Source organism: Neoarius graeffei, chromosome 9 (genome assembly GCF_027579695.1).
Source record: "Neoarius graeffei isolate fNeoGra1 chromosome 9, fNeoGra1.pri, whole genome shotgun sequence".
Classification (NCBI taxonomy): Eukaryota; Metazoa; Chordata; class Actinopteri; order Siluriformes; family Ariidae; genus Neoarius; species Neoarius graeffei.
Genome location: NC_083577.1, coordinates 29,337,939 through 29,626,296, shown reverse-complemented (window position 1 = coordinate 29,626,296; position 288,358 = coordinate 29,337,939). Strand labels below are relative to the sequence as shown.

General features: G+C 42.5%; 2 protein-coding genes across 3 annotated transcripts; one reads left to right on the top strand and one right to left on the bottom strand.

Annotated features, from left to right (window-relative positions):
• Positions 1–1,370: 1,370 nt before the first annotated feature.
• Positions 1,371–11,984, bottom strand: LOC132891567 (E3 ubiquitin-protein ligase TRIM35-like). The gene is made up of 6 exons (XM_060929275.1): positions 11,586–11,984; positions 11,339–11,434; positions 11,016–11,246; positions 10,865–10,887; positions 10,660–10,778; positions 1,371–2,119 (listed from the first exon to the last, which is right to left on the bottom strand). The coding sequence occupies exons 1-6, from the start codon at positions 11,982–11,984 to the stop codon at positions 1,575–1,577; spliced, it is 1,413 nt and encodes a 470-aa protein (XP_060785258.1). The 3' UTR covers positions 1,371–1,574.
• Positions 11,985–61,639: 49,655 nt separating this feature from the next.
• Positions 61,640–263,303, top strand: rab3gap1 (RAB3 GTPase activating protein subunit 1). 2 transcript variants are annotated; one of them, XM_060929272.1, is made up of 24 exons: positions 61,641–61,702; positions 61,800–61,855; positions 83,541–83,616; positions 88,340–88,472; positions 88,809–88,887; positions 97,362–97,481; positions 120,906–121,071; positions 121,376–121,475; positions 138,028–138,109; positions 138,329–138,397; positions 153,993–154,066; positions 154,983–155,075; positions 162,500–162,669; positions 180,303–180,410; positions 183,008–183,180; positions 195,196–195,250; positions 199,401–199,694; positions 210,639–210,776; positions 238,878–239,105; positions 243,151–243,247; positions 243,400–243,503; positions 243,595–243,701; positions 248,702–248,804; positions 262,034–263,303. In XM_060929272.1, exons 1-24 carry the CDS (start codon positions 61,685–61,687, stop codon positions 262,274–262,276), a joined length of 2,886 nt encoding a protein of 961 aa, XP_060785255.1. In that variant the 5' UTR covers positions 61,641–61,684; the 3' UTR covers positions 262,277–263,303. The 2 variants fall into 2 exon arrangements, with proteins under 2 accessions (XP_060785256.1, XP_060785255.1); XM_060929273.1 differs by lacking the exon at positions 97,362–97,481 and having other exon boundaries at positions 61,640–61,702.
• The last annotated feature ends 25,055 nt before the right edge of the window (positions 263,304–288,358 follow it).

The following is a 288,358-nucleotide window of genomic DNA, read 5'->3' as shown; positions in this document are numbered from 1 at the left end:
CACAAACCATCAGCACTTTTGTATTGTTAGTGGTCGTTTGCAAAGAACCCATGGCTCCAGGTTAGTTTAGGCCAAAGATCATTATGTTCATGTAAACGAGTGAGCGATAATGTACAGTAAGCTGGTTATTATCATGAAATACACCCTGACAGGGTGATGCAGGAGTCCAACACAAAGCAGAGAAGGGCTTGAATCACCCTGAAGGGGTTTTATTTTGCGATAAGAATCGGCTCACTATACATTATCCCACTTATTACACAGTTACGTACTAAAGAACTCAACATCTGACACAAAATAATGTTTTAAAATGACTTTATTGTTTCTGGTAATGTCGTGGACCAAAACAACAGTTTGTAATAAATAATAAAAAACAGAGTGTAAACCAATCAGAATCAAGCATTTAACAAAGCTATGTAATAATAATACAACCCCAATTCCAAAAAAGTTGGGACACTGTGTAGTGGGAAGACATGGGACAAAAATAAAATACCTAGGCCTAAATGTTTAATTTTTTATTTATTATAGACAAGCCAGATCTTGTCATGTTTTAACCCATATGATACAGCAGCCAGGGATAATGGATGAGAGTTAAATATAACTTGCGGTTAAATGATGATAGAGAACATTGAGAAAATTGTTGCTTTTAACACCTTTAATGACTGACTCTCTCACCTGCCTCTCTCTCTTCCACATCCTCTCAGTGATCACTTACACACACATTAAACTGAACACATCCCTGATCCTAATCATGTAAATAACAACAACCACTGTACACATCTGTACAAATATATAGCTGTGCACATCATGAACATTTTAACTGTTAATAAAAGCATTACACAGATTACAGAGATATTTATTTGTGCATATTTTAATTGTCCCATTATGCAGATTAACAGTGTTTAATATCAGAATGAACAAAGTGAATTTATTTCACTCAGAATTGATTTGAACTTGTGAATCATCACCTAATGCAGCATTAACATACAAATCCATCTGATCTTTGCAAAACCACAAACTGCTGGTGGAGGGAAACTTAGAGCTTAAATTCTGCTCCACTGGACAGTTTCTCTCTCTCTCTCTCTCTCTCTCTCTCTCTTCATCCAAGATTAACAGCAAATGCAAACAAGTACGGTACAAATAGAGTAAAGACATATTTACTGAGAATAAACTGGGAAACAAATTCTCAGTTTATTTAAACTTTTTAAAACATCAATAAAATAAAAAATCTTTTCAGCTCATTCTGCATTTAAATAGTCTTGTGATTTTAATTAAATGCTAAGTCATGATTTTGAGTTAATACCTTGTTATTTCAAGACAGTGTGTCATTATTTCACTTATTATTTTGACTTCCTTGTGCTTTCAAAATCTATCATAATAATATATTTTAAGATATCTTATTATTTGAGTTAATTCATTAAGATATTCTGTCAATATTTTGAGTTGATTCACTTAAAAAAATCACAGCGTGTGCTTCAGGGTTTCAAAGGGGGGGGGGGGGGGGGACTGACACAAAGAACACTAATCTTTTAATCTGCAGAATTTTATGAATGAACTGGAAGAAAACAATATGAGCTCTAACTGATCTGGTTCACTCTTACAGAGCACTGAAATGGAAGGATCTTTAGAGGAGATTCTTTATGATTAACATGCAGGATTGGCAGTAATTTATCAGTAAATGTGTGTGTGAAAGCATATAAGTGTTTGTTAGTGAGAGGGTCGGAGAATGACAGTTTTCCTCTGTCCCAGTCCAGCTTCACTCTGATCCTCTGGAGTTTCTGTGCTACTGAGAGGTGAGTGAATGGATGTGGTGTAGAAACTGCGAAATATGTACCATCATAATACCCCACACGCCAAATTCCACTTCTGGAGGTGATCTCCCCCTTCCTCTGAGCAGATTCTGTCATCACACCCACACTCCACTGTGTACAGTCTCCAAGTTCCACATCCCAGCAGTGTGTCCCTGAGTTAAAGCCCTCAGATCCCAGGATACACCGATATTTATCAAATCTTTCTGGATTACCAGGAAGTTTCTGTTTCTCACCACTGCATCTCACACTTTTCAGATCATCAGATACAATGAGTCCAGGATAAGCAGTGTTGGGGTCCAGAGTTACAGGTGCTGAAACACACACACACACACACACACACACACACACACACACACACACACACACACACACACTCTTTGGTACAGGTGAGCTAAAAATTAAAATTTCTCACAGTTCTTAGAATCAAAAGGCACATATACATGACTTAGTCAACACATATACCAACTTTCAAGACCATACCACTCATAGTTTTCAAGTTCTGCTCCGGAAACAAAACCTACCCCAAAGACTAAGTCTGAAATTGTTTCCATGGAAACATGAAAAATTTAAATTTCCCAAATTTCTTAGTATGAAAAGGCACGTCTACATTGTCTTGCAAAAGTATTCATCCCCCTTGGTGTTTGTACTGTTTTGTCGCATTACAAGCTGGAAGTAAAATGGATTTTTGGGGGGTTTGCACCATTTGATTTACGCAGTATGCCTCCCACTTTAAAAGTGAACATTGTTGTTTTATTGTGACACAAACACTAATTAAGATGAAAAAACAGAAATCTGGAGTGTGCATAGGTATTCACCCCCTTTGTATGAAACCCCTAAATAAGAGCCGGTCCAACCAATTCACTTCATAAGTCACATAATTAGTTGATTAAGATCCACCTGTGTGCAATCAAAGTGTCACATGATCTGTCACATGATGTCTGTATAAATCAGCCTGTTCTGGAAGGACCCTGACTCTGCAACACTACTAAGCAAGCAACATGAAAACCAAGGAGCCTCCAAACAGGTCAGAGACAAAGTTGTGGAGAAGTATGGATCAGGGTTGGGTCATAAAAAATATCCTAAACTTCAAATATCCCACGGAGCACCATTAAATCCATTATAGCGAAATGGAAAGAATATGTCACCATTACAAACCTGACAAGAGAAGACCACCCACCAAAACTCACAGACTGGGCAAGGAGGGCATTAATCAGAGATGCAACAAAGACACCAAAAATAACACTGAAGGAGCTGCAAAGATCCACAGCGGCGATGGGAATATCTGTCCATAGGACCACTTTAAGCTGTACACTCCACAGAGCGGGGCTTTATGGAAGAGTGGCCAGAAAAAGTCATTGCTTAAGAAAACACGTTTGGAGTTTGCCCAACAGCATGTGGCCGACTCCCCAGACACATGGAAGAAGATTCTCTGGTCAAAGGAGACTAAAATTTATCTTTTTGGCCATCATGAGAAATGCCATGTGTGGCTCAAACCAAACACCCTGAGAACACCAATCCTACAGTGAAGCATGGTGGTGGCAGCATCATGCTGTGGGGATATTTTTCATCTGCAGGGCAAGGGTGTAGGTTTGGTCTCAGCTTTGGTAGGGACAATACCAATCCCCCCCCCCCAACACCAATCCTCTGCCGAACTGCTTACTTAACCACCCATATTATTACATGCACAAGTAGAGGATAATACATATGATATGATGACATAATGCTGAACAATTTAATGCTTAATTTACTATTTGTAATGACAAACACTGCAAATGGTATGTAAAATTCGAGTACAGTTGAACAAACAAATAGTGACATATTGAACAAAATTGCACCTGAAATGAATAATCTATTCTATACATAATTACATTCAAACATTCCAAACAGATGCCTCCGTCTGTCATTCACAGACACATACTGTTGGCCTAGATCTTCAAGATCTATTAGGTCAAGTTCCGTTTGATGCACATGGCATACACTTACATTGTTAAGGCGCTGCTGTGTCATGGTAGATCTTAACCAGTTTTTTAGCCTTTTCAGTGCACTAAAGCTTCATTCAGCTTCAGCTGAAGCCACAGGGACAACCAACAAAAGCTTAACAAGCTTTTCAACCTCATCAAACAAGCCTCTTACTTCACTATGCATCCCTCTCAGGATATCTGCAGCTTCTCCAGTTGACATGAATGTATGCTTTGAGTGAGTCAAATTCTCCCTATCCATCTCTGGATACTCTCCAATCACATCACTCATTTTCCCTGTGAGGAGCACATTCTCAACTTGCTTGAGATTCTCTATGTCTGGTTGGTTAAATCAATCCATAAATTGAATGTCCAAACTGTCCAACACCTTGAAAAATTCAATTCTGTAGCACTGGCGGCTCGTTAATAGGGGCGATTTGGGCGACACACTCCCAAACAGGGAGGGAGTTTTTTTTTTTTTATCTACTCCTACTACCAACAGTAATGTCATTGTCCAATCAGGCTAAGGTCGCGCCTGGTGTAGCCACGCCCTTTTGGGGCAATTTCTGTCAGGTTCAGATTTGCCCCAAAATCTCCCATTGACACTAATGGTACGTAGGTTTTTTTCGAAAATCATGCTCCCAATGCATTTTCTATTGGGTTTTATGTGCTCATACAAGCAGCGTGCTTACGTCATACGCCTGTTGCACCGCGCAAGTGTTGCCAGATTGGTTTTAAGTGCATTTTGGCGGGTTTTGAACATAATTTTGGGCTGGAAAACGCAACTTGCGTGAGAAATGTGTGAACATTCTATGAAGATGGTGAGTGTTGAGTGCAACAATACGATAGCGTCTCTGAAAGAAGTTCCCTTTAGTCGTCGTACCAATAAGGAGAAAATGGCAATCAAACAGCTAGGACCTCCTAGACTGAATTTAAACATCAAGCAAGTGTCTACGAAGGGGGAGAAGACCTACTCAAGAGGTTTTAACAAGAACTGGTACCACCGGAAAACTTGGCTAGCTGGCTGTGATGTAGTCAATGCTCTTTTTTGCTACCCTTGCGTTCTCTTCCACCCTGGAAGTAGCACAGCAGACGGTACAGTGATATCTGATATTTGAATTTACTAGGCAAAAGTTTTTGTGTGTGTGTGTGTGTGTGTGTGTTACCAATGGCAGTTTAACATTGCCATGTTTTTGTTTTACCAATGGCAGTTTAACATTGCCATGTTTTTGCTTTACCAATGGCAGTTTAACATTGCCATGCTTGGAATATTTCAGTAGCCTCAAGTTCTCTCTGACTTGGTGTAAATTAAGCATATTTTCAGTTTTTATATATTGTACAGTATGTGTTCATTGGAGCCAGCAGCACCTTACCTTTTTTCCAACTTGTTAAGCCAAGTTGCACTGACTACAAAACCTTGTGTAACCTTGTGTGTATATAGCTAAATAACTAAAGCCTTTTGTGTTCATTGACATGCTTGTAATACTTTAAATTTCCTTTTAAGGCATGGCTTTCTGGAGGAATTCTTGGGAAAAAAACTGCAGAATTTATTTAGAATTATTATTTGTTGTTAAAATGGTGCAATTCCATATAAAAAACCCACATAATTAAGCTGCACATGTTTGTTTGATGGTTATGCTTTTCTTCATCTTTTTCAAAACTTAAATAAACACTTGTTTTGGATTTATGTCCTGCCACTTTAATTGCATTCTTTAGAATGAAGAAATTAGAATATGTTTATAATTAAGAATTTGTGTCTACTTATTATAGAATACTGGAATAATATGAGAAAATAAATGAGTAATGTAATATTAATTGATTGTGATGCCAAATGTTTTGCTTTGAAGGCTTCACAATGAATCTTCCTTAGTTTTAGCCTGGCAAGCCAGACTAAATGTGAATATTTGCCACTCGTAGGCAAAAATATTTTTGACCGCTAGGCGGGTGGGTCTAGTTTACTAGGCTACCTTAGTTTGCCACCTTTAACTTGTTTAGTGTTGCCGCAGTGGAGAGAAGATATATTGCCTATATTGATATCTGAATTTACCAGGCAAAAACAAGTTCAGCCAATTGATTTGCTACCTAGGTCAATTTACTTCAGTCCTGTGGACATTTACGGTCTGTGTAGACATAGCGGGGGAAAATTTCCCCCCCTGAAAAAAAATTCAGGAGCCGCCACTGTTCTGTAGTATTCCTCTGGTGTCTCTGACTTATGGTGACTAGCCCCACCAGTAAATTTTCTGGGGGGTTTTCTTTGGTGAGGGCATGTTAATGGTGATACTCTGGGAATTGAACCAATTTAAATATTGGTTCAATTCCCAGAGTATCAACCATTAACACGGCCTTCTCAGACAGCTCTGTAAACTTCTCCTTTTGTCTTGAAGAGTTGAGCTTACATAGCCAACAGCAGTCTGCATACCTCCAATTGTTTGGGAGCGGTTTTGCAGAGACCTGCTTAAACACTCTAGCTCTCCGAGCACCTCTGTGGCTAGAAGCAGTCCAAGAACTGTCTTGCCCTTCTGAAAGCGTTCTAGGAGACCATTGGCCCTAGTGCCGGTGTCAGAACTAACTGCAGCCATTTCCTCCAGACTGGTCAAGACAGCCTCATACTGACATACATATAGATTAGGGATAAAATTAGCTCATGTTTTAAGTCGTTCAAATTCTGTAGAGCTGCTTTGCGACAATGTATATTGTTAAAAGCCCTATACAAATAAACTTGACTTGACTGACTAAGTACTATTTGAACAGCTTGACCACGTACAGTCCACCTAGTTGGACACAGGTTTTACAGTTCTGGTATGCCCTTCTGACAATGTCTGATCAGCCAATATCCCTTTGAACTTCCCTGACTGGTTGCTCAGTGTTCCAAGTTCATGGACCCACTGTAATGCATCACGTAGTAAGGGAGAGGCACTGCATGCACACTGTGTAATAAGATTTACACAGTGTGCTCCACAGTGCACATACAAAGCAAATGGCTGTTTCTTCTTAAGCAATGCCTGTGCCCCAGAGAACCTTCCTGCCATATTGGCTGCTCCATCATAAGTTTGACCTCGCAAGCCTGAGATAGGACGGTATAGTCTCAGCAGCACATCAAGCGCTACCATGGCCATTTGCTCACCAGTTGTCCCTGGTATCTCATATAATCCAACAAATACTTCCTGTGGGATTAGGTCTTTCTCCACATACCTTAAGCATACTGAAACCTGCTCTTTGCCCTGTATATCCTGAGTGCCATCCATTATAATCCAAAACTGAACTACTGGGAGGGACCTGATTGTTGAGGCAATTTCTCTCACAATTGTGTTGCCAAACAAAGTTAAGTATTCATTTTGGCACTGTGGACTGGCAATCATGGCAACGAGTAAGCCAAGAGGTCAGAATCAGGTCATCTTTTGCCTTAAATTTGAGAAGATGGTACAAATTCCCTTGATTCACATCATGTCCTCAAAAAGCAAGTCCCTGCCTTGCAAGATACCTCACACATCCTATGATTTCTGTAAGACAGTGCCTTGCCTCCTCCTGTGTTTTGGCCACTGCACTTGATAACTGGGTATGAACTGGAGTCTGTTCCAGTGCATTGACAGTGACAGCATGATGGTGTGCTTTACTTGCTTGATGGTGATTAAAGCTGTCAGTGGCATTTTTCCAGTTACCAAAACCATTTAAGCAAAATGCAGGTCATTCTTTTTTTTCCAGAGTGGTCTTTTTGATTGTGAATGCCTTGACACACTCAAAACAAAGAACTTTTTGTAGTGTGGGACTATAATGCAGCCATGGATAGCGATTATACCACTTTGCCTGAAACCATAGCTTCTTGTTTGGCAGTTGCTGTACTGCAATGAATTTTGGATCAGGCTGGTATGGTTTACTCCCCATGTCCAGGACACTGCTACACTGACTTGCTTTAGAGTCACTGTCACTCACACTGACTGTCTCCTAGAGAGCAAATAAAACTTAACCTGGTCTGTATTCACAGTAGCAAGATTTTATAAAGAGTAACACTAACAACGAAGTAGATTGACTAAAATAATTTGCTTGTAATTCATAGTATCTCCCATCACAGAATCAAAATCTCACCTGGAGCCCTGCAGTTTCAGCCACTTCTGACTCTACCTGTCCTATAGTATCTTCACAGGATGTCTGAACATCCTATATGTTAAAAAAAATATATACTGAATAAATTGCAGACCTATCTTGGGATACATAGTTCTATGTATTACACCTACATTTATTTCACATCAATTTGAAATATTAAGGAGATAAGCTGACATTTTCTGCTAGCCTATTCAAAATACAATCACAACCAAAACACACAGTCCTAATTTTCCAAAGATCCTTCTGTTTCATTGCTAATCCTTTGATGTTTCTAAATGCCTTAATATTCAGACCTCACCTGAAGCCCTCCAGCTTCTTCTCTCTCAACCTGCTCTTGATCCTTTGTACTGGATTTCTGAGTTTCCTATGTGATCAAATAATGTGTTAATGAAAATTAACCAGAAACCTAACATTAGTAGGAATACACCTTTTATCATGCAAATGTATTTGGCCTAAGCTACTAATAAAACAACCGAAATTATGGCATGACTTGACATGACTATATTAATATGACATGATGACATCCTCACCTCAAGCACTGATTCCTCATTAACCTGTTCTAGGTTTGCATTAGCCTTATGCTGTCTTTCCTGTACACAAATGATTCATTAATTAGCTTTCATAGTGTCAGCTTTAATAGTAGCCTTAGTAACAGGCTACACTAACTTAGCCTGCCAATTTCTACAGCAAAACGGGAGATGGTTAGCATTTTGGCATGAATTGCATGGTTAATATTATTACCCCTTGTCATTAATATGTAGGCTACATTAGGAGTCTCACAATTTTCCACAGTAGAAAGACTGGTGGTAGCCTAGCCTATAACATTTTGCAATGATAGGTTTGCGTCGCACTGTAGGCTATAGCTAAATAACGTCAACCTGTTCTGGGCACCACTTACTCTCTGTGTGTTGAAATAGCTCCGTATATATCTTTTTTTTCTTTTTTGGTGGCATTGTCTAGGTTATGGGCGGCACGGTGGTGTAGTGGTTAGCGCTGTCGCCTCACAGCAAGAAGGTCCTGGGTTCGAGCCCCGGGGCCGGCGAGGGCCTTTCTGTGCGGAGTTTGCATGTTCTCCCCGTGTCCGCGTGGGTTTCCTCCGGGTGCTCCGGTTTCCCCCACAGTCCAAAGACATGCAGGTTAGGTTAACTGGTGACTCTAAATTGACCGTAGGTGTGAATGTGAGTGTGAATGGTTGTCTGTGTCTATGTGTCAGCCCTGTGATGACCTGGCGACTTGTCCAGGGTGTACCCCGCCTTTCGCCCGTAGTCAGCTGGGATAGGCTCCAGCTTGCCTGCGACCCTGTAGAAGGATAAAGCGGCTAGAGATAATGTGATGTGTGATGTGTGTGTGTCTAGGTTATCTACAAAGCAGATAATCGGACAAAACGAGTTTGAATACCAAGGTAACAGTAATGTTAAGTTGTACACTTTTCTGAAGACATACAGTAGCAGGCTATCACAGACAACTTACGTTATCAGCACAACACACGGGCCTGTGGTCTCTTCGTCGTTACCACCACTAGAAGCGCTTTGTTTACGTCCATGTGAGGAGAACGTGAGCCTGCAGACTCTGTTTCAGCCAATGAAATTGCAGCATGGATAACCCTGTCACTCTGGCACGTCGAAAAAACTAGTGACTAAGATTATAACCTACTATTGAGTTCGCAAAAAATATGTGAATAAATTCATATTTTGTTATATAAAAATAAAATGCTAAATATTGGTAGGGACTATTTTGCCATCCTAAAATATTGGTTGTGACATGTCCCTATGGTCCATATGCAAACCTACGCCCTTGCTGCAGGGACAGGAAAGTTGTTCAGGACGGAAGGAAAGATGGATGGCACTAAATACAGGGCAATTCTGGAGTAAAACCTGCTTGAGTCAGCCAGAGGTTTGAGACTGGGACATTGTCCTGTTCCAGCAGGACAATGACCCAAAACATACTGCTAAAGCTACACGGGAGTGGTTTAAAGGGAAACATTTAAATGTCTTGGAATGGCCTCATCAAAGCCCAGACCTCAATCTAATTGAGAATCTGTGGCATAACTTGAAGATTGCTGTACACCAACGCAACCCATCTAACTTGAAGGAGTTGGAGCAGTTTTGCCTTGAGGAATAGGCAAAAATCCCAGTGGCTAGATGTGCTAAGCTCGTAGAGACATACCCCAAGAGACTTGCAGCTGTAATTGCAGCAAAAGGTGGCTCTATAAAATAATGATTTGGGAGGTGAATACATGCACACTCCATATTTCTGTTTTTTTCATCTTATTGTTTGGGTCACAATAAAACAATTTTCACCTTTAAAGTGGTAGGCGTGTTGTGTAAATCAAATGATGCTAACCCTCCAAAAACCCATTTTAATTCCAGCTTGTAATGTGACAAAACAGGACAAACACCAAGGGGGATGAATACTTTTGCAAGACACTGTACATCACCTTGTTAACATGTATACCAAGTTTCAAATCCATATCATGAATAGTTTTGGGTATATGCTCCGGAAATTAACATTGCTCTTAGAAACTAAGTCAAAATATATTTTTTATGAACAAATTTGAAATATACTTTTTTTTTTCAAAAATCCAAAATAGCAAAAGGCACCAGTTCACATGTTGCTTGATATGTATACAAAGTTTCATGAAGTAGTTTTAAAGATATGGCCCAGAAACCAAAACGTGACCAGCCAGACAGCCGGATAGCACCCGTTTCTATATCCCCTGCCAAACTTCATTTGGGCAGGGTATAAAAAACATTCATGTTCAAAACACACACACACAGAGTTAAGAATCTTACTGTATTGGACAGTGTACTGCATCTTCTCCCAGACTCTGAACTGCAGGTTGGCCAGATGTTTTGCCACATGGATCAGTGCTCCTGAAAGCTCCTCTGGATGCTGCAGTGTGCTCTGGGCTCTGCAAAAACATTCAGGAGTCAGTGTTGCTGTGGGTTTGGATTCAGAAACACAGAGAATGAGAGAGACAGGAAGCACATCACTCACCTTTTCACTGTGGCCTTGTAGTTCTGTAAAACAACAAAACAAACATCAGTGGATATGCTTTACATTTTTACACCACTGAAATGTGACGTTTCTGGTGATGGAAAGAAGTTTTACTTTCTCACAGTATAAATACTGACTAAATGACCCTCACTTGTAAGAATGAAACGTCTTCAGCTCTCATCTCCTCTTCTATGTCTCCGATTGTGTCTGAAAGAGATGATATGTCTTTGCTCAGCTTCTCAATCTTCTCCTTCATCATCTGACTCTTCTGCTCCTCTTCCTCTCTCAGTGCAATGATCCTGACTGCCTCTTCATCTCGTAGAAACTGGTGAAGCTTCTCAAACTCCTCCTGAATCTGACGCTCTGTGTGTTGGGCCTGAATCTACAGTGAAGAGAAAATCAAATGAAACATCACTGAATATACAATGAAATAAAATATAATTATAATATCAAACCCATGTTATTGATTTTAACCTTTATATGTTCTGCAGTCTGACTCCATTTCAGTTGACAGTTTTTAAAGACCTTCAGTTTCTCCTGTAGGGGCTTCAATGCAGTTTTGAGCTTCTTCTGAAATAAATTAACACACTGCATGGAGTCTCTGTGTTTTTGATATTATTTCAACTCATATGAATTAAACTGATGACAAAGTAATTGTCATAATTATGAACAACAGCATTTGTTCACGTGACCCATGAGTTCATATGTACATTTTATTTACCTTACAGTCTGTTACTACCTCATCAATGGGGCAGAATTTATGGTTGGTGTGTTTTCTTGAAGTCTGACACACCACACACACCGGCTGTTGATGATCCAGACAGAAGAGTTTGAGTTTCTCACTGTGCAGACTGCAGACTGTTGCAGACCCTGATAAAGATCTCTGACTTCTCTCCTTTAACAAAGTCTCACACAGGTTCTTTAAGGCCAGGTTTAGGGGAGGCTCATACATAGATGACTTCCTCCGACAAAGAGGACATTCTCTGGATCCTTTGGTCTCCCAGAACTGCTGCAAACACACTTTACACACACTGTGAGTGCAGTGCAGGAGAACAGGATCCTTGAAGATTTCACAGCACACAGGACAGGACAAATCCTGCTCTGAAAACTTAGAAGCCATTTTATTTTATTGCTGTTGTTGTTCTCTCTCGTCCGAATGCTCAGAGTTTCACTGTCACTTATGTAAAAAGTAATTACACCTTGATTTCAGGTTTCTTTAAAATTAAATAGATGACTTTGTAGGTTCAGTTAATCATCACTTCCTTTCACAGTTCTGAAAATGAGACTCAGATTTCTCCGTAAATTGAGAATAAATCTCAACTCACCAGAGCAGAACACTGCAGGCTGTAAATGAAGGATTTCGATCGTGTCAGACTTGGCACTTCCTTAATAGGAGGAGTTTTCGAGAGACACATTATGACCTGTTACACTCCTCAGTTACATCAGAAACAGCACACGGCACTTACTTATGTTTAAGCACTGAGCATTAACTGTAATTTTGGGACAAATTTATCCACTTATGAATTTCACTCTTCTGAACTGAAAATAATTTTTCACTTCTGGAATCATTTAAAGTCGATCTTGCAGTTTCAGACACAAGACCCAGAATGCTCTAATCATCAGTGGGATGAACTGGATCTCAGTCAGAAAAGTTATAATGTGAGAATGCAGGCACTTACAGATGTAGGCGTAGAGGAAGACAGCTTACTGAAGGTCATCAAAGCCAAATCGGAAAGCAGAAAGCAGAGTCCGTAAACTAGCAAGGGTCGGGCGATCGGCAAAGAGTGTAGCATAGCAAAAGACAAAGAGCGAGAAAGGAGAGGAAAGTTGCGAGGGTCAGAAATGGAATGAACAATCAGAAAGAATACAAGGCTCGATATGTACTGAGGGCAGAATGATACTTCACAAAGGTGTGTGTGTGAGGTGAGCTTTTTAGAGGGACAGGTGATTAAGGTAAAGACAGTCAGCTATGAATCTGTAGGTGGGAGACAGAGGGCACTGTGTGTTATGGGAAATGTAGTTCGGGGAGTCCATGTTTGTAGTCGGTTGAGCTTCAGTGGGTTTGCTGACAGAGCCCCCCGAGGAGCTACCTCCGGGAGCTAAAACCTTTCTGGGGCGACCCCTACCTCTGGGTGCTGGTTTGCTGGGAAACTGGGCATGGAACTCTTGCTTTAGAAGGGGGTCCAGGATGTCTTTGGCCTTGACCCAGTTTTGTCCTCACGTCCATACCCCTCCCAGTCTACCAGGTACTCGACTTGACCTCCTCTGCGTCTTGAGTCTAGGATCTTGTGTACCTGGTCGATGGGGTCTTCCTCACTGTTTTTTTACTCATTATTTTTTTATTGAATTTTACAAAAACATACAGAACAAGACTCGGCTCACATATACTTAAACATACAAACATATATACAGGCAGACAGCAGGCCCATTAGTTCTTGGATGGCATGGAATAAAACATGATAAAAATAAGAAAAGGGAATATGAAATTAAATATTAAACATTGAATACAAATTGAAAAATTGAAGAGAGAAAGGAAAAGGGAGATTAAATACAACTCCTCTTATCTTTTACATAAATCCTCTTATCAAAATGGTTTCAATGTTTATTCCTATGAAGGACAAGAATGGTTGCCATATTCTGCGGAAGATATTGTCCTTCTCATGCAGTTTACACGTCAAATAGTCCAAGGATATATACTGTATTATAACATTATGCCATTGTGTCCTTGAAGGGGGGTTATCAGATATCCAATTTAACAAAATACATTTTCTAGCACAAAAAGTTAACATTCTATATAACTTCCCCTTATACTTGTCGCTGATAAAGCAGTTTGAAATACCAAGCAGCATACAAAGTGGGTCAAAATCTAGTGATGTACCTAGAATCGTATTCACATCATTCTCCACCATTCTCCAAAAATGTTTAATCTTTCGACATGACCATAAGCAGTGAGTAAGACTTCCAATCTCTGTTTTACACTTGGGGCAATAAGGAGAAAGGGCATTGTTAAATTTATGACGTTGAGAGGGGGATATATGTGCTCTATGTAAGATTTTAAGCTGAATGGCTTTAACTTTGTTACAGATACTTAGAGATCTCACATTTTCCCATGCCTCGTCCCATTCCTCATCTGTAATCTCCAGACCAAGTTCACTTTCCCATTTCAGCTTAAGATGTAAGGTACCTTTATTGACATATTCCTTAAGAAGTCTATAAAAGAAACCAATGCAATGCCCCATCTGAAGCAAAAATACATATCGCTCAATGCAAGAACTACTTTGGTCAGAGAGAAGTGTTGTATCTTTTTTAATAAAATTGCGTAATTGAAGGTAACAAAAAAAGTCCCGTTTTGGAATATCAAACTTAACTCTCAACTGATCAAAGGACATCATCGTGGGACCAACAAAAAGATCACGTAACCTGGAGATCCCTTTAGTACTCCAGATTTGAAAGACAGGGTCAGTTACACCTGGTGAAAAATCTATGTTGCCACATATTGGCGTAAACACAGAAGTGAGTTTATGTCTGCCCTCTAACCTTCTAACTACCTGCCAGGCCTTAACGGTGTGGGTAGTGACTGGATTATGACACACAGAGCTCAAGGATTTTTTTATAAATAACAAATTCGAGAGAGGTAGTTTAGACATGGAACTCTTTATATCCAACCATATGGACTTAGGATCATTGTGCATCCAATCAGTGATGTAGCGAAGGTGTGCACTGAGCTGGTATTTCCTAATGTCAGGAAGGTCAAGGCCACCTTCTGAAGAGGGGAGGCATAGAGTTGCTAAGCTAAGACGGGGGTTTTTCTTAGCCCATATGAAGGAGCTTAACCAACTCTTCTGGCTTTTTAAGGTTTTGTGAGATAAGAGAATTGGAATCATCTGAATGGGGTAAAGCAGTCTGGGTAACACATTCATTTTCAGGAGGGCCACGCGTCCAAGCCAAGAGATGGGCAATGTATTCCATCTCTCAAGATTCATTCTGATGCGTTCAAGTAGAGGGGGAAAATTAGCTCTATACATTTTGTCAAAATCAGGGGTTATGTATATTCCTAGATAAATAAAACCAGATGGGGACCACTTAAATGGGAATGGGCATGGGGTATTTGGTTGGTGCAACAGGCTACCCAAAGGCATTGCCTCTGATTTGTCAAAATTGATTTTATACCCTGAAAATGCACTGAATTTACCTATAGTGTCAAGGACGTTAGGAATGGAAATACCAGGCTCAGTCATAAAGATCAGAATGTCATCGGCATATAGGGTTATCTTATGCTGCTTATCACCTATAGGCAATCCGTGTATGCCCTGATTCCTCCTGATCGCTTCAGCCAGAGGCTCAATAACTAGAGCAAACAAAAGAGGGGATAAGGGACACCCCTGCCTAGTGCCTCTTTGAATAGCAAAATTAGGGGACCGCAATCCATTAGTGAGAACTGAGGAGAGAGGATTATTTTAAAGCAAACGAACCCAACTGATAAAATTGGAACCTAGACCAAATCTTTCTAAAACATAAAACAGGAAAGGCATTTCTACGCGGTCGAAAGCCTTCTGCACGTCCAGAGAGACGACTATACCTTCAGTTGACTGTTCACGAAACTTCTGAATTGTGTTCATCAATCTGCGCATGTTATTACATGAGTTACGGCCTTTAATGAAACCCGTTTGGTCTTCATTGATAAGAACAGGGAGCAAGTCTTCCAGTCGCGTTGCCAATATTTTAGACAGAATTTTTAAATCTACATTCAATAAAGATATCGGTCGATATGAGGCACATTGCTCTGGTTGTTTCCCTTTCTTTAAAATTAACAAAATATTGGCTTCCCTCAAAGAAGCTGGCAGGATGCCCCTTTCTAATGAGTCTGTCAGCATATTCAGTAGTGGTTCAATCAAGAGGCCCTGAAATTCTTTATAAAATTCACTACTCAACCCATCGGGCCCAGGCGCCTTTCCAGAGGGCAGTGCATTAATTGCAATCGTTACTTCCTCTTTAGTTATGGGTGCATTAAGTTTTGACTTCTGATTATCTGTCAGTTGTGGAAAATCCAGAGAGGAGAAGAAAGTGTCCATTAGTCCAGGGCTATCCTGCTGTAAATTTGACCCATACAGTTTTTCATAGAATTTTTTGAATGTGTTATTTATAGAAACATGATCAAATACTTGCTTCCCCATTTCATCTGTAATTGAAGAGATTGTTTTTGAGTCTGATTTTTTCCTTGTCAAATAGGCCAAATATCTCCCTGCTTTATCACCCTGCTCATATAATCTCTGTTTAGCAAATCTGATTTTTGCTTCAGCTTGCTCTGTTAACAGGGAATCTAAGGCTGATCGCAGAGCAGAAATTTCTTTAAGTCTTGTTGGAGAAGGCCTTGCTATATATTCCCTTTCTGCCACCTTAAGCCTAGATTCTAGAATTTCCCTTTGTTCAGCTTGTCTACGCCTCCTACTGGACACATAGGATATGATAAGACCTCTTGCAAAGGCTTTAGATGTTTCCCAGAGAAGAGATGGATTATTTGTAGAGGCTGAATTTATTGATAAAAAGGATTGGAATTCCTCAGAGAAATAGGATACAAATTTGTGGTCTGAGAGAATGAAAGGGTTAAACCTCCAATATCTTGTCTGTGGGGCTAAGTGACCAATTTGGCACTGAATAAAAACAGCAGCATGGTCTGATATAACTGCACTACCTATGGAACTACATGTAATTGACTGTAACAAAATTTTAGGTATGAAAAAGTAGTCTATGCGTGTGTGACAATTATGGACTTTTGAAAAGAAAGTATATTCCCTGTCTACTGGGTGTTGAGTTCGCCACACATCTATAAAATCCAAATCCTCACAGAGACCGTTGATGAATTTAGAATGGTGAGAAGGTGTTGTACTCACAGGAAATTTGTCAATACAGGGGTTCAGGTGGCAATTAAAATCTCCTCCCACAAAACTATTTCTGACATTTAGATCCGCTAATTCAGAGAAGGCTATGGCTAGAAATGCACCAGGGTGACCTGGTGGATAATAGACATTCAGGATTGCAATAGTCTGCCCATATAATTCCCCTTTAACAATAATATATCACCCGTTCTTATCCTTAATGCAATGCACAGCTTTGAATGGCAGGTTTTTCTTCACCAGAATAACAACCCCCCTGCTCCTTGATGTAAAAGAGGAATAGAAAAGCTGATCAAACCCCCCTTGCTGCAGCTTTAAGTGTTCTGTGTCGTCTAGATGGGTCTCCTGCAATAATGCAATATGCACCCCCCCCCCTTTTTAAGATAAGTTCGGACTTTTTGCCGTTTAATAGGCGTATGAATACCATTGACATTCCAGCTGCATAGTTTAAGTAAGGACATAACCATGTTAAATCATTAAATGCACAATGTTATCCTGAGCCACATACTGCCTGCACATAACATAAGTAAAGTAAAAAGGGAGCCGAGTACTAAACATCAAATAACAAACAAACAAAAGACAAACAAATGCCAAGAAAACTAGCATTAAAACTAAATACTGTCCTCTACTTACGTAGCAGAGTCGAGCAAAGGGGTTCTCTTGCGACAGAAGACAAATCTCAAAATGCTGTGTGGTGTCGCTTTTATGTAGCCCTCAGCATAGGCTCTAAGTTAAGGTAAAGTTCAACATACTCACATCCTCGCGCGGATCTCGCAAACAGTCCTCAACAATGAAAAGTAGCACAAAAAAAAAAGAGTGAAACTACACGTCCATAATTAGGAGTTGTCGCTGTTGGTTGGGTCAATGGAGTCGATGTATTTCTCCACAGTGGCTGGGTCTTTGAAGGTTTTTGTTGATCCGCGATAGGTGACCTTCAGTGATGCTGGGAAAACTTGATTGTAGGTAGCTCCAATGGCTTTAAGACGTTTCTTCACCCCGTCAAATCCTTTACGCTTACGGAGGACGGCGGCAGAGAAGTCTTGGAAGATCATCACAGTGGCACCGTCATGTTTCAAAACTTCTTTTCTCTCCCCCATGTTCCACAAAGCATTCATCACAGTCTGCTTGTCCTGGTAGTTGTGAAATCTCACCACGACGGATCGCGGTTTATTGCTCAGAGTAGACCTAGACGTCTCGTTGACTAGTGCGCGATGTGCTCTTTCTAGCTTGATTCGGCCCGCTTTCGTTTCAATCTTCAGGACATCAGGTAGCCAGGATTCAAAGAAACGTATTGGGTTGTCACCTTCCGCGCCTTCAGGAAGACCGATAATGTGTATATTTTTCCTTCTTCCTCTATTCTCTAAGTCATCAATACGCTTGTTCAAGTCCATCACCTGTTGCTCCAGAGCCTTCATTTTACTCTCCACTGGGTTAACTATGTCCTCCAACGCAGACACTCTTCCCTCCACCTCCGTAATGCGTTCCCCATGATTGTCCAGCTCCTCACGATGCGCTTGCAACAAATGCGATAACGGACTCAACTTGTCGTCAATGATCTTAGAAATGTTAGCCGTGATCTCGGAAATCATCTCACGTTGTGCAGGAGCTAGCGCGCTGTCCTCGCTAGCACTGTCTTGCGGTGTAGCTTCCTCGGAATTACTTCCCTTCTTTTTGTCAGTCTGTCTCAAAAAGTAGGTATTTATGCTCATTGTGTTAAACAGAGCCACACGAGTCTGCGAGACGCTTGCTTATAGGCAGAAATGATAAAATTAGTGAAATAGCGCACCAGCTCAGCCTTACACGACCTTCCCTCAAGCCGCCATCTTGAAAACCCCCGGTCTTCCTCACTGTTGAGTGAGGGGTGTTCTTGGGTTGTTGGGTTACTGGCGAGGTGTCCCGGGATGGTGGGTTTGAGGTGAGAGATGTGGAAAGTGGGTGATATTCAGCTGTGGGGGGGTTCGAGATGGTAAGCTACTTCGTTGATTCGGCGTAGGATCTTGAATGGGCCGATATATCGGGGTTGGAGCTTCTTACAAGTGTTGGTTTCCCCTAGGTTTCTGGTGGCCACCCAAACTTTGTCTCCTGGTTGGAAGTTGGGGGTCTCTCCTCTTTGCTTGTCTGCATATGACTTTGTACTTGGTGCACACTGCCTCCAGACGTTGATGAACCTCCTCCCAGATGGTCTGGCTATGTTTGAACCAGTCATCGACTGCTTGGACCTGGTTCGGGGCATCATCCCAGGGGAACAATGGTGGTTGGTAGCAGAGTATGCACTGAAATGGGGTTAGTTTGGTAGCAGAGTTCTTCAGCGAGTTTTGTGCATATTCAACCCAGGGCAGGAAGCAAGCCCAGTCCCCCTGGTTACGCATGCAATACACAGCTCGAAATTCATGGTGGTTCGGTCGCCCGAGGCAACTTAATTTGTCATTTGGTGGGTAATTCCTGTCACTAGCCAGCCCGGCTGGCTAGTTGAAAATAAAAAATATATATGAAGCGAAGATTCAGACACACCGTCAACTAAAGGCGCCACATATTAAGAGTGTGCCGTGTCTGTGTTAATCGATGTGTTTATCGGCAGGACGGAAAATACTGAAGAATTCCGAATCATATCGTGTACGAGTCAGGCTGTCGGTTTTTTCACTACTGCGCATGCATATAACACATCTCGTTGAATATCGCGGTAATCACGTTATCGGCCATTTAAACACGTGTTTTTGTTGTTGTTTACATCTACATCTGCCAAAGCTACATTGCGATGTGGAATTTTCTGAAAGGTGTACAGAAACTGCCAGAGACGGGGACAAAGCGACCTCGGTCTGAAGAGGAGAAAAAGGTCGCCAATAAAACTTACAAGAAGGAGAAACGACAAAGGACTTATAAGCAAACGTGGGAGCAGGGTAGACCTTGGCTGCGATATGATTTTTATGGAATAATTAATTTTTTTCAAGTTGATTCCTAGTCAATATGAAGCTCCTAATGCTTTCTCTCTCATAAATGGTTAAGTACAGAAAGCATGTTAGACATATTTTGGGTGCTATAGTCATGATAGTAAGTATATTTGTTTTCAATACTCATACACCAAGTTGCCAAGTTTTTCAATATATTATTATTTGTTGATATTATATTATGGTGCTCTGTGTTGTTCTCATTTATGTATTTAACAACACTATCAAAATACTCGGGTCTTGAAATAAATGCACATTAGTCATGAACAATGGTAACTACTTTCTTTTGTGTTATTTTTGACAGAAGTAAAATTCATACATGAACAAATTTTGGCTAGTTGATTTTCTGTTTGGCTAATTACTTTGGAAGGTAACTAGTCTGGCTGGCTGGTGAAAAAATATATGAATTTCTAGGCCTGCAATATTTTCTGAGAAAGCAGCCAATTTCCTGGTTCGCTCTCTCTACTTGACCATTGAATTGTGGGTGATAACTGGAGGTGAGGCTCACAGATACCCCAACCTCTCCATGAAGCTTGTCCAAAACTTGGAAATGAATTGAGGTCCTCAGTCACTCACTATGTCTTCTGGTATACCATAGTACCAGAAGACCTTCTGGAATAAGAGTTCTGCAATTTGGGAGGCTGAGGGGATGCCAGGCAGCGGGATGAGTTTCAGTGCTTTCGAAAAATCTGTCTATGGTTACCATTATAGTAGGATTTTCTTGAGATGGAGGTAGGTCCGTGATGAAGTCAGGTGAGACCATGGTCTTTGGGGAACCATGGGCATAGTTTGCCTGGGGGGGGGGGGCTCTCGGGACCTTTGCTTGACTGCAGTCGGAGCGGGAGGCAACGAACTGGTTGACTTCAGATAACATGTTCTCCCACCAGTACCTGTTCCTTAGCATCTGGTGGGTTCATTGGCTGTTTGTATGTCCTGTGGTGGGAGACACAAGTGTTCAGGTGATAAGTTTACTGCAGAGACGTTTTGGCACATAGAGAAGACCAGGTGGGAGGTTGACAGGCAGGGTTTGGTGTTGAGATGCGTTGATTTCTTTGTCCAGTTCCCAGGTGATTGACTACACAAAACATTGCAGTGGTACTATGGGGTGAGAACCAGTTTCATGGTGGGATGGCCCGAATGCCCTGGATAGAGCGTCTGCCTTAACATTCTTGGACCCTGGACGGAACAAGATGGTGAAATCAAATCGTGTGAAGAATAGAGCTCACCTGGCCTTACAAGGGTTCAGTATCTTGGCTTTCCTGAAGTACTCAAGATTCTTATGATCAGTGAGAATGGTGAAAGGGTGTGTCAATCCCTCAAGCCAGTGCCACCACTCCTCCAGAGCCAATTTGATCACAAGTAGCTCTCTGTTCCCTCCATCATAATTTCTTTCTGCTGGGGTTAACTTCTTAGAGGGTGTAGCTTTTGTTTCTCCCTGAAACATTGGGACAGGATAGCCCCTACTCCGGTGTTGGAAGCGTCTACCTCTACGGTGAATGGTTTAGCAGGATCCGGATGCTGGAGTATTGGGGCTGTCGTGAACACTTGCTTGAGATGGTTGAAGGCCTCCTCAGCTTCTGGGTTCCAATGAAGGCTCCTTGGACCTTTCTTTAGCAGTGAGGTTAGCGGGCTTGCCAGATTACTGAAGCTTCGGATGAAGCGGTGATAAAAATTTGCAAAGCCTATGTTAGGGTTCTCCCAGCCAAAACGGTCAACCTCCCGAGACCAATGCCTTCGTGCCACCCACAGGTATCTGGGACGGAACACCACGAAGGAAACAGACCAGGAAGACCAGAAATCGGTTTCACTGCTGGTTTACTCACAGTTTTCTCGTCAAAATGAAAACATTTTTGGAAACATTTTATAGCATCGATTTATCTCTCTGTGTTTATGTATTGTCTACATATGTGCGTAAATGTGTGTAATGTGTGTGTGTGTATGTGTCCTTGGCGTGTAGAGGGTGAAAATGTGTGTGTATTATGTGTGTGCGTATGTAAATATGCTAAGTCTTGTGCTAAGTCAGCAAATTACATCTTAATTTCATTTCAATATGATTGTAAAACAATCATAGGCAAAACATCCCATATCAAGAATATGTTCTTAACAACTCAGCATTTACAATTTATCAAGAATATGTCCTTAACAACTCAGCATTTACCATTTTAAACAAAGACATGTTTATGTCTAGTCTAGCAAAGTAGGCCAGCACTTCTCTACTTCACTGGAGGAAGGTCACAGGCCTAGGATTCAGGATTAAACTCATAAAGTCTTAACATCTTAACAATCCTAAATTACACTCTGCAATTATAAAACTAACTTAAAACTATAAACTAACTTAAATCATGGCTTTAAAATCTAACAGCCTAGGAAACACTGGAGGTCTTTGATGGAGTGAGGTGTGGGCCAGGATGTTATGGCTGAGACCTTGGACAAGTCCATGCTGACTCTGCTGGCGCTGATGAACTAGCCCAGGAAGGAGATCCTGCTTTGATGGAACTCACTTCTCAGCCTTCAAGGAGCGGTTGTTCTCCAAAAGTCTTCTGAGAACTGCTCTGACGTGTTCCTGGTGGTGCAAAAAATCTGGTGAGTAGATGAGGATGTCGTCTATGTATGCAATGACATATTTGCCCAGCATGTCACGGAGCATGTCATTAATGAAACACTGGAACATGCTGGGAGTTGAAGAAGGGCTATAAGGCATGACCTGGTACTCGAAGTGTCCAGCAGTGGTGTTAAATGCCGTTTCCCACTCATCACTCTTCTTGATCCGGATCAAGTTGTAAGCACTGCGTAAGTCAAGTTTGATGAAAATCTTGGTGGTTCGTAGTTGTTCTAGGGCTGCTGGAACTAAGGGTAGAGGATACGGATACTTGACAGTGACCTGATTGAGGCCTCTATAATCTATGCAAGGCCTTAGCCCACCCCCACGTTTCTCGACAAAAAAGAAACCAGCTGATGCGGGAGATTTGGATGGGCAGATATACCCCTGTTTGAGAGCCTCCTCTATGTAATCCTCCATGGCAGCATGTTCCTTCTGAGACGGGGATAGATGCGACTGCAAAGAAGAGACATACTGGGTAGCAAGTCTATGGCGCAGTCGTAAGGTCTGTGCAGAGATAGCCCACAGGCCTTCCCCTTGCTGAAAACCTCAGCAAGGTCCCTATAGCAGTCAGGCACGTTGTTGATAGAGTTGGGTTGAGGACTCTCAACAGAGGTGGAAGCAATCTGGACTTGAGGATGAGAGAGGCAACTCTGGAAGCAGGTGGGTGACCATTGGAGAATTTCTTTTTGTTGCCAGGAGATAAGAGGGTCATGGAGTTGCAACTGGGGTACCTGAGAATGATGTCATGATTGACAGTAGAAGTGATGTAGAGGGATAGGAGCTCCTTATGTAATGCACAGGTTGGGTGCGTGAAGTGATCAACCCATCACCTGCCATTGATGGTCCAGATGCTGAGTGGGCTGTACAGCATAGTGACGGGAAGGTTGAGCTCATGCACAATGGCTTGTTTGATAAAATTCCCTTCTGCTCCTGAATCTATGAAAGCAGATAGGGTGCGAGTAGTGGATGCAACTTTCAGTATCACTGGTAACTGAAAAGACTTGGAGGTGTGCTTTCTCACCGGTCTTGTGAAGGACCTGGGTGGTTCAGCTGGGTTATCACAGGCTGGTCGAATTGGGCAGTTCCTAATGTGATGTTCGGAGCTCCCACAATAGATATACAATCTCTCTTTGCATCGTCTAGTTCGGGACACTTCCATGGGAGCATCATCCTCTGTCGGCAGGGCAGCCCTGGCATCATCCTGAATGGAGGGACGATGCTTAAGCAACTGGTCGAAATGGATGGCTAGTTTGATGAGGGAGTCGAGAAAAAGGTTCTCATCTCTACAGGCCAGTTCACTGAGGATCTCAGGACGGAGACCCTGGTGAAAGACTGCCTTCAAGGCGGGGTCGTTCCATCCACTGGTGGCAGCTAGTGTCCTGAAATCCAGGGCGTATTCGGCTACGCTGCGGTTACCCTGGGAACTGGCGAATAGGCTCTCTCCAACTTCTATCCCCTCAGGTTCATGGTCGAAAACCCTCTTGAATTGTGAGACGAACTGTTCATATGACTTGGTGGGTTTGCCACCCTTGTGCCAGATTGCAGTTGCCCAGCGGAGTGCTTTGCCAGTGAGAAAAGATAGGAATTTAGTGATCTTATGTTCGTCAGACAGGCTAGGCATAGTGGTGAAATATAAAGAACACTGTAACAAAAAACCTTTACAGGCGCTGACATCTCCAGCAAACTTCTCCGGAGGAGGGGGTTTCAACACTGGATTGGTAGGCAAAACAATGCATGCTAGGAGGGTCTGCAACATCACCGTTGCAAGCTGAGCCATCCGGCTGTTGAGATCGGCAATCATTTGCTGATGTTTTCCTAGTAAATGCCCCTGTGCATTTAAAGCGGTCTAGTTCGTGTCCTCCGCTACATCCATGACGGTAAAGTATCTTGTGAGAGTGCAGGCACTTATGGATGTAGTCATGCAGGAAGACAGCTTACAGAAGGTAGTCAAAGCCAAATCGGAAAGCGGAAATCAGAGTCAGTAAACTAGCGAGGGTTGGGCGATCGGCAAACAGTGTAGCATAGCAAAATAGACAAAGAGTGAGAAACAAGAGGAAAGTAGCAAGGGTCAGAAATGGACAATCAGAAAGAATACAAGACTTGGTATGTACTGAGGGCAGAACAATACTTCGCAAAGATGTGTGTATGTGAGGTGAGCTTATAGGGAGGGACAGGAGATTAAGGAAATGACAGTCAGCTGTAAATCAGTAGGCGGAAGACAGAGGGTGTTGTGTGTTATGGGAAATGTAGTTCGGGGAGTCCATGTTTGTAGTCAGTTGAGCTTCAGCGGGTTTACTGGCATATAAGCTCATAGAAATAGCAAATGATAGTGCACCTTATCCTTAGACCTGAATAAGGAAGACACCCACAGGAAACAGTACAATAGCAAATAGTCACATACTGTACTGAGTGAGTTTATAGGTTTTAATAATACTTACTCTACATAACACAGTTGATGCAAATCCTGTAGGGCTACAACTGATGCAAGATGTTGATGATCATAAATGGAAAACATTTACCAATATTGAATGGCAAATGATAGTCATCATTGTAACAGTTCCTGATGTGGGTGGAGCACAGAAGCACAGCAGGTGAGAGTTGATGTTTACACAAAGCACTTTACTGAGCTTCAGCTTGCTTTTCAGCTTTCTTTCACTCACTCTTTCACTCACTCACACACATGCATTGTGGTCAGGGAGAGAGCTCCTTTTCTCTGCTCTCTCTCTCCTTTTATGCTCCATCCCTGTCACACACACACACACATTTATTGACAGCAGATGGAATGACTTAGCCACTTACCTTCCCCGACCCCACCCTCCATTCACAGACTGCTGCTTAGCCATGCCCCCGCTGCCACATACCTCCACCGCCCGACTCAGGCCGGACAGCTCCCTGATGACTCCCCCCCTATGGGACAGGAAGTCCACCACCATCATCTGCGCCCCTGGCCTGTGGATCATGTTGAACTTAAATGGCTGGAGGGCGAAATACCGACGGGTGATCCGCACATTGGCATCCTACATGCGGAGGAGCCACTGGAAGGGCACGTGGTCCAAACAGAAAGTGAAAGTGTGTCCCAGCAGGTAGTATCGGAGGGCAAGGACCACCCACTTGATGGCGAGGAACTCCTTCTCGATTGTGCTGTACTTGCTTTTGCGCATCGACAGTTTCCGGCTGATGTACAGCACGGGGTGCTCCTCGCCCTCCACCTCCTGGGACAAAACGGCCCCCAGCCCTCTGTCGGATGCATCAGTCTGCAAAATAAAGGGGAGAGAGAAGTCAGGGGAGTGTAAAAGTGGCCCCCCACTCAGTGCACCTTTTACCTCAGACAAGGCCTGTTGGCACTGCCCTGTCCACTGAACCAGATCTGGAGCCCCCTTTCTAGTGAGATCAGTTTGTGGGCTGGTGACATCCGAATAATTAGGCAGAAACTTACGATAATAGCCAGCCAGCCCCAAGAACCGTCTCACCTCCTTTTTGGTCTTGGGCCTCGGGCAGGCCGCAATCGCTGCCGTCTTGTTAATTTGGGGATGCACCTGCCCATGGCCCAAGTGGAGCCCCAGATACTGTACTTCCACCCGCCCAATCACACACTTTTTTGGGTTAGCTGTGAGGCCCGCTCGCCTCAGCAACTTTAGAACGGCCCTTAGGTGTTCCAAGTGCTGCAGCCAATCATGACTGTAAATTATGATGTCGTCTAGACAGGCAGCTGCATAGGCAGCGTGAGGGTGGAGGACCCTGTCCATAAGCTGCTGGAATGTAGCGGGCGCCCCAAACAACCCAAAAGGGAGTGTGACAAATTGATGTAAACCAAATGATGTGAAAAAGGCCATTTTCTCTCGGGATAGAGGAGTCAAGGGAATCTGCCAATATCCCTTTGTTAGATCCAGTGTCGAATAAAAGTGAGCAGCGCCATTGGCTATGCGTCAAATTTAGACACTGCATTGACCTTTCTATAGTCCACACAGAACCGGACTGACCCATCAGTCTTGGGAACTAGGGCCACTGGGCTGCTCCAGTCACTGTGGGACTCCTCGATTATGCCCATTTCGAGCATGGCCTTGAGTTCATCCCAAACCACCTTTTTCTTGTGTTCGGGCAATTGGTAAGGGTGGCTACGCACTACCACCCCTGGGGGCGTTTCAATGTGATGTTCTATGAGGTGGGTATGACCAGGAAGGGGCGAGAACACGTCGGAAAATTCCTTCTGCAACTTGGCTACCTCTGTGAGTTGGGCCGGTGAGAGCTGGTCTCCACAAGGGACCGGAGTGGTCCGAGATGTTATCTTTTTTACCTCCGGCCCCAGCTCCACCTTCTCTGGGACTACCGACACCAACGCCACAGGGACCCCCTCATTCCAGCGTTTTAAAAAGTTGAGGTGGTAGATTTGCAGTGCCCCACCCCAACCATTCGCTTCACCTCATAGTTGACGTCCCCGACTCGCCATGTGACCTTGAAGGGCCCTTGCCTCATGGCGACTAATTTAGAGCTCAACATGGGCAATAATACGAGCACTTTATCTCCTGGCGTGAACTCTCTAAGGCGCGGGCCCCTGTCATACAGCCGGCTTTGACGTTCTTGTGCCTGCTGCAAATTCTCCTGGGTTAGGTGCGTGAGGGTGTGGAGTTTTGCGCGCAGGTCAAGAACATACTGGATTTCATTTTTACTAGGTGAAGGTCCCTCCTCCCGATTTTCCCGTAGCACGTCCAGAATGCCATGCAGTTTATGCCCATATAATAATTCAAAGGGAAAAAACCCCGTAGATGCTTGTGGGACCTCTCGTACTGCGAATAACAGGGGTTCGAGCCACTTATCCCAATTATGCGCATCTTCACTTATGAATTTCCGGATTATATTTTTGAGTGTTCGGTTAAATCGCTTTACTAAGCCATCTGTTCGTGGGTGATAGACACTGGTACGGATAGATTTAATCCCCAGTAACCCATACAGTTCGTGCAGTGTGCATGACATAAATGAGGTGCCTTGGTCTGTCAGGATTTCTTTTGGAATCCCGACCCGGGAGATAAAGCGGAAGAGCGCTTCCACAATACTGTGTGCTGAGATATTGTGGAGAGGCACTGCTTCCAGATATCGTGTTGCATAGTCCACCAGAACTAAAATAAAGCGATATCCCTGTGCTGACCGATCTAATGGCCCGACGAGATCCATCCCAATTTGCTCAAACAGGGTCTCAATTAGAGGAAGAGTGTGCAAAGGTGCTTTTGGAGTGGCCGCGGGATTTACTAATTGGCATTCACGGTATGCCGCACACCACCAACGGACATCCCCGCGAATCCCTGGCCAATAGAACTGGGCCATTATTTGGGCTAGTGTTTTATCTTGCCCTAAGTGTCCAGCCATGGGATTAAAGTGAGCCACATGGAATATGAGCTCCCTACAGCTCTTTGGGATTAACAACTGGGTTATTCGTTCATGAGTTTGAGTGTCCTGCGTCACTCGGTACAATCTATCTTTAAGAATAGCAAAATAGGGGAATGTCGGTGCCATGCTTGGCTGAAGAGTTTGACCATCGATTACTCTCACTTGGTCAAACACATGCCGCAGAGTCTCGTCTCGCGACTGCTCTAACGGGATATCCCCAAGGGAATCCCCGAGAAAGGGAGGAGGAGCGAGCTGCTCCTCACTCTGACATGGTGTTGACATAGACGGCTCTGTGACAGCTTCTCCAGTCAATGCCACACTGGGATCTTCCCATGAACTACTAGTGCAGGACCCACTACGTGTTAAATATTCCATTAGTTTTTTCAACCCCAGCCAATCAGTACCCAAAATCAATGAGTGGATGAGACGAGGACTAACCGTTGCCTTTATTCTATGCATTTGGCCCCAGAATAGAATATGGACAGACACTAGAGGGTAATGGTGAACATCCTCATGCACACACAACACTTTCACTGCTTGTGCTCCCCCCAATGCCTCACATTGCACCAGTCGTTGGTGACTTGAGGTCTGATTACAACCGGAATCCACCAAAGCGTGATATGTATCCCCTTGAATACTCACCGGTATGTGATATGTTCCGGCCCAATCGGGGGCGGTTTCTGGCACATCAGGGATCCGGATTACAGCACCCACCTCCCTTGCAGAGCTCTGACTCTGGGGATGCTCCAATTCCCCGCTGCGCCAGCACACCGGCCCAGGCTTTCCCTCTGCACTAGTGTTATGGGTGTCACTCACCTGAGGGGGAGACAACACAGACACAGAAGAGGGAGATGGGAGGACACCATGGGTGCAACGGGCAAGCTGGGGAGGAGCCAGCCGCCGCCTCTGTGGCAAGGGAACGGGGTGGAGAGGGGGACAAGAGATGGGGAGAGAGAGAAGAGAAGCGAGGGGAGACGCCTCATCTTCCTGCCATCAGATCCACCTCCAGTTGGTCCTCTGCCAGCTCGATGGCTCGTTCCAGTGATGCCGTGCGGTGACACTGGACCCATTCCGCCGTTCCTTCTGGAAGTCGAGACATAAACTGTTCCAGTGCCACCAGATCAATGATCTCATCTGCGTCTCGGTCTTCCACCCTCAGCCACCACTGGCAGATGTCCCGGAGTTGCTGGCCGAATGCAAACAGCTGGCCGACCTCCTCCAGTACCAGCATCCGGAAGCGCTGGCGATGTTGCTCCGGAGAGTGGCCGAGCCGCTGCAGGATGGCCATCCTCAGGTCAGCATAGACCAGTCAGCTGTCAGCAGGGAGCTGTTGCACTGTGAGTTGCACCTAGCCAGTCAGGAGTGGGAGGAGGCGTGCCGCACGCTGCTCTAGCGGCCACCCCCATGCCTCAGCTGCTTGCTCGGAGAGAGCGAGGAACGCTTCCGGATCGTCCTGCAGTCCCATCTTCGTGAGGGTGGCAGCAGTGGTGGCCGACGGCCCTGCTGACGTGAGCAGGTGCCGGAACACCTGGTGATCTTCCTGCTGGGCCAGCATCGTGTTGCTCCTGTTCCTCTCAGAGGGTGATCAGCGCTTGATGCTGGTTCTGCTGGCCGGTAGCAAGGGCAAGGATGAGCTCTTCAAATGGGGAGGACTCCATGGGGTGGTTCCGTTCTGTGCTCCTTTGTGTCAGCACCACTGTAACAGTTCCTGATGTGGGTGGAGCACAGAAGCACGGCAGGCGAGAGTTGATGTTTACACAAAACACTTTATTGAGCTTCAGCTTGCTTTTCAGCTTTCTTTCACTCACTCACACATGCGTTGTGGTCAGGGAGAGAGCTCCTTTTCTCTGCTCTCTCCTTTTATGCTCCATCCCTGTAACAAGCACACACATTCATTGACAGCAGGTGGAATGACTTAGCCACTTACCTTCCCCGACCCCACCTTCCATTCACATACTGCTGCTTGGCCATGCCCCCGCTGCCACAATCATCTCATTTCATTATCTGTAGCCACTTTATCCTGTTCTACAGTGTCACAGGCAAGCTGGAGCCTATCCCAGCTGACTACGGGCAAAAGGCAGGGTACACCCTGGACAAGTCATTACAGGGCTGACACATAGACAACCATTCACACCTATGGTCAATTTAGAGTCACCAGTTAACCTAACCTGCATGCCTTTGGGGGAAAACCAGAGCACCCAGAGGAAACCACGTGGACATGGGAAGAACTTGCAAACTCTGCACAGAAAGGCCCTCGCCAGCCACGGGGCTTGAACCCCGACCCTCTCACTGTGAGGCGACAGTGCTAACCACTACACCACCGTGCTGCCCTGCCACACTCATATTTGTATAATATTGTCTGATATTTTGTTGCATTAACCATTTTATTGAAGGGGGTCAGTTGTAACATTTTTCACATCTTGTAAAAATATAAACCTCATTTCCACAAAAGTAGGGAAATATTCCAAAATGCAATAAAAACAAAAATCTGTAATTTGTTAATTCACGTGTATCTTTATTTAACTGACAAAAGCACAAAGAAATGATTTTCAATAGTTTTACTGACCAACTTAATTGTATTTTGTCAGTATAAATGAAGTTCAAATTTGATGCCTGCAACACATTAAAAAAAGTTGGGATGGAGGCAAAATAAGACTGAAAAGTTGATAGAATATTCAAGTAACACCATTTTGGCTGATTTCACAATAAGCAGCTTACTGGGTAACATGATTGTGTTTAAAACGTGCAGCACCAAAGGCTCAGACTTTGCAAGCAAGGATGGGTTGTGGCTCACTCTTTGTGCCAAGATTTGTGAGAGAATTGCTAGTTGTTTAAAAAAAAATTCTCAATGCAAGATTAGAGAGAATTTAGTTCTTTCAAAAAATAGAGTACATAACATTTTGAAAAGTTTTAGGGAATTCGGAGACATCACAGAGCATAAAGGGCGAGGTTGGAAACCACTGTTGAATGTGCGTGACCTTCGAGCCCTCAGGTGCCACTGCCTGGGAAACTGTCATGCTAATATGACAAATATAGCCACATGGGCTTGGGAGTACTTCGAAAAACTGTTGTCATGTAACAGACTCAGGAAATCATGGATTACATCTTGAAAGTTCACACACTTCAATCAACTAAAAAATGTACAATTTAAAAGGGAAACATGCTTCAGTTACACTGTGTTCTCTATACTTTCCAGGGGTGCCAATAATTGTGGAACATATTTTTTTGTTGAAAATAATTATTTCTTGGTGGCACGGTGGTGTAGTGGTTAGCACTGTCGCCTCACAACAAGAAGGTCCGGGTTCGAGCCCCATGGCCAGCGAGGGCCTTTCTGTGCGGAGTTTGCATGTTCTCCCCATGTTCGCGTGGGTTTCCTCTGGGTGCTCCGGTTTCCCCCACAGTCCAAAGACATGCAGGTTAGGTTAACTGGTGACTCCAAATTGACTGTAGGTGTGAGTGTGAATGGTTATCTGTGTCTATGTGTCAGCCCTGTGATGACCTGGCGACTTGTCCAGGGTGTACCCTGCCTCTCACCCATAGTCAGCTGGGAAAAGCTCCAGCTTGCCTGCAACCCTGTAGAACAGGATAAAGCAGCAAGAGATAATGAGATGGGATGAGATAATTATTTCTTGATAAGTCATTTGTTTTTTACCTCCGGCAAGGAGGTTATGTTTTCGGGAGCATTGGTTTGTTTGTTTGTTGGTTGGTTTGTCTGTTAGCAACATTACAGAAAAAGTTATGAACGGATTGCTCTGAAATTTTTTCCAGAGGTGTGACTGGGCACAAGTAACAATCCATTAAATTTTGGCGGTGATCCGGATCACTTTCTGGATCCCGGATTTTTTTTAAAGGATTCTTGGCAGTGTGTCATTTTTTGGGGTTGATTCTGTACAGCGCATGCACAGTGATATTCCTACTATTCATTCCAGCCAGCAGGGGCGCTAATTGTACATAACAGTCTGCTGTGCTGGCAACGTTTCAAATCGCAAACTAGCACACTAGGTAGTTTGTTGGAACACAGTGAAGAAGTGCGCTATTTAGGCAGGCTAGTTAGTGTAGTAGTGGCCGGTTTAGGATGGAGTTCTGGATGAAATGAAATCACAGTCACAGCCATAGCAGCCGGTGGTGTAAACAAAATGCGGAGCGTTTTAATGACGCGCTAGCTAGCAAAGTGGCTAATAATGTTTATTAAATGGAGCTGTATATGTTTAAAAAAAGGACTCCTTTTTGTTTTATATATATATATATATATATATAAATAACCCCGATTCCAAAAAAGTTGGGACAAAGTACAAATTGTAAATAAAAACGGAATGCAATGATGTGGAAATTTCAAAATTCCATATTTCATTCAGAATAGAACATAGATCTCATCTCATCTCATTATCTCTAGCCACTTTATCCTGTTCTACAGGGTCGCAGGCAAGCTGGAGCCTATCCCAGCTGACTACGGGCGAAAGGCGGGGTACACCCTGGACAAGTCGCCAGGTCATCACAGGGCTGACACATAGACACAGACAACCATTCACACCTACGGTCAATTTAGAGTCACCAGTTAACTTAACCTGCATGTCTTTGGACTGTGGGGGAAACCGGAGCACCCAGAGGAAACCCACGCGGACACGGGGAGAACATGCAAACTCCGCACAGAAAGGCCCTCGCCAGCCATGGGGCTCAAACCCAGACCTTCTTGCTGTGAGGCGACAGCGCTAACCACTACACCACCATGCCGCTAGAACATAGATCTCATCTCATCTCATTATCTCTAGCCGCTTTATCCTTCTACAGGGTCGCAGGCAAGCTGGAGCCTATCCCAGCTGACTACGGGCGAAAGGCGGGGTACACCCTGGACAAGTCGCCAGGTCATCACAGGGCTGACACATAGACACAGACAACCATTCACACTCACATTCACACCTACGGTCAATTTAGAGTCACCAGTTAACCTAACCTGCATGTCTTTGGACTGTGGGGGAAACCGGAGCACCCGGAGGAAACCCACGCGGACACAGGGAGAACATGCAAACTCCGCACAGAAAGGCCCTCACCAGCCATGGGGCTCAAACCCCGACCTTCTTGCTGTGAGGCGACAGCGCTAACCACTACACCACCGTGCCGCTAGAACATAGATGACATATCAAATGTTTAAACTGAGAAAATGTATCATTTAAAGAGAAAAATTAGGTGATTTTTAAATTTCATGACAACAACACATCTCAAAAAAGTTGGGACAAGGCCATGTTTACCACTGTGAGACATCCCCTTTTCTCTTTACAACAGTCTGTAAACGTCTGGGGACTGAGGAGACAAGTTGCTCAAGTTTAGGGATAGGAATGTTAACCCATTCTTGTCTAATGTAGGATTCTAGTTGCTCAACTGTCTTAGGTCTTTTTTGTCATATCTTCCGTTTTATGATGCGCCAAATGTTTTCTATGGGTGAAAGATCTGGACTGCAGGCTGGCCAGTTCAGTACCCGGACCCTTCTTCTACACAGCCATGATGCTGTAATTGATGCAGTATGTGGTTTGGCATTGTCATGTTGGAAAATGCAAGGTCTTCCCTGAAAGAGACGTCGTCTGGACGGGAGCATATGTTGCTCTAGAACCTGGATATACCTTTCAGCATTGATGGTGTCTTTCCAGATGTGTAAGCTGCCCATGCCACACGCACTAATGCAACCCCATACCATCAGAGATGCAGGCTTCTGAACTGAGCGCTGATAACAACTTGGGTCATCCTTCTCCTCTTTAGTCCGAATGACACGGCGTCCCTGATTTCCATAAAGAACTTCACATTTTGATTCGTCTGACCACAGAACATTTTTCCACTTTGCCACAGTCCATTTTAAATGAGCCTTGGCCCAGAGAAGACGTCTGCGCTTCTGGATCATGTTTAGATATGGCTTCTTCTTTGAACTATAGAGTTTTAGCTGGCAATGGTGGACGGCACGGTGAATTGTGTTCACAGATAATGTTCTCTGGAAATATTCCTGAGTCCATTTTGTGATTTCCAATACAGAAGCATGCCTGTATGTGATGCAGTGCCGTCTAAGGGCTCGAAGATCACGGGCACCCAGTGTGGTTTTCCGGCCTTGAGCCTTACGCACAGAGATTCTTCCAGATTCTCTGAATCTTTTGATGATATTATGCACTGTAGATGATATGTTCAAACTCTTTGCAATTTTACACTGTCGAACTCCTTTCTGATATTGCTCCACTATTTGTCGGGGCAGAATTAGGGGGATTGGTGATCCTCTTCCCATCTTTACTTCTGAGAGCTGCTGCCACTCCAAGATGCTCTTTTTATACCCAGTCATGTTAATGACTGTGGCAGCGGGGGCATGGTCAAGCGCCGGTCTGTGACAGGAGGGCGGAGTCAGGGAAGGTGAGTGGCAGAATCACTACACCTGAGAGCAATTAACCTGTGTTTGTGTCTTCCCAGTGACCGCGCCCTACTTAAGGAGGGAGAGTGAGAGCAGAGGAGCTCTGGCTGAACCAGGCGCTGAGTGTGTGTGTGTGTGTGTGTGTGTGTGTGTGTGTGTGTATATATGTATCTGAAAAGTGCATACATAATTGTTAGACTGAAAAGTGTAGCAAATAAACATGCTGTCAAACCTGATCTCTGTCCTGCCGTCCTCTGTGCTCCACCCACGAACGCGGAACCGTTACAGTGGTGCCAAAACCCGGGACCTGGAGCACAGCAGCCTCACAGCCCCATGGAGTCCTCCCCGTTCACTGAACTGATCCACGCCCTCGCCACGGCCCAGCAAAGCCAGCACCAGGCGCTACTCACCCTCCAAAAGGAGCAAGAAGAGCGGTTCGAGGCCCTGGTGTTGGCCCAACAAGAAGATCGCCAGGCGTTCCGGCACCTCCTCGTGTCGGCGGGGCCCACCAGCGCTCCTACCGCGGGCCCGTCTCCCCTCAACGTCACCAAGATGGGCCCGCAGGACGACCCCGAGGCGTTCATCACGCTCTTTGAGCAAGTCCCCGAAGCCTCGGGGTGGCCGATGGAGCAGCGCGCGGCGTGCCTCCTCCCCCTGCTCACGGGAGAAGTACAGCTGGCCGCGCTACAGCTCCCTGCCGGCCGCCGGCTGGCCTACGCGGACCTCCGCTGGGCCGTCCTCCAGCGCGTAGGGCGCACTCCAGAACAGCAGCGCCAGCACTTCCACGCGCTGCGCTTGGAGGAAGTCGGCCGGCCGTTCGCGTTTGGCCAGCAGCTCCGGGACGCCTGCTGGCGGTGGCTGAGGGCCAACAACCGCGATGCTGAAGGAATCCTCGACCAGGTGGCGCTGGAACAGTTCGTCGCTCGCTTGCCAGCAGGAACTGCGGAGTGGGTCCGGTGCCACCGCCCGGCATCACTGGATCGAGCAGTCGAGCTGGCGATGGACCATTTGGCGGCTGTCCCGGTAGTAGGACAGCAGATGGCATCTTCTCTTCTCTCCTCTTCTCTCTCTCTCTCTCCCCCTCCTCCTGTGTCCTGTCCTCGCCCCATTCCCCCTCCCCGGAGGCGGGGGCCGGCACCCCCCCAGCCGGCCCGCCGCACCCGCGGTGCCCTCCCATTTCTCCCTTCTGTGTTTGTCTCTCCCCCACCTCAGGTGAGTGAGCCCCAGATCACCGGTGCAGAGGGAAAGCCCGGGCCGGTTTGCTGGCGCTGCGGGGAGCCGGGCCACCTCCAACAGCAGTGCACGGCAATGGAAGTGGGCACGGTGGTTTGGATCCCCGACGCGCCAGAGGCCGCCCTCGATCGGGCCGGAGCGTATCGCATACCGGTGAGTATCCAAGGGGCTACATATCAGGCGTTGGTGGATTCTGGTTGTAATCAGACCTCAATTCGCCAAAGCCTGGTTCAAAACGAGGCATTGGGGGGAGCACAAGGGGTGAAGGTGTTGTGTGTGCACGGGGATGTTCACAGCTACCCTTTGGTGTCGGTCCACATTATTTTCAGAGGGGAAAAATTTATAGTGAAGGCGGCGGTTAATCCCCGCCTTACCCACTCTCTAATTTTGGGGACTGATTGGCCAGGATTTCGGGGTTTAATGACACGCCTAGTAGAGAGTGGGTCCTGCCATTTGACAGGGGGAGGTCCCGGTGTCGCTTTGGCGGGAGCAGCTGTCACAGAGCCGTCTACGTCATCTCCGCGTCAGAGTGAGGAGCCGCCGGCTCCTCCTCTCTCTATTGGGGAATCCCTCGCGAGACGAGACTCTGCGGCATGCGTTTGACCAAGTGAGAATAATCGATGGTCAAACGCTCCAGCCGAACGCCACCCCGTCCTTCCCCTACTTTGCGATTATGAAGGATAGATTATACCGAGTGACGCAGGACACTCAAACTAAAGAGCGAGTCACGCAGCTTTTAATTCCGAAGGGCCGCCAGGAATTGGTATTCCAGGCGGCTCACTTTAATCCCATGGCTGGACACTTGGGGCAGGATAAAACACTAGCCCGAATAATGGCCCGATTCTATTGGTCGGGGATTCGCGGCGATGTCCATAGGTGGTGTACGGCATGCCGCGAATGCCAGTTAGTAAATCCAGCGGCCATTCCAAAAGCGCCTTTGCGCCCTCTACCGTTAATCGAGACCCCATTTGAGAGAATTGGGATGGATCTCGTCGGGCCATTAGATCGGTCAGCACGAGGGTACCGCTTTATATTAGTTCTGGTGGACTATGCAACACGATACCCGGAAGCAGTGCTTCTGTGCAATATCTCAGCACGCAGTATTGCAGAGGCACTCTTCCACGTCATCTCCCGAGTTGGAATCCCGAAAGAGATTCTGACTGATCAAGGCACTACGTTTATGTCACGAACACTGCGCGAACTGTATGGGTTATTGGGGATTAAGCCGATCCGCACCAGCGTGTATCACCCACAAACGGACAGTATAGTGGAACGATTCAACCGCACCCTCAAAAATATTATTAAGAAATTCATAAGTGAGGATGCACGTAATTGGGATAAGTGGCTCGAACCCTTGCTGTTTGCAGTGCGAGAGGTCCCCCAAGCCTCCACGGGGTTCTCCCCATTCGAATTATTATATGGGCATAAGCCGCGCGGCATCCTGGACGTGCTGCGGGAAAATTGGGAGGAGGGACCTTCACAAAGTAAGAATGAAATTCAGTACATTATGGACCTGCGCGCAAAACTCCACACGCTCACCCACCTAACTCAGGAGAATTTGCGGCAGGCCCAGGAACGGCAAGCCCGCCTGTACAACAAGGGTACGCGCCTTAGAAAGTTCACACCGGGAGATAAGGTACTCGTACTATTGCCCACGTCGAGCTCCAAATTGATCGCCAAGTGGCAAGGACCCTTTGAGGTCACACGGCGAGTCGGGGACGTCGACTATGAGGTGAGGCAAACGGACAGGGGTGGGGCGCTACAGATTTACCACCTCAATCTGCTTAAACTCTGGAATGAGGAGGTCCCCGTGGCGTTGGTGTCGGTGGTTCTGGAGAAGGCGGAGCTGGGGCCAGAGGTTCAAAAGGGGACATTGGCATCACGTACCTCTCCGGTCCCCTGTGGAGACCACCTCTCCCCGACCCAACTCACGGAGGTCGCCCAGTTGCAGGCCGAGTTTTCGGATGTGTTCTCGCCCCTGCCCGGTCGCACTAACCTCATAGAGCACCACATCGAGACGCCCCCGGGGGTGGTAGTGCGTAGCTGCCCTTACAGGCTACCCGAACACAAAAAAAAAGGTGGTTCGGGAAGAACTTCAGACCATGCTTGAAATGGGCATTGTCGAGGAGTCCCACAGTGACTGGAGCAGCCCGGTGGTCTTGGTACCCAAGGCCGACGGGTCGGTCCGGTTTTGTGTGGACTATAGGAAAGTCAACGCGGTGTCTAAATTTGACGCGTACCCAATGCCTCGTATTGACGAGCTGCAAGATCGACTAGGCATGGCTTGCTTTTATTCAACACTGGATTTGACAAAGGGATATTGGCAGATCCCCTTGACTCCACTATCCCGAGAAAAAACGGCCTTTTCCACACCGTTTGGGTTACACCAATTCGTCACACTTCCGTTTGGGCTGTTTGGGGCGCCCGCTACGTTTCAGCAGCTGATGGATCGGGTCCTCCGCCCCCACGCCACCTATGCAGCCGCCTATCTGGATGACATCATCATATATAGTAATGACTGGCCGAGGCACTTGGAACACCTAAGGGCCGTCCTTAGGTCGCTGAGGCGGGCGGGTCTCACAGCCAACCCAAAGAAGTGTGCGATTGGGTGGGTGGAAGTATGGTATCTGGGCTTCCACTTGGGCAACAGGCAGGTGCGTCCCCAAATTAATAAGACCGCAGTGATTGTGGCCTGCCCGAGGCCCAAGACCAAAAAGGGGGTGAGACAGTTCCTGGGGCTGGCTGGCTATTATCGTAGGTTTATACCTAATTATTCAGACGTCACCAGCCCGCTGACTGATCTCACTAAAAAGGGGGCACCAGATCCGGTCCAGTGGACGGAGCAATGCCAGCGGGCTTTTTCAGAGGTAAAGGCTGCACTGTGTGGGGGGCCACTTCTACACTCCCCTGAGTTTTCTCTCCCCTTTATGTTGCAGACCGATGCGTCAGACAGAGGGCTGGGGGCGGTTTTGTCCCAGGAGGTGGAGGGGGAGGACCGCCCCGTCCTGTATATAAGCAGGAAGCTGTCGGTGCGTGAGGGGCGCTACAGCACCATAGAGAAAGAGTGTCTGGCCATCAAGTGGGCGGTCCTCGCCCTCCGGTACTACCTGCTGGGGCGCCCTTTCACCCTCTGTTCGGACCACGCGCCCCTCCAGTGGCTCCACCGCATGAAAGATGCCAACGCGCGGATCACCCGTTGGTATCTGGCACTCCAACCCTTTAATTTCAAGGTGGTCCACAGGCCGGGAGCGCAGATGGTCGTGGCGGACTTCCTCTCCCGCCAAGGGGGGGGGGCGGAGTCGGCTGAAGGCCGGACAGCCGCCCGGCCTGAGTCGGGTGGTGGGGGTATGTGGCAGCGGGGGCGTGGTCAAGCGCCGGTCTGTGACAGGAGGGCGGAGTCGGGGAAGGTGAGTGGCAGAATCACTACACCTGAGAGCAATTAACCAGTGTTTGTGTCTTCCCAGTTACCGCGCCCTACTTAAGGAGGGAGAGCGAGAGCAGAGGAGCTCTGGCTGAACCAGGCGCTGAGTGTGTGTGTGTGTGTGTGTGTGTGTGTATATATGTATCTGAAAAGTGCATACATAATTGTTAGACTGAAAAGTGTGGCAAATAAACGTGCTGTCAAACCTGATCTCTGTCCTGCCGTCCTCTGTGCTCCACCCACGAACGCTGAACCGTTACAATGACCTATTGCCAATTGACCTCATGAGTTGCAATTTGGTCGTCCAGCTGTTCCTTTTTTGTACCTTTAACTTTTCCAGCCTCTTATTGCCCCTGTCCCAACTTTTTTGAGATGTGTTGCTGTCATGAAATTTCAAATGAGCCAATATTTGGCATGAAATTTCAAAATGTCTCACTTTCAACATTTGATATGTTGTCTATGTTCTATTGTGAATACAATATCAGTTTTTGAGATTTGTAAATTATTGCATTCCGTTTTTATTTACAATTTGTACTTTGTCACAACTTTTTTGGAATCGGGGTTGTATAAGCTATCGAAAGTTACAAACATTTAGCATATTTAGCATATTTAGCGACGCGATGTTGGCATTGTGTGTAATTAGCCGAATGGTATGGGATGTAGCTCATTTATTACTTTTTTTTTTTACTTACCCCTCAATTCCTCTCTTTCTTTCTCACACACACCCATGCTCCCTGCCTCAGCAAGCTTTCGCACCACCATGCAGTTTCTTTATTACCTCTGCCAAGGTGGTTATGTTTTCGGTAGCGTTGGTTTGTTTGTTTGTTGGTTTGTCTGTTAGCAACATTACGGAAAAAGTTATGAACGGATTGTTCTGAAATTTTTTCCAGAGGTGTGACTGGGCACAAGTAACAATCCATTAAATTTTGGTGGTGATCCGGATCACCTTCTGCATCCCGGATTTTTTTAAAGGATTCTTGGCGGAGATCTGCGCTCTCCGAGTGCTTTTCTAGTTCCTCATTTTCTCAGTGTGAGTGAAACGACTTCACTAAAAGGTGGATTTTTTTCTAACGCTTTTCACTCATCTTTACAAGGGGTGCCAATAATTGTGAAGGGCACTGTACATGCAATGGCTTCTGAGAAAAACATTGGAATGCTGTGCCTTAATAAGCTTTATGGATCAAGATACAAGGAGCGTCTCACTACTCGACTTGATGCCTTCTTAATTTCTTGCTCCTGCATCCATCATCCTTCCATAAAATAAAATCTTTATGGATGTATCAATTCTCACTCAGAGGAAACAAGGAGAGCAGAGATAGGAGACCTTTTTTTCCATCGCATGTGACATAAACACACAGTATACTGTAACTCCACCTCCTCCAAAGAACAAATTCCAAAAAATAATCAAAAAATACACTAATATTGAACTAATCAAACATTGGATAACGGTCCAGATGTGTGTGAGAAGTCAAACTACAGTTTTATATATGATTTGTTTTTACACGACACACACACAAGTCTGGATCTCGAAGAAACTGCTGGAAAAGTAAAACTGAAATTGACACTTGTCACTCGTATGTGTAATTACACATCAAATATAATCCAGATTAAAGGTGTGGGGAAAAAAGGCTTGTGCACAGTTCTGGATATACAGGTTGGGTTAAAATGTTTAGTTTATTAAAACACTTTGAGGCAGAAAACTTGTCAGGACAAATCCATCCATCCATTATCTGTAGCCGCGTAACCTGTCCTACAGGGTCGCAGGTAAGCTGGAGCCTATCCCAGCTGACTTTGGGCGAAAGGTGGGGTACAACCTGGACAAGTCGCCAGGTCATCGCAGGGCTAACACGTAGATACAGACAACCATTCACACTCACACCTACAGTCAATTTAGAGTCACCAGTTAACCTAACCTGCATGTCTTATAGACGAGACAGATCTTGTCATGTTTTAACCCACATGATACAGCAGCCAAGGATAATGGATGAGAGTTAAATATAACTTGCGGTTAAATGACGATAGAGAACATTGAGAAAAATGTTGCTTTTAACACCTTTAATGACTGACTCTCTCACCTGCCTCTCTCTCTTCCACATCCTCTCAGTGATCACTTACACACACATTAAACTGAACACATCCCTGATACTAATCATGTAAATAATAACAACCACTGCACACATCTGTACAAATATATAACTGTCAATGTCACAAACAGTTTAATTGTTGATAATAAACATTACACAGATTACAGATATATTTATTTGTGCATATTTTAATTGTCCCATTATGCAGATTAACAATCTTTAATATCAGAATGAACAAAGTGAGGGCGGCACGGTGGTGTAGTGGTTAGCGCTGTTGCCTCACAGCAAGAAGGTCCTGGGTTCGAGCCCCGGGGCCGGCGAGGGCCTTTCTGTGCGGAGTTTGCATGTTCTCCCCGTGTCCGCGTGGGTTTCCTCCGGGTGCTCCGGTTTCCCCCACAGTCCAAAGACATGCAGGTTAGGTTAACTGGTGACTCTAAATTGACCGTAGGTGTGAATGTGAGTGTGAATGGTTGTCTGTGTCTATGTGTCAGCCCTGTGATGACCTGGCGACTTGTCCAGGGTGTACCCCGCCTTTCGCCCATAGTCAGCTGGGATAGGCTCCAGCTTGCCTGCGACCCTGTAGAAGGATAAAGCGGCTAGAGATAATGAGATGAGATGAGATGAACAAAGTGAATTTATTTCACTCAGAATTGATTTGAACTTGTGAATCATCACCTAATGCAGCCTTAACATACAAATCCATCTGATCTTTACAAAACCACAAACTGCTGGTGGAGGGAAACTGTACAAATACAGTAAAGACATGAGCTTTCAATTCTCAATTTATTTAAAACTATTTAAAATACGTCAATAAAATTAAATAATCTTTTCAGCTCTGTCAGTAAACCTGCTGATAACGCTCTGACTCCGAGAACTGCAATCCCCAAGACTCACAGCGCCCTCTGTCTCACAATTACTGATCACAGCTGTCATGCATCTTCCTAATCACCTCTCTCCCTACTTAAGCCACTCTCTCACACTACTCCAGTCTGAAATATCGTTCTGCTCCCTCAGTTCATACCAAGCCTTGTATCTTTCTGATTGCCTTTCATATTTATGACTTCTGCTTATCCTCTCACGGTTTTCCTCTTTGTTTTTCCTCTACTACGTTGTTCGCCGATCGCCCGACCCATGCTAGTTTACCGACCCCGATTTCAGTCTCTTGTCTTGGCTTTGTTTACTGTTTGCATCCCGCTGTCTTCTGCACATACATCCATCAGTGCCTGCACTCTGACAAGCTCATGCTGCATTTAAACACACTTTCATGATTTTACTGAAATGCTGTGTCCTAATTTTGAGTTAATACCTTGTTATTTCAAGACAGTGTCTTATTATTTTGACTCTCATATTTTCAAAATATATTTTAAGATATATATGTTATTTACCAGCTGGGAGGTCCGTATGGTGAAATACCGTGACCGAGGTCTTGAAAGTACTGAGCGAGGCCCTCTGGGCTGAGGTCAGTATTCAAGGCCGAGGTCACGGTATTTCACCATACGGACCAACCTTAAGCTGGTAAATAATATATTTATTTTTTTCTTTACCAAATTCTAACAGAAAACGAGAGCGCCCGAAAGGGAAAACCGAGCCGAGCCGCCATTTTGAATCCTCATTCATGGCTGTAATGCAAATGGCTTCCTCCTCAGTATACAAGTGCACTTCCATGGCAGGAAAAAAACTACATTTTGCCGCCTATGTAGTCCCCTATTTATACAAAATTGAGTCATTCAGGATTCAGCCATGTTTTTGCTCGGCGTTAGCAAGTTAGAGGTTTTTGGTTTTCTCCTGAAATGTTTTCTTTGATTTCTTCTTCCTCAGGGTAGTAAAACTCGCTTTTGCTGTGAACATTGTCGTTATCGCTATCCATGCTGTAAAATTAATGCAATTCTCCTGAGAAATGCTGGCAAAAATTAAGATTTTTGATAATCTTATAAATAAATCTTATTAAAAAAAGATAAATGTTGACAAAAAATGCTACTATGTTTGTTGTTGTTGTGAACAAGCGAGTCGCCAGAGGTCCGTAACCGGGGTCCATATCGTAGGATACAGACCCGCTCGCCAGCCAATCAGAGCGCAGGATTTGGATTGCAAAAAAAAATAAATCTTATTATTTGAGTTAATTCATTATTTCAAGATATTCTGTCAATATTTTGAGTTGATTCAGTTTAAAAAAAAAATCAGTGTGTGATTCAGGGTTTCCAAAAGGGGGGAGGGGAGACTTGCACAAAGAACACTAGACTTTTAAAATGCAGTATTTTATTAATGAACTGGAATAAAACATCAATGCCAACTGATCTGATTCACTCTTACAGAGCACTCAAGTAGGAGGATCTTTAGGTATCTTTAATTTTAATGATACATTGCATGCTTAGAATTATTTTGATTAACTTGCGTTTTTTTTGTGAATGTGTCCATATAATGTAAAGAACATTACACAGTGTTGCGAAGATATGAAGTTAATCTTCTCGTGTTGAAAAATATTTCACTCGCTCAATTCGCTCAATATATTCACCACTCGAAGATAAACTTTATATCTTTGCACCACCGTGTAATATCCTTTATATATGGTCGCTCTCGGCTACATACTTTAATTCCTAACAAACCCTGAATTCACCAGCATACATTATATGGTGATTTTATATCCTTAATGTAACCACATACATATGTAACCATACACACATGCCTTGATGTCATCATATAAACAATAATTTGGTTTATGATTATTGTATTTTGATTCATATGTAACCACACACACCATGATGTAATTACATAAGCAGTAATGTGTTTTATTATTATATATTAATTCAAAGCCAGGTATGTTGATTTTCAGTAAAGAGTAAATGAAGTTGATTCGATTAAAAGTAATAATAAATTGATTTATGAAAGATCATAATGACAGTAAAATACAGTCAGGACATTGAGATTGTTTATAGTGCAGGTTGTTTTCTGTTAAATCATAGGCCTATTCAAAAAGTGTATTATTCTAACTCCAGCACCTGCAGTGTTATCATATGTTGTAATGAGTGAGCTGAGACCATGTTGAATAAAGCAATTGTTCATTCTGGAGTGTTTTGCATGCTAATCGAATACATTTTATCAAATTATTCTGAATGGGGTATTGTTACAAGCTGCAATGTGCATTTTCTTTTTTTTAATCCTATGGTGTGGTAGACTGGTCAAGGACCCGAGTTTTGTGTTCGTTTGTATCTGCAGCCTGTAGCACGGTGGTATCGTGGTTAGCACTGTTGCCTCACAGCAAGAAGGTTCTGGGTTCGAGCCCAGTGGCCAATGGGGGCCTTTCTGTGTGGAGTTTGCATGCTCTCCCCATGTCTGCATAGATTTCCTCCGGGTGCTCTGGTTTCCCTCACAGTCCAAATACATGAGTTTAGGTTAACATGGGGCAGCCATGGTTGGGCTGAAGTGCCCTTGAGCAAGGCACCCACCCCCCAACTGCTCCCCAGATGCTGTAGCATAGTTGCCCACTGCTCTGGGTATGTGTGTTCATTGCTCACTTGTGCGTGTTCACTACTTCAGTTGGGTTCAATGCAGAGAGGAATTTCACTGTTGTTGAGTGTACATGTGACAAAGGCTTCTTCTTCTTCTTCTTCTTCTTCTTCTCAATCTTCAACCTAATTTGACTCCCGTCATTTTGAATCATATATTGTACACTCTGGATGCTGTGTTCTTCATGACGTACCACTTCTTATCACATTTTGATTCTTCCTGAATTGACCATTCATACTGGAAAATTTGGCTCGATTGATTATGAGAAGCATGAGATGTACTGCCCAATAGAAAATGTTGAAGTGGTAAGATGTGACATGTTAACCAGTGAGATTATTTGTATACACTGTTTTTTTTTTTTAAACTGTATAAAATGAGAATTTTGTGATTTTGTGTTGGTTCACTCTGTAGACTGAACTCGGCTTTTATTATTTGATTTAATAAAAGTCTAAACTTTTGTGTAACCTTTTGGACTTTGAATCATTTTTGCTCAGAGAGTTTAAGTTTTGAGAGTTTCCATGACAGGCATCACGGTGGTGTAGTGGTTAGCACTGTCGCTTCACAGCAAGAAGGTCCTGGGTTCGAGCCCCGTGGCCGGCGAGGGCCTTTCTGTGTGGAGTTTGCATGTTCTCCCCGTGTCTGTGTGGGTTTCCTCCGGGTGCTCCGGTTTCCCCCCACAGTCCAAAGACATGCAGGTTAGGCTAATTGGTGGCTCTAAATTGACTTTAGGTGTGAATGTGAGGATGAATGGTTGTTTGTCTCTATGTGTCAGCTCTGCAATGACCTGGCGACTTGTCCAGGGTGTACCCCGCCTCTCACCCATCGTCAGCTGGGATAGGCTCCAGCTTGCCTGTGACCCTGTAGAACAGGATAAGCAGCTACAGATAATGGATGGATGGAGTTGCTAATACGAGCTGCGATATAAGGTTACTAAAACTGAAAACGGAATTGAATAACACATTAAGAAATAAAGCAAGTTTTAAAAGGACCTCAGTTCTCCTTTAAGGTACTGTAGGACTTTGAGCGGGTGGGTGGAGCACAGAAGTACGGCAGGCCAGAACGGAGTTCCAAAAAACTCTTTATTTGCAGCTTTTCGGCATTACAATCTCCCAGTCACACAGACACGCACACACACATCAGTCGTCTGGTTGGGGAGAGAGCTTCCTTCCTCTGCTCTCTCTCTCCTTATATAGGGCACGGTCACTGGGGAAGACACACAAATACAGGTTAATTGACATCAGGTGCAGTGATTCTGCCACTTACCTTCTCTGGCTCTGCCCTCTGGTCACAGACCGATGCTTGACCATGCCCCCGCTGCCACATACCCCCACCGCCCGACTCAGGCCGGGCAGCCATCCGGCCTGCAGCCGACTTCCCCCCCTGCCTTTGACGGGAGAGGAAGTCCGCCACGACCATCTGCGCCCCCAGCCTGTGGAGCACCTTGAAATTAAAGGGCTGGAGTGCCAGATACCAATGGGTGATCCACACGCTGGCATCCTTCATGCGGTGGAGCCACTGGAGGGGTGCGTGGTCTGAACAGAGGGTGAAAGGGCGTCCCAGCAGGCAGTAGCGGAGGGTGAGGACCGCCCACTAGATGGCTAGGCACTCTTTCTCTATGGTGCTGTAGTGCCCCTCATGCACCGACAGGTTTCTGCTGATGTATTGAGGTATTTCACTCACGTGACCAAGTCATGTGATGCTGCCATTTTGGACGGCACGGCTCGAATCAGTTTGAATGCGAGGAAGGCGACAAATGAAAAACATAAAAGAAAAAGGAGCGAGATGCAGAAAACACCTTCACTATCCAGCGACGTAGGGCATTTACAGGGTGAGCAGAGGGAGAGGTATTTGCAAAAATTGAGGTTAGCAGGCTTAGAGAACGATGTTTACCTGCTTCCACCAGGATTGTTCACTGACGTACGGAAGTACACGAAGCCCTCGTCTTTACCTGACTTCGGCCCACATGATCTGTATACCTACCGTATGTCGTTAAAAACCCATCGCCATACACAGGTATTGATCTGAAAGCGTATAAGAGTTTGGATACCTACAAATATTTTGTGTCAGGCTGGGTAACATGCCTACATCAGCGGGTCGTCCCTGGAGCTGGTGGTCGCCATCTTATTACAGCTAAGGTTTGTTCACATTTTCATTTACTTTCGGTCCTCAGGATAAACAAAATGTTATTAAATGTCATTGAAATAACTTCTTAGTCTGTTGAGACATGGCCCGTTATAAATTTGCTGTTACCAGGCAATGACCAAGAACTATTATTAGGGTCGGTGTAGTTGTAGCAGTGTATTAGCAACTAGCTGTTAGCACTAGCTAATGTCAACAACATCATAGCTGGTATGTTACCGTAGCAATGTTTACGTTCAGTCATTTGGATGACTGTTAAAACCTTTCAGTCTCAAGTTTTTCCTTTACTGGATTTACTAGTTTACTGAGCTAGCGCGCTTGGGCAAGCTGGGAGCTAGCGCACGCTAGCCAGCCGGTGGCCGGCGCGCGCTAGCCTGCCGGCGTGCTAGCTCAGTAAACTAGTAAATCCAGTAAAGGAAAAACTTGAGACTGAAAGGTTTTAACAGTCATCCAAATGACTGAACGTAAACATTGCTACAGTAACATACCAGCTAGTGTTGTTGACATTAGCTAGCTTGACGTTCAAAATGGCAGACACCGGGGCGTCACGTGACCCTGTGACATCAGGTGAAATACCTCAATAGCACGGGGCGATCCTCCCCCTCCACCTCCTGGGACAAAACGGCCCCCAGCCCTCTGTCCGACGCGTCTGTCTGCAACATAAAGGGGAGAGAAAAGTCAGGGGAGTGTAACAGTGGCCCACCACACAGTGCAGCCTTCACCTCAGAGAAAGCCCGCTGGCATTGCTCTGTCCACTGGACCGGATCTGGTGCCCCCTTTTTAGTGAGATCAGTCAGCGGGCTGGTGACATCCGAATAATTAGGTATAAACCTACGATAGTAGCCAGCCATCCCCAGGAACTGTCTCACCCCCTTTTTGGTCTTGGGGCTCGGGCAGGCCGCAATCGCTGCTGTCTTATTAAGTTGGGGACGCACCTGCCCATTGCCCAAGTGGAAGCCCAGATACCGTACTTCCACCCACCCAATCGCACACTTCTTCGGGTTGGCGGTGAGACCCGCTCGCCTCAGTGACCTAAGGACGGCCCTCCGGTGTTGCAGATGCCGTGGCCAGTCATTACTATAGATTATGATGTCGTCTAAGTATGCGGCCGCATAGGTGGCGTGGGGGCGGAGGACCCTGTCCATAAGCCGCTGGAATGTAGCAGGCGCCCCAAACAGCCCAAAAGGAAGTGTGACAAATTGGTGTAAGCCAAACGGTGTGGAAAAGGACGTTTTTTCTCGGGATAGTGGAGTCAAGGGGATCTGCCAATATCCCTTTGTCAAGTCCAGTGTCGAATAAAAGCGAGCCGTGCCTAGTCGATCCAGCAACTTGTCAATACGAGGCATTGGGTACGCATCGAATTTAGACACCGCGTTGACTTTTCTATAGTCCACACAGAACCGGACTGACCCGTCGGCCTTGGGAACCAAGACCACCGGGCTGCTCCAGTCACTGTGGGACTCCTCGACGATGCCCATTTCGAGCATGGCCTTGAGTTCTTCCCGAACCACCTTTTTCTTGTGTTCAGGCAGCCTGTAAGGGCGGCTGTGCACTATCACCTCCGGGGGCATCTCAATGTAGTGTTCTATGAGGCGGGTGCGGCCGGGCAGGGGCGAGAACACGTCCGAAAATTCGGTCTGCAACTGAGCAACCTCCGTGAGTTGGGTCGGGGAGAGGTGGTCTCCACAGGGGACCGGAGAGGTAAGCGATGTCAATGTTCCCTTTTGAACCCCTGGCCCCAGCCCCGCCTTCTCTGGAACCAACGACACCAACGCCACCGGGACCTCCTCGTTCCAGAGTTTGAGCAGATTGAGGTGGTAAATCTGTAGGGCCCCACCCCTGTCCGTTCGCCTCACCTCATAGTCAACGTCCCTGACTCGTCGTGTGACCTCAAAGGGTCCTTGCCACTTGGCGATCAATTTGGAGCTCGATGTGGGCAACAGTACGAGTACTTTATCTCCCGGTGTGAACTCCCTAAGGCACGTACCCCTGTCGTACATGTGGATTTGCCATTCTTGGGCCTGCCGCAAATTCTCCTGGGTTAGGTGTGAGTGTGTGGAGTTTTGCACGCAGGTCGATAACGTATTGAATTTCATTTTTGCTTGGTGAAGGTCCCTCCTCCCAATTTTCCCGCAGTACATCTAGGATGCTGCGTGGCTTACACCCATATAATAATTCAAATGGGGAGAACTCCGTGGAGGCTTGTGGGGCCTCTCGCACTGCGAATAACAGGGGTTCGAGCCATTTATCCCAATTGCGTGCATCCTCACGTACAAGCTTTTTAATTATATTCTTGAGGGTGCGATTGAACCGTTCAACTAAACCGTCCGTTTGTGGGTGATAAACGCTGGTGCGGATCGGCTTAATTCCCAGTAACCCATACAGTTCACGCAGTGCGTGTGACATAAACGAAGTGCCTTGATCAGTCAGAATCTCTTTGGGGATTCCGACTCGGGAGATGACGTGAAAGAGTGCTTCCGCAATACTACATGCTGAGACATTACGAAGAGGCACTGCTTCCAGGTATCGCGTTGCATAGTCCACCAGAACTAAAATAAAGCGATACCCTCGTGTTGACCGATCTAATGGCCCGACGAGATCCATCCCAATTCTTTCGAACGGGATCCCGATTAATGGTAGCAGGCGCAAAGGCGCTTTTGGAATGGCCGCTGGATTTACTAACTGGCATTCGTGGCACGCCGTACACCACCTACGGACATCGCCGCGAATCCCTGGCCAATAGAACCAGGCCATTATTCGGACGAGTGTCTTATCAAATCAAAATCAAATCAAGTTTATTTGTACAGCGCTTTTAACAATAAACATTGTCGCAAAGCAGCTTTACAGAATTTAAACGACTTAAAACATGAGCTAATTTTATCCCTAATCTATCCCCAATGAGCAAGCCTGTGGCGACGGTGGCAAGGAAAAACTCCCTCAGACGACATGAGGAAGAAACCTCGAGAGGAACCAGACTCAAAAGGGAACCCATCCTCATTATCCTGCCCCAAGTGTCCAGCCATGGGATTAAAGTGAGCCGCCTGGAATACCAATTCCTGGCATCTCTTTGGGATCAAAAGTTGTGTTATCGGCTCCTTAGTCTGAGTGTCCTGCGTCACTCGGTATAATCTATCCTTCATAATGGAAAAATAGGGGAAGGACGGGGTGGCGTTTGGCTGGAGTGTTTGACCATCGATTACTCTCACTTGGTCAAACGCATGCCGTAGAGTCTCGTCTTGAGACTGCTCTAATGGGAAATCCGCGAGGGATTCCCCGAGAGAGGGAGGAGGAGCCTGCTGCTCCTCACTCTGATGCGGAGATGATGTAGACAGCTCTGTGACAGCTGCTCCCGCCAATGCCACACTGGGACCTCCCCCTGCTGAACTACGGCAGGACCCACTCTTCACTAAATGAGTCATTAACTCCCGAAATCCCAGCCAATCAGTCCCCAAAATTATCGAGTGGGTAAGGCAAGGATTAACCGCCGCCTTTACACTAAATTTTTCCCCTCAAAATAGAATGTGAACCGACACTAAAGGGTAGTTGTGAACATCCCCGTGCACACACAACACCTTCACTAATTGTGCTCCCCCCAAAGCCTCGTCTTGCACCAGGCTTTGGTGGATTGAGGTCTGATTACTGCTGGAGTCCACCAAAGCCTGATATGTATCCCCTTGGACACTCACCGGTATGTGATACGCTCCGGCCCAATCGAGGGCGGTTCCTGGCGCGTCGGGGATCCAGACCACCGCGCCCACCTCCATTGCCGAGCACTGATGCTGGAGGTGCCCAGGCTCCCCGCAGTGCCAGCAAACCAGCCCAGGCTCTCTCTCTGCACCAGCGCTCTGGGGCTCACTCACCTGAGGGGGGGGAGACAGACACGGAAGCGGGAAACGGTAGGGCACCCCGGGTGCGGTGGGCCGGCTGGGGTGGAGCCGGCCCCTGCCTCTGCGGTGGGGGAACAGGGCAAGGACGAGAGAGAGAGGAGAGAGGAGGAGATCTGCGATCCTGCCGTTGGAACAGCCGCCAGATGATCCTCTGCCAACTCGATGGCCTGATCCAGCGATGCCGGGCGGTGGCATTGGACCCACTCTGTGGTCCCTTCGGGAAGTCGGGCGATGAACTGCTCCAGTACCACCAGATCGATGATCTACTCGGCGTCGCGGTTGTCAGCCCTCAGCCACCACCGGCAGGCGTCCCAGAGTTGCTGGCCAAACGCGAATGGCCGGCCGACCTCCTCTAGGCGTAGAGCGTGGAAGTGCTGGCGTTGTTGGTCTGGGGTGCGCCCCACATGCTGGAGGACGGCCCGGTGCAGGTCTGCATAGACTAGAAAAAAACTCTTTATTTGCAGCTTTTCAGCATTACAATCTCCCAGTCACACAGACATGCACACACACATCAGTCATCTGGTTGGGGAGCGAGCTTCCTTCCTCTGCTCTCTCTCTCTCCTTATATAGGGTGCGGTCACTGGGGAAGACACACAAACACAGGTTAATTGACATCAGGTGCAGTGATTCTGCCACTTACCTTCCCTGACTCCGCCCTCCGGTCACAGACCGGTGCTTGACCACGCCTCGCTGCCACAGGTACTTGTTGCTATAAGCCAGTATCTCACTGGGATTCGACAGCCTGCAACTAGTTGGAGACACAACAATTGCGATAAAGTATGCAAATTAGCGACAATTTTCACTTGGAATCACACTGAATTGATATTTGCATATTTTACCGCAATTGTTGTGTCTCCAACTAGTCGCAGGCTGTCGCAGCCTGGCTTTCCCTCGGCAGGCAGTAGAGGAAGCCTCATGGAAACTGACTTGAGAAGGGTTTGCGACGGCTTTGCGACACCAGAAACGCATTTGCGGCTATTTTGAGAGAAATTTTGTTGCACGAATTTTTTGAACATGTTCAAAATTTCAGCGGCGAAGGAGCAACACTTTGCGACTCATGCGAGGAAATTGAGAATCCCCGCAAATGTTTCAAGACACTTTTGAAACTCTCTCGCGAATGACGTTCGCAATTTGTCGCAAGCTGTCGCAGCCCAGTGAGATACTACTCTATGGGTCCATCTCAGAAACTGGTCTCTCATTTGGGACATTATGGTCAAAAAATAAATTTCTAATTTTAATATTTTTTTTGCATTTACCTAACACTCAATGTTTCTTTTGTAATGTTTAATAAGAATAAAGATAGTGTCTTGTTTTATCTGGCCTCCACTGTGGAAATTTTTTTGATTACAATTCAAATGCTTTTGTAAAATTGATTTACATATAAAATAACTACATCATGAAGAATTAAAGCCCCTCCTTCACAGATGAGTGAAAATATTGAATAAATTTCCTCTTTTTGATTGCTTGGGTTAAAAATGCCAAGTTATGATGACTGAATTGATTATTTACTTAAATATGAATAATATGATACATTTTGGGTATTTGATATGGTGAAATAGGACAATAGGACACAATGGAAAAATCAAGAACACACCGGAAAGATGAGAATAACGGCGGTGGTAAAAGAACAGCGACTGTACCGGCTGAAGGTCGCGCAGGTCTCTGCTCCGGCGCGCGAGCAACAGGATATCACTACCGCACCGGACGGAGTGCAAGGTGGGGGCACGGCAACATGACTGGCTGTAGATTCTATCAAAAGTTTGATCTAAATTGACCATGGTTGCAAAATATTGGCCAAAAATACGCAAACACTATGAAATATGAAAGTAAGATGAAAAAGAAACATTCTATTGGCTTATACTGCAAGACTAAAACAAAATAAAACTGTCAAAACTCACCTTTTCAGTGATAACGTCCGAACAGATCACTCACGTAACAGAAAGACCGCAAATGGAAGCACGATCAACTTCTAACTGTCGGAGTGGAAAATTCCATTCTACACATGCAAATTGTTAATGTGTGTCCTTCCCCGCACACAAATAACATGCTATGGTAAAAAATAGACCACGACTCTTATAGCTCAGAAATTCATACAAGACCAGCTTCCATCGTAACATATTCTGTAAGAAACATAATCTATACCTAATTTTCAGCTTTCGTTTTAAAAAACAAAATCGCAGATTTATAACTAAATTTTTATATGGCGTAGTGATTTTAAGTTACTACTTTTGGTGAGGTAGTGACTAGAGGTCTGCGCGGGACAGGATTTTCAGTCCCGCTCCCGCATTGTGCAGTCCCGCTCCCGCCCACTCCCGCAAAGAATTATGATTTTCAGTCCCGCTCCCGCCTGCCATATTTTGTCCCGCTCCCGCCCGCAAATCCCGAATGATGCAGACGTTCACGTTATTTCTCACAAAAGTTCTTGTCATTGGCTTGGGGAATTAAACATGCTGAGCTTAGCTGAGCTCTCCACTGACCGATCCTTCACCTAGCGCACGTAGCGAGGGTGCGCGTTGCCAGGCGGCACGCGCAGCTGAGGCTTTACAGAGATACCCAACACACCTACCAAAATCTACAGTGGATATTAAGAATATTGTACATTGCACATAGCTTATATGTCACTCCTCACATTTACATTCTAGGAAATACAAGTAGGCCTATAAGAAATTAATATAATTTAAAGACACAGCATGATGGTGCCCCGCCCCCTACTTTGAGTGGATTTGAGCATAAATATCTGATTTGAGCATAAATAGCTGATCTCCCTCTGCATCGTACACGAGTGAGAACGACTTCCAAATGTCTGATTTCAGGACTCTTGACTTAACGGTAAATGTACCTCTTTTTAAAGCAGCACTTACTTCTGAAGCACTGTGAGCTTCACTAGAGGAGCTCTGCTCTTCCGCCATGATCTGAGATCTCAAACACGGAAGACCAGAAAGGAATCGGAAACGTACGCGAGATTAGACCACATCCGCAAATTTAGGCATCTTAAAATGTTTTTATTAATGCCAAATAAAATATCCAGCACAAATTATATATGATAGACATAAATTAATAATTTATAAATTTTATTTTAAACACGTTTTTAGTTAGCGGGACTGCAGCTTATCACTGCTCCCGCATTGTGCACTCCCCCTCCCGCCCATGCCCGCAATGAGCTTTCAAAATTTGTCCCGCGCCGCACTGCTTTGCGTCAGGTCCCGCGGGTCCCACAGGACTCCCACAGGAGTGCAGGGCTCTAGTAGTGACCTCGACCCTGAGGCTTTCCGTTTAGATCAAAACACAGGATCGTATTGGTTTTGGGTATGCGGAAAACGGAATTACAACGGTGATCATTGTATGGATTGATGGAACGGCTATCACTGAACAGAGGTGGTGGTCTAATGCCCCTTTTCCACCAAAGCAGTTCCAGGGCTGGTTCGGGGCCAGTGCTTAGTTTGGAACCGGGTTTTCTGTTTCCACTGACAAAGAACTGGCTCTGGGGCCAGAAAAACTGGTTCCAGGCTAGCACCAACTCTCTGCTGGGCCAGAGGAAAGAACCGCTTACGTCAGCGGGGGGGCGGGGGGGGGGGGCGGAGTTGTTAAGACCAACAACAATAACAAGACCGCGAAAGATCGCCATTTTTAAGTGACGAGAAGCAGCAGCTGTACAAACGCGAAGTCATCCATTATTATTATTATTGTTGTTGTTGTTGCTGCTGCTTCTTCCGCGTTGTTTTTGCTTCGATATTCGCGCCAAGGTTTATGCAAACGTAGCGACATAACTGACGTATACAGTGACGTAATGACGTATACAGCGACGTAACTGACATATACAGCGACGTAATGATGTGGCTTCCCTTAGCACCGCGAGCTGTGGAAAAGAAAATTGGTTCTCAGCTGGCTCGCAAGTTGAACGGGTTGTGAACCAGCCCTGGAACTGATTTGGTGGAAAAGGGGTATGTGACATCATTTATCAGCCACCTACAATGCAGTCCTTAGCACACTTCCCAGACAACTGAATGCACACCAAAACCCAGCTGTTTTCAGTGACTCACAGGAGGACAGAGAGAACCAACAATTCATTGATCATCCCAATGACTCTCTAGGCCGTTCACACCCAGCCCCCAGTGACCCACACCAACAGGATGACTCAACGACACGTTAGGATTGCTTTTCATCCATGAGAGGATAAATACCTGATACTCCCTTTGGAGCACTTGCATGTGACGTCACAGCCGATCCAGATTGTGACAGACGCCATCTTGTCGGTCAAACGCCATATTCCGCCTTCTACTTCTGGTTCTACTTCTGCTTTTACTTCTACCTTTTCTTCTGGAAAACCCTACTATATACAATTCTACTACAACGTCTGCGGCTACAAGCTCTCCCTACCTGTGCACGGTTTTTATGTTTTTTGTGTGTATTTTTGCGTGTTGTTTGTCTGTACCGGACTTCAATATCCACTACAACCGTATGGACTTACTGGACATTGGTTTCCAGCAGAAAATGACGGTTTGTAGCGATTTCCATCGCATGCACAACATTCCGGACGAGAAAAAAAAAAAAAATTCCGGACGAGATAGCGAGACCAGCGGGGTCTCCGTGGATTGTTATCGGAAGCAAAGCAAAGGAGGCGGTGCCGGGAGCAAAAGCGAGGCTGCAGAGCCGGCCTGTTGACTAAGCTCAGAAAACAGCCACTCAAATCTCCACTGCCAAGCCTCTACCTCTCCAACGCCCCATCCATGTAAACAAGACGGACGATTTGGAATTACCTTATTCTATTCTATAATTGGCTGGTCAGTGCTATACTCAATACTTAAGTGACTTACCCATCCAGTGAGGATCATTTTCTTGTTTACAAGATGCCACATCTGAGTCGCTGACAAATCCTGAATTTCTGTAGAGATAACTGTCCAGAGATTTATAAGCACGCAGTGCTTCACCACTGAACAGCGAGGGAAAGTTAATGAGGTAATTATACACGTCCGGGTATTCCGCTGGCAGTTCAAAATCCGGTCGTGAAAACTCCGTCCGGTAAGCCATAAGGGTCACAAATCTGTAGATCGTTTATTTTAGACATATATCTAGGTATCTGTTCATTAGAAAAATGAGCCGTGTAGTCCGTCGGTTGAAATTGATCCATTCTGTACACGAGTGCAGCAGTATTCAGCGGTGTTTTTGACCGACAAGATGGCAGTTGTGTACTTTCCGGTCATGTGACTGCAAGATCTCTATTAGTCAGACAGAACTGAAGAAGCCTTTCGGATGAGAGGTGAAACGTCTTCAAGAATCTTCAAGCAAGTCCAATTGCTCTCTTTTACCACCCACAGTTTACTATGACCTGGATGACTGAGAATCTTCACAGAAACGGTGATCAAATATTTTGCATGATGTTTTATTACGGTTATGATTATTCTGTGAGCGCACCAATCCTTAGGTGTATAAAGTTACAACTTAAAATACAATTATGGCCCTTTTCCACTACCCTTTTTCAGCTCACTTCAGCTTGCTTCAGCTCACTTCAGCCCGACACGGCTCACGTTTCGACTACCTCAGAACAGCACGACTCAGCTCGCTTCAGCCCTACTCAGCTCCCAAAACTCGCACGGTTTTGGAGTAGGGCTGAAGCGAGCCAAACCAAGCCGAGTGGGGCTAGGGGCGTGAGGAGACACTCCCCTGTGCACTAATTGGTGAGGAGGAGTGTCCTCGCACGCCCACACACACCCCGCGAGCACGCTGGGATCTGTAAACACCATAAACCCGGAAGAATAATAATTATGAATTACGAGAATTTCTGAAGCCTTATGCGCCTCGCCTCATCTATACGCTCTTGCCAGTATCTGTTGACGTTGTCGGTGACAACAAGCCACAGCACCAAGACCAGCAACACTAACGACTCCATGTCCTCCATGTTTATTGTTTACTATCCGGGTCGTGAGACTACCGCTTAAAAGGTCACTGATGTCACTGTTTGCGCTGCCTAACGACATCACGTGACGTCCACCCACTTTTGCTAACGCCACCCAATGTGTCCACCCACTTCCAGCCAGCACGGTTCAGCGCGGTTGTAGTCGAAATGCAATTCCAACAGCCCCACTCAGCTCGACTCAGCCCAACTCAGCACGGCACAGCTCAGCCCAACTCAGCCGTGTTGGCAGTGGAAAAGCGGCATTAGTGATAACTGTAGACTTTTCAGTGGACTACAACCTTTAAGGGAATGTGATGTAGTCAACCATTTATCATGTCCCAGATCAAGCTGCCATTTTCCCACAAATTTGCATAATTTTTGCCAAATTCTGAATCGAGTATTCACATCAAAGATTTAGTTTTATCTGGATTATTTCTTTCATCATTTTATTTCAAATTAAAACCAACATCGCCATTCAAAACCGTATAGTTTATTGACTGAGTATATTTAGTGGGGTACCCCCCACAGTACCCAGTTTCTGAGACAGACCCATATACATGTGTTACTCCACAAAGATGCTGGACACAGCTAAATCAGAGAGCATCATGGGACATGTGACGTCATGTGCAAACGGTCTATTGCAGTGTCTGGCTTCCAAGGCCACGCCCTTTTCCCTGGATTAAAGCACCTTATTTCATCTCATCTCATTATCTTTAGCCGCTTTATCCTGTTCTACAGGGTCGCAGGCAAGCTGGAGCCTATCCCAGCTGACTACGGGCGAGAGGCAGGGTACACTCTGGACAAGTCGCCAGGTCATCACAGGGCTGACACATAGACACAGACAACCATTCACACTCACATTCACACCTACGGTCAATTTAGAGTCACCAGTTAACCTAACCTGCATGTCTTTGGACTGTGGGGGAAACCGGAGCACCCGGAGGAAACCCACGCGGACACGGGGAGAACATGCAAACTCCACACAGAGCCGCTGGGCTCGAACCCAGGAACTTCTTGCTGTGAGGCGACAGCGCTAACCACTACACCACCGCAGGCCTAGAAATTCATATATTTTTTCACCAGCCAGCCGGACTAGTTACCTTCCAAAGTAACTAGCCAAACAGAAAATCAACTCGCCAAAATTTGTTCATGTATGAATTTTACTTCTGTCAAAAATAACACAAAAGAGAGTAGTTACCATTGTTCATGACTAATGTGCATTTATTTCAAGACCCGAGTATTTTGATACTGTTGTTAAATACATAATGAGAACAACACAGAGCACCATAATATAATATCAACAAATAATAATATATTGGAAAACTTGGTGTATGAGTATTGAAAACAAATCTACTTACTATCATGACTATAGAGAGCGTGCACGTGACGTCACGAGGTCACGTGATATTTGTTTATCTGCCATCTTGGACGGCATTATAAACTAATAAAATAAATGGCTCAGGCTTCATAGAAGAAAAAAAACTATTTGAACAGAACCTCAGTATGATGCTGAAGCTGCCTAAACAATGAAAACTAAAATACCATTTTGGCAAAAATGTTGGCATCCATTAATTTCTTGTATTAAGTAAAAAATAATGTAAAGTGCACACAGTCCTTCACTGTAAACATAACACACTTTCAGTAACAGAATTTAAGCCTACATAAACACTGACTCGCACATGCCGCTTCTCTTGAACGTATACACGGAAGTAAGGCGGAAGGTAGTTTGTCGACGTCACCTCAAGACGACGCCAACGATTGGTCAAATTTGTGGAAAAGTTGCAGTGATTGGATATAATTGCAACACCGCCCTGAATTCGCGGGGATTGGTTGAATTTGTGTTGAAGTTGCAAATCGCAACATCCTGGAGGGTCTGATATATATTTTTCATTTTCAACTAGCCAGCCGGGCTGGCTAGTGACAGGAATTACCCGCCAAATGACAAATTAAGTCACCTTGGGCGACCGGACCACCACGAATTTCGAGCCGTGCACTGTGCTGCCCATAGCACCTTATTTAGGTGCTATGGGCTGAGGAAATTTGTACTGTCCACCAAACTCCTCAGCAACTTCTACAGGTGCACAGTGGAGAGCGTCCTGACAAATTCCATCACTGTGTGGTACGGGAACTGCACAACTCAGTACAGAAAGGCTCTCCAGCGTGTCATTAAAATGGCACAGTTCATCTGTGGAGCTGTCCTCCCCCCACTACAGGACATTTACAACACCTGGGTCACAAAAAGGGCACAGAGCATCATCAGGGACCAAACACACCCACAACACAGACTATTCATGCTCCTACCATCTGGCAGACGCTACAGGAGTGTGAAAGCAAGGACTACTAGACTGACAAACAGTTTTTACCCCCAAGCCATCAGGCTTTTGAACCACAGATTATAATCACCATCTACCTCTATATTTCCATCAGGCTTTGAACCACGGATTATATTAGCAATTTTGCACAAGACATTGCACAGTATATCTACCTCTATGTTTGCACATTGTTTGTTTGCCTCTCCTTTTTTTTTAAAAGACATTGCACAGTATATCTACCTCTATGTTTGCACTTTTTTTAAATGTTATCTTCATTTTTCACTCTACCTTTATATTTTGCATTCCATATGCATTTTTTATTTTATATTTTATATATATATATATATATATATATATATATATATATATATATATATATATATATATATATTGGTAAGCGTAGTTTGGTCGGGCAGTTGCAAAATAAGAATTTCATTACCCAATAATAAACCGCTGTGTCTGTTATTGTGTATATGACAAATAAAAAATCTTGAATCTTATTGGATTAAAAAAAAAAAAAGTCTGGCTTTCAAGGAAGTTGGTTACTCTCATACCCCTTTTCCACCAAATCAGTTCCAGGGCTGGTTCGGGGCTGGTGCTGGTTCACAACTCGTTCAACTTGCGAGCCAGCTGAGAACCAGTTTGCTTTTCCATAGCTCGCGGTGCTAAGCGGAGCCACGTCATTACGTCGCTGTATACGTCAGTTACGTCGCTACGTTTACATAAACCTTGGCACGAATATCAAAGCAAAAACAACACGGAAGAAGCAGCAGCAGCAACAACAACAACAATAATAATGGATGACTTCGCATTTGTACAGCTGCTGCTTCTCGCCGCTTAAAAATGGCGATCTTTCATGGTCTTGTTATTGTTGTTGGTCTTAACAACTCCGCCCCCCCGCTGACGTAAGCGGTTCTTTCCCCTGGCCCAGCAGAGAGTTGGTGCTAGCCTGGAACCGGTTTTTCTGGCCCCAGAGCCAGTTCTTTGTCAGTGGAAACAGAAAACCCGGTTCCAAACCAAGTACTGGCCCCGAACCAGCCCTGGAACTGCTTTGGTGGAAAAGGGGCATCAGAGGCAACCTCTCACTTCTGATGTCATCTAAAACCTTCTTCTTCTTCTTCTTTTGAGTAATGGCAGATCACAATGTACTTGTATACCGCCACCTACTGCACAGGAGTGTGTGAAGTGATCAGGTCAAATCCATTTGGGCGAGAAAAAAAAAAATTCCTAAATTCTTTCTATGAGCTTTGTATCATTAAGGTATGACATAAGGGCTTTAATTCTTCCTACTTGTATACCTTCTTCCTTACCCCTCATCCTACCATGCTATTTTACACCTTAATCTTACCATGTGGGGTCCGTTTGGACCCCAATACTTTTCTTTAAAATTAAAGCTTATAAAGACAAAATCACCAGATAAGTTTTGTTCAGAACATCTTGTATTAATAACAGCAATACACTAAAGGGCCCAAGGCATAAAGAACATACTTAACCTTCATCCTACCAGCCAATTTTACATACACAAACTACCAGGCGGGGTCCGTATGGACCCCAGGAGGGAATACCTTGAAATCAATGCAGTAAGAACCAATTCAATGCAGCAAACAGACATAACTTTATTGAAGAACAAAATCCACTATGGCTGAATATCAATGATATATTATAAATGCAATAACATTGCAATAATATTGCAATAACTAGCATACATGTACAAATTATAGTGCCACAAAAAAAATTGGCATTATATACATGATTTTTGCAGCTCATGCAGCTGTAAAACATTCTGGATTACAACTTAGGTCTTTTCTTACAGAATTTAAAACAAAAAAGTAATTGTAAAATAATTTAGGGCTTTTGTTTTGCAGCCTGTGCTTATTGCAGCAGTGGGGTCCACACGGACCCCAGGAAGGAATGCCTTGGTAGTTTCATTATGGAACATAAAAGAAATAAAAGAAGTTAACTTTCAGTGTGCTATTCAATTATAAAATGAAAGACAGATAAACTTTACTCTGGGGTCCGGTTGGACCCCAGTAACAAATTAATTATACCTTCACAATGCAAAAAGCGGATCTTCCGGTGCTTTAGTGTTTTAATTAAGACATAAATTCCGACAAATTCATAAAACGGTGAGGCAGTATGTCACATATTTTTAAAATGGCAAACAAACATATAGGTGCGGGGTCCAGATGGACCCCACTTGGTAGGATGAAGGTTAAGAATGGTATTAATGTCTCCATCTTCACCCTCTTTTTCTGTCCATGTTTCTCTCTGGACATTGTACTTCCTACAGTGGAAAAGAACATGCTCCACATCTTCCTTTACCTGGCACTCTACACAGACCCTTATGAAAACTAACCATGGTTTTACTATGGTTTATAGTTATTCACGGTTTTCATGGTTTTTTGGGTAACCATGAAAACCATGGTGCATTTTACCTCAATGTTCACTTAAATTTTTAGGTTCTAAGTAAATGTTAATGTATCTGGGCTGTTAATCGAGATCCTTCTCTACAGCATTGACTGTTGGACGAAAGCATGGTAATACTACAGTTAGTGCATCCTTTTAAAAACCATACTATCCCTTTTTAAACTAATTTCGTAGTTACTATGACCTATTACACATACAACTATGATGTTACCACAGCTACTGCAGTACTATGGATAAACCACAGTAATGCTATGGTTGGTTCATAGTACTTAGAATCACCATGAAATACCATAGTAGAACCATGGTTACTACCATGGATGAACCATAGTAATACTATGGTTGGTTCATAGTACTTAGAATAACCACGAGATACCATGGTAGAATCATGGTTACTACATAAAAACCATGATAAAACCATAGTAAACCATGGTAGATTTTCGTAAGGGCGAGCTCATCAGTTTTCCCTAATACATGTAATGTGGCATTGAGACCAGTGTGTCCCATCTAAAACCTGATTGGTTGAAATGAATTTATGGGAATCCAAGCTGTCACAACTATCCCCGCTCTCCCCTGCAGTCTGTTTCTGTGTACATTTCTTGATTATAATTCTTGGCTTTGCTCTCTCTCTCTCTCTCTCTCTCTCTCTCTCTCTCTGGGACTTCATTACCCATAATGCACGTGGAGAAAAGCGCAGAGAAGATAAACAGAGCTCATCATGGCGGCTGACAGTGATGTGAGTGCCACATCTTAGCTCGAACCTCTTTCCTACCCCGACCCCTGCTGTGTGCTGCTCCTGCACTTTAACGCTGTTTATTGTTTTGTTGTTGTAGCCCGAGTCGGAGGTGTTTGAGATCACGGATTTCACCACCGCGTCCGAGTGGGAAAGGTAAACGCCAACACCTACTTCCCATGGAGTTAGCTTACTGATTTGGTGGAAAAACAAAACAGGGATTGTTTTTTTTTCCCCTCATGAAATAGATTAGACAGTTCTCAGACACTAAAATGAAATTTATAAAATATTTGCAAGGCCCTGACGCGAATGTGCGAATGGAAAACTCAGAATCGTTGCGCGTCATGTTCAAATATGAAGCTTCGTATAGTTTAGTGCACTATATAGTGTTTATTTACTGCTCTACGTAGTGCAGTAGTATAGGGAGCTCAGAGTGGTTTGGGATTCACTGACTCGGGTGACAGTCAGCAACATGACTGATGGGTTTTGTTTGTTTTGGGGACATAACTGGTTGTGTTTTTGCCACCTAACCCGTGTGTTATGTGATTTATACACTACCGTTCAAAAGTTTGGGGTCACTTTGAAATGTCCTTATTTTTGAAAGAAAAGCACTGTTCTTTTCAATGAAGATCACTGTAAACTAATCAGAAATCCACTCTATACATTGCTAATGTGGTAAATGACTATTCTAGCTGCAAATGTCTGGTTTTTGGTGCAATATCTCCATAGGTGTATAGAGGCCCATTTCCAGCAACTCTCACTCCAGTGTTCTAATGGTACAATGTGTTTGCTCATTGCCTCAGAAGGCTAATGGATGATTAGAAAACCCTTGTACAATCATGTTAGCACAGCTGAAAACAGTTGAGCTCTTTAGAGAAGCTATAAAACTGACCTTCCTTTGAGCAGATTGAGTTTCTGGAGCATCACATTTGTGGGGTCGATTAAATGCTCAAAATGGCCAGAAAAATGTCTTGACTATATTTTCTATTCATTTTACAACTTATGGTGGTAAATAAAAGTGTGACTTTTCATGGAAAACACAAAATTGTCTGGGTGACCCCAAACTTTTGAACGGTAGTGTAGATTCATTTTTAACACAGCTGACGAGTTAACCCTCTGGGGTCTGAGAGTATTTCCTGGCACTCTAATGATTTTTCCTGGCATGCTCTGATTTTGTCAAATCTAAGCAGTATTTTCAAAGTCATATGACTTTTTTGTATTCAGCACAAGTTCAGCTACAATAATATCTCTGTAATATGTCTGTCATGATTGTACTTGTTAAAAAAAAGCAGATTAATGAAGCTGTTTGTAAAAAGCAGTTTTAGTGTTGGAATGTGTGAAAAAACACGACCTTGCTCATTGTGACACACCGTTTTGGTCACTTGAGATGATTCTGTTCAGTCTTCGGAATGCATCAAGCACAAAAACTTAAATCTGCTCCATTGATTTGGACAACTAACTGGCCATAAAAAACAAAACAAAAACATGTCCTATTGTTTTGGGATAAAGGGTTGGCAGTGGGAGGGGTATTCAATGAGAATCGTAAAAATTTCTATTCCATTCAATGAGAAGAGTGAAACCCCACTGCCAACTCTTAATCCCATCAGGTCAAGTGATCAAAACGGTTCATCACAATGGGTAAGGTAATGTTTTTTTCACACTTTCCAACACAGTTCTCATCTCATTATCTGTAGCCGCTTTATCCTGTTCTACAGTGTCGCAGGCAAGCTGGAGCCTATCCCAGCTGACTACGGGCGAAAGGCGGGGTACACCCTGGACAAGTCGCCAGGTCATCACAGGGCTGACACATAGACACAGACAACCATTCACACTCACATTCACACCTACGGTCAATTTAGAGTCACCAGTTAACCTAACCTGCATGTCTTTGGACTGTGGGGGAAACCGGAGCAAACCCACGCGGACATGGGGAGAACATGCAAACTCCGCACAGAAAGGCCGTCGCCGGCCACGGGGTTCAAACCCGGACCTTCTTGCTGTGAGGCGACAGCGCTAACCACTACACCACCGTGCCGCCCTCCAATACAGTTCTAAAGCTGCTTTTTACAACAGCTTCATTTATCTGGTATTTGACTTTATTTTGGTATTTGACTCTGTTCAGTGTGCCTTGAAATTAACTCTTGTACTATTTTACTCAGTTCAGAGCCACCGCCTACTCTGTTACACAATTATTCTCTAATTTTGCTCCCACTCCAACTCCAGATTTTACTCTCTAAACTCAAAGTGGAGCAAAAGTAATTATTTTTGAGGAAAATACTTTTAACTCTTGGAAAAAAATTGCTGTCATTTTTCCTGCATATGCACTACAGTGCATGCATATCAACTGATCTGCTCATAATAAATAGAAGAAATATTTACACTTACTCCAGTAGCTCTTTGGCTGGATCGAGTCAAAGTTTAAAAAAAAAAAAAACACAGCTCATAGTCAGTGTTGCAAGTTCTCAAGATTGAGTTGAATCGCTGTCTTGAATCATCCGAAGTGCGTAAAACCTGTGTGCCATCTCATAAGTTTTACCTCCAAATAACCTCCACTATGTCTGACAGATTTTATCCTGTTTACGGTGGGTGTTTCCACCGCGAAAGAGAAACCAATTGAAACCAAAAAAGTGAAAGTGATTATCATGCTGTTACCGTGTGAATTGTTTATGAATGCGTAAGTGGGCGCTGAGCCCTCCGACTCCGGTGTGACTGAGTAAGGTGACGAGTTTTATGTTTCATCTAATTTGGGTAACTTAAAAACTATTATTTGGCAGTGGGCACATAGGAAAGTGTCAAGTTTGTCAATATGTTTATAATGCTTGTATGATGCAGGCCTTTCAATTACATAATTTGGACTACACCCTGTATTTCTGAATTTGGGCTTTTTCTGTCATGATGCAGGGTAATTTGGGCTTTTCTGCAAAAAAAACAAAGTGCTGTTTTCCCAGTGCTCTGTGTTTTAAACCTGCTGCTGCTTTTTTAGCTACAAAGTTATGAATAAAGAACTCGATGAATTATTTTTACCTTTATTGCAAAATGTCTACAGCATTAATCCCTCTTGATGTACATGACAGAAATAATTAGAATACAGTTAGGTAGTATTTAAAAGATGTGTCGGGGCCTGAGGAGAGCCTGGAGGAAAGGAGCCTGTGAATGAAAAAGCAAGTTCTGCACTGTTGCCATCAAAGAGACAAACCCGTCGCAGACCTGTGACGCAAAAGGTTTTTCAGTCACATCACAAGAATTGGCAGTGCAATTCACAGTATGTAGTCCGATAAAAGATCTTAGTTTAAATGAAAGGCCAGTGTCTAAGACTATCAACAAGAGGACCAAGTCACCGATTCCACCCACACTTACACAACTGTGTGTATTTAAGATGCAAGTTGTATCTTCAATACACACAGTTGTGCCCTGAATAGCTGTCTTTTATTCAGTCTTTTACCTGATTTAAATCATATGACACTAGGTATCAGAGATATTGCAGTTGAGGTCAGATAATGTGGGATATAGTGCTTGCTATTTTTAGGTTTTTAAATGATAGAGGAATTATTAGAATTTAGAACAGTAGGGTAGTAAGCATTCTGGTTCACACTCCAGTCCAGAAGGTGGCGGTAATGCACCTAAAAGCTGTTTGCCAACCATCATAAAACAATATAAAAGAAGAAGAAAGATGATTTCCCTAATGTGGAAATCCTGCTCTGGTCATTGGTCTGAGTCTCGCTCCTCCACGAAGTCATGGCGTGCCGATCGCCATTGAAGGAGAATTCGTGCTCTGCGCGAGGCTTACGGCTAGTTAGACAAACCCTGAACAACATGGGAATGTTGCGGATTTCACGTCAATTATAAGATAAACATGCTAATTCTCACAAATTTCGGTGTTTTTAAAGAAGAAAGTCAAGACATTGTGTTATGCAGCCAAGTTTATTTAATCAGCATTTGTTTTTTTGTTTTACTTTTGGTAGCATATTTTGGGTGCTTGATCTAATTTGGGCGCCTACGACGTTATCCGTCGCAGGTTTCATATAATTGCAAGGCCTGTGATGATGACCTGCGAAGATATTTATCTAAATACATGACCTACTCATTCTAAACCTGCCGAGTTTCGCCAGCGAAGCCCTCGACCCCAGAGGGTTAAAGTCATTTTGCTTCAAGCCAGCAATATTTCTGCATTTTTCCAGTACGTTTTTCTGAAATGTGCTATGTTTTAAAGTGGCTCTTGATATCGAAGTTGGTGTTTCAGAGTATTTTGTACTTGTCTTAGTGCTATGGTCACCAATTAAAAAAAAAAATTGCATGGTTTGTCCTTTCTGGGAAAATGTTTAAAATGTTTTGATGAGTTGTCCTGTACTAATCTTGCATTTGTCCAATTAAGTGCTCTCCAGAAAGTATATGTCCCGCCCCCAGGGGTTGGTCCAGTACCACAGCAGCAGGATGTTTGTCCGATATTCCATTTTCCAACTGTTTCTTGGTTGGAGTTGATTTTATTTCAAAGCCCGTTTGCTGAATGGGTTAGTTTAACAGGGGCACATCTGTTAAAAAACGAAACAAACAAACAAAAAAAATTAAAATACAGTGGTGCTTGAAAGTTTGTGAACCCTTTAGAATTTTCTATATTTCTGCATAAATATGATCTAAAACATCATCAGATTTTCACACAAGTCCTAAAAGTAGATAAAGAGAACCCAGTTAAACAAATGAAACAAAAATATTATACTTGGTCATTTATTTATTGAGGAAAATGATCCAATATTACATATCTGTGAGTGGCAAAAGTATGTGAACCTTTGCTTTCAGTATCTGGTGTGACCCCCTTGTGCAGCAATAACTGCAGCTAAACGTTTGCGGTAACTGTTGATCAGTCCTGCACACCGGCTTGGAGGAATTTTAGCCCATTCCCCTGTACAGAACAGCTTCAACTCTGGGATGTTGGTTGGTTTCCTCACATGAACTGCTCGCTTCAGGTCCTTCTACAACATTTCCATTGGATTAAGGTCAGGACTTTGACTTGGCCATTCCAAAACATTCACTTTATTCTTCTTTAACCATTCTTTGGTAGAACGACTTGTGTGCTTAGGGTCGTTGTCTTGCTGCATGACCCGCCTTCTCTTGAGATTCAGTTCATGGACAGATGTCCTGACATTTTCCTTTAGAATTCGCTGGTATAATTCAGAATTCATTGTTCCATCAACGATAGCAAGCCGTCCTGGCCCAGATGCACAAAACAGGCCCAAACCATGATACTACCACCACCATGTTTCACAGATGAGATAAGGTTCTTATGTTGGAATGCAGTGCTTTCCATTCTCCAAACATAACGCTTCTCGTTTAAACACAAGTTCTATTCTGATCTCCTCCATCCACAAAACATTTTTCCAATAGCCTTCTGGCTTGTCCACGTGATCTTTAGCAAACTGCAGACGAGCAGCAATGTTCTTTTTGTAGAGCAGTGGCTTTCTCCTTGCAACCCTGCCATGCACACCATTCTTGTTCAGTGTTCTCCTGATGGTGGACTCATTAACATTAGCCAACGTGAGAGAGGCCTTCAGTTGCTTAGACGTTACCCTGGCATACTTACCAACCCTCCCAATTTTGGCGGGAGGCTCCCGATTTTAGCCTCTGTCTCCCGCCTCCCGATCGTATTTGTTAAAAACTGGATAATCTCCCGGTTTGGGGAAATTCCTACTGCCAAGTTAAAAATACTCCCGATTATGTCCAATCAGAATCGTATAAGAAACACTGCTGACGTCAACTGATTTTTAACCAATCAACGAACAGAATGACAGTCACTTCCATAATGCAGGATTGACCCAGGCTGTCTGACATTTTTTACAAGCAGTCATTCATCATGGCCACTAAACCCAATACCAAATGGCAAAAATATGAATGCAAATACCAGGTTGCATGAGAGAATGAATTTCCATGGATAAGCAAATGTTCGACCAACCAGTTACACATTTTAAGGTAAAGATACCTTAAATCAGAATATAATGGACATGCAGGGCCGTAGCCAGCATTTTAAAATCACCGAGGTCCGTGATGCGCAAAGTGTGCGCCGAAAAATTTGACACATTTAAATGAGAGGGGTGAATTACACGTCACACGAGATCTATTCCTGAAATTACTTTTAATGGTGATTGAACTGAATATCATCAGTTTTGAAAAAAAAAAATCATGTATGTGGCAAGAGTAAGAATAATTTAAAGGAATAATCCGGAGTGATATGCTTTCTAAGTCTATTTTTGCATTATTGGGAGTGCATACTGTAATGGAAATTTCTAATAAACACTTCAGAACGCTTAGCAGTCGTCTTTTCAGTTATTATAGTAGATCATATAACAGATACAGGGCAGCTTCCCGATTTAAACTGTTTTTTTCTCATCCTTATACTTCCTGTTTCATGGACTGTAACGGATTTGCTTATTTAGTAATTTTAATACAGAATTTACTTTGAAATTATAATCAGACACTCCAACGCCCCCCCCCCCCCCCCCCAAAAAAAAAAAAATCGGATCTGCGCGATTCAGGCGGCATCCGCCAAAAGGCGCGCTGTGAATATATAAAGTTGTATATATCAGACAGCCTTTAAAGTTTGATGAAGTCAGTTTCAGGCTTTGGAGCAGGCTTTGGCAGTTTCAGGCTTTGGCAGCCCTGCATAGTCACTTGAAAATGCATCTTTGTCCACTTCGTAGGGGTCAATTCCCCCAATCAAGGCCAGTTTGGCTGCATACCGTGAGATGTGTATCTATATACTTCTGTTTGCTTGATTTTGCCGACATTGATCTTTATTTTAGAAAACTGACTATATAACTTCATAAATTCGTCCGAGATAACGTAGCCGGTAGTGGCGATGGTCCGTTTTGTTTGCCGTCCAAGATGGCGGCTGGGGGGCGTTCCCCGGAATGCCGTGACGTCAGTGAAAACTATCTATTGAGAGTATTGCCAGCCCATTGAGCCTCTCCTGTGACATGTGATATGATTGCGGGCTAATGTGAATATTCTTAGCTTCAATCAGATATATGAAACACAATGTTATTAAGCCGTTGTGGTTATGAAATGATTCAATGCCCTGTGCGTTTGATATGGTGTTCAGTGTGACTTGCTCTCCCCTCGCACGCTGATTGTCGAAGCGCTATGATCGAATGATGTCGTTTTTTTTCCCCTTAATCAAAGAGTCAGACCAAACCATTTTTGCATTAGGGGTGGTAGGGGGTTCTTGACGCCTTTTTCAAAGACAATAAAGGCAAAAGATCTAGAAATCATTTATTGAATGCAAATATAGCACATTTCTCCCCCAAATCAACACATTTTGAAATGAAATAAAATAATTGCAACTTCATGAGAGCCCAGTTCTGGGCCCTCCCCATTCCTGGGCCCAGGACAACATACCCGTTTGTCCCCCCCTGTCGGCGGGCCTGAACAGATATATAAAATAGGAAAGGAAAGAGAAGAATAGAAGATGACACCACTTCTGATGATGCCGAGAGTACGCGCACTCTGAGTTGTGTTTTAGTGGCTGTTATCTATTATACTCTAAAGGCGTTCGCTTACTGCTTGCATCTTCACGTAATTGGCTCAAGATTTTCTATGAAGCTTTGTTAAAGCGTGCATCTGGTATGTGCAGGCGGATGCGTAGTTATGGAGAACTCAGGCACCCTGCTTATCACCAAGGCCACAGAAAAGCGATTACAGCATGTGGAAAAACATCTCTTCTCAGTAACTAAGCCATTTTAGCTCAACGTACAGAAACCCAGAATAATAATGTTCGTCCATTAAATTTCCCTCACAATACGTTGAGTTGCTACCACAATCACGTCAATCGGATGTGTTTTGAGACGGTTCGTTTTTTGCGATTTCAACCGGAAAGCGCTAACACGACAGTGCACGGGGCATGTCTTTTTGCCGATACAAAATGCTAGTTTTAAAACCATTACAAAGCTCAAAACATGAGAGTTCTGTGGACGTGAGTAGAGGGTTCCTACAAACAAAACGAAGTGTCCCTGGCTCTGCAAGTGCACGGACAGTGTGTGTAGAAGAGTAAATACAAAGCCAGTACCTTACCTGAAGTAGTTGTTCTCCAGACGCCATCTTCAGGGGAAAGTCCGTAAAAGTCGAGTGCAGAGCCCATCCCGCTGAAAATGCACAACATGCCACAACTTCTAAAGTGTTTAGTGAAATTTTGCATGACAGAGAATTTGTTTGAGTGTATTTGAATAGTGTGGTAGTGTCTTGGTGCTGTTTTGAATTTATGCTTGAAAGTTTTAAGTGAAAGTTTACAAGTGAATTATCTGGAAAGTGATTGATTTTGATAGAGTTTTGAGGTTTTAAGTGAAAGATTACTAGTGAGTGCATTTTGGTCGTACTAAAATTTTGCATTTGAGTGAATTTCTTTGTGGAGTATATTTTGATAGTATGGTCGTATTTATTGTGCCATTTTTAAATTTTGTTTGAAAACTTTGTCCAAGTTTGCAAATGAGCAAATTCCTTTGCTGCATTTGGATCGGATTTCTAGTGCTTTTTAAAAATTCTGTTGGAAAGTGTTTAGTGAGAGAGATGCATTTTAGTAGTACTAAGACAGCGCAGTATTTATTTAATTGATATTATTTTGGTTAAATCTTATCTAAATTAAATAAAATTTTAATGATATTGTAGTTCTCTGTATTTTTACGTGAGCTTACAGAAGGAAAACATTTGATGCAATCCAATAATACTTTCATTCACTGTGACTATTTTAAGAAATGATAAACATTCTTCTAAAGCACTGGTGCCATGGTGGCGGCCCGCGGGCCGGATCCAGCCCGAATGAACATCTAATCCGGCCCCCTTGCTGATGGCCCTCTAATCGTTCGGCCGGCAGAGAGCCATCAATGTCTGCCGCACCCCATCGAACAATTATTACAGAACAATTACCTGTCTTTCACTGCCGATCGCATTGACGTCAGAGGCGGAGATTTGCACCGATGTGCATTGGTTGAGCCGAGGCGCAGTGCTCAAACGGTTCTACAAATTGCGCAAAGAGATAGCCGAGTTCATGCAGGCTAAAGGGAAGCCTGTGGAGGAATTGGACGACACCGAATGGACCAGGGACCTTGCCTTTTTAGTGGACATTACCGAACACCTGAACTTATTGAATGTTAATATGCAAGGTCGCAACAAACTCGTTACCGAGTATTACGACGGTGTCCATGCGTTTCAACGTAAACTTGCGTTATGGAAGGCACAGCTCTGTCAGCGCAATGCAGCCCACTTCCCCTGTTTGAAATCTCTGTCTGTCAGTCATCAGAGCATGGGCAAGTATGCAAACTTGCTTTCCGGTCTCATGCACGAGTTTGCCAATCGATTCACGGTTTTCACTGAACTGGAAAAGGACTTTGCGTTTTTTTGGCTCTCCATTCACCACGGATGCTTCCGAGGTCCCCGAGGCGATGCAAATGGAACTGATAGACTTGCAATGCTGCACGCGGTTGAAGGACATGTACAAATCTGTTGGTATTGAATCATTCTACCAATCGTTGCCACCTGAGTACCCGACTATCACTGCATTTGCAGGTAAAATACTCTGTATGTTTGGGACAACATATTAATGTGAGCAGGCATTTTCAGTTATGAATATTAATAAATCGAAAATGCGCAATCGTATGACACATGGACATCTCAATGATGTCATGAAAATAGCCACGGCCCAGAGCCTGTCCCCCAATGTGGACAAGCTGGTGAAAAATAAAAGGCTTCTGGCTTCGACATGTAAAATGTAGCTGGCTTGTCTGCCCATGTAACATAGTGCTGTGAAGTAATGATTGGGAGGGTATGTTTGTGGGAGTGGGAGTTTGTGGGAGTTGTTTAAGTTAATGTACCATCTGTTATTTATGTCTTTTTATTATTAAGTTCTAGTGAATATTTAGTCACTTGGCCTGTTGGTGGAGTACTTAACCTTGGCACATCTTTTGACTTCTTTAGGGCTACTTAGGGCCATCTTTTTTAATTGGCCTAATTAGGCCTGTGTATTGACATGGTTTTATGTGCAAGTTGTCAATAAATCTGATCAAAGTAATTTACAGTTTAGTTGTGTTTTTATGTGTCCTTGTCCATTTTGTTGTGTTTTTATTATTTAAAAAAACAAACATTTATAAATAATATTTATATTCATAAATGATATCAAATAGTATGTCTATTTGTTTAGTGTTTGGTCTTGTCACGCCAGTAATGCGGCCCCCCGAGGTCCCACTTGAAAACAATCTGGCCCCCTGACCAATTTCACCCTGGCACCCCTGTTCTAAAGCATCACTTGTTATTTTCTGTGGGTCTCTGTATGTATACAATATTCAGGCAGGAGATTTTTCAGCTAAAAATCTGATTTAAGACTTCCCTTTCATTGTTATTCTATTAAAATTCAAGACAAGAGTATTATTTCAGGTTTTTCACTCTGAGCTACCGTATCTCATGCCTGATACATGAATCCTATAACCTATAGTAAATGAGAGAATATCAACAGTTCAAAACTCTTGAATTGTATAAATTTCAAATGGTTTGCAATTAATTGGGATCCACTGTTTTTATCGTTTCAACCGCGCATCATACCCTTGTCCAATTGAAAATGTCGTTCACGCACTTTCTCCCCCATGAGAATTTTGAAAAGTTGGCAAGTATGCCCTGGGGTCCTTTGTGACCTTGCCGACTATTACGCGCTTTGTTCTTGGAGTGATCTTTGTTGGTCGACCACTCCTGGGGAGGGTAACAATGGTCTTGAATTTCCTCCATGTGTACACAATCTGTCTGACTGTGGATCGGTGGAGTCCAAACTCTTTAGAGATGGTTTTGTAACCTTTTCCAGCCTGATGAGCACCAACAACGCTTTTTCTGAGGTCCTCAGAAATCTCCTTTGTTCGTGCCATGATACACTTCAACAAACACGTGTTGTGAAGATCAGCCTTTGATAGATCCCTGTTCTTTAAATAAAACAGGGTGCCCACTCACACCTGATTGTCATCCCATTGATTGAAAACACCTGACTCTAATTTCACCTTCAAATTAACTGCTAATCCTAGAGGTTCACATACTTTTGCCACTCACAGATATGTAATATTGGATCATTTTCCTCAATAAATAAATGACCAAGTATAATATTTTTGTCTCATTTGTTTAACTGGGTTCTCTTTACTTTTAGGACTTGTGTGAAAATCTGATGATGTTTTACGTAGGTCTGAATGGTTGTCTGTGTCTATTACCCCTTTTCCATCAAATCAGTTCCAGGGCTGGTTCGGGGCCGGTGCTGGTTCACAACTCGTTCAACTTGCGAGCCAGCTGAGAACCAGTTTGCTTTTCCATAGCTCGCAGTGCTAAGGGAAGCCACGTCATTTACGTCACTGTATACGTCATTTATGTCGTTGTATACGTCAGTTACGTCGCTACGTTTGCATAAACCTTGGCGCGAATATCGAAGCAAAAACAACACGGAAGAAGCAGCAGCAACAACAGCAATAATAATAATAATAATGGATGACTTCGCGTTTGTACAGCTGCTGCTTCTCGTCGCTTAAAAATGGCGATCTTTCGCGGTGTTATTGTTGTTGGTCTTAACAACTCCGCTCCCCCGCTGACGTAAGCGGTTCTTTCCTCTGGCCCAGCAGAGAGTTGGTGCTAGCCTGGAACCGGTTTTTCTGGCCCCAGAGCCAGTTCTTTGTCAGTGGAAACAGAAAACCCGGTTCCAAACTAAGCACTGGCCCCGAACCAGCCCTGGAACTGCTTTGGTGGAAAAGGGGCATATGTGTCAGCCCTGTGATGACCTGGCGACTTGTCCAGGGTGTACCCCACCTTTCGCCCGTAGTCAGCTGGGATAGGCTCCAGCTTGCCTGCGACCCTGTAGAACAGGATAAAGCGGCTACAGATAATGAGAGATTTTCAGCAACTTCTCAGAGATGAAATTATTGCATCTGGAGAGGAGTATGGCTTCCTAGAGGAAAATAAAATTAGAAAAGAGCTCTCAAATAGGTTTCCTTTATTTCCCCTCGACAGCTATGAGGTCTCTGTGAAACCAAAATGAGACGATGGTATATTTCTTCTTTCTCCTTCTCCAGACCAAAAAGATGCACAGAATCTCAAATTCGACTCCTTTTAATTTTCAAAGGAGAGTTCCTCAAGGTCTAAAATAATTCTGACCTTTTTTTTTCCTCAACTTTTGTCTTTTTTTTATTTTTTTTTAATTTTTTTCAGGCAGAGAAAACTGGTCTCTCTCTCTCTCTCTCTCTCTCTCTCTCTCTCTCTCTCTCTCCTCAGTCCATTCTCATCCCAGCCTAATTCATGCATCTCATGCTGAGCTCAGACAGAGCAAATAAAGGGCTCTCTGCAAGCACTCACTCAATTCTCATACAGACTTAGGCTACTTTCACACTGCAAGGCTTAATGCTCAATTCCGATTTTTTTGTGAAATCCGATTTTTTTGTGAGGTCGTTCACATTAACAAATATATGCGACTTGTATGTGATCCTCAGTATGAACGAAAAGCGACCTAAAAGTGTTCCGCATGCGCATTGCAGGATACGACGACGTCACGCGCAGTGAGCATGGCCAGTGTTTACGGAAGTAAAACCGTCCGGTTGTGGTATGACCCATCCAATCTAGGTTGAATAGCTGCATCCCCCCAAATGGAAATCAGCTCCCTAACCTCTGCGTCCTTCCATTGAGAAGATTCAGAACCTTCACAGCCCGAAGCGTCCCTCGCATTGATGTCATGCGCAGGGGCGCAGATACGTTTTTTGAACTGGGAGGGACAAAAAACTGGGGGGGACAAAGCTGCCAGCAAACCAACCCCAACCCCGATATGCCTGTCAAACTTGTTGTTAGTAACCATAGCAACCAAGCTCGAGCTCGCAACCTGTGCAGTCTGCGCAGCTCAACCAACCGAATATCAGTCTTTGTTTTATGTGAGTTGTTGCAACTATGTATACACTGCTGTGCACCTCAATAAACTGAATGGTAATTAGTCTTTTGATTTTTCCGTGAGGTTTGCCTTATGCAAAGAAAGACAGTATAGACGTTTTTTCCTCCCTATAAGTGGGGGGGGACCGAACGAGGTGAATTTAAATATGACTCGTCCCACCCTCTATCTGCGCCCGTGATTATGCGCCATGTTGTTGTAACTTTTTTGAGAGACCCGCTGCCTACTTCAGCGCAGAATAGTGACGTTTGTGGCTTGTTGATGACGTGTAAGTCGGATGAATGCGACCTGGCGGTTCAGACTGAAGTCGCATATGAAAAGAGCGGATAGGAATCGGAATTAGGACCACATATCCAAACGGCCTGGGTTGGATTTGAAAAAATCGGATCCGTGTCGTTCATATTGTCAATAAAAGATCGGATACAGGTCACATATGGGCGAAAAGATCGGATTTGAGTCACTTCAGCCTGCAGTGTGAACGTAGCCTTAAAGTGCATATGCTGGACCAATTTCATTTTTTTTAATATGAAAGTATGTCCCTTTACACACTCATCCAGAAGGGTAATTTTGCACAAGGCCATCTGTCTACAGCAGAAAAAAATAAAATAAAATAAAACGCGTCTGGAAAAATCCCAAGGGAGTCTGGAGCCAGACTAGTGACGTCACCTGCGGAAGCGCCAGCAGGCTGCGCGAGCTTTGCACGGTTTCAGTGCACAGCCTGTGTAGACCAAGCGCTCCCATTTCTCTCTCATTGTCCGGTCTTTTGGGAAACGATGAGTACTAATCCCATCATGATTGGTGTTGCTACACCCTCCTACGATACATTTGTTAACCATTTTAATAATTACGTGATAATGTTGAAGAAATTTGCAGAAAACCACCAGGGTGTTTTCTCATAAACAAACCAGCGCTGACGTAGGATTCAGAAGGAGGCGTCCCGCACGCGACGTCACGAAAATCAATGTTTCCCGGGAAATCCAAACGGCAAGTTTTTTCAGAGGCGGACCAGTTCGCCTCAAATGGCTTGATTTCAACTGAATTTTTCTGGTATTGCGCAAGGTAATAAAAAAAAATTGCACAAAATGCAAAATGTGACAGATATTTGACCAAAGTTTAATATAAAATAGGAGAATTACATTGATCTTGCTCCTGAATTTACCTGTGATATGCACTTTAATGGGAGGGTTTTTTTTAATTAAATTATAAATCTCAGCTCTTCATGCCTAACAATTTGTATTTATTTAAACTGCCATGTGGTCAGTTCCTTACATGTGTGGGCTTTTTTTTCCCCCTTCTGAAAATGCTTTCTAAGGTAATGGGTGTGTTCAACATTTTATCACCTTGACCTAGTATATGGCTGAGTGCGTCTTCTAAAGCATTACTTTTTTTGTTTTGTGATTTGGGAAGTGTTTTGTCTCTGGGAGGGGCTGATAACATGCACTACAAGACTAAATAAGGCAGTTAGCAGCAGTCAAATTTTTTTTTTTCCCCTCCAAAAAAAAAAAAAATTCATGGACATTTGAATCACGGAACTACGATTCATAGACACCTACTGAGTTTGCTGAACTGTAGGTAATTTGGCCTGTGACTTTTCTCCTGGGGCAATGAAGAAAAACAGACATGGCCGTGTTTTCGACAGAAATAAAATGAGTGGAGCACCTGTAAAGTAGGAAAATGCCCCAGGACTCTGTTACTATAATCTCATCTGAGTAGGGCTGAAGAATTTGTGCAAGTTCACTATGATGTGATCAGCACTTTTCTTCATGCAGACTTGGACTCTACAACACACAATATTTGTGACAGCAGTAAACTGCAAATGTCTTGTGCTGAATCCGAAATGGACACTGAGGCTACGTTCACACTGCAGGCTGAAGTGACTCAAATCCGATCTTTTCACCCATATGTGACCTGTATCCGATCTTTTATTGACAATATGAACGACACATATCCGATTTTTTCAAATCCGACCCAGGCCGTTTGGATATGTGGTCCTAATTCCGATTCCTATCCGCTCTTTTCATATGCGACTTCAGTCTGAACCGCCAGGTCGCATTCATCCGACTTACACGTCATCAACAAGCCACAAACGTCACTATTCTGCGCTGAAGTAGGCGGCGGGTCTCTTAAAAAAGTTACAACAACATGGCGCATAATCACGGGCGCAGATAGAGGGTGGGACTCATCCCACCCAGATTTAAATTCACCTCGTTCGATCCCCCCCACTTATAGGGAGGAAAAAACGTCTATGCTGTCTTTCTTTGCATAAGGCAAACCTCACGGAAAAATCAAAAGACTAATTACCATTCGGTTTATTGAGGTGCACAGCAGTGTATACATAGTTGCAACAACTCGCATAAAACAAAACAAAGACTGATATTCGGTTGGTTGAGCTGCGCAGACTGCACAGGTTGCGAGCTCGAGCTTGGTTGCTATGGTTACTAACAACAAGTTTGACAGGCATATCGGGGCTGGGGTTGGTTTGCAGGCAGCTTTGTCTCCCCCAGTTTTTTGTCCCTCCCAGTTCAAAAAACGTATCTGCGCCCCTGCGCATGACATCAATGCGAGGGACGCTTCGGGCTGTGAAGGTTCTGAATCTTCTCAGTGGAAGGACGCAGAGGTTAGGGAGCTGATTTCCATTTGGGGGGATACAGCTATTCAAGCTAGATTAGATGGGTCATACCGCAACCGGACGGTTTTACTTCCATAAACACTGGCCATGCTCACTGCGTGTGACGTCGTCGTATCCTGCAATGCGCATGCGGAACACTTTTAGGTCGCTTTTCGTTCATACTGAGGATCACATACAAGTCGCATATATTTGTTAATGTGAACGACCTCACAAAAAAATCGGATTTCACAAAAAAATCGGAATTGAGCATTAAGCCTTGCAGTGTGAACGTAGCGTGAGTGCGCCGCTTATAGGGTGTGAAAAACTTTAGTTGTGTTCCTGCTGGAAAGTAGGATGATATTTGGGATACAGCCATGTCAACAGTCACCAGCAGATGAATCTGTCCCATCTGCATTTCGATTAATTCTTTAGAACACTTTTTAATTATGGATTTTCTTTCTTTGCTTTCCAGATAAGCATATGAAAAGAGTCTTTAATGTGTAATTGAGCCATAGGCTGTTGGTTAAGTGTGTGTACACAGGCAGATGGGAAAGTGAAACACTTAAGAGCTGTTTTCTTCTCTAGAGGGTTTGTAGGAAAAAAGGTACACTAGCGAATAAAAAAAAGGACTTAATAAATGGATCTGTTAACAAAACATGGAATAGTATATACAGTTTACATATGCCCCTTTTCCACCAAAGCAGTTCCAGGGATGGTTCGGGGCCAGTACTTGGTTTGGAACCGGGTTTTCTGTTTCCACTGACAAAGAACTGGCTCTGGGCCAGAAAAACCGGTTCCAGGCATGGCACCAACTCTCTGCTGGGCCAGAGGAAAGAACCGCTTACCTCAGCGGGGGGGCGGAGTTGTTAAGACCAACAACAATAACAAGACCGTGAAAGATCGCCATTTTTAAGCGACGAGAAGCAGCAGCTGTACAAACGCGAAGTCATCCATTATTATTGTTGCTGCTGCTGCTTCTTCCGTGTTTTTGCTTCGATATTCGGGCTAAGGTTTATGCAAACGTAGCGACGTAACTGACGTATACAGCAACGTAACTGACGTATACAGTGACGTAATGACGTGGCTTCCCTTAGCACCGTGAGCTATGGAAAAGCAAACTGGTTCTCAGCTGGCTCGCAAGTTGAACAAGTTGTGAACCAGCACCAGCGCTGGCCCCGAACCAGCCCTGGAACTGATTTGGTGGAAAAGGGGTAATATATGGGCATGAATGTCATGGTATTATTGGGCTTTCAATGATCGAATTGTTCTTTTTCTGCGACAGTGATTTTTAATAGAAAATAATTTGGTGCACAAGATTTAACTTATTTTGGGTTTTCTGGAATCAACATGGGGGCAAAATTATACATACAAGGTCAAAAATTTACATGTGCCCACTTAAATTATGAATTCATTGCTGCTGAAAGTTCCAAAGTATCTTTTAACCTGCCATGTCCAAGGCCTCTTAACTTCCTGATCATGGTTAACTACACCTAGGCCAAGTTTACATTAGACCGTATCTGTCTCGTTTTCTTCGCGGATGCACTGTCCGTTTACATTAAACCGCCTGGAAACGCCGGGAAACGGGAATCCGCCAGGGTCCACGTATTCAATCCAGATCGTGTCAGCTCCGGTGCTGTGTAAACATTGAGAATACGCGGATAGGCTGTGCTGAGCTCTAGCTGGCGTCGTCATTGGACAACGTCACTGTGACCTCCACCTTCCTGATTCGCTGGCGTTGGTCATGTGACGCGACTGCTGAAAAACGGCGCGGACTTCCGCCTTGTATCACCTTTCATTAAAGAGTATAAAAGTATGAAAATACTGCAAATACTGATGCAAATACTGCCCATTGTGTAGTTATGATTGTCTTTAGGCTTGCCATCCTTCCACTTGCAAGTGGTAAGTGATATGCGCTGGGATCACACACACAGCGGCTCAGTCCCGAATCACTGCTTGTACACGTCACTCGCGCACTCTGTGAGCTGCACAGGGCCGGAGTGCGCACCCTCCAGAGGCCACTCGCTGTTCAGGGCGGAGTGATTTGGAGCGCAGGATGCCTGCGGAGCCGAGCGTATCCGTGTATTGGTGTTGCTGTGTGCACGCGAATCGTGTATTGGTGTTGCTGTGTGCACACTAATCGTTTTAAAAACGTTAATCTGATGATCCGCTGATACGGTCTAATGTAAACATGGGCTCTGTCTGTGAAGGTTCTCAGTTATCCAGGGCATAGTAAACTGTAGGTGCTAAAGAAAGCAACTGGACTTGCTTGAAATTCTTGACCTCTCATCTGAAAGACTTCTTCAGTTCTGTCTGACTCTGGGGAGTTCCAGGTATGTGTCCTCTAGTGGATTAAAAGCACCCCCAAGGAGAGTCGTTGAGGTCACCTGGGTCGTTGAGTCAGCCTGTGGGTGTAGATCACTGGGGGCCAGGTGTAAATGATGTTAGCAGCCTAGAGGGTCATTAGGGTTATCTGTGGGTTGTTGACTCTCTCTCTGCCATCATGCAAGTCATTGAAGTCAGGTGAGTCTTTGTGTGGATGTGTATTCAGTTTTCTGGGAAGTGTGTCAAGGACTGCATTGTATGTGGGTGATAAGTGGTGTCTCAGACCAAGTTTACATTAGACTGTATCTGTCTCGTTTTCTTCGCGGATGCACTGTCCGTTTACATTAAAACGCCGGGAAACAGGAATCCGCCAGGGCCCACGTATTCAATCCAGTTCGTATGTGATCCGGTGCTGTGCAAACATTGAGGATACGCGGATGTGCTGTGCTGAGCTCTAGCTGACGTCGTCATTGGACAACGTCACACTGACATCCACCTTCCTGATTTGCTGGCGTTGGTCATGTGACGCGGCTGCTGAAAAACGGCGCGGACTTCCGCCTTGTATCACCTTTCATTAAAGAGTATAAAAGTATGAAAATACTGCAAATACTGATGCAAATACTGCCCATTGTGTAGTTATGATTGTCTTTAGGCTTGCCATCCTTCCACTTGCAAGTGGTACAGTAAGTGACGCACATGCCCGATATGCACTGGGATCACACACACAGCGGCTCAGTCCCGAATCACTGCTCGTGCGCTTCACTCGCGCGCTCTGTGAGCTGCGCAGGGCTGGAGTGCGCACCCTCCAGAGGGCACTTGCTGTTCAGGGCGGAGTGATTTGGAGCGCAGGATGCCTGCGGAGCCGAGCCGATGAGGAGAACACATTTCAACTTATGTGCCGTCTAATTAGTCATGTGATTAGCGTATCCGTGTATTGGTGTTGCTGTGTGCACGCGAATCGTGTATTGGTGTTGTTGTGTGCACGCTAATCGTTTTTAAAAACGTTAATCTGATGATCCGCTGATACGGTCTAATGTAAACCCCACCTCAGACCACCTCCTCTATTCAGTGATGGTCGTTCCAGGTTGACGAAGATGGCTTCTTTTACTTCTCTTTCAAACCACCGGTCTTCTCTGGCTAAAATGCGTACATTGCAGTCCTGAAATGAGTGTCCTTTGTTATTGAGATGAAGATAAACTGCAGAGTCCTGGCCTGAGGAACTGGCTCTCCTGTGTTGAGCCATGCAACTGTGAAACGGTTGTTTAGTTTCCCCAACATATGGCCCTTTTCCACTACCCTTTTTCAGCTCACTTCAGCCCGACACGGCTTGCGTTTCGACTACCTCAGAGCAGCATGACTCAGCCCGCTTCAGCCCTACTCAGCACCCAAAACTCGCACAGTTTTGGAGTAGGGCTGAAGCGAGCCAAACCGAGCCGAGTGGGGCTAGGGGCGTGAGGAGACACTCCCCTGTGCACTGATTGGTGAGGAGGAGTGTCCTCACATGCCCACACACACCCCGCGAGCATGCTGGGATCTGTAAACACCATAAACCCGGAAGAAGAAGAATTACGAATTACGAGAATTTCTGAAGCCTTATGCACCTCGCCTCATCTATACGCTCTTGCCAGTATCTGTTGGCGTTGTCGGTGACAACAAACCACAGCACCAAGACCAGCAACACTAACGACTCCATGTTTATCGTTTACTCTCCGGGTCGTAAGACTACCGCTTAAAGGGTCACTGATGTCACTGTTTGCGCCGCCTAACGACATCACGTGACGTCCACCCACTTTCGCTAACTCCACCCAATGTGTCCACCCACTTCCAGCCAGCACGGTTCAGCGTGGTTGTAGTCGAAATGTAACTCCAACAGTCCCACTCAGCTCGACTCAGCCCAACTCAGCACCGCACGGCTCAGCCCAACTCAGCCGCGTTGGTAGTGGAAAAGCGGCAATATAGGTCTGTGCATTCTTAATACAGCAGGCTACCATTAAGCTTAAAATAAATCCTGGCCTCAACCCTATTGAAAATATATGGACTGTGGTTAAAAGTTGAATATGTGCCAGGAAATGCACAAGTTTAATTGAACTCAAACCAGTTCTGCTAAGAAGACTGGTCAAATATCCAACCAGAATTCTGCCAGAAGTTCGACGATGGCTACCAAAAGTGTCTGGTCAAGGTGAAAATCTGCTAAAGAATGTTTCAAGTGCATATCACGGGTAAATTCAGGAGCAAGATCAATGTAATTCTCGTATTTTATATTACACTTTGGTCAAATATCTGTCACATTTTGCATTTTGTGCAGTTTTTTTATTACCTTGCGCAATACCAGAAAAATTCAGTTGAAATCAAGCCCTTTGAGGCGAATTGTTCCGCCTCTGAAAAAACTTGGCATTTGGATTTCCCGGGAAAGATTTGATTTTCGTGACGTTGTGTGCGGGACGCCTCCTTCTGAATCCTATGTCAGCGCTGGTTTGTTTATGAGAAAACGACCTGGTGGTTTTCTGCAAATTTCTTCAACATTATCGCGTAATTATTAAAATGGTTAACAGATGTATCGTAGGAGGGTGTAGCAACACCAATCTTGATGGGATTAGTACTCATCATTTCCCAAAAGACCGTACAATGAGAGAGAAATGGGAGCGCTTGGCCTACACAGGCTGTGCACTGAAACCATGCAAAACTTGTGCAGCCTGCTGGCGCTTCCACAGGTGATGTTACGAATCTGGCTCCAGACTCCCTTGGAATTTTTCCAGACGCATTTTATTTTTTTCTGCTGTAGACAGATGGCCTTGTGCAAAATTACCCTTCTGGATGAGTGTGTAAAGGGACATACTTTCATATAAAAAAAAAACAAACAAACCGAAATTGATCCAGAATATGCACTTTAACCAAATATTAGGTGTGCTGTTTGTACTTTTGACCCTGTGTTGATGTCAAAAAATAAATTAAACTGAAATTAACACCAAATTTGACCATGTTAAGGTTTCTCAGGTCACCACACAACAGAGGAACTGCTCAACTTTTGTCAAAAAGCCTATTGTGATGTCAACAAAATTGTCCCATGTTTCACGAATCAAAGTTTCTCACTGCCATGATTCAGTGCTGGGTAATGCCTGTGGTTTTGGTATATAGGTTAGTTAAGAAGATCTGATGTGATGGATGAAACTTTTTTAATTTTGTTGTGATTTATCTGAAACTGTTCTGTGGACATGACAGAAATTTCACGGTTAACTGCTGCATGAAACAGTTGAATCAGATTTAAGAACCAACTAAAATCCTGGATGGGTGGGATAGATTTTTTTCAGCATGATGCATTTAGTGAAACATTTTGAACATCTTTGTGTGATTAATGATGTTTGCTTCACACATTAGTGATGTGTTCACATTATTGACTCGGGGGGGGGAACAATCATGATGATGTAGTATTTGCAAATATAAAATGAGGCTGTCGTTTTATGGCTTGCAGACGTTCCTTTGATTTTTGCTTTGAGCAAACTCCCAGTGAAGACATTAAATGTAGAAAGTGATGCAACCCATAGAAACTTTTATATAAAGAGAACGTATGTCATTTAAAAAAACAATATTTTCTCAACAATTGAGGGGAGTGTCGCTGGTCCAAAAACTATTTTCAAACACATCCATCTGCAAAATCTGACATGTCAGTCTCTGAATGGGACTATTATGAATGAGTTTGTTGGATATGGAACACTAATCCTCTCTGTATATGACTTAAAAATGAAATGGGACTGCAATTTAGCCTGACTGCACTCAGGGTTTAAAAAAAAAAAAACTTAAAAAAAACCCCCAAACTACTGCAGGTGATCTGGATGAAACCTGCTGCTTTGATGGACAAATGATAGAATTTCCTTAAAATATTTAAACATAGAACAATATAAGCATGATTTTGTTATTGCCTGTTTTTTTTTTTTTTTTACACACATTTGCTCTAACATACGTTAACCATGTGATGTGTTAAGGTTTGTGTCCAGAGTTGAAGAAACGCTGAATGACTGGAAACTGATTGGCAGTAATGTTGGCAAGCCCCCTGAAAAGGTAATTTCTGCCAAATTTAATTCCTTTAATCACGCCACTGATCACTTTATTAGGACAGCTGCGGATTCATTCAATTACCCAATCAACAAGTTGTTTGGCAGGAGCAATGCAATCATATGAGGATACTAAGATCATGCAGATAAAGGTTCAGTTACTGTTGACAGGAAAAATCAGAATGGGTGAAAACATGATTTTGGTGACTTTGACTGACTAAAACATGGGTGTTGGTGCCGGAAGGGTTGGTCTGAGTATTTCAGAATCTCCTGGGAACCTGATGCACAAGAGTGTTTACAAAGAATGTTACCAAAAACCCATCCAGAAACCACTAGTTGTGCAGGTGGAAATGCCTTGTTGATGGGAGAGGTCAAAGGAGAATAACCAGACTGGTTTGAGCTGACAGAACAGTGGTGCTTGAAAGTTTGTGAACCCTTTAGAATTTTCTATATTTCTGCGTAAATGTGACCTAAAACATCATCAGATTTTCACACAAGTCCTAAAAGTAGATAAAGAGAACCCAGTTAAACAAATAAGACAAAAATATTATACTTGGTCATTTATTTATTGAGGAAAATGATCCAATATTACATATCTGTGAGTGGCAAAAGTACTAGTATGTGAACCTCTAGGATTAGCAGTGAATTTGAAGGTGAAATTAGAGTCAGGTGTTTTCAATCAATGGGATGACAATCAGGTGTGAGTGGGCACCCTGTTTTTTTTAAAGAACAGGGATCTATCAAAGTCTGATCTTCACAACACGTTTGTGGAAGTGTATCATGGCACGAACAAAGGAGATTTCTGAGGACCTCAGAAAAAGCGTTGTTGATGCTCATCAGGCTGGAAAAGGTTACAAAACCATCTATAAAGAGTTTGGACTCCACCGATCCACAGTCAGACAGATTGTGTACAAATGGAGGAAATTCAAGACCATTGTTACCTTTCCCAGGAGTGGTCAACCAACAAAGATCACTCCAAGAGCAAAGCGTGTAATAGTCAGCGAGGTCACAAAGGACCCCAGGGTAATGTCTAAGCAACTGAAGGCCTCGCTCACATTGGCTAATGTTAATGTTCATGAGTCCACCATCAGGAGAACACTGAACAACAATGGTGTGCATGGCAGGGTTGCAAGGAGAAAGCCACTGCTCTCTAAAAAGAACATTGCTGCTCGTCTGCAGTTTGCTAAAATCACGTGGACAAGCCAGAAGGCCATTGGAAAAATGTTTTTTGGACGGATGAGACCAAAATAAAACTTTTTGGTTTAAATGATAAGCGTTATGTTTGGAGAAAGGAAAACAGTGCATTCCAGCATAAGACAGGGATCCCAGCAGTAATTGAAAAAAATAGAGGAATGTAAGAAACTATCACCGGGCGGCACGGTGGTGTAGGCTAGTGGTTAGCGCTGTCACCTTACAGCAAGAAGGTCCGGGTTCGATCCCCGTGGCCGGCAAGGGCCTTTCTGTGCGGAGTTTGCATGTTCTCCCCGTGTCCACGTGGGTTTCCTCCGGGTGCTCCGGTTTCCCCCACAGTCCAAAGACATGCAGGTTAGGTTAACTGGTGACTGTAAATTGACCGTAGGTGTGAATGTGAGTGTGAATGGTTGTCTGTGTCTATGTGTCAGCCCTGTGATGACCTGGCGACTTGTCCAGGGTGTACCCCGCCTTTCGCCCGTAGTCAGCTGGGATAGGCTCCAGCTTGCCTGCGACCCTGTAGAAGGATAAAGCGGCTAGAGATAATGAGATGAGATGAGAAACTATCAGCAGGGGTCAAGGGGGCTGCCTGAAGCTGTTGAGATTTTAACATTTAAAGATGCTATAGAACACATTTTTTACATAGATGTAACATAGAAAAGCAACAGAATTTAACCATAATGTCTATCTATTTCATGCCATATTTTGTAATCAATAACATAAGTGGCAAAAAAAAATTATAAAAATTAGATGAAAATGTAGCTTTGAAGAATATCTCATCTCATCTCATTATCTCTAGCCGCTTTATCCTTCTACAGGGTCGCAGGCAAGCTGGAGCCTATCCCAGCTGACTACGGGTGAAAGGCGGGGTACACCCTGGACAAGTCGCAAGGTTTCACTGCAAAGGAATTTAATGCTCTTTTCTGGGGTGCAGTCTGTCTTTCCTCCAGTTTTCTCTGCTTTTGTTTCTCTGATCTTTCCTTCTGCTTTTCTGATGTTCCTGCAGTGCTCTGAATTAAGTTCAACGCATTAGAAACAAAAGCACGAACGGAGTTAAAACATGTTTTCTAGCAAATGGGCGCAGCCATATTGTTTTCTTGTTCTATCGCGTACAGTCTCGCGGTCAGTGTTGCCAGATACTCCTGACGTTTTCCAGCCCAAAATATGTTCAAAACCCGCCAAAATGCACTTGAAACCCCCCAACTGGGCGGAGAACCGCGCAATCTGGCAACACTGCTCGCGGTATTTACATCAATTTAACTTCCGAGTGTTCCCGAATGTCAACGAGAACAAACGAAGCCGACGAAAACATCGCTAAACAAGCAAACCAAATCAGAACGTATTCTGCTGGTCATTTTACTTAAACATATTTTTAATGGATATACAAGAGATTTAAAAAAAACAAAAAACACTTTCGCTAGAAAATAGCGGAATTCCGCTAAATAGCGGACGTCTGGGATCCCTGATAAGAACTTTATCCCATCTGTGAAACATGGTGGTGGTAGTATCATGGTTTGGGCCTGTTTTGCTGCATCTGGGCCAGGACGGCTTGCCATCATTGATGGAACAATGAATTCTGAATTATACCAGCGAATTCTAAAGGAAAATGTCAGGACATCTGTCCATGAACTGAGGCTACATCCACATGGCAACGAGATTTTTAATTATTATTATTATTTTTTAGCTGGTAAAAAAAAAAATATTGCGTCCACATGGGCAACGGATCAGTAAAATATCAGGTACATATTGCAACGCTTGCTGAAAACGATGCAATACACATGCCACACCTCTACGTGTGCTGTAAGACGGTCCCATCGGAGACACCAGAACAATAGAAGTAGGACGCATGCGCATAAACCCCTTCTACCCGGCGTGAAGCACTCACAGGAACAAACACACAACAACAAGAAGAAGATGGCTGCGACTACTATTTTGCTTCAATAATGCGAATAAACTTGGCAGCGACTGCAGCACTGAAGCTACTACTACTCTGGGGTCCGCCATTGTTGCTGTTACGAATGATGCGCGCGAGAGTGCTGCTTGTTCTAGTCATGTGGTTGTGACGTCATCGTAAACAAATCCGTTCTACCCATCCAGACGACTTCGCAATGGCGCCATTGCCAGATTTTTCCACTCTGGAAACCGTTCTCAAAAAACGTCGTTTTGGGGCACCCAAAACGCCGGTGCCGTGTGGACGCTAGGCCGAAACGATAAATTTTTATCGGATTCACCTGAATCCGTTGCCGTGTGGACAGTCTCAAGAGAAGGTGGGTCATGCAGCAAGACAACGACCCTAAGCACACAAGTCGTTCTACCAAAGAATGGTTAAAGAAGAATAATGTTTTGCAATGGCCAAGTCAAAGTCCTGACCTTAATCCAATCGAAATGTTGTGGAAGGACCTGAAGTGAGCAGTTCATGTGAGGAAACCCACCAACATCCCAGAGTTGAAGCTGTTCTGTACGGAGGAACGGGCTAAAATTCCTCCAAGCTGGTGTGCAGGACTGATCAACAGTTACCGCAAACGTTTAGTTGCAGTTATTGCTGCACAAGGGGGTCACACCAGATACTGAAAGCAAAGGTTTGCATACTTTTGCCACTCACAGATATGTAATATTGGATCATTTTCCTCAATAAATAAATGACCAAGTATAATATTTTTGTCTCATTTGTTTAACTGGGTTCTCTTTATCTACTTTTAGGACTTGTGTGAAAATCTGATGTTGTTTTAGGTCATATTTATGCAGAAATGTAGGGGTTCACAAGTTTTCAAGCACCACGGGGAAATCAATGCTAACTCAAGTAATCTCTCTTTACCACTGAACCATGGTGAGAATAAAAGCATCTCAGAATGCACAAGACCTCTTGATGTAGATGGACTACAACAGAACCCCATATCAGATTCTAGCCAAGAACAGGAATCTGAGGCTACAGTGGGCACAGATTCATGACGTTACAGGCATTTAGCGATGTACAACATACCCAGAGCAACCTGAGAAGCAACTGGGGGTTGGGTGTCTTGCTCAAGGACACTTCAGCCATTCTTGCTGATCCAGGGAATCAAACTGGCGACCCTTTAGTCTCGAAGCTGCTTCTCTAACCATTAGGCCATGGCTTCCCTAGTCAGTGACTAGGTTCCCTGGAACTTGTCTGTTGAATATTGGGGAAAACATTCGCCTGGTCTTGGTCTTTTCCCAGATTTTTGCAAAGTTTTTATGATTTTGAAAGTTCATACCATTTTGGGTACTTTTAGACTTGGAGTAGGAGATGCAATTTTACTGAAACAAGCCTTCAAGCCATTTATCAGGGGAGAGAATTACAAAAGTACTTGGCCAATGAGTGATGGATTACAGGATATACAGAACAAGGAAGACTGGTATTGGAGAAATGGAGTGTGAGGAGAAGAAATTGAGCGATAGACTGAGAAAATGGCTGAAGGAGAAGCGAAATCCAGTACACTGGAAAAACACTGGTGATGCACATTTGAATAGATATCACTAATATTCCTAACTGGGCACTTTTTTTTTTTAAACTGGCTTAGGGAGAATATACCACAGGCACATGGGAGGAGAAGTCACGCGAAATCAACTTTGCCGATTTCAAGTTTTCTATCACACACCATTACCTGAAACAGGAATGTGCAGAGAGCGAGGGGAAAGAAGACAATGAGGAAGGTACGTTTATTGGTATACTTTATTGCAGTGATGGTTGCCAAGTTATTTCCCATGGATTATGATGTTCATGCTGTGTGCCAGGAAAAAGTACCAAGGTTATTCTTGTAGCTCCCAAAATAAATACTGTATGCTGTTTGCTGACACGAGGGAGAACTTATCCAGTTTATGTAAGTATAGGATTGCCTTTTCTGAGATCTCATACTATGGGCAAACCGCTGCTATTCTTCTGCTGTGTTACAAATAGGACTGTGTTTCAGGAGTGCGAATGCTGTTGAAAAATGCAGGTAAAGTCTCTTCCTAAATCAAATTTAAAATCAAATCATGTCCTCTTTCCAGATGCCTTTCCTCTGGCCATGCAGGACCTTCTGTGCATGAACAATGACTTTCCTCCAAGGGCACACTGCCTTGTCAGATGGTTAGTAACACCACTGAACCATTGCACCAAAAGCGTACACTTTTTCCCTGTATTACTGTAATGAGCCAAAGGGTTTTGTCAGGGATTTTTAGACTCACTGATGCAGGAAACTAGACAATGTAGGACATTTTGCCACAATTTGCAGCTTTGGAGCAAACCCCTCTTCTGTTAAATGGAGCTGATGGGAACACTTGGAGTCTTGACTGGTGGATGAAAAATGGTACAGAGGAATTTCATGTGTCCGTGATCGAGATGTATTAAACAATTAGAACAAGGCACCTTTGAGAGCAGACCATCCAATTTTCTGGTGAGCAAAAGTACTGGAAAAGATAGTCTTGGAGTAAATAACACTAATTGCCTAGCCCTTGCTTGCAATTAGTGCATTAAGCTGGTGACACACTGGCATCAGCAACCTGTTGCTTTTCCAGGCTTGTATTGCATCATCTTTCTTTCAGTAGTTCTTCTTTGTTTTGAGGGTTTTCACCCATCACTTTCTTCTTCAGGAGATGAAATGCTGCTCACTCAATCTGATTAAGGTCTAGTGATTGATGTGACCAGTCTAAAACCTCCCACCCACCCCTGATGAATACTTTTGTTCTGTTGGCAGTGTGTTTTGAGTCATTGTTTTGCTACATGATGATGTTCCTTCCAATTACATTAGATGCATTTTGCAAAATGTTTCTGTCGACGACTTCTGAATTAATTCTGATGCTACCATCATGAGTTACATCATCTATAAAGATTTAGTGAGCCTGTTCCAGAAGCAGGCATGCAAGCCCAAGTCATGACACTACCTCCACCATGCATGACACATGAGCTTGTATGTTTTGGATCATGAGCAGATCCTTTCTTTAGCCCAGGGGTCACCAAACTTTTTTCTCTGGGGGCCACATTGTCGTTCCTGACTGTGATGGGGGCCGGGGTCGGGTCAGCTATATCACATAGAATTGTATGACCCAGACAAATATGACCACCAGCAGGCCTCATTGTGTAGTAGAGATTACTAGCCTGGCACGGCCATCCCCACTACTATATCCATACTACTATATCAACACTTGATTCCTGGCACATATTTGTTTATCTTTACTAGTGGTTCGCAAAAGTAGTAATCAAGTCTTCACACTTTGTTTTAATTTGAAATACCACTGATATTCCATTTATTTATTTTCTAATAAAAATATCAAAGCTGTCAAGGTAAGAAACATCTGCCTATTTGAGGTGATTGACACTGACAAAGGTGAGTGGAAAATTATAAATTGTAGGTAGGCCTGTTGATATTATTAATAATATAAATAATAATTGTATGCAGCACTTAATAAAGGTCAAATAAATAGGCCTATAAAATAATAAATACATTTTAAAAAACAGTGAAATTATTATAATATGATCAATAGATCACAGCAGTTGTGCTGTGTCCTGCACGTCATTGCTCTCATCCATGGCCAATGCAAAAAACTCGAATTCTGACGCTGTCTCATTCAGCTGGTCATACACGTTGTCCCCCAAATCTTCGGTTCGCCTGGTCATAGTAGGTGCGGAGAGACTCACCGCATTGAGCGCATCCTTCTTGTCGGGGGACACCTCCTCGGCCACAGCAAGCATGCATACTTTAACAAAGTCCCCATCAGTAAACGGCTTTCCATGGGTAGCTAGTAGGTGAGATACCTTATAGCTAGCTCGGACAGCAGCCTGGTTGATCTGGGTTTGGTGAAGGAATACATTCTGTTGTGCAGCCGGTCCGCATTTCATCCTCCGAATCCTGTCTTCTCTTGTTTGCCCTCGCAAACTAGCATACTCTTTGTGGCGGGTTTCATAGTGACGACGCAGATTATATTCTTTGAAAACTGGCACACTTTTTTTTACATACAAGATAAACTGCATGGTCCTTACACAGAACGAAAAAATAATCAGTGGTCCACTGTTCTTTAAAAACTCTGCACTCTCTGTCAGCTTTTCGCTTACCGCTAGCCATTTTGCTGTCCTGAACACTGACAGTTCTCTGCGCATGCGCTGCCTGTCACTGCTTGATCGCGAGCATATGACGAAAATTCGGAAAATATGAATAGTTCATTTTATAACTAAATATCAATTTTAATTGATAAAATTAACAAAATACAAGATGCAGACATGTTATTATTTGCCAAAAAGCAATTTAAAAAAATAGGCCATGACCACTTTTGGGGATTGCCTCATAGGGCCGGTTCAAGTGATGAGGGGCTGGGGGGCCGGTCAAAGGGGGGTGGCGGGCCAGATCTGGCCCGCGGGCCGTAGTTTGGTGACCCCTGCTTTAGCCGTTTCATCACTTTAGTCAAGCTTCTCTGGCTTATCTCTGTATTTCTTTGTGAATTCCAGTCTGGCTGTCCGATTCTTACTGCTGAATGGTTGGCATCTTGTATGGGCTCTGTATTTCTGTTCTTGAGGTCTTATTCGAATGGGGGATTGTGGTACCGTGGAGATCGTTCATACAAATAACGTTGGTGTTTTGTCCCCCCCAGCTCTCACAATGATTGTCATCGACTGATGTGGTTTTCCTTGGTCGACCTGTTTGCCTAGTGGTTTCTTTTTCAGGACATTCCAAATTGTGTTGATGTCCAATGCTTGTGCAATGGCTCTGATCGATTCTTCCCCCTCGGCTTCAAAACCGCTTGCTTTTCTCCCATAGACAGCTCTCTGGTCTTTTGTTATTGGTTTATCCTTTTTAACACCAAGCGCAGTCTTCATAGGTGAAACACAGGACGCTAACCAAGAGTGGACATTCAGAGCTATTAATTGTTTAAACAGGGCACACCTGGGCAACAAGGAACACCGGTCGGTTGCATATTCCAAAATTTTAATCACTTGAAAAATGGGTGGGTTCAAACAAAAGGTGCGATGTTCAAAGTTGTTCGACACATCTAGATGTGAATATCAAGAAATGAAAGTTCCTGATCTCAAACCCAAATGTCTTCAATGTTTAGCCAAAAAAAAAAAAATTTGGCCATGCCATTCCACAAGCAGAAATGGATCCCAAAGAAGCCACACTCATTTTACAGCACGTCAGCTAGGTGGCGAGTACGCACTGACTCAGGCTTGTAGTACTCAAGTTTGACTTGTGCCCTAATTTTAAGGACTCGTGACTTGAGCACTGATGACTCGGACTCATGCACTGATGACTCGGACTTGTGCATTAACTGCATTCAGACTCGTAAATTGGAGAGGAGGACTCAGATTTTTTTCTCTTTTTGTAACATGCCATACTAATTTGGCACAAGATATTTACATTAATTGATTAACTGATTTTGTGCAAGAGAATGCACATTCACCTGTTCATACATCATGTTCAGGAACAAACAAACGTTAATGGTGCTAAAATGCCTGGAGAGAAGCCCCTAGGATTGTCCACTTTGCTTATACAGACTTCCCGTGCAGTGGGAAAAAATACTGTGTTCCATATGTAGAAGAACTATCGAGGCAACGATAGGGACAACCTCAAACTTGAATCGTTGTTTGGTAAGACTCCGCCCAGAGAAGGAAGTGACGCGGTGTTCATTGCCCTGTTGAGATAGCGGGGCTTGCTGAGTGATGAACTAGCTAGCGTTGACCCTGTCTCATGTTATTTGCCCTGTTGATAGTGGGCGGGGCTTGCTGAGCGATGAACAAGCTTTTTATCTGTAGCCTGTTAACTAAAACGGGGCAGTCGAGCAGGAACGTTAGTCCAACACAGTAGCAGAGATGCTTTCACTTAAAGGCAGCAACAGCCACCGTCACATGGTGCGGTTGGAGTCTTGTTCTTGGACTCAACTCGGATCAGTAGTCAACTTGAAATTTTCTTTAATGCTTTCGACTTGACATGGACTTGAACGCTGGGGACTCAAGATTGGAGTTGGACTCGAGGTTTAGTGACTCGACTACAGCACTGCATTGACTTGCACCGTTAAAGGTGCTTCTAGTAAAATTCTACCGTACTGCATATTGTGTCGGTGCCAAAAGATGGTCCAGTAGTGAATCGGTGACGCTATTGGACCGTCTTTTGCCGCCGACACAATATCCAGATGCTGCAGTTTGCCTTTGAATGGCAGAATTGATGTCGCGTCTTCCTTATGTTCATCTGATAAGCTTTCATGTTTTAAGTCGACCGTTATTTTCCTGAAAAGCATCGATCATTTGCCATGTTTGCTGATGTCACTAACGCTACCATGGTCTCGTCTCGTCTCGTCTTCTTCCGCTTATCCAGGACCGGGTCGCGGAGGCAGCAGTCTAAGCATGGAAGCCCAAACTTCCCTTTCCCCAGACACCTCGGCCAGCTCCTCGGGAAGAACACCGAGGCGTTCCCAGGCCAGCCGAGAGACATAGTCCCTCCAGCGTGTCCTGGGTCTTCCCCGGGGCCTCCTCCCGGGGGGACATGCCTGGAACACCTCCCCAGGGAGGCGTCCAGGAGGCATCCGAAAAAGATGCCCGAGCCACCTCAGCTGGTTCCTCTCGATGTGGAGGAGCAGCGGCTCTACTCCGAGCTCCTCCCGAGTGACTGTGCTTCTCACCCTATCTCTAAGGGAGCGCCCAGCCACCCTGCGAAGGAAACTCATTTCAGCCGCTTGTATCCGCGATCTTGTTCTTTCTGTCATGACCCAAAGCTCATGACCATAGGTGAGAGTCGGAACGTAGATCGACCGGTAAATTGAGAGCTTCGCCTTTTGGCTCAGCTCCTTCTTCACCACGACGGACCGGTAAAGCGACCGCATCACTGCGGAGGCTGCACCGATCCGCCTGTCGATCTCACGCTCCATCCTTCCCTCACTCGTGAACAAGATCCCGAGATACTTAAACTCCTCCACTTGAGGCAGGACTTCTCCACCAACCTGGAGAGGGCAAGCCACCCTTTTCCGGTCGAGAACCATGGCCTCGGACTTGGAGGTGCTGATTCTCATCCCAGCCACTTCACACTCGACTGCAAACCGCCCCAGTGCATGCTGAAGGTCCTGGTTTGAAGAAGCCAACAGGACAACATCATCCGCAAAAAGCAGAGATGAAATCCTGTGGTTCCCAAACAGGATTCCTTCTGGCCCCTGGCTGCGCCTAGAAATTCTGTCCATAAAAATTATGAACAGAACCGGTGACAAAGGGCAGCCCTGACGGAGTCCAACATGCACTGGGAACAGGTCTGACTTACTGCCGGCAATGCGAACCAGACTCCTGCTCCGTTCGTACAGGGACCGGACAGCCCTTAGCAAAGAGCCCCAAACCCCATACTCCCGAAGCACCCCCCACAGAATACCACGGGGGACACGGTCGAATGCCTTCTCCAGATCCACAAAGCACATGTGGACTGGTTGGGCAAACTCCCATGAACCCTCGAGCACCCTATGAAGGGTATAGAGCTGGTCCAGTGTTGCGCGACCAGGACGAAAACCGCATTGTTCCTCCTGGATCCGAGGTTCGACTATTGGTCGAATTCTCCTCTCCAGTACCCTGGAGTAAACTTTCCCTGGGAGGCTGAGAAGTGTGATTCCCCTATAATTGGAGCACACTCTCCGGTCCCCTTTCTTAAAAAGAGGGACCACCACCCCAGTCTGCCACTCCAGAGGCACTGTCCCCGACCGCCACGCGATGTTGCAGAGGCGTGTCAACCAAGACAGCCCCACAACATCCAGAGACTTGAGATACTCAGGGCGGATCTCATCCACCCCCGGTGCCTTGCCACCGAGGAGCTTGCAAACCACCTCAGTGACTTCGGCTTGGGTAATGGACGAGTCCACCTCTGAGTCATCAGCCTCAGTCTCCTCAGTGGAAGACATGACGGTGGGATTGAGGAGATCCTCAAAGTATTCCTTCCACCGCCCGACAATGTCCCCAGTCGAGGTCAACAGCTCCCCACCCGCACTGTAAACAGTGTTGGCAGAGTACTGCTTCCCCCTCCTGAGGCGCCGGACGGTTTGCCAGAATTTCTTCGAGGCCGACCGATAGTCCTTCTCCATGGCCTCCCCGAACTCCTCCCAGTTCCGAGTTTTTGCCTCTGCAACTGCCCGAGCTGCAGCACGCCTGGCCTGCCGATACCCGTCGGCTGCCTCAGGAGTCCCGGAGGTCAACATGGCCCGATAGGACTCCTTCTTCAGCTTGACGGCATCCCTTACTTCCGGTGTCCACCACCGGGTTCGGGGATTGCCGCCACGACAGGCACCGGAGACCTTGCGGCCACAGCTCCGAACAGCTGCGTCCACAATGGAGGTAGAGAACATGGTCCACTCAGACTCAATGTCCCCCGCCTCCCTCGGAAGCTGGGAAAAGCTCTCCCGGAGGTGGGAGTTAAAGACCTCCCCAACAGAGTGCTCGGCCAGACGTTCCCAGCAGACCCTCACCATACGTTTGGGCCTGCCAGGTCTGTCCAGCTTCCTCCTCCGCCAGCGGATCCAACTCACCACCAGGTGGTGATCAGTTGACAACTCAGCCCCTCTCTTCACCCGAGTGTCCAAGACATAGGGTCGGAGATCAGATGACACGACTACAAAGTCGATCATCGACCTCCGACCTAAGGTGTCCTGGTGCCACGTGCACTTATGGACACCCCTATGCTCGAACATGGTGTTTGTTATGGACAAACTGTGACTAGCACAGAAGTCCAATAACAAAACACCACTCGGGTTCAGATCGGGGAGGCCGTTCCTCCCAACCACGCCCCTCCAGGTGTCACTGTCGTCGCCCACGTGAGCATTGAAGTCCCCCAGTAGCACAATGGAGTCCCCAGTCTGAGCACCCCTCAGTACCTCTCCCAGGGACTCCAAGAAGGCCGGATACTCTATACTGCTATTTGGCCCGTAGGCACTAACAACAGCAAGAGCCCTCTCCCCAATCCGAAGGCGCAGAGAGGCGACCCTCTCGTTCACTGGGGTAAACTCCAACACATGGCAGCTGAGCTGGGGAGCTATAAGGAAGCCCACACCAGCCCGCCGCCGCTCACCACGGGCGACTCCAGAGAAGTGGAAAGTCCAGCCCCTCTCGAGGAGCTGGGTTCCAGAGCCCAAGCTGTGCGTGGAGGTGAGCCCGACTATCTCTAGCCGGTACCTCTCAACCTCCCGCACAAGCTCAGGCTCCTTCCCCCCCAGCGAAGTGACATTCCATGTCCCAACAGCCAGCCGCTGTGTCCGGGGATCAGGTCGTCGAGGCCCCTGCCTTCGACTGCCACCCAATCCACACTGCACCAAACCCCTACTGCTACCTCTGTGGGTGGTGAACCCACAGGAGGTCGGGCCCACGTCACCTCTTCGGGCTGAGCCCGGCCGGGCCCCATGGGCAAAGGCCCGGCCACCAAGCGCTCGCATACGAGCCCCAACCCCGGGCCTGGCTCCAGGGTGGGGCCCCGGCTGCGTCCTACCGGGCGACGTCACGGTCCTGGATTTTTTCTCCATAGGGGTTTTTTGGTGAACTGCTCTTGGTCTGGCCTGTCACCTAGGACCTGTCTGCCTTGGGAAACCCTAACAGGGGCATAATGCCCCCGACAACATAGCTCCTAGGATCATTCAAGCACACAAACCCCTCCACCACAATAAGGTGGCAGTTCTAGGAGGGGGCTACCATGGTAAGTGCTTCAAATTGTGAAGTGGAATTTTATATGCAGCACACAGATGGACACATTTCACAAAATGTCACAGGGCTGTTTTTACAATCATCACTCTTGGAATGCAGCTGGACCAATCAGATTCCCAGAACTAATTTGCGTATAGATCTGGATAGATTGAGATCATATAATGAAATACTTGGTGTTACTGTGAGTTGAAAGAATTTATCATGTTTGTGAAAGTTTATGGGAAGCTTGTCAAGAAGATTCTCAGCTTGTGAATTACATGTACAGCAGATACTGTAGCTGGAACTTGGGTTCAGATACACTACCATTCAAAAGTTTGGGGTCACTTTGAAGTGTCCTTATTTTTGAAAGAAAAGCACTGTTCTTTTCAGTGAGGATCACTTTAAACTAATCAGAAATCCACTCTATACATTGCTAATGTAGTAAATGACTATTCTAGCTGCAAATGTCTGGTTTTTGGTGCAATATCTACATAGGTGTATAGAGGCCCATTTCCAGCAACTCTCACTCCAGTGTTCTAATGGTACAATGTGTTTGCTCATTGCCTCAGAAGGCTAATGGATGATTAGAAAACCCTTGTACAATCATGTTAGCACAGCTGAAAACAGTTGAGCTCTTTAGAGAAGCTATAAAACTGACCTTCCTTTGAGCAGATTGAGTTTCTGGAGCATCACATTTGTGGGGTCGATTAAATGCTCAAAATGGCCAGAAAAATGTCTCGACTATATTTTCTATTCATTTTACAACTTAAGGTGGTAAATAAAAATGTGACTTTTCATGGAAAACACAAAATTGTCTGGGTGACCCCAAACTTTTGAACGGTAGTGTACGTCTTGAAGCATTTCCTCTTCCTGTTTGGTTCCAAGTGTTGGGAGTAAACATGGAAAATCTTCTTGCTTGAGGTGTCTTTCTGCTCTAGGTATGGCATGCGGGAATTTGTGGTCATCTCTCCTGGAGCCAACTGTGAAGCAGTTATCAGCGAGTCCAAGTGCAACCTGCTGCTCAGTTCTGTCTCGATCGCTTTGGGAAACACTGGCTGGTGAGTAATAGGCAAGACTTTACAGCATGTTTATGTCGAGGTATGTTATTAACTCTTAAATGATCATGAACAGAATGTCTCTTTGTCGCACTGTGTTCTCAGTTTCATGCTTTTTGACGTACACAGTATCAACACTCTGGTGTGTATATATAAAATGCTTCAGTCGAGTCAGGAGAATTTGCGCTTTCAGTATCAGAGTCGTCTCTGTTCGAAAATTATGCCGCTACTGAGGTGACATAGTGGTTATTTTTAAGCATGGTCACATTTATACGGACAACATTAATTTATGGCCATGTGGTATTAAGTTATGGTCATGAATTGTGTAACTTTGGGTCATGTCGTCATCTGAAACATTATACTCAATTATATGCTTGATTTTGTTTTGGAAATTGGCTTAAAGTGATTGAGCTAATGGTGTGTCCATGTTACAAAACCGGGGAAGCCAAAACATCTTTACACTGTACTCCATTCAGTCATGAAGTCTGATTATATTATCCATTATTCTATCCACGTTCACTGGATATGAGCAATCGTGCGCTCTGATTGGCTACTCTACTACAAGGATATCAACTCCTATCTCTACCGTCAGTAGAGAAAAACAAAATGGCGGAGCGTGTCGCTGAAGCAACCGAGGAAGAAATAAACATGACTCGAAAACAAAACCCAAAAAATACACAAAAAAAGCAACAAAATATGGAATAAAAGTATTTGATGGTAATAACACATCTTTTTATTTATTTTTTTTCCAAGAATTATTATAGCATTTTTCACAAATTGCTAGTCATTCGCCAGTTTGTTTACATTCTAAGCAGAAATGATTTTGTCGGATGTTTTATATCAAGTTTTTATTTATCGAATTTCCACAAAAAAAAAAAATGCTCTGTATCTTAAAATCCAGTGAACGTGGATAGTATAAAACAGTTATTCCACTCAGTCTTGTCTTACATGGATTATAGGCAGCTCGGTGCTTCGTGTCTCATCAGCTGTCAGCTCATGCACGACCCAATTTCATGGAATAACTATTTTTTTTCGCGGTCCAAATCCTGCGCTCTGGTTGGCTGGCGAGCGGGTCCGTATCCTACAGACCTCTGGCGACTTGCTCATTCACAACAACAAACAACGTAGTAGAATTTTTTGTCAACATTTATCTTTTTTTTTACAAGATTCATTTATCAGATTATCAAAAATCTTATAAATTTTTGCCAGCATTTCTCAGGAGAATAGCATTAATTTTACAGCATGGATAGCAATAACGACAGTCTTCACAGCGAAAGTGAGTTTTACTACCCTGAGGAAGAAGAAATAAAAGAAAACATTTCAGGAGAAAGCTAAAAACCTCTAACTTGCTAACACTGAGCAAAAACATGGCTGAATCCTGAATGACTCCTATTTGTATAAATAGGGGACTACATAGGTGGCAAAATGTATTTTATTATTTTTTTTCCTGCCATGGAAGTACACTTGTATACCGAGGAGGAAGCCATTTGCATTACAGCCGTGAATGAGGATTCAAAATGGCGGCTCGGCTCGGTTTTCCCTTTCGGGCGCTCTCGTTTTTCTGTTAGAATTTGGTAAAGAAAAAAATAAATATATTATTTACCAGCTTAAGGTCGGTCCGTATGGTGAAATACCGTGACCGCGGCCTTGAATACTGACCTCGGCCCAGAGGGCCTCGCTCAGTACTTTCAAGACCTCGGTCACGGTATTTCACGATACGGACCTCCCAGCTGGTAAATAACGTATATATTTTCAGCAGCGAGTGTCAGTTGGAATTAGATCATCATGATGGCATACTTCTTGTGGTCATGGTCGAGTTTTAGTTTAGTTCTTATTTAGTTTTAACGTTTAGTTGCTCATGTATTGCACAGCAACTATCTTCTTTGGAGGTTTTTTTTGGCACGGAGCATTACTGCCAAACCAGTTGACCAGCCACAGCATGACGTTAAGGGAAAGAGGAGTGGAAGCTAAGCTAAGCGCAGAGGTGGAGATGTGTGAGCAGCAGTATGGTTTTATGCAATATTTGCTTTGAGAATGTTGACTGAAAAGTATAGAGAAGGCCAGAAGGAGCTGCGTTGTGTTTCTGGATTTAGAGAAGGGATATGAAGGGGTGCTGAGAGAGGAGTTGTGGTACTGCATGAGGAAATTAGGAGTGGCGGAGAAGTACCGGTATGTGAGATTGGTGCAGGATATGTATGAGGACTGAGAGATGTGCAGTGGGAATGACTGAGGCCTTTAAAGGAGAACTGAAGGCAATTTTTTTTTATCATGAAAATTCTATTTATCTAATTTTATTAAATATCAGAATGCATTTTTGATCGCTCTTTTGTCACTGCTATAGTAAGTTGAGTGTTTGAAATACGCTCTGTAATATATCAGTCCATATGTCAAAGCAATGGCCGTAAACGAGATTCGTCGAGACCTGTGCGAGACATCGTAGGACGGAAGTAAAACGTACAGCGGAAATCAAAGTGACAGACATTTGCCGACGTTGTCAAAAGACGCGTGTGCCCTCTTTCGAATGCTGACGTAATCAAGCCGGAAGTTTTGTTTGTTGTTTTTGATAGCAACCAGGAAATTTTGAAAAAAGTAGGCAGTGATCATCATTTAAACTCGTTTTTATGCAATATTTCATTTGGAAAACAGTTTTCAAAATGGCGGCACTGACACCTGGCTGACACTTCATGTTTCGAAGTCTCGCACATGTCTCGTGAAGATCGCGTGGATAAGCGATGCCTGCCATGGACCGAACAAACTAAATTCAACATGGCTAAAAACCGAACAGGCCGATAAATATAATTATAATTGCAATTAGTTGCCAATACGAGTCACGATATAAGGTTACTAAAACCGAAAACGTAATTGAATAACACGTTAATTAAGAAATAAAATAAGTTTAAAAATGACTTCAGTTCCCCTTTAAGTGGATGTTGGTGTGCACCAGGGCTCGGCCCTAAGCCCTTTCCTGTTTGCAATGATAATGGACAGGCTGACCGACACCAGACAAGAGGCCCCATGGACAATGATGTTTGCAGGTGATGTGTAGTGAGAACAGGGGGCAAGTGGAAGAAAACTTGGAGATATGGAGGTATGCACTAGAGAGAAGGGGAACAAAAGTCAGGACGAGAAAGACGGAGTACATGTGCGTGAGTGAGGGTGAGGAATAAAGGTGGTCAAAGCAGGGGAGTTCAAATATCTGGGGTCAACTTTACAAAGTAATGGCGAGTGCAGAAGAGACGTGAAGAGGGCAAGCAGGTTGGAATGGATGGAGGAGAGGGTCAGGCGTGATTTGGGACAGAAGGGTACCAGCAAGAGTGAAAAGTGTACAAGACAGTAGTAAGAGCAGCTGTGTTGTATGGTTTGGAGACAGTGGGACTGAAAACAAAGATAGGAGGCTGACCTGGAGGCAGCAGAGCTGAAGATGCTGAGATTTTCATTGGGAGTGACAAAGTTGGACAGGATGAGAAACAAGAATATTAGAGGGACAGCGCATGTTGGATGGCTTGGAGACAAAGTGAGAGAGGTGAGATTGAGATGGTTTGGACATGTCCAGAGGCGAGATCCAGGGTATATTGGGAAAAGAATGCTGGAGATGGAGTTGCCAGGGAGAAGGCAAAGAGGAAGAGCAAAGATGAGATTTATGGCTGTGGTGAAGGACGACATGAAGATGGTTGGTGCGACAGAAAAAAATATGGAGGGATTTTATCTGCTGTAATGACCCCAAACAGGAACAGCTGAAAGAAGAAGCATTACTGCCACCTTCTGGAACGAGTTTGTTACTGTCTGCAGTAACAAGAATTGAAAACTAAGCTTATTTTTTATTATATAATAATAATAATAATAATAATAATAATTATTATTATTATTATTATTATTATTATTATTATTATTTATATATAGACTAATATATAATTTTTTTTTTTAAACCTGCAATTCTGCTTTGTTTTAGTTCGTGTTTCATTACCACCTCTGCCATCTTTGCTGGAGAAGGTTATGTTTGGGCCAAGGAATAACCGATTAGATTTTAATGCAAATCCGGGTATGTGGCTTGGTGGAGGTATGTACGCTACCCTGGCGTACTGTAGTTTTTATTTAGTTTTGAAAAATTGTCATTTTTATTTTTGTATCAGTTAATGAAATAATTTTCGCTGCTAGTTTGAGTTTTATTCTTTACTATACTAGACTATAAACTGTATTAACCCTGCCAGAAATACACCACATCCCTGAGTGCAAGTAGCCCATTGGGGTCAAATACAGATGTTTGTAGGGCTTGACATTAACGGTTGTCTGATTGTCCGGGACAGCCAAACGTTTGGGCCGGACAAGTTAAATCTACATCTGTCTGTCTGACAGGATGAGGCCATGTACACACGTAGCCGGGTATTTTTAAAACCGAACATTTTCCCCCCCCTCCGTTTATAAAAATGTTTTATCCACACCACCTCGTCTTTGAAAAAAATCCCTTCCACACGTAACCGAACATCTGCGTTTTCAATCACATTCATAAGCATTCCCAACCTGTAGATGGCATTATTTCCCCAAATCCTACCCCCTAATCACATCAGAATAGCCCTCTGTTGGCGTCACTTCCACCTAAACATAAAACATGGCGCCAAGCTCGTTCGTCTGGACCGACTCGGAGACAGAATTGCTTCTAAACGCAATTTTGGAGTATAAACTTCAAAAGACACAAGAAAACGTTGATTGGGAATCTTGTCTGTAGTTGGGCTTCTAAAATTAAACATGTAAATAGCACCTGCACAATAATTAACGCTTTCAAGGCACTACTCTGATCCATTACTCTTTGTCCATGCTTAATCTGGCTTCTGCAGTAAACAAAGGTCGCACGTTTGACGTCAGGACAGATTTGTTGTCATTTTTTTGGCGCAGATTGTGACGTTCTAAAACGCAAAACTCCGGTTATCTCTGTCTACACGAAAAGGCATACACGGAGTTTTCAAAAATCTTCACTTTGCCCGGAGTTTTTTTAAATATTCGTTTTTGATGTGTTTTCATGTGGATGACAGGCCAAAACGTAGAAAAATATCTTCGATTTAGCAGATACCCGGCTACGTGTGGACGGGGTCCGAGTTTAATATTTTTTTTTTGTTCACTGTTTTTAATTGTAATTATTCAAGAGGGCGGCACGGTGGTGTAGTGGTTAGCGCTGTCGCCTCACAGCAAGAAGGTCCTGGGTTCGAGCCCCGGGGCCGGCGAGGGCCTTTCTGTGTGGAGTTTGCATGTTCTCCCCGTGTCCGCGTGGGTTTCCTCCGGGTGCTCCGGTTTCCCCCACAGTCCAAAGACATGCAGGTTAGGTTGACTGGTGATTCTAAATTGACCGTAGGTGTGAATGTGAGTGTGAATGGTTGTCTGTGTCTATGTGTCAGCCCTGTGATGACCTGGCGACTTGTCCAGGGTGTACCCCGCCTTTCGCCCATAGTCAGCTGGGATAGGCTCCAGCTTGCCTGCGACCCTGTAGAAGGATAAAGCGGCTAGAGATAATGAGATGAGATTATTCAAGAGTTACATCAGTAAGGTTCCAACAAAACCAGTTCAATCCCCTCAGTGATCCGGCCGTGGTTTTGTTTACGAAATTCTGGGGAAGCCGAGTACAGCAGGTGTGTGCGCGCACGTGTGCAAAAAAAAAAAAAAAAACACATTGTAATGTCCAAGTATAGATTATTAGACTTTGAGTTCACTGAAGTTGGAGAGATGGTGATCAAATATCTCAATAAAATAAGTATCTGCGGTGAACCTTCATTTCATTCAAACTTTCATTGTATTTTTCTTTTGTATGATTCACATTAACCATCACAAAAGTTGTAAAAAATTTTCCCGGAATTTTCCGACAGTACCGAACTCGCTCATGGTTTGTTTTCGTTCACAATGTGATTGTCCCCCTTATCATATCCACCTCGTTTTCTTTCAGATTAATTTGTACTTCAAGTTTTACTGGATTAATCAAGTTTTAACTTTATTTCCTCCACAAGCTTTGAATTTAGGTGAGTCTAACTCTAAAAACCGCAGATCAGGAAATGGGTTCGAACGACACGCACACCGTAATGGGACTTTGGATGGTTTCTGTTTATTGTTAAAGTTTGAGTTTTATTGAAAAAGTATAAATCATTAAAGCATAATGATCATAACCAGACCTGCTTTATGATGAACTTTGTGAATCACTTTTTCACTGAACTAGTAAATACATAGGAATAAAAAGGTTATGGTCAGGACGAGTGGAAAATCTTACTGCTTGTCTGACTGGAGAAGTGGATTAACAAGTCAAGCCCTGGATTTGTGGGCGATTTTTTTAAATTTATTTATTTAATCCTCATCATGCAGCTATTTTTGTTTGTATCTGCCAGCAATACTGCAAATTCCTGAATAAGTTTCATCAGTTCTGTTTCTCAAATCTCTGAACTCGTAGCCGAATGTAAACCACCCCGACTTTGACCAGGCGGTTAGTAAATATAAATGAAATGTACATTATAAATGCATAGCACTGTATCTCAAGCTAAAGACTGTGAAAGGAAAAAACTCTCGCTTTTTGTGACTTTTTTTCTCCTCTTCTCAGCAAGATACTACTGTGTGAAAAGTCTGCCTTTTCCTTATAAATATTTGCATCTGTTTAGAATGCATTATCTGTCCAGTATGAATAATGCCTCCAGAGAAAACGCCTGAGAATTATCTCCAAAACACAGTTCCTGTGTCTGATCTATGATTTCTCGGTTGTTAATATAGACAACAAAACAGGTTCATTTATTTCCTCCGGAAAACAAAACAAAACCCTTTTGTTTCTGAAAAGGATTTATTTGATGATTTAGTCATATTATACTCGTGATAATGACAGCAATAGTATACTGTATCATTCAAGAATATCTGTGTAAATATATTTTTAAAGCAAGTCACATCAGCCCTGAATATTGACGAAAAGATCTCGGAGTAAGAAAACGAGGGCACGCGATGTAGTGAAAGAATTATCATAACCAGGATGTCATGATGAGCTTGTGCTAGTGCAAGAGCTGTTTGTTACATATTCTCTTTCTCAAGAAACTTTCTCTTTTTTATTTTTTATTTTTTTTTATTTTTTTGTTGCATTAGTGTATATATTTTCTGACACGTTGTGTATGAGGTTGCAGATTTTACTGCCATTAAAGGAGTACGCCACCCCCAGGTGAAATTGAGTCAGTCCCTGCAGTCCCTAGAGTTGGATGAGTGAGCCAAAGCGTTTTGTAGCCGACCCAGCCATTGTCCTGATCTAGAAACGCCCCGGTTAGCTTAAGGCCAATTTATGCTGACAACCCAGTCCTCGCAGACGGTGTCGCAGATAGCGTCTGCGTAGCCCCCCCACCTTCGCAGAGGCTCTGCGCGCACCTCCCAAAAATTGTGACCACCGCAGAAGCCTCGCAGACAAGAGGGCTCTGATTGGTCCACTCTACCCGCTGTACACGCACTTCCGGTTTGTTTTGTTTTCACGACCGGCATTTTTAAAAACACGAGCGAAGATGGAGCAGCACGAAGAGCGATTGATTGAGGAAGTACGTACATCTATACGACTCCAGTTCTAGTCATTATAAAAAAAAAAAGTTCTAGTCATTATAAGTAACCGGAGGATAAACACTCCACTAACCACACCCACCAACTACTCCTAGCGACTTCGCGCCCCCTTGCGTTGTGCCGGTGAATAACATCGCGCACGCCTATTCCCCCGCTCAACAATAAATTACAACTGTCTGCGAAAAGCTATCTGCGAAAGCCTTGTCGCAAGAGCATGCAGAGGCCTTTAGTGTAGTCGCTGTAATCCGGCGTGTCCAGCTAGCATTGTCGTTGCAAAAGTGAATCAAATAACTCAAGATTTTTTTTTATAATTATTTCTCATGACCTGTACATTCACATCGAGTACACATATCAATGCAAATTAACACGAAGGGATTTACTAGACCAATTTATATCTGGAACTATTTTCGGCCACAGCACAGGCAAAGCACCGCTGCAGGCGCAAAGACCCCACGCAGCACCACAACTTCAGAGAACTTGGTAGTCACGCTGGTGTATTGACGGAAGTTGAGGGTTTTCAGGTGCTGCGTGGTGTCTTTGCACCTGCAGCGGTGCTTTGCCTGTGCTGTGGCCGAAAATAGTTCCAGATATAAATTGGTCTAGTAAATCCCTTCGTGTTAATTTGCATTGATATGTGTACTCGATGTGAATGTACAGGTCATGAGAAATAATTATAAAAAAAATCTTGAGTTATTTGATTCACTTTTGCAACGACAATGCTAGCTGGACACGCCGGACTACAGCGACTACGCTAAGCTAAGATAACCAGGGCGTTTCTAGATCAGGGCAATGGCTGGGTCGGCTACAAAGCGCTTTGACTCACTCATCCAACTCTAGGGACTGCAGGGACGGACTCAATTTCACCTGGGGGTGGCGTACTCCTTTAACTCTGTGTTCACTTTTAATCAAACAATACTGAACTAGTGAAAGTGGTGTTAAGCTCTCACTCTACTTTACTCCCAAATATTTTCAGTCACATGGTTAACATTACGATTAACATTGTAATTCAGAGTTTGAACCTTTTGTTGTTGTTTTTTACATCAAATGAAATTAATTAAAGATAAAATGACTCAGAATATACTTAACATACTATTTTGGGACTGGGTTAGAGGAAATGATTTCGCAGCTGATTTGATTGGCAAACCAAAAACACCACAAGTTTCCTCTATTGCGGTGTCCATTTAGCAATGTTACCTCCTTTTCAGTCAACAGGGAACGGGTTCTTGAACCGGTTCCATTCAGGATTCTTTGAACTTTGGTGCCAGCCAGCGAACCGGCCCAAGTTTTCGCCAGTTTTGAGCAGAACCGTTGTAATCAAGGATGCATCATGAATGGAGGGTGTTGAACAATACCCAACAGGAGTAAACACCATTAGCAAGATGGCAGAGCGCACTGATTACCTGTGAGCTTTTGTTCTGTTATTACAGATTATTTGTTTCCAGTCCCTTTTTTTTTTTAAATTTATTTTATTTTCCTGAAGATGTATCCTTTTCCATCATGTTCTCCATTGCTGCGCTCTGCTTTCCTCTCCAAACTAATGACACGCCCACTGATGTCATGGTTCGTGCTGGAAAAACCAGCTATATTATGGTTCTAGCTGGGAACCTACTTTTCAGGTTCCAAACCAATTTATTTTCGTTCAGAATTCTCTGAGCAGTTCAAAATTTACTTGCATGAGTCACAACCAGACCTGATCCCCATTTCTCGAAAAAGGGGTTTGAGAGAGATTCAGTAAGGAAATGGTTTAGTGCGGCTTTAAGTCTGATTCTGAAAATGGAGTCCAGGGATGCAATAAAATCATGCAGATACAAATCAAGAGCTTCAGTTAATGTTCACAATATCCAGACATCAGAATGTGAAAAATTGTGATCCCTGTGACTTTCACTGTAGCATGGGTGTTGGTTTGAGCCAGATGGACTGGTTTGAGTATTTCAGAAACTGCTGATCTCCTGGGATTTTCATACACATGGGGATCCCAGACGTCTGCTATTTTTCTAGCCAAAGTGTTTTTTTTTTTTTTTTTTAAAGTCTCTTGTATATCCGTTAAAGATGTTTGTTTGTAAAATGACCAGCAGAATACGTTCTGATTTGGTTTGGTTGTTTAGCGATGTTTTCGTCTGCTTCGTTTGTTCTCGTTGACATTCAGGAACACTCGGAAGTTAAATCGATGTAAATACCGTGAGACTGTACATGATAGAATGAGAAAACAATATGACTGCGTCCATTTGCTAGAAAACGTGTTTTAACTCCGTTCGTGCTTTTGTTTCTAATGCGTTGAACTTTTAATTCAATATGTCATGGAAAAAAGATATCCATAAAAGAGATAGCGGAACAGTGTCTGGGTTAGATGTGGGGATCAAGAATTCATGGAATTGGTCCTGGTTGGAAAAACAGGTTGATGGATGCCCACTCTCGGAGTTCATTTTTAAACACCAAGATCCGGGGAAAGCACTTCACATTTTTAAATGTTAAAATCTCACTAGCTGGGGGTCAATAGCACCCCCAGCAGGGGTGCTACCCCTGCACCCTGCAAGGCCCCCTTGACCCCTGCTGATAGTTTCTTACATTTCTCTATTTTTTTCAATTACTGCTGGGATCCCTGTACACAACAGTCTCGAGAGTTTACACAGAATGGTGCGAAAAACAAAAAACACTGAGTGAGCGACAGTTCTGTGGGTGGAAACAAATATCTTGTTGAGAGAGGTCAGAGGAAAAGATTGGTTTGAGCTTTTTTGCCAAGAAGGATATAGTGACTCCTATAATCACTGTATAACCGTAGTGAGCAGAAAAGCATCTCGGCATGCAACAGCAGAAAAACACATTGGGCTCCAGTCCTGCAGCCAAGAACAGGAATCTTACAATCAAGAACAAGTTCCTAGTAAAGTGGCCGGTGTGTGTGTGAGAGAGAGATATAACCACCTCCTTCCAAAATGTTAGTACTATAGTGTAAATTTGGCTTGTGTGATATGATTAAATTATCTCTACTTACTGAGACTTGCACAATATTCAGTAATGTCTACTCTAGTGATATTACATTATTACATTTTATTGTGTTAAGCCAGTTTTGCACTGTGTGATATTTGACCTGATTTTGCTGTTAAAATTGCGCATCATAAAGGATGATCTTTGGTTATAAGTTGAGATCGGTGGTCTTGGAACATATGAGTTGTGTTCGCTGGCAGCTGATTTCACGCAGCTGTGACCAGACAGTCCACAAGAAAGTTTGAGCATGGACCATTTTGCTTAAAATCTCAGAATGTGAATGCTGTTACAGCGTTTGTCTAAAATCTACCAATACTCGGATGGCATTTGATTACACACAACTCCCACAACAGGTACATATTGGATTTAAGAGAAGAGCAGTTTGTTGAATTGCAGCAGTAGACAACGTCCTGTGTGTCTTCACTTATGGCATAACAGGATGAAAAGGGACATGATGTAAAGAAATGGAAGATAAGTTCCAGTTTCCTGGTGTGTAGGTGGCTAGTTGGCATGGAAAGGCTGCGTTTGTAAAGTTTATTTGCCATTATGACAAAGTTGAAGAGATGCAAATCTGTACTGTGTTGCTGCACAGCCAGTATAGCAGAATGTAGCAGCTGACTTCATCACTGAAAGTGACAGGTGGGGGATATGATGTGGAGTTAAGTGTAATGAGGACTCTGTACAGAGCAAGTAGCACTGAGCATGCATTATTGGAAACAGTGGGACTTGTTCCAGCCTTAGTCGCTGTGGAGGCCTGTATGGTTTTGGTTATATCGGGCATGTTGGCAAGGCTGCAAGCGAGTGGGTAATCTGTAGAAAATAAGCTGCTTGGACACAAACCAGGTCCTGATCACCCCAGGCTGGATTTCTGAAAAGTGGGTGTCTGGGCGAAAGACCTGAAACACCCAACAATCCCAGGAAAACATCCTGCTTCATGAGAGGTATTTCAAAACCTTCCCCTGCAAAACGGCCCTGCCAGCCTTTACACGTTTGGGGAAAATTTCAAAAGTATGTTGGTACAAGTTATCACACAAAAGTATACTTATAGAGCAAACCTCCAGTAAACTGCCTGGAAGCTCTGCCCACTCTTGCGTGCTCTCAACTGGACTTGTGCAGACAATGGACACTTAGATTTTATTTTGCATTAACATACTTATCAATATGATTAAGTACTGTATGCAGTTAATGTAAAATATCTCCATCTCATTATCTCTAGCCACTTTATCCTGTTCTACAGGGTCGCAGGCAAGCTGGAGGCTATCCTAGCTGACTACAGGCGAAAGGCGGGGTACACCCTGGACAAGTCGCCAGGTCATCACAGGGCTGACACAGATACAGACAACCATTCACACTCACATTCACACCTACGGTCAATTTAGAGTCACCAGTTAACCTAACCTGCATGTCTTTGGATTGTGGGGGAAATCGGAGCACCCGGAGGAAACCCACACGGACACGGGGAGAACATGCAAACTCCGCACAGAAAGGCCCTTGCCAGCCACGGGGCTCGAGCCCAGAACCTTCTTGCTGTGAGGCGACAGCGCTAACCACTACACCACCGTGCCACCCCTTTAATGTAAAATATTTCACATTAAATACTAAAGTATATAAGGATATCAACAAAAGCTTTCAGGTGAAAATGTTTAAAAAAAAAAAAATGCTCTCTTGGGTGGATCCCTAAATGGCTGGTTGGGTGCCCTGGTGAAAAACCTCACAGGATCTTTAAGGATCTTTGGCAGGTCTTTGACAATCCTCAAAGATCTTTTATAGGATCCTTAAAGAATCTTAGAAAGATATTTCCTGTGAAAATCATTTGTAAAGATCTTCAAGGATTTGACAGATCTTTTAAGGATCCTACAAAGATCATTATGATCCTCGCAAAGATCTTTGCAATAATCCTTTAAGATCCTCAAGGATTCAAGAAGGATCTTTCAATTATATTAGAAGGATCCTTCTAAGGACCTTAAGATATTTGCTAGGATCTTTGAGGATGTGATCAGGATCTTTTAAGGCTCTTTGTCAAAATCTTCAAGATCTTTGCAAAGTTCCTCAAAGATTTAATAAGGATCCTTCAAAGATCTTGAAAGGATCCTTTTCAGGATCTTAAAGATCTTAACTGGAATCCTCAAGGATTTAATCAGGATCTTGTAATGATCCTTGTCAAGGTCTTTACAAGATCTTTGTGAGGATCTTTTAAGATTCTTAAGGATCTAATGAGGATCTTTCAATTTTTTTAAATGATCCTAGTTCAACTGAATTGGCAAGGATGGAAATGGATTGAAACTTGCATAATTATGATTCATAAGAATTGCATAAGGATATACCAAGGAATTCTGAATAGCCAACATCTTAAAAGGATCTTTGAAAGAATCTTTCATGATTTTTCAAGGTTTCAAAGATCTTGAAAGGATCTTTTGGTCAATCAATTGACTACTACTACTGGAAATGTCAGTGTATGTTATGATGGCATCAATAAATAATTGTTTTGCTTGGAATTGAATGTGGTATTTGCTTTTTAAGATTCTTGTAGATCTTGTCAAGAATTTCAAAGATCCTTGAAGATCTTGAAAAGAACATTGAAGATTCTTGAAGGGCCTTGAAGATCTTCTCAAGAGCTTGAAAGATCTTGCCAAGAATTTTAAAAATGTTTGAAGATCTTCACAAGAATTTCAAAGATCCTTGTATATCTTGGCAAGAACGTTGAAGATCTTGACAAGAATTCTAAAGATCCTTGAAGATCTTGGGGGGGGGGGGGACCTTTGAAGATCCTTGTAGATCTTGCCAAGAATTTTAAAGGTCCTTAGGGTCTTTTGAGGGTTGTTGAGGATACTGATCTCAGAGACCCTCACACAAGTTTACAGATCCTTGAAAGATTTTCACCAGGGTGGATCCCTAAATGAGTGGCTGGCTGGATGGATCCCTAAATGAATTGCTTGGTGGATGGATCCTTAAATGAGTGGATGGATGGGTGGCTGGATCCCTAAGTGAGTGGAAGGTGGGTGGATCCCTAAATGAGTAGATGGGTGGATGGATCCCTAAATGAGTGGATGGATGAGTGGATGAATGGATCTCTGGATGAGTGGGTGGATGGATCCTTAAATGAGTGGATGGGCGGGTGGGTGGATGGATCTCTAAATGAGTGGATGAATGGATCTCTAAATGAGCGGATGGGTGGGTGGATAGATGAATGGATCCTTAAACGAGTGGACGGGTAGGTCCCTAAACGAGTGGAAGGTGGGTGGATGGATCCATAAATGAGTGGATGAATGGATCTCTAAATGAGTGGGTAGATGGATCCCTAAGTGAGTGGAAGGTGGGTGGATGGATCCCTAAATGAGTAGATGGGTGGATGGATCCCTAAATGAGTAGATGGGTGGCTGGGTGGATGAATCCCTAAATGAGTGGGTGGATGGATCCTTAAATGAGTGGATGGATGGGTGGGTGGATGGATGGATCCCTAAATGAGTGGATGGATGAATGGATCCCTAAACGAGTGGACGGGTGGGTGGACGGATCCTTAAACGAGTGGGTGGGTGGATAGATTCCTAAACGAGTGGACGGATGGGTAGATGGATCCATAAATGAGTGGATGAATGGATCTCTAAATGAGTGGGTGGATGGATCCCTAAGTGAATGGACGGGTGGGTGGATGGATGGATCCCTAAATGAGTGAATGGATCCCTAAATGATGGGTGGGTGGATGCTGTATTAATCCGAAAGGGAACTTCACAGATTACAGAAGCAATCCTAAAAGTAGTGTGCAAGCAAGAGTGTTCAGAACAATAAACATATATTCAGTGTAAATTTTCTTAACTGTGTGTACTTTTGTAGAAGGATTCTATCAGCGTGTATTACTGTGTACATTGATGTGGGTTAGTGCAGAAATGCCGACAAATCTCCAACAAAATCTGGTTTTGGTGGCAGGCTATTCCTGACTGCACTGCTAATTCTCCGTGCCCCCGTACCCCTGTACTGCTTCAACATGAAGTCATAGAAATCCTCATTTTCCTGACACGGGTGAAATAAGACGAATGTGAGTATAAACTGTATGAAATTGTTCCTGTTATTGGCTGGTATGTCCCTGGGGTCAGACCGCGTGTACATGTCGTTTTTATTCATGGATGCTAATTTGAGAAGTTTGACCAAGTTTTCCTCTTTATATCACTTTTGTCTTTTCTAACGGTCACACATTTAGCTTAAAATGAATCGAAGTGTCTTAGGCAAATTGAAGGACGTGGTTTCATTCAGGAGAGCTCCGGTTCTCTTTTTAAGCTGAGAAAATGTAAGATGTCTGTGCTTTTATGTATCGCATGGATTCAAGTTTTCCGTCAACTGGGAGCGCTAAAGATCAATAATGAGAGTGATGCAGATCCGAGGAAAAAAGGGGGGGGGGTAGGCCCATAGGTCTGACACCGATGTGATTTAGAACTTCACCAAGCTGCTGTGATTGCCTGTTGTTGAACCCTTTCTTGTGCTATGTTTGAGTATATGTAAAGGAATAAGTTGTTGCGCTAGATAGGCCTAAATAAATAAATACAGCCTACACTACTGTCTAGTCCCGGGGAGGCTAGGCGTAGGCAGCGAGCCGTGGTGCTCGGCTTGAGTTTCGTTTCTATCGGCGGCTCCAGCCCGACTTTGGACGCTCGTAACTCTGCCAGGGGAGGTCCCAGCCTCTCCAAACTTGGCAGCCAGCGACCTCTGCTCTCTCCCCAATGAACCAGTGCTGCCAGGGCGGGCCAGCCCCGCGCCTCGGGACGCGATTCACCCCGAGGCGAGCTGCGGCGCTCCCCATCAGTTTCCTTTTAACGGCGGCTCCACTGATGAAACAATTTGGCTGTCCTACTACTAGGCAACTACTTGCCTACTACTAATACCTATTGTAGTAGTAATAATAATAATGATATTTGCCTATTGAAAGGTGATCAGGTGAAAAATCTAAACAGCCCTGTTGAAGCCGCAGCGAGATCTATGCTATTAAGCCTTTTGTAGGTTAAACAGGCTTCGGCAGACAACGTTCTGGAAAGGCTGTGTTTTTCTTTGGTTTGATTAGCCTACGATTTAATCTTTAAACATTATGGTTTCAGCAGTTCGCTTAAACATTGGAGGCTGCAGAGTCGGGCTGCAAGATTTCCCGACACTTGTTTAAGATGCCAAGCTTCATAGTAAGGAGAAAATAATTCCACAGTATTTAGTGCCTCGTCAGTCTCAAAAATTAATAGTGAAGGACCAACGCGAATTAAGTCCCAAAAAACATCTTGTAGGCCTATATTTTACATTTTCAAAAAAGTCTGGAATTGGAAGTCGGTCAGTGGAGTGTAATGAAGTGTCTCATTCACTAAGCACAAAAGGTCAGAAAACAGTGAAGAAAACAGCTATTGCTTAAATAGGCTACTAATGTTTTACATTAGTAATTTAATGTATGTGACAAAAAAATTAATTAATTAAATAGATAAAGAAGCGAATACTCTGAAGCTCAAAATTCAGGAAAGTGGCTCCGGTGTCGCAAGTGCACAAGAACAGTTATTTGAAAGTTAACCGAATGAATTTGTGCGTGCGCGTGCAATTTCATGAAGAACCGGGACAATTGGCATTCGGTGAAAGATTCACACCTATGACTCATTATATTCGCCCGCGCCCTCTCGCCCACTGTTGCTTCGTTTTCCCGATTTACACGCGTGTCTGAAGATGGAGTTTTCAGAAATCTCCACTCTGCCCAGAGTTTGCGAAAGTAGCTGTTTTCAGTGACTGAAACCTCCGTATAGGTGTGAATGAGAGGTGCAACCGAATAAATAAATGTGCATCTTTTTTATCTGGCTACATGTAGGCTATCACTGCGCAAAGCCTCTAATGTTGAAATGGTAGTAATATTTGTTAAAATAATAGTAGGCTAATTTCCACATTAATTGGTAAAATGGCCCAAGGGATATGATGGGGGGGGATGGCCGTTTTATAAGGGGGATGATTTGAGATTTTTATTTCAGAAGGGGGATGCCTCCCCCCACATCCCCCCTCAACTCGAGTACTGCGTATAAGGCCATATTTCACCGGATATAGGCCCTTCGATTTCCATCACTAGAGCGTGTCAAATTACTTTCGGTTTTGCCAGCATGGACACGCTTCTTTTAAATGAAGGCACAGATGTGTCAGACATCGACAAAACGGTAAAGAATAAGTGGAGATGGGCTTGGCGAAATGAAATGGGCGATAATGGCAAGCTCCTGCTGCTGTGCCAAGGAAAAAGAAACAAAAACAGGCATCAGGTGTTGCCAAACTAGATGCCTTTGGCTTCACTGCGAAGAAGCAGAAAAAGTGAACTTTCACTTTACTTTTCTTGTTTCCTGGCTTTATTTCAACAGATTTTCCTATTTTTCTTTCTGTTCCACTCTTCTGAAAGCATGGTTCAAGTTCGACTGCACTTGCACTTTTCTCTGAACCACTGTTGTGCATTACTAAAGTATTGTTGAAATAAATTTGCACTTTGTGCTGAAAACTTGATGTTTCATAATGTATAGCCAGTAATGACAATGGTAAAGTCTTGCCTTAGCTTTCGTCATTTGTTAAAATTATGTAAATATACTATAAGTAGGGGCCGAGGGGATAATGGACAACACGGCGTTTAAAATTTGACGCATCGCTGACATGGTAGGGGCCAACGACATGGAGCTTTTTTTTTCAGTCAGATGATTTTTTTTTTTTTTTGCTTTAATCCATGTGTATCATTTTAATGTTGAGTAGAGGGGAGTTTTGTGTGTGCTTTTGGAGTTGAAAAGTTTTTGTATTAAAATCCACACACACATGTATATGAAATGCGGAGAGAGAGTGAGACCAAGGTGTAAATTGCCTGTATGTCCAAGTCGGCGCGAAGATAAATGCTTTGTCTCTCAGTTTTATGAAAGAAATGTTTGGTAGAGTAATGTACCAGGAGTTCTGTTTTACATAATGCATTACTGCCTCCAAAACAGCAATTCAAACCCTCTTATTAGGTTAACATTGTGTTGGTTCCCCCCCTCCCCCCCGCTCACTGTTGCTGTGCTGTTTCTTGAGCTGAAGCTGATCATTACGCAGGTAAACCGCGAGAAGTTTGACTGCTGGAGGAGCACGCATGTTATGCATGCTGATTTACTTGGTAACGTGTGATGGAGGAGGGGAAAACAACCCAACAGACTGATTTAAAGCTGCTTATTATACTTCTCTCCATCAGACATGAGCTTTAAATGATGTTTGAGAATGAATTGATGCTTATGGGTCACTGCTGCCGTCCTAAAGCATATTTTTAAGTTAATTGCCTACACACGGATGTTATACGTGTAGGGCTCGTTTTCAATCACGGTGTTATCCTGAGCTGTTTTCTGTGAAACGCAAGCTGTGTGTGTGTGGGCGACCGGTTTCCAAGAGCAACGCTCTACAATAGGTTACAGCACGCATCCCGCTGAGATGCAAGAAGATGAACGCGTCGCCCCCGGCAACTCGCTTTCCTTCTCTTTCACAAGCTCATAGGGCACAGGGTCACTGTATTTCTGGGGGCGATTGTTCCCTTTTTTATTTTATTTATTTTATTTTTTTAGGTGTTTTGAGCAAAACAAAATATCTATAGTACTGATAAAAGTGCAGCACTGCACCACACCACCATTTTCACCGTTGAGCTGTACGCAGGACGGGTTGAAAATCTTCTCCTGCTCCTGATGAACAATCAGGTCTATGAGTTAATATTTAAGTCCTTCATCTCCGGCACGTGTAGTGTGCAGTGTAATGGATTCCAGGTGCTCAGGTGGGTTTGCAGGCTTATTGAAAGACTTAATGACCATATTTCCGTGTGGTAGCGTTAATGATTCTGCTGTGCCACTGGGTGGCTCTGTTGAGATGCGTTTTGAGTATCGGTCCTCAATTCCAGCGCTCCCTCCCCCCGATATCCTCTGTCATCTGCTCCTCTGGAGCGACGTTGTTCTTCCATAAGTGAAGAAAGTAATGATTGTAACTTTTTTTTTTCCATTATTTATGTTATGATGAACTGTTCAGCTGTGATGATGATGATTATAAGAGAGCTTGCTTATTGCAGTGCAGCCAACATGGTCACGCTACACGAACAGGAGGATGATGGTACTAATAAATGTGCTTCATTAGGATAAAAGTGCTTTGCGTGGCAGTTTCTTGGTTGAAGCTGCTAATCCGGGAGGACAGGATTGTGCTTCAAATGCATCAGAAATACAAATGAATGCAGATTCAATTCAGACATGCAATAAGATCAAAGCACCAGACAGTTAGACTTTAGACAGGACAAATATGAGATGGCTGGGTTGTAATAAATAGCCTAAAAGCAGTGGTATTTTAAAATGATTACATGTTACACTGTATGAAATGATCCCACTAAGTATTGCCAGAATTCTGTAACACGATGAAGATTCACTGCCGATAGACCTACGGTTCAAAAAAATTATCGTAAATCCGTATGATCTGGGCTCGTACAGAAAACAAGGCCGCGTAAACGAACATCCTTGAGGTATTTTGAAGGATGTTTTTTCTATCCATTAGTATAATTCTTTCGTCTTATTGACAGCTGTAATACAAGCTTCATAGCACTGCGTCACGTTGTGCATTCTGAGTACGCTGAGCTCAACCTATGTTGTTGACACACGGGTGTGTTTTTTTTTTTTTTTTTTTTTTTTTAATAAATAGTCTGACATTGCAGGATTGCTGAACCATGTGGAGCAGCACAAGAGTTCATGAGAAGAGGAGTGGACGATGTGACAAATCATTCTTGATTTTTGAAAGTTATTTCTATGATGCATGATGTATATGCACACCTCACTGGCCATTAATAGGAACTTGTTCTTGATTCTAAGATTTCTGGAACCCAATGTGGTGTTCTGTCAGCTGTTGCATGCGGAGATGCTTTTCTGCTCACCATGGTTGTCAAAAGTGATTTGATACGAGTTACTAGACCCTTCCTGGTTTAATAAAAAAAAAAATCAAACAAATCTATCTATTTTCCTCTGACCTTTATCAACAAGGCGTTTGTTTCCACCCACAGAGCTGTTCCTCGCTCACTCACTGTGATTTTTTTTTTTTTGTTTTTTGCACCATTTTGTGTGTGTGTGTGTGTGTGTGTGAGAGAGAGAGAGAGAGAGAACCCCAGGAGATGAGCAGTTTCAAAATACTCAAACCAGTCCAGATGGCTCAAACCAACACCCATGCCACAGTGAAAGTCACACTTTAGGATCACAAATGTTTCCCATTGTGAACATTAACTGAAGCTCTTGATTTGTAGCTGCATGATTTGATGCATCGTGCTGCTGTCAAGGGATTGGCTGATTAACTGCATAAAACAGACAGCAAGTGGATGGGTGTTCCTAAAAAAGAAGAAACCTTTGTCACATGCATGCTTCAAGAATAGCGAGATTCATCCTCTGCATTTAACTCATCTGAAGCAGTGAGCATACACGCACGCACCCAGAGCAGTGGGCAGCCAGTCTACAGTGCCCGGGGAGCAGTCAGGGGTTGGGTACCTTGCTCAAGGGCATTTCAGCCCAAAGCCACCCCATGTTAATCTAACGGCATGTCTTTGAACTGTGGGGGAAACCGGAGCACCTGGAGGAAACCCACGCAGATATGGGGAGAACATGCAAACTCCACACAGAAAGGCCCCCGCTAGGCTCGAACCCAGAACATTCTTGCTATGAGGCGACAGTGCTAATCACTACACCAAAGTGACCAATGAGTGTAAAAGATGTCTATAAAATAAAATGTATGTTTGCTCACACACTACAAGCAATGCATTATGACTTGTATAACATCTACAGAAAGGAATGTTTGTTTTTTTTAAATTAACCCTGGATTATTTTCCAGCACATAACTGTGCCTACATAATTATGGTTGAACAGTCTAATCTGGCTCAGCTTGTACACATTTCCACAGATCAGCCATAACAATAAAACCACCTGCCTAATATTGTGCAGCTCCCCCTTGTACCACCAAAACAGCTCTGACCTGTTGAGGCATGGACTCCACAAGACTTCTGAAGGTGTGCTGTGGTACTGTCTCTGGCACCAAGACGTTAGCAGGAGAGCTTTAAGTCCTGTAAATTGCGAGGTGGAGCCTCCATGGATCAGACTTGTTTGTCCAGGACATTCCACAGATGCTCCATCGGGTTGAGATCTGGGGAATTTGGAGGCCAAAGCAACATCTTGAACTCTTTTTGTTCCTCAAATAATTGCTAAATTAATTTTTTTTTTTTCCTGCTGTATAAGGTCACTGCCATTAGGGAATACCGTTGCTATGACAGGGTGTACTTGGTCTGCAACAGTGTTTGGTATGTGTCAAAGTAACATCCATATGAATGCCAGGACCCAAGGTTTCCTAGCAGAACGTTACCCAGAGCATCATGCACCCCCTTCTGGCTTGCCTTCTTCCCAAAGTGCATCCTTGTGCCATCTCTTTTCCAGCTAATAGATGTACGAGCATCCAGCCGTCCAATGATGTAAAAGAAAACCAGACCACCTTCTATTACTCCGTGGTCCAGTTCTGATGCTCATTGTAGGTGCTTTCAGAGGTGGGCAGGGGTCAGTATGGGGACACTGACCGGTCTGTGGCTATGTAGCATGATACACCGTGATCTCCGATGTGATGCTCTGTGTGTTCGGACCCCTTTCCATCCATTAACGTTGTCAGCAGTTTGTGCTACAGTAGCTCTTCTTTGGGATTGGACAAGACAGGCTAGCTTTCGCTTCCCATGTGAAGCAGTGAGCCTTGGTCGCCCATGACCCTGTCACTGGTTCACCGGTTCTCCTTCTTTGGACCACTTTTGGTAGGTACTAACCACTGCATACCAGGAACACCCCACAAGATGTGCCATTTTGGAGATGTTCAGACCCAGTCATCTAGCCATCACAATTTGGCCCTTTGTCAAAGTTGCTCCTTGCGCTTTCACATTTTTCCTGCTTCACATCAACACACCAACTTTTAAAGACTGACTCTTCTCTTGCTACCTAATATATCCCACCCCTTGACAGGTGCCACTGTAATGAGACAATCAATGTTATTCACTTCTTCACCTGTCGGTGGTTTTAATGTTATGGCTGATGTGTACATGTATAGTAAGTATATAACGTTTATTGTAATTTCTCTCCAGTTCTTAAGCCCGTATTCGTAGGCGTACAGTGGGGCAAAAAAGTATTTAGTCAGTCACCAATTGTGCAAGTTCTCCCACTTAAAAAGATCAGAGGCCTGTAATTTTCATCATAGGTATACCTCAACTATGAGAGACAAAAATGAGGAAAAAAAATCCAGATAATCACATTGTCGGTCTGATTTTTAAAGAATTTATTTGCAAATTATGGTGGAAAATAAGTATTTGGTCAATAACAAAAGTTCATCTCAATACTTTGTTATATACCCTTTGTTGGCAATGACAGAGGTCAAATGTTTTCTGTAAGTCTTCACAAGGTTTTCACACACTGTTGCTGGTATTTTGGCCCATTCCTCCATGCAGATCTCCTCTAGAGCAGTGATGTTTTGGGGCTGTCGCTGGGCAACACGGACTTTCAACTCCCTCCAAAGATTTTCTATGGGGTTGAGATCTGGAGACTGGCTAGGCCACTCCAGGACCTTGAAATGCTTCTTACGAAGCCACTCCTTCGTTGCCCGGGCGGTGTGTTTGGGATCATTGTCATGCTGAAAGACCCAGCCACGTTTCATCTTCAATGCCCTTGCTGATGGAAGGAGGTTTTCACTCAAAATCTCACGATGCATGGCCCCATTCATTCTTTCCTTTACACGGATCAGTCGTCCTGGTCCCTTTGCAGAAAAACAGCCCCAAAGCATGATGTTTCCACCCCCATGCTTCACAGTAGGTATGGTGTTCTTTGGATGCAACTCGGCATTCTTTCTCCTCCAAACACGACAAGTTGAGTTTTTACCAAAAAGTTCTATTTTGGTTTCATCTGACCATATGACATTCTCCCAATCCTCTTCTGGATCATCCAAATGCTCTCTAGCAAACTTCAGACGGGCCTGGACATGTATTGGCTTAAGCAGGGGGACACGTCTGGCACTGCAGGATTTGAGTCCCTGGCGGCGTAGTGTGTTACTGATGGTAGCCTTTGTTACTTTGGTCTCAGCTCTCTGCAGGTCATTTACTAGGTCCCCCCGTGTGGTTCTGGGATTTTTGCTCACCGTTCTTGTGATCATTTTGACCCCACGGGGTGAGATCTTGCGTGGAGCCCCAGATCGAGGGAGATTATCAGTGGTCTTATATGTCTTCCATTTTCTAATACTTGCTGCCACAGTTGATTTCTTCACACCAAGCTGCTTACCTATTGCAGATTCAGTCTTCCCAGCCTGGTGCAGGTCTACAATTTTGTTTCTGGTGTCCTTTGACAGCTCTTTGGTCTTGGCCATAGTGGAGTTTGGAGTGTGACTGTTTGAGGTTGTGGACAGGTGTCTTTTATACTGATAACGAGTTCAAACAGGTGCCATTAATACAGGTAACGAGTGGAGGACAGAGGAGCCTCTTAAAGAAGTTGTTACAGGTCTGTGAGAGCCAGAAATCTTGCTTGTTTGTAGGTGACCAAATACTTATTTTACCGAGGAATTTACCAATTAATTCATTAAAAATCCTACAATGTGATTTTCCTGGATTCTTTCCCCCCATTCTGTCTCTCATAGTTGAGGTATACCTATGATGAAAATTACAGGCCCTCTCATCTTTTTAAGTGGGAGAACTTGCACAATTGGTGGCTGACTAAATACTTTTTTGCCCCACTGTACATACACCAAGAAAACTATTTCCACTGAGTGATCAGATGAGCTGTCTGCTTTTGTGAGACAAGTTCATGTTCACTTTTTGATTTAACATATGGCCTTCTCACAGTTCCTGACTTTGCTGTGTGTGTGTAGCCAGGTGCCGCTGTTAGTACAGATCCAGCAGAAGTGGAGGAAGATGTACGCAGGCGAGTGCCAAGGCCCCGGGGTTCGTACCGACTTCGAGATGGTGCATCTGCGCAAGGTTCCCAGCCAATACAACCACCTCTCAGGCCTGCTGGATATCTTCAAAGCCAAAATAGTGAGTAAGAATGATAAGGATGAGGGTTTGTATCGTGCCGAAGAAAAAAAGTAATAAATCTTTTCATTTCTCTGAAGGGCAGCAAGGAGAAAAGTGCAGCCAAATAAAGGCCTATGTGTTAATTAAGATATTTAAGCTGCTTATATTCGGATTAAAACCTCTAGGTGTTGGCGCTGAAGTTTTCTGGCTGTTACCTCGTGCTTTCGGATGTTCATCCTGTACCTTTTTTTTTCTTAATTTTATTTTCTGTTTTTCATTTAACTTCTGCGTCTCTGCTATTTCCCGTCACATCCGTAACCTACAGGGATGCCTGCTGACACCACTACCACCCATCAACATCGCCATCCGCTTCACCTACATCCTCCAAGACTGGCAGCAGTACTCCTGGCCCCAGCAGCCTCCTGGTAGGTTTTCTCCCCCCATCACCCTCTCAGACTCGGGTGGTCAGGGTAGTGAAAATTTACGGAGAACATGAGCATTAGCCAGGCGTCTGCTCTCACCATGCGCTTTTTTTTTTTTTTTTTTGTGTAAAGGTTCTGACTGCAAAGTTGAATTCTGGGTGAAATGTTCTATTTCTAGTGCTGTTGGAGTTTCAAGATGTTTCACTGCTGCACACACACTGTGTGTCATGCAGAGGTGGACAGTAACGAAGCACGTTTACTTGAGTACTGTACTTAAGTACACTTTTTGAGTAACTGTACTTTACTTGAGTATTTTTTTTTTTTGAAACTTTGACTTTAACTTCACTACATTTGAAAGACAAATATCGTACTTTTCACTCCACTACATTTCTACCAAGGTCCTCGTTACTCGTTACTATGAAGCAGTTTTGAAAGTGGATGTTTTTTCCTTTTTTTTTTTTCTAAAACGTGATGGCTTTTCCGCAGGTGACTCCGAGACAGCCGATCAGTAATCACTAAAGTCACGTCACATCCATAGACTGTATAAAATCAAGTTCAATGATTTTCTCAGCAGCGTTACTTGAACACGATCAGCTGATGGCAGAATGGAAGGAGGCGGTTCTTCTGAGGAATGCACGCACTCGTGGTCCATGAACCCATGTTTGAGTTTTCTGAAAGGATTAAAGATTCGTTTCATTTTAAATGTTTGCTTTGTTTGCCTAAAACGAACCACATCACGGCCTACAAAAACTCGCCGTCCGACCTGCGGAAGCATATTGAGGTATATAAACGTTTTATTCCAGGAGAAAGTGTGCAATGAAGTTGTCTGTGCTTTAGAGCTAGCAATAACGTTGCAATAGCTATGCAGTCTGGTTAGTCAAATAACTTTCTATGGATTTGCCCGCCAAGTTGCCATCGCCTTGTCCACGGCTAACGTTAACACATAGCTAGTTAACTTGGACACTGTTAGTTAGCATGTAAAAATGGAGTTACGCTAACATGAATAACGTTAACTTATCTGAAGTCCTTTCAGAAATGTTTTAGCATAGTCTTGTCAAATACAGGAAACAAAATGTAGAAGTCTTTCTTTTCTATTAACGTTATGTACACAGTATGATTTTGAGTTTGAAAAGATTTTGCTAGCATGTCAGGTGGAGCGTCATTGACTAGCTAGCTTAATGTTCAACCACCATGATGGCACAGCATGCGTTCATTTTGTGAATTCACAAAATAATCCAGTAGGTTGCTTCAGAGGCATGAGGTATTTATAAGTGTTGTGACAATAATACAACGTGTTAACAGAAAATCTCATTCATCTCATTATCTCTAGCCGCTTTATCCTTCTACAGGGTCGCAGGCAAGCTGGAGCCTATCCCAGCTGACTACGGGCGAAAGGCGGGGTACACCCTGGACAAGTCGCCAGGTCATCACCGGGCTTACACACAGACACAGACACCCATTCACACTCACATTCACACCTACGGTCAATTTAGAGTCACCAGTTAACCTAACCTGCATGTCTTTGGACCGTGGGGGAAACCGGAGCACCCGGAGGAAACCCACGCAGACACGGGGAGAACATGCAAACTCCACACAGAAAGGCCCTCGCCGGCCCCGGGGCTCGAACCCAGGACCTTCTTGCTGTGAGGCGACAGCGCTAACCACTACACCACCGTGCTGCCCCTTAACAGAAAATGTACTTTTAATACTTAAGTACTTTAACTTAAGTAATAATTTGACCAGAGAACTTTGACTTGTATTGGAGTCACATTTGACCAGTACTTTTAAGTTGGGTACTTTGTCCACCTCTGGTATCCTGTGTGTAAATGTTTTGTTGAGATATAAAAAGCGTCCCGCGTTTTACGATTCCAGAGATCGCCGAAGCAAGTAAGCAACAATATCACATGACTACCGTGGGGCGTGTTTGACCTACTTTTAACCAAAACAAGTCGGCGTGGGCAAACATGGTGGACTCAACTGCACTTTCCTGCCAGCAGAAAATAACAGGAAAGTCTGCCGAGTAAGCGCTACTTCAGGATAGAGCAGGGTTCGCGGCTGTCATTTTTCTGGACAGATAACTAACTCATTCTAGCTAGCGCTTAGCTACCTTAGCCTTAGAATGCATGGGCTCGACTCCACGGTAGTGAGTATGGAGTTATACGCCTTATGTTTTCATCTGACTGAGAAAGAAACAAAAGCAGGAACAGAGAAAATATATATTCGTCTTTTTGTTTCACAGATCTATTCGTGAATGTCAACCACAAATTACATCCCCGCGACTCAAAACTCTCCGAGGTCGATGCAGAGTCACGATGTTTTCCATGTGTCGCCATCTTGGTGTGACGCTGTTCCATAGTTATACTAATTAGTTAAAGATCCTCGCGTTTGGCTGTTTCTGTCGGGCCGTACTGTTTTACCTCAGGAGGGATGAAAACCGTCCCAAAATGGAGAAAAGCGACCGTCGGTACATCACAATGATCACATCTCGTCCGCATGATATTGTTCTTGAGATATAGCACATTTATTATGCCATGCACAATAAAAAACCAGAAAAGTTCAGATGCTTTTGCAGTCGGCACCTTTAAGCGGGAGCTGTTCCTATATTTCCGGTGTCCTCGTCTCAAATCCGATTGGTCAGAATTTTGATGTAGTTTTCTGTAACAGCAGCTCTGATAGTCGTTCCATCTGCAAGCGGTGTGCTTGTTTCTATAGTAACATCATGCACATGGATTCGTATGCCAGATGATCTACATAAACACAAAGCAACTTGTGTAATCAGTGTAATGCTGAAGTTTGCTGTAAGGAGCTGTCTAGAGTATTTGGGAGGAGTTTTCCAACAGGGGAATATCCTCAGGAACAGGAGATGCATTTTTTTTTTTCCCCTCTTATTCGCTTCAAGAGAGGGAAATAGTCAGCTGCAATAAAGTAAATGATAACAGGAACTTGTTTTGCAGATGCTCCATAATGTTAAATGCAACTATACTTGTAGTCATTCTTAAAAGCTGTACTGCCTTTCAGATTTTTCAAGTGTAGATCATGAAAAGAATTTTCCCGACACCCGGTTATTTTTGTTTAGTGGACCAAAAGCTACTGAATTCAAATCACAGACTTCCAATTTTATTCGTGTATTTTTTATTTTTTTTTTTAATTAGAACGATTAAAAGTAGACGGCCTTTTGATTTCACTGACCGCCGATATTTATTAGTTTGGTCCTGCGTTTCCTTTTCTTCATATATAACATAACGTCTTTTCTTCTTGCTTTCCGTTACTGTAGGCGGTCTCTCACGTTTCATTCGCACACTCACATCCTCCATTTTTCTCTCCTGTTTCAAATTTGTATCCCACAGTGCCTTGCGTGAACAGGGAAAGCCCACCACGTCATGCATGACGACGTATCTTGTATTGGGTCATGGTGAAGCAGGAAAAAATAGCGGAGAATTTACGGCCACGTGCCTCTGAATTCGTTAATTGTTCTATTTTTAAAAAGAAATAATAAAATTGGAAGTCTGTGATTTCGAGTTCAGTAGCTTTCGGTCCACTGAACAAAAATAATTGGGTGTCGGGAAAATTCTTTTTATGACCTACACTTGGAAAAACCTGAGTCAGTACAGCTTTAATGAATTGAAGGCCACGTGGCCCTAAATTCTCCGCTAGTTTTTCCTGCTTCACCGTGACCCAATTCAAGATACTACATCATGCATGACGTACAGTAGTGGGGTTTCTCCGTTCGCGCAAAGCATTGTGGGATACAAATTTGAAACAGGAGAGAAAAATGGAGGACGTGAGTGTGCGAATGAAACGTGAAAGACCGACTACAGTAACGGAAAGAAAGCGAGAAGAAAAGACGTTGTGTTATATACGAAGGAAAGGAAACGCAGGACCAAACTAATAAATACCGGCGGTCAGCGAGCACCTCGGTGTGATCAGCTGTTCGTTTAGCGACAGAATGATGGAACTGTCAGTGCATGGTCAAAGGTAAACCTGTAGATGGCAGTAATGCAACACTGTGGATGCCAGCTGCTGTAAAACCCTGAAGAAGGAGGAAAAGAAGACGAAGGTACGCATGCGCACACGAACCTCCTCTATCTGCTTGATTGCGTAAAGCGAGTGATTTCCTGCGCAGGATTTGCTCAGGAATCCCCTCAAATAACTTCCCAGCCACAGAATGCCCCCCCTCTTTTTTTTTTTTTTTTTTGAGATATTGCATAAACAAACATGTATCACAATGACTGACTGACTAAATTTCACCAGTTTTATGGAATCGAAGGCCGTGTAGCTTTAATAAAAAATAAATGGTCAGGTTTCGCAATTTGTTGTGGTATAAGAGAAATAAAGTGCCGTATTTTCCGGACTATATGTCGCTCCGGAGTTTAAGTCGCATCAGCCAAAAAATGCATTATGAAGATGAAAAAAACATGTACGTCGCACCGGACTACAAGTTGCACTTTTTTGAAGGGCTATTCTATCCATAGAATCTGTGATTCTATCTGATAAGCGGCGCATCGTTACTGCGCGACTGCATTGTTTATTTAATAAACGAACAGCTGAGCAGTGATAACGCGCCCTTTGCCCTGTAAGTAGCCTAGTCTGATTATTTTAAATATCTACTACTATCTTTAATACTATCACTATCGTTATTACTAATAGCCTATATTATTATTATTATTAGTAGTAGTAGTATAACTAATATTAGTAGCCTATTACTGATGCATTAATCAGTTTGCTTTTAGAATATTTTTACCGGTAGGGCTTATTATCGCCCCATGGCTCTTTCGTCTTTGTTATTAAAGCTGTAGTCATCATCGAGGAGTGTCATTCTTCATTTTTGTCGAATTTTATTTCATCAAATCAGGAAAAAAAAAAAGTGCGACTTATAGTCCGAAAAATACGGTACTTTGGGAATTTGGAGGGAGTAAAAGTCACAGCTTCACACTGGTGCGCATCACGCCAACATAATAATAATAATAATAATCTCATCTCATCTCATTATCTCTAGCCGCTTTATCCTGTTCTACAGGGTCGCAGGCAAGCTAGAGCCTATCCCAGCTGACTACGGGCGAAAGGCGGGGTACACCCTGGACAAGTCGCCAGGTCATCACAGGGCTGACACATAGACACAGACAACCATTCACACTCACATTCACACCTACGCTCAATTTAGAGTCACCAGTTAACCTAACCTGCATGTCTTTGGACTGTGGGGGAAACCGGAGCACCCAGAGGAAACCCACGCGGACACGGGGAGAACATGCAAACTCCACACAGAAAGGCCCTCGCCGGCCACGGGGCTCGAACCTGGACCTTCTTGCTGTGAGGCGACAGCGCTAACCTCTACACCACCGTGCCGCCCAATAATAATAATAATAATAATAATAAAAATCACACTGTCATCGCATGCCCCATTGTGCTCCATTTCATATTTCTCTGACTGTGATTCGCTTATTTCTGGTTACTTGGCCTTGAAATATTTTCTGACTCACTGTTTTCTTTTCATGCTGCTAGGAATCCTGAGCTCTTCAGAAGTAATGGAGCTGTTTGTGGTTTACCCAGTCTGACCTCTCAGACTTGAATTTGGAAAAGAAAATGAATTTAGTTTTCACGTACATGACAGTGCAGTAAAATTATTTTTCTCATATCCCAGCTAGTTAGGGAGTTGGGATCAGAACAGCGGGTCAGTGATGATGCAGTGCTCACGAAGCAGGGAGGGTTAAGGGTCTGACAGTGTGGCAGTTCGGCAGTGTTTGGGCTTAAAGCTGCTACTGTTGGACCCTTGATCGAGGTCACAGCCCTTTCTGCTTTAGGGGCGCATATCATGACTGACCTTGCGCTCTATCCCCAAATTCATAACAGGAAGTAGTGTCGCGAACCCTTTTTTTTTTTTTTTTTTTTTTAATAAATAAACCTTCCCATTGTCTTCCCCCTTTCCTTAACTTTCCATTTTATTTCCTTTCCTTTACATCTTATGTCCTATCTTCCTTTCCTTGCTTTTCCTTTTTTGCCATCTAATTTCTTTTAGAGATGGGGTTTATGGCTGTTTGATGGGATCCGCATCTTTGATCCGTTCTTTGAAAAGAGCCATTCAATAGACTGGCTCATTTGGCTCTTTTTAAATATTTATTCAGTTTTAAGAAGACAGTGTCTAAAGAAGCCACATCCCTCTGCTTAGACAGTGACATCAATATTTCTGGACATACCTTTTATATAAAGCAACCTAGACTTACATTATTGTAACCCCTAAACGCTCATAAATAACCATTAAAAAACAATGAGGGCTTCGATGAATGTCCATGCAGAACGGCTTTTCTGTAAAAAAAAAAAAAAAACCACTCAAGAACATAGTTATCAAGAACGCAAGAATATTTTATAGAAAAACACTTTTTACAAAAATATTTAAGTCTGAGATACAAAATAGATACAACTACAATATCGCACAAGAATTAGTTATCACACAAGAACATTTTAATAGAAAAAAAACAAACTTTCTATATTAAAAATATTGAAATTGTAACAAAAATAGATACAACTATAAACAGTCAGATAAATAGTTATAACAAGAACACGATTATTTTAATAGGAAAAACAAACTATTAATGCAAAAAATGTATATTATTATTAGAAAAATATACAACTAGACAAACAGATAAATAAATAAAATACACAAAAAATAGAACAAACAAAATGACGTTAGAATAAATTAAATGAACGTCCATGCAAAGTAGTTTTCCCACAATATTATCATTAATATCACACAACATCCAATTCTCCAATTAACTACTCTGAAACAGAGCCACGCAGGGTTTTTTTTTTTTCTTTCTGGAGAGCGCACGTGCAAGCAGTATGACTACAACGGGCTGCGCTCTGACGACCACCTCCCTCCCACTCCCCGATGTCACATCGGTGCCCATTTGTCTGATAGCTACATTTGCATATCAGACAAATAGGCACCACTGTGCCCTCACCGTAACCTTTCCCTAACTCAGTGAAGGGAGGAGGAGTAAAGGAGGAGCTTTTTCATCTGAAACACAGTACAGAAAAAGAACGACAGAAAGAACGGCTCCCCCAGCTCGAGACTCGGTTCTCATCGTTCATGCCTAGGAGTCGTTCAAAAGAATCGGTTCGTTCGCGAACGTCACAACACTAATTTCCTTCCTACTTTCCTTTCCCTTTTTCCTTTCCTTCATATCTTATTTCCGACAAATTTAATTTCCTTTTCCCCCCGTTTCCTTTCCTTTACATCTTATTTTCCCTTCCCTCTTCCTTTCCATTTCCCTTTTCACTTTCATTTCCTTTACATTTTTTGTCCTTCTTATTTTCCTTTTCATCTTTTTCCCGGTGGCACGGTGGTGTAGTGGTTATCGCTGTCGCCTCACAGCAAGAAGGTCCGGGTTCGAGCCCCGTGGCCGGCGAGGGCCTTTCTGTGCGGAGTTTGCATGTTCTCCCCGTGTCCGCGTGGGTTTCCTCTGGGTGCTCCGGTTTCCCCCACAGTCCAAAGACATGCAGGTTAGGTTAACCGGTGACTCTAAATTGACCGTAGGTGTGAATGTGAGTGTGAATGGTTGTCTGTGTCTATGTGTCAGCCCTGTGATGACCTGGCGACTTGTCCAGGGTGTACCCCGCCTTTCGCCCATAGTCAGCTGGGATAGGCTCCAGCTTGCCTGCGACCCTGTAGAACAGGATAAAGCGGCTAGAGATAATGAGATGAGATGAGAAATAAAAACGCATCATGACAAGCTTTTACAGGAAAATATTCAACTGTGGGGTTGGAACAACTAATCACACCACCCCTTGTTGATCATTTTCCTGTAAGAACACTCCCTGTCTCGTTTCATTCCTTACATAACAACTGATAGTGCTGGAACTGTATTGAGACTGTGTGTAATATTAAAAGTGAGCCAGTACAAAGCCATAATAGCATTTAGAGAATACTAGATAACCTGAAATCAGCACGTGTTAGGAATAAATCAATTAAAAATAGGATAATCTGAGAAACGATCCTGAGACGAACAGTGGCCCGAGGCATAAACAAGCAAATCTTGAAAACTAAAGTCTTCCTTTTATTGCCTACTATATATAATAATTCAATACTGTATAAAACCTAAATAAAACAATGCGATGATGACCAAAGTGTGAGGAAGAAAGGGGGAAAGAAATGGTGTCCCAAGAAAAAAAATGTAAAAAAAATAAAAAGGTCACCTACTACACATCAAATAAACAAGAACAGATTACATACACATTTATTCATTAATTCATGCATTGAATAATTATTCATCATCACTTGAAAGCAACTTTCAAGTGAGATGGACTCTAAATGAAGCAGGAGATAATTAAGGGTCTTGCTCACAGGTCCAGCAGTGGCTCGAGGCAATGTCAAGACTTAAACTGACAACCTTACGGCCTTTAATAAAGCAATGAAGCTTCCCTGCTGATTTAGCACCGCAAAACTGATAAAGGTCTCTGATAGCATTTTAACTCCACTGATAATCTCTAATACAAAGCATACTGCCATATTTACAGCTCGATGCACTGCCACGTGTGGCAGAAAAACCCGGGGGGAGAAATACGGCCTCGTTCCTCTCAAAAAACAGGAAGTTGATGATAAACTGAGCAGGACAGTCCAGGAAACAAGAGCAAGACAAGTAGTAGTCAAGCTTATTGAGGAAGGGAAGGGACGTAAAGGCATGGAATGGACAAGTAAAGGAAAAAAGGAAAATAGGAAGGAAATAAGATGAGGTATGGCATGGAAAGGAAAAGAAAGGGAAAAAGATCTCATCTCATTATCTCTAGCCGCTTTATCCTGTTCTACAGGGTCGCAGGCAAGCTGGAGCCTATCCCAGCTGACTATGGGCGAAAGGCGGGGTACACCCTGGACAAGTCGCCAGGTCATCACAGGGCTGACACATAGACACAGACAACCATTCACACTCACATTCACACCTACGGTCAATTTAGAGTCACCAGTTAACCTGCATGTCTTTGGACTGTGGGGGAAACCGGAGCACCCGGAGGAAACCCACGCGGACACGGGGAGAACATGCAAACTCCGCACAGAAAGGCCCTCGCCGGCCATGGGGCTCGAACCCGGACCTTCTTGCTGTGAGGCGACAGCGCTAACCACTACGCCACTGTGCCGCCTATATAAAAAGTGTGTGTGTGGGCTACTGCTTATGAAATTTTTCTGATCCCATGTCCATACAGTAAATATCAAATATATACATGTTATCAATGATCCTCGCCTCATCTCTTGCAAGCATCACCAAGCAGTGAGCAGCATCAGGGCTTGGAGTATTTTGTTTACTGTGTTTTTGTTCAAAATACAGCGCTGTGAAGTATATCCATTTTCAAAATAGTAAGAAAGCACTTGTTCATGAATTGTCTTCGAAGCATTATTTAGTACTAATGAGCACATTTTGTTTCACAAGTGCAGTGTAAAGACTCTAAAATCTTACATAATAAGCGGCAAAGTTTGTTTGTTTTGTCTTGAGCTAACGTTGCCATTTCTCGATGGATTTTCACCAAATTTGGCAAGTAGGTCCGGGCATGACCCAGAATTTTGCAGATGTAAACAAAATTCATGTACGGGCCCCAGGGAGGTCCGTGTGGGGCACATCATCCACCCATCCCCTCCCTCAATGCCTTTCACTTTACATTTATCAACACACACACTCGACAGATTTTCACTAAACTTGGAATGTAGGTACAGGAGAGAACAACCACAATTTGGCAGAAATTCCATATTTGGGCCCCAGGGGGTCCCTGGTGGGCCCCTGGGTGGTGGATGTTTGGATTTTTGTTTGTCTTGGGTTAACGTCACCATTTCTTGACGGATCTTCACCAAATTTGACATGGAAGTCTGGGGGCAAGCCAGAATTTTGCAAAACCCGGGCAATGCTGGGTAACCTGCAAGTAAAAAATAAAATTTAAAGTGAATAGCAGAAGTTTTTGATATCAGCTTCTCAATATATCTGCCAAAAAGCTCAAAAAACCCTTTTATTTAACCTTTAAGAAGGACCAAACAAAAGCTGTGATAATCAAAAGGTACATTTTCTTAAAATAAACACCACTTACTTGATGAATTTCATTTATCTTTTTATCTCTTGATTATCTTCTGATACTACAAAGTTATAATGAGGTTTCTCTTATTTCATTTCTGGTTCTGATTGGTTCCAAAATTTATTAAGAGGTAGAACAGGTAATCGAACTTGATCGGGATAAGTGCTGATTGGTTGTGAAGTTTTGCTATTGTTACACTCATTCTTACAACAGGATGACATGATCGTTCTTGTGTACCTTTTGATAATGCGAGATCACAATTTGCTGTTTTGGTGATTTTTGCAATGTGCAGTGAGCTATTGTTAGACTCATTCTTGCAGCATGATGACATGGTGGCTACTGCCTCGTTTCGCCTCTGTGAGGCAGTAGCCACAAAGAAACAGTCATGTTATTGAAAAACTAGAAAATGCAAAAATATACTGGGTACGTTTTTCTGGGTAACATCTGAAATGGTGGCAGAAGCAGTATGCAAGATGAAACCATGCAAAGACCCCGGCCCCTCTGGCATCGTGGTGGAAATGTTAAAGGCCTCTGATGAGGTTAGCATCCCTCTTCTGGCCAACCTTGCAAATGCTATCATTGCTGAGAAGAAAATCCCAGAGGACTGGAACATGAGTTATATCATTAACCTATATCAAGGCAAGGGAGATGCAATGGAGAGAGGCAACTACAGGGGTCTTAAACTAACGGAGCACTGTTTGAAGGTAATTGAGAGAGTGGTGGTGAAGATGAGATGCACTTTTGTTTTGTACCTGGCAGAGGGACAACTGATGTAATTTTCATTCTATGGCAGCTACAGGAGAGGCACCATGCCAAAGACAAGAACTTTTGTTTTTTGCCTTTGTAGATCTAGAAAAGGCTTTTGACCGCGTTCCTCGAGATGTGCTATGGTGGGCGATGTTACGTCTAGGCCTACCAGAGTAGCTAGTCAGTACAGTTCAGGCCATGCACACCAATGCTTCAAGTAGAGTCAGAGTCAACAACTCCTTCAATGACCGCTTCAGGGTTCAAGTAGGTGTTCATCAAGGCTCAGTGTTGAGTCCCCTACTCTTTATCATCGTGCTGGAGACTTTGTCATGTGAATTCTGCACTGGATGTCCGTGGGAGCTGTTGTATGCTGACGACTTGGTTATCTCATCTGGCTCGCTGGAAGAACTCCTGGAGAAGCTGTGTAGGTGGAAGTTTGGATTGGAGTCAAAAGGTCTTTGTGTAAGCGTGAGCAAGACTAAGATCATGATGATGTCTGGCCCCAACTTGGATTCGCTGAGAGACTCAGGCAAGCATCCATGTGCCGTGCGTAGGAAGGGCGTAGGTAGTAATTCCATCTACTGCAGTGGGTGTTCGCGCTGGGTTCATAAGAAATGCAGTAATGTGCGTGGCAGGCTGATCTCTGACCCATTGTTTAGGTGCAGCAGGTGCCTAGGAACAGCTCGCCCCATCGATGGCAGACCATGCGACCACGTCATGGTTGGTGAACCCCGTCTGGATGTGGGTGGATTCCTTTAGCTATCTAGGAGATACCATCTGTGCTGATGGTGGCTGTGAGGCTGCCACAATCACTAGGGTGAGAGCCGCCTGGGGCAAATTCAGGGAGCTGCTGCCGATACTGTCTTGCAAGAACTTGTCATTTCAAACATGGGGTAGGGTGTGTGGTAGCTGTGTTAGGGGTGCCATGTTGTACGCCAGGGAGTGTTGGGCCCCTAGGAAGATCGACATGGCAAGGCTGGAGAGAAACGAGCGGGTGACGCTAAGGTGGATGTGTGGTGTCAAACCTGCTGATGTTACCAGTGTGAGTGACCTACGTGCAAGGCTTGAGATGGTTGACCTCGTGACTGCTATCAGATGTAAGCGCCGGTGATGGTTTGGACATGTAGAAAGGGCTGAGAGCTGTATTAACACCATAAGGAACATCCAGGTTGATGGGCGGAAAAGGGGTAGGCTATGCAAAACATGGTGCGAAGTGGTCACAAATGACCTAAAGGTGACCAACCTCACTGCAGATGGCGCAAGGGACCAAACAGCATGGAAAGTGAGAGTGAAAACCGCCGGCTGGTGGAAACTGAGATTAATGGATAGAGAGAGGTAGAACTGACTTCCATAATGCTTACAGTGGAGACTCTTTCCATAAAATATAAATGTGAAGTTTTCTCTTATTTATTGAAGAGAAACTTCACCTCATCAACCATGATGATTTTTTTTTCTTTGTTAAATAACATTGCAGTGATGATTACCTCTGCCAGCTTTATTGGAGGAGGGTTTTTTTTTTTTTTTTTTTTATCTGTTCCCAGCGTAACTCAGAAAACAGTGAACAGATTTTGATGAAATTTGATGCACGTCTGAACATGTGGCTTGGCGGAGGAATGATACTCTACCAAGTAAGTTTTGTTACGTGGCGCGTCCACCATACGAGTCTTCAAGAATGAATGAATTGTTGCTGTAGGAACGATAACATATTGCGTTAATATAAAGCTGCAATTTACCGCTGCTGGCGCAACTGTTTGAATCATGCTGTTGTACAAAATGATCCGCCTTCTGCCCAGTCAGAATCAAAAGTTCAACAGTGCTGTGGAATAATTAAGAGCAGCGTTCCCTCTGGGTTCTGAAAAGCATTCTCCACTTTTTTTTTCCCCCTTGAAAAATAGTCTAAGTATTCTTCACTCTTTCTTCGTCTTTTTTTTTTCTTAGTTACCAATTTATCAAAGTGGATTTAATACAGGTTTATACCAACCAAACTGGCACAATTCAAATATTTGTACAGATACAGCGAGACCTCTCTATTACATATGAAATTTAGGCTCCACTCCAGCCTCTAATAAGAAAGACTTGGTTTTGGGCAGCCTGTGCTCCATCAAGCCAAAATAAACCCCTTTAGTTTGAGCTTACTGAAGGTTATTTTAGCATGAAATTATTCAAAAGAGGTATTAGGACTCCCTTTAGCCTTTACTTCAACACAAAACCTGATTTACAATTGAACAGAGTCCAGAAGAGTCTTGGACCAACCAACAGTGAAAGAATTTCCTGTCGATTTACAAGCCGAACGCAGAATCACATGGCGTTTTTCATACATTAGTCCAAGCGCTGTTTCAAGCTTTTAAAAAGAACAGGGGCCAAGTCAAGGTTTCCTGCAGCTTGTATTAATTTTTTTTAAAGGAGATCGGCATTGATGGGTCCGGGAAAGTTATATCTAACTTTTACAAGAGGTTATCACCCACACACATTCAAGAATTATGCCATCTTTATTAGTGATCTCTGCACTGCTCTTTTTAAATTTATGGACTTCATTTCAGTTTTTGTCTCTCTATTAAGTAGCTAATAAAATTTCTCATCAGTTTAATGAAAATATATAAGATCTCACTCGCATTCTTTTCTTTCGGACCACAAAGACATCAGTTCTCGGCTAAATTATTGTATTACAACATTCAAAATCCCAGATGATATACAAGTCAGTTGTTTTCTATTAATCTCTTCGTTTTTTTGAGGGTGAAAATACCTGGGGGCTATAGCCACGAGCAGCTGGGCCTAATGACACCACAGCGTTGGCCACGGGGACTCAACACGCCATGCCACCCAAAACAGAGCTCCCTTCAGTCGCTTGTCGAATAACAGCACTTTCACTTTGGCGTGGGTTTTTTTTTTTTTTTTTTAAAAACCAACGTCTGTATTACTGACACTGTTCGATGTACTCTGGGACGGTAGGGGCTCTGAGTGTGCCTCCCCCGTACCTGTTTCAGCCCTTAAATCATCTTCAGTGCTTGATGAAGCCTGCTCAAAAACTTTGCCAGCTAAGACCACGCCATTGTTCGGGTCACGCAGAGATAATTACACCACCACACCAGGCCGATTAAGACGCGCTGCGATTGGTCAAATGCTTGGCGCTCATTTGGTCATTGTGTCGTCAATTTTTATTGGTCACAAGCATGTGCTCATTGTTTACACTCGGGCTTCCCGTCGTCTCTTCACTGTGGTTAGATTTTGGCAAACGTACGGGTTTTGTGGAGGGATTTCTAAAAAAAAAAAAAAAAAAGACTTTCATTCATCACTGTAATGACTGCTACTCGTTTTCTCTTCGTCACTGACGGATTATGTTTGTCTGTGACGAGTGTGACTAGCGTCACCGGGAACCCTCTAAGGGTTAATGTACAGCTAATTCGTAATTACAGCTGCATTCTACACTGCCCGGCCACTTTAATAGGAATTTGTTCTTGATTTTAAGATCCCTGCTGTTGGCTGCTGAGATGCTTTTCTGCTCATTATGGTTGTAGAGTATGTTGTACGAGTTGCTATATCCTTCCTGGCAACAAAACTCAAACCAATCTGGCCATTTTCCTCTGATCTGTCTCATCAACAAGGCATTTATTTCCACCCACAGAACTGTCACTCAACTCGATGAATGCTTTTTGTTTCTCGCACCATTCTGTGTAAACTCTAGAGACTGTTGTGTGTGAAAATCCCAGGAGCTCAGCAGCTTCTGAAATACTCAAACCAGCACCCATGCCACAGCGAAAAGTCGCACTTTGAGAGCACGGTTTTTCCCATTCTGATGTTTGAACATTTAACTGAAGCTCTTGATTTGTATCCGCATGATTTGATGCATCGTGCTGCCGTCAAGGGATTGGCTGATTAGAGAACCGCATCAAACGGACAGCAGGTTGTTCCTAATAAAGGCCTAGGTCACAACCGGACGTATGATTTTTTTGGCCGTGCGATTTTTGGCGTTTTTTTTTTTCGTGGAGAAAGACGCGTGTTGGCCGTAAGTTTGTCTTGCAACCTGAAAAAAAAAACGTAAGCGCCCGTAGAGTTTGTTTGACATGACAAAGAACCTCTGCGGCCAGTCTCCAGCTCGAAAATCAGCACGTCACACGCGCGCCCTCCGTGCGTTTCTTGTGTTTTTTGCACGTAGACCGGCCGTAGGAGCACGTACGGCCGGTTGTGACCGAGGCTAAAGTGGCCATTGAGCGTATTTCACAATTCTACATTTAGTGAAGAGCGTGAATCATTCCTGCTTGTTAAGTGTCGATTTGATCACAGTACGATCTTAGGTGGGGTTTACATTAGACCGTATCAGCGGATCATCAGATTAACATTTTTAAAAACGATTAGCGTGCACACAGCAACGCCAATACACGGATACGCTAATCACATGACTAATTCGGCACGTAAGTTGAAATGTGTCAATGCGGCTCAGCGCTTCCTCCTCAGCGGCTGCGCTCCAAATCACTCCGCCCTGAACAGCGAGTGCCCTCTGGAGGGTGCGCACTCCGGCCCTGCGCAGCTCACAGAGCGCGCGAGTGTAGTGCACGAGCAGTGATTCGGGACTGAGCCGCTGTGCGCAAGTCACTTACCACTTGCAAGTGGAAGGATGGCAAGCCTAAAGACAATCATAACTACACAATGGGCAGTATTTGCATCAGTATTTGCAGTATTTTCATACTTTTATACTCTTTAATGAAAGGTGATACAAGGCGGAAGTCCGCGCCGTTTTTCAGCAGTCGCGTCACATGACCAACGCCAGCGAATCAGGAAGGTGGATGTCAGTGACGTTGTCCAATGACGACGCCAGCTAGAGCTCAGCACAGCGTATCCGCGTATTCTCAATGTTTACACAGCACCGGACCAGACACGATCTGGATTGAATACGTGGGCCCTGGCGGATTCCCGTTTCCAGGCGTTTTAATGTAAACGGACAGTGCATCCACGAAGAAAACGAGACAGATACGGTCTAATGTAAACTTGGCCTTAGTGCTGGTTCCAAGTTTCTGCTAAGGGTGGGTGGGGGGGGGAAGGAAGGGAATGTCCATAGCAATGTAGAGAACTGCACAGCTGATGTGAATGGATCGGTTTGTGATGCATTCTTCAACACGGCTACTTGGGAAAGAATGAATCCTTTGACGTGGAATATTTATTATGGTTTTAGCAGTTAGTGTTGATTAGCCAAGATGGCTGAACAAGAATCTCGCAGGCTTTAGTAAAACGTGTCCATTTTTGATGACTGTGTTAAACCGGGCATTTCCATTTCTACAGATTGAGCATTTTGATTATTCAGGAATAACACTTCATATCCCCCTTCCGAGCCCTAAACCTGAACGTCAGCTGTAGGCTGCACTCCTACACAACTAACCAGCACGTTTTTACTCGCTGCATTCGAGCCATAGAAGCTGTATTTTTATTACACCCCATAGCTTTTTCATTGTTGCCATGGAGTCATGTCTCTCCTGCAGCACCGACTCGAAACCCCTTAAGATAATGTTTACTCAGTGGATTCATCAAAGCATGAATGTTTACCTCTGTATTAAAGTGCACTTGAGATATTTATTCAGCCTAATGATATTCTTCCAATTATATCTTAATGGATTAACGTGGGAGAAGTGCGAGGGACGCGTGCGCCGTATTATTACTGCTGGATAAACTCCAGAAATAAACTCTGAAACTCCACCAATAATCAGACGCTCCGTGGGTTTGTTTATTTTTATTTATTTTTTTATTTTTATTTTTTATTTAATTGCAGACTTCGACGTCCTGCTCGCTGGAGAAGTCGGAGGCGTCGAGTTCGGCAAACTTCCGTTCGGCGCTTGTGAAGATCCGATAAGGTTTTGGCACATCACACCACATTTTTCCATATTGTGCAAAAAAAAAAAAAAAAAAGAGAAAATTATGATGAAAGGATGTGAAAAGAAGAGTTAATGCTTTTAGATTGAAGACACTAACATTTTTTATATGAATATTCACTCCTGCTTGGGTCATTTGAGAGAAATGAATGATAACTAACTAACTGATTTTGCACCAATATGTCTCCCTCCCCCCTCCAGTGAGCTCCACCTGGCGACAACCTGGCCCCATCTGACAGAGGGCATAGTTGTGGACAACGACGTGTATTCGTGAGTACCAGACGTTTTCAGCTGCTTTTAAAACACACAGTGGTTTTATGAAAGGTGAAATAGAGCAAAAAAAAAAAAAGAAACGCGCAGGAAAAGAAGAAATGTGAGCGATGAGGTAATCGGGTGTGGGACGACGAGGCATGAATACGCAGCAGGTGCGAAAATTCAAAACACCCCGATGATGTCTGTGCCAAATTAATTTTTTTGTCACCTCTCGAAGAACCTGTTACCCATAATAATTTTTTGCAGCTCCAGCATAGTGTTTGGGGGGGGTGGAAAGAGGGGAATGTGTGTGTGTGTGTGTGTGTGTGTGTGCTGGATTCGAGCCCGACACCAGCCCCGGCCGCCGGCTGAGCTGTAGTTAATTGGCACCGAATGATTTTACATTTTTCTTTTTAGTGTAACGTTGTTCACTGAGCCGTTGCATGGCATTAACGCCGTTTTTGCACTCGTCGTCCTCCTCCTCCTGTCAACAATTCAGCAGTGCCTGCCTGTGATCGAAGCTCTCACGTCTGAAGAGGTCCTTTTTTAGGCCCTTTTTTTTTTTTGAAGAACAAATACTCTCACCTGCAGATAAGGAGCGAGAGAATAATGAAGGGTGCTCGAGCAAACAATGGCGCTGTTCTCCATGAAAGATCCTCTCCAGCCTCTTTGAGGCAGCTGAATGATTTCGGCAGCGCTGGCCGGCCTTCTCCTAACGCTGCCGACTGTTTGGGATTTTCTCCTCGGTCCTTGCCCAAGATGACGTCATGATTTCATCAAACCATTGTTTTCAAGTGTTTAATCGTATGTTGTTAATGATCCAGGAATAATGAATAACCCGTCACTGCTTCACTGCAGATATGTGGGCACTTTTTTTTTTTGACCCAATGTGTTTAGGTTATTATCCATTAACAGTTTTTGAAGACCTCCAATCCTTTTTAAAGGATCATTACGCTTCTACAGCAAGCTGCTGGTGACTTCAGGGGTTTGTAAGCAAACGTAGCTCTCGGTTAGTTTGCGTTATTTCTCGTTGAGAATGTGATCACTGGATGATAAAGGGCTTCTCTCGAGTGCACTTTGGAGCATCTAGTGTACAGCTGCGGAAACGAAAGGTTTGAAAATATCTTATGGCCCTTTTCCACTACACTTTTTCAGCTCACTTCAGCTCACTTCAGCCCGACACGGCTCGCGTTTCGACTACCAAAAAACAGCACGACTCAGCTCGCTTCAGCCCTGCTTAGCCCCTAAAACTCGCACCGTTTTGGAGTGGGGCTGAAGCGAGCCAAACCGAGCCGAGTGAGGCTGGGGGCATGAGGAGACACTCCCCTGTGCGCTGATTGGTGAGGAGGAGTGTCCTCACATGCCCACACACGCCCCGCGAGCACGCTGGGATCTGTAAACACCGTAAACCCGGAAGAAGAAGAATTACGAATTATGAGAATTTCTGAAGCCTTATGTGCCTCGCCTCATCTATACGCTCTTGCCAGTATCTGTTGGCGTTGTCGGTAACAACAAGCCACAGCACCAAGACCAGCAACACTAACGACTCCATGTTTATTGTTTACTCTCCGGGTCGTGAGACTACCACTTAAAAGGTCACTGATGTCACTGTTTGCGCTGCTTAACGACATCACGTGACGTCCACCCACTTTCGCTAACTCCACCCAATGTGTCCACCCACTTCCAGCCAGCACGGTTCAGCGCGGTTGTAGTCGAAATGCAACTCCAACAGCCCCGCTCAGCTCGACTCAGCCCAACTCAGCACGGCACGGCTCAGCCCGACTCAGCCACGTTGGTAGTGGAAAAGCGGCATTAGATTCTTCCCAAGCAAGAAGTATTCCTGTCTCTTTTTAAAAGTATTTCCTGTTTGTCACTTTTTATCCCCCGCTGGCCGAAAGGCCTGAAGGGGGATTAGGTCATAGCCACGTCCGTTTGTCCGTCCCGGGAAAGGTGCTCACCTTCTGAAATCAACTCCTCTGTCAATTTTTGGAGGAATTTCACAAAACTTGGCAGGAGTCTTTGTTCTATGTCAGTAATACACTTTATTGTAATTTCGTTCAGTTCAGTCACATTTTACCAGAGTTCCAGCCCTTGATTAACAAAATTATACTTTGACAATTTCATGAGTGTGTTTTCCTTCTGAAATCAACTCGTCTCACAATTTTTACAGGAATTTCTCAAAGCTTGACAAGAGGCATTGTTATATATCAGTAGTACGCATTGTTGTAATTTCGTTCAATTCGGTCACATTTTACCAGAGTTGTGGCCCTTGATTAACAACCTTGTATTTTCATAAGGGGTGTTCACACGGCAACTTTTACTCCGGTGTAGCACCGGGGCTGCCCCGGTAGAGCGTTCACACGGTACAAAGTTATACCGGTGTCGCCCCTGAAAGCTGCTTAAACCGCTGCAAATCTAACCCTGCTCGGGAGGTGGTTTAAGAAATTTACTCCGGAGTAAATGCTAGTTTGCAGGGCAGCACCGATATAAAATGGGACGTCTGAACGCTACAGGGGTAGACTCGCTACGCGTGACGAGAGTTGATTACATACGGGCATTGCATAATTTGCATCCTGGTGTTTTGCGCTTGCAAAATGGCGAATATCAACAACAACAGAACTGCGTGTCTTCATCCACGTTGTTTTCCCGGCGCTTGGTGATGCCATGACAACCGTCCACATGGCCATGAACGACACGAAGTCGTCAATTTGTTGCCGAAATAATTGTAGAATGCGTTGTTTTCGTGCTCTCTTGTACTTGCGCAACCTTTCCTTTCTCTCTTTTACCCTTTTACGGTGTCTGATAGACCACAACGTAGAAAGTTTGTCTGGAGAAGTATAAACCATGGTTTTTCGATATATCAATCGCAAACAAGGCGGGAAAAGGAAGTACTTTTTCACGCATGCGCATATTTCATTTCCGCATTATTACTATCGTATAGCACGGTCGCAAAAACTGCCGTGTGAATGCAAGTGGGGCTGCACCGGTGCTAATACGCTTCTCTCTAGTAAGCAGGTTTGTGACGTGTGAACGCTCCAGAAAATTTACACCGGTGTAAGATATATCGCAACAAAAGACATCGGTGCAGCATCGATGCAAATATGTGCCGTGTGAACACCCCTATAGTTTCGTGAAGGTGCGCTCGCCTTCTGACATCAGCTCCTCTTACAATTTTTGGATGAATTTCTCGAAGCTTGTCTAAAGGCCTTGTTATATGACGGTAATACGCATACGGTGATTTAATTTCGTTTGTGAAAATTTGACCAGAGTTTTGACCCTTGATTAAATAACTTGCACTTAGACAGTTTCATGAGGGTGTACATTCTTCTGAAATCAACTTCGCTCACAATTTTTGGAGGAATTTCACCAAACTTGGCAAAAGGCTTTGTTATATGACGGCTATACACAGATTGAAATTTCGTTTAATTTGGGCAAATTTTCCCAGAGTTATGCACTTGATCATTAACACACTTTGGCAATTTCATCAAGACGTGCTTGCTTTCTGAAATCAACTTCCCTCACAATTTTATCCCCCGCTGGCCGAAAGGTCCGAAGAGGGATTATGTTGTGGCGATGTCCATCTGTCCGTCTTGGGAAGGGTACTCACCTTCTGAACTCAACTCCTCTCACAGTTTTTGGAGGAATTTCACAAAACTCAACAGGGTTCTTTGTTATATGTCGGTAATACACACATTGCAATTTCGTTCAATTCCGTCACATTTTACCAGAGTTATGGCCGAGTTGCCAGCGGGGGATCTTGTGCTCTCGGAGCACTCGTTATTTAAAGGTTAACAAAAGCCCAAAAATAAATTCCTTTATACTGACTGACAATATCCATACAAGACATGTTCGAGTGTTTATATTTGTATCTGTATACTGTGTACCAATTTTATTTGAAAAGGAAAGCAGTGTCCCTGGGCACTGACATCTTACCCTCTCTGAGATTCAGATATCACGCTCTGAGTACAAATTATACGAGCGAATCTGAGATTTATAAATAAATAATGTTTATACAGGAGGCTCTCATCACCGTGGTGTTTTTCAGAGAGATCCTGCACACATACAGTATATATAATAAACGAATAATGTGAATGAAAATTCTACAACTAAAAACGAAGAGCAAAATATTTCTAAAATGTATATGTAATATATTACAATATGAAGGATAGATTTGAAGTCATTAAGGCTAGATGCCTGTCTTAGAGTAATATCTAAATTATTCCAGTTAGCTGCCACATGAAATATAAAGCGCTGTTTGCCCCAGTTAGTACGCGCACATGGCAAGTGTAAATCCTGACAGCGGCGTGTATCATAATTACGTATCCTGTAATTCCTAGGAAAATTAAAATCAAAATCTGTGATATTATTAAGGCATTTATATACAGCGATGGCGGCGGATAGCTAGAGGTTCCCAATTTAACTGATTAAGAGCTTGAGTGGCAGAAAAGTACTTTAGGTTGGTCCAAAATAGATCTTGCAGCATTATTTGGTAATGTCCAAAGGTGTTGCATGAGTACGTCATTATTTTTATCACCCCATACTAAATCGGCATAATCAAAAAGCGGTAATGTAAAGTGTCAAGCGAGCACGAAGCAGTCGTAGATGCTTAACGCGGCGCAATATGCCAAGCCTCTGACCAGACTTTTGTGCTTCGGGCATCGAAATGAGACCAGATCAGTTGTAGATGTCACTTACATGCTATGTGACTTTCTGAGGCTGAGATCTAGTGGATACGTCGCTTCTAAATTGTCATAAACAACCCTGAAGATGCCTGAGGGTCAAGCGTTTGGCTGTAAAAATAAGACCAATTACTGAAGCAGTGAACACCACACACACATCAGGGCACTTACCATGATCAGTGTGTGTGTGTGTGTGGGGGGGATACAGGTTTACCTCTGTCCGTCTGTATCAGTGTTTCCGTCCATCCGAAACGCCCTTTTTCTCAGCAACCACAAGTCATAGCCACTTGATATTTGGTACCAAACTTCAGCTTGGGGTTCTATACCGTGTATACCATTTTCAGGTTTGTCGCACATCAACTTGCTGTTTACAACACTTTTCTCACCAACTACAAATCACAATTGCTCGGTATTTGGTATCGAGCTTCAACTTGGGGTTCTGTACCATGTGTACCATTTTCAGGTCTGTCGCACATCAACTTCCTGGTTACCGACTAAATGTATTTACGAAACGTATAGGGTGGCTTTTGATGCTATTTCAAGAGGCAAAATGCAATTTCAAAATAAACAGTTTACCAGGATGCTATTTGAAATCCCTGAGGAGAGTACTGCTCTTTACTTACAGGTAGTTGTCGACTTACGACCGATTAACTTTACGACCGTCTGGTTATGACTGGCAAGTGTTTCCTAGCTGAGCGTACGACAGTTTCCGCCCCAGCTCCCGGCAGCGCCCAGCATCCAGCCAGTGTTGCCAGATACTCCTGACGGTTTCCTGCCCAAAATATGTTCAAAACCCACCAAAATGCACTTAAAACCGCCCAATCTGGCAACACTGCATCCAGCCTCTTCTATTACGTGTGCAGTGTTTCGCTGGACAAACAACGAGCGAGCTACAGTGCGCGTACGGCTTAACCAGATCTTGTGCTATAACGTGCGCAGCTGGTAATCAAAGTAATTTTCACTTTTCTGTTCTGTTACACTGTTCTGTGTCCAAAATGAAAAGTTAGTTTTCAACTGTTCAGCTAAAAAAAAATGTAATTAAAATGGTTGTGTTGTTGAAATGATGTTTGCAATTTATTTATAATCAAAAACTTATACAGGTGGATGAAAGAGTGATAGTGTGATTAAAAAAAGTACTATACTAGTACTGCTGAGTGATAAGAAGTCCTAGTGAATGCTTGATAAGTAGACAATAATAAATAATAAGGTGTATTTTTCGGCACGCACTGCGCACTATGGCTCAAAATAATATACCAGCAAGAAATAAAAGTTACTTTCACCCCTGAGTATGCAGTGTTTGACTTAAACCAAATAATGGGCCAAGGTAATGAAATAAAATGTTGATAAAATAAGACTAAGATGATTACAGTATCATGACACATCACAATATACTTGCATTCATTTTAACATAGGCCGACTTACGACCAGATCGGTTTACGACCGGTCAGTCGTAACCAAACGCAGTCGTAAGTCGACGACTACCTGTACTTGTTTCAGGGTTATTTGCTGAAGTCAACATTCATAAGTGTCCTGTTCCTTCGATTGCTAATATTCTGATAGAAGCGAGAGCAGGGGGATACGAAAGTGAGCAGTAGCACACAGCTGATCTTGTTTTTGGGCTTTTTTTTTTTTTAACTACTTCTGAACATCCAACACATATCTAGCTATTCAGCTAGCGCACACCATTGGGAACCGTCAGGGCCTTCTAGGCCTTCAGAGAAGGCCCAAACATATTAGTGTTTCAAATGTTCTATTTAATTTCTTTCTTTAACGGTTTTCATTCTTTCATAATTTCATTATAATTTTCTTCTAATGTGGCATGGTGGGCGGCACGGTGGTGTAGTGGTTAGCACGGTCGCCTCACAGCAAGAAGGTTCTGGGTTCTAACCCAGTGGCCAGTGAGGGCCTTCCTGTGTGGAGTTTGCATGTTTTCCCCGTGTCTGCATGGGTTTCCTCTGGGTGCTCCGGTTTCCCCCACAGTCCAAAGACATGCGGTTAGGTTAATATGGGACGGCCTTGAGTGAGGCGTCTAACTCCCAACTGCTCCCCGGGCGCTGTTAGCATGGCTGCCCACTGCTCTGGGTGTGTGTGCTCATTGCTCACGTGTTCACTGCTTCAGATGGGTTAAATGCAGAGAGGAAATTTCACAAGTGTGTGATGAATAAAGTTGTTCGTTTTTTTTTCTTTAAATTCTAATTTGGCCTCATTTTCTAAACCATGGTTTACATTGTAAACCATATTCAATGCTCATTCTCCACCGGATAGAGTGGAGTTATTATACACGTATGATCAGCATGTCTCATCTCATTATCTCTAGCCGCTTTATCCTGTCCTATAGGGTCACAGGCAAGCTGGAGCCTATCCCAGCTGACTACGGGCGAAAGGCGGGGTACACCCTGGACAAGTCGCCAGGTCATCACAGGGCTGACACATAGACACAGACAACCATTCACACTCACATTCACACCTACGGTCAATTTAGAGTCACCAGTTAACCTAACCTGCATGTCTTTGGACTGTGGGGGAAACTGGAGCACCCGGAGGAAACCCACGCGGACACGGGGAGAACATGCAAACTCCACACAGAAAGGCCCTCGCCGGCCACGGGGCTCGACCCCGGACCTTCTTGTTGTGAGGCGACAGCGCTAACCACTACACCACTGTGCCGCCCTGATAAGCGTGTATTATGTTTTTTATTATTAATAATAAAAAGGCTCAAAGATGTGAAGTTTCTCTTATGTTAAAACTTGCATTTTTCATAGGAAATACACCACGGATCTGAGTGATATATTTAAATATCATTGGCTGGTGTTGAGTGGTATATCAGATATATTCCATTCAGCTAGCATGATATTGAATGAGTCGAAGATGAGTTAGCTGAATGGAATATATTTGATATACTACAAAAAAAAAAGCCAGCCGTTATTATTACTATTATAATGCATATACATTCCTTTCAGTGTTCAACACGTCTTTCTCTTTCAAAATTCTCTCAAAATCTTCCATATTTAACGACCGAAACCTGGCGGCCATGTTTACAAATCTTCAGTCGTTCGCTAGCGCGGAAGTTTTACGTCTCTGACGTGTGACATCACGTTGTCTTGAGAACCGTGCAATATCGTAAACTGTATTTAACACTCATTCTCCATTGCGTAGTGTGACGTAGTACACGTAGGATATGCGAACAATGTTGCATGCTATCAAACCTAATTGATGAAACCTGCTAGAAGGGAATCGAATACGTGCTTTTATTCCATCGCAAAAAAAGTGTCCTGTATGTCTAATAACTTTACATTAGTGCTTATCTGTGTATATATGAGTACAAACTCTGGTGTCTTTTTATTAGTATGCTATAAATGCTGGAAGAAATAGATTTCCAACTTTGCTGCAGCATCATCATAACTCTCTCTTGTAGAATAACTTTCTCCTGAGTAACTTTGCTTTTCACAGCAGCTTTGTTCCTTTGTGATTAGTACATTTCTAGCATATTGCCCAGAACCAGGACTAATGCAACTGCTTTATTATCAGCAAGAGATGTGCAAATTAGCTCTTAAAGAGTATAAAACCTAATGAATATTACTGTTTGGGTTATTCTATCAGCATCTTATTATCACAGAAAATATGAAGAAATGTCTTAACAAAATTTACCCAGAGACGCGAACCGTTCCCAACGACGGTTTGTTGATTGTAGTTTCATGGGATTTGGCACAGGCATCCAGAGAAGGGCATTACACAGTAAAATGTTATTTTGGTGTAATGAAATGCATGGTTCAGAACGTGCATGCTAAAGAAAACTTTTGCCCATATCGACAGTTCTAGCCAAAAGTTTATACACTACCGTTCAAAAGTTTGGGGTCACCCAGACAATTTTGTGTTTTCCATGAAAAGTCACACTTTTATTTACCACCATAGGTTGTAAAATGAATAGAAAATATAGTCAAGACATTTTTCTGGCCATTTTGAGCATTTAATCGACCCCACAAATGCAATGCTCCAGAAACTCAATCTGCTCAAAGGAAGGTCAGTTTTATAGCTTCTCTAAAGAGCTCAACTGTTTTCAGCTGTGCTGACATGATTGTACAAGGGTTTTCTAATCATCCATTAGCCTTCTGAGGCAATGAGCAAACACATTGTACCATTAGAACACTGGAGTGAGAGTTGCTGGAAATGGGCCTCTATACACCTATGGAGATATTGCACCAAAAACCAGACATTTGCAGCTAGAATAGTCATTTACCACATTAGCAATGTATAGAGTGGATTTCTGATTAGTTTAAAGTGATCTTCATTGAAAAGAACAGTGCTTTTCTTTCAAAAATAAGGACATTTCAAAGTGACCCCAAACTTTTGAACGGTAGTGTACACCCCTACTCGTCCATAGGTTTTTCTGTATTGGGACTATTTTGTACATTTGTAGAACAAAACTGAAGACATCAAAACTATGAAATAACATCTGGGACGCGTCTGGAATTATGTAGTAAACAAAATGTTTCATTTTTAAAGTAGCCAGCGTTTACCTCGATGACGCTTTGCACACAATTGGCGTTATCTTAACCAGCTTCATGAGATAGTCACCTGGAATGCTTTTCAATTAACAGGTGTCTCGTCAAAAGTTAATTACTGCAATTTCTTACCTCCTTAATGTGTTTGAGATCAAATAATAAAAATACAGTAAGTAGCCCTACTCCACAACTACAGTCATCCATATGTCAAGAACCGCTCAACTAGGTAAAGAGAAACGACATCTATCATTACTTTAAGACATGAAGTGACTTTTTTTTATTAATCAAAAAAAAAAAAAAGAAAAAAAACATTAAATTACGTGTATCCAAACTTTGATTTGATTCAGCATTTTGAAATTTTTCCAAATAAATGCTCAGCTTTGGGCAAAAATATGCAAAATCTTTGATCACCCTAATGACTCGCCGTTCACACCCAGCCTCCAGTGACCCACACCAACATGATGCCTCAATGACACCTTAGATGAGCTGGTCATCAGAATTCTGATTCTGATCCAGGAGAGGATAAATATCTGATACTCCCTATTAGTCAGACAGAACTGAGGAAGCCTTTTGGACGAGAGGTGAAACGTTTTCAAGAATCTTCAAGCAAGTCCAGTTGCCCATTTCTACCACCCACAGTTTACTATGACCTGGATGACTGGGAATCTTCAGACATATGCAAAATCTTGAATTCTCAAGTTTTTTTGTTGCATTTTTAAGATAAAAGATGTCAGTTGTAGTTAATGTCAGTATGTTCCTATTGCAAATGCGTCATTTTAGGTTCCACATGCATTTAAATACTATTTTCTGAGGTGGCAGCTTGAGATGGGATCGATCTGATACCCACTATTGACATTATTAAGCCGATTACCAGCAAAGAAATGGTGGCTCAGGTAAAACTAAGAGTAATGGTACACAGCGTTATGATTTGATTCGGTTCGTGATGCTGGCTTCATGATTTTGATTCAGTCTCCAGATTATTTTGAGAAGCATTATAACTGAGAAGACATTTTTTATATATATATATATATATATATATATATATATATATATATAGTGACAGTTCGTATGGGTGGGTGGAGCACAGAAGGACGGCAGGCCAGAACTGAGTTCACAAAACTTTTATTTTCACTTTTCAGTGCAACTTTGACTCTCCCAGGCACACACACACAAGTCGTCTGGTTGAGGAGACAGCTCCCTCTGCTCTCGCTCTCTCTCCTTAAATAGGGCGCGGTCACTGGGGAAGACACACAAACACATTAATTAACCTCAGGTGCAGTGATTCTGCCACTTAACTTCCCTGACTCTGCCCTTCGGTCACAATTAAAATAAAATAAAATAGCTAAAATTAAAAACAGAAGTTTAGTATTAGAAAGAAAATGTTCACCGTATCTTAAACAAATTTATTAAAGTCTCTCAAGAAAACTTAAATGTCTGACCTGAGGACTTTTGAAAATAAATCAACACACAATGAGCTCCGTAGCAGAAATAGAGCTCCAGAGTGGGCTAAAGTGCCCGCTTTCCGCTGCCTCTGGTGGTGTTTGAAAGCTGCTGAAGAGGGTTGGAGTGTGTTATGGATGTTTTTTTTTTTTTTTTAAATAACCATTATAACATATTTATGTACCCATACACTCACCGGCCACTTTATTAGGAACCCCCGTCCACCTGCTGTTTGATGCAGTTCTCTAATCCGCCAGTCCTTCGACAGCAGCACAGTGCATCAAATCATGCAGCTACAAATCAAGAGCTTCAGTTAATGTTCACTTCAGACATCAGAATGGGCAAAATTGCGATCTCAAAGCGTGACTTTTTTTTTCACTCTGGCATGGGTGTTGGTTTGAGCCAGATGGACTGGTTTGAGTATTTTTCAGAAACTGTAGATCTCCTGGGGTTTTCACACACAACAGTCTCTAGAATTTACACAGAATGGTGCGAAAAACAAACACCTTTGTTGATGAGAGATCAGCGAAAAATGGCCAGATTGGTTCAAGCTGCCAGGAAGGATATAGTAACTCCTAGCAACTCTTTACAACCATGGTGAGCAGAAAAGCATCTCAGCATGCCACAGCAGAAGATCACATCCGGCAGCCAAGAACAGGACTCTTACAATTAGCAAGAAGTTCCTATTAAAGTGGCCAGTGAGTGTAATGCATGTTGGGTGGTGCAAATTTGGAGCTATTGGATTATCAACAATCACAAAAATGTTAATTTCGCAGGCTCCCCACGAAACATTTAGCTTACGTGATGATGAGAATTATATATAACGTCTGTATATTTTACTCGATGGATTATGTAGAGTTGGAGTTCTGGTGTTACAGTGAAAAGACACTGCAATGCATTAATAGAGTGCTGATTTCGCCAATGAACATCATAAATTTTGTTTCGCAATCATCTCTTGAACGTTACATGATATCGGGTCCGATAACAAATGGCAGATATTGAATTTGGAAAGAAATGTATTTCTCTAACTGAGAAGGTTTACATATAAAGAAACGAGGCTGGGTTTTTTTTTCTCCTCTTTTTAGAATAGAATTCATTATATTAATACCTTATACCAGGGCTTTTCAAAGTGTGGGGCACACCTCCCCTAGGGGGCGCCAGAGTTCTTCAGGGGGGGGCGTGCAACGTGAGGAAAAATAAACCAGAAGAAGTTACTATTGCGGACATTTAACGAACTTCAGCTAGCCTTTGCCAGAGACAAAATGGATCGATTTTTAGTACCTAAAGCTACAGTGAGTGAGGAGACAGAGTCTGGGCCAAGCAAAAAAAGAAGGAAGTATGACCACCATTATTTAAAGTTTGGATTTTCATGGACTGGATCTGAAGATGCTCCACTGCCACAGTGTGTTGTCTGCCAAGAGGTGCTAGCTAACGATGCTATGAGATGTTTAAAATGTGTAAAACAAGATGTTTTTAAAAAGCACAAATGTTTAAAATGGTGTAAAAAGGTGTTTTAAAAAGCACAGATGTTTAAAATGTGTAAAAGAGGTTTTAAAAAAGCACAGATGTTTAAAATGTGTAAAAAGAGGTTTTAAAAAAAGCACGTTTAAAATGTGTAAAAAGGTTTTAAAAAAGCAGATGTTTAAAATGTGTAAAAAGAGGTTTTAAAAAAGCACAGATGTTTAAAATGTGTAAAAAGAGGTTTTAAAAAAAGCAGATGTTTAAAATGCGTAAAAAGAGGTTTTAAAAAAGCAGATGTTTAAAATGTGTAAAAAGGGGTTTTAAAAAAGCACAGATGTTTAAAATGTGTAAAAAGAGGTTTTAAAAAAGCACATGTTTAAAATGTGTAAAAGAGGTTTTAAAAAAGCACAGATGTGTAAAGAGGTTTTAAAAAGCACAGATGTTTAAAATGTGTAAAAAAGAGGTTTTAAAAAAGCACAGATGTTTAAAATGTGTAAAAAAGAGGTTTTAAAAAAGCACAGATGTTTAAAATGTGTAAAAAAGAGGTTTTAAAAAAGCACAGATGTTTAAAATGTGTAAAAAAGAGGTTTTAAAAAAGCACAGATGTTTAAAATGTGTAAAAAGAGGTTTTAAAAAAAGCACGTTTAAAATGTGTAAAAAGAGGTTTTAAAAAGCAGATGTTTAAAATGTGTAAAAAAGAGGTTTTAAAAAAGCACAGATGTGTAAAGAGGTTTTAAAAAGCACAGATGTTTAAAATGTGTAAAAGAGGTTTTAAAAAAGCACAGATGTGTAAAAAGGTTTTAAAAAGCACAGATGTTTAAAATGTGTAAAAAAGAGGTTTTAAAAAAGCACAGATGTTTAAAATGTGTAAAAAAGAGGTTTTAAAAAAGCACAGATGTTTAAAATGTGTAAAAAAGAGGTTTTAAAAAAGCACAGATGTTTAAAATGTGTAAAAAGAGGTTTTAAAAAAAGCACGTTTAAAATGTGTAAAAAGAGGTTTTAAAAAGCAGATGTTTAAAATGTGTAAAAAAGAGGTTTTAAAAAAGCACAGATGTGTAAAGAGGTTTTAAAAAGCACAGATGTTTAAAATGTGTAAAAAGGTTTTAAAAAGCACAGATGTTTAAAATGTGTAAAAAAGAGGTTTTAAAAAAGCACAGATGTGTAAAGAGGTTTTAAAAAGCACAGATGTTTAAAATGTGTAAAAAGAGGTTTTAAAAAAAGCACGTTTAAAATGTGTAAAAAGAGGTTTTAAAAAGCAGATGTTTAAAATGTGTAAAAGAGGTTTTAAAAAAGCACAGATGTTTGAAATGTGTAAAAAGAGGTTTTAAAAAAGCACAGATGTTTAAAATGTGTAAAAGGAAAAAAATAAAAATGTGTACAACCATTTTTTTTTTTTTTTTAATACGAATGGAACATTAAGTATAGCAACAACAAAAATTGTAAGGGGGGGCGCTGTTGTTTATTTGCTCTCTGAGGGGGGGCTGACTCTCCCACACTTTGAAAACCCCTGACTTATACAATACATGTTTACAATATACATGAATTTTGTGTCCGAGTGTAACTGTGAAGCGATTCAGTTTAATAATAATAATAATCATAATAATAATAAAATTAAAAAACCAAAGAAAGTTTAGCAGTTTTGAAAGACAGCTATCGATTGATCTTGGTGTGGGTTGATACTCAAGCTTTCAGTGTTGGTATTGGAAAGGAAATTGTGGTATTGTGCCATCTCAAGTGGTAACCTTTCCTGTGAAATTGCCTTATAAATGAATTAAAGTGGTGATTCAATGAACCAGTTCACTGGGCTGTTTAGCTTGTAACTTTTTTTTTTTTTCCTTTTCTTTTTATATATAGTGTCTTGCAAAAGTATTCATCCCCCTTGGTGTTTGTCCTGTTTTGTCGCATTACAAACTGGAATTAAAATGGATTTTTGGGGGGTTAGCACCATTTGATTTACACAACACGCCGACCACTTTAAAGATACAAATTGTTGTTTTATTGTGACGCAAACAATAATTAAGATGAAAAAACAGAAATCTGGAGTGTGCCTATGTATTCACCCCCTTTCGTATGAAACCCCTAAATAAGAGCCGGTCCAACCAATTCACTTCATAAATCACATAATTAGTTGATTAAGATCCACTTGTGTGCAATCAGAGTCACATGATCTGTCACATGATGTCTGTATAAATCAGCCTGTTCTGGAAGGACCCTGACTCTGCAACACTACTAAGCAAGCAACATGAAAACCAAGGAGCCTCCAAACAGGTCAGAGACAAAGTTGTGGAGAAGTATAGGTTGGGTTATAAAAAATATCCCAAACTTTGAATATCCAAGGGAGCGCCATTAAATCCATTATAGCAAAATGGAAAGAATATGGCACCACTACAACCCTGACAAGAGATGATCACCCACCAAAACTCACAGACTGGACAAGGAGGGCATTAATCAGAGATACAACAAAGCCACTGAAGATAACACTGAAGGAGCTGCAAAGATCCACAGCGGAGATGGGAGGATCTGTCCGTAGGAGCACTTTATGCCGTACACTCCACAGAGCGGGGCTTTATGGAAGAGTGGCCAGAAAAAAGTCATTGCTTAAGAAAACATGTTTGGAGTTTGCCCAACAGCATGTGGCCGACTCCCCAAACACATGGAAGAAGATTCTCTGGTCAAATGAGACTAAAATTGATCTTTTTGGCCATTATGGGAAATGCCATGTGTGACGCAAACCCAACACCCTGAGAACACCATTCCTACAGTGAAGCATGGTGGTGGCAGCATCATGCTGTGGGGATGTTTATCATCTGCAGGGACAGGAAAGCTGGTCAGGACTGAAGGAAAGATGGATGGCACTAAATACAAGGCAATTCTGGAGGAAAACCTGTTTGAGTCGGCCAGAGGTTTGAGACTGGGATGAAGGTTCACGTTCCAGCAGGACAATAACCCTAAACATACTGCTAAAGCTACACTGGAGCGGTTTAAAGGGACACATTTAAATGTCTCGGAATGGCCCAATCAAAGCCCAGACCTCAATCTAATTGAGAATTTGTGGCATAACTTGAAGATTGCTGTACACCAACACAACCCATCTTACTTGGAGTTGGAGCAGTTTTGCCTTGAGGAATGGGCAAAAATCCCAGTGGCTAGATGTGCTAAGCTAATAGAGACATACCCCAAGAGACTTTCAGCTGTAATTGCAGCAAAAGGTGGCTCTACAAAGTATTGACTTTGGGGGGTGAATACCTATGCACACTCCACATTTCTGTTTTTTCATCTTAATTCTACAGCAATGTACATCTTTTACAGTGGTAGGCATGTTGCGTAAATCAAATGGTGCTAAAACCCCAAAAATCAATTTTAATTTCAGCTTGTAATGCAGCAAAACAGGACAAACACCAAGGGGGATGAATACTTTTGCAAGACACTGTAATTGAAAGTTTCTTACTGTTTACTTTTATAATGAATTATGCATTGCTTTGTTGTTCACTTTATTCTTATGACCTTACGATCATCTTTCTGCTCACTTAGTGATCTGGATCCACTCCAAGCTCCTCACTGGTCTGTGAGAGTGCGGAAAGCGGACAATCCCCAATGTTTGCTGGGTAAGGATATCGCGGTTATACTTTTTTTTTTTAAGTTCTTTAAACGTTAAACTAGGTCGTTAGAAATGTAACACGTGTGCTTGGTGTGCAATTATCACTATTATTATTCAGTTTCTTTAGAAAGGGTGCTTTTATTTGAGTAAACATCACAGCAGGGATGAAAAAAAACAGAACAGAAGAGTGGATGAGTGGGCATGTGTCACGTCACCCTGCCAGCTTTTTCTGGGCTGTACATCAGAGAATTTTGAGAAAAGTGTAGCTGTAAATCTTCTGTTTAATTACTTTGTGCAGCTTGTGAAGTGTAAAATGTTCAAGAGGTCGAGAGAGAGAGGTGGAAGATTTGCTGTCTGTAGTTTTTCTAGTCACATTCGTGTAAGAGAGAGAGAGAGAATGGGAAGGAATGTAGTTGAGCTTTTTCTGATGTTTGTGCCTCCATTGGTAGAGGGTCACCACCAATTAGATTGCCAACTTTTACCTTGCAGTATTTCAGAGATATAACTTGTCGCGACAATAACACTGTAGATATTGTAGCAGGGAGCTTTGAGCTCCATCCATCTGTGTGATTGCTCCCTGTGGAAACATGCCCAGGACATCAGCGCTATAGTGCAGTGTGTGCAAAATTAAGCCATTGAAAGTCTTTTCTGTTGAAACAACTCTTTGGGCTTAGTCGAAAGAAATTTGATATTACAATTTACATGTAGGAAGGTTTGATGTTGCTGACCATTACGTTTTTCCGAGGTTTATTTTTCTCAAATTATAAACATAAATTCTAGTTGAAATGGTGAGAGTTGTCTTCTGCAAGACTAATACGAGGATACACTCCGAATACAAGAGAGAGCGATCTGATCACTGTGGTTGAATAGATTGAGCTGGTTTTATGCCGAAAGCCTTGATCGACACTTTTTTTGAACTCTAGGCGACTTTCTCGTGGAGTTCCTCAAGGTGTGCAGCCGGAAGGAGTCCACGGACGAGATCCTGGGAAGGAGTTCAGCCGAGGAGGAAAACAAAGGTCGGTGTCTGGAGCTTTTCAGGGCCGAACAAAGCAGCTTCTGGTAGCTGTGGATTCTAGTGCTGACGATAATCAAAAACATCACGTGATGATTTTGGATGCTTGCGTGCCGGCATTGTATTCACGTGGAGGCTGATGTAGGCAGCGTTTAAGTTGCTGATATTATTAAGGAGGAAACATGACGAAAGATGGCAGTATTGCAGGTAAATACAGTGGATATTAAGAAGTCTACTGGTATACGCCCCGTCGAGTGCTGGTTTTTGCGACGTAAAAATGAAACCGAGATAAATCATGTTGGATTTTTTTCCGCCTTTTAATATAAAATAGCAAGTATTAGCAGCCAACAAAATTTGAGTGAAACATGAAAAACGTTTGCGGTATAAAGAAAAAGAATTATAATAACGTGGGTGCACAATTGTGCACACCATTTAAAGGGGAACTGAAGGCAATGTTTTTTTTTTTTTAATCATCAGAATTCTATTTATCTCATTTTATTAAATATCGGAATGCATTTTTGATCACCATTTTGTCGCTGCTATAGCAAGTGATGAGTGTTTTTGAAATACGCTCCGTAATATCAGTCCATATGTCAAAGCAATGGCCGTAAACGAGATTCGTTGAGACCTGTGCGAGACATTGTAGAACGGAAGTAAAACGTACAGCGGAAATCAAAGTGACGGACATCTGCCGACGTTGTCGAAAGACGCGCGCGCGCCCTCTTTCGAATGCTGATGTAATCAAGCCGGAAGTTTTCCCTGTGTCCGAAATTGCTCCCTACTCACTATATAGCAGGGACGCCATTTTGTAGTGCTGTCCGAAACCTTAGTGAGGATTATGTGGGAAATGCGCTCAGTGTAAAAACACATGCATGCGTTTTATTATTTTGAAAACCCACCAGCCGCCTGATCTGGCACGTTTTAATTGTGTGACAGTAATGACGTAAATACCAGCGTGACGGACTCGTCCTTATCCTGTCGTCTTTCCAACTTTTCTGGTTCAAAGTCGTATGGAATAATCTCCATCACTGATGAAACTGGAAACTCGAAATTAATCTAAATTGGAATGATATGGCGATCTGGCCGCTGTGTAAACAGTTTTCAAAATGGCAGTGCTGACACTTCACGTTTGGAGTCTCGCACAAGTCTCGTGAAGATCGCGCTGATAAGCGACGCCTGCCGTGGACCAAACGAACTACATTCAACATGGCTAAAAACCGAAAAGGCCGATATGTGTAATATAATATGCCAATACGAGTCACGATATAAGGTGACTAAAACCAAAAACGTAATTGAATAACACATTAATTAAGAAATCAAGTTTAAAAATGGCGTCAGTTCCCCTTTAATTACAACCCCGATTCCAAAAAAGTTGGGATAAAGTACAAATTGTAACTAAAAATGGAATGCAATGATGTGGAAGTTTCAAAATTCCATATTTTATTCAGAATAGAACATAGATGACATATCAAATGTTTAAACTGAGAAAATGTATCATTTAAAGAGGAAAAATTAGGTGATTTTTAAATTTCATGACAACAACACATCTCAAAAAAGTTGGGACAAGGCCATGTTTCCCACTGTGAGACATCCCCTTTTCTCTTTACAACAGTCTGTAAACGTCTGGGGACTGAGGAGACAAGTTGCTCAAGTTTAGGGATAGGAATGTTAACCCATTCTTGTCTAATGTAGGATTCTAGTTGCTCAACTGTCTTGGGTCTTTTTTGTCGTATCTTCCATTTTATGATGTGCCAAATGTTTTCTATGGGTGAAAGATCTGGACTGCAGGCTGGCCAGTTCAGTACCCGGGCCCTTCTTCTACGCAGCCATGATGCTGTAATTGATGCAGTATGTGGTTTGGCATTGTCATGTTGGAAAATGCAAGGTCTTCCCTGAAAGAGACGTCGTCTGGATGGGAGCATATGTTGCTCTAGAACCTGGATATACCTTTCAGCATTGATGGTGTCTTTCCAGATGTGTAAGCTGCCCATGCCATACGCACTAATGCAACCCCATACCATCAGAAATGCAGGCTTCTGAACTGAGCACTGATAACAACTTGGGTCGTCCTTCTCCTCTTTAGTCCGAATGACACGGCGTCCCTGATTTCCATAAAGAACTTCAAATTTTGATTCGTCTGACCACAGAACAGTTTTCCACTTTGCCACAGTCCATTTTAAATGAGCCTTGGCCCAGAGAAGACGTCTGCGCTTCTGGATCATGTTTAGATACGGCTTCTTCTTTGAACTATAGAGTTTTAGCTGGCAACGGCGGATGGCACTGTGAATTGTGTTCACAGATAATGTTCTCTGGAAATATTCCTGAGCCCATTTTGTGATTTTTTTTTTTCCAATACAGAAGGATGCCTGTATGTGATGCAGTGCCGTCTAAGGGCCCGAAGATCACGGGCACCCAGTATGGTTTTCCGGCCTTGACCCTTACGCACAGAGATTCTTCCAGATTCTCTGAATCTTTTGATGATATTATGCACTGTAGATGATGATATGTTCAAACTCTTTGCAATTTTACACCCGTCGAACTCCTTTCTGATATTGCTCCGCTATTTGTCGGCGCAGAATTAGGGGGATTGGTGATCCTCTTCCCATCTTTACTTCTGAGAGCCGCTGCCACTCCAAGATGCTCTTTTTATACCCAGTCATGTTAATGACCTATTGCCAATTGACCTAATGAGTTGCAATTTGGTCCTCCAGCTGTTCCTTTTTTGTACCTTTAACTTTTCCAGCCTCTTATTGCCCCTGTCCCAACTTTTTTGAGATGTGTTGCTGTCATGAAATTTCAAATGAGCCAATATTTGGCATGAAATTTCAAAATGTCTCACTTTCGACATTTGATATGTTGTCTATGTTCTATTGTGAATACAATATCAGTTTTTGAGATTTGTAAATTATTGCATTCCGTTTTTATTTACAATTTGTACTTTGTCCCAACTTTTTTGGAATCGGGGTTGTAATACTTTGTTAAAGCATCTTTTACTTGTAATAGAGCACTCAGTCTTTTTGGGTCAAAGTCTACCAATTTGGCAGTCGTATTCCACTCTTCTTTAGAAATGCTTTAAATCGATCAAATTATGAAGGGATCTCCTGTGTCCAGCATTCAAGTCATTCCATGTGTTTCTAAATGGGTTTAGAGCTGCACTCTGACTGGGGTCATTTTAGTCACTTGTGCATTGGGGGGTTGTCGTGTTGAAAGGTGAAAAAATATAATTTTTTTTTTTCTTCAGCTGTCTGATAGTCTTGCAAGTTTTATGCCAGGATAGACTGGCATTTGAAGTATTTTCCATGACTCCCTCTATCTTGACTAGAGCCCTAGTCCTAGCTGGAGAGAAGCTCCATAGCCTGATGCCGCCACCACCACCACCATGCTTCACTGTGTGTAATGAGCTGTCTTGTTTTTGTGCCAGTCAGACCAGAACACACTTTGCCACATGGTTTGGGGTGATTTTTATATGGATATTTTTGATGCTTTTGGCAACGTTTAGGCTCGTGTTTTTTTTTTTTTTTTTTTATCCCCCGCTTGCTGAAAGGCCCGAAGGGGGATTATGTCATGGCGATGTCTGTCCATCCGTCCCGGGAAGGGTGCTCACCTTCTGAAATCAACTCCTCTCTCAATTTTTGGAGGAATTTCATGAAACGTGCCAGGATTCTTTGTTATATGTCAGTAATACACACACTGCAATTTCATTCAATTCAGTCCCATTTTACCAGAGTTCCAGCCCTTGATTAACAAAATTATACTTTGAAAATTTCATTAAGGTGTGTTTATCTTCTGAAATCAACTCCTCTCAATTTTTGGAGGAATTTCACCAAACTTGACAAAAGGCCTTGTTATCTGACGGTAATACGCATATTGAGATTTAATTTCGTTTGTGAAAATTTAACCAGTTTTGATCCTTGATTAAATAACTTGTACTTTGACAGTTTCATGAGGGTGTACGTTCTTCTGAAATCAACTCCGCTCACAGTTTGTGGAGGAATTTCACCAAACTTGGCAAAAGGCTTTGTTATATGACAGTAATATGCAGATTGAAATTTCGTTTAATTTTACCAGAGTTATTCCTTTGATTATGAACAAACTTGTACTTTTTGGCAATTTTGTCAATTTGTTCTTGCTTTCTGAAATCAAGTTCCATCACAATTTTTGGAGGAATTTCATGCTGGCCGAAAGGTCCGAAGGGGGATTATGTCGTGGCGATGTCTGTCCTGGGAAGGGTACTCACCTTCTGAAATCTACTCCTCTCAATTTTTGGAGGAATTTTATGAAACTTGGCAGGATTCCTTGTTATGCGTATTACCAACATATATCACAATTTCATTCAATTCAGTCGCATTTTACAAGAGTTATGGCCGAGTTGCCAGCGGGGGATATTGTGCTCTCAGAACACTCCTTGTTTATATCATAAAAAACAAGTTATTATAAGTAGTCCTTTGAGGTGTGACAATTAATCAATCCCCGATCTATCGATCTGTTTCAATCCGCGATTCAAAAATTGATTAAAATTTAATGAATCACGATTCACTAACACAACCTAATTTCACCCCGGTAACCCTAGATGCATAACAAATTTTGACAAACAGCACAATTTTGATATTAAAAATTCGATTCTGTGTCCGGAGCTGTACGTGGGCGCAGCCATGGTTTGTGGTTGCTATAGCAGCCTCGTGAGATCACGTGTTGCTTTGTGAACGACATGGCGGACGACTCGGAATTCCTGAAGCCACCAGCTTTTAAAAGCTCAGTTTGGTGGCATTTCTTACTGTCTCGTGACAGAAAACAAATGTTGTGTAAGCTGTGCGAGTCTAAAGCCAGTATCTCACTGGGCTGCGACAGCTTGCGACAAATTGCGAACGTCATTCGCGAGAGTTTCAAAAGTGTCTTGAAACATTCGTGGGGCTTCTCAATTTCCTCGCATGAGTCGCAAAGTGTCGCTCCTTCGTTGCTGAAATTTTGAACATGTTCAAAAAATTCATGCGATAAAATTTCTCTCAAAGTAGCCGCAAATGCGTCGCTGGTGTCACAAAGCCATCGTGAACCCTTCTCAAGTCAGTTTCTGTGAGGCTTCCTCTACTTCCCTGCCTGAGGGAAAGCCGGGCTGCGACAGCCTGCGACTAGCTGGATACCCAACAATTGCGGTAAAATATGCGAATATCAATTCGGTGTGATTCCAAGTGAAAATTGTCGCTAATTCGCATATTTTATCGCAATTGTTGTGTCTCCAACTAGTCGCGGGCTGTCGCAGCCCAGTGAGATACTACCCCAAGTTTCCTCATCATGCAGAATCCTATTCAGTGGCACCATCCAACAGTTGAGATCGATGTGAAACTAAAGTTTCGTGAAGAATCTGCGTCTAAACTTCAAGTTGAATCTGGGACGACTTCAAATGAGACAACTATGCCTGTACCAGACATGTCGAAGCTGAAACCGTTTCCGCGTGGAAGTCCGAGAGTGACTGGAGTCTGAATAAAGATTACAAAGGCAACACTTTTTTTTTTTTTTTTTTTTAATTGCTCTACATTTCCAGGCTGACAGTGAACAGAATATTGACAGTGATTTGCATCAGTTATAAAATGGAAGACAAAAAATGTGCATCGTGAAAAAACCGAATAGTCACACCTCTAGTAGTCCTGGTCTGTCGACTGTGCTCGAAATCAGCTTGAGGTCCTACGTGCAGCTCGATGAAAGAAAAAACTTCTTCACTGTGATTTCTTGGAAGGAAGCAGCAGAGATGTTGGCGAAATCTAGAATGTAACCTGTAATATGTGAACTTGGACACTAAATAAAAGTGGGGTTAATACAACCCCGATTCCAAAAAAGTTGGGACAAAGTACAAATTGTAAATAAAAATGGAATGCAATGATGTGGAAGTTTCAAAATTCCATATTTTATTCAGAATAGAACATAGATGACATATCAAATGTTTAAACTGAGAAAATGCATCATTTAAAGAGAAAAATTAGGTGATTTTAAATTTCATGACAACAACACATCTCAAAGTTGGGACAAGGCCATGTTTACCACTGTGAGACATCCCCTTTTCTCTTTACAACAGTCTGTAAACGTCTGGGGACTGAGGAGACAAGTTGCTCAAGTTTAGGGATAGGAATGTTAACCCATTCTTGTCTAATGTAGGATTCTAGTTGCTCAACTGTCTCTTGCCGTATTTTCCGTTTTATGATGCGCCAAATGTTTTCTATGGGTGAAAGATCTGGACTGCAGGCTGGCCAGTTCAGTACCCGGACCCTTCTTCTACGCAGCCATGATGCTGTAATTGATGCAGTATGTGGTTTGGCATTGTCATGTTGGAAAATGCAAGGTCTTCCCTGAAAGAGACGTCGTCTGGACGGGAGCATATGTTGCTCTAGAACCTGGATATACCTTTCAGCATTGATGGTGTCTTTCCAGATGTGTAAGTTGCCCATGCCACACGCACTAATGCAACCCCATACCATCAGAGATGCAGGCTTCTGAACTGAGCGCTGATAACAACTTGGGTCGTCCTTTTCCTCTTTAGTCCGAACAACACCGCGTCCCTGATTTCCATAAAGAACTTCAAATTTTGATTCGTCTGACCACAGAACAGTTTTCCACTTTGCCACAGTCCATTTTAAATGAGCCTTGGCCCAGAGAAGACGTCTGCGCTTCTGGATCATGTTTAGATACGGCTTCTTCTTTGAACTATAGAGTTTTAGCTGGCAACGGCGGATAGCACTGTGAATTGTGTTCACAGATAATGTTCTCTGGAAATATTCCTGAGCCCATTTTGTGATTTCCAATACAGAAGCATGCCTGTATGTGATGCAGTGCCGTCTAGGGGCCCGAAGATCACGGGCACCCAGTATGGTTTTCCGGCCTTGACCCTTACGCACAGAGATTCTTCCAGATTCTCTGAATCTTTTGATGATACCTTTTGATGTACCTTTAACTTTTCCAGCCTCCTATTGCCCCGTCCCAACTTTTTTGAGATGTGTTGCTGTCATGAAATTTCAAATGAGCCAGTATTTGGCATGAAATTTCAAAATGTCTCACTTTCGACATTTGATATGTTGTCTATGTTCTATTGTGAATACAATATCAGTTTTTGAGATTTGTAAATGATTGCATTCCGTTTTTATTTACAATTTGTACTTTGTCCCAACTTTTTTGGAATCGGGGTTGTAATTCTACGGTGGGCTGTAGACTATACATTTTGGCTAGTACTGTGTCTCACTGGGACTTATCCAACACCAGAGTGCGCACACCCACAAGGGACTACAAGTAACACGAGTACTCGTGTGAACGTAGGGTTTAGAAAGAAAAACGCACACGAAAGCAAATTTGTAATTTAAATAAATAAATGGAGGATATGCAGAGACGGTTAATGTTTGCAGATACTGGAAGCATTTTTATTTTTCTGAGTCTTTGATGTTTCAGAAAACAGTGACATCACTCAAGCGCTGTCGAAGCTGACGGAGCCCACAGCGGTGCCGATCCCCAAGCTGTCCGTCTCGAACATGGTGCACAGCGCCCGCAAGCATATCCGCCGGCACCGCCGCAACGATCAGTCGCCACTCAGTAACGACGTGCTCAATTCTGTCCTGCTGGTGAGACGCACGCACATACACACCAGGGACTGTACTCGTTGTTGGGCTGGAACACAGGACAAGTTTGAGTGTTACTGGATGTATTCAGGAACACTAAACTGAATCTGCATTCAGACCATGATGCGCTTTGAAAAGGCAGTATTGAGAATTCGGTTACTGTTTTGTTTTTACCTCTGCACTTGTTCACCAAGACACCACTGATACCTGTTTATGAATTATTTACATGGTCATGTACACTAGAGAGCAGCAGGAAGTGTTCACAAATTCTCACAGCTACACTCCAAATCGAGTGGAAAACCTTCCCAGAAGAGTGGAGGTTATTATAACGATTAAAGGCGGCGTTCCGCCTGGGTTCTGAAAACTATTCTCCACTTTTTTTTTTCTTTGAAAAATCAAGTCAAAGAAGTAGTATTCACTTTTTATCCCCCACCCAAACAAAGTTTGGCGGGGGATATAGAAACGGGATCCGTCTGGCTGTCCGTCCGTCCAGTCACATTTTAGTTTCCGGGCCATATCTTTAAAACTACCTTACTCAAGATATCTCCATGAAACTTTGTATACATATCAAGCAACATGTGACCTGGTGCCTTTTGCTGTTTTTGGATTTTTTGAAAAAAGTATTTATCAGATTTTTACATATGTAAATGTTTGTTTCCAGAGCATATATCCAAAACTATTCATGATACAGATTTGAAACTTGGTGTACATGTTAACAAGGTGATGTAGATGTGCCTTTTCATACTGAGAAATATGTTTCCATGGAAACAATTTCAGACCTAGTCTTTCAGGTTAGTCTTCGGGGTAGGTTTTGTTTCCGGAGCAGAACTTGAAAACTATCAGTGGTATGGTCTTGAAAGTTGGTTTATGTGTTGATTAAGCCCATGTTTACATTAGACCGTATCAGCGGATCATCGGATTAATGTTTTTAAAACGATTAGCGTGCACACAGCAACACCAATACACGATTTGCGTGCACACAGCAATACCAATACACGGATACGCTCGGCTCCGCAGGCATCCTGCGCTCCAAATCACTCCGCCCTGAACAGCGAGTGCCCTCTGGAGGGTGCGCACTCCGGCCTTGCGCAGCTCAGAGCGCGCGAGTGAAGTACACAAGCAGTGATTCGGGACTGAGCCGCTGTGTGTGTGATCCCAGCGCATATCACTTACCACTTGCAAGTGGAAGGATGGCAAGCCTAAAGACAATCATAACTACGCAATGGGCAGTATTTGCATCAGTATTTGCAGTATTTTCATACTTTTATACTCTTTAATGAAAGGTGATACAAGGCGGAAGTCCGCGCCGTTTTTCAGCAGTTGCGTCACATGACCAACGCCAGCTAGAGCTCAGCACAGCGTATCCGCGTATTCTGAATGTTTACACAGCACCGGAGCTGACACGATCTAGATTGAATACGTGGGCGCTGGCGGATTCCCGTTTCCCGGCGTTTCCAGGCGGTTTAATGTAAACGGACAGTGCATCCGCGAAGAAAACGAGACAGATACGGTCTAATGTAAACGTAGCCTAAGTAATGTATATGTGCCTTTTGATACTAAGAAATGTGAGAAATTTTCATTTTTAGCTCACCTGGACCAAACATCTGCTGAGGTCAGTGTAAAGAGGTAGGGTTGGTTTCCTGCAGCAGAATTTGAAAAATGTAACAAATAATATACACTACCGTTCAAAAGTTTGGGGTCACTTTGAAATGTCCTTATTTTTGAAAGAAAAGCACTGTTCTTTTCAATGAAGGTCACTTTAAACTAATCAGAAATCCACTCTATACATTGCTAATGTGGTAAATGACTATTCTAGCTGCAAATGTCTGGTTTTTGGTGCAATATCTCCATAGGTGTATAGAGGCCCATTTCCAGCAACTCTCACTCCGGTGTTCTAATGGTACAATGTGTTTGCTCATTGCCTCAGAAGGCTAATGGATGATTAGAAAACCCTTGTACAATCATGTTAGCACAGCTGAAAACAGTTGAGCTCTTTAGAGAAGCTATAAAACTGACCTTCCTTTGAGCAGATTGAGTTTCTGGAGCATCACATTTGTGGGGTCGATTAAATGCTCAAAATGGCCAGAAAAATGTCTCGACTATATTTTCTATTCATTTTACAACTTACGGTGGTAAATAAAAGTGTGACTTTTCATGGAAAACACAAAATTGTCTGGGTGACCCCAAACTTTTGAACGGTAGTGTATTGAAACTTGGTATGTAGGGCGGGGGATATAGATGACTATCATCTTGTTCTTATTTTTTCTTAGTTACCAACATATCAAAGTGGACTTACTCCAAGTTTATACCAACCAAACTGGCACAAGTCAAATATTTGTACAGATCCAGCTAGGCCTCTCTATTACATATTCATCCCTTTCACATATCCCACAATCCACTGCGTGGTTAGGAACTTCCGGTGGCCAGGCCCAGGCTGCTGATAACGGTACAGAAACCAATATCGGGCTAGCTGTATAATCAGTTTCAATGTTCAAATATCAGCTGCAAGCTGAAATGTGATTGCTTTTTTTATGTCTAGTTACTGGTCCCATGGTATTTTTCATCAGCACAGAAGGTTTTGATCAATCATCCTTATAGTATCACCCATACAGCCCTTTCACTTTCACACACTGCGTTATTTACACGAAATACATGTTCCAACTCCTCAGCGCTGTAACTCTGGCCAACAAAATTAAGTGTACGTTTACGCTGATGACAAATTGTAAACGTGCAGTCATTTTGAGCAGGATGAAAGGTAGACTGCCTTTCGGATTTTTCAAGTGTAGGTCATAAAAAGAATTTTCCCAGCACCCAATTATTTTTGTTTAGTGGACCGAAAGCTACTGAATTCGAATCACAGACTTCCAATTTTATTTTTTAAAAAATATAGAACAATTAATGATTTTAAGGCCACGTGGCCCCAAGTTCTCCGCTATTTTTTCCTACTTCACCATGACCCAATTCAAGATGCTACGTCGTGCGTGACGTGATGGGCTTTCCCCGTTCATGCAAGGCATTGTGGGATGCAAATTTGAAACGGGAGAGAAAAATGGAGGACGTGAAAGACTGACTACAGTAACGGAAAGCGAGAAGAAAAGACATTTGTTATATATGAAGGAAATGAAACGCAGGACCAAACTAATAAATATTGGCGGTCAGATATTATTCCAGATTTACATGGGGTCTCAGATTTTTTTCAAGATTTAAAGTAGACAGCCTTTCGATTTTGTGAAATTTAGTTCCTTCTGAAATTTGGTCATTGTGCTACGTTTATTTCTGTAATATCTCAAAAACCCAGGTCATTCTGTAGCTGGGAAGCGATTTAATTTGACGGGATTCCCGAGCAAATAATGTGCATGAAATCGCTCGCTTCACTCAGTCAAGCAGACAGAGGAAGTCCGTATGCGCATGCGCAGGTTTACCACCTTCTTCTTCGTTTGGGTTTTCCATCATGCGGCATCCGGTGTTGCATTACTGCCATCTACAGGTTTACCTTTGAGCGTGCACTGACTGTTCCATCATTCTGTCACTCAACAAACAGCTGATCACACCGAGGTGCTCGCTGACCGCCAATATTTATTAGTTTGGTCCTGCATTTCCTTTCCTTCATATATAACATAACGTCTTTTCTTTTGGGTCATGGTGAAGCAGGAAAAAATAGCAGAGAATTTAGGGCCATGTGGCCCTCAATTCATTCATTGTTCTATTTAAAAAAAAAAAAACAACCTAAAATTGGAAGTTGGTGATTCGAATTCAGTTGCTTTCACTCCACTAAACAAAAATAATTGGGTGTCGGGGAAAATTCTTTTTATGACCTACACTTGAAAAATCTGAAAGACAGTATAGCTTTAATCCTGCTAGAAATGATTGCACGTTTACAATTTGTCATCAGTGTAAACGTACACTGTTAATGTTGTTGGTCAGCGTTATAGTGCTGAGTAGCTGTAACATGTATTTCGTGTAAACAGTGTAGTGTGAGAAAGTGAAAGGGCTGTATGGGCAATACTATATTAGGATAACAGATTTAAAACTTTCTGTGCTGGTGAAAAATACCATGAGACCAGTAACTAGACATGCTATTAGATTGCAATCTTAATAGCAATCTAATAGCATCACGTTTCAGCTTGCAGCTGATATTTCAACATCGGAACTGATTATATAGCTAGTCCAATATTGGTTTCTGTACCGTTATCAGCAGCCTGGGCCTGGCCACTGGAAGTTCCCAACCATGCAGTGGATTGTGGGATATGCGAAAGGGGTGACTCCAGCCTCGAAAAAGAAAAACTTGATTTTGGGTGCCCTGTGCACCATCAAGCTAAAATAAACCTCTTTTGTTTGAGCTTACTCATGGTTATTTTAGCAGGGAATTATTCAAAAGAGGTATTAGGACTGCTTTTAGCCTTTACTTCAACACACAACCTGATTTACAATTGAACAGAGTCCAGAAGAGTCTTGGACCAACCGACAGTGAAGGAATCTGATTTTTCCTGTCGATTTACAAACCGAACACAGAATGACATGGCGTTTTACATCATACATTAGCCGTAGGGACTCGATACACCATGCTTCCCGAAACATAGCTCCCTTCAGTTGCTTGCCAGCTGACTGCACTTTCACTTTGGTGGGGGAGGGTTTAAATCAACCCTGTATTAATGACACGGTCCGATGTGCTCGGGGACGGTAGGGGCTCTGAATGTGCCTCCCCTGTGAACTGTTTCGGCTCTTAAAGGGGAACTGGAGTCATTCTCAAACTTGCTTTATTTCTTAACGTGTTATTCAATTACGTTTTCGGTTTTAGTAACCTTATATCGCGACTCGTATTGGCAACTAATTGCAATTAAATATTATACTTATCAGCCTATTCGGCTTTTAGCCGTGTTGAATTTAGTTCGTTTGGTCCACGGCAGGCGTCGCTTATACGTGCAATCTTCACGAGACTTGTGCCAGACTTCGAAACGTGAAGAAGTGTCATCCAGGTGTCAGTGCCGCCATTTTGAAAACTGGTTTCCAAACGAAATATTGCACAAAAACGAGTTTACATGACTATTACTGCCTACTTTTTTTCAAACTTTCCTGATTGCTATCAAAACAAACAAAACTTCCGGCTTGATTACGTCAGCGTTCGAAAGAGGGCGCACGCATCTTTTGATAACGTCGGTAGATGTCGGTCACTTTGATTTCCGCTGTACGTTTTACTTCCGTCCTACGATGTCTCGCACAGGTCTCAACCAATCTCGTTTACGGCCGTTGCTTTGACATATGGACTGATATATTACAGAGCATATTTCAAACACTCATTACTTGCTATAGCAGCGACAAAATAGCGATCAAAAATACATTCCGATATTTAATAAAATGGGAAATAGAATTTTGATGATAAAAAAATTTGCCTTCAGTTCCCCTTTAAATCAGTTTCAGTGCTTGAAGAAGCCTAAAAAATTGTGTTAGCTGAGACTGTGCCATTGTTTGATTCAGAGATAATTAGACCACCGCACCAGGCCAATTAAGATGCATTGCGATATTGGTCAAAAGCTCGGCGCTCATTTGGTCATTGTGATTTTTTTTTTTTTTTTAATCCCCCGCTGGCCGAAAGACCTGAAGGAGGATTGTCGTGGTGATGTCCATCTGTCCGTCCCGAGAAGGGTGCTCACCTTCTGAAATCAACTCCTCTCACAGTTTTTGGAGGAATTTCACCAAACTTGACAAGAGGCATTGTTATGTACCGCCACATTAAAACCACCAAACACAATTCCTACAAATCAGCTGTTGAGACAACAAAACATTAAGTCCAGATTGGTGCACAGTTCAGGAGGTAAATACAGTATTAATCTTATTATTGAAAGACCGATCCATGAATCTTGTCTTTTCCTCTGGCTTTTGTTGTTGATCATGATGAAACGACGAACACTGTATTACAGTACAAGCTTGGTTATCTTAACCCTTCTTATCTGAACGGCCTCTTAGTTGGCCAGACTTTTTTCCCCAGAGAGTTTGGATAATTGCGTTTGTACTGTATAGTAATCCCTGCATTTATTTTCCTCAAAAAGTAGCTCAAAATGGCCTAGATTGAGCTGAGCGTCGGTGAAATTTGGTTTCTGGGGGCCCCGGCAGCCCCCAGACCCCTGGTCTAATAGGAAACCTCGCTGTGCTTGGAAATGCTACTCTTTTTTTTTTTTCATTTGTCAATAGTGGCATCTCTGCGTCTTGTTGATTAAGAGAGGTCAGAGGAAAATGGACAGATTGGTTTGAGCTTTTTTTTTTTGCCAGGAAGGATATCGTAACTCCTATAATCGCTCTTTACAACCGTGGTGAGCAGAAAAGCATCTCCGCATGCAACAGCTGACAGAAGAACACATTGGGTTCCAGTCCTGCAGCCAAGAACAGGAATCTTTAGAATCAACAAGAAGTCCCTATTAAAGTGGCTGGTGTGTGCATTTGGAATTATGTGGTAAACAAAAGTGTTAAAGATGTATTTTAGATCCTTTAAAGTATCCAATGTTTACCTTGAATGGCGCTTTACACACACTTGGTGTTATCTTAACCAGCTTCATGAGGTAGTCACCTGGAATGCTTTTCAATTAACAGGTGCCTCGTCAAAAGTTAATTATCGCAATTTCCTGCCTTGTTAAAGGGGAACTGAAGGCAATTTTTAAAAAAAATCAAAATTCTATTTATCTCATTTTATTAAATATTGGAATGCATTTTTGATCGCTATTTTGTCACTGCTATAGCAAGTTGAGTGTTTGAAATATGCTCTGTAATATATCAGGCCATCCGTAAAAAAAAAAAAATCCGTTTCCTGTCCACCGGGTGAGCAAAAAAAATTTTCAGTCGGGAGGGAGGGTTTTTTTTTTTTTTTTTTAATGGATGGATAAGAAATCGCAATGCTGTGTTTGCTTTTTCTTTCAGTACTTTTTTATTACAAAAGCAGACACATTTAATAAAATGACAGTTTAATCAACTGAAACTTCTACAAAAACTTTGTTAGCATTTTAAATGCTGACTGCAACATTTACAAAGGTACTTAAAATGTCCGACACACGGATTTTTTGTAGTTCTAAATCGACCGTTAGGCCAAGTTCGGATGAAATTACACTATTAAAATGATCACTGAATGATTTGTTTTTCTGAATCTTTACTATTTTGTTGTTCGCTAGAATACCATTTTGCAATTTCACACTTAAGCAAATGTTTGAAAACTCCGGCTCTCCTTCCTTCATGGTGGCTGCCATTTTTTTTGTGCCGCACGGCGCATGCGCAGAGCTGCTTCGGTTCTATATCCTGCGCGGAATGCAGGGCTTTCCACAAGCGCTGGCTGCCGGCCATACAACCGACTACACAATTAAGTCCAGCCGGCTACTTTAATGACTATTATTTTTGTAGCCCACAGACTCTAAATATTAATTTTAGATTTTAATAAAATTAAATGTTTATCTAACGGACTGACAATGTCAAACTGAACCGCACTCATTTAAGTTGTGATTCACGCTGTTTGTATCGATAATAACCACAAATTCCCCGCCGACTTCATTGATCAGAGGAGAGTAACTCATCCGCGGCCCCGACATGCGGTGTGTGTGTGCGCGCGCACTCGGCAAAGGCAGTAGTGTGTCGGGGCTGTCGGAGGGAACAGAAGCAGAGATGACGCTTATTTTGTCTCCAGTAAACCAGTCTTCTCTCGTTCAATTACGTGCTGGCATCAAAAGACACCGTTGGTTGTAAATGAACCCAAACTGAGTGGTTGGAGTGTATTTTCATACACAAATGGAGAAATGTTCGCGGAGTGTTTAATTGTGTAGCCCCCACTGCAGACTGTTGTCGTTGTTAATTCATAGCATGCTCAGCTGCGTGAATGTGTCATGCACCGAAAATAAGAGATTTACAAGCCAGGAACGCCTCATGATGCAATACGCAAGAAAAGAAAAGATTTACTGCCATTTTACTTTGTATTTGAGTAAAGTGAATAAATAAATGGTCTGTGGAAAATACATTTAATCCTGGGAACTGCGTGCACAGGAGTTTATTTTGTGTTTACCCCCCTGGCTGGCTACTTATTTGTCATGGCTGGCTAGTATGAGCCTTAGTGGAAAGCCCTGGGAATGCGTAAATGTCAAGTTCGATTTTAGATTTACGAACCCGAAAAAAGGTCGAAAAACCTGGGGGCGTCATGGCTCAGGTGGATAAGGCACCACACCATAAATCCGGGACCCAGGTTCGATTCCGACCCGAGGTCATTTCACGATCCCTCCCCGTCTCTCTCTCTCTCTCCTGCTCATTTCCTGTCTCTACACTGTCCTATCCAGTAAAGGTGAAAAAAGCCCAAAAAATATCTTTAAAAAAAAAATGTCGAAAAAACAGCGTTAAAAAAAAAAAAATTTCAACCGCACAAACGGCACTCACCCGGCCGGTGGACCGGAAACAGAACATTTTTTAATAATGGCCTCAGTCCATATGTCAAAGCAATGGCCGTAAACGAGATTCGTTGAGACCTGTACGAGACATCGTAGGACGGAAGTAAAACGTACAGCGGAAATCAAAATGACCGACATCTGCCATCGTTGTCAAAAGACGCGCGCGCCCGCCCTCTTTCAAACACTGAAGTAATCAAGCCGGAAGTTTTGTTTTGATAGCAATCAGGAAAGTTAAAAAAAAAGTCAGCAGTAATAGTCATGTAAACTTGTTTTTGTGCAATATTTCATTTGGAAACCAGTTTTCAAAACTGACACCTGGCTGACACTTCACGTTTCGAAGTCTCGTGAAGATTGTGCGGATAAGCGACGCCTGCCGTGGACCAAACGAACTAAATTCAACACGGCTAAAAAACGAACAGTCCGATAAGTATAATATTTAATCGCAGTTAGTTGCAAATACAAGCCACGATAAAACCAAAAACGCAATTGAAGAACACGTTAATTAAGAAATGAAGCAAGTTTAAAAATGACTGCAGTTCTCTTTTAATGTGTTTTTGAGCTCAAATAGTAAATAATAAAAATAGTCAATAGCTCTGTTCCGCAACTATAGTAATCCATATTATGTCAAGAATCACTCAACTAAGTAAAGAGAAACGACATCCATCATTACTTTTAGACATGAAGTGTATTTTAATGAACAATAAAGAAAAAAACCACTGAATTAGAAGCGGCGTCCAAACTTTTGGCTGCTACTGTATTGTAACAGTGTGCATTACTGAGTACATGTTGAAAATGTATTCATTCTTCAGTCATCAGCGTTTCTGTGCCCAGCCCTGGACGTGCTCAGCCACCCGGGTTAAATGTGAGCATGTTTTCCTCCCTCTGCTATTTCCATCTCACGACTGTGAAGTTAGAGATGAGCAATAAATTTATTCAGCAATAAATAAATATGAAGCTTGGCACAGAGACCTAAACCTCTCGTCACTGATATCTTTGTGGATGACATCAGTATGATGAGCTTAAAGTGCTATTTAGCTCAACCATTTCGTCTTATGCGCTGGAAATCTGAAATGGCAGATTAAATAAGGCACCGGTTTTCTAGTCCGTGGGTAATGAAACCCAACCTAAGCGTTGACTTTTTTTCTTTTCTGATATTTTCAGCATGTAGCACTGACATTAATAAACGGAGGTAAATGTAGAAAGACCATTTCCTAAAGTGATATTACTTGTTTTGTTGTTGCGTAAATAAGGGGAGGATAAACGTATTAAAGTACTAACTACCTGTGTGAAGAGAGGTCTCCATGTAAAAGATTTATTTACGTGTAAATTTTGCTGTTGTGTTGGAAGGCCTTGTCTGTTCGAGCGTAGTTGTCTTTTCAAGGAATAAAATATCGTGTGGTGTTGTGGTCAAAAGGTGTGCATTATTTTAATGTAATGGTGTGGAAAATGGTTCTGGCTATAACTTATGTTCTCGCGTTCTTCTATTATATTATTGTTACCATCGTAACAGCGCGTACACAGGGACCGGTACAGCAGATGCTCCACATAATCTAAAGTTAATAATAAATGTATTTATCAAATGTGTGGTGGTGTGGGTTTTTTTTTTTAATAAAAGGAGACATTTACTAATTATGGAAGGTGTGTTGGTTAATACTTTTGGATCAGTTATGGTGCTTTGCAAATGTTCCCAGTGCAGGGAAGTCTCCGACAGTGGGTTGAGTTTATCATTTCTGGTTCCTCAGTGAGAGAGAGAGATTTAATGGAGAGATTGACTGACATATTGGCAAGCGCATTAATTAAAAAAAAAAAAACAAAACTGTTGGTGCTGTTTATAGAAAATCAACACCTTCTGACCAATCAGGATAAATTCAACAGTGCCGTGGTATATAGGGCGAATAAGAACCTTAAAAGGTTGTCATAAAATCAATAAAAATGGTTAACGGAGGGAAATCTGGTGAGGGAATGATTGTTTACTGCAACTATAATGTATAGTACCAGTCAAATGTTTGGACACCGCTTCTAATTCAATGGCTTTTCTTTATTTTTATTAAATAAGTCACTTCATATCTTAAAATAATGATGGATGTCGTTTCTGTTTACTTAGTTGAATGGTTCTTGACATCGAGTCGTACCGTATATGAGCCGATAGCACGAGTTAGCTATAAGCTGTGTGTGACGAGATTGAGTGGAATAACTGTTATTCTATCCTATTCTATTTGCTGGGTTTTGAGAAACGAAGCACTTTTATTTTTTGCAAATTTGATAGATAACTTTATACAAAACGTCCAACAAAATATTTTCCGCTTGGAATGTAAACAAACCAGCGAAATGACCGTAGCAATTTGTAAAAAAAAAAATGCTATAAGTATAGGTAATCGTATGGGTCTGAGTAAAATTAAGGATTAATTGCGACTCGGGCAATTTCAAAACTTTGAAATCGCGAGTGAAATTGAGCCTTAATTTTACAAGGAACCATACCGTACGATTACTTGTTTATAATATATAGGGCCAAATTCATACTTCGGAAGCCATTCAAGTTCACAACATTTGTCATTCACGTTTTCTGAACCAATCAGGGCTTGAGACTATCTTGCATGTTTGAATCAGTTTCTAAAGCGTTCATCGTGACACGGCGACACAACACAAGGACTTTGAAAGTGTTTTCCAAAATTTTATTGGAACTTCTTTACAAAAGCCATTTTGTTGACAAAATTTGCTACTTTTTGTAACCATAACCAAGCAACGAACTAGCCAATAGCGTTTCAGAAATACGGCCCCGCGTTAAGGAAGAAAGCCCTCCTTGGTTGACCAATCAGAACTGAGTAATTTGGCCCTATGTATTTTAATTATAATAATAATTCTTGAAAAATTAAAAAGATACGTTCTTAGCATCAAATACTTTTATTCTGTATTTTTTTTTTTGGGGGGGGGGGTTGTTTTTGGGTAGTTTTTATTTCGTCCTCGGTTGGTTCAACAACGCGCTCCGCCATTTTGTTTTTCTCTACTCACGGTATATGAGCTGGTAGTAGAGTAGCCAATCAGAGCACCCGATTGCTCATATCCAGTGAAAGTGGATAGAATAATATGGATTATTAGTTGTGGAATCGGGCTATTTACTATTTACTGTTTGATCTCAAACACATTAGTGGAATTCCTTGCCACCTTAATTAACTTTTGACGAGGCACCTGCTAATTGAAAAGCATTCCAGGTGATTACCTCATGAAGCTGGTTAAGATAACGCCAATAGTGTGTAAAGCGTCGAGGTAAACGATGGCTACTTTTTAAAGAATCTAAAATATTAAACTTTATTTTTTTCTTTCCCACATAATTCCATGTATGTCCCAGATGTTATTTCATAGTTTTGATGTCTTCAGTTTTGTTCTACAATGTAGAAAATAGACACATTACAGGAAAAACCTATGAACGAGTCGGGGTGTACAAACTTTTGACTGATACTGTCGGTGAAAACAAGAACTAACTTTGTCTCTCGGACATTCCATAACCTGAAATACGTATGTTTGGCAAACTGAACATTGGTAATTTTTGTCTTATCACTGTGGTACAAGTGAAACACACGACCGACTTGTACCAAAAACCACAGGGAGGAAGTTCGTATTATTATAGTCACGGTCCAGTCTGTCACGAATTATTGCGTAATCAGCGATGGTGTGGCGTGATGCAGCCAAACAAAAACCAACGTTACAGTTACCATCCTTAAGTTGATTTTTTTTTTCTATTATTGCAAGTCCTGCATACATGTCAACCTATACGGATTGTCCGGAAATTATACGGATTTTAGCTCATTTCAAGGGCGTACGGGCGTATAAACAAAGTCTTACGGATTTTCAGTATTTTCTGACCTAAATTTATTTTGTGTATCTTACTTGAACATCAGCTGATCGTCGCAAAAACGTACAAAAGCTCGATTTATAGACAAAGAACAGCGTGTATCCAGAGGCAGATAACCCAGACGATGTGAAACCGGATGTTTATTCCTCAAGCCTCGTGCAGTATCGCGACTGCGAGACTTCGCTCGTTCCGGTCATGCGCACGATCTGCATTTAAACGCGCCAAACGGTCATTGTTCGAACGATTTTCTCATTGTTTACACCTGAGAGATTTTGAATAGCGTCTGCTGAGTGAAAGAATGGGAACACCGAGAAAGAAAATGAGATACGGCGGGCGGTATCTTCCTGAATGGAAGGAGACATTTAATGGTGACATTGTTCAGGCGAAAAATAAGGAGTACGTGCACTGCACAGTTTGTGTGCGAGATATAAAAGTTGCGGCGTCTGGAGTTTATGACGTGAGGGAACACATGAGGTCCAAACTACATCAGCGAAATTTGCACCAGAAACAGAATAAGCCACAAATGATGTTTGCAAAGCCTAAGACCGATGATCAACCAACAAGTGTAATAAGAGCAGAAGTTACAATCCGTAATTTTATTCCTCAGCACAATTTGCCGCTAGCCGTTGCGGACCACCTGACAGAACTGTTGCCGCGAATTTGCACGGACAGTACAATTGCGAAATCTATCAGCTGTAGGCGCACCAAAACAACGCAAATAATCAAAAAGAGCTCGGCCCCCTGAAGTTACACTACCGATCATCCAGCACTGCCGGACGTCGCCATTTTCCTTGATGATCGATGAATCCAATGACAAAAAGACAGACAAGCGACTGGCCGTTTTGGTGCGGATCTTCGACATAAACAGAGGGGCGAAGTCAAGAATCATAGACATGCCCGTGTGCAATATCGGCACGGGCGAGGCGATTTTCAACATGCTGGACGAAGTTCTCAGGCAAGTTATATTTACTTATTTATTTAAGTTTGGTGCGATTCGAAGGCTATAAGGATTTTATGTTGATTTTATGGATTTCTTCCTCTGATACTACAGGTGGACGCCCAAAGGGGTTGACATGTATGGTCCTGAAGTTTTATTTCAGTAACGCCGTAATAGTTTTCCAGCAGTTCAGTTTTTTTATTCCGTAACACTATCGTTTTTTTTTTTTTTTTTAATGTTGTGGATTATCTGTGAATCGCGTTAGTTCCTGTTCTCACTTGTGAGACAACAGCAATAAACAATTGTTCCTTCATCAGCCTCCTTTTTTTTTCCCTCTGTTAATAATGCAAAAAAGCACATTTTGTCATGTTATCACAAAAAGTACAAAGCCCTGTGTCTGGAAGACTTGACTGTGGATGAACCTCGGTAACAGCTTTGCCTCGGATTGGTACCGTACGATGTCCTGACACTGGAGACTCCTTCCAAAAATCCTCAACAAACGTTCTAAAATTTCTCACAGAAAATTCTCACTGATAGTCAGGTTTCTAATCTGTTTATTCGTCGTACTTTTCGAGTTAGCTTTTGAGTTGGGGAAGCCATGGCCTAAAGGTTAGAGAAGTAGCTTTGGGGCCAAAAGGTTGCCGAGTCGATTCCCTGAACCAGCAGGAATGGCTGAAGTGCTGTTGAGCAAGGCACCTAACAGGCTTGCAGGACTCGGACTCGTGACTTGACTTGGACTTGAGAATTGATTACTTGGACTCATAAATTGGAAACGAGGACTCAGATTTTTTTATGTAACATGCCATAATAATTTGCCATAAGCTATTTATATACACGTTAATATTTTAATACTAATTTTGTGCATATTCCTGATGGAAGACTTTTTGTGAATTTATTGCAAGCTACAGTATGGGATGCATACCGTAGATATAGCTTCGCACTACTCAAAGCTATCAATATGTTTGAGCGTGTGTGACAGCTGTGTCATTTGTGTCGGACTCGACTCGAAATGTTCTTTAATGACTTGGACTTGAAAACTGGGGACTTGAGGTTTAGTGACTCGACTAGAACGCTGGCACCGAACCCCCGACTGCTCCCCAGGCTGCTCTGGGTATGTTGGACATCACTCTGGATAAGAGCATACATGTCAACCTTTGGTCAATCAAACCTGTATAACCAACCTCCAAAATCCGTATTTCCCTTATAAAATCCGTATAAGATGCAAATTAAAATAATTTACCTAAAATTTGAATGATAATTAACAATGATAATCCCAGTTACTTTTTATTCAATATTAATAACAATAAACCTTCAGAATGAATACAAAGCTCCAATGTTTGACAAAAACACAAAGTGTCACTCTAATGTTCTGAATTGTACTCCATGACAGCTTTTTTAGCAGTCTGCACCAATACCTCACGAGGCTGCATGTCACAGCAAGTGTCTGTGTTGATCTTGCCGGAGTGCCCATTCAGAATCTTTTCAGTCGCTAGTGAAAGTCGCTCAGGTGGAAATACGCGTTTCAAACAAAATGTTACTTCCCGGTTGGCGGGATTCTCGCAATGCAGTGTGTGCATGATCAGAAGTGGAACGAAGTCTTGCTACCACAAGATAACGCGCGATTTCATAAGACTCTTTACTGGCTGTTTGTGCTTTCTGTGGTGTACAGTACGTTTCTTTCACCTCTGCAATATTGCACGTCTCCGCCCTTTTCTCTTGGAAACTGATGCCAATATGTTGGTCAATGCATTTATTTTTTCTATGGTCTCCCTGCCACATTGCTCAATCGCCTGCAGTACATCCAAAACTCAGCAGCTAGAGTCCTCACACTCACCAAGCGCACTGCTCACATCGCTCCTGTTTTACAGCAGCTGCATTGGTTGCCAGTTATCTCTCGGATCAAATACAAAATCCTCCTTTTAACCTATAAAGCTCTTCATGGTTTCGCGCCTTCATATCTCTGTGAGCTAATTCATTGTACTGTCCCTCCCGCTCCCTCAGATCTTCCGTCTGTGGACTTCTGACTGTCCCACGTTTTAAACTGGCATCTATGGGTGGCAGATCATTCAGTGTTGCTGCTCCTAAACTTTGGAACTCGTTACCACAATCACTTCGTGACTGTTCCACTCTCTCTTCCTTCAAAGCCAACTTGAAAACTTTTACCTCACACTATTCTTCCTAGTTTTTTTTTTTTTTTTTGGTGGTAATTCTTTTGTAAAGCGTCCTTGGGTTTGTGAAAGGCGCTATATAAATTGAACTTGTTATTATGCGCTCTTTTATCGTGGGAATTGATTATAGCTCTTTTTTTTTTTTTTTTAAAGAATCCGTATAACTTTATTTGTACGCCTGTATACTACGTTTATTGAATCAAATCCGTATAAAATATGGACATTCCGTATAGGTTGACATGTATGTAAGAGCGTTTGCTAAATACCCGCAATGTCATAGATTATGTAGAACATCTGCCATCCAAGTCCATGTGAAATGTTACTATAGAAACAGTACTATAGATAACATATTAGATCAAGAGCAATTAATATAAACCTGTTATTGACTTGTGGCTGGCATTACTCTCAGAGCTGCTATTATAGAAACTTAATCAACACCTTCTGACTAATCAGAATCCAACGAATCAGGCTGTAGATGTATTTTGGTGTTTTTCCTCACCCTGACGCACCCTGCGTCAGGGTGAGGAAAAACACCACGATACATCTACAGCCTGATTCATGGACAGGTTTTGATTTTCAGCAGGCTGATTTTAACTTTTAGCAAAGAACTGCTTTAGACTGGATTGGACTGGACCGAGGCCTTCGTTAACTAGAAGGGCACTCAGTAGAGTCGAGTGTATACCTCCCCCAAGCCGCATATCAACATCAAAATCAAACCACTTGAACCTAGGATAATACCAATGTTGTCGAGTCACTAAACCTAGAGTCCCCCGTGTTCAAGTCCGAGTCGAGTCCACTATTGATCCGAGTAAAGTCCGAGAACAAGACTCCATCCACACCATGTGACGGTGGCTGTTGCTGCCTTCATGTGAAAGCGTCTCTGCTGCTATATTGGACTAACGTTCCTGCTCGACTGCCCCATTTTAGTTAACAGGCTACAGATAAAAAGCTTGCTCATCGCTCAGCAAGCCCCGCCCACTATCAACAGGGCAAATAGTATGAGAGAGGGTTAACACTAGCTAGTTCATCGCTCAGCAAGCCCTGCTATCAACAGAGCAATGAACATAGCGTGTCACTTCCTTCTCTGGGTGGAGTCTTGCCAAATGACGATTGAAGTTCGAGGTTTTCCCCGTCGTCTCCTTGGTAGTTCTTCTACATACGGAACACATAGCAGTGCGTTTTTTCCCCACCGCATGAGAAGTCTGTAGAAGCAAAGCGAACAATCCTAGGGGCTTCTCTCCAGGCATTTGAGCGCCATTAACGTTAGTTTGTTCCTGAACATGACGTATGAACAGGTGAACGTGCATTCTCTTGGACAAAATTAGTATAAAAATTAATATAGATATAATAATTTGGCGCAAGATATTTATGGCATGTTACAAAAAATAAAGAAAAAATCAGAGTCCGAATGCAGTTAATGCACCAGTCCGAGTCATCAGTGCTCAAGTCATGAGTCCTTAAAATTAGGCCACGAGTCAGATTCGAGTACTACAAGCCTGGATAATGCTAAAGCCGTACACCAAATTTCATCCAAATCCGTTCACTACTTTTTGAGTTATGTTGTGAACAGACCACAAAAAAAATATCCTGGATTAGGAAACGTATCTGGATCCTGGATGCACATAGATATCCAGTTTTGCTTCAAACTCTAATCAATTGTTTCTTGGCCCGAGGCCCACCTTTCCTCCAAATTTCATCCAAATCCGTTCACTACTTTCTGAGTTACATTGGGAACAGACAAATAAACAGATGGAGGTTAAAACATTTACCTCCTCCAGCAAAACTGGTGAAGGTAATAAAGGGTTTTAAACTGGAAAGTTGTTCAAATCACGCAACAAAAAAAGTCATCAAGTAGTTTGTCATGAGTGTCGTAAGTTTGTACATCATTCAGCCTTTAATCTAAAAATTTTATTTTTTATTATTCTCTAATTGCCTTGATCTGATTGGCTTTAGTCTCAGTAGTGACTCATCGATGACTAAAACGTTGCTGTGATTAGTGCATGGTGTGTGTTTTGTACAGCCTCATAGTGAAGATTACAGCTAGACTGGTGAGTCACGATTGCAGGTTGTGCTAATGAGTTTTTTTTTTTTTTTTTCTGGGACCAATAAAGAGTCGATTGGTTTGGCGAATTTGATTGCGCCAGTGCTTGTAGATGAGCAGCAGAGGATTAGAAAATGCTACCAAAAGTCTTATTACCATGATCTTATTTTCATTTAGAAGATCCATGACGGTAAGAGACATGCTTGCTGATTGCAGGTGTTTTTGTTAGTATCTCTTCCCAGATGCCGCACTGGACAAATCGGACTCCAGCGAAGCTAAAGCGCCTCAGTCGAACCCGGGAGGAAAGAGCGATCCAGATAAAGAAACGGAGGACTATGTGAGTGGAGCCCTACGTTAAAAATGATGTCTCATGCCATGATGTAATCTTTGGATGAGTTTGACCTTTCTGTGAGCTCATCATTGCAAGTCTCGCTCAGGCCGATAAAATCCGGAATGGATCTGTGAAATCTGATTCAGATTGGGTTAAACTGCAAACCTCCCCCCAAAAAAAAAATCATCCAGTACCAAGGACGCGTCTTATTTTATTGTTCTTGAAATAAGATGCCATTATTCTTCACTAATAGAAATCGAAATGGCGTGTCCTAAACGTAGGGACGATAACGATTAACACCGGGTGGTAGGAGTAGACTGTTGTTAGTATTAAATGAAGCAAATGGTCTGTGAACAGGATGTTCGGATAGATTTATAGTTAATAGGATTTTGTAAAGCAAATCTCTGCTTTAAGAATTGACTGAATAAAATGTTGATGAATTATATAACCACAATAGTTAATGGCAGAGGGCATTTGGGTTTCATTGTATGCATTAAATTAAGTGGTCAATTAAATTAATGAAGTCTTTTTTTTTTTCTTTACACTGGCTTCTTGCTGTAATACGTGCTGCAAGTGAGCTTATCGACTGTAGAGCGCTACTTATTATGCGCATCATCAATAAAAGCAGGACTGAAATGTAGCCAAAACTCACCGCTGAACGGAACGAACAGGCTTGTGTAAGTCCGTAAACAGTGCTGGAAGTTTCTCTCTGATCATTCTGAGATCTTTAAAGCAGCTATAAAGCGCCAAGCTTCAGACACTTACAAATATACAACCCCGATTCCAAAAAAGTTGGGACAAAGTACAAGTTGTAAATAAAAACGGAATGCAATAATTTACAAATCTCAAAAACTGATATTGTATTCACAATAGAACATAGACAACATATCAGATGTCGAAAGTGAGACATTTTGAAATTTCATGCCAAATATTGGCTCATTTGAAATTTCATGACAGCAACACATCTCAAAAAAGTTGGGACAGGGGCAATAAGAGGCTGGAAAAGTTAAAGGTACAAAAAAGGAACAGCTGGAGGACCAAATTGCAACTCATTAGGTCAATTGGCAATAGGTCATTAACATGACTGGGTATAAAAAGAGCATCTTGGAGTGGCAGCGGCTCTCAGAAGTAAAGATGGGAAGAGGATCACCAATCCCCCTAATTCTGCGCTGACAAACAGTGGAGCAATATCAGAAAGGAGTTCGACAGTGTAAAATTGCAAAGAGTTTGAACATATCATCTACAGTGCATAATATCATCAAAAGATTCAGAGAATCTGGAAGAATCTCTGTGCGTAAGGGTCAAGGCCGGAAAACCACACTGGGTGCCCGTGATCTTCGGGCCCTTAGACGGCACTGCATCACATACAGGCATGCTTCTGTATTGGAAATCACAAAATGGGCTCAGGAATATTTCCAGAGAACATTATCTGTGAACACAATTCACCGTGCCATCCGCCGTTGCCAGCTAAAACTCTATAGTTCAAAGAAGAAGCCGTATCTAAACATGATCCAGAAGCGCAGACGTCTTCTCTGGGCCAAGGCTCATTTAAAATGGACTGTGGCAAAGTGGAAAACTGTTCTGTGGTCAGACGAATCAAAATTTGAAGTTCTTTATGGAAATCAGGGACGCCGTGTCATTCGGACTAAAGAGGAGAAGGACGACCCAAGTTGTTATCAGCGCTCAGTTCAGAAGCCTGCATCTCTGATGGTATGGGGTTGCATTAGTGCGTGTGGCATGGGCAGCTTGCACATCTGGAAAGAGACCATCGATGCTGAAAGGTATATCCAGGTTCTAGAGCAACATATGCTCCCATCCAGACGACGTCTCTTTCAGGGAAGACCTTGCATTTTCCAACATGACAATGCCAAACCACATACTGCATCAATTACAGCATCATGGCTGCGTAGAAGAAGGGTCCGGGTACTGAACTGGCCAGCCTGCAGTCCAGATCTTTCACCCATAGAAAACATTTGGCGCATCATAAAACGGAAGATACGACAAAAAAGACCTAAGACAGTTGAGCAACTAGAATCCTACATTAGACAAGAATGGGTTAACATTCCTATCCCTAAACTTGAGCAACTTGTCTCCTCAGTCCCCAGACGTTTACAGACTGTTGTAAAGAGAAAAGGGGATGTCTCACAGTGGGAAACATGGCCTTGTCCCAACTTTTTTGAGATGTGTTGTTGTCATGAAATTTAAAATCACCTAATTTTTCTCTTTAAATGATACATTTTCTCAGTTTAAACATTTGATATGTCATCTATGTTCTATTCTGAATAAAATATGGAATTTTGAAACTTCCACATCATTGCATTCCGTCTTTATTTACAATTTGTACTTTGTCCCAACTTTTTTGGAGTCGGGGTTGTAAGGCCTAACAAATCAAGTCCGCGCACGTCTGAGACGTTTTGTTTTGTTGTGTCTCGTGTATCTGATTCATTTTGCACCACATGACATTGATTTATATCTGTATATCGAACATTAACATTTGCTATGTGGAACTCCTACGGTAAAAATACATTACTGAGGAAATGTATCGAAATATATTCGACATTAATTTTTAACACCAGCATGTGTCCTGCGTTTCTCTTGGACAGAATCTGTTTAGCGTGCTGAAGTCGGCTCCGTGGGACTGTCTGACCTACAGGCTGGCGCTGTGTGTGTGTTTGGTGAATTTCTACCACGGCGGCGTGAGAGCTGTGGCCCACCTGTGGCAGGAGTTCGTGCTGGAGATGCGCAATCACTGGGAGAACAATTACCTCATTTACGGGTAAAACGATGTCTCACCACGTCAAGCGCGTTTCCGTAATGTGCATGGCTAGACGTCAGGTCTGTTATATTAGACACTGAGTGCACAGGCAAGGTAAACTGATGTTTTATTAGAAGACTTTATGAGCGGAGACAAATTCAGACTGAACAAAAAAGTAAGCCAGCCATAATAAATGAAACAAAGTCAGTATTTGGTGCGAGACGACCCTTTTGTTTTAACCCTTGTGTGGCGTTCACAGTTAACAGATGTTAATACTTAAAGCCTAGGTCACAACCGGACATACGATTTTTTTGGCCGTGCGATTTTTGGCGTTTCCCAAATTGCTGCGTTTTTTTTTTTTGTTGTTGTTGTTCGTTCGTGGAGAAAGACGCACGTTGGCCGTAAGTTTGTCTTGCAACCTGAAAAAAACGTAAGCGCCCGTAGAGTTTGTTTGGCATGACAAAGAACCTCTGCGGCCAGTCTACGGCTCGAAAATCAGCACGTCACACGTGCGCCCTCCTTGCGTTTTTTGCACGTAGACCGGGCGTAGGCGCACGTACGGCCGGTTGTGACCAAGCCTTAACAGATGTTTACTTCACCCCAATTACAAGCAATATAAACAGCATATATGGTTAATATTTGCCCTTTACCTTTGTTAGATTACATTTATTTATTTTTTTTAAAGTGCTACTTGTTTTTTTTTTTGTTTTGTTTTTTAATAAAATGTAAATTTACGAAATCAATTACAGTCAAGATATGAGTGGGGAAAAAAGATGTTTGTCTTCAAATTTACAAATGAAGCGAGGTTTTTCATAATAACTGAATTTTATTTCTTTGAATTTCATTTGAAATTGAACCCATTCAGTTCAGTTTACACACCACAAGCTGAACACATACAGTAACCATGTCAGTCTCTACAGCACATCATCCCCATGCTCGTCTTCGTTTTGGGACGGGCTGATGCTCCATCTCATCCTCTTCTTCAAAGTCACTGTCAGACTGAATTTTCAGAAATGTGCAGAGGTGGACAGTAGCTAAGTACATTTACTTGAGTACTGTACTTAAAGCAGATACGCAGAACCTTTATTTTTAAATGCATTTCTGAGTGGATAGTATCTCCATCCTTGACTCTTGTACGCTGCATAAATGGGAATTAAAAAATATATATATTTTTGAGAGTTAAAATCGACCGCAAAGTTGGCATTTGAGCTGCCCTGCTGAGCCAGCCAGCCCTGAGTGCGTGACATCACGGCGGGAACCGGTTTTAAGGCCGAGGCCTTTGACAGGTATAGACCAAAGTCATATATAAATAAAACTTTATGGTGAAAGTAAGAAATCCCGTTACCGACTTGCTCAACTAAGACTGATTTGACTTCATTGATTGTGGGTTGACTGTCATATTAAAACAGGATGGGTGTTATAACTTATGCAACATACATGTACATGCATGCATTTTCACTGATAAAACGTAAAAGGCTAATTAAATAATCAGATGAACTGAGACAATCACATTCTGAAGCAAATTAAATCTCATACCGGTAACTTAAACACACAATACAAGTTACACGTATTAATCTAAATGCAGGTAAATGACATGTTTTTATTTATTTTTTTTAAATCCAAATGCGAGTCGGAGCTTACCCGTCTGTGTTCTCGCTTCTTGAAGGCCGATCTTGTGGCCGATTGTTTTTGAAACTATCTGACTTTCAGTTGTTCGTTCAGTTCCTCGTTCATTCACTTCTTCCACGTGAGGGCGAGATGGCAGCGATATCCAGTTTAGAAATCAGACGGCTGCTCCACTCTTTCTCTTCATACTGAGTATTCCGCCATTACTGCTCGGCTCAGGCGATTACTAAAACCCGGGACGGAACGGGACGTCACCGGTTTTAATAACAACCGTGGCGAGGTCACTGCCCGAGCGATATGTCCCGTCCCGGTTTTTACCAACAACCCTCAGCTCACGCTCCAGGAGGACTGGTGCAACTGAACTCACTTTTAAAAATAAATAAATAAATACTTGTTTTATTTTTCTTTAATTGTTGGGACTGCACCCTCTTTCAGTACGGGCTTATACCCGACGCTCCTCAACATATCAGAGGTCTCGTACGAGTCTTCAGTAAAATGTGCAGAGCAGAGGAGAGACCACTTCATAGCGTCCAATGTGCCCGTGAACTTCTCGCAAAATACGTCCAAATCTTTGCAGTTTGAACATTCTTGGGCCATGAATGCAACGTAAATCCACCTTCTGTCGTGTTGCTGCACCGGCCAGCAACACATCTGCGTGGCATGGCGATAAATTAGCTCCAAATGGAGGATCGGAGTTGCAGTCAGCTCTGTTTCTCAGTATAGCGGAAATGGCGATGAGACCGATAGACTTCCTGCTGTGACGTTACGGACATCAAGGTCATTCACTCGGACCGCTACCTATATGAATCGCTTTAATCGTAAAAATTACTGTATTAGATTTATTGTTAACGCTTAAAACTATTCCTGTGCCATTCTTGAGGTCTGAAGGCGTTTATAAACGAAAGTCAGGCCATGGTTCTGCGTATCTGCTTTAAGTTCACTTTTTGAGTATCTGTACTGTACTTAAGGGTTTTTTTTTCTTTTTTTTTGTGGAAACTTATGACTTTAACTTTACTACATTTGAAAGACAAATATCGTACTTTTTACTCCACTACATTTCCGTCAAGGTCCTCGTTACTCGTTACTATGAAGCAGCTTTGAAAGTGGATGTTTTTTTCTTTTCTTTTCTAAAATGTGATTGGTTTTTTTTCACAGGTGACACCGAGACAGCTGATCAGTAATCACTAGGGTCACGTCACGTCCATAGACTGTATAAACTCAAGTTCAGTGATTTCTCAGCAGTGTTATTTAACACAATCAGTTGATGGCAGAATGAAAGGAGGCGGTTCTTCTCGGGAATGCATGCACCCAGGGCCATACCGAGAACCCATGTTTCAGTTTTCTGAAAGGATTATTCATTTCATTTCATTTTAAATGTTTGTTTGCTGAAAACGAACCACATCACGGCCTACAAAAACTCGCCGTCCAACCTGCAGAAGCATATTGAGGTGTATATATACGTTTTATTCCAAGAGAAAGCGTGCAATGAAGTTGTCTGTGCTTTTAGAGCTAGCGATAACGTTGCAAACGTAGCTATGCAGTCTGGTTAGTCAACTGACTTTTTCTATGGATTTGCCCACCAAGTTGTTGTAGCCTTGTCCATGGCTAACGTTAACATATAGCTAGTTAACTTGGACACACTTAGTTAGCATGTAAAAACAGAGTTATGCTACTGTAACATGAATAACATTTAACTTATCTGAAGTCCTTTCAGAAATATGTTTTAGCATAATCTTGCCAAATAAACAGAATGTAGAAATATTTCTTTTCTAGTAACGTTAGCTACCCAATATGATTTTGAGTTTGAAAAGAGTTTGCTAGCATGTCCGGTGGAGTTTCACTGACTAGCTAGCTTAACGTTAAACCACCATGATGGCACAGCATGCGTTCATTTTGTGAATTCACATTTCTGTCTTTGGTAACAGCATTAGGTTTTGTAAGCGTTGCGGCAATAATACAACAATGTGTTGGCAGAAAATTTACTTTTAATTAGTGCTGTCAAAAATGTCGCGTTATTAACGCGATAACTTGACTCAATTTTAACGGCGATAATTTTTTTATCGCGAGATTAACGCTCTGTGACATGATGCCACGCCCCGCACAGCCAGAGTCCTCTGCCCTCCCCCGAAGAGCCACGGTGTTCGGCTTATTTTTCTTTTTCCCATCGGCGGCTCCAGCCCCACTTTGCAGTGGCTGTGACAAGACGTGTTATGCTCTGCAATAAAAAAAAAACATTGGTACAACCAGTGTTCGAACTATGCCGATATTTTCGGGGGGTCCCTTTTTTTTCCCTTGGGGGGGGGGGGGTGTGTGTGCTTGCGCTTGTCTCAGAGCGCGGATCTCCATCGCGCGCTCACTTCGGATATGCAAATGCTTCCCGTTACACACGATTGCTGTGTCAATAAACATCATTTTGCCAATATTTTAGAGACCCCCCAACATTTCCCAAATCATGTTTTCAAGGGATCTCGGATCCCCCGAGTACCCCCGTAGTTCGAACGGTGAGCAAGCCCATTCACTTTTTTATGCTGATAAGAGAATTACAATGGTTTTTCATGTGACAAAAATGTGCGATTAAATTGCGATTAATCGCGAGTTAACTATGACAGTCGCAACATTAATCGCGATTAAATGTTTTAATCGCTTGACAGCACTACTTTTAAGACTTCAGTATTTTTAAAAGCAAGTACTTTTAAGTAAAAATTTGACCGGACAACTTTCACTTGTATCGGACTAACATTTGACCAGTGGGATCTGTACTTTGTCCACCTCTGGAAATGTGATCCTCACATTCTGAAACTTCCTCTACATCATCATCAAAAGCTTCTCTCTCTTCCAAAATCATTTGCAAGTCCATCTGAGCAGAGAATCTTTTGACGATCTTGATCAGTTGTGATAAGGAGCCACATTGGAAAAGCTATATTTATTGTGTCCCGCCCCCAATTTATGGGAACTTCTGTCTTGGTTCCTGCAAGACGGAGGGTAAAATGTGTAGGAATGTGAGAGCAGACAGGTGTCGGTGCTTGAACGGCAGCAGCAGAAACACAAAACTCACACACACACACACACACACACACACACACACACACACACACACACACACACGCGCACACTAACAGCAGGCCCAGACAGGAGGAGGACAGAGTGAAGGTCCACACTTTTATTAGCCCCGGGTCCAGTGGACCCGAACATCCTGTATGGAATATAAGTGTGTGTGGGGGGGTACAGCGTGTGGTCATTGAAAATGTGTTCCGATATACCGTATGTTCTTCACAGAAAATGAGCCAAGGCCAATGAGTCGGAGTTTGAAAAAATAATTAATCGTATCATTGCTCCTTTGATCAAAAATGAAAACGGCTCCCACAGACCCGAACGCCATACAAGGGTTTAAAAAAAAAAAAAAAATAGTAGTCTGAGGTGCAGTGAGTGCAGTTTTATGCGGAAATGAGCTGTAGGTTTTACTGAGCATCTTACAGAACCAGCCGCAGTTCATCTGGACTCTTTGACTCTCACACTCGTTTCTTCATTTTGCACCAAAACCCAGCAGCCTTCATTATGTTTTCTTTTTTTAATCTGAAAAGTGCTCTCTTATGGACTATGCTGCTCAGATACAAACTTTCTTTCCCTGTAACATTTAATTTTGTGCTGGAAAACGAACACTTGGACTCTAAAATGTTTTTGTACTGACTCGATAATGTAGAAGTCATAAAATAGAAATCTACAAGTTTGTATGGGGGGGGGGGGGAAGGGTGCCAAAGACTTTTGCACAGAAGTGTTTTTTTCTTTTCTTAGTCAAATTTGGCAAAATTCTCCAATTAACATAATTGTTTGTTCTTGTTGTTCAGCAGCAGTCTGTACTGCCCTTCAGATTTTTCAAGTTTAGGTCATTCAAAGAATTTTCCCCAACACCTAATTATTTTTGTTTACTGGACTGAAAGCTACTGAATTCGAATCAGACTTCTAATTTTATTAGTTTTTTTTTTTTTTAAATAGAACAATTAATGAATTGAGAGCCACATGGCCCTAAATCCGCTGCTATTTTTTCCTGCTTCACCATGACGCAATACAAGATACTACATCATGCATGACATGGTGGGCTTTCCCCGTTCGCACAAGGCATTGTGGGATACAAATTTGAAACGGGAGAGAAAAATGGAGGACGTGAGCGTGCGAATGAAACGTGAAAGAGCGACTACAGTAACGGAAAGCGAGAAAACGTTGTTATATACGAAGGAAAGGAAACGCAGGACCAAACTAAATATCGGCGCTCAGCGAGCACCTCGGTGTGATCAGCTGTTCGTTTAGCGACAGAATGATGGAACCGTCAGTGCACAAAGGTAAACCTGCGCATGCGCGTGCACACAGACTTCCTCTGGCTGCTTGACTGCGCAAAGCGAGCGATTTCATGCACGTTCTTTGCTTTAATCCCCTCAAATTAAATCACTTCCCAGCCACAGAATGGCCTGATATTTTGTGATATTACAGAAATAAACATGCATCACAATGACCAAATTTCAGAGGGAACTAAATTTCACTGATTTTATGAATGGAAGGTTTGAAGATAATGCAGGACAGTGGTTTGTGTATAACCATGTCTCACTTCAGACTAACTGAATGATGGAATAACGCTGCCAATTTTTCCACGAGATGCCGTTTCTAAATTCACAACAATACACAGAGCTAACGGTCTGCTTGTACACTGTGGCCAAAAGTATGTGTACACCTGGCCATCACATCTTTGTGCTTATTGAACAACCCCTTTTACTGTTATAATAACCTCCACTCTTCTGGGAAGGCTTTCCACTAGATTTTGGAGTAGACTGTAGTTGTGGGGATTTGTGTTCATTCAGCAGTACATTCGTGAGGTCGGTACCGATGAGACCTGGGATGCAGTCAGTGTTCCAATTCGTCCCAAAGATGTTCAGTCACGGCTCTGTGTAGGTCAGGACACTCGAGTTCTTCTCCTCCAAGCCATGTCTTCATGGAGTTTGTAGCGTAGAAAATCCCAGCCAGGTTAAAGCGCAGTTATTTATGTTTCTTTTTGTTCATTAGTCCAAGGTGCCAGGCAGACGATACTGCCAATTTTTTAAAAAGTCCGCTAGAGCAGTTCAAACTCATCAAGGAAAGTGGCAACACTCGTTTTAAATGGAAAAGTTCATATATTGGAGATGTAGAATGAAGTTAATAATTATTGTAAACTGAGATTTGCACATGGTTTCATACAAAGGGAAAGAAAACACAACTTTATTCATCACACACTTGTGAAATTTCCTCTTTGCATTTAACCCATCTGAAGCAGTGAGCACACACACATACCCAGAGCAGTGGGCAGCCATGCTAACCGCGCCCGGGGAGCAGTTGGGAGTTAGATGCCTCGCTCAAGGGCACCTCAGCCCAAGGCCGTCCCATATTAACCTAACCGCATGTCTTTGGACTGTGGGGGAAGCCGGAGGAAACCCACGCAGACATGGGGAGAACATGCAAACTCCACATAGAAAGAACCTCACTGGCCACTGGGCTCGAACCCAGAACCTTCTTGCTGTGAGGCGACCATGCTTACACCTACACACCATAAAGGCCGCAGCTTGGTGATGCCGATACCATTTCAAACACACAAACAGAAGAAAAAAAAACCCCAGAACCTAAATCATTCCCCAACTCAAGACTCTGAAAAGTTCATTTTCCATCATTTGTAAATCAAAGCATTACACGTTCACCTCTGCGTATTTCTGGTAACAGTCGTCGCATCAGGCAAGGCCTAACAACGTCGCATTGTATTTAACAAAAAACTAAACACTTAAACTAAACTGGATGAACCATGTGTAATAATTAAAAGGAATAATTTTAGAAATAATATTAAAGAGGAACTGAAGACAAATTTTTATCATCAAAATTCTGTTTCTCATTTTATTAAATATCGGAACGCATTTTTGATCGCTATTTTGTCGCTGCTATAGGAAGTTATGAGTGTTTGAAATATGCTCTGTAATATATCAGTCTATATGTCAAAGCGATGGCCGTAAACGAGATTCACTGAGACCTGTGCGAGACATCGTAGGACGGAAGTAAAACGTACAGCGGAAATCAAAGTGACCAACGTTGTCAAAAGACGCACGCGCCCTCTTTCGAACGCTGACGTAATCAAGCCGGAAGTTTTGTTTGTTTTGATAGCAATCAGGAAAGTTTGACAAAAGTAGGCAGTAATCGTCATTTAAACTCGTTTTTGTGCAATATTTAGTTTGGAAACCAGTTTTCAAAATGGCAGCGCTGACACTTCTTCACGTTTCGAAGTCTCGCACAAGTCTCGTGAAGATCGTGCAGATAAGCGACGCCTGCCGTGGACCAAACGAACTAAATTCAACACGGCTAAAAACCGAACAGGCCGATAAGGATAATATTTAATCGCAATTAGTTGCCAATACGAGTCACTATATAAGGTTACTTAAACCGAAAACGTAATTGAATAACACGTTAATTAAGAAATAAAGCAAGTTTAAAAATGGCTTCAGTTCTCCTTTATGAGGCATGCCGTGGTGTGTAGTGTGTACAGTCCTTCAGTTCATAGCTCTTTGAATCAGTCTGTCTACAGTTGAGCCATTTTTCACATTGAACGCGTCATCGTTCAACGTGTGTTTTTTTTTAAGTAAACAAATGTTGCATGTCGAGTCATTAAGTCCCCATTCTGCATCTGGTTTACATCGAAGGTGGGAGTCGGTTCCTTGATCCAAGGTACTGAGAACTAAACATCAAACCCAAAGTTTTAGAGTGGATTCAAAACCTCAAACAAACTCGGCAAGTAAAGTGAATTTCGCATTCGTGTGTTAGCTAGTGAGGCAGCTAGCCACTGGAATTTATTTTGAATTTGACTGGCTTGAATTAAACCAATCCGGGCTTGCAAGTAAGGCCCTTTCACGCAAGCGTACAAAACATTGAGATCTTTATTAGTTTGTGTGTCTGATGTGAAATATTAATATTTTCATGCCATGTCAGCGGAACTGCTTTATAGTTTTTGTCCTGTCAAAGTTCGTGTACACGTCAACATCACACCCATATGTCGTTCTTCCCCAAACTGTTAACGCTATGTTGGACGCACAAAACTTTTACAGGATGTCTTTGTATGCTGTAGCATTACAGTTTCTCTTCACTGGAAACCTGTTCCAGCACGACACTGCAGCTGTGCACAAAGCGAGCTCATAGTGGGTGGGTGGCTGCAATGTTTGTATAAATCCTGTATGGTAAAGCAGTGTTCGTTTGCTGCCTTTCTTCGTTGCCACGAGGTTGGACTGTCCACCACGGTAATTATGGTAGGCTAGCCTGGTGCTACGTTTTATGAATGAGTCGAGAGCGTAGTGGGAGGAGGCAGACGGTGGATGACCGTGCAGTGGTAGTTCTAAAAGTCAAGTGTAGTAGCCTCTGGAACCAGGTTACCGTTGGATTTTCCCTGGGAGGACACTGTAACCGCAGTCGGAGTGTGGATTTGATTGCTACCGAACTGCAGGTTTCTTGGGAAAGGGGGAAGAAAATCAGCGCTAGGCAGACGGGTTGGAAAGGCATTTTTTTTCTTACCATCCCCACTGGCTGAATTGCCCTAAACCTGTTTCCCAAAGTTATCGCTTTCCCTTGCAATTCCCTTCATTCCACTGGTTTATCTGCATACAACTCCTCGGTTCATTTAAACCTCTTACCCCCGAATATTAAGCCCCAAATCAATTGAAGGAGAACTGAAGTCATTCTTAAACTTGCTTTATTTCTTAATTAACGTGTTTGTTCAATTACGTTTTCGGTTTTAGTAACCTTATATAGTGACTCATATTGGCAACTAATTGCAATTAAATATTATCCGTATCGGCCTGTTCGGTTTTTAGCCGTGCTGAATTTAGTTCGTTTGGTCCACGGCAGGCGTCGCTTATCCGCGCGATCTTTACGAGACTTGTGCGAGATTTCGAAACGTGAAGAAGCGTCAGCCAGGTGTCAGTGCCGCCATTTTGAAAACTGGTTTCCAAACGAAATATTGCACAAAAACGAGTTAAACGACGCTTACTGCCTACTTTTTTCAAACTTTCCTGATTGCTATCAAAACAAACAAGAACTTCTGACTGGATTACGACAGCATTCGAAAGAGGGCGCGCGCGGCTTTTGACAACCCCTGTGTCCGAAATCTCTCCCTACTCACTATATAGGGCACTATATATAGTGAGGACGCCATTTTGTAGTGTTGTCCAAAACCTTAGTGAGGATTATTTACACCCTATTGAGGTATTTCACTCACGTGACCAAGTCATGTGATGCTGCCATTTTGGACGTCACGGCTCGAATCAGTTTGAATGCGAGGAAGGCGACAAACGAAAAACATAAAAGAAAAAGGAGCAAGATGCAGAAAACACCTTCACTATCCAGCGACGTAGGGCATTTACAGGGCGAGCAGAGGGAGAGGTATTTGCAAAAATTGAGGTTAGCAGGCTTAGAGAACGACGTTTACCTGCTTCCACCAGAATTGTTCACTGACAGCTAAGATTTGTTCACATTTTCATTTACTTTCGGTCCTCAGGATAAACAAAATGTTATTAAATGTCATTGAAATAACTTCTTAGTCTATTGAGACATGGACCGTTATAAGTTTTTCCTTTACTGTATTTACTAGTTTACTGAGCGCGCTCCGGGGCTGGCTGGCTCAGTAAACTAGTAAATCCAGTAAAGGAAAAACTTGAGACTGAAAGGTTTTAACAGTCATCCAAATGACTGAACGTAAACATTGCTACAGTAACATACTAGCTACTGTTGTTGACATTAGCTAGCTTGCCGTCCAAAATGGCGGACACCGGGGCGTCACGTGACCCTGTGACGTCAGGTGAAATACCTCAATATATTGCACTCAAAGTATCCCACAATGCATCATGAAAAGTAGTGTACAACCGATGGTCACTAACCCAAGCAATATATCCCATCATGCATTGCAGTTGCGCTGAAAGAAATCAAATTAAAAGTCTCAAATTTGATTTAATAAAAGGCAGCGGCAAAGAAGAAAGTATTCAGCCTTGATTTAAAAAAAAAAAAGAACTGAAAGATGCAGGTACTTTGTATTGATTAATGTGGGAAATACGCTCAGTATAATATGGATTTATCACAAAAATACATGCATGTGTTTATTATTTTGAAAACCCACCAGCCGACTGATCTGGCACGTTTTAATTGTGCGACAGTAATGACGTAAATACCAGCACGACGGACTAGTGTCCGAAAGCGGTTTTTTTTTTTCCTTCTCATTTTACCAATGAGCTCACTATATAGTCCTCTTTATAGTAATTCCCTATATAGGGAGTAGGGAGTAGTGAACGAGAGCGATTTTGGACACTGGGAACGTCGGCAGATGTCGGTCACTTTGATTTCCGCTTTACATTTTGCTTCCGTCCTACGATGTCTCGCACAGGTCTCAACGAATCTCGTTTACGGCCGTTGCTTTGACATACGGACTGATTATATTACAGAGCGTATTTCAAACACTCATTGCTTGCTATAGCAGCGACAAAATAGCGATCAAAAATGCATTCCGATATTTAATACAATGAGAAATAGAATTTCGGTAATAAAACATTTGCCTTCAGTTCTCCTTTAATTCTGAACGAGTTATCTAATATTAAATTCACTGCTTTTTCTTTCTGAATGGAATTCTTGATTTTTATTAATTTCGTAGCAAGTCTTCAGATTTATCCGATTTATCTTTTTATACTTTGGGGGTTTTATTTATTTATTTACGAACAGATTTGTCATACTTGATCATTTGGTTAGACATCAGATTTGTCATATCACACATTGCGCCTGTGTGCTGATGCTTGTTGCTAATTGCTCCCTAGACCCATGCGGACCATCTGTCATGAACATGAATGAGGGGAAATTTACATCTTGATTCGAAGCAGATTAGAATTGTCTGGAAAAAGTCTCAAAATGCTGTGATGTGGACCTGGAATGGGTTTTAAGCTAAAAAAAATATAAAGAACAAAACGAACAGGAAAGTACAAAAAAGACAGATGGTACTCGAATTGGGCAGCAAGAAATGACCTCGCGCTTTTTTTTTTTTTGACTTCTTGAAGTTGATCAGAATTATTTTGATCAGGCCATGTTGTGTTCGTGTTATATTTTTTGGCAGACTGGGTGATTTAATTCTCTGAAGAGACGAAGGAGAGCACTGTATCTGTTCTGCTCACTGATAAAGCGGATGGAGGAACAATAACCGTCCCTCCGGCTCTCCGTCCTGCCATATCATTGTGTGCAAATGAGAGTGAAAATAGAATGCGTCGGTGGAAATATGGAAATGGGTCCATTGTTAGGATCACTGGATTGTCTTTGTATTAATAGTTTATCAACAGCATGTTTTGCGATTGAATTCCTCCCCCCTTTTTGTGTTCTTTCCAGGTTGCCTGCTGGCCCTCCTGATCTGCGATGCTGCCTTCTCCACCAAAAACTCCAGGTAACCGCTTTACAGTTTGCCCTCATCGTTTTGTTCTTGATGCATTCAGGGCTGTCGAGTCGCTTAATGGAAATCTGAACTGCGTTCACAGAGCCACTCTGTGCGGTATATCTGCCTCATTAAATGTGAACGAAGGCTAAAAGTACCCCGATGGGTCTCGATGGCACTCGCATCTTTGCGTCGCCGCCCTCGGTAGCATTACAGCGCCAAGATGGCTCGAAGCTGGATTTTTTTTTTTTTTTTCCTTCAACATTAGACGCGACATCCAAGCGTTTAATACCGACGGCCTTGTTTAAATTTGAAGTGCAATGTGGCCCCTGATGACCATTTCACAGCTCTTCCATTGCATTTGTCTGAGTCCAAAACGTAGCGAGAGTGAGAAGAGGAGAAGAGGCTGTAATAAAGTCATCCGTGGGGAGAAGGAGGACAAGAAAGAGAGAGAGAAAGTGAGAGAGTGGTAATATCTGTCTGGGTAGCTGAAGCAGAGAGAGCTGCTTGATCTGCAATCACATCAATAAAATGGGGCGCCCAGACGGGACCCATGGTCATAAAGTAAGTGGAAAGCCACCATTACCTCGCGCTCTCTCTCTCTCACACACACTATCTCACTATCTATCGTTCTTATTTCACTATCCTTCAGCATTTTATTTATCTCTGTGCATCTAAAGTTAGTGGTACCTGATACTCTGATTTGTGCGCAAGATGAGGATGGGGCTGCAGCAAGATTGGTGTGTGTGTGTGTGTGTGTGTGTGTGTGTGTGTGTGTGTGTGTGTGTGTGTGTGTGTTCCATGAAATCGAGTCATATATGAGCTGATGGTGCAAGTTGGCTATAAGCCATGTACGATGAGATTGAGTGGAATAACTTTTTTTTATTCTATCCACATTCACTGGATTTTGAGAAACGGAGCATTTTTATTTTATGCAAATTCAATAAAATAAAAACTTTGTACAAAATGTCAAATCATTTCTGCTTAGAATGTAAAGAAACCGGCGAAATGACAGTACCAATTTGTGAAAAATGCTGCTGCTATGATTCTTGAAAAAAAAAAAAAAATGGCCCGCCGCACCATGCTGAACTTCCTCGGAGAGAGAACAAGAAGCTGTCGGGAATTTTATTTAATTTTTAAAAAAATTATTAAATTCTTACCATCAAATACTTTTCATTCCTTTTTTTTTGATGGTTTTTGTTTTTTTGGGCGGTTTTGTTTTCGAATAGTTTTTATTTCGTCCTCGGTTGGTTCAGCAACACACTCCGCCACTACTACTACTTTAGGGTTTTTTGGCGGTTGGCAAACCAACATAAAGGTGCAATACTGCCACCAACTGGGCTGGAGTGTGAAACAGGAGATATTGGGGGGGTATATTCTTTTAGCTGTTTCTGTTTCTTTTAAATACTCGATGAGAGTGATATATTGGACTTGATGCGCTCCGCCATTTTGATTTTCTCTACTCATGGTATATGAGCTGATATCCTTGTCGTAGAGTAGCCAATCAGAGCGTGCGATTGCTCATATCCAGTGAATGTGGATAGGATAAATATACACAGTTTGATGAACGAATAGTTAAGGCAATTTTGTGGAAATAAGACAAGCTACGACGAATTTGGAGCCAAGAATGTCAGAACAGCTAAACACACAGGAAGTACGTTTCTTCTTTCGAAAGAAATCACGAGCGTCAGAACTTTCAGTACAGGAATGACTTCACTACACAGATTTACGTAGGGACTGCATGTACTCTGTATAAATCTTTCTTCTAGCTAATTTTATAGCTGCTCTTAGAGGGAGGGAAAGGGGAAGCGGTGTCATGAAAAGAGAATATAAATAAAGAAAGAAATGTCCACTAATTAGGAAAGAATACAGACTGGCACCATTTTTATTAAATCTGTCCTTGCATATTGTACAGATTAGGGGTGTAATGTCGTTCTACTGTCTCTACCTGCTCTGTTTAGTTTTTTAAATATATGTATTTTGGATTTGTATCCAAGGTTGTCCGTCCGTCCTGGGAAGGGCACTCATCTTCTGAACTCAACTCCGCTCACAATTTGTGGAGGAATTTCACCAAACTTGGCAAAAGGCTTTGTTATATGACGGCTATACACAGATTGAAATTTCATTTAATTTGGGCAAATTTTCCCCGAGTTATGCACCTGATTATTAACAAACTTGGGCAATTTCATCAAGGTGTGCTTGCTTTCTGAAATCAACTTCCCTCACAATTTTTATCCCCCGCTGGCCGAAAGGCCCGAAGAGGGATTATGTCGTGGCGATGTCCATCTGTCCGTCCCGGGAAGGGTACTCACCTTTTGAACTCCTCTCCTCCTACGATTTTTGGAGGAATTTCACGAAACTTGACAGGATTCTTTGTTAAATGTCGGTAATACGCATATTGCAATTTCATTCAATTCGGTCGCATTTTACCAGAGTTGTGACCGAGTTGCCAGCGGGGGATATTGTGCTCTCGGAACACTCTTGTATTTTGGAGCTGAGTAAACCAGTGTTTAGGGCAGACTACTCGTGCAAACAACCGACAGTAGACAAAACAAAAACACCCAATGAATAGTGCACCTGTTTGTATTTGCATTTGTTCACACGTGATCTGTTCATTTCAAATAATCATTACTTATTTACGTCCACAGTACAGCTTCTCGCATTCTGGATCTCCTGATCTCCGTCTTTCCATTTTGGATGTTTTTCCCACTTGAATGAAAGTATTGTAGTTTATTAGTTTAAAGCTGGACCTTCTTCATGAACGACTTCCTGGTTAGAACTTGACAAATGAGTAAAAGCAAAGGGGGGTTTTTTAGCTAAAAGTCATTTTGACTTGACATTTTTCAAAACGAATGTTCCAGCAGTCATTTTAAAGGTGCACATTAAATGCGTCAGTGCTATTACGCTCCGTCTGGAAAGTCCGTGTCAAAGACAGGTGAAAATATGCATTAAAATTCTCACTGTACTCTGAACTGTTCGTGCTGCTTGACATTATTTTTTTTAATCTACTTTCATACCTGGGTTTGCATTCTGTTCATAAATGCTTCACTCTACTGTTCTTTCTTTATCTTCTGTGAATATAAGTGAAGTAAAATTTTAAATTTTTTTTAACTCGAGCACTAATCAGGGCAAGGCAGGTATGGATATGGAAGTTTCATTCGATCCTTCATAGGGATGGCAAAAACTAAAAAAAAAAAATCTTGACCGACCACCGAGCCTCATTAGCCGGTTAAAGTCGGTTAACCTATGAGTTTAAACAGGGATGCAAACGGCGCGCCTTTTGGCGGATGCCGCCTTTTTCACGGCTGAATCGTGCAGATCCGATTTTTTTTTTTTGGGGGGGGGGGGGCGTTGGAGTGTCTGAATAATTTCATCAGAGTAAATTCTGTATTAAAATTACTAAATAAGCAAATGCCGTTACAGTCCATGAAACATAGGAAGTATGAGAAAAGAAAACAGTAAATCAGAAAGCTGCGCACGTTTTTGCGGAAGCTGCACAAATGTGTGCAGCTTTCTGATTTACTGTTTTCTTCTCATACTTCCTATGTTTCATGGACTATAACTGCATTTGCTTATTTAGTAATTTTAATACAGAATTTACTCTGATGAAATTATTCAGACACTCTAACGCCCCCCCCCCCCCAAAAAAAAAATCGGATCTGCACAATTCAGCCGTGAAAAAGTCGGCATTTGCGCCTTTAGTTTGTGTGGAGAGATATGATCTGCAATAACACGCATTGTTGGCTACAGACCGAAACATGCTTTCAGAATGTACTGGCCAAGGCAGGACTAAACTCGATGTGCTTTCTAATAATAATTTAAAAAAAAAAACAGAATAGTAATTTGTAAGCTAAAAATCCTGTGTCTACACTTTTCTTTCGCCGAGTGGCAGCTGTTTTCAACTGGGGCGGGAGGGCAGGACATGACTGAATGAGTGTTTCTGATTTGTCAGCTGTCGTCCTTACACCGCATGGCACGCCCCAGGCGTTTACAACACAGAATTCCAGGTTCTCCACTCCAAAATCGGCAGCTTCAAAACGATTGATTATTTTTTTTTAACCGACAACCAAAAAAAAATTAACCGGTTGACGTTGATTCGGTCAAACGGTCATCGGTTAACATCCCTAATCCTTCAGCTTGACAAATCCTCTTTCGTCCACAGATGCTCAACTGCTGTATCGAACACAAGAAAGCACGGGACGACCTCCGGAAAAATGCGGCCAGTGAAAATGGACTCCCGGTGCCTCAGGCGTCACCGGGAAAGTCCTGGGATTCGTGGAGCGACAGCGAGGACGAGTTCTTTGAGTGCCTGAGTGATGCAGAAGACATGAAGGACGTACCAGCAGATGGAGTTAAAGGAACAGGAGCTAAAATAAAGCCTGAGGGTCGAATGCAGCCTCATGGCAAGCTGACCCTACTCAACTCAAACGAGCTGCTGTATATACCAGTCACGCAGGTGAGTCAGGTAGACAAGAAGTCACTGTTTACTATATTGAACAATGTGTCGTTCACGTCCCATCATGTCCCTTAACAAAAGGGGTGTTCACACGGTAACTTTTACTCCGGTGTAGCACCGGGGCTGCCCCGGTAGAGCGTTCACATGGTACAAAGTTATACCGGTGTCACCCCTGAAAGCTGCTTAAACCGGTGCAAATCTAACCCTGCTCAGGAGGTGGTTTAAGAAATTTACTCCGGAGTAAATGCTAGTTTGCGGGGCAGCACCGATATAAAATGGGACGTCTGAACGCTACAGGGGTAGACTCGCTACGTGTGAGGAGAGTTGATTACATACAGGCATTGCATAATTTGCATCCTGGTATTTTGCGCTTCCAAAATGGCGAATATCAACAACAACAGAACTGCGTGTCTTCCAGTGTTGCCAGATTGGGCGGTTTTAAGTGCATTTTGGCGGATTTGAACATATTTTGGGCTGGAAAACGTCAGCAGTATCTGGCAACACTGGTGTCTTCATCCACGTTGTTTTCCCGGCGCTTGGTGATGCCATGACAACTGGGAAAAGGAAGTACGTTTTCACTTGTGCGCATATTTCATTTCCGCACTATTATTATTATTATTATTATTATCGTATAGCACGGTCGCAAAACCTGCCGTGTGATCGCAAGTGGGGCTGCACCGGTGCTAACACGCTTCTCTCTAGTAAGCAGGTTTGTGACATGTGAACGCTCCACAAAATTTACACCGGTGTAAGATATATCGCAACAAAATACATCGGTGCAGCATCGATGCAAATATGTGCCGTGTGAACACCCCTAAAAAGGGCCACTTCGGCAGCAAGCGTGACACATCTGACAAAAGGTCCGAGGTGATTTGCAGCATTCGTTTTAGATGGAAAAAACATTCTTTTTTTTTTCTCTCCCCTCTATTAGAGATGAATCTTCTTTACTCATCATTGTACACCCACTTCGCAAAGGCGATTATGTAAACGGTCTGCTTATAGCCCTATATACCGTACCTGATAGTGATATCATCGTTTAAGAGCCGGTAGGTCATGTAGGATCATGTGGGAGAGAAATTGAAAGTACGGCACAAGTCGAGGAGGAGATCTGACCTGCTGGAAAGCGTAAAAATAAAACGGCAAGAGATGTTGCGATCAAGTAAGTAAATGCTTTTATTGCTCTGGAGTTTGAAGTGTAAAATAAGTACCAAAATATTGACTTTGGTCCCAGTACTTCCTAGGCTTATTGAAGCCATTTTTGTTTTGTCCAAGGGGGAACGAACGCTACATTTACGCTAGTGGTGTAAATTTTCATTTTGGCATCGTGTCTGCTCTAAGAGTGCGTCTCCGGAGACAGACCAAAGGTTGAAAGTTTCAACATGCTGGTGGATTTTAAAGGTCACAGTGCGTTCCACCAGACCACCTACTTCAGCTCAGGGGTTCGTTACGGCAATGAAAATACTAGGGGGTTGGTTGAACCAAATTTAGTATTTACCATCAAATTACACTTGGTTAATTTAATTTGTACATCCTGTTTCCTTTGAAACAAACCCAGATCCATATTGGTACTCTGAGTACCGAGTGTGCTGGCTGGCTGAACGTTTGTATGCAGCAAACATTTTTGAATATCTGTACATTTATCAACACTTCTCACAAAGTTGTTGACGCGATCGTTTAGCCCAGCTGCTCTCAAAAAAAATATAGTTATGTTACAGTGGCACCATTATCAGTGTTATGTTTATTATTGAGGTTTTATTGTCATTAGGCTTTTTATTTGGCAGAAATTAGGACTTTCGTTCAGGGGAAAATGATTATTTTAATAATTAATAAATAAAATATGACTGTAGGTGTTGAGATAAACAGGAAAATATTTGAATAGTTGGATTGTGTTTTTGTTAAGCAGATTTGTGTTCAAGAGGGTCTGTGGAATTGCTTTTAAAGTTAAAAGGTTCCTTGGCTGGGGGGGGAAAAACAGCTTTAGCCTTCAAAGTATTGAAAGTGGTGTTTAAGATGGATGGCAGCTGGTTTTCTTCCAAGAGACGTCTCGAGCAAAATCGACAGCATGTTTAAAACAGCTTGGCATGCAGTCCAGGACTATTTTTGCTTTTCCGTTTCAGCAAAGGTTGATGATAATCCTGTTCTCTTTGGCTTAAAAAAGGGTGTTTTTATCCATCTTCAATAAAGCCAAATGATATTTCAGAGTCAAGATTGCATTATTCTTTACTAATATGAGGGAATTTGCTGCTCTTGACTGAAAACCAGTGGTGTTGTTGAGTCACTAAACCTAGAGTCCGAGTCCAGTCTCGAGTCCCCAGTGTTCAGGTCCGAGTCGAGTCCGAGAACAAGACTCCAACCGCACCATTTGACAGTGGCTGTTTTAGAAAATCCACATGAGGGGACATGGATTCTCTAAAAGGAATGGGGGGGGGGGATGAGGATGCAGAGGAAGGAATGGGGGGATGAGGATGTGGAGGAAGGGATGGGGGGATGAGGATGCGGAGGAAGGGATGGGGGGATGAGGATGCGGAGGAAGGGATGGGGGATGAGGATGCGGAGGAAGGGATGGGGGATGAGGATGCGGAGGAAGGGATGGGGGATGAGGATGCGGAGGAAGGGATGGGGGGATGAGGATGCGGAGGAAGGGATGGGGGGGATGAGGATGCGGAGGAAGGGATGGGGGGATGAGGATGCGGAGGAAGGGATGGGGGGATGAGGATGCGGAGGAAGGGATGGGGGGATGAGGATGCGGAGGAAGGGATGGGGGATGAGGATGCGGAGGAAGGGATGGGGGGATGAGGATGCGGAGGAAGGGATGGGGGGATGAGGATGCGGAGGAAGGGATGGGGGATGAGGATGCGGAGGAAGGGATGGGGGGATGAGGATGCGGAGGAAGGGATGGGGGGATGAGGATGCGGAGGAAGGGATGGGGGGATGAGGATGCGGAGGAAGGGATGGGGGATGAGGACGCGGAAGAAGGGATGGGGGATGAGGACGCGGAAGAAGGGATGGGGGATGAGGACGCGGAGGAAGGGATGGGGGGATGAGGACGCGGAGGAAGGAAAGGGGGGGGATGAGGATGCGGAGGATGCAGAGACTCCAACCGCACCATTTGACGGCAGCTGTTTTAGCCCCATTGACATTAGGTTGTTCCTGAACATGACGTATGAACAGGTGAATGTGCTTCTTTGTCAGGGAGTGCAAAGTATTTTGTCAGAGATGGTTGGGAGACGGATGTAAGTGCAGAAGGTGTGTTTATTAATACAAGTGAAGAACAATCCAGAACGGCAGGCAAAATCGTAAAACAGTGAAACGGGCAACAGGTTGAGCGAAGCACAAACAGGCTATCGTAGACTCGGCAGAATCAAAGACTAGAAACAGGAAATCAGGAAACCAAACAAGGAAATAAGGCTTGATGTGTCAGCAACGCAACTCAATACTTCGCAAAGTAAGTGTTTTTTTTCAGTTTTTATACCGGCGCTCTGATTGCATCTTAATCTTGTGCAGGTGCGAGTCGTTTACAGCACACGCGAGAGTCTATCTGATGTACACGCCAAGGTGTGCATGAAATTAGTACAAAAATTTAATATAGAAATCAATATCTTATGCCAAGTTTTTATGGCATGTTACAGAAAATGAAGAGAAGAAGAAAATCAGAGTCCTCGTCTCCAATGTACGAGTCCGAATGCAGTTAAGGCACAAGTCTGAGTCATCAGTGCTCAAGTCCACGTCAAGTCACGAGTCCTTAAAATTAGGGCATGAGTCGGACTCGAGTACTACAAGCCTGCTGAAAATGCGTATTGGAGCAAAGTATTGGCAGTAGCATCGTTCTTGGTGTGTGTTTGTGTGCATGTGTTACCATTGAAGTATTATGGTGTATTTTAAAAATGTTCTCTCTCTATACTGCATTTCAATTTCTCTCACAGGTTTTTTTTTTTCCAAACGGCTCCAAATGCTAGAAACTTGTCCTAGCCTTTAAGTAATCTATTCTTGAAGAATAAATATCAACTGGGTCATTAGTTTTTGTTTTGTCGTATAATTACATATTGTCATAGTTATTGTTGTACAATAGATATTGCTGCTTTATGCAGAAAGATACCGATGTCTTGGCTGTTTATTTTTTTATTTATTTTAAGTTTTGTTTTTGAACATCTGCTCAGGTACACAGTAGCCAGGCTCCAAAACGAGGAAGTTTTCAATCAAATGATTGCACAGTGACGTAAATGAGCTCTAGCGCAGCATGTAAAAAGTATCTTCTGCAGTTAATCAGCATGCAAAAGTAGGGCACAGATGGGTAACGGTAGTTTTTGCCAGCACCTCGTGGCCGTTTTCACAGCTCAGAATATCGAGCCCTAAATTGTGAAGCTTCACAGAAATATCCTGCTGAAAAGTCTCTCGGTGTGCAACCTGCAACATCCAGCGTCTGAATACACCTTCTGATGAGCCCAACCCCATGATTTTGCCTTGGGGCCTTTAGGGCTACTGTGAACCTCAACGGTCGGTCTGGCTGCTTTTTAGAGGGCACTTGAGAAAGGAGAAGAAAAGAAAAGCTGGGAGAAGAGGAAAACTTGTCGTCATATAAATATATATATCTTTTTATTGGTTTGTTTAATTTTAGATGCAGTGCTCCATCATCTTTGCAGTTTCTCACAGCTGTAGTATTTATTTATTTTTTTTGTAATACTCCACTCTCTTTTTCCGTTTGCATCTTGTTTGCAGTCTGTCATGCTTCTTCCTACTCCCTCGCTCTCACTCTACCTCTCTCTCATTATTGCTATAATTTTCTCACTCACTCCCTCAACACCCTTTCTCTTTTCCCCCGGCTCCCCCTTTATTAGATCTGAAAGCGCGTCCCCTTTTCCTTTAATAATCTCGCGTTTCGCTTTGCTTTTAAGGCCCTCTGCTCATCTCATTGCCTCATATTTGTCAACGTCGCATGTGTTTCCGCACACTGCCATTGATTTGTCTTCTGTTTGCTGTTGTTCTCGTCATCCTTTCCTGTGCTCGGAGTCGGCGTGAGGGCTTGTGATTCACGGATGGGATGGAGGAAGTGTGCGAGAACTGATTGGAGAGAAGGAGACTAATGTTTAAGATATAAACTCAATATAAATTCATTCATAGTTGCTTTTTTCCCCTCCTTTCAACTTAAAAAAAAAAAGTTCCTACTTTCCTTGTAATATGTTAGACACACTGTTAAATGCCAGCTAGACCATTATCATTTATTTATTTATTTATTTATTTTCATTTTCCAAGAGTAATTATCAAAAAGCTTGCGTTGTTGCTCGATTCATTAAGTTGCACTCCCAGCTGTGTTACTTGTGTATTCAGGGCTAAGACTGCTTTGTATATCTGCATTCACAGCCCGAGCCATTTACGACCAAACAGCTGAATTACCACCGACATTCAGCAAATCCTGTTTGAATAGACTGATTGGCAGAACTGCATTATTGTGATCTTATGGTCCCCATGATTACTGGTTAGCATGCTGAGGTTAGACTAATTTAGAGCACCTCTTTTTTTTTTTTTTTTTTTTTTTTTTTTGTGTTTGTTTCTCCCCCACATTCTTGTGAAAAAGCTTGCACAAAGACCCGTCAGTCTATATGATCTCAAAACAAGTGTCCCTAAAACAAATATTTGTTAGTGTACGTCAAATGAATACCTTTTTAAATGAGACACTACACTACCTTTTGTTTGTCTAAAGCAAATGCTGCGGAGTTTTCAGAATGTTAGCTACTGCTGGTAAGATTGGAGCACTTTGGGAAGTAAGACACGTTTTTAAATAAGATATGCTTGGAAAAGAAGTCTTAAGTTCAAAGAAATAAACAGGATTCTGTTTAAAGTAAAAGTAGTGACTTTTTGGCAATTAATTCTATGATTATTGCACTTGCTGTGGAAGTGATTCTTATGAAAATGAATATATTTGCCAGTAGACGGTGTAGAATGAAGAATGGGGGTAAGGAGGGAATGGAGGAAGGAATGGGGGGTGAGGATGCGGAGGAAGGAATGGGGGGATGAGGATGTGGAGGAAGGAATGGGGGGATGAGGATGCAGAGGAAGGAATGGGGGATGAGGATGCGGAGGAAGGAATGGGGAGGATGAGGATACGGAGGAAGGGATGGTGGGTGAAGGAATTGAGGGGGTGAGGGTGCAGAGGAATGAATGGGGGGATGAGGATACAGAGGAAGGAATGGTGAGTGAAGGAATTGAGGGGGTGAGGGTGCAGAGGAATGAATGGGGGGGATGAGGATATGGAGGAAGGAATGGTGAGTGAAGGAATTGAGGGGGTGAGGGTGCAGAGAAATGAATGGGGGGATGAGGATACGGAGGAAGGAATGGTGAGTGAAGGAATTGAGGGGGTGAGGGTGCAGAGGAATGAATGGGGGGATGAGGATACGGAGGAAGGAATGGTGAGTGAAGGAATGGGGTGAGGATGCGTAAGGAAGAAATTGGGGGGGCGAGGATGCGGAAGGAAGGAATAAATTGGGGGCGAGGATACAGAAGGATTTGGGGGAGTGAGGATATGGGATAAGAACAATTACAACAAATTTGCTGATTACAATCGCTTATTTTAATTTATTAATAATGTATACATCACTTTTTAACCCCTTATAGTTACAGTTAATGTTGTAGAATAGCCACAGGTCATGTTAATATCTGTTTATGCTTCTTATAGCAGGTATAAACACTGTCCTTTCACCAGCATCTCTTCTGTGGTAGAAAACATGGACTGTTAGAGTCCTGGCCCTGGAGAGTCCTTCCATTAATGTTTAAGTAAATATCTCCTTATGGAAAAATTCACCATCAGTGGGGTGAAATATCAAGAATTGTTTTTTCATTACTAAGTAACGCCATGTATTTATAATTTAAATTGTTTAATTTATCATTTTGGGTTCATGTTGTTCACCCAGGTCTATGTAAATGAGTTACTATCGAAATGATAACTTATTGGATTGCCCGCATTTAACATAAATCTATCATTTGAATTACAGCCACAACTACTGTCAGAGCTTCAGTAGAACGAGAACATTTTATGAACGTTTTGACCTACCAGATTTGAGAACTGCGTTAAAAGATTTCATCCCAGTTCCACTGAAAGACACCCTTCCTACCTCCTATATTTATGCCCTAATCTGCTTCTGGAAAAGCATTGTTGCCTAATTTTAGTGTTATACATTTCCAAGAGGGCATGCGTTATCACTTTATCAGCATCGTTCACGCCTCATCAAAGTATATTTTTATGCTGCACCAAGGGCAGAGTATAACACTCCGACAAAAGTGCTATCAACCCTCTTCTGCATACCTGAACACACAAGCAGCCACGATTGGCTAGTGTCACTATGATTGATAGGGGAGTGAGAGCATACTATCTGTCCCACCCAGAGAACATGGCTGATTGTGGAACTAACACCCTAGACATACTCCTGTAATAATGCACTACCTCACCTCCCCATATAGGGCTCAAGACATCTATGTGAAACAGAAGTATATGCAACAAGATGTTGGCTTTCTGTGACTCAGAGGTGCTAAAGAAGGTAACTGGACTTGCCTGAAATCCTTGAAGACGTTTCACTTCTCATCTGAAAGGCTCCTTCATCTCATCTGAAAGGCTCCTTCAGTTCTGTCTAGCTAGTGGGGAGTTCCAGGTATTTATCCTCTAGTGGACCAAAAGCAACCCTAAGGAGAGTCATTGAAGTCACATGGGTTGTTGACCCCCTCAGTCATCCTGTAAAGGCCAATTTATGCTGACAACGCAGTCCTCGCAGATGGTGTCTGCGTAGCCCCCCCCCCCCCCCCCCCCTTCGCAGATGCTCTGCACGCACCTCCCAAAAATTGTGACCACCGCAGAAGCCTCGCAGACAGCGTCGCAGACGAGGGCTCTGATTGGTCCACTCTACATCCGCTGTACACGCACTTCCGCTTCCCTACTTTCCCGGTTTGGTTTGTTTTCACTACCGCCATTTTTAAAAACACGAGCGAAGATGGAGCAGCACGAAGAGTGGTTGATTGAGGAAGTGAGGAAGTACGGACATCTATACGACTCCAGTTCTAGTCATTATAAGTAACCGGAGGATAAACACTCCACTAACCACACCCACCAACTACTCCTAGCGACTTCGCGCCCCCCTTGCGTTGTGGCGGTGAATAACATCGCGCACGCCTATTACTCCCCGCTCAACGATAAATTACAACTGTCTGCGAAAAGCTATCTGCAAAAGCCTTGTCGCAAGAACATGCAGAGGCAGTAAGTTGTTAGGGTCACTGGAGGCCAAGTGTGAACAATCACTACGTTTACATGCACATAGAGAGAATCGAATTTCTGCCGTTGCTCGACTGAAATCGAAGTTCAAAATGCCATGTATACACCTTAATTCGGCTGAAATTGAACCGAACTTGATTTCTCGGAATCGAGCTACACGACCTAGTTTATGCGATTTCTGCCGAGCTACTTTGTGCATGTATACCCTATCGAGCTAGTTGTCGAGCTACTTACTGCCCCTTCCGGAAGTGACGAGTGACAAGACCACAAGCGGGAAACACAACAGCCTCGGTCGGCATGACAACAGTAGTAGCGAGCAGCAGAAGAGGTCAGGAGGAACAAACAAAGAAGAGAAAATGGCGATGTAGAGCTCTCTGAAGTGTGGGTGGAGCACAGAGGACGGCAGGACAAAGCTTCTGGTACTAATAGGCTTTTTATTGTCAGACTTTTCAGTTTAACAGCCTACTTTTATTCTTGAGAGAAACACGCACGCGCGTGCTGTGTTCTAGTCCCGGGATGAGCTCTCCCCTCTGCTCTCCCTCTGCCTCCTTAAATAGGGCGCGGTTACTGGGAAGACACACAAACACAGGTTAATTACCGTCAGGTGAAGTGATTCTGCCACTCACCTTCCCTGGCTCCGCCCTCCTGTCACAGACCGGCGCTTGACCACGCCCCCACTGGCGCAGGCAAGCAGAAACGTGCACTTCTGGAGCAATGAGGAGACAGAGTTCATGCTCATTCAGCTTAAGGAGTTGAATATATTAAAATTCATGGACGGGAGAAAAACGCGCAATGGAGAACACGGAACTGATAACTTTGTTTACACTCTTGAATAGCTCTTCATGATGACAACCGGAAGTGTACCAACACGATGGGGCGTGTTGCGCCACCTGTGGCTCGGGTGCACAATGCACCTCACACAATAGCCCGATTTCATTGTGTGCATGTAGGATTGGATTTCTCTGGCACCCTGCTGGGACCTTCAGCTCGATTACCGACAGCAGCTCGATTTGGATGTGCATGTAAACGTAGTCAGTGTTAGCAGCCTAGAGAGTCGTTAGGGTGATCTGTGGGTCGTTGGCTCTCTGCCATCATGTGAGTCACTGAAGTCAGCTGAGCCCATGTTTACATTAGACCGTATCAGCGGATCATCAGATTAACGTTTTTAAAACGATGAGTGTGCACACAGCAACGCCAATACACGGATACGCTCGGCTCCGCAGGCATCCTGCGCTCCATATCACTCCGCCCTGAACAGCGAGTGCCCTCTGGAGGGTGCGCACTCCGGCCCTGCGCAGCTCACACAGCGCGCGAGTGAAGTGCACAAGCCACGATTCGGGACTGAGCCGCTGTGTGTGTGATCCCAGCGCATATCACTTACCACTTGCAAGTGGAAGGATGGCAAGCCTAAAGACAATCATAACTACACAATGGGCAGTATTTGCATCAGTATTTGCAGTATTTTCATACTTTTATACTCTTTAATGAAAGGTGATACAAGGCGGAAGTCCGCGCCGTTTTTCAGCAGTCGCGTCACATGACCAACGCCAGCGAATCAGGAAGGTGGATGTCACAGTGACGTTGTCCAATGAGACGCCAGCTAGAGCTCAGCACAGCGTATCCACGTATTCTGAATGTTTACACAACACCGGAGCTGACACGATCTGGATTGAATACGTGGACGCTGGCGGATTCCCATTTCCCGGCGTTTCCAGGCGGTTTAATGTAAATGGACAGTGCATCCGCGAAGAAAACGAGACAGATACGGTCTAATGTAAACGTAGCCTGAGTTTTGGTGCAGATGTGTATTCAGTTTTCTGGGAAGTGCGTCAAGGACTGCATCGTAGGTGGCCTGATAAGTAGTGTCTCAGACCACCTCCTCTGTTCAGTGATGGTCATTCCAGGTTGACAAAGATGGCTTCTTTTACTCCTCTAGGCTGCTAACATCATTCACACCCGACCTCCAGGGACCCGACCAACCTACAGGATGATGGAGAGGGTCAACGACCCATATAACCTCAACAACTCTTCTTACGGTTGCTTTTGGTCCACTAAAGGATAAATACCTGGAACTCCCCACTAGTCAGACAGAACTGAAGAAGCCTTTCGGAGGAGAGGTGAAACATCTTCAAGAATTTCAAGCAAGCCCACTTGCCTTCTTTAGCACCTATGGTTTACGATGGCCTGGATGACTGAGAACCTTCAGACATCTTTCTGTGACTCATTTGTGTGATGAAATTTTAGATAAATTTGGGTTTTCGGTTTCTGACAAGGCCGAGTGTTCATGGTGTCTCATTTTACAGTCTGGTTTTTGTTCTCGTCTTCCTATAATGCACTTGTTAGTGAAGCTCAGGGGGTCATTAGTGGGCCGAAGACTTGAACCTGGAGGTTTTGACTGCTGAGGGACAGCATGAACACACTAATGAATCTGTAAAGCTGTCAGCCGGATCTGATGACTGACAGTCCAATCAAGTGTTCAGCTGAGCAGATTTTTCCACCCAGAGAAACAAGCCATATTGTGTGACCTTGGAGGCTTGGCTCACTCCAGGAGGTCTATACCAACTGCCAAGTTTTGCAGCAAGTTTTGAGTTATTTTTGTTCGTTCTTAAATTTAGCTGTTAATATCACAGTGGAGTTGTCAGTCTCACAAAACAGAGAATCTTATTGGTTTTTTTTTTTTACTTTCCCAGGAGCCAGCGCCCATGACTGAAGATGTCCTAGAGGAACAGTCGGAGGTGTTGGCCAAATTGGGCACATCAGCTGAGGGTGCTCATCTCCGTGCCCGCATGCAGAGCGCCTGCCTGCTCTCAGACATGGAGTCCTTCAAGGTAATGACAGGGAGAAGACAGAACATCCGTAATTCCATAGTTTGCTAACAATTCAGTTATGTTTGAAGATGATCTGTGGTTAACCTAAACTGTCTACAACACACATTCAACTTTCAGAGCAGGATGGTGGATGTTGCCACTTATTGAATTTTCAGTAAATCTTGAAATACGCTAAAGGGAGAGAGATGACGTAGGGGAGTTTTCAGGTTCATTACAATACATGTAAAGTGAATATAAAGAGCCTACATTACAGTTAGCCAAAAGTTCAGTCCTTGTGATTGATATTATATTGACTTCAGATGATATGGCATTTAAACCCCTGCCAACCTTTATGCACTCTGGATAGAGAGTCCATGTTTTTAAAACGGCAGTATGCAGCATTGTGGTATCATTTCAAAAATACACAAACGGAGCACTCTTGTTTTCTATTCACGTGAACCTGACTGACGTTAGTCACATTTTGTCCAGTGTGTTCATCTCCTGTCAGTTTGCTCGCTTGAATTTTTATCCCCCACTGGCCGAAAGGCCCAAAGCGGGATTATGTCGTGGCAATTTCCGTCTGTCCATCCCGGGAAGGGTGCTCACCTTCTGAAATCAACTCCCCTCTCAATTTTTGGAGGAATTTCACGAAACTTGACAGGATCCTTTGTTATATGTCAGTAGTATGTGCATTATACTTTCGTTCAGTTGGGTCACATTTTACCAGAGTTACAGCCCTTTATTAACACAATTATACTTTGAGAATTTCATGTGTGTTTTTTCCATCTGAAATCAACTCCCCTCTCAATTTTTGGAGGAATTTCACGAAACTTGGCAAAAGGCCTTGTTGTATGTTGGTAGTACGCATATTGTTATTTTGTTCAATTCGGTTGCATTTTCCCCAGAGTTGTGGCCCTTGATTAACAAGGGCCACAATTTCACAATTTCATGAAGGTGTGCTCGCCTTCTGACATCAACTCCTCTCACGATATTTGGACGAATTTTTCAAAGCTTGGCAAAAGGCCTCGTTATATGACAGTAATACGCATACTGAAATTTCGTTTAATTTGTGAAAAATTTTTCCCCAGAGTTATGCTCTTGATTATTAACAAACTTGTACTTTGGCAATTTCATCAAGGTGTGCTTGCTTTCTGAAATCAACTTCCCTCACAATTTTATTATTCCTTGCTGACCCAAAGGTCCGAAGGGGGATTATGTCGTGGCGATATCTGTCTGTCTGTCCCAGGAAGGGTGCTCACCTTCTGAACTCAACTCCTCTCTCAATTTTTGGACAAATTTCTCAAAGCTTGGCAAAAGGCCTTGTTATATAACATTAATACGCATCTTGAAATTTCGTTTAATTTGTGAAAATTTACCAGAGTTATGGCAGAGTTACCAGCGGGGGATATCGTGCTGTCATGTTAAATAAAATCTCAGGATATGGTATGGTTGTCTTGGCTAACATTAGACAAGTTACAGTGGGGCAAAAAAGTATTTAGTCAGTCACCAATTGTACAAGTTCTCCCACTTAAAAAGATGAGAGAGGCCTGTAATTTTCATCATAGGTACACTTCAACTATGAGAGACAGAATGGGGGGAAAGAATCCAGGAAATCACATTGTCTGTCTGATTTTTAACAAATTTATTTGCAAATTATGGTGGAAAATAAGTATTTGGTCAATAACAAAAGTTCACCTCAATACTTTGTTATATACCCTTTGTTGGCAATGATGGAGGTCAAACGTTTTCTGTAAGTCTTCACAAGGTTTTCACACACTGTTGCTGGTATTTTGGCCCATTCCTCCATGCAGATCTCCTCTAGAGCAGTGATGTTTTGGGGCTGTCACTGTGCAACACAGATTTCAACTCTCTCAAAGATTTTCTATGGGTTTGAGATCTGGAGACTGGCTAGGCCACTCCAGGACCTTGAAATGCTTCTTATGAAGCCACTCCTTCGTTGCCCGGGCGGTGTGTTTGGGATCATTGTCATGCTGAAAGACCCAGCCACGTTTCATCTTCAATGCCCTTGCTGATGGAAGGAGGTTTTCACTCAAAATCTCACGATACATGGCCCCATTCATTCTTTCCTTTACACGGATCAGTCGTCCTGGTCCCTTTGCAGAAAAACAACCCCAAAGCATGATGTTTCCACCCCCATGCTTCACAGTAGGTATGGTGTTCTTTGGATGCAACTCAGCATTCTTTCTCCTCCAAACATGACAAGTAGAGTTTTTACCAAAAAGTTCTATTTTGGTTTCATCTGACCATATGACATTCTCCCAATCCTCTTCTGGATCATCCAAATGCTCTCTAGCAAACTTCAGATGGGCCTGGACATGTACTGGCTTAAGCAGGGGGACACGTCTGGCACTGCAGGATTTGAGTCCCTGGCGGCGTAGTGTGTTACTGATGGTAGCCTTTGTTACTTTGGTCCCAGCTCTCTGCAGGTCATTCACTAGGTCCCCCCGTGTGGTTCTGGGATTTTTGCTCACCGTTCTTGTGATCATTTTGACCCCACGGGGTGAGATCTTGCATGGAGCCCCAGATCGAGGGAGATTATCAGTGGTCTTGTATGGCTTCCATTTTCTAATAATTGCTCCCACAGTTGATTTCTTCACACCAAGCTGCTTACCTATTGCAGATTCAGTCTTCCCAGCCTGGTGCAGGCCTACAATTTTGTTTCTGGTGTCCTTTGACAGCTCTTTGGTCTTGGCCATAGTGGAGTTTGGAGTGTGACTGTTTGAGGTTGTGGACAGGTGTCTTTTATACTGATAACGAGTTCAAACAGGTGCCATTATTACAGGTAACGAGTGGAGGACAGAGGAGCCTCTTAAAGAAGTTGTTACAGGTCTGTGAGAGCCAGAAATCTTGCTTGTTTGTAGGTGACCAAATACTTATTTTCCCGAGGAATTTACCAATTAATTCATTAAAAATCCTACAATGTGATTTCCTGGATTCTTCCCCCCCACCCATTCTGTCTCTCATAGTTGAAGTGTACCTATGATGAAAATTACAGGCCTCTCTCATCTTTTTAAGTGGAAGAACTTGCACAATTGGTGTCTGACTAAATACTTTTTTGCCCCACTGTATATACTTAACATCAGTTAACTATATTTATGAAGGACGCCACCAAAAATATCAAGGGGAAAGAATAAAAACGGCACTCGTCGTCTGGGATTAAAGAGGGTTTTTTTTTTTAATGGTAATAATTAGATAATGAAATAAAAAAAAAACAATCCTTGGTCTCCTGCACTGGTCAGCACAGACGTGTTCAAACAGCATGGTCCAGTCTGTTAAAGTACACTGCAAAAATGAATCTTGGCAAGCAAAACTCTCTTGAGTATATGCAAATTCAACTAGTAGTTCTCTTATTAAATGTCTTGACTTTCTACTCACTGTTTCTGCAAGTGTTTTCTGAAAAGACTCGATCAAAAGTGTACTGACTTTTCAGTGTACCATTCAATGGACCATTCGTTGGTCTATTTAAGGAATTACACAAAGTGGCACTTTGACTCGCAAGGAAAGTGTAGACACCAAGTGAATGGAAAGGTATTGTACTTGTTTCAGTGCTCGCAGACGTGAACTGCTCTCACATACAAGTTTCTCTGAACACATTCTTTACTGATCAACAGTACTGTATAAAAGTCTTGGGTACATGTAAAGAAATGCTGTAGAACAAAAAAAAGGCTTAAATAATAAATGTTTCAAGATGGAAAAAAATCCTTTTTTTTTTAAGCGGAAAAGTGGGCTCTTGTGTGATATGGTGCTCAAATACTATTTTTTAAATTTATTTTTTCCCCCTGTAACATGTAATTTTGTGCTGGGAAACAAACGTTTGGACACTCAAATGTTTTTCTACTGACTCGATAATGTACAAGTCATAAAATAGAAATCTATAACAAAATTTATATGGGGGGGAAAAAACAGGGTGCCTAAGACTTTTGCGCAGTACTGAATATGTGGATGGGTTTTTAATGACCACGTTCACTGATGCAGCTCTGTGCACTCAGGTGAACCACCCTTGCGCTCTCCATTAAACATACCGTTTAAAAGCCAGGAGATGTTTTCTGAAGTTACTCGTATTGTAAGTTGATGCTGTAGTTCCTCCCCTTGATACAGTTTGCAGTCTATTTTGATCTAATTTGCTATGGCGTCTATATTTTAGTGGGACATTGTGTATTTTTTTGGGAGGTCAGTTAAATGATATTGTTAAATAAAAATAGAAATTAAATATCACAAGCGTGTCAGGAAAACGGTCTAAGATTACCCAAACAGCATAGTCCCTCGAGTTGGTGTGTTGGGCTGAAAAAGACCTTTAGATCTTATTTGCATGACAAAAGTGAAGATAAAATGTTACAGCAGTATTGTCTTGAGAACAAAAAGGATATTGTGAAATAAACGAGGACGTTCCTGCAGATAAAATATTAACACGGCCGTTCTTTTTCACAGTCTGGTTAAATGTACTTAAAAATAAAAAGTGAAACGTGCAAACAAAGCAAGTGATATTTCAGCCAGGATAAATTGTAGGCTGTTAACAAGAAAAATCTAAAAATGGGAATAGCGTTATTATACCCCTGCTCTGAAGGGGGGGGGAATACTGTTTTTTTTTTTTTTTTTTTTTTTTTTTTTTTTAATATATATAAACACCTCTGTTTGCCCGTCTGTATTTCCATCTGTCCAAAACACCCTTTCTCTCAGCAATCACAAATCATAGCTACTTGGTACCAAACTTCAGCTTGGGGTTCTACAACCCCGATTCCAAAAAAGTTGGGACAAAGTACAAATTGTAAATAAAAACGGAATGCAATGATGTGGAAGTTTCAAAATTCCATATTTTATTCAGAATAGAACATAGATGACACATCAAATGTTTAAACTGAGAAAATGCGTCATTTAAAGAGAAAAATTAAGTGATTTTTAAATTTCATCACAACAACACATCTCAAAGTTGGGACAAGGCCATGTTTCCCACTGTGAGACATCCCCTTTTCTCTTTACAACAGTCTGTAAATGTCTGGGGACTGAGGAGACAAGTTGCTCAAGTTTAGGGATAGGAATGTTAACCCATTCTTGTCTAATGTAGGATTCTAGTTGCTCAACTGTCTTAGGTCTTTTTTGTCGTATCTTCCGTTTTATGATGTGCCAAATGTTTCTATGTGTGAAAGATCTGGACTGCAGGCTGGCCAGTTCAGTACCCGGACCCTTCTTCTACGTAGCCATGATGCTGTAATTGATGCAGTATGTGGTTTGGCATTGTCATGTTGGAAAATGCAAGGTCTTCCCTGAAAGAGACGTCGTCTGGACGGGAGCATATGTTGCTCTAGAACCTGGATATACCTTTCAGCATCGATGGTCTCTTTCCAGATGTGTAAGCTGCCCATGCCACACGCACTAATGCAACCCCATACCATCAGAGATGCAGGCTTCTGAACTGAGCACTGATAACAACTTGAGTCGTCTTTCTCCTCTTTAGTCCGAATGACACGGCGTCCCTGATTTCCATAAAGAACTTCAAATTTTGATTCGTCTGACCACAGAATAGTTTTCCACTTTGCCACAGTCCATTTTAAATGAGCCTTGGCCCAGAGAAGACGTCTGCGCTTCTGGATCATGTTTAGATACGGCGGCTTCTTTGAACTATAGAGTTTTAGCTGGCAACGGCGGATGGCACGATGAATTGTGTTCACAGATGACGTTCTCTGGAAATATTCCTGAGCCCATTTTGTGATTTCCAATACAGAAGCATGCCTGTATGTGATGCAGTGCCATCTAAGGGCCCGAAGATCACGGGCACCCAGTATGGTTTTCCGGCCTTGACCCTTACGCACAGAGATTCTTCCAGATTCTCTGAATCTTTTGATGATATTATGCACTGTAGATGATGATATGTTCAAACTCTTTGCAATTTTACACTCTCAAACTCCTTTCTGATATTGCTCCGCTATTTGTCGGCGCAGAATTGGGGGGATTGGTGATCCCCTTCCCATCTTTACTTCTGAGAGCCGCTGCCACTCCAAGATGCTCTTTTTATACCCAGTCATGTTAATGACCTATTGCCAATTGACCTAATGAGTTGCAATTTGGTCCTCCAGCTGTTCCTTTTTTGTACCTTTAACTTTTCCAGCCTCTTATTGCCCCTGTCCCAACTTTTTTGAGATGTGTTGCTGTCATGAAATTTCAAATGAGCCAATATTTGGCATGAAATTTCAAAATGTCTCACTTTCGACATTTGATATGTTGTCTATGTTCTATTGTGACTACAATATCAGTTTTTGAGATTTGTAAATTATTGCATTGTTTTTATTTACAATTTGTACTTTGTCCCAACTTTTTTGGAATCGGGGTTGTATACCATGTATACTGTCTTCAGGTCTGTCGCACATCGACTTCCTGTTTACCGACTGAATGCATTTACGAAACATATAGGCTGGATTTACAAAGTTTTCAGAACACTTTTCTCAGCAACTACAAATCACAACTATTTGATATTTGGTACCGAGCTTCAGTTTGGGGTTCTGTACCGTGTATACCGTTTTCAGGTCTGTCGCACATCGACTTCCTGTGTACTGACTGAATGTATTTACGAAACACACGGTGGATTTACAGAATTTTTTGTAACACTTTTCTGAGCAACTAAAAATCGCAACTGCTTGATATTTGGTACCAAGCTTCAGCAGCACTTCGTTGTAAAGACGCAAACGAAAAGCTTTTAAAAAAAAAAAAATTAAAAAATACTTACACAGGCAAAAACAATACAGGATTCATTCGGCAGCGACTTGATAGCGAGGCCCTTTACACAGCCACTTGCAAAAAAAGTTGTAAGCCTCCATCCTCTTCCACACTTTCATCTGTTTTGCGGTGTAGAAGGACGTCTGCAACACCAGATAGTTCGAGATGCCGGGGAACTCGACTGAAGGGTAGTTTTCGAGATCGGATGACACATCCTTCTTTCCCAGACTGTAGGGGTCGATTCCATTGCACACAGCAATCTTCCGAATATATCTAAAGTGAGCAGTGGCTTCTAGATTATGAGTATACTCTGTTATTGCTAGTTGTTTGCACTATGGTGGCCGTTTAGACCACCAGCTATTTCACTTCCGGTAAAACTGCTAAGAAAAGTCACGTGACTGAAACCCAGCAATACCGTGTGCATCATTTTCAGGTCTGTCACACATCGATTTCCTGTTTACTGACAATGTATTTACAAAACGTATAGGGTGGATTTTGACGCCGTTTCAAAATGACCGTTTACCGGGATGCTATTTGAAATCCCTGGGGAGAACACTGCTCTTTACTTACTTGTTTCAGGGTTCATTATTTGTTGAAGTCAACATTCATCATAAGTGTGCTGTTCCTTTGATTGCTCGCATTCTGACAGAAGTGAGAGCGGGGGATACGTAAGTGAGCAGTAGCTCACAGATGATCTTGTTGCGGGCGTGTCGGACAGAATGTACCCACATGTGGCTTTGCCTGAGTCTGGGTTGAGTATTTAAAGGAGAACTGAAGTCATTTTTAAACTTGCTTTATTTCTTAATAACGTGTTATTCAATTACAATTTTGGTTTTAGTAACCTTATATCGTGGCTCGTATTGGCAACTAATTGGAATTAAATATTACAGTGGGGCAAAAAGTATTTAGTCAGTCACCAATTGTACAAGTTCTCCCACTTAAGATGAGAGAGGCCTGTAATTTTCATCATAGGTATACCTCAACTATGAGAGACAAAATGAGAAAAAAAAATCCAGAAAATCACATTTGTCTGATTTTTTAAAGAATTTATTTGCAAATTATGGTGGAAAATAAGTATTTGGTCAACAACAAAAGTTCATCTCAATACTTTGTTATATACCCTTTGTTGGCAATGACAGAGGTCAAACGTTTTCTGTAAGTCTTCACAAGGTTTTCACACCTGTTGCTGGTATTTTGGCCCATTCCTCCATGCAGATCTCCTCTAGAGCAGTGATGTTTTGGGGCTGTCGCTGGGCAACACGGACTTTCAACTTCCTCCAAAGATTTTCTATGGGGTTGAGATCTGGAGACTGGCTAGGCCACTCCAAGACCTTGAAATGCTTCTTACGAAGCCACTCCTTCGTTGCCCAGATCATTGTCATGCTGAAAGACCCAGCCACGTTTCATCTTCAATGCCCTTGCTGATGGAAGGAGGTTTTCACTCAAAATCTCACGATACATGGCCCCATTCATTCTTTCCTTTACACGGATCAGTCGTCCTGGTCCCTTTGCAGAAAAACAGCCCCAAAGCATGATGTTTCCACCCCCATGCTTCACAGTAGGCATGGTGTTCTTTGGATGCAACTCAGCATTCTTTCTCCTCCAAACACAAGTAGAGTTTTTACCAAAAAGTTCTATTTTGGTTTCATCTGACCATGTGACATTCTGCCAATCCTCTTCTGGATCATCCAAATGCTCTCTAGCAAACTTCAGACAGGCCTGGACACGTCTGGCACTGCAGGATTTGAGTCCCTGGTGGCGTAGTGTGTTACTGATGGTAGCCTTTGTTACTTTGGTCCCAGCTCTCTGCAGGTCATTCACTAGGTCCCCCCGTGTGGTTCTGGGATTTTTGCTCACCGTTCTTGTGATCATTTTGACCCCACGGGGTGAGATCTTGCGTGGAGCCCCAGATCGAGGGAGATTATCAGTGGTCTTGTATGGCTTCCATTTTCTAATACTTGCTCCCACAGTTGATTTCTTCACACCAAGCTGCTTACCTATTGCAGATTCAGTCTTCCCAGCCTGGTGCAGGTCTACAATTTTGTTTCTGGTGTCCTTTGACAGCTCTTTGGTCTTGGCCATAGTGGAGTTTGGAGTGTGACTGTTTGAGGTTGTGGACAGGTGTCTTTTATACTGATAACGAGTTCAAACAGGTGCCATTAATACAGGTAACGAGTGGAGGACAGAGGAGCCTCTTAAAGAAGTTACAGGTCTGTGAGAGCCAGAAATCTTGCTTGTTTGTAGGTGACCAAATATTAATTTTACCGAGGAATTTACCAATTAATTCATTAAAAATTTGAAAACCCACCAGCCGACTGATCTGGCACGTTTTAATTGTGTGACAGTAATGACGTAAATACCAGCACGACGGACTAGTGTCTGAAAGCGCTTTCATTTTACCAATGAGCTCACTATATAGTCCTCTTTATAGTAATTCCCTATATAGGGAGTAGTGAACGACTGAGCGATTTTGGACACGGAACGTTGGCAGATGTTGGTCACTTTGATTTCCGCTGTACGTTTTACTTCCGCCCTACGATGTCTCGCACAGGTCTCAACGAATCTCGTTTATGGACGTCGCTTTGACATGCGGACTGATTATATTATAGAGCGTATTTCAAACACTCATCACTTGCTATAGCAGTGACAAAATAGCGATCAAAAATGCGTTCCGATATTTAATAAAATGAGAAATAAAATTTTGATGATAAAACATTTGCCTTCAGTTCTCCTTTAATATACACATGCATGTGTGTTTCTACTGGCAAAATTTGCATATCGAGGAACTTGGCTTATTTATCCACACACAAGCAAGACACTAGAATTTTTTTTTTTAAAGCTGTACTCTGATTTAACTGCATGGTTTTCCCCAAAGCGTTTTAGCGTATCGGGCCGGATACGCTTGCGTTGCCTGCCAATGTGCTGAGTCGCTTTAGTTAAAATCCGATACGCTTAGATTTATACCAATACGTTAAATTTCCTACCCACAAGTAACTAGATACATAGGAGAGCAAATAACAGATCCATTTACATATTGATTGATATTTGTGTTAAACAAGCGGCCTTTTTTTTTTTTCCAATGTTTGTGTCGATTCTGTCAAAGTAACATGTCCGTGTGGTATGATGCAAACAAACTAATCCGTTGGCTATGTCAAGATCACGTGTTCATTTTCCGATTCATTATAAGCGAGCTCACTGGCTGCCGATGTTGTCCCCCACCAGACGGACAAAGCCGACTGACTTTAATAAGCTAGGAGAAGACTCGCTGGACGATTTGATCCACATCAGCATGGATGACAGCGAGATGGACTATGAGAGGGTTGCTCAAGCAAAAGCCAAGGAGAATTAGTCTGCTTTAAAGGAGTAGAAAACTTAATTCATTATTTTGGGTCTGCAGAAAGACTATTTGCTTATAAAGACTCTCACGAAGTGAAGTTGTCCAAATGTGTCGAATACAGCATAAGTTCAAATAATGATCGTAAGCGTTTTTGGCAGTGTGATGTCACTGGGATCCGTTTAACAAAAGACAGCTCCGGATTATTCTTTTGTTAAAGGCTCACAGTGACATCACACTGCCAAATACGCTTATCGTTATTATTCCAAATCATGCTACATTTGACGCTTATTAACAAATTCTCTTCATGAATGTGTTTATGAATACATAATCTTTCTGCAAACTTAAATGTATGAATGAAGTTTTCTTTCCCTTTAAATATGTTTTAATCTTAATCTAGTCCAAGTCTATTCAAATAGCGGCCCAGGGGCGAAATTGGCCCGATTTGAAATTTAATCCGGCCCGCGGCAGATTTTTTAAAACAAAACAAAAAAACATATCTACGTATCTGCTGCGGCGCACAGTTTTCTCTACCGCTCTGGCACAGACCAGAGTACAGGTCGTCTCCATGGTGACAAACACTCATTCTCGCGATGTGACACTCCATGCAGCTACAGCAGTGGTACGGTAACATGGCGCTGTCCAAGCAACATCGCAAAGTTGACAGAGAAAACCGTAAATTTCAAAGCGAATGGACTGAAAAGTACTTATTTACTTTGCCAACTACGGCAAGCGATAGACCTGTGTGTTTATTGTGCAACGAATCCGTAGCTGTGGCCAAAGAGTACAACGTGAAGAGACATTTTACAACAAAACGTGCTTCATTTTCTGAGCAATACCGAGAGGGCTCCGAGGAGAGACGAAGGAGAATAGACAGACTGGTAACTTCTTTTGAACAAAGTCAGCATGCAATTGGTGGCTTTTGCACAGAACAAGAAAGAGCTTTTATTGCATCTCTACGAGTGGCATGGATACTCATTCGTCTCATCTCATTATCGCTAGCCGCTTTATCCTTCTACAGGGTCGCAGGCGAGCTGGAGCCTATCCCAGCTGACTACGGGCGAAAGGCGGGGTACACCCTGGACAAGTCGCCAGGTCATCACAGGGCTGACACATAGACACAGACAACCATTCACACTCACATTCACACCTACGCTCAATTTAGAGTCACCAGTTAACCTAACCTGCATGTCTTTGGACTGTGGGGGAAACCGGAGCACCCGGAGGAAACCCACGGGGAGAACATGCAAACTCCACACAGAAAGGCCCTCGCCGGCCACGGGGCTCGAACCCGGACCTTCTTGCTGTGAGGCGACAGCGCTAACCAATACACCACCACGCCGCCCCGGTGTGGATACTGACAAGAAAAAAAGAGACCCTTCACCGAGTCGGAGACTATTAAAGACTGCATGCTGGCGGTTGTTGACGAAATGATTGTTGACCAAAAAATGAAAGACAACATGTCCTCATCTGTTAAAGTACCATTTTTCATTATATTTCATAATAAAAGAAAAGAATAATGTACCTTATTTTATTTCATATATTATGTACCTTAGTATAGTATATTTTAATTGCCTTTAGCTGATATCAATTTTATGTCGATTGTCCGTCCGGCCCTCACAAATTTTATAATTTTCTAGTTTGGCCCCCCTGCAAATGTATTTGAATAGCTCTGATCTAGTCCATTTAATAAAGTGCCAAAATGTAAACTTTATAATACGCAGTCGCCTTACTTTTCGTTTCAGTGTATCTTAGTTATACATATATTACGGTAATTGCGTCAGAAACATTCTAAATCATTCGTTATAGTAATACAGCAACTTATTTTAAGGTGATAGGTCTTTGGTTCAGATCCCTTTGTGATCAACAGGAGGTCATGATGATCGATTCTCTTCATAAGACGGCGCAAACCACTGGTCATATTTTCATGCACGTTTTCGTTACAACACTACTCGATGATCGATAATTAAGGGATCCCCGTAGAGTTTCAATCTATCATATACCTCAGTAATCTAGAACAAAACAGTTTCACTTGAAGGTGAAATTTCAAATGCGTGTACATTAATACTACATGGATTAAAGTTTTCCGTCGCTACGACGGATTTCTGTCAACTGAGAGCGCTAAAGGTCAATAATGAGAGTGATGCAGATCCGAGGGAAAAAAAAAGGGGGGGTAGGCCCATAGGTCTGACACCGATGTGATTTAGAACTTCACCAAGCTGCTGTGATTGCCTGTTGTTGAACCCTTTCTTGTGCTATGTTTGAGTATATGTAAAGGAATAAGTTGTTGCGCTAGATAGGCGCAAATAAATAAATAAATACAGCCTCCGCTACTGTCTAGTCCCGGGGAGGCTCGGCGTGGGCCACTGATGAAACTATTTGGTTGTTCTACCTACTAGGCAACAAGGTTACTTGTCTACTACTAATACTAGGCCTTTTGTAGTAGTAGTAATAATGATATTTGCCTACTGAAAGGTGATCAGGTGAAAAGTTGAAGCCGCAGCAAGACCTTTGCTATTAAGCGTTCTGTAGGTTAAACAGGCTTCGGCAGACAACGTTCTGGAAAGGCTGTGTTTTTTTTCTTTGGTTTGATTAGCCTACGATTTAATCTTTAAACATTATGGTTTCAGCAGTTCGCTTAAACATTGGAGGCTGCAGAGTCGGGCTGCAAGATTTCCCGACACTTGTTTAAGATGCCAAACTTCATAGTAAGGAGAAAATAATTCCACAGTATTTAGTGCCTCGTCAGTCTCAAAAATTAATAGTGAAGGAGCAACGCGAATTAAATCCCAAAAAAACATCTCGTAGGCCTATATTTTACATTTTCAAAAAAGTCCGGAATTGGAAGTCGGTCAGTGGAGTGTAATGAAGTGTCTCATTCACTAAGCACAAAAGGTCGGAAAACGGTGGAGAAAACAGCGATTGCTTAAATAGGCTACTAATGCTTTACATTAGTAATTTAATGTCTGTGACAAATAAATTAATTGATTAAATAGATAAAGAAGCCAATACTCCGAAGCTCAAAATTCAGGAAAGTGGTTCCGGTGTCGCAAGTGCACAAGAACAGTTATTTGAAAGTTAACCTAATGAATTTGTGCGTGCGCGTGCGATTTCATGAAGAACCGGGACAATTGGCATTCGGTGAAAGATTCACACCTATGACTCATTATATTCGCGCGCGCCCTCTCGCCCACTGTTGCTTCGTTTTCCCGATTTACACGAGCGTCTGAAGATGGAGTTTTCAGAAATCTCCACTCTGCCCAGAGTTTGCGAAGTAGCTGTTTTCAGTGACTGAAACCTCCGTATAGGTGTGAATGAGCGGTGCAACCGAATAAATAAATATGCGTCTTTTTTATCTGGCTACATGTAGGCTATCACTGCGCAAAGCCTCTAATGTTGAAATGGTAGTAATATTTGTTAAAATAATAGTAAGCTAATTTCCACATTAATCCGTAAAATGGCACAAGGGATGTGATGGGGGGATGGCCGTTTTATAAGGGGGATGATTTGAGATTTTTATTTCAGAAGGGGGATGCCTCCCCCCACATCCCCCCTCAACTCGAGTACTGCGTATAAGGCCATATTTCACCGGATATAGGCCCTTCGATTTCCATCACTAGAGCGTGTCAAATTACTTCCGGTTTTGCCAGCATGGACACGCTTCTTTTAAATGAAGGCACAGATGTGTCAGACATCGACAAAACGGTAAAGAATAAGTGGAGATGGGCTTGGCTAAATGAAATGGGCGATAATGGCAAGCCATTTAGTTCATGGTGCAAAAAGATGAAAATGGCAGGTGTGCGCTTTTGTGTAGTTTGCCATAAAAAAAGTCTATGGAAGCAATGGCAAAAAACTAGATGCCTTTGGCTTCACTGCGAAGAAGCAGAAAAAGTGAACTTTCACTTGACTTTTCTTGCAAGTTCTTTCTGTTCCACTCTTTTGAAAGCATGGTTCAAGTTCGACTGCACTTGCACTTTTCTCTTAACCACTGTTGTGCATTACTAAAGTATTGTTGAAATAAATTTGCACTTTGCGCTGAAAACTTGATGTTTCATCATTTATAGCCAGTAATGACCATGGTAAAGTCTTGCCTTAGCTTTAGTCATTGTTAAAATTATGTAAATGTACTATAAGTAGGGGCCGAGGGGATAATGGACAACACGGCGTTTAAAATTTGACGCATCGCTGATGTGGTAGGGGCCAACGACATGGAGCTTTTTTTTTTCAGTCAGATGATTTTTTTTTTTGCTTTAATCCATGATACTATTTAGGTCAGAAGTCATTGAAACACTGGTAAAATCATGGACCTAAAACCTCTGAGACCCCTTTTCCACCAAATCAGTTCCAGGGCTGGTTCGGGGCCAGTGCTGGTTCACAACTCGTTCAACTTGCGAGCCAGCTGAGACCCAGTTTGCTTTTCCATAGCTCGCGGTGCTAAGCGGAGCCACGTCATTACGTCGCTGTATACATCAGTTACGTCGCTGTATACATCAGTTATGTACTGAACCGCATGCGTGTTTTACATGCGATTTGAAGGAAATGAGTCCTAAGTGTGGTGAGAACCGTTACATGTGAAGGAACTTCATCCTATTAGTTTTGAGTTGGTCAGGATTTCGAAGTGAGGCTTAATCCAACATCGAAGACGATCTCCACGTCACGTTCTGAGGTGGATCTCGCCTGGCTGTTCAAATGGTAGCTTGGCAACAAAACGTCAGCTCTTTGTCAGTCTATATTTTCCAGTAATTGCTGATCACGTCGTCTTTGGTCCGTGCAAGTCATGCTGCGAGTCACATATAATAGCGGAATGCAGGAGGTCTCGCTAATGCTCCGTAAATGAGCACTGCTGATGAAAAGTTGCAAAGCCATGTAATCTCCCAGCCTGCATTCTTCTCCATGACCGTCTCCACAATCCACTTTTCACATCGAGAAATGTAGATACCGCTTTTGTGTGCTTAATTTAATCGTCTGTGATATCTCCGTCACCGCTGAGGATTCAGCTAATTAGTAAAGACTGAACATTTTGAATTGGATCAGGGACTTGGCCTAATGAATTAGCGTGGCGGATGCTGAGGTGATTCAAGGTAAAACATTAAGCTGATTAAGCTACATTAAGCGAAGAAATTTGTCTGTCTTGTTTAATTTCTGAGCTGTTCACCGTGCACACAGGTATTTGGGAGGGGTGGGGGGAGTCAGGATAATTGCTTTCCCTCTGTTTTGGTCACATTTATGATTTCCGTTGTTCAAGTTAAAGGCCTTGGTGATTTTTCAAGTCTCACCATAGAGATTTTTTTAAACTTCCCAAACACATTCGTCAACGTCACGGAAATGTCAGCAGGTACAAAGCCGGCGAGAAATATCACTCCATATCTTTAACTTAAGAGTGACAAGATTGTAAAGGCTGAGCAGCGCGTTCTCAGGCAGATCATCAAATATCCCACTTCCTCACGCCTCTGTCTTCATCTTTGCTGGCCACATTTTGTCAACCCATTTATATCCTTCACCTTTCTAAAGTAACAGAAATTTACGCTCGGCATTGCGAGAGGTACGAGCCGTTCAGCTGTTGTTCGGACACCTATTCATCTTCATAAGCGCCTTATTCTGCCCTCGACATCCGCGTGTCGGATAACGTTGAATTATCCCACGGCGCTATTCTGCAGGCCGTCCTGGGAGATTAAGGAACGAGGGATTTGGAAAGAAAAGGAGAGTGTCTTAAGCACAGCAAGAGCAGCCTTGTTTCCAAATCTGGTTTCTGTATCGTCTGAGCTGCCGACTGCTTGTTTTTAACCGCAGGGGGCGAAGCTGATGAGGAAAGGTACAGCGCTCTCCCTGCTTTTACAGCTGCCCTACTAAATGCTCTCATTTCTCTCCAGCAGGCGCACCGCTGGGTCGGTCTGTCTGTCTGTCTGTCTGTCCGTCTCTGTCCTTTTCTTTTCTTAGTGTTCCTTACTTCTTTCTTTCTTTTTAGTTTTCCTTAATTCTTTCTTTTCTTAATTTTTAGTGTTCCTGACTTTTCATTTATTTATTTATTTATTTATTTATTTATTTATTTGTTCTTTTTCTTAGTGTTCCTTACTTTATTTCTTTTTAGTTTTCCTTAATTCTTTCTTTCTAGCTTTCCTTAATTCTTTTTCTTTCATTTCTTCGGGTTTGTTCTTTCTTTTCTTAGTGTTCCTTACTTTCTTTTTCTTTGTTCCTTTCTTTCATTTTAGTTTTCCTTAATTCTTTCTCTTTCATTTCTTAGTGTTCTTTCTTTCTTTTTTGTTCCCTTGTTTCTTTTTAGTTTTTCTTAATTTTTGGTGTTCCTGACTTTATTTATTTATTTATTTATTTATTTGTTCTTTTTCTTAGTGTTCCTTACTTTATTTCTTTTTAGTTTTCCTTAATTCTTTTTCTAGCTTTCCTTAATTCTTTTTCTTTCATTTCTTAGGGTTCGTTCTTTCTTTTCTTAGTGTTCCTTACTTTCTTTTTCTTTGTTTCGTTTTAGTTTTCCTTAATTCTTTCTCTTTCATTTCTTAGGGTTCGTTCTTTCTTTTCTTAGTCTTCTTTACTTTTTCTTTGTTCCTTTCTTTTGTTTTAGTTTTCCTTAATTCTTTCTTTTCTTTATTTTCTTTGTTCCTTTCATTTTCTTTCTTTTCTTAGTGTTCCACACTTTTCTTTTTAGTTTTCCTTAATTCTTTTTCTTTCATTTCTTAGTGTTTTCTTTCTTTCTTTTCTTCGTGTTCCTTTTCTTTTTTAGTTTTCCTCAATTCTTTCTTTATTTTCTTAGTGTTCCTGACTTTTTTCTTCATGTTCGTTCGTTCTTTTGTTCTTTCTTTCATTTTTTCTTTTTCTTTTCTTAGTGTTCCTTACTACTTTCTTTAGTTTTCCTTAATTTTTTCTTTCTTTTTCTTACTTTATTTTTCTCTGTTTTCTTTTCTTAGTGTTTCTTTCTTTTCCTTCTTTCTTTCTTTTCTTAGTATTCTGTACTTTCTTTTCTTAGTGTTCCTTACGTCTGTGTTTATTTTTTTTTAGATTTCTTTTTTTTTTTCTTTCCTTCCTTCCCTGAACTGTGCGACGCTGCAGCAAATGACTGCTGAGAGCTCGGCTATTGCACTAAATGGCCCCCTTCGCTGAAGATGGCCTCTAAATTTAGCGGCAGTGCTGTCTTTAATTGCGCTTAGCCAAGCATAATTTGGCATTTTGGCTTTAATTGCCATCTCCCTCTGGGTGGAAAAGAGAGACTCATGGATATGATGAATGGGGTGACTTAAAAATATGACAGCGCTTTGAACCCTCCAAGCACCCCCACCGCTTTCAACACCACCATTGTTCTCACCATCACTCGAGGCCCTACAGTAGGAGTTGGTGCAACAGAGATCTGTTCTGGTACCAACCTGCATCGCTGCAGTACTTGGACCTGTATCTGGCCTCCATTTCAGCTCGTATGGAGACCACGCATGTGGTCTTGAATAGCTTTGATATTGGCTAACGTGTGCCAGGAAGATTCGCTCATCTACCATCTTAATCAAACTCCGTTAAGAGCAAATCGTCAGCTAGCAGTATGTGAAATACCGCAATATCCATGGACACGTCGTAATGTCATGACTCCCCTCGTACTCCATTTGGAATACGGCTCCTTTAGATATGCACCACTCTTATATAAACAGGTGCAAGCCTAACGCTAATTCACATTTGATTGAAGTCTGAGAATCATTTTCTCGACCGTAAATGTCTCCGTAAACACCCTGTGATGAAATGTGATCAGATCAGCTTCTAGAAATCTTCCTCCCCCTCGCCTCGCTCCCTTAAGTCTCCGAGCTGCCTCATTTCTGTAAAACTTGGATCATTATGTCTTGTTGCGTCGGCTTCTAGTAATTATCAACCATGCCAAGTGCACAGGACTTCCGCAGACAGGCGGAAAGGTCACGCCGAGAAAGTTCGCCGCTGGAATTTGTCAGCCGCCTCATTTACAAAGGCAGCGGCTGACAAGCCTGCGCGCTCATTGCTCACCGCTGGGATTATTTGTCCACTGATATCTCTTTGCCAATGAAGAAATAAAAAAAAAAAACGGCATTATAGAGTCTGAGGCTTTTTTTTTCTTCTTTTCCTCCCATTTTCATTCATGCTTCCAGGATGGTGCTAGATCCAGATTGAGCAGTCGATTATGAGTGGAATCGGGGGACGTATGCTTTCTCAATAAAACGTTGATTTCATTTAACTCGACGTTAACGTTTTGTTGCTGTTCATGCACTGTTATGGGATGGCATTGATCATCTCTGTAATTCATAAGTGCATTGGGGAGATGCATTTAATAGCTTCGTTTGTTCATGATGAAATGATTTAATATGATTTTTATAACACCTGTAGGCTTGTGCAATATATATATATATATATATATATATATATATATATATATATATATATATATATATATATATATTTTTTTTTTTCATGGCTTGTGATTTACCATTTAAAGAAAAAAAATTAAATTTTAATTGTAAAAATGATTGAATCATCCAGAAGTTTTACAACAGCAGATTGAATCACTTTCTTATTATAATAAAATTAGTTCTAATATAACGAAATCAGAGTAAACATCACTGGATTTGTGGCGGTGCAGAGGTAGTCAGAGTACCCAACTTCATTACTTCAAAGTACAGATCCGACAGGTCAAATGTTATTCCAATACAAGTGAAAGTTGTCCAGTCAAATTTTTACTTGAGTTAAAGTACTAAACTACTTTATCTCATTTTATTAAATATCGGAATGCGTTTTTGATCGCTATTTTGTCGCTGCTAGAGCAAGTAATGCTCTGTAATATATCGGTCCGTATGTCAAAGCAACGGCCGTAAGCGAGATTTGTTGAGACCTGTGCGAGACGTCGTAGGACGGAAGTAAAACATACAGCGGAAATCAAAGTCACCAGCATCTGCCGACGTTGTCAAAAGACGTGCGCGCCCTCTTTCGAACGCTGACGTAATCAAGCCAGAAGTTGTTTGTTTTGATAGCAATCAGGAAAGATTGAAAAAAGTAGGCAGTCATCGTTGTTTCAACTCATTTTTGTGCAATATTTCGTTTGGGAAAACTGTCTTCAAAATGGCGGCACTGACACCTGGCTGACACTTCACTTTTCGAAGTCTCGTGAAAATCGCGCGGATAAGCGACGCCTGCCGTGGACCAAACGAATTAAATTCAGCACGGCTAAAAAGCGAACAGGCCGATAAGGATAATATTTAATTGCAATTAGTTGCCAATACAAGTCACGATATAAGGTTACAAAAACTGAAAACTTAATTGAGTAACGCGTTAATTAAGAAATAAAGCAAGTTTAAAAATGACTTCAGTTCCCCTTTAATTATACCCTTGCTCCAAAGGAAGGGGGTTTACTGGCTTGCTTCTGTCCATCCATCCGAAACACCCTTTTTTTCTCAGCAACCATGGATCGTAGCTACTTGGTACCAAGCTTCAGCTTGGGGTTCTATACCGTGTATGCCATTTTCAGGTCTGTCGCACATCGACTTCCTGTTTACCGACTGAATGTATTTATGAAACACACAGGGTGGATTTACAAAATTTTCATAACACTTTTCTGAGCGACTACAAATCACAACTGCTTGATATTTGGTACCGAGCTTCAGCTTGGGGTCCTATACCGTGTATACTGTTTTCAGGTCTGTCGCACATCGACTTCCTGTTTACCGACTGAACATATTTACAAAACATACAAGCCTAGGTCACAACCGGACATACGATTTTTTGGCCGTGCGATTTTTTTTGGCGTTTCCCAAATTGCTAGGTTTTTTTTTTTGGAGAAAGACGCATGTTGGCCGTAAGTTTGTCTTGCAACCTGAAAAAACCGTAAGCGCCCGTAGAGTTTGTTTGACATGACAAAGAACCTCTGCGGCCGGTCTGCGGCTCGAAAATCAGCCCGTCACATGCGCGCCCTCCGTGCGTTTCACGCGCGCCCTCCGTGCGTTTCTTGCGTTTTTTGCATGTAGACCGGCCGTAGGAGCACGTACGGCCGGTTGTGACCGAGGCAATAGGGTGGATTTTGACGCCATTTCAAAATGACCAGTTTACCGGAATGCTATTTGAAATCCCTGGGGAGAACACTGCTCTTTACTTGTTTCAGGGTTAATTATTTGTTGAAGTCAGCATTCATAATAAGTGTCCTGTTCCTTCGATCGCTTGCATTCTGATCAGGGCTTTGAACCGGTTCAAGGAACGAAAACGAAAACCGGGAACTTTTTCTATTTCACATGGAACAGAAACGAAACCAGAAACTTTATTTTTTTTTTTATGTTCCGGAACAGAAACGCTTATTAAAAATAATGGTAACCAGTTAATACCGGTTTTTATTTCGTTCCTCAAAGTTTCCGTAGCCTACAAATAAAAAAAAAGTCATTCTTCTCCTGCGCAAGTTTCTATGACCCGCTGGGGTTCACTTCCTGTGTGACATTCGCTGACTGAATGGAGAGAGCGGGAAGGTGGACTGCTATCACGTCTCCATGTGATAATAAGTGAGTAAGTGCATTACTGAGTGTCTGAGCAAAGAAGAGCCTGAACGTTGCAACCTCCCTATTGGCTGTTTGTAAAAATGTATCAGTTGTTGCCCTTCCCACGGGAATCATCGCGGGCTCGAGAGACGAGACCTGACGAGTTAGTTCGTTGGTAGCAGAACAAAATGTCTGGACACAAATCGGGTTTTCAGAAAAGGAAAGAAAATAAACGGAGGGTCGAAAATACAAAAAAGGAGGCAGAAAATGCAAAACGAGTTTTAAGGTAGGACAAATGGTTACTTTTCTGAGGCAGCCCGCCGTGGCTGCCTGCAGGCTTACAGTATTTATTATAGCCCATTTAGTTAAAATAGTTGATATAAAATGTTTATAGTTATGTGATGGTTGTCCTGATTTAGACTGGTGTTTTTTTGGTTTTTGTTTTTTTTTTGGGGGGGGTTGCACGATGTTGCACCCGGGTCCAGATTAGGGCAGAACCGGCCCTGGCTACATTTCAGGTGTAGTTTGTTTTATGTATGTATGTACTTGCATAGATGTGTACTTGGTCTTCCAATATGGCGCCTAACAAAATCTCGCAGCGCGGTGACGTCATGCGGTAGCCCTCTATAGGGCCTGACTAGCCTTTGGTAACACACTAAACGAATTCTCTTTCATTTTTGGCACTTTTTCTGTTTGTGTAGATGGGAAGACATACTGAGAATCCAAATCGCCAACATTTGAAATAATAATTGTTTTGAATTATTTCTTGTCTTATTTAATGAAGGTTGTAATAGAATTAGCCTACATTTGGCTTAAGCTGGATGAGACAGAGACATAATTTTATAGCCATTTGTTAAACAGCTGACGGGGAACGTAATTAAGCGTTCCGGGAACGAAATTTTTTTGTTCTAACCGGTTCGGGAACGTCTATTTAATGGTGGAACCCAAAACCGGAAACGTTAAAATTCCGTTTCTGTTCGGAACGAACCAATAGGAAAAAAATTCTGGTTCAAAGCCCTGATTCTGATAGAAGTGAGAGCGGGGGATACGCAAGTGAGCAGTAGCTCACAGTTGATCTTCGCTGTGATCACAGCTGATCTTCGCTCTGTCAACGCGTTGTTGTATTATTGCTGCAATGCCTACAATACCTAATGCCTCTGAAGCAACCGACTAGATTTACTGACTAGCTTGTAGAACCTGTAGAGCAGAAGCTCTATCTGACATGCTAGCAAACTCTTTTCAAACTTGAAATCATACTGGGTCGTTAACAGTACTAGAAAAGAAAGATTTCTACATTTTGTTTATTTGGCAAGATTATGCTAAAACATTTCTGAAAGGACGTTATTCATGTTCATGTAACTCCTGTTTTTACATGCTAACTAACAGCGTCCAAGTTAACTAGCTATGTGTAACCGTTAGCCGTGGACAAGGCAATGGCAGCTTGGCGGGAAAATCCATAGAAAGTTATTTGACTAACCAGACTGCATAGCTATTGCAATGTTATCGCTAGCTCTAAAAACCCAGACAACTTCACTGCAAGCTTTCTCTTCGAATAAAACCTTTATATACCTTAATATGCTTCCGCAGGTTCGACGGCAAGTTTTCGTAGGCCTTGATGTGCTCTGTTTTCGGCAAACAAAGCAAACGTTGAAAATGAAATGAATCGTTAATCCTTTCAGAAGACTGAAACCTGGGTTCTCGGTATGGCCCTGGGTGCATGCGTTCCCCCGAAGAACCGCCTCCTTCCATTCTGCCATCAACTGATCGTGTTCAAATAACGCTGCTGAGGAATCATTGAACTTGAGTTTATACAGTCTATGGACGTGACGTGACCCTAGTGATTACTGATCAGCTGTCTCGGTGTCACCTGCGAAAAAAAACAATCGCATTTTAGAAACGAGAAGAAAAAACATCCGTTTTCAAAGCTGCTTCATAGTAACGAGTAACGAGGGCCTTGATGGAAATGTCGTGGAGTGAAAAGTACGATATTTGTCTTTCAAATGTAGTGAAGTTCAAGTCATAAGTTGGCAAAAAATAATAAAGTACAGATACTCAAATGTGTACTTAAGCCTAGGTCACAACCGGCCGTACGTGCTCCTACGGCCGGTCTACGTGCAAAAACGCAAGAAACGCACGGAGGGCGTGCGTGTGACGCGCAGATTTTCGAGCCGTAGACTGGCCGCAGACCGGCCGCAGAGGTTCTTTGTCATGTCAAACAAACACTACGGGCGCTTACGTTTTTTTCAGGTTGCAAGACAAACTTACGGCCAACGTGCGTCTTTCTCCACGAACAAAAAAAACGCAGCGATTTGGGGAAACGCCAAAAATCACACGACCAAAAAATCGTACGTCCGGTTGTGACCTAGGCTATAAGTAAATGTACTTCGTTAGTGTCTACTTCTGTGACAGTGTAATATGTGGAGATGATTTTAAATCATTCACTGATGCAAGTATTTATCACAGCATCTGATTGGTTGAAAGGTTTTGATCATGGTTTTTATAGTAACGGCTAACACCAGGAATTGTATGGCACAAGCTCCATTAAGATGTATGGTGAGGAGAGTTTTCGGCGAGGAGATTTCTGTGTATTTGGCATGTTTGGAAGGAGTCCCCAGTATCGGGGCTTTGTACAAGTTAGCGTTCAAGCTGTGAATTTAAGTTTTCAACACAGGGAAAGTCTTCCCGACGGAGGTCTTCGCATTTTGCGATATTGTTATACTTCCTTGTAAGTCATTGTAGTCCGGCTGTTAAGCAACAAAAAAAACGCGCAATTGTTCGTTTTGTGATAGAAGCATGAAATTTGGCACACTATTTCAAGTAGAGATACAAGTCTAGATATGGGGGCATCTACCTAAAAACCACCCCAACCCATGAACGTAAATGCAGCTCTGACAGTATGATAACACATTTAAGTTATTCTGTGAAATCAAGTCGTACATGAGCTGATAGTCGACGAGGCGCGTAGCACCGAGTCGGCTATAAGCCATGTATGATGAGATTGAGCGGAATAACTGTTTTTATTCTATCCATATTCACTGGATTTTGAGAAACAGAGCTGCGCTTTTATTTTATTTTTATTTTTTTTGCAAATTCAATAAATAACTTTATACAAAACGTCTGACAAAATAATTTCCGCTTAGAATGTAAACAAACCAGCGAAATCACAGTTGCAATTTATGAAAAATACTATAATGACAATAATAATTATTGGGGGGAAAAGATGCATTCTTACCGTCAAATATTTTGGGGTTTTGTTTTCTAGGAGAGTTTTTATATCGTCCTCGGTTGGTTCAGCAACACGCGCCGCCATTTTGTTTTTCTCTACTCGCAGTATATGAGCTGATATCCTAGTAGTACACAATCAGAGCACGCTATTGCTCATATCCAGTGAATGTGGATAGAAAAATACGGACTATACAGCGAGCAGAAACGTTTCACTAAGGAGAAAATGCAAGAGCCGACCAAAAGCTGCCTTTATGCTGGAAATAATAATGTGATCTCAATTTTTGAACAAAAAAACAAGCTCTCGTCATTGCTGATTACAATCCCCGCCACAGAAGCATAAAGAAAATTCGTTTAGCCTCGTTTTCATGCTGGGTTGATCTTGCACATGCGGATTCCAGGGTTTAGAAGCCAAATTTGAAATGCCTCCATATCTAGAATTATTATACAGTATATATCAACTTGAGCTAGTGTGCCAAATTTTATGCTTCTATAATAATAATAATAATAAGTTAAATTTATATAGCGCCTTTCAAAAAAACCCAAGGACGCTTTACAATTATAGACAAGGAAAGAAAAAATAAATAAAATAAAAAATAAATAAATAAAAAATAAAAAGTCCACCAAGTAGGGGTCAGGATGCAATTCCCGTGGTGTAGCAGCCACAGTCCCACCAAAAGGTGCACGAAAACGAGTCCCACATCTCCAGCACCGCCACCGTGACGCCGCCAGCAACATCGCTCGAACACCACGCCGTGGATCCACAAAGCGAGCAGAGAAGCTCCGCCATGCAGAGCGCTGGTGTGTCCCAAACCGCCTGCACAGCCGCCGCGACACCACCGAGCAACATCGCTCGGAACATCACGCCAAGCGTTAAAGCACAGAGCGGTGGACAACCACGATGTAAAATGAGCAACGAGCTCACTGCAGTCCACAGCTGGGAGCACAGGCATCACCCACAGCGAACCAAGGCCTGGAGGGAACCGACGCCCAAAACTGGGTCTGGAGCTACACCACAACCGGCGGGCAAAACACTCAAACATCAAACTACACAAACACACAGGGAAAAAAGAAAAAGAAATAAAATGGCTCTGGTGAGAAGCGGCAGCCAGAACGTGCACGACGTACTCTCAACCGGAAACGGAAACGAAAAAAAAAACATACACAAAACGACCGATTTCTCACCTTCACAGCCCGACTATTGTTGGTAAGCGATCCAATATTTCCAGCGTAAAGGCAGCTTTTGGTTGGCTCTTGCGTTTTCTCCTTTGTGAAACGTTTCTGCTCGCTGTATAGTCTGTATTTTTCTATCCACCTTCAGTGGATGTGAGCAATCGCGTGCTTGGATTGCATACTACGAGGATATCCGCTTATATACTGCGAGTAGAGAGAAACAAAATGGTGGTGCATGTTGCTGAACCAACCGAGGATGAAATGAAAACACTACCTGAAAACAAAACCCCAAAATATTTGATGGTAAGAACGTGTCTTTTTTTTTTTTTTTTCCCCTCAAGAATTATTATTATTATTATTATTATTATAGCATTTTTCATAGATTGCTACGGTCATTTCGCCAGTTTGTTTACATTCTAAGCAGAAATGATTTTGCCGGACGTTTTGTATAAGGTTTTTATTGATTGAATTTGCAAAAAACCAAAAAAGACCTCTTTCTCAAAATCCAGTGAATGTGAAGAGAATAAAAGTTATTCCACTCAATCTCGTCATACATGGCTTACTCGGTGCTACGCGCCTCGTCGACTATCAGCTCATGTACGACTCGATTTTGTGGAATAACTGTTAAATGTGTTATCATACTGTCAAAGCTGCATTTATGTTCAAGCGTTTGGGTGGTTTTTAGGTAGATTGAGCTCGATTGTGTAAAATGCATCCGTAGTAGATACAGTCCTGTGTGAAAGTATTGGAACAGCAAGGCCTTTTTTTTTTTCCTTTTTCTCTTTTTTCTCTCGATATACTCAAGACATTTGGGGTCGAGATCAAAGGATGAATGAGATGATGGATAAAAATTTGATCTTTCATTCCCTGATATTTAAATCTACATGTGTTAACTTGGCACCTTTTGTTTGAACCCACCCCTTTTCAAGTTATCATATATATTGGAATATGTAACTGACAGGTGTTCCTTGTTGCTCAGGTGTGCACGGTTAGACTGACTGACTGACTGACTGACAGTTTCAACTGTTAATAGTTCTGAATATCTACTCTTGGTTTGAGCCCTGCGTTTCACCTCTGAAGACCGCATTTGTTCAAAAGGATAAACCAACAAAGACCAGAGAGCTGTCTATGGGAGAAAAGCAAGCTGTTTTGAAGCTGAGAAAAGTGGGAACTTGGATCAGTGCCATTGCACAAGCATTGCCGATTACAATCATATAGAATGTTCGAGAAAGAAAGAAACCACTGGTGTACGAACAACCGGATATCAAACAGCTCAGCAAAAGGAAAACCACAGCAGTGGATGACGACAAACTTTGTGAGGGCTGTGAAAAAAATCGCTCGAATAAGAGTCAGTGACCTCAGCAGCAACCTCCACATCTTTTGATCTCAAACCCAGCTGTCTTCATTGTATAGCAAAAACAAAACAATTGGCCTTGTTCTTCCTGCACTTTCAGAGGAGACTGGATAATAGCCATGGTTCTTGTTTCAGTAAGCTGTATTTTTTTTTTTTCTTCCAGTTTTCTCCACATGGCTTTTCCTTCGACATACATTACTGTTTTATAGTCTCCTAATGAGCAAATATTAAACTACCTGAGCATGCAGTTTAAAGTTTCATGTCGCAATTTAGCTAATTAAGCCTGCACAATACAATGCTTGTTAATTGTTCCACAGTGTTTTTGTGATCAGTCAATCATAACCTTTACATTCAGGAATGATTCAGTCGTGATAATTGGTGATTCGGTACTCAGAAATATTTGGATGAATTTGTATTCAAGTCAAGTTTATTTCTATAGCGCTTTTAACAATAAACATTGTCGCAAAGCAGCTTTACAGAATTTGAACGACTTAAAACATGAGCTAATTTTATCCCAAATCGATCCCCAATGAGTGCGACGGTGGCAAGGAAAAACTCCGTCAGACAACATGAGGAAGAAACCTCGAGAGGAACCAGACTCAAAAGGGAACCCATCCTCATTTGGGCAACATGACTATAACATTAACAGTTTTAACATGAAGTCAGTTTCGTTGATGTTATAAACTCTTCACTGATGGAAACTTGAGTGCAAAACTGTTCATGACAACTGCAGTCCTAAAGTTACTGTAGCAAGCCAACTGTAGTCAAGGTCACCGAAAGAGGTAAGAGGTGTTTTAAAGGAGAACTGAAGTCATTTACGGTTTCGGTTTTAGTAACCTTATATCGTGGCTCGTATTGGTAACTAATTGCAATTAAATATTATACTTATTGGCCTATTCGGTTTTTAGCCACGTTGAATTTAGTTCATTTGGTCCACGGCAGGCGTCGCTTATCCGCGCCATCTTGTGCAAGACTTCGAAACGTGACGTGTCAGCCAGGTGTCAGTGCTGCCATTTTGAAAACTGTTTTCCCAAACGAAATATTGCACAAAAACGAGTTAAAATGACGATTACTGCCTGATTTTTTTTTTTCAATCTTTCCTGATCGCTATCAAAACAAACAAAACTTCCGGCTTGATTACGTCAGCACTCGAAAGACAGCACGCGCGTCTTTTGACAACGTTGGCAGATGTCGGTCACTTTGATTTCCGCTGTACGTTTTACTTCCGTCCTACGATGTCTCGCACAGGTCTCAGCGAATCTTGTTTACGGCCATTGCTTTGACATACGGACTGATATATTACAGAGCATATTTCAAACACTCAACTTGCTATAGCAGCGACAAAATAGCTATCAGAAATGCATTCCGATATTTAATAAAATGAGAGAAATAGAATTTTGAGAATAAATTTGCCTTCAGTTCTCCTTTAAATGTATTACAAAACCAAAATATCAAAAAGTCGCACTATAAACGCAGTGTCATTTCAATAGATATTGTCCGTATCCAGCAGAACAGCGGAAGCTGAGGGGATTAGAAAAATGCCAACCCTTTTGTGGGAACAATTTCCAGATCATACAGACCTTACTGAGCAACAAACGACAGATTGCGCCTGAGGATCTAATGTTTAATGATTCTTAACAAAATTAATAAAGGAAGAGGATTGCGTGGAAGAATAATGCAGCATCGCTTTTTGTACTGGGCAACAAAAAGCATCCAGCAGATTTCTAAACCTATTAAATGATTGAGCAAAAATTCATCAAAGTTTGTCAAAGACAGGAGTGTATTTGTATGCATATTATGTTTAAATTTGTTCCATGTGTGTGAAACTCCCTCAGGCGGCCAATCCTGGCTGTTCCTTGGAGGATTTCGTGCGCTGGTACTCTCCAAGGGACTACGTGGAGGAGGAAGTGAGCGATGAGGCGGGCGGGACAGTGGTTCAAGGATCGCTGAGTGCCAGGATGAAGATCCCGGGTAACATGTGGGTGGAAGCATGGGAGAGTGCTAAGGCCACGCCAGCACGCAGGCAGAGGCGGCTGTTTGATGACACTAAAGAAGCCGAGAGGGTGCGTATCTTCACTGCATCGTTTCTCCTGAGCTGGGAGGAGCTGGTGTGTAGAAAAAACTTGAGACACTTTCTCTTGTTAAAGACATTGCTCTGACTCGACAGCAAAAACATTCGGGGTACATTTCGCATCTCCGAGATAAACCTTCTGTTATTTTCCACAAAAGAACTCTTTATTGAATCAGTTTTGAACAATCATGCAAATTATGACAAACTTTCACAAATACCAATGCTTAATGTACTGTACATTTAAGACCCAATTTACAGTGGTTCTTGAAAGTTTGTGAACCCTTTGGAATTTTCTACATTTCTGCATAAATATGACCTAAAACAACATTCTATTTTCACACAAGTCCTAAAAGTAGATAAAGAGAACCCAGTTAAACAAATGAGACAAAAATATTATACTTGGTCATTTATTTATTGAGGACAATGATCCAATATTACATATCTGTGAGTGGCAAAAGTATGTGAACCTCTAGGATTAGCAGTTAATTTGAAGGTGAAATTAGAGTCAGGTGTTTTCAATCAATGGGATGACAATCAGGTGTGAGTGGGCACCCTGTTTTATTTAAAGAACAGGGATCTATCAAAGTCTGATCTTCACAACACATGTTTGTGGAAGTGTATCATGGCACGAACAAAGGAGATTTCTGAGGACCTCAGAAAAAGCGTTGTTGATGCTCATCAGGCTGGAAAAGGTTACAAAACCATCTCTAAAGAGTTTGGACTCCACCAATCCACAGTCAGACAGATTGTGTACAAATGGAGGAAATTCAAGACCATTGTTACCCTCCCTAGGAATGGTCGACCAACAAAAATCACTCCAAGAGCAAGGCGTGTAATAGTCGGTGAGGTCACAAAGGACCCCAGGGTCACTTCTAAGCAACTGAAGGCCTCTGTCACATTGGCTAATGTTCATGAGTCCACCATCAGGAGAACACTGATCAACAATGGTGTGCATGTCAGGGTTGCAAGGAGAAAGCCACTGCTCTCCAAAAAGAACATTGCTGCTCGTCTGCAGTTTGCTAAAGATCACGTGGACAAGCCAGAAGGCTATTGGAAAAATGTTTTGTGGACGGATGAGACCAAAATAGAACTTTTTGGTTTAAATGAGAAGTGTTATGTTTGGAGAAAGGAAAACACTGCATTCCAGCATAAGAACCTTATCCCATCTGTGAAACATGGTGGTGGTAGTATCATGGTTTGGGCCTGTTTTGCTGCATCTGGGCCAGGACAGCTTTCCATCATTGATGGAACAATGAATTCTGAATTATACCAGCGAATTCTAAAGGAAACATCTGTCCATGAACTGAATCTCAAGAGAAGGTGGGTCATGCAGCAAGACAACGACCCTAAGCACACAAGTCATTCTACCAAAGAATGGTTAAAGAAGAATAAAGTTAATGTTTTGGAATGGCCAAGTCAAAGTCCTGACCTTAATCCAATGGAAATGTTGTGGAAGGACCTGAAGCAAGCAGTTCATGTGAGGAAACCCATCGGCATCCCAGAGTTGAAGCTGTTCTGTACGGAGGAATGGGCTAAAATTCCTCCAAGCCGGTGTGCAGGACTGATCAACAGTTACCGCAAACGTTTAGTTGCAGTTGACGTGCTGTACAAGGGGGTCACACCAGATACTGAAAGCAAAGGTTCATATACTTTTTGCCACTCACAGATATGTAATATTGGATCATTTTCCTTAATAAATAAATGACCAAGTATAATATTTTTGTCTCATTTGTTTAACTGGGTTGTCTTTATCTACTTTTATGATTTGTGTGAAAATCTGATGATGTTTTAAGTCATACTGATGTAGAAATATAGAAAATTCTAAAGGGTTCACAGACTTTCAAGCACCACTGTATCCATAAAACATTCAGTACATGACTCCCTCCCCTCCCCTCACATCACTAGCCATCTTCGAAAACGAAGTGATTTCAGTCTGGTTTTTTGGGTTTATTCTATTCACTGTTATAAAATCAGTTGCACAAAGTCTATTTTCTGTATTAAGTGAAATTTCAGGAATAAATATCTCATTCTCATCTCATTATCTCTAGCCGCTTTATCCTTCTACAGGGTCGCAGGCAAGCTGGAGCCTATCCCAGCTGACTACGGGCGAAAGGCGGGGTACACCCTGGACAAGTCGCCAGGTCATCACAGGGCTGACACATAGACACAGACAACCATTCACACTCACATTCACACCTACGGTCAATTTAGAGTCACCAGTTAACCTAACCTGCATGTCTTTGGACTGTGGGGGAAACCGGAGCACCCGGAGGAAACCCACGCGGACACGGGGAGAACATGCAAACTCCACACAGAAAGGCCCTCGCCGGCCCCGGGGCTCGAACCCAGGACCTTCTTGCTGTGAGGCGACAGCGCTAACCACTACACCACCGTGCCGCCCAGGAATAAATATATATAAAAAAAACATTTTATCTGTCCCAATGTTCTTGTCAACTCGGTTATAAAACTGCATAAAATCAACAAAGACTTTTAATAATACGCATGACACCTGCACCGAGATATGCCACTTCCTCTGGCGGGAAACTTCAGGAAGGCAGCGAGGTGTGTTATGTTTGCCCTCTCGTTAATTTGAGCAAGATGCTGAGGTTACACCAACAATAGAGCAATAATTTGTCAGCTCTGTTATTGTGATATTGGAGTGAAAATCTCAGTGAATTTTTTTTTTTTTTTAAACAATATGATTCAAATCCATAAAATTTTGTTTTTATATGTGCCATGTCGTAGCTAGTTTGAGGTTAGCATGTGCAGCTAAGACACAAAATGATGGAAACTGTCAACTCGTGTGTGTGTGTGTGTGTGTGGTGGGGCCCGTTCTATAATTGTGGGTGCATTTCAGGTGAGTTGTCATCAACTCTGTTATCGTTAAACTGGGCAATCCATGAACAGACTTGACGTTTTCCACCATTTTGTGTCTTAACTCCACACGCTAACCTCCAAACTAGCTACCACATGGCATGTCTAAAAAAAATAAATTATATATATATATATATATATATATATATATATATATATATATATATATATATATATATATAATTTATTTATTTTTTTGACCAAGTGATAAAGCATTTTAGAGCCCATGTCCTGCAGTATACCATGCGTCTCGCCATATTACTGTTGAATATTAAAAAAAAAAAGGAAATCATTTTCAGGTAATATTTGAGTATGCCTGGGCAGAGCGATTTGAAAAGGCATTAATTTGACAGATGGGCTCGAGTAAAGTAAGACGCCTTTTAAGCATGCAGCTCAACAGTACAGGTTTTTAAAAACATCCACCGAAAGCAGTCTAAATTCTCACACTGTCTCTCGTTCCTTCAAGGACTCCTGTGTGAAAGCGATAACAGTTAGCAAGATTCCCTTTCGAACACTGCAAAGCTCCTTCAGACTCAAGGACTCTTTGAAGTCCTGTCCCATCTGCATGCCACCTGTGCGACGGAAAGAAAAAATCCGTACCCAGTTGCTGCAGTGATCAAATGCAGGCTCGAGCGAGTCCCGAGTGGTTGCGTGCCTGCAAAAGCGGTAAAATGGGTCAGAACGCAAAGCGTAAGCAAGGTGTCCTTTCCCACGCGCCAAGTTGAAGGGGAGTTCAGGAGAACCGTTGCCAGCGTGAAGGTCGCCATCGTTGCGTGTCCTTCAGCAGTCTGTTAAGCTCTTTGGGGGAAACATGAAGTAGAGGGTTTAGTTTGAATTAATTTACTGATTTAAGTTTGCGTTCCCTTTACGATTTTTTTTTTTAAACCGCTCCAGTAACTTGTCCTAGCCAATGACGCATTTTGCTTTGATCTAGTACAGAGAGTCGCCTCCAGGAGGTCACTGAGACGCAAGGGTTTATTTTTTGTTGTTTTTTTGGCATATAGATGATTGAAATGGGGACAGCACAGAAATATTATAGACACCTAATACAAAACCCTGTAGCAATTAACTCCACATGGTATTTGTTTCAAGGGTATGGAATGGATTAGTGTCAAATTAGAGACGTGTGTGTGTGTGTGTGTGTGTGTGTGTGCGCTGTGTAGGTGCTACACTACCTGGCAGTGCAGAAACCTTCTGACCTCACACGACACCTGCTGCCCTGCATCATCCATGCTGCTCTACTCAAAGTGAAGGAGGAAGGTGAGTGCACTCAAGGTTACTCACATGAAAGCCCAGCTCAAGTGTTTGTGTGTCTGTCATTGTGTGTATGTGCGTAAGAGCTTTTTTTCGTTTAAAAGAACCTCCTTGTTTCTCTTTCTCTCTCTCACACGCGCGCGCGTGCACACACACAGAGGCAGTTGAGGACATCGCCTCGGTGCGTAAAATCATTCCACAGGTCAGCTCTCATGCCAGTAAGCTTCTGCGCCACCCCACTCCTGATCTCAAGAAGCTGGAGGTGAGACATAAGTCAGCCATATTAGCCTTATTAAAGCGCACCCACTTTGAATATAATGGCTAATCTTTCCACTCTTTGGCTTTATTCCCAGGATGTTATTAACCAGATCACAATTCTGGAGGCCACCATTGCCCGGGCTCGCTCTCTCAGAGCTAAGTTTGGCCTCGGGAAAGGAGAGGACACTGAGGATCTCGAGCAGTATGTATCCTGGTTTGTTTTATATGGTAACTTTTTATGCACAGATTCGAATCAGTGATGGTTCATTCATGGGGGGTGATGAGGCATATCTGGTTACTGCCTTACTACTATTGAATGGCCAATGATGTAAAAAAAAAAAAAATTTTATATATATTTGACAAGATGTTTCATTGATTTGGTCGCTTTTCCAGATATCAGGGCCCATTTAGCTCCAAAGAGTTACCACCAAAACGTGAACTACAGTAAGTGCTAATAGAGGCCCATTGGGGCAGGATTCACGCTGCCTCATGCTTGCTTTCCGTGAACATATTTATTGGAGATGAGATGAGCCTTTATCGTCTCCAAAGTAGAGAAATTCATCTTGGGCAAATGAAAGTCAGACATGAATACACACAAAATCAAAAAACACATTTACACACTACAAAAAAAAAAAAAACACTCACCCATACATAGACATCAAACACGTTTGATGAAGGATCATTGATCCTAGTATTACCAAGGTTGTGCTTTTACACCAACATTTACAACATATTGTATAAAAATGCTCTGTAGGCAAAGAATTTTGATATTTCCATAATTCCGAAAGGTAAACTGGATGTGCAGACAGTGGCCCTCGTTTACAAAATGTCATTTGAGTACGATAGAAAACTGGGCGTGCAGTTATTTTTACACAAAGCTCTCGGTATTTATCAATCTGGACATGAGTGGAGGCTACGATCAAATGTCATGTATGCAAGTTTTCAAGTCCGCGTGGACATGCGGTGCAGCACAGTAAATCTGGCTGAGTGGAGAATTTTTATTCGGCCCTGGTCACACTACAGCTCGTGATGAGTTTGCGAATACTTGGCGATGAAAAATTAGTCGCATCGCCGCCAGTCGTGCGATACACGGCGAATGTTCTCCGAGCTTCACGAGTTGCTTTTTGGTGAGTCTCCGCCTTGCGAGTGGCCAAAAACATCATGAAAAGTTTCAGTACATGCACTGAAATTGGTAGTGATGTTTGTCACCGAACTAAGCGGCAAATACTCGCAGATGGGTTTGGGAATACTTCCCGAAGCTCGGGGAACCTTCGCCAAGCCTGTTGATGTATTTGTCCCGGATCCATGTCGCTGATGCTCGCAGGAGCCTCATCAACACAGCAGTGAGGCATAGCCTAACCTTCGCAGAGACTTAAGTGCGTTTACGTTCGGGGAGTCTTCAGAGCATCTTGTGTACGCTCTAGGGACCCAGTCATTATGGGGAAACTCATGACGCTGATTTGAGTGCAATCAGCACATACATAGAAGGGCGCTGTTTTCATTGAGACTTTGTGAAGTATTGTCAGGTATGCGGCGGTAGACGGATCGAAGTGCAGGAAGGGTGTTTGTTAGCAAGCGTGATTATTTACAAAAACAAAACCGAAAGCAGAGTATTTAACCAGAGTCATAAACATGACTGTGATGATAATACTTCGCAAGTCCCTGTGAAAACAGCGTCCTTGTATGCGTGTGCCAATTGCGCTCAAATCGGCATCAGGTGTTTCCTATGACGACTGGGTCCTGTGAGTGAGCGAGCGAGCGCAGCCACTCGAGCGCGCAAAGGCGTGACAAATCAAGTATTCGCCTGCTGTGTGACCATATGTAGTGTATAGCGAAATAAATATATTTTGTAAAGGCCTACATCCTGGTGAGTTTGAAATCTGACTTTTTTTTTTTTTTTTTCACCTAGCCTCCATGTAAAGTTTTGCGATATAAGCCATTAGGCCTACCTTAGACTGTGATTATATACCATATAGAGGCTATACATACCACAGATGTATAAATTAAATATTCAAGCATCAGCTGGATTTCAATTATTGATGACAACGCTGTTGACCGCAGCAGTGATTTTCTTTTTATACTGCATTTTGCTGATGTCCTATGATGCTACTTTGCAGTTTGCCAAATAGACATAATTCCTTCACTTGGACTTGAAGTTAGAGTTTCTCTTTCGACGGTGGAGAAATTTCTCTTCTTGGCCGTATTATGCCTCTGCATAACATAACGTCTGGGCATGCGGCCTTTAAAGTGAGAGTATTTAGGGGCGTGATTATTTAACTGACGACTTTTTTTTTTTTTCCCAGCCGGCACATCGGTGTTGGAGTTGAGTCACTAAACCTCGAGTCCCCAGTGTTCAAGTCAGTCATTAAAGAAAATTGAGTCGAGTCCGAGAACAAGACTCCATCCACACCATGTGACAGTGGCTGTTGCTGCCTTTATGTGAAAGCGTCTCTGCTACTGTGTTGGACTAATGCTCTTGCTCGACTGCACCATTTTAGTTAACAGGCTACAGATAAAAAGCTTGTTCATCGCTCAGCAAGCCCCGCCCACTATGAACAGAGCAATGAACATAGCGCGTCACTCACTTCCTTCTCTGGGTGGAGTTTCGCCAAATGACGATTGAAGTTCGAGGTCGTCCCCGTCGTCTCCTCGATAGTTCTTCTACATATGGAACATGGAAATCTGATGACGCTTTAGGTCATATTTATGCAGAAATATAGAAAATTCTAAAGGGTTCACAAACTTTCAAGCACCACTGTACTGTATATTAGAGGTCTGTGCGGGACAGAATTTTCAGTCCCGCTCCTGCATTGTGCACTCCCGCTCCCGCAAAGAATTATGATTTTCAGTCCCGCTCCCGCCTGCCATGTTTTGTCCCGCTCCCGCCCGCAAATCCCGCATGATGCAGACGTTCGCGTTATTTCTCATGAAAGTTCTTGTCATTGGCTTGGGGAATTAAACATGCTGAGCTTAGCTGAGCTCTCCACTGACCGATCCTTCACCTAGCGCACGTAGCAAGGGTGCGCGTTGCCAGGCGGCATGCGCAGCTGAGGCTTTACACAGATACCCAACACACCCACCAAAATCTACAGTGGATATTAAGAATATTGTACATTGCACATAGCTTATATGCCACTCCTCACATTTACATTCTAGGAAATACAAGTAGGCCTATAAGAAATTAATATAATTTAAAGACCGTGTGATGGTGCCCCGCCCCCTACTTTGAGTGGATTTGAGCATAAATATCTACAGCTCACGTTCACGTACGCGAGATTAGACCACATCCGCAAATTTAGGCATCTTAAAATGTTTTTATTAATGCCAAATAAAATATCCAGCACAAATTATATATGATAGACATAAATTAATAATTTATAAATTTTATTTTAAACACGTTTTTAGTTAGCGGGACTGCAGCTCATCACCTCTCCCGCCCGCTCCCGCATTGTGCACTCCCCCTCACGCCCGCGCCCGCAATGAGCTTTCAAAATTTGTCCCGCGCTGCACTGCTTTGCGTCGGGTCCCGCGGGACTCCCGCGGGAGTGCAGGGCTCTACTGTATATTGCAGAAATTGCAAGAGTGAATGGAAGGTTGTGAAGTGGATAATCTCAATCAGAAAGGTGTGGGCACCATGATAGCCTTGTTTGTCACACAAAGGTTGAGAAAAAGGAAGAAAAATCTATTTTTTTTTTCTAATTCCTGGACCATTTGGATGAGGTTTGGGAGATGTAGTTAGGCTGAAAATCTTTGCTGAAACCTGGCAACCCATTTTAATATATATGATATATTAACTCTTCTTTGTTTGACTCGTACTTTGAGATTGTGATGTGGAGCACACCTGCTGCATCGAGAACAGAACAAAGCCATGCAGCATGCTGGATGACTGTATGTTGTTTCCCCTCTTGTTTCTGGAATTGGTCAAAAAAGTCACTTACTTGTAGTACAAGTCAGGTGTAATATCCGGAAATGAAATGAAGTCGAAAGGCTTTGTTGTTAATTAAATGTCATCCTGCGTGTGTCCCCCCCACCCCCCCACCCCCCAAAAAAAATCTATAGTTATGAGCCGCTGCTGACTGTCGTAGTGGTTCATAAAATTGTTGACTGTTTTTCAATTTGTGTACAGTAGCTGCTATGTTTTCGAGTCAAAATAATAGCAGAGCTGGTAATCAACAGATTACTCAGGGGGTCCTGAAACAACAATAACTCCTCTCAAAGAGAAGAGCAATTTTGTTTCAAGAGCCCACCGAGTACACAAGATCTATTAGAGAGAACTTCTTTAATAGATCCCCGAAGTCGACCTAAATCCCCTTAATAGATCACCCTGTATTGAAGGAATGACCAGGTGCTCGGAGGATATCATTATAGATGACCAGGCGTGAATCTCGGCATATGTCGGCGCTGCACCGGCTTGTTCTGCACAAGCAAGACCCGAAATAGATTCCGCTTAGATGTGGAGAAGGAAGCGTCACGGCCAGTGACCTGCTGGAGCTGCGAAGGCCGCTGAAGAGCGGCACGCGGCTTTGACGGGTTCAGCCTGGGTCATGTCACACAAAAGGCTTGCGAGCCTCGTTAGTTCCCGGGGTCAGTTGGAGGTGAGTACGGGGTAGGACAGGAGAAGCTCACCGGCCTCATTAAGGAGGAACTCGCAGCTCCGTTGGATTGGGAGGGGGGAGAATATATGATGTATATCAGAGCAAGGCCGAATGGATAAACAAGCCCAAGCAACTTCATCAAAAGGAAAAAAAATTGAATAATATTTTTTAAAAAATAGTCTTTTTTTTTTTCCCTCTGTCTTTTTCTCCTGAAAGAGCTTTTCAGAAATGGTGAGTGGTTTCTGTGCACAGCTTTTAAACAGGGCTGACTGGACTGAAAAACTACAGCAGTCACACGGCTCGTTTTTTGTGTTCGTGTTTTAATGAGTCAGACTTTTTTTGCTTGAGGTATCAGAGAGCATTTTCCGGCTCGCTTGGTACTAAAATGAGATGAATCGAGTCAGTGCAATTATGAAAGCATTTTTTTTTTAAACTTCTTCCCCTGCGTCTCTGTTCAGTTTCATTCATCTCAATCTCTGTCTTGCTCCTTTCTCAACATGAACCAAAAAACAAAATTGCATGCAGATATGTAATTTGTGCAAATACATCATCCGTTTCTTCAGTTCTAGTCTCTCTCTCTCTCTCTCTCTCTCTCTCTCTCTCTCAGGTTCGTGAGCTCTCTGTTAGAAGAGCCGGAGGTGGCCGTGATTGGGGCGGGGCGGGGCCCGGCAGGCAGCATCATCCATAAACTGTTTGTCAGCGCTCAACGGGTAAACACTCCCCTTGCTTACACACACGCACACACATTGCCTCGAGAGACTCTTTTCTGAGTCCTGGACTCGCGTGAGTCATGACGATCTCTGGGTCGAGGAAAGCACTCGAGCAGAAAACTTCTACCTATTGATTGGCAGCCTGTAGGGGGCGTGGCTAATAAGCATGGCAGCTAACCAGCGAACATCATTGCACCTTGCTCTGAGCCAGTGCTTGTGGATTTTTTTTTTTTTTAATTGTGTTTGAGCTTCTCCAGGAGAGCCAGTGTGTTATATGCTGCATGCGTATGAAATGTTGCAAATATTCTATTCAGTATGGATCCGTTCCAGCAAACCTGACTCACCTGTCACGAAGACAGTACTTATGATATATGTGATCTACCGTATCCTTTGCTTTAAATTTGCATACATTAAGTGAAACCTCAAGATAGTGTTGGAGTCGAGTCACTTAACCTCAAGTTCGAGTCCAGTCTCGAGTCCCCAGTGTTCAAGTCAGTCATTTAAGAAAATTTCGTGTCGAGTCCAAGAACAAGACTCCAGCTACACCATGTGACGGTGGCTGTTGCTGCCTTTATGTGAAAGCGTCTCTGCTACTGTGTTGGACTAACGTTCCTGCTCGACTGCCCCATTTTAGTCAACAGGCTACAGATAAAAAGCTTGTTCATCGCTCAGCAAGCCCCGCCCACTATCAACAGGGCAAATAACATGAGAGAGGGTTAACACTAGCTAGTTCATCGCTCAGCAAGCCCCGCCCACTATCAACAGAGCAATGAACATAGCGTGTCACTTCCTTCTCTGGGTGGAGTTTCGCCAAATGACGATTGAAGTTCGAGGTCGTCCCCGTCGTCTCCTCGATAACTTTTCTACATATGGAACACATAGCAGTGTATTTTTTTCCCACTGCACGAGAAGTCTGTATAAGCAAAGTGGACGATCCTAGGGGCTTCTCTCCAGGCATTTGAGCACCATTAACGTTAGTTTGTTCCTGAACATGACGTATGAACAGGTGAACGTGCATTCTCTTGGACAAAATTAGTATAAAAATTAATGTAGATATAAATGTCTTATGCCAAATTATTATGGCGGGGCGGCATGGTGGTGTAGTGGTTAGCACTGTCGCCTCACAGCAAGAAGGTCCGGGTTCGAGCCCCGGGGCCGGCGAGGGCCTTTCTGTGCGGAGTTTGCATGTTCTCCCCGTGTCCGCGTGGGTTTCCTCCGGGTGCTCCGGTTTCCCCCACAGTCCAAAGACATGCAGGTTAGGTTAACTGGTGACTCTAAATTGACCGTAGGTGTGAATGTGAGTGTGAATGGTTGTCTGTGTCTATGTGTCAGCCCTGTGATGACCTGGCGACTTGTCCAGGGTGTACCCCGCCTTTCGCCCGTAGTCAGCTGGGATAGGCTCCAGCTTGCCTGCGACCCTGTAGAACAGGATAAAGCGGCTAGAGATAATGAGATGAGATGAGAAATTATTATGGCATGTTACAAAACATGAAGAAAAAATCCGAGTCCTCGTCTCCAATTTACAAGTCCAAATGCAGTTAATGCAGGAGTCCAAGTTATCAGTGCTCAAGTCAAGTCATGAGTCCTTAAAATTAGGGCACGAGTCAGATTCGAGTACTACAAGCCTGATTTCAAGATCAGAACCAGCATCGAGTGTCCTTTATCTCATGAACACACTTGACAGAGAGATAACTGCATTTAGTCATTTGGAATGAATGGTAAATGAAGAGCCATCATTCTTAGCATGTAGACTATTTTGAAATAATAGACTGTTGGAAAAAAAAAGTGCTCTCACCGGCATACGCGAGCTGTTTTTAGCTGTTCATCGTAATTAACTAAATTAATTAAATGAAGCCGATATCTGGGTTTCATTTAGAGTGCTATAATGTGACACAGAGGTAATTTAACCCATTGGCCGAGCTACTTGTTTAAAAAGAGAGGGGAAAAAAACCACCCGCTCATTGCCACAAATGGAAAATAAAAACAACTTGATGTCAGAACATTTAAGAATTAAAATCATTCAGTTGAGACCTTTTGAAACTTTTATTTGTTTTTTATTCAGTGATAATTGCTTTGTTGTTTTTCCTTTAAGACACAGCGTTCTAATACTGTTGCTGTCACATCCTCTCGAACCCAAGACAACACTCTGACCACACACCCGTCTGACACACTGGGTTGAATAAATTAATGCTCTCGATGGAGCTGTATGGAGATGGCTTGATTAAATATGAAGCTCATAATCTGCACTGATGGAAAAATAAGAGTTCTCCGTTATCAGCTTTCCGCAATTAAAGGAAAAAATACTGGGCTTTCTGATCACTCTAGGGCTGTGGTCGTGACTAGAAGACTGTAAGGCCAAACTTCAGAGCTGCCCTTGAACATTTATTATGGCCGGGTTCTGATGATTGCGTCATCAGTTTTTCATAGCAAAACAGACACGAGGTACGGCACCACGCTTGCCGGAGCTGTTGGGGGTTGGGTGCCTTGCTTCAGCCAATCCTGCTGTTTCAGGGATTTGAACAAGCTACCTTTTGGTCCCAAAGCTGCTTCTCTCACCATTTGGCCATGGCTTCGCACAAACAAGACCTATAAAAAATGAATTAGTAAAGTGGATTTGAAAGAATCATTTCTACCATGAAAAACAGAGATAATTAGCTTTAAGATCGTCAGATGTATTTAAAAAAAAAAAAAAAGGCCAGTTTTTATTCCCCGCTGGCCGAAAGGCCTGAAGGGGGATTATGTTGTGGCAATGTCCGTCCCGGGAAGGGTGCTCACCTTCTGAAATCAACTCCTCTCAATTTTTGGAGGAATTTCATGAAACTTGGCAGGATTCTTTCACTGCAAAAAATGGCCTTTCAAAAATAAGAAATAAAAGATTAAAACAAAGCATATTTGCTTGAATCAGGTGAAAAAAATCTGCCAATGGAACTAGTCAAATTTGACTTGGTAAGATTTCTTAAAGTAAGATGAAAAATCTAACCTGTTTTTAGATGAAATAATTCCAAAATAAGATTGGGGAACTTATTATGCGAGATCTGATTAACTCAAAATAGTTCTTATAACAAGATCGTACTTCTTACATTTAGCCATTCAAGTCTTTTTTTTTTTTTTTTAAAGATTTTTTTTGGGGGCCTTTTCCACCTTTATTGGATAGGATAGTGTAGAGACAGGAAATGAGCGGGAGAGAGACGGGGAGGGATTGGGAAATGACCTCAGGTCGGAATCGAACCCGGGTCCCCGGATCTATGGTATGGCGCCTTATCCACCTGAGCCAAAGTGGATGACAAAGTCTTAGCAGTAAAAACTGAATTTAAGATAAATATACTAATATTAGGATTGTTAAATTCTACAACTAAGCATTGCTAGCTTAAAAGATTCTCTTTTCGTGACCTGTAATTAGTAAAATACTCTAGATATGACACCAGAGACTATCTTGAATCAAGTTGACGACACGTGTAGCATTGGAACAAGTTTTTTTTTTTTTTCCCCCCATTTCAACATTCAAACATTAAAACATCTCTTAAGATTCCACTTCCCCAGGACCTCAGACACCAAAATAAATAAATAAAGTCTACGCATTTTGACTTACAGTGCTTACACAACGCCAAAGCAACAGTGCATTTTGGGGGCAAGATTCAAAGATTTCAGTAAAGTTCATTTATTCCCAAAACAAGCATACTTTTTGTTTTTTTTCTTGAAACAAGATGAACCGCATTTGACAAATGTCCAAAATGTACTTACTTGTTTTAAAAAAAACTTTTTATTTTCAAAGGTGCTCCAAATAAGACTTTTTCAAGACATTTTGTCTATACAAGATTTTCAAGATGGACTGTCTAAAAACTAGCCTTTCTAGCTAAATGAGGTGGGCAAGTATGTCTTATAATAAGGGTGGCTAGATGTTTTGACTTGAAAATAGACAAACTTCCTAAGATTTTTATTTTTTGTAGTGTTGTTATATGTCGGTAATACGCATATTGCAATTTTGTTCAGTTCAGTCGCATTTTACCAGAGTTCCAGCCCTTGATTAACAAAATTATACTTGGACAGTTTCATTAGAGTGTGTTTTCCTTCTGAAATCAACTCCTCTCACAATTTTTCCAGGAATTTCACCAAACTTGACAAGAGGAATTGTTATATGTCGGTAGTACGCATATTGTAATTTTGTTCAGTTCAGTCACATTTTCCCAGAGTTCCAGCCCTTGATTAACAACGTTGTACTTTCACAATTTCATGAAGGTGCGCTTGCCTTCTGACATCAACTCCTCTCACAATTTTTGGATGAATTTCTCGTAGCTTGGGAAAAGGCCTTGTTATATAACGGTAATACGCATACTGTGATTTAATTTCGTTTGTGGAAATTTTCCCAGAGTTTTGACCCTTGATTAAATAACTTGCACTTTGACAGTTTCATGAGGGTGTACGTTCTTCTGAACTCAACTCCGCTCACAATTTGTGGAGGAATTTCACCAAACTTGGCAAAAGGCTTTGTTATATGATGGCTATACACAGATTGAAATTTCGTTTAATTTGGGCAAATTTTCCCAGAGTTATGCCCTTGATTATTAACAAACTTTGGCAATTTCATCAAGGTGTGCTTGCTTTCTGAAATCAACTTCCCTCACAAAGAGGGATTATGTCGTGGCGATGTCCGTCCATCCCGGGAAGGGTACTCACGTTCTGAACTCAACTCCTCTCACAATTTTTGGAGGAATTTCACAAAACTTGGCAGGATTCTTTGTTACATGTCAGTAATACGCATATTGCAATTTCGTTCAATTCATTCGCATTTTACCAGAGTTATGGCCAAGTTGCCAGCGGGGGATATTGTGCTCTCAGAGCACTCTTGTTCAAAAATGTAAGAAAATATATCATTTAAAGGTAAGATGTGACTGAAATTTGACAAATTTTTTTTTTCTCCCCCAAATTGTGACAGCATATTTTGTATTTAAATTTTAACACATGCAAATCTTTATGCGAATTCATGACTGATAATCACATCGGTTTTTCTTTGGCTAAACAGACCCAAGGGACACCACCACACTTGCCGGAGCTGTTGGGGGTTAGCTGCCTTACTCAAGGGCGCTTCAGGGAGTGTCTTACAAGACATTCAGACAGGCAAAGTGTCTGAGAAGAAAACATATTCACATGTAATACATCTATAGCGCCTTCTGTATGAATATCAACGTTCTGGGACAAGCAAACGTTTCCTCGAATGCTTTGTATGAGACTTTATGCACCAGTGTACGATTACCAAGCTGACCTCGATACCACTACTCTGTTTGAATAAGATCGATATGCAATGCATAATTTTACCCCCTTTTAAAAAAAAAAAAAGTTGAGCATTAACGTATAAAGCCTGTACTTTTCACTCCTTATGATTAGACTTGCAGGGCTTCTGGAACTTCTCTTCTTCTCAACAAACACAAACATGGGAATGTGGTGCGGTTCACTGCGAGGTCAAGTCAAAAAGTCAAAGTCTTTCCCACGCCTTACAGTACCTGGTATTCCTAGGTAGTCTCCCACTCAAGTACTAACCTGGCCCAACCTGTATGTGGTGCATCAGGCGGCGCCAATCTCCGTTTCCATAGCCCTCGGCCTCTGGCCTATTACATAGCTAGGGTTACAGTGGGGGGCTAGTCCTCTGGTAACCACGAGAGTTTAACTCCCCATGCACATCTGTATTGCAGCGTGCCTTGCCAGATGGCAGTAGGTACCATTTTTATGATGGTCTTTGGTATGACCCGACCGTGAATAGAACTCACGATCTCCCAATCGAGAGGCGGACACGCTACCACTAGGCCACTAGTCGGTGTTCACTGCGAGGGGCGGGGGGGAAAAAAAAGTGTACATCGGTTCCACATGAATGAATCAAGGTACATTGTGACAATTTTGTTTTCGTAAGTCCAGCATGGTTTGATCGTGTATTTACAAAGCCCCGGGTGATCGGTGTCGTGAAACAGCAACATTACACACTTCACTGTTGTTCACACATTTGATCAATCAGGTTCATTTATTTTTATTGGATCGTGTTAATACTAGATTAATTCAATAATTCAAGCTAGTAATGAGAAACCTGTTTGTTTAAATTCCATTTGGCATAAGCAATTAAATAAAAATTAAACGTTTTGATAACTTGTGTAAATATTCTTGTTTAAGTCGTGTGTAATGTTCTCTCCAATCACACTTATTTTTCCCCTTCAGTGTAACAATATTTTCAAAACGCAAAGTATCGATATTTTCAGTATCCTAAAAAGTTTAGACGATAAAACGATCTTCTTTTGGAAATTAGCCTCGTTTCCACGTGACTTGTTTTTCCGAGACAGTGGAGTTGATGGTGGTGGACTCCATGTGCAAGACACGAAGGCAGCATCTCATGCAAATATCTTTAGGAGTCGCAGCTCTGAAAGTGTCCTCAGTTTAAATCTGAGCAAGTAAATGTGTTTACCTGAAATGAGAAGACGATCAGTTTAGCCAGTTTGTTTAGAAGTTTCAACTCTGAGATACAGGAGACGCCTGGGAATGTTGCGCTTTTCTGCTTTCAATTTAGACCAAAAATTTGCCCAACATAAAAGCCAATTTGCTGCAGAGGGAAGGACAGTGGCGTGAGAAAGACGTGTGTTTCTGGTTGCGGTTCATTTCGCTTTGTTCAGATTTCAGATGTGAATTCGCAAACCTCGCTCTTGTGAGCCAGTAGTAAACAAGAACTGTGGTGTTTTTGTTTGATAAGCTGAAACAGAAAGCAGATGAAGATGGATTAAAACCTTTTCAGGCTTTGTCGTCTTTTATTTCACATCCCATCACTTTGTTAGGAATTTATTCAAACTGCCTGCTGCATTCACGATTTTATTTGTAGCCTTCACCTCTCACTATTTTATTTTGAATGAAAATAATTTGATGGGACACTAATAGATGAACAGTCCTTGCACCGTGATGCTCTCTGGGGGGAATTTCAATTAAAATGAAGAGAGACTTTTATAAAACACATTTGCGCGATTAGATTTGTAGCCAGGCAAAAGGAAAATGTATAATAATAAGGTGGATAGAGCGGCAACTACAATTATCGACAGGCCATAATTATCGACACATTTTCAGATTTACCAATAAAAAAAAAAAAAATCTTAGAGCTACAACAGTTATTATTGGTTAATCAATCGGAAGACCCACCTAACTCTTTGATCTTGTCGTCTGATGAGACAGTTTGTTACCCGAGATGGAATTTTTTTTAGCTTGATCAGCAATTTGAGGAAAATCCGGACGTTATTATCGCAGGTAAGCATGGTGGAAAGATCATGGGCATGTTTTTACTGATCAAATTCACCGATATTTCATGATCTCCTTATCAAAACCTATTTTGTTTCTTATTCTTTCATTTGACAGTCGCCATTTTGTATCTAAATGCGTGTTTGAGAAGTCACGTAAGGTGTCGATAATAGTGATCGTTTTCACCAGTGTCCACCATTATCGACACGCTGTGGAATTAAGTGACATTTACAACTGTTATGGATCGATCTTTGTATAACATTGTTGAAGTAGATGAAGTACTTTTTTAAAAAAAATAAAGTACTGTGACTTTCTTATAATTTTTTTTCTGATTCATAGCAGAATGGAATGTTTATAGAGTATTTGGAATCCTGTTGGAATAAGTAGAATTAGACCAGAATTAAATTCCAAGCATAGAAAAAAAAATTACATGCTTGAAATATTCAGATTTTTCTATTCCATTCAGAAAATAGATATATTTTTTGCAGTTTGTTGTAAATACGGTGGTGCTTGAAAGTTTGTGAACCCTTTAGAATTTTCTTCTGCATAAATGTGACCTAAAACATCAGATTCACACACAAGTCCTCAAAGTAGATAAAGAGAACCCAGTTAAACAAACAAAAAACAAAAATATTATACTTGGTCATTTATTTATTGAGGAAAATGATCCAATATTACATATCTGTGAGTGGCAAAAGTATGTGAACCTCTAGGATTAGCAGTGAATTTGAAGGTGAAATTAGTGTCAGGTGATTTCAATTAATGGGATGACAATCAGGTGTGAGTGGGCACCCTGTTTTATTTAAAGAACAGGGATCTATCAAAGTCTGATCTTCACAACACGTTTGTGGAAGTATATCATGGCACGAACAAAGGAGATTTCGAAGGACCTCAGAAAAAGTGTTGTTGATGCTCATCAGGCTGGAAAAGGTTACAAAACCATCTCTAAAGAGTTTGGACTCCACCAATCCACAGTCAGACAGATTGTGTACAAATGGAGGAAATTCAAGACCATTGTTACCCTCCCCAGGAGTGGTCGACCAATAAAGATCACTCCAAGAGCAAGGCTTGTAATAGTCGGCGAGGTCACAAAGGACCCCAAGGTAATTTCTAAGCAACTGAAGGCCTCTCTCACATTGGCTAATGTCCATGAGTCCACCATCAGGAGAACACTGAACAACAATGGTGTGCATGGCAGGGTTGCAAGGAGAAAGCCACTGCTCTCCAATAAGAACATTGCTGCTCGTCTGCAGTTTGCTAAAGATCACGTGGACAAGCCAGAAGGCTCTTGGAAAAATGTTTTGTGGACAGATGAGACCAAAATAGAACTTTTTGGTTTAAATGAGAAGCGTTATGTTTGGAGAAAGGAAAACACTGCATTTCAGCATAAGAACCTTATCCCATCTGTGAAACATGGTGGTGGTAGTATCATGGTTTGGGCCTGTTTTGCTGCGTCTGGGCCAGGATGACTTGCTATCATTGATGGAACAATGAATTCTGAATTATACCAGCGAATTCTAAAGGAAAATGTCAGGACGTCTATTCATGAACTGAATCGCAAGAGAAGGTGGGTCATGCAGCAAGACAACGACCCTAAGCACACAAGTCGTTCTACCAAAGAATGGTTAAAGAAGAATAAAGTTAATGTCTTGGAATGGCCAAGTCAAAGTCCTGACCTTAATCCAATCGAAATGTTGTGGAAGGACCTGAAGCGAGCAGTTCATGTGAGAAAACCCACCAACATCCCAGAGTTGAAGCTGTTCTGTACGGAAGAACGGGCTAAAATTCCTCCAAGCCGGTGTGCAGGACTGATCAACAGTTACTGGAAACGTTTACCGTAGTTGCAGTTATTGCTGCACAAGGGGGTCACACCAGATACTGAAACAAAGGTTCATATACTTTTGCCACTCATAGATATGTAATATTGGATCATTTTCCTCAATAAATAAATGACCAAGTATAATATTTTTGTCTCATTTGTTTAACTGGGTTCTCTTTATCTACTTTCAGGACTTGTGTGAAAATCTGATGATGTTTTAGGTCATATTTATGCAGAAATATAGAAAATTCTAAAGGGTTCACAAACTTTCAAGCGCCACTGTATCTACCACATATTACAGTATCCGTAGACATTTTATATTTTGGTTCAAGGAATGACATGCGACCTTTGACCTGGATTTTCATGTGGTTACAATGTCAATCGCCTGTTGACATTTTATTGGTAAACGACAAAACTAGAAATTAATTTAAACAACAACGAATGATTGACAAAATGTGATCTACGAAAATACTTAGTGTGGAACAGAGATTTTCTGACACAGGTTAAACTTATAGTTCCTTCGTTTACAAACCATTAGAATTACTTCCTCCTTTACGTATGCACCGACATTTGATTTCGTACAAAATATATTTTATATAAATGTGTGTGTAAAACAAATTTTAAATAACTGTTTTGTTAACTTAATACCACATACCGATTTTTATTTATTTTTAAAAAATCATCTGGATGTCGATAATTGTAGAACGATGTCGATAACTGCGGACAAAGGTGTCGATAATTGTGGAACGGTGTCATGTGATCTGATGCGCTAAGTAATCGGGAATCAACTTCTTTTTTTTTTTTTTCCCTCCAGTGGAAGTTTGAGTAATTATTCATGCACAATTTACGTATTGAAAGTCTTTTCTACTTTTGCAACGGCCAAAAGATCATTAAGGTGTCGATTTAATTGTAGCCGCCACTCTATAGATATTTGAGTTATTATGATCAGAATTGTGGTTTTAAGACAAGACGAGGTGTGTGTTCCATTACATATATTTAATTTTAAATGATGATACTCCAGGTAAATTATAAATCCGTGATCGTCTGGGGTTCAGTCCTCAGCTCTGGGTGTCATTCTGTGTGAGGTTTCACATCGCGTCTGTACAGGTTTCCTCTGGGTTCTCAGGTTTCGTGTCTGAAAAACAAGCTGGAGATCAGTCTTGAGATGAAAATGTTAATCATGATCACGGCTTTAGTCCTGGACGTTCATGCTTCAGTGATGTGATGTATTGTTTAGATAATGACACATCCAAGCTGTTTCGTCTGTACCGCCCCGAGAGCAGTTCATATACAGAGGATTTCTACAACTCCAAGAGATGAAGTGCATTGAAAGGTATCGGTGGAGAAACGTTTGATTCTTGCTGCAAAGGTTCGCTCTTGCAGAGGTCGTGAGACTCAGAAGCCAGAGTGTTAATACACTGCGATTTGTCTTAGTCAGAGACCTGCAGTCCCTTATCAATTATGCAAAAATCCCCACCACAAGTGCAAATGTGCGTGTGAAAGAGAGAGGGGTTTACACTGGGTTAAAATTGGCTGAACAAATTAACATTTGATTAACGTAATGATTTGCAAAGTAACGGCTTTTAACCTTATAAACGGACGGCACGTTGATTATGTGCAACATTTAACGATAAACTTTTTTCTAAGGAATTTCAGGAAGTTCCAATCCAATCCACTGACCAGATTTATTATTTACCCAGGTGTGTAAATAATCGCTTTATACGAGTAGCAACACCGGATTGTGAAACTTTAATAGAAAAGAAGCCCAAGAGATACAAAATAACCCAGATCATGTAACGCACAATGCTGTAGGAAGATGGTTAATAAGCATGCCGTGTCACTAATCCACCTCGAGCGGTCATACCGGCGAGTTAACCGTTTATCAGATTAGAGGAGTTTATGGAAGATGCGATGGTGCAGGAAAAGGAAAGGAATTAAACTGCTGAATTTGGGCAAAATGAACTTTGAAATGAACTTCGCTCCATTGAGAAGGAGGACGAGCTGCTGTAACAAAATGTTCCGTGTCGGGGGGAAGACGAAAGCGTGGCTGTTTGGCAAGGCCGTGACGCTTTTTTGGCTTGAAATGATACCAGATACAAGAGTGTTTGTTTCTTCTGCAAGTTTGAGAAATTCTTCTCGGTAAACAGGCTAAGAACATTCCAGCAGCTTTAAAATGTCAAGGATATTATTTTGCACGGGTGCGTTTTGAGAAATGCCAATAAAGACACGGCTGGCTTTTCCTTTAACTAAGAACTCTCCGAAATTGAGTTTGTTTGCTCAAACTCTCTCTCTCTCAAAATCAGTCTTTGTTTCTCTCTCTCTCTATCTTTCACTCTTTTTTTTTTTTCTTCTTCCTCTTTTCCCTCCTCCTCCCCGTCTGGAAGATGTATGTGTGAGTGCTAAATTATACCCTGTGTGTTGCCAAGCTGGAAATAGAAAGGCAATAATTATCCCAAGCATCCTCATGTAAATCATGTGAAATCAGGGGATTCAAATGAGGTGAGCTTTCTTGGAAAAGAAAGCGAGATAAAGAGGAAGGAGTGCAAAGGGAAGAGGGGAACAAATGGGAAGAGGTGGAGAAGTGTCGCATGCCTTAAAACGCATTCATTAAAAATTGACCACTGCGCCAGAGGGACAAGCCGACGGATTGACACGACGTGGAGAGGCATGGTGTGTGTGTGTGTGTGTGTGTGCATGCATCTGCATCGTACTTGTATGCAGAAGTTGGATACCCGTGCTTGCTGTAGCTGCCACTAAAGAGCATGGCATGTGTGAGAAATTTCTGAAATCTCGCTACACGCCGTTTCATTGATTTCTTATGAATTTTTTTTTTAATATATCATAAAATATTTTGACTATTGTGTAACTGAGAAAGTGAAAAGTGTGAGGACCTTTTTATTTTTTTATTTTATTTATTTGTACATGATTTTGTTTGCTTATTTGTTTGTTTCTTGATTTATTTCTCTCTCCTAACACGGCTTGCCTCTCACCCTTGCCAAGCTGGCTGATTCCAGTGATGAGGTAACCATAAGCAATAACCCTCTCTCTCTCTCTGTCTCTCCTGCATGCTCTTGGTCTCTGTCTGTCTGTCTATCTCGGTCTCTCTCCCTCCCTCTCTTTCTGTCTCTCTTGTGCTGTCTGTCTGTGTCTCTCTCTCTCTCTCTCTCTCTCTCTCTCTCTCTCTCTCTCTCTCTCTCTTGCTTATCTGCCTCTTCCTGTTTCCTCCTTGTTGGTTTTCAGTTGTCTGTTTTGGCCCACCAACTTACTTTCTCTCTCTTTGCCAACTGAGGAAAAGAAAGAAAGAAAGCGCGACACTGATTTATTGAAGTTATACAGATAATTAGTTATCAGTGCTCTAATGAACGAGCTGCAGAGGTGGAGGATGTCCGTAATCGTTGCTCGGTGAGTCAGAGCAAAGTGCTGCGTGTTCACAGTTGGTGTTTGAACCGTTTTCCTTTTCTAAGCCCTGTCTCGCACTAATCAGTTATTTCTTTGCCCATCCGTCTTATTCATCTCCTCACCGGTGCTGTCTAATAACAAGGGATTTCTCTTGAACGTTGAGGTCAGTCTTGGCAAAGGGCTCATTTGCTTTCCCCCCCCCGTCTCCTTTAGTCCTGACTCTTAGAACAAAAGTGCTGTTTGTCATTTGACTCCTGGTCTTTTTTTTTTTTTTTTCCTCACACTTCCTGTGTCGCAGTTGTGCACGCTTGGCCTTTTCACAAGAAATAGATGGCCGCCTTTCTCTCAGCAGCCTTTAGACGTTGCCTTTTCAGTGTTTCCTTCCCAGCTCCCTCTCCTTCATTATCTTTGTGACATCTTGTGGATGTGATAAGACACTTGCTAATTTGCAATCAGCCTGCTAATTAGTGAGATTTGTTCCTCAACTGGAAAAAAAAGAAGAAATAAACTAATGTGAATTTCCCCAGTTCTAAAAACTCTTAGGGCAATGCAAGATTTTTTTTTTTTTTTTGCAAGTGATATCACTTTGACACTGATGTTAGATTTCAACCGTGTTCAACTAATTAAAGTTTATCCTGGAACCGTGTCAGGTCGAGGTTGTGTTTCATTTCAAACCAATCACAACAATTCAAAAACCTTGAGCTCTGCAGTGCTGTTGCATAACTCGAGTAACGTTTCTCGATCCATGCAGGCTGCCTTGCTGGCGCCGTTAGAGGAAGAAGCAGGCCGAGTGGGTGGGCCTGATGAGCGCAAGCCAGCAGGAGGCGGAGTTCCAGATTTCCCACCCCCGGCTGGACGGGAGATCCTGCTGCGTACGTGCGTGCCGCGCCCGGCACCGTATTCCAAAGCCCTGCCCCAACGCCTCTTCTGTGTCCTCATGAAGGAAGATTTCCGACTCGCTGGAGCGTTCTCATCCGACACCTCGTTCTTCTGAGGAGAGCCGCTCGAGGAGCCCAGGTGAAAGTTAAGGACGCCAACGTTGCTGGCATACTCCACCAGTCTGTTTTTTTTTTTTTTTGACAAAGTTGTCTTGAACTAATGAAGAAACAAGGCCGTCGTAGAATTAAAGCCATGGGATCTTTATTGGTGGGGCGGCTTGTTTCTAGATCACTTCCTTTGGGTAACCGCACAAGTGAATGCCATGATCATCTCTGATCGATGTTAAAAACCTGTTCAGATGGGTTCTCGCACACCTCAGTAATATCAGCCTGTCAGCTTCCCTATATATTTGCAGCATTCACTTTCTTAAATTATGCTAAAGGAAAAGATATCGAGGCAGTCATGTGGGGCAAATATTTCTTTGTTAAAAAAAATAATAATAATAATAAAAGGCGTCTGCTGTATGTCATGTGCAGACTGAAGTAAGAAAGGTAAGGCATTGTACAGAAAAGCCAAAGTGGAGATCGGGTTTGCGGATGTGAATGAATAAGAACTTATACATTTCTGTATATCAGCGTTCACAGGGACAACGTGGATGTTAAGGAGTAACTAAGAGAAGAACTAAAGGTTCTTTTAAAATGATTCAACACATGACGCCTCAGCAGACTGCGAATTAACATGCATCGATCGATTCACTATTTTTTTCACAATGATCCTCGGCGTTCCTCTCTCTCTCTCTGTATGTGCTGTTTTATTGGACCAGTAACATGCTGCGATTTGTGTTCCCGACCAGTAAAGTCAAGCATCAGTTAACTGTTAGAATAAGTTGAATGAGCAATTATCGATTGCATCAAGCAGCCTTACAAATTTCCGAAGGCTGCATCGCCGTATTTGCTAGGAATTGTCAAATCGCACAGCACATTTTATTAACTAATCTTGCACCAAGTCTGTTTTATGAATGAGTGAAATTAGAGAAAGTGGTGAATGTCAAATCAACATGTACATGTCAGTGTTAAATGTATAACACTTAGTTTAACACTGTCCTCCAGAATGAAATAAACTATTTTCATGTCCCAAATCAACTTGTGCATGGCCTCAATTAATTTAAAATAATCATATATAGTGTGCGTGTGTAAAAGGTAATGATGGCTGTCGTTTCTCTTTACCTAGTTGAGCAGTTCTTGACACAATATGGATTACTACAGTTGTGGAACAGGGCTATTTGCTGTATTTTCATTATTTACTGTTTGATCTCAGACGCACTAATAAGGAAAGAAATTGCACTAATTAACTTTTGACGAGGCACCTGTTAATTGAAGAGCGTTCCAGGTGACTACCTCATGAAGCTGGTTAAGATGATGCCAATCGTGTGCAACACGTCATCGAAGTAAACGCTGGCTACTTCGAAGAATATCAAGGTGTTTTTTTTTTTTTTTTTTTAAACCACATAATTCCATACATGTTCCGTAAGTTATTTCAGTTCTGATGTCTTCAGTATTGTTCTAAAATGTAGAAACATTACATTAATTTCAGAGATGCTCTTATCCAGAGCCACATACAACATACCGGGGAGAAATTGGGGGTTAGGTGCCTTACTCAAGGGCACTTCAGCCATTCCTGCTGGTCTAGGGAATCGAACCGGCGACCTTTTGGTCCCAAAGCTGCTTCTCTAACCTTTAGGCCATGGCTTCCCCTAGTCAGTGACTAGATTGACTGACTGGACCTAGCCCGTTTAGCACTAGAAAATGCAGAAAAACCTATGAATGAGTAGGGGTGTACAAACTTTTGACTGGTACTGTCAATCATATATACACACACAAGGTGTTTAAAAAAAAAATTGATATAATTTCACAGTCAAATAACTTTGCCGGTTCTTGTTCAATTGACCTCAAATTTTAACAGCATGTGTGGAAATGGGTCAAAATTTAATGTTCAATGTTTTTTGTTTTTATCTTTTTAGGTATAAAAATGCCATTCACTGGAAAAGAAAAGGTGTTGTGTGTGTTAGTGTCGTGTCTCCGGCAGCGCAAATATTGAAAATTTGTGAAATTGTTCATGGAATCCACATACCTTTTTTTTTTTTTTTTTTAATTTCTCGTTCAAATTTTAAGGAATAATTCTTGTATTGCTCTACATTAAGCCTGTTCAGTTTCATTTGCCTAGACTATGTAGTTTCTGGGATATTTACATCTCAAATTTTTTTAAAACACCGTTTTTTCCTCTCTCACCAGCCACTTTATAAGGAACACCCATACATCCACGTGCTGTCTGTTTGATACGGTTCTCTAATCCGCCGATCCCTTTACAGCAGCACAGTGCATCAAATCCTGCAGAAACAAATCAGGAGCTTCAGTTAAATTAATGTTCAGTGTTCAAACATCAGAATGGGAAAAATTGTAATCTCAAAGTGTGACTTTTTCACTGTGGGTGTTGGTTTGAGCCAGATGGACTGGTTTGAGTATTTCAGAAAGTGCTGATCTCCTGAGGTTTTCACACTCAACAGTCTCGAGAGTTTATACGTACGGAATGGTGCGGAAAACAAAAAACATTGAGTTGAGTGAGGGACAGTTCTGTGGGTGGAAATGAATGAATGAATGAACCCTTTATTGTCACGGTTACCAGTGAAATTGACCATCAACCTGTCCTTACAGAGGGGGAAGAGGACAGGAAGACAGGGATAATAGAAAAAGAAACAGTAGTAACATGAGGAAAGATGAGGGAAAGACAGGGATAATAGAAAAAGAAACAGTAGTAACATGAGGAAAGATGAGGGAAAAAAAGAACCCCCCCCCCCCCCCCCCCCCCCCCACTATGCTCCTATCAGGAGTACAGTGTGGGAGCGTTTAAAAACCTCCGCACAAGCACACACTAACACAAGTACACTTAAAACATGGGACTTGAGGGGGGGTGGGAAGGAGGGGGCAATCAGGGGTGGGGGGAAGGGGGTAGGAGGGGAGGGGAGGAGGTAGAGGTAACCCAGCGCAAGCAAGCAAGCAGCCATCCGCTCCTGCAGCCATGCAAGCGGCGCTGGTCACGCACCCACTTGTCACACTGGGGGTGAAAAACGGCGACCGCGGAAAATTGGAGAAGGAATGCGAAGAATGCGAGAATGTCTCCCAGCAGTGACCTTCTGGGGGAAATGTTTCCCCAGCAACGGCCTTGATCAAGGCCGGTGCTGTTCAGGGAGCCGAATGTCGATAAGATATTGTTTGTTTGGTCTTTCGAACAGATGCAGTCTTTACACGTCAACGAGGAGTTGAGTGAGGGACAGTTCTGTGGGTGGAAACAAATGTGTTGTTGTTGAGAGATGTCAGAGGGAAATGGACAGATTGGTTTGACCTTTTTTGCCAGGAAGGATACAGTAACTCATCACTCTTTACAACCGTGGTGAGCAGAAAAGCATCTCAGCATGCAACAGCAGAAGAACACATTGGGTTCCACTCCTGCAGCCAAGAACAGGAACCTTAGAATCAACAAGAAGTTCCTGTTAAAGTGTTCGGTGAGTGTATGTAGGTGCACAGTATAGGAAAATTACTCGAGACGTGTCGTACAGACTGGGTAAATGGCAGATCATTGAGTAGTTGGTGGTTTTGACTGCTTTTTGCTCCCGAAGCTGATTTTAAAATAATAAATAATTCTCCAAATGTCAAGAATAATGACTCCTTTCGACATCCGACTCAGCTCACGCATTATAACAAAAAGACGCTCAGCACCTGAATCGGACACCTCCTGAAACTTTCTTTTTCAGCACCACTTCTTTTGAGAGATTACGCCCCTCTTTTTCTCTCTCTCTCGCCTTCTCATTTTCTTCTGCTACAATTGTGAACGCGGGACAGCTTGAGATATCATTGGCTTGGCACAATGAGATCAGTGCCGTGGGAGAGCGGTTCACAGCTTGAATCGGTGGCTGCTGGCTGGTCCCGTAGCGTTTCCCTAAACAGAGATATGGCTGCGAAACGCTTTAACACTCCGAGCGCCGCTTATCACTCACCCGCTCCTGTTGCCATAGCAACACTCAGCACTTCTCTCTCCACCCCTCCTTGGTTTCCAACCTTTTGACTTTTTTTTTTCCTTCCATGTCTCCTTCCGATTTTATACTGGCGTGCACACACTTGCGAGAAGTTGCTAACAGAGAATGGAACGGTGTGGGTGGCATCGCATACACACGCCCACCAGTGGCTCTGAGACGATGGACAGATTTTTCACAAGAGGCCTTGTTATTTTCAATTCCCTTCATGTGTGCCGATTGCTGTCCAAAAATCAAACACGCAAGCAATGTGGAGTGCAATATTGAGGAATCAAGAATGCAGCAATATAAAATAACAAGAAAAGGGTTGGAACTTTTTTCTTTTTGCTTTGTTCTAGTTTGAAAGCCGCCTGCTCCTCTTTAGTGCTGCTTCCAAGCCAAACAAGTTACTACAATAACTTTTTGTGAAATATATGGGTTTGCAAATAAGTGCCAAAGTTTTGCTCCACTTTCGGAAGGGATGGCTCTTCAGACTGCTCCGCTTTTTCCCTCATCTTCTCCCCCAACACACACACACACACACACACACACACACACACACACACACACACACACACACACACCCTGCCCACCCCCTCCACCCCCCCGAAAGCCAGACAGGCTTGTCATAAATCAAATCTGGCTCAGTTCTGCTGAAATAAGTTCAGGAAGGAAGACAGATGCGGGCCGGATAACGGCAGATTACATGCTTGCTAGCGCTTGTCGCTCTGTAGTGATTGAGCACTGTGGTAACTGTCAGCCTTGCGGCTTTAACTCGGACAAATCTTTCCAACTCCTCATTCTGTGGTCAGAGTTACAGGTGGATATTAGGTCAGAGATGGCACATTCGATTGACACAAGCTACGACTGCTTCCTTACTTTGGGCTTTAGGTCAAAGTGGCTGAAAAAATAATGATGCCAATAACTGAGAGAAGGAGAAAGCCAAGGCTGCTGTCTGATAATGCGTTTTTGCGACAGTGTTTAGTGCCACACACTTTCGACATTTATTAAACCATTCCTGTTTGGATTTTTTAGCATTAGTGTAAACCCTGCTTGATTTCTCAGACAGACTGTCCCAATTTATCCACTAATGTAACTTGGTAATTCCCTGAATAGACAATTCCATGAATTTTTCCGATCGATCACAGCCCTTTCGGACATTTTCCTAGCAATGTAGGCGTATCGGTCCACCTCCATTGCAAAGTGACACATTGGCTCATTATGATCCTAACACCAGCCTGGCTTTTTCACCCGAGCAACCTAAATGAGGCAAGTATTGGGTCATCTTTGACCTCCACTAATACCAGGCTAACTTTTTCAGTAAAGTTGTTTAGAGCTAAATGTAGTCGAGTGCTTGAAAAGCATGACTCCCACATGAAATAAGATTGCACAAGGTCCTGAAACTGCCAAGCTTTCAAAAAGTACTCGATTTTTAAGCAAAGTTGTGGACGTCCTAACTTGGAAGAATGCCTCGGCTTTAGGCAACAGAGCTTGTGACCTGTGTGGGGGGAAGAAAGCATCAGGCATAGTTTGTTTTATTTATTTATTTATTTATTATGGGATGGTGCTTTCTGCACAGCAACAAAGTGCGTAATTTTAGACCTAATTTGGTGGTGGTGAATCTACACAAGGCCCATGTTGGTGGTTTTGACTCTTAAACGGCTTGCCTCCTGCCTAATGCTCTCTGTGAAAGGCAGACACACAGATTAGTGTCAGGATTAAATGATTCCTGAATGGAGCCAGATAGGACTGCGTGGGTGGTGCATGCTCCCTCTGGTTAGCGACGCTATGGATTTTGCAGCGGTACACCTCAGGGGCATTGTGCGAAGCAAACTTTCACCATTATATAAGCAGCGCATGGTGTGGGGGAGCGATTATACAACCAATCTCATCGAGGAAACGTGGACAAAAGGGCTGTGCTCGCTAAATTCAACGTTCCATCTGATTTCCAAGTTTGCCAATATATCTCCGCTGACGTTTTAAGATGTTGAATAATTGATTCTTTTCAGCTTCAGGGAACAGTTAGAGCTGAAGTAAGTGTACTAATGTACTCATGTTTTGATTAATTGATGGTTGAGAGCTAATGAGCTCTTGCTTGTCTTTTGGAGTAGGTAGACAACACAATCAGAGACGAGTCAAGAGCTTCAGTTAACGTTCATCAAACATCAGATTGGGGGAATCGCAGTGACTTTAACCATGGTATGGTTGTTAGTAGGCATATCAGGGGAAAATTCAAATTCAACCCAAATTGCTTGAAAGAGTCGATTCAGAATTGAACACAACATAGTTTTTACAGAATTAAAATCTGTTTATCTGTTCTTGAGATATTACAAATCAAAGATTGAAGAAACGGCTTAACGTTTAGAAAACTGCCGTAATATTCTGTCTGAGGATCACACGGTCCAAAATGGGCCTCATTAACCAATGAGATCAAATGTTGTTGTTGTTTTTAAGCTATACTGTACAGCCTTTTGATTTCATAAAATCGGTGAAATTTGGTTCCCTCTGAAATTTCGTCATTTTGATGTGTTTACTTCTGCAATATCTAAAAAAAAACAGACCATTCTGTGGCTGGGAAGTTATTTAATTTAACTTGATTCCCGAGCAAATAATGTGCATGAAATCGCTCGCTTCGCACAGCCAAGCAGACAGAGGAAGTGTGTGTGCGCATGCGCAGGTTTACCTTTGAGCGTGCACTGACAGTTCCATCATTCTGTCGCTAAACAAACAGCTGATCACACCGAGGTGCTCGCTGAGCGCCGATATTTATTAGTTTGGTCCTGCGTTTCCTTTCCTTCGTATATAACACGTCTTTTCTTCTCTCTTTCCGTTACTGTAGTCGGTCTTTCATGTTTCATTCACACACTCGTGTCCTCCATTTTTCTCTCCTGTTTCAAATTTGTATCCCACAATGCCTTGTGTGAATGGGGAAAGCCCACCACGTCATGCATGACGTAGTATCTTGAATTGGGTCACGGTGAAGCAGGAAAAAAACTGTGGAGAATTTAGGGACACGTGGCCCGAAATTCATTAATTGTTCTGTTCAAAAATAATAAAATTGGAAGTCTGTGATTCGAATTCAGTAGCTTTCGGTCCACTAAATAAAAAATAATTGGGTGTCGGGAAAATTCTTTCTATGACCTACACATGAAAAATCTGAAAGGCAGTCTACCTTTTTAATAACTTTTTTTCCCTCCCCAAGATATTTAAATGGAAATTAGCAGGCACACAGATGGTTGTATGCTGAATACAAAGGTTCAAAAATTAGTAAAAACAAATTATGCAAATTAGTATTTAATTTGTCTTATGCTAATTAGGGAAAACGTTAAATCAGTACACTCAATAAAACGTAATAAAAGATTATTTCTAATCCCCTCTTTGTGCTCTGTAGGCCTTTGTATTTCTAAGTAGGGCCGACTAGTGTTTCTATGAAAGAATATAAATGTCGATTTCAATTAATATTCACAGCTTTCAAGGCGAACCTCGAAAAAACTGAGAGCCACATCCAATAAACAATTCCAGTTAACTAAATTGAAACTGACACTCACGTTTCTGACTTCCGGTTTATTAAAATCTTGTTCCGACCACTAAGATCTCAATATTTTTCATGAAAACTACTTGTGTTATATTCTAAAATAGTTATTTATTCACATGAATCAGTTTGATTTGAAAAAATAAGTAGGCAAAGCTACGAAAACTCACTTCAGAGTCTCCCGTGAATCATAACATCAAAACTAGGAGACGGAAAATTTTGCTGAATCCTTCATCAGAAGCAGTGAGAGCGAGAGAACACTGTTATAAAAGTTATCTGATTTGATATTGACAAGTAATCCAGTCAGAAACTGATCGGGGGGGGGAGAGAGAGAGAGAGCCTGAGCGCTTTCCCGTGACTCAAAAAGCACCGGCAGTTTCCCAACGTCACGCAAGCAGAGTCTCTTTACTCTGTTGTACTGTAACCTGCCGTTACTCCCAAAATACTGAACAGATTTTAACCAGATAAATCTCTTTTGGAAAGCAGAAATGATGAGCTTTTTAATGATAGAAAATATTCAAGCGTTAAGCAATGACGGATTTGGAAACTTAGATGAGCGTCTGCATGAACAGTTTTCACAGCACGGCCAGCGAGCGTCTGATAGGCCTATTGTTGGTGCCAGATGTGCTGGTTTGAGTATTTCCAAAATCGCTGGAAAATCTCCTGGGATTTCCACACACAACAATCTCTACTGTTAACACAGAATGGTACAAAAAAAAAATCCCGTCAGCGGTGGTGCTATGGGCCGAAACACCTTGTTGATGAGCGCAGTCAAAGGTGAATGGTGAGACTGGCTCGAGCTATGATGGCTCAAGTAAATAACCACTCTTTATAACCATTGTGTACAGAAAAGCATCTCTGAATACACGACTGATGTCGGATCTTGAGGTGGATATGCGATAACTGCAGAAAAGCACTTCGGATTTCATTCCTGTCAGTCAGAATCGGAGGCTACCATGGAGAACATGCACATTTTTCAATCTAATTTCAACGAACTTTCTTTTTTTTTCGTTTCCGTTTCCGGTTGAGAGTACGTCGTGCGCGTTCTGGTTGCCGCTTCTCACCAGAGCTTTTTTTTTTTTTTTTTTTTTTTTTTAATTTATTTTCTGTGTGTTTGTGTAGTTTGAGGTTTGTTTGAGTGTTTTGTCCGCCAGTTGTGGTGTAGCTCTGGACCCAGTTTTGGGCGTCGGTTCCCTCCAGGCCTTGGTTCGCTGTGGGTGATGCCTGCGCTCCCAGTTATGGGCTGCAGTGAGCCTGGTGCTCATTTTACATCATGGTTGTCCAGCGCTCTGTCCTTTAGTGCTTGGTGTGATGTTCCGAGCGATGTTGCTCGGTGGTGTCGCGACGGCTGTGCAGGCGGTTTGGGACACACCAGCGTTCTGCGTGGCGGTGCTTCTGTGCTCGCTTTGTGGCTCCATGGCGTGGTGTTTGAGCGATGTTGCTGGTGGCGTCACAGCGGCGGTGCTGGAGATGTGGGACTTGTTTTCGTGCACCTTTTGGTGGGACTGTGGCTGCTACACCACGGGAATTGCATCCTGACCCCTACTTGGTGGACTTTTTACTTTTTATTATTTATTTATTTTTTTCCCCTTGTCTATAATTGTAAAGCGTCCTTGGGTTTCTTGAAAGGCGCTATATAAATCTAACATTATTATTATTATTATTATTATTATTATTATTAACGAACCTGTGCTCACTGTGTTTTTCACTGATACCGCAATAAATAAAATTCAGAGCTGAACTTCCTGTCCAAAGAGTGCTGACTTCACTATAGATGTAGCATCTTCTGGTTTCGAAAAAGGCCTAGCTGTGTTCATGTAACAATATTAAAGAAATGTATTGTGCAAAGATTTGTTTGACTGCCATCCAGCTCATTACAAGTGAAGCCAAAGTGCTACCGCATCTGGGTTCTACAGACAGCCACAGGGACTGGGGGAGTACTTGGAAATCCCAGAGTGGGTCATGCGGGTGTAAACGTTGGCATTTTGAAGCGCATGTCCAACCCAGTGGGCCAGTTCACCTCTTTAGAAACAGACGCCCCCGAGAGGGGTGAAATCGATCCTCATTCCAGAGCACAGCACTGGTAATTGGTTGGCACTCTGCTGAAGAAAGGTTGAAAGACACCGCAAACCATAAAGTGGCTGTGAGTGAGAGTGATGATCACCCAAGTACACAATAATGCACGCTTCCGACCTCCAACTTTACCTCACTGAATGCAGACCTCAAACTTTCAAAGTTGACAGGTTGGACTACCAGGAGCCTTCACTACATGGTTCTTCGTCATGATCTGTACAAATAGTGTTTATTATGTAGCTGTTTCCCCGAAAGCTATCAGGACCTCTTAGTCATTGATTTTTGGGAGCGTTTCTCCTGCAGGCACTGCAGCAAAATGGTGAACAGTAGCACAGGAGGAGTCATAATCACTGCAAGGGGAGAAGGAGGGGAAAAATCAATCCGGGTTATACTGGACCCTAGGATCCCATTTCTTTCCAAACAGCGCCTGCCTTTGGCTTATCCCATGAAATCTCTCTCACGCTCTCTCTCTGTCTCTCTCACTCAAACTCTTTTTGTTTTCCTTTAAGGATCTTACAAATTTGCCTCGCTGTCACCCACTGAATCCTATGCTTCAACACTCTTTATTGGTCGTCTTGGTGTTGTCGCCAGTTTTCTTCAGGGAATATGTTCCACGCTGTTCCAAATCGTTTATCTTTTCCCAACACAAAGCGGCAGATCATTGGAGAAGAGAGAGGCTGTGGTGATGTTTCTTTGCTCCATCTGTCTGTTTTTGTTTGCCAGCTTTCCAGCTCCGTGCTCTTTCCTACCCTTGTTCTTGTTGGATATTGTAAATGGTTCAGCAGTAAAGCATTTTGTACCTTTTGCGTCAAATGTCAGATATATGAGCTCTTTGATTCATGTGCCGTTTCTCTCTAACATGTCGGCAGCAATCTAATACCCTGGACCTCAAATGTATTTCAATTGGAATGCTGCTTTATTTTTCTTCATATCAGCATCTTTCCTTGTTTCCTGGGGTATGTTTCATATTTCACGTTTATGTCCTGGTTTCAGGATTTTATCCCTGCCTGCATGTCTGGTTCTTCTAGCACCTTTTATAGAGCTCTGCTTTGGTTATCAAAATTTAACTCCCCATGATGAGTTAAGCAGGATATTATTTCAAGACACCATCTAGCAGCAATCCCAAAACACTGTTAGTAGTATTAGTGGTAGGATGTGTTACATTTGGCCCTCCAGTGCTCCATGCTGCTTCATGGTCAGGAATTGGCCTTTCTTGCAGTAGTAGGGTGTTGGTTCTCAGAGTGGGGTCCATGAAGCATAGCCAGAGGGTTCATGGCTTATTTAATTAATCTATTAATGCTCTGGGTTACTGATCAGGAGATCAGGGTTCAACCCCAGCACTGCCAAGCTGCCATTGTTGGGCCCTTGAACAAGGCCCTTAACAATATCTGCTCCAGGGGCTCCATGGCTGACCCTGTGTTCTGATCCCAACTTCCTGACAAACTGGGATATTTGAAGATAATTTTTCATCAGACGGTAATGTACATGTGACACATAAAGGTGGCTTTTTCTGTTGGTGCAACACTGATTGTTGTTCATGGCTTTTTTTTTTTTAAATTCTGTGGAGGACGAGGGGTTTTTTTTGTTTGTTTTTTCAACGATGAGACAACTTGAAACTAAAGTACACAACACATTGTATGACTCCTTGCAATATTCTTTCACTTATTGACATTGACACAGCTTTATTTGGGAAAATTGGTATTTTGGGATTCCCACACACACAGACATGAAGAAAAAAAAATGAAGATTCAAAAGAAAATATGCTTGCAATGTCCATTTTCCATTTTCCTTCTACCCTCTGCAGAACCAAAGCTTCAACCCAGATGATCCGTGTACTTTTTCGTTCATTCATTCTTCTATTTTGGAATGAAAGATGAAATTTAAAAAAGGGTGCAGCTTGGTGTTTTATTTAAAACAATACAAGCAGAAATGGCTACATTTTGTTTTCGAAATGTATGGCCATCATCAAATAGTAGTATTAGAAAAGTGGACAACATTTCTGATCGTTTTCTTATTTTGTAATATTCATTTATTCCTTTATTGAATTTCATTTGACAGATCCTATATAACAGCCATGTCCTGCACCAATGTCTTTGAGGTGCTGTGAAATATCTGCATGCGTAGCATGCCTTCGCAACATTTCGCAAATTAAGTCGGAATATGCCTCCAAAGATGCCATGTCATGCGGATGAGAATAAACAAACCATAACACTCCCAACCCGCCCACAAGCTTAGGCTTCCAGGTCACCCAAAACCTAAGTTCTAAATAAACTAAAACGCAATTCAGAACGGCATTTTTCAAAATTGCTTTTTCCCTTTTTCTGCTGTTCAATGACTCATTTTCAATAACTAAAAATACATCAAAACATGGCTCTGGATTCCATTTCACAAGTCATACACAAGTGTAAAAATTCATAAACGAGTCCTTTTTCATTTCTCATGTCGCTTCCAAAATAGAATAATGAATGAATGGAAAAAGTACACGGACCCCAGATATACATTACTCCCAAACTTGGTTGTTTTTTTTATTTTTTAAAGATTTAAACAATGTCTAAAAGTTAGTATTTGTTTGCAGAGCACTTTGTTCCAGCAGCTATAATCAGATTATGCTTAGGGTAGGCACATTTTCCAGAGCACACTGGTGAAAACCTATTGGCCTGCTTTGCTGCTGAGAGTTCCAGCTTTCTCAGAAGCCCCTGCTGGCTTTTCTGATTGTTTCACTTAGACCACCATTCCCCAGGAGAATGTCCACCTGCTAGTTAACTTTTTACCACTTAAACACTGTCTGAACTATCTAAGACCTGCATTTCTACAAGACCTAAGACAGCTGGCCATTTTTTATTATCCCCCGCCACGAAGTGCGCAGTGGGATATAGGAATGGAGTCTGTCAGTCCTTCTGTCCATCGGGCCATTTCAATCTGGACAAGAAACTACATAAGCTGCATCAATGAAACTTTGCGTGCTCGTATTACTATTCATGATCTAAGTTGAGTTCGAAAATCATTTACGAGAAATTATTTTTTTCCAGAGTTATGGCCCTTGATTTTCGTTATTGGACTTTGGACTCAATCTGGACAAGTTTTCTCAAACTACATAAGCTGCATCAATGAAATGTTGCATGCTTATACTACTGAAAAAAGCTGGGTAGTGTTTTATGAAGGTGTCATAGCACTTACGACATCATAAGTCAATATTAAAGCAATGGGCTTATAAGGTCGTGAGTGTTAAGAGATCTTCATAAAATGTTCGTGGTGGGGGATAGTGATGACCATGACTTCTTGTTCTTAGCCAACTGAGTGTGTTGCTTCTTGACGGAAGCAACACATTAACCTTACTATTCCCATTATTTATGTTTTCTATACTATTTACTTCAAATGCAGTTGGCAGTAAAATGGTTGCTTGTTTCTCTGCTTCACTTTGCAGTATTTTATTTGACACTTTTTTTCCCCCCTCCCTTCCATTTTCTCTCTAATTTGGTCTTTGCTGATTCATACCCATCAGTCAGATCTCTTCTATTATACAACAGCTACCAACTAAGGAGGGTGAAGTCAAGCATGTTCTTTTGTCTTGAACCCAAGGTGCTATCTACCCTCTTCTGCATACGAGCTCACCTTTTGTTTTGTTCGTTTCGGTCGGGCACCACTGGAACTGATGATCACATCAGCATACGCCACCAGTCTTGCCACGGTTAGGTGCCTTGCTCAAGGGCACGTCAGCCAGTCCTGCTGGTCCAGGGAATCAAACCAGCGACCGTTTGGTCCCAAAGCTGCTTCTCTAACCATTAGGCCACAAGTTCACAGACGTTCACAATTGGCTAGTTGCTGTGATTGACACCCGAGAGAGAGAGAGCAAGGCCAATTTTGCTTCCTTGACTCCTGGTCAAGGATGACCATGGCATCGTTGGGATTCGAACTCACCATCTCAGGATGAATGCTTTTCTGTAATAATTTTCATTCAACTCCAACAAATCTGACATCTAATTTTAATGATAGTTATGAAGACAACTTCAGTTTTGGCAACATAAACAAAAAGTTGTTCTGGAGTGGAAATTGAAGAGACCCATTTCAACACCAGCACTTTGTCGGTGGGAAAAGCTAATAGCTTTAGCTTTTTTTTTTTTGGCCATAGCAAGATCTATATATATGTACATATGGCTTGGAACCACTACAGCTTGCGCCAATTACAGTGGCCCCATTGTACAATCTGCATGTCTTTGAACTGTGGAGGAAACCCACGCAGACACGGGGAGAACATGCAAACTCCACACAGGAAGGCCCCTGTTGGCCGCAAGGTTCAAACCCGGAACCTTCTTGCTGTGAGGCGACAGTGATGACCATTACACCACTGTGCTGCCCGTGTAATATGGTTTGTTGAAGTTGAATCTAAAGTAGTTGAAGGAGTTGATTCATTTTCTATAACAGTAGCCCTGGCTGCTTGCACTTGTTCAAACATTTTATTGCTTCTGTCATGATTTTTAAACGGGTTTTTAAAATTGACGTTGGGATGGTAAAGTTTTCCAGAGATAGGTTGGTTGGTGGGGTTGTTTTTGTAAGGATTCTCCAGTGTCATCACTTTGTAACTTCCAGAGGTAAAGGACATCAGTTTCTTTATTTTTGTGTTCAAATAGAGGAAACGGAGAGGAAAAATTGGTGAAAAAAATCACTGTTACAACATAGTCATGGGGAAAAGAAAGTACACCCTCTTTCAGTTGTATGTTTTTAGTTACCAGGGCCTAAATAAAAATTGTGTGGTCTTTACCAACTTCTATAAACAACCAACCAACCTAAGGGTTTAGGCTTTTTTTTTTTTTTCTAAAAAATAAACCAATATTCAGAAACCAGCTGGGAAAGTACAAGTATGCCCTTTTATTCAGTAACATTTAAAACCACCTTTAGCAACAATAACTTGAAGTAATCATTTTTCTGAAGTAGTTTATCAGTCTCTCTTATCATTCTGAAGACATTTTGACTCATTCTTCTGTCCAACATCGCTTCAGTTTGAGGGCATTAATGTTTGCTTATGCGCAGCTCTAAGATCCTGCCACAGCATTTTAATAGGGTTGAGGGTTGGACTTTGACTTGGCCATTCCAACACCTTAATTTTTATATTCTTTAGTCATTTAGATGTTGATTTGTTGGTGTACTTGGATCATTGTCCTTGTTCATAACCCAATTTCAGCCCAGTTTAAGCTGCTGGACAGATGACCTCATATTTGTCCCAGTAATATTCTGGTATAAAATGGAGTTCATTGTTGTCCGAATGCAAGTTTCCCAGGCCCTCTAACTGCAAACCATGTCTAAATCATCAGCCCTCCATCACTGTGCTTGACAGTTGGTATTGAGGTATTTCACCCACGTGACCAAGTCATGTGATGCTGCCATTTTGGACGGCACGGCTCGAATCAGTTTGAATGCGAGGAAGGCGACAAACGAAAAACATAAAAGAAAAAGGAGCGAGATTCAGAAAACACCTTCACTATCCAGTGACGTAGGGCATTTACAGGGCGAGCAGAGGGAGAGGTATTTGCAAAAATTGAGGTTAGCAGGCTTAGAGAATGACATTTACCTGCTTCCACCAGGATTGTTCACTGACCCATCGCCATACACAGGTTTGGGCGATTAGAATAGAATATTGAATAGAATATTATTTTCCTTTTGATGAATAAAGTTTATAAATACTACTTATATCATGTCATAGCCGGAGCGCGCTAGCGAGCTCCCCCGGCGCGCCAGCGAGCTCCCCGGCGCCCGAGCGCGCTAGCGAGCTCCCTGGCGCGCCAGCGAGCTCCGGCGCCCGAGCGCGCTAGCGAGCTCCCCCGGCGTGCTAGCGAGCTCCCCGGCGCGCCAGCGAGCTCCCTGGCGCGCCAGCTAGCTCCGGCGCCCGAGTGCGCCAGCGAGCTCCCCGGCGCGCTAGCGAGCTCCCCGGTGCGCTAGCGAGCTCCGGCTATGACATGATATAAGTAGTATTTATAAACTTTATTCATCAAAAGGAAAATAATACATGACAAACAGGAGAACAAAATGTCTGCTACATGCAACCCTAGACAAATTAACACTGCCTTGTTTCACTGCTCAGATGGGTTAACAAACACTGACCCATTTACTTTTTGCTATATATTTTATCAAAATTGCGTTGACTGATAAACTAACCTGAAATTAAATGATCACTGCAAAGTCTGGAGTACTCTGTTGGCTCCCATCTGTCTCTTCACAGCTGCAATCCATTTGGCCCTCTTGTCTGGGTCAGTAGGAAACCGGTAAAAGGAGCATCCTGCACGCTGTCCCTGTCTGTTGTGGCAGCCCACAGCACAACAAGCAAACACCATGGTTATTTATAGAGTGCTTACTGACAAATTAATCTATTCTAGGTGTCTGTAACACGTTTTTTTCCAAGCTGGTTCTCCCTCTCTGTCTGCAGCGTTAGTATGTAGCTTGCCGTCCAAAATGGCGGACACCGGGGCGTCATGTGACCCTGTGACGTCAGGTGAAATACCTCAATATGGGGTGTTTGTGGCAATATGCTGTCTTTTCATTTTCACCAAAAATGGCACTTTGCATAATGACCAAACATCTCCACCTTGGCTTCATCAGTCCACAGGATACTGTTCTATAACTTTTATGGTTTGTTAATTTGCAATTTTGCAAACCTAAATCATGCTCTCGCATTCTTTTGGAGAGAAGGAACTTTTTCCTCGCCACCCTTCCATGAAAGCCATACTTGACTTTTTCTGATTGTTCTGTAATGAACATGAACATTTAATGTTCTTCCAGAGGCCTGTAGTTGTATGATGTAGTTCTTGGGTTTTTCTTTGTCTCCGAGTACCAGATGATCTGACCTTGGACTGAATTTGCTGGTATCCCTACTCCTGGGAAGATTGGCAACTGTCTAGAAGCTTCTCCATTTGTAAATAATCCTTCTTGGAGGTGGCCTTATAACCCTTCCCAGATTGATGAGCAACAACAGTTACTTCTCTGGGGTCAGGGCTGATGTCCTTTTTTTTTTTTTCTTTACACAGTGTAGACACGCATGCACACGTGTGCTCCAGAACACAAAACTGCCAAAAGCTCAGCTTTTATAGAGGTAGTCATGCTCCTTGATGATTTAACTAATCTTGTTTCTTTGGGAAAACTTAACTTCTAATTCCTCTCTTAATGTCTGTGGATAGAAGTCAGAAGGATGTACACTGCAACCCTTCAACAAACAAACTCTCTTACTATGAACTTTCACATATAACGAACCAAGTTTGTGTCCCCTGCTTTTAGTGACAATGATTCAGAATCTTCAAAAAAAAAAAATCATCACTGTGTCATGTCCATGCATGTTGGTGCTTGGAGCATGTGCCACAGATTAAGATTACAACATGAGTGCAGCACCATTTGGACTAATTACTATGCACCTGTTCCAGATTAGAGCGCAATCACAGCACACACTTTCAGGACTCTCTAAACACACAGATTTGGCAAAGTATACACACTGTACCTAGTGTCTCTTGTTACCAAGCCTTTTGTTGCCTTTCTGGTTTTGACTTTGTTTTGTCTATTTGGACTCTGCCATTCATCTTTGCCTCCACCGTTCTGTTTGTGCCTCGCGTGACCATTGCCCATTTCACGACCCTGCCTTTGTCTTATGTTTTTGCATTGTTTGCCTGCCTGTTTTGTACATAAACACTCCTCCTACAATTACATCTGTCATTTGCCTGCTTACATACACACTGAGCCATGCGCTTCTCTTCCCACCAGAGGCAAACAAGAAGTAATCAAGTCCGCAGTCGAATTAACAATACGTGTTAACGCCATAAAACAAAGGCTTAATGAGCCTTGCTAAAGTGTCAATCACTCACTAACAATTATCGAGAATGGTGATCAAAGGATCAATAAAAGGACAAAATAACTGCTGATACCACTAAACTTAACACTTGGTTAAAGTGTAGCGGTGGCATTTTTGTATCCCTCTCCCAGCTCGACATCTTGACAATAAGGTCAAGTTTACATTAGACCATATCGGTCTCGTTTTCTTCGCGGATGCACTGTCCGTTTACATTAAAACGCCTGGAAACGCCGGGAAACGGGAATCCGCCAGCATCCACGTATTCAATCCAAATCGTGTCTGGTCCGGTGCTGTGTAAACATTGAGAATACGCGGATACGCTGTGCTGAGCTCTAGCTGGCGTCGTCACTGGACAACGTCACTGTGACATCCATCTTCCTGATTCGCTGGTGTTGGTCATGTGACGCGACTGCTGAAAAATGGCGCGGACTTCCGCCTTGTATCACCTTTCATTAAAGAGTACAAAAGTATGAAAATACTGCAAATACTGATGCAAATACTGCCCATTATGTAGTTATGATTGTCTTTAGGCTTGCCATCCTTCCACTTGCAAGTGGTAAGTGACGCGCATGCCCGACATGCACTGAGATCACACACACACAGCGGCTCAGTCCCAAATCACTGCTTGTGCGCTCCACTCGCGCGCTCTGTGAGCTGCGCAGGGCTGGAGTGCGCAACCTCCAGAGGGCACTTGCTGTTCAGGGCGGAGTGATTTTGGAGCGTAGGATGCCTGCGTAGCCGAGCGTATCCGTGTATTGGCGTTGCTATGTGCACGCGAATCGTGTATTGGCGTTGCTGTGTGCACACTAATCGTTTTAAAAACGTTAATCTGATGATCCGCTGATACGGTCTAATGTCAACCCCACCTAAGACATCAGTGATTTTGCAACATACAAATGAACTGAATGGTGAAGATTTAGGAAACATAGTGAGTCAATGACAACAATACACTGGTAACCTCCGTCATTTCCATAACAGATGAAGAAATCATCGCCTCCATTTGTGATCCTTTAACTCAGTCAGTGAACTCTGATAGTGACTCGGAAGGAGAAATTCATGATGAGGAGAACATGCCTAAAATTTTGCATTATATAACATGAGTGTTTGGTGTGACAAGTGGGTCCTTTTCGGTATAATGAACTAAAGTCCTGGTATGACTTTAAACTGCAACCGGTGGTGAGTCTTGGGTCTGGGAGGACTTGAGTATTGAGGAAAGTGGAGTTACCCCTTAATCACCATTGCTCTCAGGTCTGCTCTGCCCCTGAATGGTTGCCCCTGCCTGGATTCCAGCTATGGGTTAAATAGTACATCACCAATAAGGTGCTGGCAGCAGGTCTCTTTTTGGTGCAATGTGGCAGATGAACCCAACAGGGTCAATGGTACACCACCAGATGGCATGTGGAAGAGCCATGCAAACGGCCAATGAATGGCATCATTTGGCAAGTCAGTTGTCACTACGGGGCAACTTCCATATCTGTCAGGTCTGTGGCACTTTTGTGCATCACTTGGCATCAGGTCTGGAGGTCCAGAGAGACAACACGACATTGTTTGTCTTATCTTACTGTGCAAGGCACTTCGTTAGGAGAGAAGAATAGTATGCGAGAGCTCACAAGGCCAGACATTCCATGGCGTCTTGGCCAGGTTGTTCGTGCCGCTGCTGCAGATGACTTTGTTGCTCGGGTGCAGGCCTCGTGGCCCATCTGTGTTTCTGCACATCCTAATGATGCAATCATCATTGCTAGCGATGGACAGCCAACGACAATGATAATGAACAATTTGGACATCTTTCAAGGAGTTTGTTATAGTGGGGTTTCAGCGTACTTATTTTTTTTTCCCACAGGTTTCCAGAAGGTCTGTGTTCTTTTTGAAGAAAAATGACTTTTTTTTTTTTTTGGTCACCTGAGGTTGAAGTTGGTGGGCCAACCTGATTGATTAATTAAGTATTAAATAAAGTAAATTACTTAATTGTGACCACCCAATTATTATTTCAAGTCAAGTCAAAGTCCCTCCCACACTAGGATCTGGTCTTCCCAGGCAGTCTCCTGTCCCACTACTAACCAACTCTTAAGGCGCATGGGTGAGGTGCCGATCTCCGTTTCGGTAGCCTTCAGCCTCTTGCCTATTATATAGCTAGGGTTACAGTGGGGGGCTAATCCTCTGGTACCCACAAGAGTTTGACTCCCTACTCGCATCTGCATTGCAGCGTGCCTCGCCAGATGGCAGTAGGTACCATTTTTATGATGGTCTTTGGTATGACCCAACCACGAGTAGAACTCACGATCTCCTGGTCGGGAGGCGGACATGCCAGCCACTCGGCCAGCTCGCAGTCAATTATTATTTAGGTACTGATAAAGACATAAAATTGAAGAGGGGTGTACTTTTTTTGCCCATGACTTTATGGACATTCCACAACATTAATTTTAGCTATGTACTTATTACAATGATCCCATTCTTTAATTAATAATAACTTGTTAATTTGTATCAAATTCCTGTTGTATAAGAGGAATTAAACACTTCAGAACCTGCAGGGATTGGAAAATGATGATCTTCAAAATGATGATGGCTCTGCACTTCACATTGAGTCGGATCACACCACCCATTGATTATTTTCCTGTAACAGCCGCGTTGTATTATTTCAAATTTAATCAGACCCTGATGTGAGCTTTTGTGACAGCAGAGGCTTTGAAGAGCAAACAGAATATGGTTCATGTTCATCCCTTCCATCCCCGATAGTATATTAGAGTTCAATATTGAACTGTCCGTCAAGAGATGAGAATTGTTTGTCAAACACTTCTATATTGAAGATCATTTCAGACTGGTTGTTGCAGTGTAGCTTCTCTTATATGTGGAATGAGCATATTGAGAGAGGCATTATTTGTTATTATTCAGAGCCGGTGTCTGTTGAGATGATAGATTTCACTTCACAGTAACCTCCATGATCATCTGATTGAGCTCTGCTCTCTTTAGAATGGCAGACCAGGAAAGTGTTGGTCTTGCTTTGTTTTATTAAATCTGTTGGCACGAGTCTGCACTTTGAGAGATGTTTTTTTTTCCTTTCCTTCTAAGTCATTAACTTGCACTACATCAAACAGGGACTGCCTTGAACATGACTATTTGTGGCTAACGTGACCTCTTTGCTTTTGCACTGATGTCTTAAAATCAATCATCAAACCATGTCTCATTTCTGTTCCTTCTTTCTATCTAACTTTGAAACTACATACAGTACTGTGCAAAAGTCTTTGTCCATGATTTCTTTTTAGAAATCATGGACACCACGTCCTCCAGGCTAAAGAGGAGAGGGAGAGGTCTTATCAGTGCACAGTTCAAAAGCCAGCATCTGTGATGGTATGAGTGTGCATTAGTGCACATGACATGGGCAGCTTGTACATCTGGGAATCAGCATCATTAATGCTGAATGATATATATATACACGTTTCAGAGCAATATGCTGCCATCCAGACAAAATCATTTTCAGGGAAGGCCTTCCTTCTTTCAGCAAGACAACGCCAAACCACTTTCTGCACATATTAAAACTGCATGGCGCCGTAGTAAAAGAGTCCGGGTGCTAAACTGGCCTGCCTGCAGTCCAGACCTGTCTCCCATTGAAAACATTTGGTGTGTTTATGAAGCGCAAAATACAACAAAGGAGACCCCAAACTGTTGAGCAACTGAAATTGTATATCAGGCAAGAATGGGATGATATTTCTCTTTCAAAACTACAGCAATTGGTCTCCTAAGTTCCCAGATGTTTAGAGTGTTAAAAGTAGAGGTGATGCAACACAGTGGTCAACATTTCACTGATGCAACTTTTTAATATTATTTTTTTAAATGTGTTGCTGACATCAGATTCAAAATGAGGAGTATATATTTTTCAAAAAACAAAAACATTTCTCAGTTTCAACATTTGATATGTTGTCTTTGTACTATTTTCCATGAAACATAGGGCTTCCATGATGTGCAAATTCTTGCATTTTGTTTTTATTTACAGTTTACACAGCATCATATTTTTTATACAAACTTTGTTATAGATTTCTATTTTATGACATCGACATTATCGAGTTAGTACAAAAACATTTGAGCTCCAAACGTTTGTTCGTTTTCCAGCACAAAATTAAATGTTGCAGGGGGAAAAAAAAAAGTTTGTATTTGAGCAGCATATTACATGAGAGCACTCATCTCATCTCATTATCTCTAGCCGCTTTATCCTTCTACAGGGTCGCAGGCAAGCTGGAGCCTATCCCAGCTGACTACGGGCGAAAGGCGGGGTACACCCTGAACAAGTCGCCAGGTCATCACAGGGCTGACACATAGACAACCATTCACACTCACATTCACACCTACGGTCAATTTAGAGTCACCAGTTAACCTAACCTGCATGTCTTTGGACTGTGGGGGAAACCAGAGCACCTGGAGGAAACCCACGCGGACACGGGGAGAACATGCAAACTCCACACAGAAAGGCCCTCGCCAGCCCCGGGGCTCGAACCCAGGACCTTCTTGCTGTGAGGCGACAGCGCTAACCACTACACCACCGTGCCGCCCTAAGAGAGCACTTTTCAGATTAAAAAAAGAAAACATAATGAAGGCTGCTGGGTTTTGGTGCAAAATGAAGACGCGAGTGTGAGAGTCAAAGAGTCCAGAAGAACTGTGTCTGGTTCTGTAAGATGCTCAGTAAAACCTACAGCTCATTTCCGCATAAAACTGCACTCATTGTACCTCAGACTACTATTTTTTTTTATTTTATTTTTTTTAAAGCAAAGGGTCGTCTCACCAAATATTGACTTTATTTCATTTATTACGACTTACTGTTTATAGTATTTTTTTTTTCAATGTTGAAACTTAATTCCACTATTTTTAAGCCATTTTTGGTCTCCAGCATTTCTTTACATGTGCCTAAGACTTTTACACAGGACTGTGTATCCTGTCAGTTTGATAAATTGTTACCTGAGCAGATAAAAGGACTAGATCAGTTTGTTGGCGTTTCATGGACTTTTGTTTCAATATGTTCTGTGAGAGCTATCAAAACTTCTTCACAGCTATTGCAGAGTCTTGGAGCTTTTTACGCCTCCCAGTGACAGTGTTTGTTTGTGTGTGGGGGGGTGTTAGACATTGTGGCAGGGAAATGTTTGGTTCGGAGAGGGGGAAAGCAGCTAAAAAAGAAGTGCATCAAAGCAGATGACCGTGTGACTACTTGCATCGTTTTTCCAGAGCAACCTCATGAAAGAGAGAAGCTCGCTCTTCAAAGAGCATGGAACATTTGATTGCAGGGAGGATGAAGAGAAATACATGAAAGGCCAGAATTGCCTTGACTTTGGCACGGAGTACACCTTGCTGGGGTCGGGGGATGGGGCGGGTATGATGCAGACAATGTGCAAATTGAAATGGGAATATTTTCATCAAAAAGACGGCCTGAGCCACGGTCTTTCTCAGGCTCTGCCCTTGAGGTTGGTTCCTCGATGGGGGATCTCACTTATTTTATTAATGTTGGCTCTCCTTGAAGTCTTGAATAACCTTACTTTATTTTTGTTGATGTTCACTGTAAGTTTCCAGAAGCAGTGCCAAATAACATGAAAATAATAACCGCATATGCAGTATATTGTGTAAATGGATCATGTTTTGATGTACTGAAATTTGAAAAGCCTGGATTTTCATGTTCTCTTCATCTGTTATCATAGGTCATAATACCAAATATTATTATACATACAAGACACTTTTTTTTTTTCCATGGAATAAAAACATGTATTCTCTTCCCTTCTAGCAGGTTTATTTATGGCATGCAATATTATCATATCACTTATCTTCCATGTATTGCGCCGCTCTCCCCAGTGGAGAATGAGCGTGCAATATTGTTATAATATTGCATGTTGTCAAGACAACACAATGTCACACGCGAAGATCCAATGACACAACTTTTCTGTTGTGCATGCGCACAATCATTTCTTTGTCAGTCGGGAGAGAGAAGACGGGGTTAATTCAGGGCTCGGATTAAAGGAGATATGCAGAACCTTTATTTTTAAATAAATTTCTGAGTGGATAGTATCTCCATCCTTGACTCTTGTATGCTGCATAAATGGGAATAAAAAATATATATTTTTGAGAGTTAAAATCAACCATAAAGTCGGCATTCGAGCTGCCCCGCTGAGCCAGCCAGCCCTGATTGCGTGACGTCACTGCGGTAACCGGTTTTAAGGCCGAGGCCTTTGATAGCTATAGACCAAAGTCATATAAATAAACATTTACGGTGAAAGTAAGAGATATCGTTACCGACTTGCTCAACTAAGACTGATTTGACTTCATTGATTGTGGGTTGACTCTCGTTAAAACAGGATAGGTGTTATAACTTATGCAACATACATGTACACGCATGCATTTTCACTGATAAAATGTAAAAGGCTAATTAAATAATCAGATGAACTGAGAATCACATTCTGAAGCAAATTAAATAATCTTATACCGGTAACTTAAACACACAATACAAGTTACATGTATTAATCTAAATGCAGGTAAACGACGTGTTTTTTGTTTTTTTAAATCCAAATGAGAGTCGGAGCTTACCTGTCTGTGTTCTCACTTCTTGAAGGCCGACTTTGTGGCCGATTGTTTTGAAACAATCTGACTTTCAGTTGTTCTTTCAGTTCTCTGTTCATTCGTTTCTTCCACATAAGAGAGAGATGGCAGTGATGGCCAATTTAGAAATCAGACGGCTGCTCCACTCTTTCTCTCCATACTGTGTGTTCTGCCATTACTGCTAGGCTCAGGCAATTACTAAAACCCGGGACGGAACGGGATGTCACCGGTTTTAACAACAACTGCGGGGAGGTCACTGCTCGAGCGATATGTCCTGTCCCGTTCTGTCCCGGGTTTTAGCAGCAACCCTCAGCTCACACTCCAGGACTGGTGCAACTGAACTCACTTTAAAAAAAAAAAAAAAAATTAAAATAAATACTTTCCTTGTTTTATTTTTCTGTAATTGTTGGTACTGCACCCTCTTTCAATATGGGCTTATAGGCAACGCTCCTCAACATATCAGAGGTCTCATATGAGTCTTCAGTAAAATGTGCAGAGCAGAGGAGAGAACACTTCGTAGGCGCCCAATGTGCCCGTGAACAACTTGCAAAATGCGTCCAAGTCTTTGCAGTTTGAACATTCTTGGGCCATGAATGCAACGTAAATCCACCTTCTGTCGTGTTGCTGCACCGGCTAAAAACGCATCTACGTGGCATGGCAATAAATTAGCTCAAAATGGAGGATCGGAGTTGCAGTCAGCTCTGTGTTTTAGTATAGCAGAAATGGCGATGACCAATAGACTTCCTGCTGTGACCTTATGGACGTCAAGGTCATTCACTCAGACCGCTACCTATATAAATCACTTTAATAGTAAAAATTACTACATTAGATTTATTGTTAACACTTAAAACTATTCCTGTGCCATTCTTGACGTCTCAAGGCATTTACTGTATAAATGAAAGTGAGACCATGGTTCTGCGTATGTGCTTTAAGCACAAAATAAACTGAAACTAAAGACGCACTGAACACCCGAAAGGCCTCCAAAACTTCATTAGAGAAAAACATACCAACAGACATTGAAAAACTGGAAAAGAGACACACTGAAGATGTAACACTTCATAGCTAGTGAGTGATTGACAGTTTGTTCACAAAAATGGCCGCGAGGTTTGCTTCGTTAAAAGCCAAAGATTTAAAGAGAGACGCATTGAACACCTGAAAGGCTACCAAAACTTCACTGGATATTCTTCACGCATATTTATGAGGGAAGAACATACCAATGGACATTGAAAAACTGGAAAAGAGAGCGATAGCGGAAATATAAAGCTCTACTAGGAGGTGAGGAAAAGTGATGGAGATGTTTACAAGAGGACTTCACTCAACAAAGCCCTTTTGTTTTAAACAACTGCAATGGAACAATTAACTCCGACCAAAAATAACTTTGAACTTGAACTGTCTACCTGTATGTAGCTTGTATACAAGTTGGGTTGTTGTTCAGGCTTTTTGGACTTGTACTGTTTTTATTGTTAGAACTTTGTACAATACATTGGATTGACAGAGCATTGAATTACATTCGATCAGAATCAGCATTCAATATTGGTAAGTTACCCAACTGTTCTTAACTTTTTGTAAAATCTATAATTGTTCCATCGAATGTGTATGTATAATAATAATGACTTTTTCGTGGTATATCAGATATAGTCCATTCAGCTACTCGTCTTCGACTCGTTCAATATCATGCTAGCTGAGTGGAATATATCTGATATACCACAAAACAAAGCCAGCCAATATTATTTAAATATATTAGAGCAATTTAAAAAAATAATAATAATTTTAAGCCAAAATGATGTTTTCTTTCTGTATTTCTTTCAACGTCAGATTTTTTCCTTTTTTTTTTTTTTAAATTTAGCTAGTTAAGCAAACTTACTTTTTCCCACCAGTTTTCTGAACCTTGGTTTGCTTTTTTGGGGGCATATGACTACATGTTCATCTTTTCATGCAGGTTTAAGAAATAAACCAGATTTACCTGGTTGTGTGTACAAACTCAAAGATGAAACTAGTGGATTTTGGTAATCTGATCCTCTCCGCAGCTACTGCCGAATAAAGCCCTGATTAAAGTGTCAGTGCTGGATATGTGTAAAGATGAAGAATTTAATATGGCATTGTGAGGGCTTTGGTTTTGGCTCGCTCGCTG

Excerpts from the sequence above, each read along its gene's own strand:
- LOC132891567 (XM_060929275.1), bottom strand. The coding sequence starts at position 11,984 with ATGGCTTCTAAGTTTTCAGAGCAGGATTTGTCCTGTCCTGTGTGCTGT. Across the intron at positions 11,435-11,585 it reads AGGTAGTAACAGACTGTAAG|AAGAAGCTCAAAACTGCATT; the intron begins GTAAATAAAATG and ends AATTTATTTCAG. Across the intron at positions 10,888-11,015 it reads AAGACGTTTCATTCTTACAA|AACTACAAGGCCACAGTGAA; the intron begins GTGAGGGTCATT and ends GTTGTTTTACAG.
- rab3gap1 (XM_060929272.1), top strand. Across the intron at positions 155,076-162,499 it reads AGCCGAGGAGGAAAACAAAG|AAAACAGTGACATCACTCAA; the intron begins GTCGGTGTCTGG and ends TTGATGTTTCAG. Across the intron at positions 183,181-195,195 it reads AACAATTACCTCATTTACGG|GTTGCCTGCTGGCCCTCCTG; the intron begins GTAAAACGATGT and ends TGTTCTTTCCAG.